The sequence below is a fragment of the Xenopus tropicalis genome, chromosome 3 (genome assembly GCF_000004195.4).
Source record: "Xenopus tropicalis strain Nigerian chromosome 3, UCB_Xtro_10.0, whole genome shotgun sequence".
In the NCBI taxonomy this organism is placed as follows: Eukaryota; Metazoa; Chordata; class Amphibia; order Anura; family Pipidae; genus Xenopus; species Xenopus tropicalis.
Genome location: NC_030679.2, coordinates 142,150,668 through 142,439,025, shown reverse-complemented (window position 1 = coordinate 142,439,025; position 288,358 = coordinate 142,150,668). Strand labels below are relative to the sequence as shown.

Genomic DNA, 288,358 nt, shown 5'->3' with positions numbered 1-288,358 from the left:
CATCTATGAGGCTCAGAAGGAAAGCAGTGAGTTTCCCCTGCAAAATAAATAAGTGTTAGATCAGGTCTGTGCAGGGAAAGAGCTGCTTTGTATGGACTTTAACTCCACGGGAAGACAGGGCTGGGGGGGTTCCCAATGATAGGAGTCCACCACTGAAAGAGCGAGTGAGTAAATAGTGTAAAGTGTGTTGGGTGCTGAAAAGTGGCAATAAAGAGATGGTTACTACTGTGCAGACCTATGCAACCTATGTATAGATATATTTTGCCAAATAGTTAAAGGATAAGTAAGCCTTTTATTTGAAAATCCCCAAATTACCCTAAACAGCCCCCAGAATATACCTTTCTACCTGCATGCAGATTTATTGTGTTTCTCTATTACAGCCAGTTCAACTGCAGCTCTTTTACTGACTTCCTTGTCTAGCATGAAGCTCCACCCCATTTGCTTTCTGAACCCCCCTCCTCTCTTTCTGAATATGAAGACCTCAAAGTTGAGCCTACTGTGCAGGGCTGTTTTATTGAAGCAGAGAATCAGTTTGGCCTGTAGGCACCTCTTTGAGGTCTTCATAGTCGTAGATAGGAGGAGGGCTCAGAAAGCAAAAGGGGAGGAGCTTCACGCTGGACAAGGAAGTCAGTAAGAGAGATACAGTTCAGCTACTGGTAATAAGAAACAAAATAAATAAATGCATGCAGGGGGAAAGAGATGTTATTCTGGGGGATGTACAAACTAATTTTAGAGACTTGAACAAAAAAAAAAAAAAAGGTTTACTTATTCTTTAAAAAAAAGTATAGATGGTAAAGTTTCCCTTTAATGTAGTCAGGATACAGGTGATTAGAAATCAGCAGTGCTCTAGAAAATGTGGCTGTGTGCGTATATGTGCCCACGTGGGCATTAATGGATTCTGGGGTGCAAGCGTGCGTGGGTGAGGGGCATATTTAGCAGAGGAGCACAGTACCCGTAAGGAGCCGCAGGCTCTGGGGTAGGAGATGAAGCAGGATCGGATCCCCTCTAAGGCTGGAACCAGGCACTGTGAGAAACAAGAGCAAAAATGGCGTTTAGTCAAATAACATTATAGCGGCCTCATTATCCCTCCGATCACAACGCCCGCCTAAACAGCCCCCCAGCAGCCCAATAACTAGTGAGTGTCTATGGCACCTTACAGCAGCCCCTCTGGCATTTGCCTGAACCCACAGATTGCCAGTCCGGGCCTGATTTTCAGTACACAGAGGCCCAAACAGCCCCCCCATAGGCCCAATAAATAGTGAGTGTCTATGGCACCTTACAGCAGCCCCTCAGGCATTTGCCTGAACCCACAGATTGCCAATCCGGGCCTGATTTTCAGTACACAGAGGCCCAAACAGCCCCCCCATAGGCCCAATAAATAGTGAGTGACTATGGCACCTTACAGCAGCCCCTCTGGCATTTGCCTGAACCCACAGATTGCCAGTCTGGGCCTGATTTTCAGTACCCAGAGGCCCAAACAGCCCCCCATAGGCCCAATAAATAGTGAGTGACTATGGCATCTTACAGCAGCCCCTCTGGCATTTGCCTGAACCCACAGATTGCCAGCCTGGGCCTGATTTTCAGTACACAGAGGCCCAAACAGCCCCCCCATAGGCCCAATAAATAGGGCCCAATAAATAGTGAGTGTCTATGGCACCTTACAGCAGCCCCTCTGGCATTTGCCTGAACCCACAGATTGCCAGTCTGGGCCTGATTTTCAGTACACAGAGGCCCAAACAGCCCCCCCCCCCCATAGGCCCAATAAATAGTGAGTGTCTATGGCACCTTACAGCAGCCCCTCTGGCATTTGCCTGAACCCACAGATTGCCAGTCTGGGCCTGATTTTCAGTACCCAGGGGCCCAAACAGCCCCCCCAGCAGCCCAATAAATAGTGAGTGACTATGGCACCTTACAGCAGCCCCTCTGGCATTTGCCTGAACCCACAGATTGCCAGTCCGGGCCTGATTTTCAGTACACAGAGGCCCAAACAGCCCCCCCAGCCCAATAAATAGTGAGTGTCTATGGCACCTTACAGCAGCCCCTCTGGCATTTGCCTGAACCCACAGATTGCCAGTCCGGGCCTGATTTTCAGTACACAGAGGCCCAAACAGCCCCCCCAGCCCAATAAATAGTGAGTGACTATGGCACCTTACAGCAGCCACTCTGGCATTTGCCTGAACCCACAGATTGCCAGTCCGGGCCTGATTTTCAGTACCCAGAGGCCCAAACAGCCCCCCATAGGCCCAATAAATAGTGAGTGTCTATGGCACCTTACAGCAGCCCCTCTGGCATTTGCCTGAACCCACAGATTGCCAGTCCGGGCCTGATTTTCAGTACCCAGAGGCACAAACAGCCCCCCCATAGGCCCAATAAATAGTGAGTGTCTATGGCACCTTACAGCAGCCCCTCTGGCATTTGCCTGAACCCACAGATTGCCAGTCCGGGCCTGATTTTCAGTACCCAGAGGCCCAAACAGCCCCCCATAGGCCCAATAAATAGTGAGTGTCTATGGCACCTTACAGCAGCCCTTCTGGCATTTGCCTGAACCCACAGATTGCCAGTCCGGGCCTGATTTTCAGTACACAGAGGCCCAAACAGCCCCCCATAGGCCCAATAAATAGTGACTGTCTATGGCACCTTACAGCAGCCCCTCTGGCATTTGCCTGAACCCACAGATTGCCAGTCCGGGCCTGATTTTCAGTACACAGAGGCACAAACAGCCCCCCCAGCAGCCCAATAAATAGTAAGTGACTATGGCACCTTACAGCAGCCCCTCTGGCATTTGCCTGAACCCACAGATTGCCAGTCCGGGCCTGCCAACCACACTGCCCCTTACCTGGCGCCTCAGGCCCAGCAGAGAGGTGAGCAGACCTGGGATGTGATTGGTGGAGATTTCCCGGGATAACTCTGGCAGCGCAGAGGAGTGAGCAAGAAGGGAGCGCAAGACAAAGACAGCCAAACTGACCACACGTGGGGGGTCCTGAGACTGTAAAGGGAGGAGAGGAATGGTCAGACACACAGAAGCAGCAATGAGACGGGCAGGCTTTATATACGGCGGCACTCACCTGGATAATCTGCAGGATGCTGCGCAGCCAGGACACGCAGTGCTGCTCAAAAACACCCGTGGGGGACTCTTCCACTGCCAGAGCCAACAGAGACAGCCCCTCAACCCTGAGAAGGAACAGTGAGAGTGTAAGAAGAGCTGCACTCCAATCCCAGGAGAGAGACAGATACAGCCAGCGTGTGTCTGAACTCTGAAATAGAGAGTGCCCAGAGGGAGATGCTTCCGTCCCCCCCCCCGGGGAGCCGGCAGGGGAACTGCAAGAGAACTCAGCAATGCAAGGAGGTATTTATACCACGTCAATAGAGCGCTCTCTGTGCTATTCAAGGAACGAGACTGCCCTCTGAGTCTAACAGTGGCACAGACAGAGTATTCGCCACTCGCAGCCTCGCGTTGATAAGGAAGGGCCACACTTACACAGCGCTGCAAGGAGAGGGGGTGGCACCATGGAGATTGTCTTCATCCATCAAACAAGGTAAGATCTTACGTAGCGGGGGGTTCAGCCTACAGGGCTACCATCTGTGCGCCACTTACCCCCCCATAGTTATAACCAACCGAGAACATGCCACCTACCGAGTGCCGGCCGAGATCAGGCGAGAGTTGCAGCTACTGAGGAGACCAGACATGGCAGCCGGGAGACCCTGAATCAAGGAACAGAGCGTTAGGTTACCGCGAATATGGCTGTAGGGTGGGACCCCAGGGCTGTAGGGTGGGACCCCAGGGCTGTAGGGTGGGACCCCAGGGCTGTAGGGTGGGACCCCAGGGCTGTAAGGTGGGACCCCAGGGCTGTAAGGTGGGACCCCAGGGCTGTAAGGTGGGACCCCAGGGCTGTAAGGTGGGACCCCAGGGCTGTAAGGTGGGACCCCAGGGCTGTAAGGTGGGACCCCAGGGCTGTAAGGTGGGACCCCAGGGCTGTAAGGTGGGACCCCAGGGCTGTAAGGTAGAACCCCAGGGCTGTAAGGTAGAACCCCAGGGCTGTACAGTACCAGTTAGAACTGAGTAAGGGGAGGGGATGCTAGAGCAGGGGTGGCCAGACGTACGCATCTCCGGCTTCATTGCGGTCCACCAGAAATCCACGGGGGACCGTAATCGACGTATTGGCCACCCCTGTGCTACAGGAATCAAAAAGTTAAGAGATCTGTCTGGAGGAGGGGTCAGGAGGGGTATGCCCACTTTACATAGAAAACCTGCCCACCCCTATACAAGAGCCAACCCTATAAATGGAGCGTCAGTGGGCTGTGCCCCGTGTATCTGGCTGGTTCTATATGGAGAATAAGTTCTTTAGCCACAAGCCTGCCCTAAGCAAGTGACTTACACACAAACGGGCCGAGCCCCACTACGGGGGAACCGGCCGAGCCCCACTACGGGGGAACCGGCCGAGCCCCACTACGGGGGAACCGGGCGAGCCCCACTACGGGGGAACCGGGCGAGCCCCACTACGGGGGAACCGGCCGAGCCCCACTACGGGGGAACCGGGCGAGCCCCACTACGGGGGAACCGGCCGAGCCTTACTATCGCATCGGAGCGATTCCCTATGTGATTTCCAACCAGTGGCTCAGGGGTAACATGTTGCTCCCCAACCCTTTGGGTGTTACTCCCAGTTGCCTCAAAATTGGGGCCCATGTTTCTATTTCTGGCTTGGGGCAAGTATTGGAGGCATAAAGCCCATATGTACTGAGTCTCTAGCACTGCCAGTCCCCATTGGGCTACTAATTAACCAATCAGAGTCCTTATTGCGTGTTTGTGTTGCTCCCCAGCCTTTTGCTCATTGATATGTTGGGGGTCCCTGCTGTACCCCAATAAGCCAGGCGGTACCTGGGGACAGTAGAGGCCAATAAACAGCCCAGCCCGTACATGGGGCTAATGAAGAGTTAATTGGGGGCGGTATTGAGTGAATGACAGCCATTGGCCCCCAGCAGGCACTCACCTCCCCCCGGAGGGCCCCATGCTCCCGCAGCCCCCGGATGGTTTCAGCCAGTTCCCCTTCGCTCAGATCCCGCTCCAGAAGGCCGGTAATTGTCACCTCCATCCCCCGGGTCCCGACACACACGGCCGCCATCTTCCCGCCAGCAGCAGCACGTCATCAGGCCGCGACACAACACGTGGTGCCAGGCCGGCGCGTCATTGGACGCTTCTTAGCAACCACATTCCCCTTAGCAACGGAGGCAGCAGGGAAGGGTGTTTGTTACAAAAAGGCAAAGCAGGACTCTCACAGAGCATCCCTTAGCTATAAAGCAGCGCCATAGCCACCTAGCAACCAAAAACTCCATAGCAACTAGGCAGCATATAATTCGATGACGTCACTTGGAAACAAGAAATGACTTAGCAACAAGGCACTCCGTAGTTATTAGGGCTCCGTAGTAACATGGAATTGCAGTAGTCAGTAGTAATAGGACGTCCCATAGTTTCAAGGTATTGCTTAGCAACCACTCAATAAACTACAGCTCCATAGCATCCCATAGTTACTATGCATTGTGCTTAGCAACAAATGGGAACATTAATAGCAAAGGAACCTGGTTGATGAAGGGGTTCATCATTGTGGCAGTGGCGAAGAGTGGTCTGGAAATGGAAAGTGGGGACAAAAGGCTGTTCCTGCTGAATTGTGCTTAGTACAGGGGAATCCCTATGTGCCATAGTTTTATGGTATCTCTCTGTACAGGCTATGAGCAAACTTAGGGGGCTGTTCCTGCTGAATTGTGCTTAGTACAGGGGAATCCCTATGCTGCCATAGTTTTATGGTATCTCTCTGTACAGGCTATGAGCAAACTTAGGGGGCTGTTCCTGCTGAATTGTGCTTAGTACAGGGGAATCCCTATGTGCCATAGTTTTATGGTATCTCTCTGTACAGGCTATGAGCAAACTTAGGGGGCTGTTCCTGCTGAATTGTGCTTAGTACAGGGGAATCCCTATGTGCCATAGTTTTATGGTATCTCTCTGTACAGGCTATGGGCAAACTTAGGGGGCTGTTCCTGCTGAATTGTGCTTAGTACAGGGGAATCCCTATGTGCCATAGTTTTATGGTATCTCTCTGTACAGGCTATGGGCAAACTTAGGGGGCTGTTCCTGCTGAATTGTGCTTAGTACAGGGGAATCCCTATGTGCCATAGTTTTATGGTATCTCTCTGTACAGGCTATGAGCAAACTTAGGGGGCTGTTCCTGCTGAATTGTGCTTAGTACAGGGGAATCCCTATGTGCCATAGTTTTATGGTATCTCTCTGTACAGGCTATGAGCAAACTTAGGGGGCTGTTCCTGCTGAATTGTGCTTAGTACAGGGGAATCCCTATGTGCCATAGTTTTATGGTATCTCTCTGTACAGGCTATGAGCAAACTTAGGGGGCTGTTCCTGCTGAATTGTGCTTAGTACAGGGGAATCCCTATGTGCCATTTTTTTATGGTATCTCTCTGTACAGTCTATGAGCAAACTTAGGGGGCTGTTCCTGCTGAATTGTGCTTAGTACAGGGGAATCCCTATGTGCCATAGTTTTATGGTATCTCTCTGTACAGGCTATGAGCAAACTTAGGGGGCTGTTCCTGCTGAATTGTGCTTAGTACAGGGGAATCCCTATGTGCCATAGTTTTTATGGTATCTCTCTGTACAGGCTATGAGCAAACTTAGGGGGCTGTTCCTGCTGAATTGTGCTTAGTACAGGGGAATCCCTATGTGCCATAGTTTTATGGTATCTCTCTGTACAGGCTATGAGCAAACTTAGGGGGCTGTTCCTGCTGAATTGTGCTTAGTACAGGGGAATCCCTATGTGCCATAGTTTTATGGTATCTCTCTGTACAGGCTATGAGCAAACTTAGGGGGCTGTTCCTGCTGAATTGTGCTTAGTACAGGGGAATCCCTATGTGCCATAGTTTTATGGTATCTCTCTGTACAGGCTATGAGCAAACTTAGGGGGCTGTTCCTGCTGAATTGTGCTTAGTACAGGGGAATCCCTATGTGCCATAGTTTTATGGTATCTCTCTGTACAGGCTATGAGCAAACTTAGGGGGCTGTTCCTGCTGAATTGTGCTTAGTACAGGGGAATCCCTATGTGCCATAGTTTTATGGTATCTCTCTGTACAGGCTATGAGCAAACTTAGGGGGCTGTTCCTGCTGAATTGTGCTTAGTACAGGGGAATCCCTATGTGCCATAGTTTTATGGTATCTCTCTGTACAGGCTATGAGCAAACTTAGGGGGCTGTTCCTGCTGAATTGTGCTTAGTACAGGGGAATCCCTATGTGCCATAGTTTTATGGTATCTCTCTGTACAGGCTATGAGCAAACTTAGGGGGCTGTTCCTGCTGAATTGTGCTTAGTACAGGGGAATCCCTATGTGCCATAGTTTTATGGTATCTCTCTGTACAGGCTATGAGCAAACTTAGGGGGCTGTTCCTGCTGAATTGTGCTTAGTACAGGGGAATCCCTATGTGCCATAGTTTTATGGTATCTCTCTGTACAGGCTATGAGCAAACTTAGGGGGCTGTTCCTGCTGAATTGTACTTAGTACAGGGGAATCCCTATGTGCCATTGTTTTATGGTATCTCTCTGTACAGGCTATGAGCAAACTTAGGGGGCTGTTCCTGCTGAATTGTGCTTAGTACAGGGGAATCCCTATGTGCCATTGTTTTATGGTATCTCTCTGTACAGTCTATGAGCAAACTTAGGGGGCTGTTCCTGCTGAATTGTGCTTAGTACAGGGGTCTGTGTATCAAAAGCTGACGTGTGCCTAATCAGCAGTCAGTGATGTGTATAATGTACTCGTTGTCCCAACTTGGCAGACTCTGAGGTTTGTGCTAGCCGCCCAGAACAGCAGCGTTTGCCTAAGGTGGGACGTATTGGAGTCAACAGAAGGTGGAGCATTTATTGTGTGCAGGTCAGGGTTTCATCACTGTATGAGTTCCAATAAAAGGAGTGATTCATGGTGTTTTTTTGTAACTCAAGTATTTGTTTCTTTATATGGGAAGGGAAAGAGCAAGAGCAATCTCTAAGGCAGGTAATATTGCAGCTCCCTATAAACAAATATACAGAGAAGGAATGTTCTGGGCACACAATAAGCTGTACCCTCATACTGTACTGTCTAAGGGAAACACTATGGCACCCCCTACCCATATGTATAAATACAAATATACAGAGAAGGAATGTTCTGGGCACACAATAAGCTGTACCCCCATACTGTACTGTCTAAGGGAAACACTATGGCACCCCCTACCCATATGTATAAATACAAATATACAGAGAAGGAATGTTCTGGGCACACAATAAGCTGTACCCCCATACTGTACTGTCTAAGGGAAACACTATGGCACCCCCTACCCATATGTATAAATACAAATATACAGAAAAGGAATGAGCTGGGCACACAATAAGCTGTACCCCCATACTGTACTGTCTAAGGGAAACACTATGGCACCCCCTACCCATATGTATAAATACAAATATACAGAGAAGGAATGTTCTGGGCACACAATAAGCTGTACCCCCATACTGTACTGTCTAAGGGAAACACTATGGCACCCCCTACCCATATGTATAAATACAAATATATAGAGAAGGAATGTTCTGGGCACACAATAAGCTGTACCCCCATACTGTACTGTCTAAGGGAAACACTATGGCACCCCCTACCCATATGTATAAATACAAATATACAGAGAAGGAATGATCTGGGCACAATAAACTGATGCCTCCTGGTGCTTCTCTAGTTCACAGTTTAGTTTTCCATTGAAACCCATGTCATTTCCTATTGTCCCTCAGCAGGGGCAGCTTCAGGCAAGTGTCACAGGTGTACCTGCATGTCTGCACCCTAGGGACCCTGCTTATGGTACGGCGCCATTATACATAGCAAAGTTATCATTACAGTTTATTTATAAAGTGCTGATAGTTTCCATAGTGCTGCATTGTATGGAAAGGAAGGAAACAGAAGGAAACATGTTATTAGGCTCCGTATGATACTTTTTTACAGGGGTAGTTTGATCAAGGCATGATGAGAGCTGTAGTTTTGTTACACCCGCTGCAGGGATAGGACAGCAAGCAGGTTCTTTTCATCAATATATATTTAGTCTAATCCTTATAGGGGTTGTTCACCTTTGAGTTAACTTTTAGTAGAGAGTAATATTCTCTAATAGACAATTTGCAATTGGTCTTCATTTTTTATTATTTGTGGTATGTGAATTATCTCTATTTTTTTGTTCAGGAACTCTCCAGTTTGGAATTTCAGCAGTTATCTGGTTGCTACGGTTCAAATGACCTTAGCAACCGGGAAGTGGTTTGAATGAGAGACGGGTATATGAATAGGAAAGGGCCTGGATAGAAATATAAGTAATAAAAGGTAACAATGACAATGAAATTGCCTCACAGAGCAATAGGTTTTTGGCTGTGGGGGTCACCCCCAAATAATTAAAAAATAATTAGAAAAATTAAAAAAATAGATAATGAAGACCAATTGAAAAGTTGGTTAGAATTGGGCATTCTATAACATACTAAAAGTTAATGTATGCAATTCATTAGGGTGCAGGTAGGGGGAGTTTTAAGTGTATGGAGCATATTCTCGGCAAGTGTTTTTTGGCTTGCCGAAAATACGCACCATACGCTACATGGGGCATTAGCCTAAAGGTGAACCGCCCCTTTAACTTATCAATATTTATTCTTAGATTCTGCCTTTGGCCACTAGGTGGAGCAGTCAAAGAAAGCTAACGGGAGACAAGAGAAAACAAAATATTGGAATATGGCACTGCTGCAAAGATTCGGGCAGCCCCGGACACCCAAGTCTGCTACTGCCTCAGCAATAAGTGCCAGCCTATGGGCAGCAGGGTCACTAGCCCTACATTTTTTGTTTACTTTTCCATTAAAGGGCAAGTTTTACTTTTCTTTTAAAAAGAAAATGACATAGGTTGTAAAAAATTAGGGACCTGGCATTCCTTGGGGGAGGGTCTTATTGGTTGGTGGCAGCGTTTCATTAGCACTTATGGAGTAAGTGTGCTGGCACGGCAGGTAGAAAGTGGTACTGCAAGTCACATGGTATTTTTTTCAGCTTCAATAACTTTTGAACTTTACACCCTTAATTGGTTTGTTACAAGGCAAGGGGCTGCTATCTTGCTTCCTAGGTACTGGGGGGGGGGTAATAAAAATCAATAGGGCATGTAATGAGGGTCCTGCAAGCCTGGGTTTCCTAACAAACACATGCTAAATAATGCACAGCTTGGTGCCAGTGGGGTCAGTATAGCCCTGCTAATTACCCTTGTTATGAGTCATGGGAGGCAATTAGCTTTAGCGATCACTGATTGACTGCCCTGATAGTCAGCCCTACTGCCTGTGTTGCATTATGCGGATTTAGTTAATTGCATTATTGGCCACTTTTCAGCTTAGACTCCCTTCTGCCCATTATGTTATCATTAGAGCAAAGTGTCAGCCACTAGCGGAGTGGACATCCTGTCAGCAGGGGTCACTTGAGATAAAAGGGAAATAAAGTCTACCCACAAATGTTAGAGTCTTTCATGCCCTGCAGGCTTGGGGCGAGCAGGGAGTTATGTGGCTTCTAGAACCCAGCCAGACCCGGACTGGCAATCTGTGGGTTCAGGCAAATGCCAGAGGGGCTGCTGTAAGGTGCCATAGTCACTCACTATTTATTGGGCCTATGGGGGGCTGTTTGGGCCTCTGGGTACTGAAAATCAGGCCCGGACTGGCAATCTGTGGGTTCAGGCAAATGCCAGAGGGGCTGCTGTAAGGTGCCATAGTCACTCACTATTTATTGGGCCTATGGGGGGCTGTTTGGGCCTCTGGGTTCTGAAAATCAGGCCCGGACTGGCAATCTGTGGGTTCAGGCAAATGCCAGGGGGGCTGCTGTAAGGTGCCATAGACACTCACTATTTATTGGGCCTATGGGGGGGCTGTTTGTGCCTCTGGGTACTGAAAATCAGGCCCAGACTGGCAATCTGTGGGTTCAGGCAAATGCCAGAGGGGCTGCTGTAAGGTGCCATAGACACTCACTATTTATTGGGCCTATGGGGGGGCTGTTTGGGCCTCTGGGTACTGAAAATCAGGCCCGGACTGGCAATCTGTGGGTTCAGGCAAATGCCAGAGGGGCTGCTGTAAGGTGCCATAGACACTCACTATTTATTGGGCCTATGGGGGGGCTGTTTGGGCCTCTGGGTACTGAAAATCAGGCCCGGACTGGCAATCTGTGGGTTCAGGCAAATGCCAGAGGGGCTGCTGTAAGGTCTCTGTGTATTTGAAATGTCAGGTCTGATTGCATTGCATTGGTGGCCAGGGTCCCTTAAAAGCACCAGTGGCCAGTGCCCCCTAAATGCACTGGTAGCCTGGACCCCCTAAAAGCATTGGTGGCCGGGGGTGGCATTGGTGGCCAGGGATGGCATTGGTGGCCAGGAGTAGCATTGGTGGCCAGGGATGGCATTGGTGGCCAGGGGTAGCATTGGTGGCCAGGGGTAGCATTGGTGGCCAGGAGGTAGCATTGGTGGCCAGGAGTAGCATTGGTGGCCAGGGGTAGCATTGGTGGCCAGGGGTAGCATTGGTGGCCAGGGGTAGCATTGGTGGCCAGGGGTAGCATTGGTGGCCAGGGGTAAATAGGGGCCACAGCTAACCAGAAAAGTTTAGCACAACCAGGCCCACCTTAAAAGTAGAAATTCTCCGGGCCTGGGATGACTGTCCCCCCTTTGCCCCCCCCCCAGGCACCCCCCTAATGAAAGCTCTAAGGCTAAAGGCACATGTAGCGTTTCTGTGCTGGCTGAAACCCTGGCAGGACGCGCAGGGGTGTATCGGCCATGTACCCAGTGGGATTTAGAAGAGATACTTTACAATTTGCCGGAGGAAGGTTCCACGTTTAGAGGTAACCGTGACGGAACACGAGCCGCGCCACCGTGTAATTTCAATACACAAGAGAGGAGGCCATGATTAGAAGGAGGGCATCCTTTGGGGGTATTGTCGGAAACCTGCCGGCAGCGCCGTGTATAATAAGTAACGCTAGGTACCCATAACTGTAATTACCAGCAGTGTATAATCATACGGGGCCGCCTCGGAAACATTACGCACACGGCTGCCAAAACATGATAAATGCATTTATACATGCACCCCATATCCATTGCCCTCTTTATCTATATATATCTACCTATCTATATATATCTACCTATCTATCTATCTTATCTATCTCTACCTATATTCATACCTTCCAACTTTCCCAATTCTCGATTGTAACAGTTCAGCCCCATCCCTGGATTCTTACTGAAAAGTCCCTTTGATCTCCTGCACTGAATGCTAACAAAAAGATACAAAGTTTCTCGAACTTAATTAGATAAGTAGCGTTTGGCAGAGCACAGACTACTCCCCACCTACACTGAGATACAGTTGTAACTAATAAGCTAAACAGGTCTCTTGGGGGAACTGAGACTCACAGCTTAAAGGGCAACTTCACCTTCATTAGCAAAACTGTAATAACACATAAAACAAGACCCTCAAAACTCCCGGAATTGTGTTCAAACTTTACATAACCTGTCAAATGTTGTAAAATGGGAGTGGAACTTAGGGGGTGTGGTTGCAAAAATGGGTGTGGTCAAACATGTTTTCACCACCCACCATTTATTTTTCTCCATCTTTGCACATTTCAAATGTTGGGGAGGTATCCATCTATCTATCTATCTATGTATCTATCTATCTATGTATATATGTATCTATCTATCTATCTATCTATCTATGTATCTATCTATCTAGCTATGTATCCATCTATCTATGTATCTATGTATGTATATATGTATCTATCTATCTATCTAGCTATGTATCTATGTATGTATGTATCTATCTATCTATGTATGTATCTATGTATTTATCTATCTAGCTATGTATCTATCTAGCTAGCTATGTATGTATGTATCTATCTAGCTGTCTATCTATGTATCTATCTATCTATGTATGTATCTATCTATCTATCTATCTATCTATCTATCTATCTAGCTATGTATCTATCTATCTAGCTATGTATGTATCTATCTATCTAGCTGTCTATCTATGTATCTATCTATCTATGTATGTATCTATGTATTTATCTATCTAGCTATGTATCTATCTATCTATGTATGTATCTATCTATGTATTTATCTATCTAGCTATGTATCTATCTATCTATCTAGCTGTCTATCTATGTATCTATCTATCTATCTATCTATCTATGTATCTATCTATCTAGCTATGTATCTATCTATCTAACTATGTATGTATTTATATATCTGTCTATCTATGTATCTATCTATCTATCTATCTATGTATGTATCTATGTATTTATCTATCTAGCTATGTATTTATCTATCTAGCTATGTATCTATCTATCTATGTATGTATCTATCTATGTATTTATCTATCTAGCTATGTATCTATCTATCTAGCTATGTATGTATCTATCTATCTGTCTATCTATGTATCTATCTATCTATGTATGTATCTATCTATGTATGTATCTATCTAGCTGTCTATCTATCTATCTATCTATCTATCTATGTATCTATCTATTTAGCTGTCTATCTATCTATCTATCTATCTATCTATCTATCTATCTATCTATCTATCTATCTATCTATCTATCTAGCTATGTATGTATCTATCTATTTAGCTGTCTATCTATCTATCTATCTATCTATCTATCTATCTATCTATCTATCTATATATCGATCTAGGGTTGGACTGGGCCAGAAAAAAAACTCAGTGGTCCCTGGCCCTCATGGGCCCCTACCAGCCCCCCACTGCCCTCCCCCAATTGCGGGGGAAGTATGAGGTAAGTGGGGGGAGGCGCTGGCGGTGAGTGGGCAGTTGGGGCCCCTGGAGTAACAGGAGACGGGGCAATGGGGATATTGGGAGCCCAATCTGAAATCCAGGCCTGTTTGAACCACTTGCCTTTCTTTCTGCCCCTTTGCCAAATTGCAATATAAAAATCAATCTTGTTGTTGGAAGGGACGGGGTCACTGACCCTGGCAACCAAAACACTGCCATTCTGTGAGGTCACAATTGTCAGACTTTTTTTATCACCATATTCCAGTACATCCCTCAAACCGCTGGCTTATAGGTAAATTGGCCCCTAGCAACCAGCTTGCTGCTAAAATGCAAAACAGCATTGAACAAAAAAAGCTTCATTCTTATAAAAAAGCGCAAAACATATCTCAGAATATTACTGTTACTTCATTCTAAACGTCCCTTTGAATAGCAATCTATCTGGAAGGTATCTGAGCCGGTTACGGAGCAGCTACCGTCTGTCAGTAATACGTTTTAATCCTTCGGACGATCGCTAATTCTATTACGCGTTACACACCTACAAGGCAGCCAATCAGCGCCCCCTATTAGAAGGCAGCCAATCAGCAACCCATGTTACAAGGCAGCCAATCAGCAACCCCTGTTACAAGGCAGCCAATCAGCAACCCCTGTTACAAGGCAGCCAATCAGCAACCCCTATTACAAGCCACTGCCACGCCCTCCCTCCACCGTCCTCCTGTTGTCCAATCAGTTGTACGGCCCGACCTCTAACTCATATACGTCACGCCGCCGGCCCCTCCTTCCACAAGTCAGAGAGGGGGCGTGTTCAGTACTTGGTGACCGCGTCCTACCTGACCGTCACAAGGCCGGAAATCGTCCAGCCAATGAAAACGCGCAGGAAATGGGAAGAAGCGCACGGCCACGCCCTTTCCTACTGTGCGTGTGGAACCGTGCGCGTCCCCGCGGTGGGGGATTGGAGCGCGTACACACAGAGCAAGCGGAGGAGCTTGGAACATGGGGGAGAGGGCGGGAACCCGGTGAGTATTTGACTCTGTGAGGGGGAACTTATATACTGCGCCTTTCCCTGTATGTCTCTGTGTGTATGTGTCGCCTTGCCATTCACCCTGCTCACTGTCTGCCTGCCTAGTAGCCTCTATATACTGTGTATGTTACCCACACACTGACTGGTATACGGGCACTGTATATACTGTGTGTATAGGTACTGTTACCCACACACTGACTGGTATACGGGCACTGTATATACTGTGTGTATAGGTACTGTTACCCACACACTGACTGGTATACGGGCACTGTATATACTGTGTGTATAGGTACTGTTACCCACACACTGACTGGTATACGGGCACTGTATATACTGTGTATCGGTACTGTTACCCACACACTGACTGGTATACGGGCACTGTATATACTGTGTGTATCGGTACTGTTACCCACACACTGACTGGTATACGGGCACTGTATATACTGTGTATCGGTACTGTTACCCACACACTGACTGGTATACGGGCACTGTATATACTGTGTGTATCGGTACTGTTACCCACACACTGACTGGTATACGGGCACTGTATATACTGTGTATAGGTACTGTTACCCACACACTGACTGGTATACGGGCACTGTATATACTGTGTATCGGTACTGTTACCCACACACTGACTGGTATACGGGCACTGTATATACTGTGTATAGGTACTGTTACCCACACACTGACTGGTATACGGGCACTGTATATACTGTGTGTATAGGTACTGTTACCCACACACTGACTGGTATACGGGCACTGTATATACTGTGTATCGGTACTGTTACCCACACACTGACTGGTATACGGGCACTGTATATACTGTGTGTATCGGTACTGTTACCCACACACTGACTGGTATACGGGCACTGTATATACTGTGTATCGGTACTGTTACCCACACACTGACTGGTATACGGGCACTGTATATACTGTGTGTATCGGTACTGTTACCCACACACTGACTGGTATACGGGCACTGTATATACTGTGTATAGGTACTGTTACCCACACACTGACTGGTATACGGGCACTGTATATACTGTGTATCGGTACTGTTACCCACACACTGACTGGTATACGGGCACTGTATATACTGTGTATAGGTACTGTTACCCACACACTGACTGGTATACGGGCACTGTATATACTGTGTATCGGTACTGTTACCCACACACTGACTGGTATACGGGCACTGTATATACTGTGTGTATCGGTACTGTTACCCACACACTGACTGGTATACGGGCACTGTATATACTGTGTATCGGTACTGTTACCCACACACTGACTGGTATACGGGCACTGTATATACTGTGTATAGGTACTGTTACCCACACACTGACTGGTATACGGGCACTGTATATACTGTGTGTATAGGTACTGTTACCCACACACTGACTGGTATACGGGCACTGTATATACTGTGTATCGGTACTGTTACCCACACACTGACTGGTATACGGGCACTGTATATACTGTGTATCGGTACTGTTACCCACACACTGACTGGTATACGGGCACTGTATATACTGTGTATCGGTACTGTTACCCACACACTGACTGGTATACGGGCACTGTATATACTGTGTGTATCGGTACTGTTACCCACACACTGACTGGTATACGGGCACTGTATATACTGTGTGTATCGGTACTGTTACCCACACACTGACTGGTATACGGGCACTGTATATACTGTGTGTATCGGTACTGTTACCCACACACTGACTGGTATACGGGCACTGTATATACTGTGTATAGGTACTGTTACCCACACACTGACTGGTATACGGGCACTGTATATACTGTGTGTATAGGTACTGTTACCCACACACTGACTGGTATACGGGCACTGTATATACTGTGTATAGGTACTTTTACCCACACACTGACTGGTATACGGGCACTGTATATACTGTGTGTATCGGTACTGTTACCCACACACTGACTGGTATACGGGCACTGTATATACTGTGTATCGGTACTGTTACCCACACACTGACTGGTATACGGGCACTGTATATACTGTGTATAGGTACTGTTACCCACACACTGACTGGTATACGGGCACTGTATATACTGTGTGTATAGGTACTGTTACCCACACGCTGACTGGTATACGGGCACTGTATATACTGTGTGTATAGGTACTGTTACCCACACGCTGACTGGTATACGGGCACTGTATATACTGTGTGTATAGGTACTGTTACCCACACGCTGACTGGTATACGGGCACTGTATATACTGTGTGTATAGGTACTGTTACCCACACGCTGACTGGTATACGGGCACTGTATATACTGTGTGTATAGGTACTGTTACCCACACGCTGACTGGTATACGGGCACTGTATATACTGTGTATAGGTACTGTTACCCACACACTGACTGGTATACGGGCACTGTATATACTGTGTATAGGTACTGTTACCCACACACTGACTGGTATACGGGCACTGTATATACTGTGTGTATCGGTACTGTTACCCACACACTGACTGGTATACGGGCACTGTATATACTGTGTGTATCGGTACTGTTACCCACACACTGACTGGTATACGGGCACTGTATATACTGTGTGTATCGGTACTGTTACCCACACACTGACTGGTATACGGGCACTGTATATACTGTGTGTATCTGTACTGTTACCCACACACTGACTGGTATACGGGCACTGTATATACTGTGTATAGGTACTGTTACCCACACACTGACTGGTATACGGGCACTGTATATACTGTGTGTATAGGTACTGTTACCCACACACTGACTGGTATACGGGCACTGTATATACTGTGTGTATAGGTACTGTTACCCACACACTGACTGGTATACGGGCACTGTATATACGGTGTATAGGTACTGTTACCCACACACTGACTGGTATACGGGCACTGTATATACTGTGTATTAGTACTGTTACCCACACACTGACTGGTATACGGGCACTGTGTATACTGTGTGTATAGGTACTGTTACCCACACACTGACTGGTATACGGGCACTGTATATACTGTGTATAGGTACTGTTACCCACACACTGACTGGTATACGGGCACTGTATATACGGTGTATAGGTACTGTTACCCACACACTGACTGGTATACGGGCACTGTATATACTGTGTGTATAGGTACTGTTACCCACACACTGACTGGTATACGGGCACTGTATATACTGTGTGTATAGGTACTGTTACCCACACACTGACTGGTATACGGGCACTGTATATACTGTGTATCGGTAATGTTACCCACACGCTGACTGGTATACGGGCACTGTATATACTGTGTGTATCGGTACTGTTACCCACACGCTGACTGGTATACGGGCACTGTATATACTGTGTATAGGTACTGTTACCCACACACTGACTGGTATACGGGCACTGTATATACTGTGTATAGGTACTGTTACCCACACACTGACTGGTATACGGGCACTGTATATACTGTGTGTATAGGTACTGTTACCCACACACTGACTGGTATACGGGCACTGTATATACTGTGTATAGGTACTGTTACCCACACGCTGACTGGTATACGGGCACTGTATATACTGTGTGTATCGGTACTGTTACCCACACGCTGACTGGTATACGGGCACTGTATATACTGTGTATAGGTACTGTTACCCACACACTGACTGGTATACGGGCACTGTATATACTGTGTATAGGTACTGTTACCCACACACTGACTGGTATACGGGCACTGTATATACTGTGTATAGGTACTGTTACCCACACACTGACTGGTATATGGGCACTGTATATACTGTGTGTATAGGTACTGTTACCCACACACTGACTGGTATACGGGCACTGTATATACTGTGTGTATAGGTACTGTTACCCACACACTGACTGGTATATGGGCACTGTATATACTGTGTGTATAGGTACTGTTACCCACACACTGACTGGTATACGGGCACTGTATATACTGTGTATAGGTACTGTTACCCACACACTGACTGGTATAAGGGCACTGTATATACTGTGTGTATCGGTACTGTTACCCACACACTGACTGGTATACGGGCACTGTATATACTGTGTGTATCGGTACTGTTACCCACACACTGACTGGTATACGGGCACTGTATATACTGTGTGTATTGGTACTGTTACCCACACGCTGACTGGTATATGGGCACTTTGGTGTTTCAGCAGCTATTTGGTTGCTAGGGTCCAAGTTACCTTAGCAACCAGGGAGTGGTTTGGATGAGAGACTGGTATATGAATAGGAGAGGGGCTAAATAGAAAGATACAAAAAGTAACAATAACAGTAAAACTGGAGCCTCACAGAGCAATAGTTTCTATTCGCTGCTGGGGTCAGTGACCCCCATTTGCAAGGTGGAGTGAGTCAGAACAGGGAGGCAAATATTTTAAAAACTATAAGAAATAAATAATGAAGACCAAATGAAAAGTTGCTTAGAATTAGCTTCCTGGGGCAGCTCCATCCCAATGGAAGCCTTAGGCAAATATAGCCCCCAGTGGGAGGGTTTATGGCCACTATAATGTCCAAGAGCATTTCAGAATTAATTGTTAATAGTCAATTTAATAAAGTCAGGGATGTTGGATAATCAGTTATAATATTTAATTGAGATCCTATATGGAAAGCTGGGTGTGGAAGTGGTTCTTGAGAGTATAATTGAGTGCAGATTACTGATTGTTCCAACTGTGCCTGCTGATTGGAAGGAATTTTCTTCCTTGGTCTTGGCGCAAATTAACGGGCAACTTCAGAATAAATTTACCCCCCTATGTAATAAGAGGCACTAAGTTAGCTCAGGAGCAGTAACCCATAGCAACCAATAATATGTTTGCTTTTAAACAGGTGACCACTAGATACTGATTGGTTGCTATGGGTTACTGCTCCTGGGCAAACTTAGTACCTTTTATTACATAACCCCCTTAGTCTTTAAAGGGGTTGCTCACCATTGAGTCAACTTTTAGTGTGTTGTAGAGAGTTATATTCTAAGACAGTTTGCAGTGGGTCTTGATTAAAATACCACAAACAATACATTATCAGGAACTCTCCGGTTTGGAATTTCAGCTGTCATCTGGTTGCTAGGGTCCAGGTTACCCTAGCAACCAGGGAGTTGTTTGAATGAGAGACAGGTATAGGAATAGGGGAGAGGCCTGAATAGAAAAGAAAGTTACAAAAAGTAACGATAACAATAGAACTGGAGCCTCACAGAGCAATAGGTTTTTGGCTGCCGGGGTCAGTGACCCCCATTTGAAAGCTGGAAAGAGTTAGAAGAAGAAGGCTAATAATTAAATAGGTGAACTGCTCCTTTAAAGGCGCTATGATCCCTTGCTGTGTATAAACAGATGCCCTGGGGTTTGTGGCTGAGGCTTTGTTATCAGCTCGGCAGCTTCTCCCTTTATCTGTTGCAATCAATGGCCGCCCTATCTCCTGGGCCCAGCTGTACTCTAGCAGCGGCACGCGCCTTACCTCAAATACCCATAAACCCATAGTTTCATCACAGGGCGTCTCTCACCACCCTCACAGGACTGACACCCCAAAATGGCCTCTACCTGAACTGAAAAGACAGCAGGGTTGGCAGCTTCCATGTCTGTCCACTCTACTTCCTGTTTCCTGTCATTTGACAGGAAGTATCCTTATTAGTAAAAGCCAAGGTGTTGATACAAAGATGGAGGTGATTTTTGGGAGGCTTTTGGCCAGGGCCGGTGATGTCCTGACTGCCCCATCCCCCCCCAACTGGCAACTCAAGTTCCCTATCTGTATGTTTGCACTGTATCACTCATTAACTTTGTGTGTTCTGTCATGTTTTTCTTCTGATCTCCAAAAGTGCCCATATTTACATTTTATTTGCTTATGTTTAAATATGCAAACACGCCCCTGTTCCATGTCCATAAGAAAAAATTCCAATTCCTTTTCTATCTTGTTAGTTGAGCAAAATAAACTTTATAAACTTCATTTACAGTAGGGGGTACATTATCCCTTATAATACATGAGTGATACTCAGAGTTCCCTGTATAACTCAGCCTGCAGCCTTGTGCCTTTATATGGGGGGCACAGAACCCCTCAGTGACTGCTAATATCCTTATCATTTACAGTAGGGGGTACATTATCCCTTATAATACATGAGTGATACTCAGAGTTCCCTGTATAACTCAGCCTGCAGCCTTGTGCCTTTATATGGGGGGCACAGAACCCCTCAGTGACTGCTAATATCCTTATCATTTACAGTAGGGGGTACATTATCCCTTATAATACATGAGTGATACTCAGAGTTCCCTGTATAACTCAGCCTGCAGCCTTGTGCCTTTATATGGGGGGCACAGAACCCCTCAGTGACTGCTAATATCCTTATCATTTACAGTAGGGGGTACATTATCCCTTATAATACATGAGTGATACTCAGAGTTCCCTGTATAACTCAGCCTGCAGCCTTGTGCCTTTATATGGGCACAGAACCCCTCAGTGACTGCTAATATCCTTATCATTTACAGTAGGGGGTACATTATCCCTTATAATACATGAGTGATGCTCAGAGTTCCCTGTATAACCTGGTGGAGCCTGGGGATGATGATGCATAGCTCTACATATAGGCAGCTTGCGTATAAAAGGCAGGGACGACCAATCAGTGGTGAGATGGCTAAGGCCTTTACTGTTTGGGCTGAGCTCTTACAGAGGTGAAGAAGCAGCAAGAAGAATAATGACATATATCTGTGTGACCTGACAGACTATATGTATCTCCCTGCTGCACGTATTTAGCCTTCCTTTGACGTAGGAGTTCTGGTATTTATTGCAGCATCAGGCCTGTTGCGCTTAGGCGTCTTTTATCTCTTCTCTAAACAGAGCCCTGCCCGCTCATGCTATTCACTGGAGCCTTAGATAGTACATCTTTATGATCAGCCCCTTAAGAACCCTGCTGGCCCTTTAGCCTGTGTACGGGCCCTTGGGGTAGCCCTGCCCAACCAATTTCTGTCTTTTGTTTTTTAAAGGGAACCCGACAACCAGTCATAAAAAGCTGTATAGGTATAGGATCCCTTATCCAGAAACCTATTATCCAGAAAGTTCCAAATTACTAGAAGGCTATCTTCCATAGACTCCATTATAAGCAAATAAATCTAATTTTTAAAATTGATTCCCCTTTCTCTGTAATAATAAAACAGTACCTGTACTTGATCCCAACTAAGATATAATTACCCCTTATTGGGGGCAGAACAGTCCTATTGGGTTTATTTAATGGTTAAATGATTCCCTTTTCTCTGTAATAATAAAACAGTACCTGTACTTGATCCCAACTAAGATATAATTACCCCTTATTGGGGCAGAACAGCCCTATTGGGTTTATTTCATGGTTAAATGATTCCCTTTTCTCTGTAATAATAAAACAGTACTTGTACTTGATCCCAACTAAGATATAATTACCCATTATTGGGGCAGAACAGCCCTATTGGGTTTATTTAATGGTTAAATGATTCCCTTTTCTCTGTAATAATAAAACAGTACTTGTACTTGATCCCAACTAAGATATAATTACCCCTTATTGGGGGCAGAACAGTCCTATTGGGTTTATTTAATGGTTAAATGATTCCCTTTTCTCTGTAATAATAAAACAGTACCTGTACTTGATCCCAACTAAGATATAATTACCCCTTATTGGGGGCAGAACAGCCCTATTGGGTTTATTTAATGGTTAAATGATTCCCTTTTCTCTGTAATAATAAAACAGTACCTGTACTTGATCCCAACTAAGATATAATTACCCCTTATTGGGGCAGAACAGCCCTATTAGGTTTATTTAATGGTTAAATGATTCCCTTTTCTCTGTAATAATAAAACAGTACTTGTACTTGATCCCAACTAAGATATAATTACCCCTTATTGGGGCAGAACAGCCCTATTGGGTTTATTTCATGGTTAAATGATTCCCTTTTCTCTGTAATAATAAAACAGTACCTGTACTTGATCCCAACTAAGATATAATTACCCCTTATTGTGGCAGAACAGCCCTATTGGGTTTATTTCATGGTTAAATGATTCCCTTTTCTCTGTAATAATAAAACAGTATCTGTATTTGATCCCAACTAAGAGATAATTACCCCTTATTGGGGGGCAGAACAGCCCTATTGGGTTTATTTAATGGTTAAATGATTCCCTTTTCTCTGTAATAATAAAACAGTACCTGTACTTGATCCCAACTAAGATATAATTACCCCTTATTGGGGGCAGAACAGCCCTATTGGGTTTATTTAATGGTTAAATGATCCCCTTTTCTCTGTAATAATAAAACAGTAACTGTACTTGATCCCAACTAAGATATAATTACCCCTTATTGGGGGCAGAACAGCCCTATTGGGTTTATTTAATGGTTAAATGATTCCCTTTTCTCTGTAATAATAAAACAGTACCTGTACTTGATCCCAACTAAGATATAATTACCCCTTATTGGGGCAGAACAGCCCTATTGGGTTTATTTAATGGTTAAATGATTCCCTTTTCTCTGTAATAATAAAACAGTACCTGTACTTGATCCCAACTAAGATATAATTACCCCTTATTGGGGCAGAACAGCCCTATTGGGTTTATTTAATGGTTAAATGATCCCCTTTTCTCTGTAATAATAAAACAGTACCTGTACTTGATCCCAACTAAGATATAATTACCCCTTATTGGGGGCAGAACAGCCCTATTGGGTTTTTTTAATGGTTAAATGATTCCCTTTTCTCTGTAATAATAAAACAGTACCTGTACTTGATCCCAACTAAGATATAATTACCCCTTATTGGGGCAGAACAGCCCTATTGGGTTTATTTAATGGTTAAATGATTCCCTTTTCTCTGTAATAATAAAACAGTACCTGTACTTGATCCCAACTAAGATATAATTACCCCTTATTGGGGCAGAACAGCCCTATTGGGTTTATTTAATGGTTAAATGATTCCCTTTTCTCTGTAATAATAAAACAGTACCTGTACTTGATCCCAACTAAGATATAATTACCCCTTATTGGGGCAGAACAGCCCTATTGGGTTTATTTAATAGTTAAATGATTCCCTTTTCTCTGTAATAATAAAACAGTACCTGTACTTGATCCCAACTAAGATATAATTACCCCTTATTGGGGCAGAACAGCCCTATTGGGTTTATTTCATGGTTAAATGATTCCCTTTTCTCTGTAATAATAAAACAGTACCTGTACTTGATCCCAACTAAGATATAATTACCCCTTATTGGGGGCAGAACAGCCCTATTGGGTTTATTTAATAGTTAAATGATTCCCTTTTCTCTGTAATAATAAAACAGTACCTGTACTTGATCCCAACTAAGATATAATTACCCCTTATTGGGGGCAGAACAAGTCTAATGGGTTTATTCAATATTTAAGTTATTCTTAGCAGACTTAATTTATGGCGATCCAAATTATGGCAAGATCCCTTATCTGGAAAACCCCAGGCCCCGAGCATTTTGGATAATGGGTCCCATATCTGTATCCTTTCAAAATTAAACATGAAATCCAAATCTTTTTTTTTTTTATTAAATCATCCATACCTGTTATAAATGTATTTAAAAATCTGAGATGTCAATCATATATTGCCTGCCCCGCCTCTATGCCTGCGGCATAGAGGCGGGGCAGGCAATATACGATTGACATCTCAGATTTTTAATTACTATTACATTAACATTCCATTTAGCATTTTCCTAGATGGCAAATGCTTAATAGTTTGGGCTGATACCAAAATTGCCTTAATAACAGTGCCCACAAAATGGCGCCGGCCTGCTGGCTGTGAGTGTAAATTCTAATACTGATGGGGAAAAAAATTCAATAACTTATATAGCGTAAGTAAAGTTTCTTTTGCTCTACTAACCTGATATAAAGGGATTTGGAATTATTTCTTAGGGTGACAGTTCCCCTTTAATCAAGGTTTTCTAATTTTTTTGGTGCCTTGTATAAATGTGTAATGATGATAGCCGGGATCAGTGCTTGCTTAATTAGAGATAATAAGCTCCGTATAATGAGCGCCCTCCTTTCCCTAATTACTGCCTTTGTCCCACGGGGCAGGGGGGGGAGGGGTATTTAACCGCACCTCTGATTACATAACTTTCCCTCCTCCCACAGTTGCTCGGAGACATAGAATTGAGTATAAAGTAAACGATTTGCTACAGATGAGGAAAACTAAGGTTTTTGACATAAACCCTGTTTGCAGCCCTCAGGTTGCTAGGGTTCCAGTTACCTTAGCAACCAGGGAGTGGATGGAAAGAGAGACAGGAATATGACTAGAAGAGGGGCCTGAATAGTAAGAAAAAGTAACGATAAAACTGTAGCCTCATAGAGCAATAAGGGAAAGAGGCAGATGAAGGCAAATAATTCATAAGCTAGAATAAATAATAAAATAATATATATATAATATAATGAAGACCAATTGAAAAGGTGTTTAGAACTGACCATTCTATAACATATTACAAGTGAATTTACAGTGAAGCACCCCTTTAAAGGGGTTGTCCACCTTTGAGTTTTAGTATGATGTAGAGAGTGCTATTCTGAGACAATTTGCAATTGGTCTTCATTTTTTATTTGTAGTTTTTTTTAGTGTTCGGCAACTTGGAATTTCAGCAGCTAATTGGTTGCTAGGATCCGCATTACCTTAGCAACTAGGGTGTGGTTTGAATGAAAGACTGATATATATAATTAGGGGAGGGCCTGAATAGATAAATAAGTAATATAAAACTGGAGCCTCACAGAGCAATAGATTTTTGGCTGCCGGGGGTCAGTGACCCCCCCGTTTGAAAGCTGGAAAGAGTTTGAAAAAGAAGGGACAGGCCATCTCCCATAGACTCCATTATAAGCAAATAATTTTAATTTTTCAACATGATTTCCTTTTGTCTCTGTAATAATAAAACAGTACCTGTACTTGATCCCAACTAAGATACAATTACCCCTTATTGGGGGCAGAACAGCCCTATTGGGTTTATTTAATGGTTAAATGATTCCCTTTTCTCTGTAATAATAAAACAGTCCCTGTACTTGATCCCAACTAAGATATAATTACCCCTTATTGGGGACAGAACAGCCCTATTGGGTTTATTTAATGGTTAAATGATTCCCTTTTCTCTGTAATAATAAAACAGTACCTGTACTTGATCCCAACTAAGATATAATTACCCCTTATTGGGGACAGAACAGCCCTATTGGGTTTATTTAATGGTTAAATGATTCCCTTTTCTCTGTAATAATAAAACAGTACCTGTACTTGATCCCAACTAAGATATAATTACCCCTCATTGGGGGCAGAACAGCTGTATTGGGTTTATTTAATGGTTAAATGATTCCCTTTTCTCTGTAATAATAAAACAGTACCTGTACTTGATCCTAACTAAGATATAATTACCCCTTATTGGGGCAGAACAGCCCTATTGGGTTTATTTTATGGTTAAATGATTCCCTTTTCTCTGTAATAATAAAACAGTACCTGTACTTGATCCCAACTAAGATATAATTACCCCTTATTGGGGCAGAACAGCCCTATTGGGTTTATTTAATGGTTAAATGATTCCCTTTTCTCTGTAATAATAAAACAGTACCTGTACTTGATCCCAACTAAGATATAATTACCCCTTATTGGGGGCAGAACAGCCCTATTGGGTTTATTTCATGGTTAAATGATTCCCTTTTCTCTTATCTGGAAAACCCCAGGTCCTCAGCATTCTGGATAATGGGTCCCATACCAGCAATGAAGACCAGTTGAAAAGTTGCTTAGCATTGGCCATTCTATAACATACTAAAAGTTAACCTTAAGGTGAACTTCCCCTTTAAATAGAGAATTAATTTGAATTGAAATGAATTGAATTGGATGTAAGCAGTGAAGCCTTGCCATACGTATAGCCGGGGTTAGATCCCCTTTACAGTAAGTTGGGGCAGTCCGTGCCAAGGGAGCTCACAGGCTGTGTAACTATTTACTGTCAGGGCTCGGCAGGCAGGAAGCGTGGCTCGTTGCGGAAGAGCTTACAACTTATTCAGATTTGTGGTTTGTCGTTTTGTGTCCTTTTTCGGGCAATATACAGGCTCCCGTGTAGGGGGGGGAGGGGGGCGACTGCAAAATCTACAATGTGTACGTGCCGAGCGCTCACTGCTTTTTGCGCTCTCCAATGAGACTGCTCAATACAGCATGGAGCAAATGGGGCCCTCCAGCTATTTCTTTGTGCCGTGGCTATTGGCCAGTTGGGCTGCAGCTCGTCATCACTGGTTCTGCAGGTCGGGCCCGACTAACAGAACAGTAGAAAGGTTCAGACAGACTGACTGGTCACATGATGTAAAGTATTGACCAGTATGGCAGGTATGAGCCTTAAAGGGCAAGTAATCCACGTGAGATAACCTTGTAATGAATATCAGTAGCCCATATCCCTTTGGCTGTTGTCTAACGTCTCCGTTTACAGCAGCAATTTCTCAGGCTTTTCTTTGCTAAGACCTTTACGGGCCAATCCTCGCCCACGCCCCGGCCTCTCCCTCTTGTCAGCGCAGATATATTTAGGCTTATAGGCGTACGGCAGTGAAAGTAAGCGCCGGAGTATGTGAACTCATTCAAGGGGTGGCTTCACCTTTAACTTAACCTTTAGCTTGCTGAAGAATGGCCAATTCTAAGCCACTTTTCAATTGGTCTTCATTATTTGTTAAAGTTTTTCTCCTTCCAGCTCAATGGGGGGTCACTGACCCCGGCAACCAAAAAACTATTGCTCTGTGAGGCTCCAGTTTTATTGTTACTTTTTATTTCTTTCTTTTCTATTCAGGCCTCCCTCCTATACATATACCAGTTTCTTGTCCAAACCACTCCTTGGTTGCCAAGTTAATTTGGACCCTAGCAACCAAAAAGCTATTGCTCTGTGAGGCTCCAGTTTTATTGTTATTGTTACTTTTTATTACTTTCTTTTCTATTCAGGCCTCCCTCCTATACATATACCAGTCTCTTGTCCAAACCACTCCTTGGTTGCCAAGGTAATTTGGACCCTAGCAACCAAAAAGCTATTGCTCTGTGTGGCTCCAGTTTTATTGTTATTACTAGTTTTTATTACCTTTCTTTTCTATTCTGGCCTCTCCTATTCATATACCAGTCTCTTGTCCAAACCACCCCTTGGTTGCTAAGGTAATTTGGACCCTAGCAACCAAAAAGCTATTTCTCTTTGAGGCTCCAGTTTTATTGTTATTGTTACTTTTTATAACCTTCTTTTCTATTCAAGCCTCTCTCCTATACATATACCAGTCTCTTGTCTAAACCACTTCTTGGTTGCTAAGGTAATTTAGAACCCCAGCAACCAAATAGCTGCTGAAACTGGAGAGCTGCTAAACTGAAAATCAAATAACTTAAAAATGGCAAATAATAAAAAAATGCAGACCAATTGCAAATTGTCTCAGAATTTCACTCTCTACATTTAACTCAAAGGTGAACATTCCCTTTCAGTCATCGTTACACGTGAGGTTCATGCATAGACGGCCCAACGTATACATGTAATTACACGCCTATAAATATTTCCCCCGCTTACTCATACGGAAAGTTCTAAAAAGTGTGTAATTGCTAGTGACAGTAGTATCTGTATTCTCTGCACTGCTGGTTCTGACTACTGAAACAATGTACTAGAAGCCAGCAGACCTGTAGGAAAGCACGCAAGGCTTTCTGGGAAATAAACTGGAGGAACGATGGCTTTTGCTACTTTGTTTCAGTAGTCGGAACCAGCAGTGAGGGCAGAAAATAGCAAGGTTTAACTCTTAGCTGACTCCTTGTTGGCATTCGTGGGACCAATAACAGATCACTGCCTGACGGATACCTAGTTGGGGATTGGCTAGATTTATTTCCAGCAGGTTTTTAAGGCCCCAATGGTTGGATCACCCGCGTTGGTGGCCAAAATGGCAAATACCTGCTGCCAGATGAACTAATGGTTCTGTGTAGGGACGTTAAAGGGCACATTAAGCTGTCAGGTTAACTTTTAGTATGCTATAGAATGGCCTATTCTTAGCAACTTTTCAGCTGGTCTTCATTTTTTATTTTGTATAGTTTTTTTATTTTTAATTATTTGCCTCCTTCTTCTAACTCTTTCCAGCTTTCAAATGGGGGTCGCTGACCCCGGAAACCAAAAAGCTATTGCTCTGTGTGGCTACACTTCCTTTTTATTACTTGCCTTTATATTTAGGCTCTCCTCTATTCATATTCCTGTCTCTCTTACAAATCACTGCCTGGTTGCTAGGTTAAATTGGACCCTAGAAACCATCGAGTTGCTGAAATTCCAAACTGGAACAAAAAGCTAAATCATTCAAACAACGCAAATAATAAAAAATGAAGACCAATTGCAAATTGTATTAGAATAGTCCTCTCTCCGTCATACTAATAGTTATTGATAAGGTGAAGCTGATTGGTCGTGCCACCGAGCTGTTGTCTGAGCCACAGGTTACACGTTCCCATTCCACATCTTCCTCTGTCTCCTTTTGGTGGCTGTCACACCTTCCAGGCCAGCTCTCTCGCACGCGCCCCTTTTATATCAGCATTAAAGGGATGTGTGCGTCAGAATACTGGTTCCACTGGTGTAAATAAAGGGATCTGTGGGTCAGAATTCAGGTTCTGCAGGTATGAAAATGCTTGAAATACAGTGTGCTGCACCCAGGCAGTGGGAAGCCATTAAAGGGGTAGGTTCACCTTGCAGTATGTTATAGAATGGCCCATTCTAAGCAACTTTTTAGTTGGTCTTCATTATTTATTTCTTATAGTTTTTGAATCATTTGCCGCCTTCTTCAAACTCTTTGCAGCTTTCAAATGGGGGTCACTGACCCCGGCAGCCAAAACCTATTGGTCTTTGAGGCTCCAGTTTTATTGTTATTTTTACTTTTTGTAACTTTCTTTACTATTCAGGCCCTCCCCTATTCATATATCAGTCTCTCATTCAAACCACTCCCTAGTTGCTAAGGTAATTTGGACCCTAGCAACCAGATAGCTGTTGAAACTCTAAAAGCATTTTTATTTTCACTAAAAAAGCAGGTTTTAGCACTTTGCCTCTTCATTCTCTTTTGTGTCCTCCCCCCCCCCCCCCGGTGTCTTCATTTCCTCTTCCCCTTCTGCTCTCCGTGTCCCCTTACGCAGGTTATTCCGCCCCCACCTCGCTCGCCTCCCGCTCTGGTTAGCAGCTCATTACTGGGTGTTGAGCTTTCAGGAAGGAACTTATGTGCTCAAATGACAGTCAGGAAACCCCAAATCTTGTTTTGTGCAACTTTTGTTTCATCACACAGAGTCCAAGGGAAGCTAGCCTCAGAATTAAAGGGGAACTCAAAACTGCAAGAGACAGGAGTTTCTGTTATAGTTCCAGGGGTACCCAGGGCACAAATAAGCACTCACCCCAAATCCCCCCCTAACTGGCCTTCAGGCTGGGCCCCCTTAGCCCATAACAAGGTTACAGATATATAGAAACATTGGGGTAACAGTCACCCTGCTATAGTTCCAGGGGTACCCAGGGCACAAATAAGCACTCACCCCAAATCCCCCCCTAACTGGCCTTCAGGCTGGGCCCCCTTAGCCCATAACAAGGTTACAGATATATAGAAACATTGGGGTAACAGTCACCCTGCTATAGTTCCAGGGGTACCCAGGGCACAAATAAGCACTCACCCCAAATCCCCCCTAACTGGCCTTCAGGCTGGGCCCCCTTAGCCCATAACAAGGTTACAGATATATAGAAACATTGGGGTAACAGTCACCCCGCTATAGTTCCAGGGGTACCCAGGGCACAAATAAGCACTCACCCCAAATCCCTCCCTAACTGGCCTTCAGGCTGGGCCCCCTTAGCCCATAACAAGGTTACAGATATATAGAAACATTGGGGTAACAGTCACCCCGCTATAGTTCCAGGGGTACCCAGGGCACAAATAAGCACTCACCCCAAATCCCCCCCTAACTGGCCTTTAGGCTGGGCCCCCTTAGCCCATAACAAGGTTACAGATATATAGAAACATTGGGGTAACAGTCACCCCGCTATAGTTCCAGGGGTACCCAGGGCACAAATAAGCACTCACCCCAAATCCCCCCCTAACTGGCCTTCAGGCTGGGCCCCCTTAGCCCATAACAAGGTTACAGATATATAGAAACATTGGGGTAACAGTCACCCCGCTATAGTTCCAGGGGTACCCAGGTCACAAATAAGCACTCACCCCAAATCCCCCCCTAACTGGCCTTCAGGCTGGGCCCCCTTAGCCCATAACAAGGTTACAGATATATAGAAACATTGGGGTAACAGTCACCCTGTTTGTGCCAGATACATTTGGCTCTCTTGGGCCAGTAACCATTACCCGTGTATAGTAGGGAAGTTACTGTATGTCAGAAGACCAGGTTAAGTGGCACCCAAAGAGCTGGTTGGAACTCGTGAGCAGTGTGTAAATCTTTATTAGGGCCGATGTGACCCCAGGGCAGTTGTACAGATGCAGTTGTCTGGGTGGGGCTGATAACAAGCTCACTGCGATGAAAAAAAAACACACAACTTACAAAATAGGATAAATGCATTTTCCTTTATTAACATACAATATAATTGCAATGCCTTTTAATTAATGACAGCAATAATAAACATAAGTACTAATGATCTTTCTTTCTTCCCCCCCCTCTGCTCAAGGGTTTTCAAGAAATCCAGCCCCAACTGCAAGGTGAGTATCTGGGTCGGGGCTACCCCCCGGCATGATAAAATGCCCCTATGCCTTCCGCACAGTCATGTGTTAACACTTCAGTTGTGTTTGTGTCACCATAGCTTCCCCGGCCCCTGTCCTCCACCAATCCTAAGTCGAACCTTATCTCGGGAGGCCAGAAATGGCTCCCTGGGGGTTGAGGGGGGGGGTGGTAAATAGGAAAAAAATTCAGATAGATGTGTGAGCAGTAGCATAGCGTAAAGTGATAAGAGGGACGTTTTATAGATATGGAACCTCTGGATCTGGAGCGGATTAGCTGCGTGGTACCTCGTGGTACTACTGTGTACAAGAAACAGCTGGGCTCCGTGGTAATGCTAAGGGCCCTTAGACTAGCCTACTGGGGGGGGGGGGATATAATGACTGGCTATTCATACTAATGACTGTAACCTTGATCTTTTCCAGCTCACTGTGTACCTTGGGAAAAGGGATTTTGTCGACCATCTGGATCGGGTGGATCCTGTGGGTAAGGGGGATTTAAACATATATTGCCGAGGCCATAGACTGATACAGAGAGGCCTGTTCAACTGTAATTCCCTGCCACTTCTACAGTAGTTGGTTCCACATTCCTGCTGCGCATCAATGTTTTTATTTTATTTTTTTTTCTTTTCAAGATGGCGTCGTACTTGTGGATACAGATTATCTGAAAGATCGGAAAGGTAAGTCCCATAGCCATTGCCAACCTCCCCCCCTACCTTCTGTATTTTCATTATGACCCCTATGTTTTAAAGGGCTGCTATATCATCAATATTTTATCTTTTTTTTTTTGTGGGAATATTAAAGGAGAACTAAAACGTAACTAAAGAAGCTCCTTAGGCTGCTGTCACTTACCTGAGCTTAGGGACCGACTCACAATATACAGTATAAATACAATCAGGGACACCATCAGAAACTTTGGGGCCCCGCAAAGGTTATTTATATGGCCCCCCCCCCCCCCCATGAACACAAGTAAAACAAATTTTGGACAGTACCAAAATGTTGGCCACGCCCCTTGTTTGTGCATAAACAGCTGATGTTGCTCCACAGTCAGTGGAGTTTGCCCTAAGTTTAATCTTTGCATACGATTTAGGGCCCCAATAACTAGTCCGTAGTAGTTCATAAAAATAGTAAAAAATAAAGTGGTAAGTTACGCAAGTTTCTTTGAAAGTAATGCAAGTGTTTGCAAAAGTTACGTAAATTGCGTAAGCATAGGGGCTCAATGATGTTGCTGTGGGGCCCAATAACCAGTCCTTCCCCTGCTGGAAAGTTCATGTAGGAGCCGCTCATATCATTCAGTAAATAGATCCCAATACAAACAGCCGATGTGACTCTATAATAACCAGTCATTCCCCTGCTGGAAAGTTCATGTAGGAGCCGCTCATATCATTCAGTAAATAGATCCCAATACAAACAGCCGATGTGACTCTATAATAACCAGTCATTCCCCTGCTGGAAAGTTCATGTAGGAGCCGCTCATATCAGTCAGTAAATAGATCCCAATACAAACAGCCGATGTGACTCTATAATAACCAGTCATTCCCCTGCTGGAAAGTTCATGTAGGAGCCGCTCATATCATTCAGTAAATAGATCCCAATACAAACAGCCGATGTGACTCTATAATAACCAGTCATTCCCCTGCTGGAAAGTTCATGTAGGAGCCGCTCATATCATTCAGTAAAAAGATAATAGATAATTTGCGACAGTCCAAGATGGGGATCTTCTGCGGCAACTTGAAAGGCCTGGATCATTACTACTATAGAGATGCTGATCCTTCAGGCTGGGGCAGTAAGTTTAGTATGTAAGCTATTGCATTTCTAGCTATATTCATTTTTAGGGTTTAGTTCTCCTTTAAAAGGCATGTATACTTTTCCCCTCTGGCTTCTGCCTGTAGTTTTTAGCTTCTCATAAGTCTGTACAGGGAGATACCATATACCATATGAGCTCAATAATGCAGGACAGCTGTAGGGTATAGTGGCCCTTTAAACGTGTAGCCTTAAACTTACCCCTCTTACCATTCTGCCCGCCCTTACCCTCCAACCGGTGTCCCCTATGCCCCTCCCCTCACCACTCTCTCTCTGCCCACTTCAGTCTACGTCACGCTGACCTGTGCTTTCCGATATGGCCGGGAAGACCTGGACGTCCTGGGCTTGTCCTTTCGAAAGGATCTCTTCATTTCCAAGTTCCAAGCCTACCCGCCCCTCCCAGAGGAAAAGAAACCCCTCACTCGCCTGCAGGAGCGGCTGATCAAGAAGCTGGGGGAACAAGCACACCCGTTCTTCTTTACCGTCAGTGTTCCTCCCCCCCCCCCAACACTCCTCCTGTATCTTTATCCTTCCACCCAGCCCTATGGTGCCTTATAATCCCCCCCCTTTATTTCCCCTTTAGTTTTAATCAATCTTCCTAAGCAGTTTTTCAATTGGTCTTCATTATTTATTTCTTATGGTTTTGAACCCTTTGCCATTTTCAAATGGGGGTCACTGACCCCGGCAGCCAAAAAACAATTCCTCTGTGAGTCTCCAGTTTTATTGTTATTGTTACTTTTTATAACCTTTTTTTCTATACAGTTCCTCCCCTAGTCATATATCAGTCTCTCATTCAAGCTGCTCCCTGGTTGCTAAGGTAATTTGAACCTTAGCAACCAGGGAGCCGCTGAACAATTTATTGAAATAATTAAAAAACTACAGATAATAAAAAATGAAGACCAATTGCAATTTGTCTCAGAATATGACTCTCTGCATCATACTTAACTCAATGGTGAACAACCCCTTTAACAGTCTCTCGTTTTCTTCTTATTAGATTCCGCAAAATCTGCCATGTTCCGTCACTCTGCAGCCAGGACCCGAGGACACTGGGAAGGTGGGCATTCCCTGGCATACTCCCATTAGTAGGCACCTATATACTGCACAGTGCAACTTTAACCCCTTCTTTTACCCATCAGGCTTGCGGCGTGGACTACGAAATTCGTGCCTTCTGTGCCAAGACCATGGAAGAAAAGATGCACAAAAGGTTAGTTTCATGCACATTGCTGTTTCCTGCCAGTCACATGATGCCTAGGAAATTAGCTACCCACTTTGGGTATACGTATACTTTTCATTTTGATGGCAGTGTTCCTTTAAAGGGGTCGCGTTAACGTTTTAGTACGATGTAGAGAGTGATATTCTGAGACAACTTGCAATTGGTCTTCATTTTTTATTTGTTGTTTTTTAATTATTTCAAAAATTGTTCAGTAGCTCTGCAGTTTGGAGTTATAACAGCTATCTGGTTGCTAGGGTTCAAATTTAGCAACCAGGGAGCGGTTTGAATAAGAGGCCGGTATATGATTAGGAGAGGGACAGAATGGAAAGTTAAATAAAGTAACAATAAAACTGGAGCCTCACAGAGCAATAGTTTTTGGCTGCCGGGGTCAGTGACCCCCATTTGAACGCGGCAAAGGGTTTGAAGAAGAAGGCAAATAATTCAACAACTATAAGGAATAAATAATGAAGACCAATTAAAAAGTTGCTTAGAATTGTATTCTTAGAATTCTTGTATGCTTAGAATTGTATTGCATTCTATAACATACTAAAAGTTAACCCACCCCTTTAAAGACTTTAAAGCAGTTTGAATTTGACCGTTTGGACCTAGGGTCATTAAGGTCCAATTAGCCTGATCTCTCCCACCATAGGTGGGCCTATCGGGACACAATCTGCTCGTTTGGCCAAACTAGTGGGTCACACCGTGACACGGGCCGATTGTAGCTGGTCCCTTAAAGGACAAGGAAAGTCTAAGTCACTTGGGGGTGTCAAAATGTTAGGCACCCCCAAGTGACTTAAATCGCTTACCTTGTACCCCGGGCTGGTGCCCCTGTTAGGAGGGAACAGCACCAGCCCGGGTACCTGTCGAGAGCGCTTCCTCCTTCCTTCTCCCGCTGCTGCCAATTGTCCTGGACAAACGCATGTGCAGTAGAGTGAAAAGCCGACTTCTCTGTTAAAATTCGGCTTTTCACTCTACTGCGCATGCGCGCACGGCAAAGGAGGAAGCGATCGCTGCTACCCCGGGCTGGGGCTGTTCTCTCTGTACAGGGGCATCAGCCCGGGGTAAAAGGTAAGCGATTTAAGTCACTTGGGGGTGCCTAACATTTTGGCACCCCCAAGTGACTTAAACTTTCCTTCTCCTTTAAGGTCCCCATACACGGGCCGATTCTAGCTGCCGATATTGGTCCCTTAGACCGATTAGGCAGCTAACCGGGCCGGATATGGGGACTACCGATGGGCCTGCCTGACCGATATCTGGCCTGAAATCGGGCAGGTTAGAAAATCTAGTCGTATCGGACCGTCTTTGCCTATGCCTGTCATTATAATTCGATCGTTCGGCCCCAGGGCCAAACGATTGAATTAGCCTGGATTCTCCTGATATCTCCCACCCGTAGGTGGGGATCATGTCACCAAACGAGCGGATCTTAAGGTGTATGGGCACCTTTAGACCAATTCGGCAGCTTATGGGCCCGTGTATGGGCACAAACGACCAGCCTGCCCAGCCGATATCTGGCCTGAGATCGGCCAGATGTCGATCGGGCAGGTTAAAAAATTCAGTTGGATCGGGGACCGCATCGGCTCGTTGATGTGGTCCCAGAACCGACTGTGCCTATTGCGGCGTTCTAATTCGATTGTTTGGCCCCAGGGATATCGGGAGAAGATCTGCTTGCTTGGCGACCTCTCCAAGCGAGCGGATCTTAACGTGTATGGGCACCTTTACTCTTATACAATGTAACAGTTTGTCACCATTCAGCCTTTGGCTTGGGGCTGCAGCTATGGGTGTACAGTGCACGTTGCTTTGTTGGCTTTAAAGCTATGCAACGAATGTTATCTATGTAAGAAGGCCTATGAAATGATGTGCTATATACAGAATGAGCAAATGTTCTGATCAAATGCACATTTTATGATATAGAAATAAAGGTGCTGCTTTTTGTAAAGGCTGCCGTACACCGGCCGATACTTTTTTGATATCCAAGGACAATACACGGGATGTTCTATTGTTACGTTCCTTGGGGCCGACAGCTTGAAGGATCAGAAACGGCAGGAAGCGAGGATAAGCTTTATCTCTACTTCCTTATCTGCTTCAGCGCTGACCAACAGTGCATCGGCAGATAAAGAAAATCATTATTATTAGTATGTGTATGGGCTGCTTAAACTGCAGAGGCGAATCAAGGATTCATTTTAAAGGACAAGTAAATTTCACTGCGACATGCCAATTTATAAGGCTCCCCAGTTAATACAAGTGCTTAAAGGAGCAGTTTAGTTTAATAATGAAACTTGGTTAAACAGACGGCGCAAAATAAAGAAAAATGTTTTCAATATAATTAGGTAGGCAATAATGTAATCTATAAATAAAGGCTGGAGTGGGCAGATGTCTAACATAATAGCCAGAACTCTACTTCCTGCTTTCAGCTCTCTAATCTCTTAGATAGTCAGGGACTTTAGGGAGGGGGCACATGGGACATGACATGTCCGTTAGTTTGTGAGCACGCAGGTCAGATTGAAAAGCAAACTAAAGGTGCCCATACACGTGAAGATCTGCTCGCTTGGCGACCTATATCCCCACCTACAGGTAGGTGATATCAGGGAACATGTAGGCTAATTCGATCGTTTGGTCCTGGGGCCAAACATTCGAATTATAATGGCGGCAATGGGACAGTCGATTCGGGGACCACATCAACGAGCCGATGCGGCCCCCGATCTGACTAAATCTTTTAACCTGCCCGATCGATATCTGGGCAATTTCAGGCCAGATATCGGTCGGGCAGGCCCCTTGTTCCTGCCCCTACATGGGCTGATAAGCTGCTGAATCGGTCTAAGGGACCCATGTCGGCAGCTACAGTCGGCCCGTGTATGGCCACCTTAACTGACAGTTACGTTCCGTATGGCCCCCCCCCTCAAGTCACTGATTAGTTACTGACTAAGAGGTTAGAGAGCTGTAAAGGAGGAAGTAGAGTTCTGGCTATTATGTTAGACATCTTCCCACTCCAGCCTGTATAGATGACATTTTTGCCTAACTATATTAAATACATTTTTATTTTGCGCAGTCTGTCTATCTTACCCAGTTTCATTTTTACACTGAACTGTTCGTTTATGCCGCCCATACACATTCAGATTTTAGTCTTCTTTCAACGAACGTTCAGCTATCGGCCGTACGTTTAAACTCAACCATTTCAAACTGAAATTGTAGGATAAAGCCCTTTACAGTACAAATGGGAGGATGTTTGTGATCATACAAAAGTGACTCCCATTGTAGGCCCCCCAAGGATATTGCACCATACACAATACATTCCAGTGATGATTCTGAGCCCACACACTGTCCAAAAATCACCAGTACATGTATGGCCGGCTTTACTCATTACTCTGGGCCTGCCCTCCATCTTCCGGGGAAAAAACCAATGCAAATGTGATTTTCCCTGTGTACAGAGGGTATTTGCATTTTGTATGGTGCTTGTAAATGTGCCTGAATATTGAGAGGATTGTAGGGAAGTCCAGTTCGAGGCACTGCAGCAGTTGCTACACAAGTGGCTAAGGGAGATGGGTGTTGCAGTAGCTATGGGACTGCAGCGTAAAGATGCTTTCTCAGCAGCAATGCCATTAACTCACTGTGTGCCATAAAGTGGCCATACCCTGTAGTACAGTATGCCGCTTATTGGCTACGGGGCCTACACAGTATGGTTACTCTTCTGTTGACTGGGCTACCATATATATATATATATATATATATATATATATATATATATATATATATATAGTGTGTGTGTGTATGGCTGCCTAAAGGGTAAGTCATTCCTGTCCCCTATAGTGTAGCCTCTGCCACTGTTCCTTCATTCTGATTTTCTGTGTTTTTTTTTCCCATTTACACTGAAATTGGTCTGCTTGTCCTTTGTTTGTAGCAGGGCAAATTGGGGTTTGATGGGGTTTCTCTTGTGCTTCTCTGAGCCCTATGTCTTCTTTTTCCCTTTAGGAACTCTGTACGTTTGGTTATTAGAAAGGTGCAGTTTGCCCCAGAGAAGCCCGGACCCCAGCCAGTAGCTGAGACAACGCGGCATTTCCTGATGTCCGACCGCTCCCTGCATCTAGAAGCATCTTTAGATAAAGAGGTAGGTTTGCTGGGTGCAAACACACTCATTAGGGGTGTGAGGAAATGATGATGCTGATGCATTTCCTCGTTTGAAGTCAATGCTGTGTCTGTGAAAGGAGTTATACCAGCTCAGCTTGCAGTTTCAGTTTTGCCTATGTTGCCATGATCTCTCAGGCTGTTTAGCCACGACCATCCTTATATCTTCCTTTTCCCTACCATTATAATATAATTACTAAGCAACTAGTGTAGGGAATAGCCGAATGGCCCAGGGGTTCTGCTATGAGTACTCTGGATCTTGGCCAGCACAACTGGTCATCCATTCCCTTGAACCACCATTTAGTGATGGGCTGTGTGCTCCCTCAGAGATCAGCTGACAGGAAGTGATGCAGCTCTAACTGTAACAGGAAGTAGTGTGGGAGTAAGAGACAGAACTCTGCCCATTCATTGGCTGTAGGGGCCTAGCATGTATGTGTGCCTTGGCTTGTGTGTGTGCACTGTGAATCCTATGATCCCAGGGGGCGGCCCTTAGTACTTAAAATGGCAGTTTTCTATTTAGGATTACCCAATGGCACATACTGCTAAAAAGCAGGAAGCAGTGTCAGACTGACAGGAGGCACAGCCAATAGACGTTAAGCCTGCTGCCAGGACTATGTGCGACATCATATAAGGAAGTAAAAAAAGCAACTGTAGTGTTTATAGGGGTCACTGACCCCCCAGCACAGGGTCTGTGCAGCAGTGATGGATGATTCTGAGGTGAATCTCTCTTCAGCTGCACATTTTTTGGTTAACTATGTATAATGATTAATGTGAATGTTGTACAAAGGTGAACAACCCCATTAAGTTTTGTTTCCCCTTCCGCTCACAGCTCTATTACCATGGAGAGCCAATAAATGTGAATGTGCACGTGACCAACAACTCCAGCAAGACTGTGAAGAGGGTGAAAGTGTCAGGTAAGTTCTTGCTGCTCTTGCCTTTAATGTAGGCCACAGACATGCATAGAAATATTAGTATACAGGTGCCGGGGCTGGGTGCAGCAGTATATATGTGTTATACTCATTCCCCCTTTATCTCTCGCAGTCAGACAGTATGCAGACATCTGCCTGTTCAGCACTGCCCAGTACAAGTGCCCGGTGGCTCAGATTGAACAGGAGTAAGTACCTCTCATTCATCTCCTCTTCTATTCATCTCCTCTTCCATTCATCTCCTCTTCCATTCATCTCCTCTTTCATTCACCTCCTCTTCCACATACAGAGTTTGCCTTTGTCAATGTCCAACTCCCCCCCCCCCCCCCCCCCCATGTATAATGTCCATGTCAACCCCTTATTTCAATCATGGCCCCCTTTTTGAATGGGGGTGATTCTGAGCTGGGATCATTGTATAACAACTCTTAGTATGTTATAGAATGCCCTGTTCCTAACAACTTTGCAATTGGTCTTCATTATTTATTCTCTATAGTTTTTGAGTTATTTGCCTTCCTCTTCTGTCTCTTTCCATGTTTCACCCCCGGCAGCCAAAAACTATTGCTCTCAGAGGCTACAATTTTATTTTTGTTACTTTTCATAAGTTATCTTTCTATTTAGTCTACCTCCTATACTTATTCCAGTAGGGTGAAGACACACTAGCTCACACTAGCTACTAGTAGCAGCTATGTTTTCATGGCTACTAAACTCTAGAGAGTACCTTGCCATAGACAATACTGAGAATTGCCTCTACTAAAACACATGTAGAGAACATTATCAGTAAAAGATCAGCTTTGTCTATTTTAGTAGCCACAAGAAGTAACTGCTACTTAGTAGCAGCTACTTGTCACGGCTACTAAACGCCAGAAAATCCCCTGCCATAGACAATACTGAGAATTGCCTCTGCTAAAACACACGTAGAGACAATTATCAGTAAATGATCAGCATTGTCTGTTTTAGTAACCACAAGAAGTAATTGCTACTTAGTAGCAGCTACTTGTCATGGCTACTAAACGCCAGAAAATCCCCTGCCATAGACAATACTGAGAATTGCCTCTGCTAAAACATAGAGACAATAATCAGTAAATGATCAGCATTGACTATTTTAGTAGCTGTGACAAGTAGCTGCTACTAGTAGCTCCGTGTGGCTTTACCCTTAGGGTGAAGACACACTGAGCTACTATAAGCAGCTACTTTTTCATGGCTACTAAACTCCAGAAAATTCCCTGCCATAGACAATACTTAGAATTGCCTCTGCTAAAACACACGTAGAGACAATTATCAGTAAATGATCAGTATTGTCTGCTACTAGTAGCTCCGTGTGTCTTTACCCTTATTCAAACCACTGCCTGGTTGCTAGGTAAGATAAGAATCTAGCAACCAGATAGCTGCTAAAATGCCAAAATGGAAAAAAAAGCTAAATAACTGAAAAACTATAAAAAAAAAAATCCATAATAAAGACCAATTGCAAATTGTCTCAGAATATCACCGTCTACGTTATACTAAAGGTTATTCTCTGCCAAGTGCCATTTACCTTTTTGTCTGCCTTGGTCTGTCACTTACCGACCACTCTTTCCCTGTGTCCCCCAGTGATCAGGTGACCCCCAGCTCCACGTTCTGTAAAGTTTACACCCTGACTCCTCTGCTGTCCAATAATCGGGAGAAGAGGGGGCTGGCACTGGATGGAAAGCTGAAACACGAGGACACGAACCTGGCGTCGAGTACCATGTAGGTGGCTAAGCCCCTCGCTATTGGCTTATTATGTACATGTCAAGCGCTGTGTATCACATGGGCTTCTCTTTGCTCCGCAGCGTGAAGGAAGGATCCAGTAAGGAGGTGCTGGGGATCCTGGTGTCCTACAGGGTGAAAGTAAAACTGGTAGTGTCGCGTGGGGGGTAAGTATTCATTTCAACAGGGATAAATGGTGGACGATAAACACAAGTGGGGTAACTTTAAGGTAAGTTTTAGTATGTTATAGAATGGCCAATTCTAAGCATCTTTTCAATTGGTCTTCATTATTTAATTTTTGACTTTCAAACTGGGGTCACTGACCCCAACATCCCAACAGACTATGGGTCTGTGAGGCTGCAGTATTTTTGTTGTTGTTACTTTTTATTCTATTCAGGCCCTCCCCTATAGATATATCAGTCTCTCATTCAAACCACTCCCTAGTTGCTAAGGTAATTTGAACCCTAGTAACCATAGCTGCTGAAATTCCAAGCTGGAGAGCTGATGAAAAAAAAGTAAAATAATTGAACAAAAAAAAAAAAACCACGAATAGTCAAAAAATGAACAACAGTTGCAAAGTGTCCCAGAATATCGCTCTCTACATAAGACTTAGTCCAGTTTGATGTAGAGAGCGATATTCTGAGACATTCATTTTTTGACTATTTGTGGTTTTTTTTAATATCATTTTCAGTTCAGTAGCTCTCCAATTTGGGGTTTCAGCAGCTATTTGGTTGCTAGGGTCCAAGTTACCTTAGCAACCAGGGAGTGGTTTGGATGAGAGACTGGTATATGAATAGGGGAGGTGCTGAATAGAAAAGAAAGTTACAAAAAGTCACAATAGCAATTAGTAGTAGTCTGTTCTCTGCCGGGGTCAGTGACCCCCATTTAAAAACGGCAAAGAGCTGGAAGAAGTAGTCGAATCATTCTAAAAACTGTAACAAATAAATAATGAAGACCAATTGAAAAGTTCCTTGGAAATGGCCATTGCGTAACATACTAAAAGTTACCTTAAAGGTGAACCGCCCCTTTATAACGAGGCTCTGTAAGAATGCTTGCCAGTGATTGGCTGTGCTGGATAGGCTTTTAGGTGATGCCACATGTTTAATGAGGAGAGTAATAGGGTAACTTATGTGAAAGTCTGTATGCCCATAATAATATGTGAATATAATGATGTATTTATTAAGTCTGTGTGGATCTCTTACAGCGACGTGGCCGTAGAGCTGCCCTTTGTCCTGATGCACCCGAAGCCTCCAGAGAACATCTCCCGGCCTTTGTCAGGTACGCAGCAGCGCAGGAAAGCAACGGCAAATCATTCCTCTATGCCTCGCTGCCCTTTCCTTTCTCTTTGTGATACCTTTTGAAAGCTCAGACTCAGGCACACTTTACTGCTGCGCTGCAAGTTGGAGTGATATCCCCCCCAGCAGCCGATCAGCAGAACAATGGGAAGGGAGCAAGATAGCAGCTCCCAGTAGGTATCAGAATAGCACTCAATAGTAAGAAATCCAAGTCTGGCTTGGGACTCCTCCAGTTACATGGGAGTAGGAGAAACAATAGGTTAGCTGAAAGCAGTTCTAATGTGTAGCGCTGGCTCCTTCTGAAAGCTCAGACTCAAGCACACTTTACTGCTGCGCTGCAAGTTGGAGTGATATCCCCCCCTCCCCCCCAGCAGACGATCAGCAGAACAATGGGAAGGGAGCAAGATAGCAGCTCCCAGTAGGTATCAGAATAGCATTCAATAGTAAGAAATCCAAGTCCGGCTTGGGACTCCTCCAGTTACATGGGAGTAGGAGAAACAATAGGTTAGCTGAAAGCAGTTCTACCCCCATAAGTACCCCATAAATATCATGGCCGTGGGCAGGACCTGAATGGCACCCAGGTTTATGTCTATGCCGATCGCTTACCCACGCTGCTTTCTCTTACAGAATACCCTCAGACGGATGCGCCAGTTGATACCAACTTGATCGAGTTCGATACAAAGTAAGCGCGGGGGATGCTTTGCCCGTTTGTATACAGCCGCGTGTTATCAATACCCGCTCACCCACACCTCTCTCCTGTCTCCGCAGCTTCGCCCAGGACGACGACATTGTGTTTGAGGATTTTGCTCGCCTTCGACTCAAAGGGTTAAAAGACGACAAGGACGACGACGAGGCGTACTGCTAACCCCGCCCCCTCTGCCCTGGGGGGGTTGGGGCCCAATGCCACCACACAGATATACATACATTGTGACATAGCGACCATTTTATAGACGGGAGGCGGTGTATGTATATTTACCCACGCACACACTGGTTTTATCTGTGGGAAGGATAGACTTCGTATGTTTTAATCATCGGCGTCCGGGGCCCGAGAGCCCTGCGTATGTATAGGCTATAGCCGACCAGGGAAATGGCGCTGTGGCTGTATATGTCGGCACACAGATGTAACAAATGTATCTTTCATGTATGTATATAGTGAAACTGTGTCTGCACACGTGGCCGAGGCGTGTATACCCGGCTGAGCTTGTATGTGCAAGGCCTGGAGTCCGTGGGTCCAGCTGTACAGAAGCCGAATCATGTGCGTGTCAAATATTAAGTCTTTATATGCACATGTAATACATATACAGGGCTAGGCACGGGCAAACCTGCCCCTGCCTTGTAACCCTTAGCAACTGAGCCAGTGAGAGCTGCCTACTGATTGGTGGGAATCGACTGAAATCCATCGGCTGCATGGTTGCTACGGGTAACAAGGCTACGGCAGGACCGATCCTGTGTTGGTTCTTGTCCCCCGACAGCACCTTGTAGAGATCTTTATACCCTCGTTTTGCTTCACTCATCTCCCACTCGCGGGGGGGGGGGGAAAAGGGGGTCGTTCCATTTCACCTTTGCCTTGTTTTAATGGCCAAAAGAAATCTGCCCTGTTCTTTGCCCCTGACACATTTCCCTTGATACAAGCGCCTATGGGCTGGGGCAACAAGTGGCAGCAGCAACCGCCCCCCCTCTCACTTTTGGTTCTGCCGCAGTGCAGGCAGGGGGGGCATATTAGTAGTACGCTCCGGGGCCACCATTCTTTTATTCTGGGGCAATTTATCCCTTGCCCAAAAGCTACTTAGTATTCCTTTAGGGACTATTGGTAGCCATGGGCAAACTGAGCCTTGCAGCAGTGCATTCCAGCACCTTTTTAACTCTTTCCTGGCCTTTTTATCAAACCCTTTTATTTGCCCGCGTGAAAGGAACCACTGAATTCCTGACATTTATAAGCCGCTTTATTCCTTACGGAACTCGTAGGGAAGCTGATTGTACCCAGGCGTCATTTCTTTTATAGATTCCCCCCCCCCTTTTAGAGCGAGAGGGTGAGATCAGTGAAACAAACCCCCGCTAGAAGGCATTTTTTTTTTTTTTTTTTTTTTGGATTGTATTTTTTTTAGGCAGATGAATGTGAAAGAAATAAGCCGGTGCTGGGCGTGCTTAGGTCCGATATGATTTATATGTGCGCGGACTGGCTTGGTGGGCTCCCTGTGTGGCTACAGCACTGGAGTGGAACACACTTGCCTGGCTATTGAATGTATCCCTTTCCACATTTACTCGCTAGCCCCAGTAAGTTTTATATATACACACCTACACCTCCCTATATCTTGCCCTGCACCCCCCATAAGGTGCCCGATAATGTTTGGCATCAACCAATGGGCTGAAGGGCCAGATATTGTGGGAGTGGCCACACACATTAGCTCCTCTCACCCAGTGATGCTTTTGAACAGCGTATATAACTAGGGTCTGTGTTCTGTTTATTCTCTCTGATACAGTATAAAAGGCATAGATGGTAATTACACCAGCATAAAGCCTTGCCCCCAAGGGCTTGCAATCTAGGAACTGGCCCACGTCCGCAGAACCGACCTTCTTTGAAAGCTGCTAGGTTGATTGCCTTCGGTAGTAGAGTGCCATCTAGTGGCCATTTGCCAAATAACGGAGCTGCAGAGCTTATTGGGCATAGGAATGCTGTACCCCAGGTATGAGCCAATGGCGAGAGGGAATGTTCTGTGCACTCTATAATAAATGGAAGGTAACCCATAATTATAAATATTCTGCTTTAAGCACAGGCCCCCGCCCCCTATTATTACATTTTCTGATGAATTACTGGAAGTTATTTGCAAGCTAATTGGGAAATATGGCTTTTGTCCTGCTGATTTATGTAGGGACGCAAGAGGAGGGGGCTGGTCTCAGGGAGTCTAGAACTGCCATAATCTCTTGCTGCGGCCAACGTTCCCCAGACAAGGGGGGGGGCAGGCCTGGATTGGGGGGGCAATGTTGTTTCTGATCTGTGAAATAAAGAGTGCCACAGCAGCTCCCTCCTCCTGAGTAAAAACCGCAGGGGACAGGAGGCTCCGCCCACCGGCCCGCCTCCTCTTTTTAAAGATGTGGGGGTTTTCGTTTATTTTTTTTTTAATTGTTTCATTTAATTTGTCTCGACTCGTAATATACGTAATATATTTTGCCTCTGGATGTAAAATTATTTTCTTTTTTTCTTCTGTGTCGTTCCGAAGCTTCGCAGGTAAAAAAGAAAAATATACGCTTTATTTTTTAACGTTTTTTTGTTTTTGCTACGAATATTAGACCGTGGACAATAAAAAAAAAATGATGTCTTTATTTTTCATTTGTGAAGTTTTTTTTAAAAAAAGAAAAGGATATTTAAGCAGAAAAAGTGAACAGAAATGAGAAAATACCCTTTACGTTAATGTTTAGTATGTTACAGAATGCACCCAGTAGGGGGAGCTGTCTAACTGCATTTGTTATTATTATGCTTTATACAGCACGTTACAGAGATCCTCCTCCCCAGTGGAGCTTGCAATCTAACATCAATTGGCCTTATTTTTATACTTTTTATATTTTATAGTATAGGTAATTCGGACCCTAGCAACCAGACTGGCAGAACAGGAACCAAACCGTGGCACCGCTGCTGTTATATTCCCAGCAGGCCTTGCTTTACTGCATGGTAGGTTGTTCCTATACAAAGTGTGGGTACATTCGAGTAAAGGTGGCCCATACATTATAAGATTGGCTTGTTGGGCAAGATGGCCAATAGAACTGATTTATTCCCAAAGCACTTAAATAGGGCAATTCTGGCCAATAAGGATGGGTGGGGCATTTGTAGCCCTGAGGTTGAGCCATAGGTGTGGTTGGCAGGTCAGCCTACATGCAGAGTCCCGCCCCTTTGGTGATGTAACAGCGCAGAGTCCCGCCCCTTTGGTGATGTAACAGCGCAGAGTCCCGCCCCTTTGGTGATGTAACAGCGCAGAGTCTTTCCCTTTTGGGGGCTTATCCCACCCATATATGAATCATTGGAAGCCCAAGATGGCGGTGGGCTGTGTTGGGCGCAGGTTGGAAAGGTTAGGTTGGATTTGGGTTGAATATGATCTGATCTGTCCGTGTCGGGATTGGTTACACTGCAGAAGAGGTGCTTTAGGGCAGATAGGAAGTTTATTCTTAAAGGGGAACTCCACCCAAACACAACTTTTTGGAAAGTAAACATAATTGCAAGCAACTTTGCTATATACATTAATTAAAAAACATGCAGCCTTTTCATGATTTCAATGGAATAAAATGGTCAGGAACAGTTCCCTAAGCCCCGCCCCCTGCTGATCCTGACTACTTGTCCTGTCCTCAGCCTGCCTCCTCCCAATCCCACAATTCCCTGCTGCACACGTGATGTAAGTAAGGAAAGGCACATCCCAGTGCAATGCATTGTGGGTTATGTAGTTCCTACATGCTGTCTGTAAGCTGTGGAGACGTTGTTACAATTTGTAACATCAGTGTTTTAGTCCCTCCTCCCCTGCCAGGATTCCAAATGATGCAGAAAGAGAAGAACTGTTTTGCAGCTGGATTTCAGCCTATAAATGGGATTTATTCCTACAATTTGAAGAAACCGATTACAGGGATAGGGATATTAGGGGTTTCTGTGTTGTGTGGGGCTCTTTAACACATTTTGGTTCTGAAGCCGGAGTTCCCCTTTAAGAAAAAGGAGAGACGGTATCTCTGTGTAGTTGTTGGACTGGCTGGCAGGTTCATTAGGTACATGGCCCCTTTAAGAATGCTGCAGAGCTCTTGCTTTACTGCACCGCTGTTAGTACATATATATATACACAGTAAATATCCCCTCTGTACAGTTGGCGGCCGGCTTGTGTCAGACATCCCCGTCCTGTTTCGTCTCTCCTCCATTCATCTTGTCCTTTCCCTAAACAGCACATCCCATGGGGCCGGCTCTCTGGGACATACGCACAGCAGCTACACATCTATATACTGTATGGGGTGGGGCCAGCTGCCCTATAGCCACTCAGCTTGCCCTCTGGCTACTGACATGTTACCATAGTAACTGGGAGGGGAGTAAGGAGAGGGGCTGCAGTGGGTACTGGACAATTTGCCATTGGGCTTTATGGTTTTTCAGTGATTTAGCTTTTTGTTCAGCAGCTCTCATTTGGTATTTTAGCAGCTATCTGGTTGCTAGGGTCTTTTTTACCCTAGTAACAAGGTAGTGGTTTAAACAAGAGATGGGAATATGAATAGGGGAGGGCTGCATAGAGAGATAAGGAATAGAAAGTAACAATAACAATAAAACTGGAGCCTCACAGAGCAATAGGGTTTGGCTGCCGGGGTCAGTGACCCCCATTTGACAGCTGGAAAGGGGCAGAAGAAGGCAAAACATTCAAAAACTATAAATAAAATAATGAAGACCAATAGGATATTCTATAACATACTAAAAGTAGATGTAAAGGTGAACCGCCCCCAATAGAAATGAAAGGGAAATACATAGCATACAGAAGGGTCCAAGGGGACCAGGCGCTGCAACTGCGGTGTTTGTGTGACAAAAAGTCACATGATTTTAAAGACTGGGATTTGGTTCGGCCAGGAGTGTGGATTGGGCCAATCAGAGTACTGCTGAAAAAGGCCCAATCCTGGATTCTGTGCATCCCTAGAAATACACAGCGTTCCCTGGCCGGGACCCCTGCGCTGCTAAGGCCCGCCCTGGGGGGAGGGGCCAGGGATTCCTGTAACTCCCAGGCACTTAGCTAAAGCTGCTGTGGGGTGGGGCGGGGGGAATGTTTCAGGCAGAAAGCCCCCATATGGTTTACATTACCCTTTACTCGTTCAGTTTCTCACGGCCGACTCCAGCTGTTTGGGAAATGGGACTCTGGGAAGCCATATTCATAGTATTGCGCAACCGGCGTGCCTTCCAGCTGGCACTGGGGGCGGCCATGTTTGTTATCAGCCTTCTACTGTATTTGTATTGTGCTGGGAAAGGAAAGGGGGGCTAATGGGGGCATGTTTGGGGGTACAGCTTGCAGGACTCGGGAGCAGCCAATGGCTGTGCTGGGAATCAGCAGGAAAGGGGGGCTAATGGGGGCATGTTTGGGGGTACAGCTTGCAGGACTCGGGAGCAGCCAATGGCTGTGCTGGGAATCAGCAGGAAAGGGGGGCTAATGGGGGCAAGTTTGGGGGTACAGCTTGCAGGGAGCGGAGGAGGCGGAGCAGGACTCGGGAGCAGCCAATGGCTGTGCTGGGAATCAGCAGGAAAGGGGGGCTAATGGGGGCAAGTTTGGGGGTACAGCTTGCAGGGAGCGGAGGAGGCGGAGCAGGACTCGGGAGCAGCCAATGGCTGTGCTGGGAATCAGCAGGAAAGGGGGGCTAATGGGGGCAAGTTTGGGGGTACAGCTTGCAGGGAGCGGAGGAGGCAGAGCAGGACTCGGGAGCAGCCAATGGCTGTGCTGGGAATCAGCAGGAAAGGGGGGCTAATCGGGGCATGTTTGGGGGTACAGCTTGCAGGGAGCGGAGGAGGCGGAGCAGGACTCGGGAGCAGCCAATGGCTGTGCTTGGAATCAGCCGGAAAGGGGGGCTAATCAGGGCATGTTTGGGGGTACAGCTTGCAGGGAGCAGAGGAGGCGGAGCAGGACTCGGGACACAGTTGCCCCAGGAGTCACATGGTAGAGTTGCTATCTGTTGGGGAGGGGGGGAGGGGGGGGGAAGAGAGAACAGACCACAGTCTGCTGACAGGGGAAGTAGGAGAAGGAATGGGGGAAGTCGGCTGGAAAGCGCTGAGTGAGAAAGGGGAACAGAGACCGGGGTATTATTAGCCAAACGGGGTGCCAGCCAGTCCTTATAATATATAGTGAATAAAGTGCCCCCTATTGTAACATATAGGGATATTATAAGCCCCCGAGGAGTTCCTTATAATATATAGTGAATAAAGTACCCCCTATTGTAACATATAGGGATATTATAAGTCCCCGAGGAGTTCCTTATAATATATAGTGAATAAAGTGCCCCCTATTGTAACATATAGGGATATTATAAGCCCCGAGGGGTTCCTTATAATATATAGTGAATAAAGTACCCCCTATTGTAACATATAGGGATATTATCAGTCCCCGAGGGGTTCCTTATAATATATAGTGAATAAAGTACCCCCTATTGTAACATATAGGGATATTATAAGCCCCCGAGGGGTTCCTTATAATATATAGTGAATAAAGTGCCCCCTATTGTAACATATAGGGATATTATAAGTCACAGAGGAGTTCCTTATAATATATAGTGAATAAAGTACCCCCTATTGTAACATATAGGGATATTATAAGTCACAGAGGAGTTCCTTATAATATATAGTGAGTAAAGTGCCCCCTATTGTAACATATAGGGATATTATAAGTCACAGAGGAGTTCCTTATAATATATAGTGAGTAAAGTGCCCCCTATTGTAACATATAGGGATATTATAAGCCCCCGAGGAGTTCCTTATAATATATAGTGAGTAAAGTACCCCCTATTGTAACATATAGGGATATTATAAGCCCCCGAGGAGTTCCTTATAATATATAGTGAATAAAGTGCCCCCTATTGTAACATATAGGGATATTATCAGTCCCCGAGGAGTTCCTTATAATATATAGTGAATAAAGTACCCCCTATTGTAACATATAGGGATATTATATGCCCCCGAGGAGTTCCTTATAATATATAGTGAATAAAGTACCCCCTATTGTAACATATAGGGATATTATATGCCCCCGAGGAGTTCCTTATAATATATAGTGAATAAAGTGCCCCCTATTGTAACATATAGGGATATTATAATCCCCCGAGGAGTTCCTTATAATATATAGTGAATAAAGTGCCCCCTATTGTAACATATAGGGATATTATAAGCCCCCGAGGAGTTCCTTATAATATATAGTGAATAAAGTGCCCTCTATTGTATTATATATGGATATTATAAGTCCCCGAGGAGTTCCTTATAATATATAGTGAATAAAGTGCCCCCTATTGTAACATATAGGGATATTATAAGTCCCCGAGGAGTTCCTTATAATATATAGTGAATAAAGTGCCCCCTATTGTAACATATAGGGATATTATAAGTCCCCGAGGAGTTCCTTATAATATATAGTGAATAAAGTACCCCCTATTGTAACATATAGGGATATTATAAGTCACAGAGGAGTTCCTTATATTATATAGTGAATAAAGTGCCCCCTATTGTAACATGTAGGGATATTATAAGTCCCCGAGGAGTTCCATAAAGGCTGAGTGCTTTTATACAGGTCTTGGAACTCCGAGGTGACATAATATCTTCATATTTTACAACAGGGGGTCCTTTATTTACTATAATATGCACGTTTCAGTAAGTCATGTGACAGGAATTACATCACTAAGTGTTAATTATAACTGATGACATCACTAAGCTTGATTTTGCTTGTTTATAAGGTTATAATTTACAAGATCCATCATATATCCATCAAAGTGCAAGCTTTATTCGCTATTTAAAAACAAAACAAAAAAGAAAGCATGAAGGCAGGTGTAAAAAAATAATAAATAAATTAATCCTCGTTTAGTGGCACCGGAGTAGCTGCCAACCTCTGATTATATGATCAAATAAAACAAAACAGTACATTTCCTATATGGAGCCATGGAGCCAGCAGTGGGGCTGGGGTTGAGCCCATGGGGTGTCCCTTAGATGGAAGGAGGGGTTGAAGTTGAGCCCATGGGGTGTCCCTTAGATGGAAGGAGGGGTTGAAGTTGAGCCCATGGGGTGTCCCTTAGATGGAAGGAGGGGTTGAAGTTGAGCCCATGGGGTGTCCCTTGAGATGGGAGGAGGGGGTTGAGGTTGAGCCCATGGGTTGTCCCCTGAGATGGAATAAGGGGTTGGGGTTGAGCCCATGGGTTGTCCCCTGAGATGGAATAAGGGGTTGAAGTTGAGCCCATGGGATGTCCCCTGAGATGGAATAAGGGGTTGAAGTTGAGCCCATGGGGTGTCCCTTAGATGGAATAAGGGGTTGAAGTTGAGCCCATAGGGTGTCCCTTAGATGGAATAAGGGGTTGAAGTTGAGCCCATGGGGTGTCCCCTGAGATGGAATAAGGGGTTGAAGTTGAGCCCATGGGGTGTCCCTTGAGATGGGAGGAGGGGGTTGAAGTTGAGCCCATGGGGTGTCCCCTGAGATGGAATAAGGGGTTGAAGTTGAGCCCATGGGGTGTCCCTTGAGATGGGAGGAGGGGGTTGAAGTTGAGCCCATGGGGTGTCCCTTGAGATGGGAGGAGGGGGTTGAAGTTGAGCCCATGGGGTGTCCCCTGAGATGGAATAAGGGGTTGAAGTTGAGCCCATGGGGTGCCCCTGAGATGGAATAAGGGGTTGAAGTTGAGCCCATGAGGTGTCCCCTGAGATGGGAGGAGGGGTTGAAGTTGAGCCCATGGGGTGTCCCCTGAGAAGGAATAAGGGGTTGAAGTTGAGCCCATGGGGTGTCTCCTGAGATTGGAGGAGGGACTGGAGATGAACCCAAGGGGAGGAGCATGAAGTGTGTAGGTCACCGCCAGTTAGGCCTCAGTCCGGACTCCTTAGTATTTTAAAGAGGCCACTTGTGTTGCATTGTGGGTAAAGATGGCGGAGGATGCTTGGGAGCAGCATGATGAATGGGATGCGGGGGGTACAGGTAAGAAGTTGGGCGACTGATCTGCCAAATATCCAGAGGGCAGGAATGCGGCTTCCCCGTAGGCCAGTGTTCAGTCTCCTTATGTGCCAGCCCCAGGCCGCTGCCATCTCTCACTTCCTGTCCTCGTCACTTCCTCCTCCTCCCACTTCCTGTTTCCCAACTTAAAACCAATGCGGAACATTAGGCAAAGGATTTTTGGCTGTTAGTCTGTACTGTCTGTAGGGGGGAAAAAAGGGCAAAATCAATCATAATTCCTGGTCTTAAAATTGATGCTATATCTGCCGTAAACCCCCTACCCATATGTAACTAAGCCCCGCCCCCCCAGGAGCCCACCAATCAGGACTGTCCCACCCAAATCCCAACCACCAGCTCCATACCTACTCGCTAGCACCCCCAGCTGCCAAGAGTAAGGATGGCCATACACGGGCAGATTTCGGCTGCTGATTGGGGTCCTTTAGACCAATCGGGCAACTTCCCTGCCATTGTATGGGGGCCCCCGATGGTCCTCCCCGACCAATATTTGGCCGGGTCTTTTAATGTATGCCCACCTTAAGAGGGCTGGCAGATTGGGTGCAACCCTTGACCCACCCCTTTATGGCCAGACACATCCTGATTGGCTATTATACATATTTGCAATGGTTTGGGGCAGCTCTGGTAACAAAACGGGCAACATGGGGGTATTATATGAGCCCAGTAAGGCTGAAACCCTGTGCCCACCTACCATCCTACCCCCTGCCAATGCCCCTACCAAAAGCACTTAGCCTTCTGGCTGTTGTATTAGAGGGCAAGGCATGCTCTGGGTATTTATTAAGAGTTTGGATAAATCCTGATGAAGGTAAAGAGGGTAAAATGCCCTGACAGCTTTGTTCCCCCCGTTCCCAAGATCTATTCACCTCTTGTTGCCCCTTAGGGGTCAGATCCTTTATCTCCTCTCCTGTACCGGATTCTGGTTTCCTCCTCCTCCTGCAGATGAGGAAAGCGACGAGGGCCACAAGGAAAAGGCTGATGAACACTAAGGATATTATCGCCGTTTTCATGGATGACGAGACTCCGGTTTCCTTGTCTATCGTTTCGGGATTCTCAAGCCTCTCTGGGAGGGACAGACGGGTGATGAGGGGGTAAGAAGTCAATCAAAGGGTTAGACAGGCACAAAGTGCATTAAGCAGAGAAGGTCTTGTAACCCCTAGCAACCAAGCAGTTGAATAGTTACAAAATACCTTTGTCCTGTTCCTTTGCCACGGCTGAGTATTGAGTCGGCGTAACCGGGTAGTCACCGGGCACAGCTGCCTGTTCTGTTGGGGCAGCTTCCGTGCCGCTTGGGGCAGTTGTGGCCTTCTGGGTGTTGGCATTAGGGGCACGTTGGGTGACAGCGGGCCCCGGGGGCTTCTTGCTATCGCCGGCTACGTCGGGGGCTGGAGGGATTGTGGTTGGAACTTTCTTCGAATCCTTGGAAAAATCCGGACGAGATCCAGAATCCCCGTGCTTGGCACAGAAATAGCTATCTGTACAGAATTGAATGGCAGTAATGGGGTTATACCAGGGGCCCATTATAGCTCCGCCTACTGCAAAACTACAACCCCTCCCATTAATGCCCAAGCTTGAGCCAAGGAGAGGGGACCCATCCATCATGGCACCTCTGCCCATAGTCTCCTCTATTGCATAGACATTCGTCCTTATCAACGTGACCTTCCCAACTCCCATCAGCCTACAGGAACAAGAAGTCCTGGGCACCAGTTGGGTGTGGCAGCTGCCCCTACAACCCCTCCCATTAATGCCCAAGCTTGAGGCAAGGAGAGGGGACCCATCCATCATGGCACCTCTGCCCATAGTCTCCTCTATTGCATAGACATTCCTCCTTATCAACGTGACCTTCCCAACTCCCATCAGCCTACAGGAACAAATGTCCTGGGCACCAGTTGGGCATAGCAGCTGCCCCTACAAACCCTCCCATTAATGCCCAAGCTTGAGCCAAGGAGAGGGGACCCACCCGTCATGGCACCTCTGCTCAGTTGGGCATGGCAGCTAGAGCGTTCCTATCCCAGATATGTCTATGGGCTATTCTGTCATAGTGCCCAGGCTTGGGGTTGGCCAGGTTGGTAGGCCCTCAGGGTCAGCTTCTCCGCTAGGGAACCCAAGTTGGACACTATATGGCAACATTAGGGCAGGTAACACAGTAGTGGCCACACCCAGCTGCCTCCGTGACACGGAGATGACATCACAGCATGACATCACAGTATGACATCACTTTCCACTTACCCTTTTTGAGATGGCATATCAGTTTCTCGACCCAGGCGTCATGTTTTGAAGCGCATATCTTTCCCTTGTCGAACTTGAATCTAGGTGGAAAAGCAGGAGCCGGGGTCGCAAAAGGGTTTGGAATAAAGATTTCAAAATAAAGGGGAAGTTAAAGGGGGGGGAGAAAGGGATAAAGTCATTGGATCGTGGGAAACATAATGAATGGCCGTCCTTACTGAACTCGATAATGTGGGCATTCCTCAAAACCCTTCACTTTCTCCTTGTACAGCCTGAACAAGGCGTCTGTCGGCGGGTCCCTGGGTTTCATATCGAAACAGCAAGCTCCAGCGTTTGCGCCAAACTGCGCCACTGCTACGGGGGAGACATAGAGAGATATGAGCCTTGGGGGTAATGCACGGACTGCTGGGGTAACAGCCACAGATCCGGGGTATCAGATACAGAGAGCAACCTGCAGGGGGCAGACGTGGGCAGCTTCCCGCCCATTAGGGGTGAGACTATTATTATTAGAGAAGGAACAGGCCCAGAGGCTGCTGCGGGTCCCAGGAGGTACAGGGGCCCATTGGGGCAGGTTGGCAGTTTCATAATTGCCCTTAAATCATACAGTGGGGCCCATTCAGCTCCAGTCACGCCATTGGTCTAGTAAAGCAGAGCCTAATATACTGCTTTCAATGTATAATAGCAGCTACAGTTAAACTACAACTCCCAGCATCCTCTGACAGGCATGTAACAGCCTGATTTGCACACTTGCAAAGGGCATTTTATGGGCAGCCGCCAAGGTGTGTCGCTCGCAGGGCAGCAATGGCCCCGGGGGGGGGGGGATTTAGGAGCTAATGATAATGGGTGTTTGGGTGGATGGGGCCCCTAGTTATACCCCTGTCCCTCGAGCTCTGTATCTCGTGCCACTGGCAGCTGATTGGTGGGGGCAAGTACAGGGGAAACAATAATGAACATTATTTCCATAAGCAAAACTGCCACAGCAACCTGTCCGGACAGGGGGACAAAAGGTTAAAAATACCCAGACACCCTCTGGGGAAACTGCCATGTCTGGAATGAGATGCTGAATAGGCCCTGGCATTCCCAGTACCCAGGGGCCCTAACAGCCCCCCCATAGGCCCAATAAATAGTGAGTGTCTATGGCACCTTACAGCAGCCCCTCTGGCATTTGCCGGAACCCACAGATTGCCAGTCCGGGCCTGATTTTCAGTACCCAGAGGCCCAAACAGCCCCCCCATAGGCCCAATAAATAGTGAGTGTCTATGGCACCTTACAGCAGCCCCTCTGGCATTTGCCTGAACCCACAGATTGCCAGTCCGGGCCTGATTTTCAGTACCCAGAGGCCCAAACAGCCCCCCCATAGGCCCAATAAATAGTGAGTGACTATGGCACCTTACAGCAGCCCCTCTGGCATTTGCCGGAACCCACAGATTGCCAGTCTGGGCCTGATTTTCAGTACCCAGGGGCCCAAACAGCCCCCCCATAGGCCCAATAAATAGGAATAAATAGGCAATGGGAAAGGGCAGCAGGGCACTGGGTTAGGTAGGGGGGTAATGTAGCCTGGCAATGGAAAAGGGCAGCAGGGCACTGGGTTGGGTAGGGGGGTAATGTAGCCTGGCAATGGGAAAGGGCAGCAGGGCACTGGGTTGGGTAGGGGGTAATGTAGCCTGGCAATGGGAAAGGGCAGCAGGGCACTGGGTTTGGCAGGGGTAGGGGGTAATGTAGCCTGGCAATGGGAAAGGGCAGCAGGGCACTGGGTTTGGCAGGGGTAGGGGGTAATGTAGCCTGGCAATGGGAAAGGGCAGCAGGGCACTGGGTTTGGCAGGGGTAGGGGCACGGAGGTGGAACTGATCCGATTCCTTAACCCAAGAGTTTGGTTGAAGAATGAACCAATCCCCGGGGAGTTCCTGTCTGTACCTTTCCCAGCTATTAATTATAGTGACATTATTGTACCCGCCTCCCTCTGTCACTGTCCCATGTGACTCACCGACCCAATGAGATAACAATTATACTGCTACATAAATAATGAGATGCAAATCACATGTAAATCAGAGGGAGGTTAATGACACATTGGGGGACACTGAGATGCAGCCAATCCCAAGCGGAAGCCACTTAGTACCAATAATTACCCCTATGTATTTATTTAATTATAGGATATTACTCAGGCTTTAGTTTTATTATAAATTGTTGGTAATGCAGACTTAGTTTCTCCTGTGCTGCAAGCCTTATCTGCCCATTTGTATTTATTATTAACAGAAGGAGATGCCATACTGCTTGTAAGCTGATATATAATATATAGTGCCCCCAGTGGTCAAATCATGTAAATTGTACAGTGGCTTTCCCAACCCGGATCTGTTGGATTAACAAGCTCATAACAAGGTTACAGATATATAGAAACATTGGGGTAACAGTCACCCCGCTATAGTTCCAGGGGTACCCAGGGCACAAATAAGCACTCACCCCAAATCCCCCCCTAACTGGCCTTCAGGCTGGGCCCCCTTAGCCCATAACAAGGTTACAGATATATAGAAACATTGGGGTAACAGTCACCCCGCTATAGTTCCAGGGGTACCCAGGGCACAAATAAGCACTCACCCCAAATCCCCCCCTAACTGGCCTTCAGGCTGGGCCCCCTTAGCCCATAACAAGGTTACAGATATATAGAAACATTGGGGTAACAGTCACCCTGCTATAGTTCCAGGGGTACCCAGGGCACAAATAAGCACTCACCCCAGATCCCCCCCTAACTGGCCTTCAGGCTGGGCCCCCTTAGCCCATAACAAGGTTACAGATATATAGAAACATTGGGGTAACAGTCACCCTGCTATAGTTCCAGGGGTACCCAGGGCACAAATAAGCACTCCCCCCAAATCCCCCCCTAACTGGCCTTCAGGCTGGGCCCCCTTAGCCCATAACAAGGTTACAGATATATAGAAACATTGGGGTAACAGTCACCCCGCTATAGTTCCAGGGGTACCCAGGGCACAAATAAGCACTCACCCCAAATCCCCCCCTAACTGGCCTTCAGGCTGGGCCCCCTTAGCCCATAACAAGGTTACAGATATATAGAAACATTGGGGTAACAGTCACCCTGCTATAGTTCCAGGGGTACCCAGGGCACAAATAAGCACTCACCCCAAATCCCCCCCTAACTGGCCTTCAGGCTGGGCCCCCTTAGCCCATAACAAGGTTACAGATATATAGAAACATTGGGGTAACAGTCACCCCGCTATAGTTCCAGGGGTACCCAGGGCACAAATAAGCACTCACCCCAAATCCCCCCCTAACTGGCCTTCAGGCTGGGCCCCCTTAGCCCATAACAAGGTTACAGATATATAGAAACATTGGGGTAACAGTCACCCCGCTATAGTTCCAGGGGTACCCAGGGCACAAATAAGCACTCACCCCAAATCCCCCCCTAACTGGCCTTCAGGCTGGGCCCCCTTAGCCCATAACAAGGTTACAGATATATAGAAACATTGGGGTAACAGTCACCCCGCTATAGTTCCAGGGGTACCCAGGGCACAAATAAGCACTCACCCCAAATCCCCCCCTAACTGGCCTTCAGGCTGGGCCCCCTTAGCCCATAACAAGGTTACAGATATATAGAAACATTGGGGTAACAGTCACCCTGCTATAGTTCCAGGGGTACCCAGGGCACAAATAAGCACTCACCCCAAATCCCCCCCTAACTGGCCTTCAGGCTGGGCCCCCTTAGCCCATAACAAGGTTACAGATATATAGAAACATTGGGGTAACAGTCACCCCGCTATAGTTCCAGGGGTACCCAGGGCACAAATAAGCACTCACCCCAAATCCCCCCCTAACTGGCCTTCAGGCTGGGCCCCCTTAGCCCATAACAAGGTTACAGATATATAGAAACATTGGGGTAACAGTCACCCTGCTATAGTTCCAGGGGTACCCAGGACTGCTGCTTACAATGGGGGGATCAGATAGGATCTGTGCCACTGTGACAGAATGCTCTGTTATACAGATAGCTAGAATCTCAGCCATAAAGCAGGGCAGGACTGCTGCTTACAATGGGGGGATCAGATAGGATCTGTGCCACTGTGACAGAATGCTCTGTTATACAGATAGCTAGAATCTCAGCCATAAAGCAGGGCAGGACTGCTGCTTACAATGGGGTGGATAGGATCTGTGCCACTGTGACAGAATGCTCTGTTATACAGATAGCTAGAATCTCAGCCATAAAGCAGGGCAGGACTGCTGCTTACATCGGGGATCAGATCCTTAGCACCCAATACTAGGGCTGTTGGGGTTGGATCAGTATGGGTTGGGCGCCAGGATTCCATTGGCCGTGTATGAGCAGCATTACTTGTTCTTCAAGCTTTATGTTTATGTATGTGGGACGGGAGATCAGTGTGTGCCATTATACAGATATATATATACAGATATACAGAATGCAGAAAGTGCCCATTGTTATTTCCCGTACCCTGCAGCGGCACAGTGGGGGGCGGAATTCAGAGCATTCCGTAGTGATTACCTACCTGGCAGGTCGAGCTGCCAATTAACCCTGTATTAGGGCTACTAACCCCCCCCCCCCGAAAATGCCTTGCCACCCTCCCATATAGAGTGTAAGCTCTACGGGGCAGGGACCTCCATCCTCTTGTATCTTTGACTCTTATCACAACTGTATCTTGTATTTATTGTTATACTTTGTATTTATCTATTATTATCTTATTAACCCCCTGTTTGTATGAATGTATTCTACTGTACAGCGCTGCGTACATAAGTAGCACTTTATAAATAAAGATATACACACATACATACATACATACATACATATATACATACATATATACATACATGTATGTATGTATGTATGCATGTATACTTATGTACGCAGCGCTGTACAGTAGGATACATTAATACAAACAGGGGGTTATTAAGATAATAATAGATAAATACAAAGTATAACAATAAATACAAATAAATACAAGATACAGTTGCAATAAGTTAAGAGTCAAAGACACAAGAGGACGGAGGTCCCTGCCCCGTAGAGCTTACACTCTATACATACATATACACACATACATACATAGACTAACATTGGGATCCCCAGGGGTAAAAAAACACAGTACTCAGGGTGACGGGGGCATAATTGCAGGTAATTGCCTCCCTTTACTTTACTTCCCCCCTTTTCCCCAATTTCTCCCCCACTTACAATTCTTTCCCGTTCCCCCCTCACCTTTATTCCTGGGGGGGGGGGGATAAAGAAATTCCCTATGAAATAAAAGCCCAGGAATGGACCATGATCTCCCCAGTGACAGGGGAGTTAGCCGGCACCCCCCAGGGAGGGGAGAGTATGTGGATCCCTGGCTAATAAATCATACTATAGGCTACGGAGTCACTGCCGGTTCTGCCACACACAGTATATACATACAGTACATAGGGGCACTTACCTGAGTGAACAGACAGCAGGCAGACAAGGAGCAGTCGGATCCACATCCTGGCAGGGAATTTCATCAGTGCTCTCCTATTAAAAACCTGTGCGCTCTCTCCGTCTGTCTCCCCTCTGTCTCTTTCTCTCTGTCCACTGTTCCCTTTCTCTCCTCTCTCAGATCAGACGAGGCTTCTTCTCTACCCCTTACCCACCACTTACTGCCCCCCTGTGTGAGTCTGAGCCCCCCTGTGTGAGTCTGAGCCCCCCTGTGTGAGTCTGAGCCCCCCTGTGTGAGTCTGAGCCCCTCTATCTGCCTGGGACTGAGTCTCTAGCAGCCCTGCCTGCCCCTCGCACTGCTTGGATGTAACTTCCTCAACAAACTGCTTTCACTTTTGCCTGGAAATTCCAGTCCGACTCGCTGAGTATTCATGTATATACATAGTTATGTGTCTGTGTATTTATAATCATCCGTCCAAGGGGGCTAAGTGCCCCTCGTTCCCTAGGAATTTCCCAACTTGGATCTTTGGATTGTCCCTGGTTTTTTTTTTTTTTTTAATATAAAAAAAGTCTGGCATTCAAACAACTGCCTCGTTGCTAGGATAAATAGCAACGAGGGAAACCACAAAAATAAATAAAATCATTAAGACCAACTGCAAAGTGTTTTAGAATACAATTGTAGCCCCTTGGATTATATCTGGATGGATGGATCTTTGGATTGTCCCTGGTTTTTGTTTTTTTTTTTAATAAAAAAGTCTGGCGTTCAAACAACTGCCTCGTTGCTAGGATAAATAGTTGACGACAACCAGAAAACCACAAAAATAAATAAAATCATTAAGACCAACTGCAAAGTGTTTTAGAATGCAATTGCAGCCCCTTGGATTGTATCTGGATGGATCTTTGGATTGTCCCTGGTTTTTGTTGTTTTTTTAATAAAAAAAAGTCTGGCGTTCAAACAACTGCCTCGTTGCTAGGATAAATAGCAACGAGGGAAACCACAAGAATAAATAAATAAAATCATTAAGACCAACTGCAAAGTGTTTTAGAATGCAATTGCAGCCCCTTGGATTGTATCTGGATGGATCTTTGGATTGTCCCTGGTTTTTGTTGTTTTTTTAATAAAAAAAAGTCTGGCGTTCAAACAACTGCCTCGTTGCTAGGATAAATAGCAACGAGGGAAACCACAAGAATAAATAAATAAAATCATTAAGACCAACTGCAAAGTGTTTTAGAATGCAATTAGAGCCCCTTGGATTATATCTGGATGGATTTTTGGATTGTCCCTGGTTTTTGTTGTTTTTTTAATAAAAAAAAGTCTGGCGTTCAAACAACTGCCTCGTTGCTAGGATAAATAGTTGACGACAACCGGAAAACCACAAAAATAAATAAAATCATTAAGACCAACTGCAAAGTGTTTTAGAATGCAATTGCAGCCCCTTGGATTGTATCTCGATGGATCTTTGGATTCTCCCTGGTTTTTGTTTTTTTTTTTAATAAAAAAAAGTCTGGCGTTCAAACAACTGCCTTGTTGCTAGGATAAATAGTTGACGATAACTGGAAAACCACAAGAATAAATAAATAAGAGACCAACTGCAAAGTGTTTTAGAATGCAATTGCAGCCCCTTGGATTATATCTCGTTGCTAGGATAAATAGCAACGAGGGAAACCACAAGAATAAATAAATAAAATCATTAAGACCAACTGCAAAGTGTTTTAGAATGCAATTGCAGCCCCTTGGATTATATCTGGATGGATCTTTGGATTCTCCCTGGTTGTTATTGTTTTTTTAATAAAAAAAAAATCTGGCGTTCAAACAACTGCCTCGTTGCTAGGATAAATAGTTGACGATAACTTGCCCTGCAGTTAAAATCTTGTTCTTCCTTCTCCTTCGTTCCCTGGTACCTTCTTTCCCTTGTATGGTAACAATGCCCACTGGCCAGAGCGGAATACCGGATCTTCCAAGTCACCTCTATCACCATCTTGCTCTACTGTCACTATCTTTTCCTGTCATCACCACTTTGTCTTTCTTTTACCATCTTACCCTGCACTGACCATATTGTTCTATGGTCATCATCCTACCCTACTGTTCTTGCACCATCTTGCCCTGATGTCTCCACCTTTCCCTAATGTCACTATCTTGTCCTGATGTCTCCACCTTTCCCTAATGTCACCATCTTGCCCTGATGTCTCCAACTTTCCCTAATGTCACTATCTTGTCCTGATGTCTCCACCTTTCCCTAATGTCACCATCTTGCCCTGATGTCTCCACCTTTCCCTAATGTCACTATCTTGTCCTGATGTCTCCACCTTTCCCTAATGTCACCATCTTGCCCTGATGTCTCCAACTTTCCCTAATGTCACTATCTTGTCCTGATGTCTCCACCTTTCCCTAATGTCACTATCTTGTCCTGATGTCTCCACCTTTCCCTAATGTCACTATCTTGTCCTGATGTCTCCACCTTTCCCTAATGTCACCATCTTGCCCTGATGTCTCCACCTTTCCCTAATGTCACCATCTTGCCCTGATGTCTCCAACTTTCCCTAATGTCACTATCTTGTCCTGATGTCTCCACCTTTCCCTAATGTCACCATCTTGTCCTGATGTCTCCACCTTTCCCTAATGTCACTATCTTGTCCTGATGTCTCCACCTTTCCCTAATGTCACCATCTTGCCCTGATGTCTCCAACTTTCCCTAATGTCACCATCTTGCCCTGATGTCTCCACCTTTCCCTAATGTCACTATCTTGCCCTGATGTCTCCAACTTTCCCTAATGTCACTATCTTGTCCTGATGTCTCCACCTTTCCCTAATGTCACTTTCTTGCCCTGATGTCTCCACCTTTCCCTAATGTCACTATCTTGTCCTGATGTCTCCACCTTTCCCTAATGTCACTATCTTGTCCTGATGTCTCCACCTTTCCCTAATGTCACTATCTTGTCCTGATGTCTCCACCTTTCCCTAATGTCACCATCTTGCCCTGATGTCTCCACCTTTCCCTAATGTCACCATCTTGTCCTGATGTCTCCACCTTTCCCTAATGTCACTATCTTGTCCTGATGTCTCCACCTTTCCCTAATGTCTCCACCTTTCCCTAATGTCACTATCTTGCCCTGATGTCTCCACCTTTCCCTAATGTCACTATCTTGTCCTGATGTCTCCACCTTTCCCTAATGTCACTATCTTGTCCTGATGTCTCCACCTTTCCCTAATGTCACTATCTTGTCCTGATGTCTCCACCTTTCCCTAATGTCACCATCTTGCCCTGATGTCTCCACCTTTCCCTAATGCCACCATCTTGCTCTGATGTCTCCACCTTTCCCTAATGTCACTATCTTGTCCTGATGTCTCCACCTTTCCCTAATGTCACTATCTTGTCCTGATGTCTCCACCTTTCCCTAATGTCACTATCTTGTCCTGATGTCTCCACCTTTCCCTAATGTCACTATCTTGTCCTGATGTCTCCACCTTTCCCTAATGTCACTATCTTGTCCTGATGTCTCCACCTTTCCCTAATGTCACCATCTTGCCCTGATGTCTCCACCTTTCCCTAATGTCACCATCTTGTCCTGATGTCTCCACCTTTCCCTAATGTCACTATCTTGTCCTGATGTCTCCACCTTTCCCTAATGTCACTATCTTGTCCTGATGTCTCCACCTTTCCCTAATGTCACTATCTTGTCCTGATGTCTCCACCTTTCCCTAATGTCACCATCTTGCCCTGATGTCTCCACCTTTCCCTAATGTCACCATCTTGCCCTGATGTCTCCAACTTTCCCTAATGTCACCATCTTGCCCTGATGTCTCCACCTTTCCCTAATGTCACCATCTTGCCCTGATGTCTCCACCTTTCCCTAATGTCACTATCGTGTCCTGATGTCTCCAACTTTCCCTAATGTCACTATCTTGCCCTGATGTCTCCACCTTTCCCTAATGTCACCATCTTGCCCTGATGTCTCCACCTTTCCCTAATGTCACTATCGTGTCCTGATGTCTCCACCTTTCCCTAATGTCACTATCTTGTCCTGATGTCTCCACCTTTCCCTAATGTCACTATCTTGTCCTGATGTCTCCACCTTTCCCTAATGTCACCATCTTGCCCTGATGTCTCCACCTTTACCTAATGTCACCATCTTGTCCTGATGTCTCCACCTTTCCCTAATGTCACTATCTTGTCCTGATGTCTCCACCTTTCCCTAATATCACCATCTTGCCCTGATGTCTCCACCTTTCCCTAATGTCACCATCTTGTCCTGATGTCTCCACCTTTCCCTAATGTCACTATCTTGCCCTGATGTCTCCAACTTTCCCTAATGTCACTATCTTGTCCTTATGTCTCCACCTTTCCCTAATGTCACCATCTTTCCCTAATGTCACTATCTTGTCCTGATGTCTCCACCTTTCCCTAATGTCACTATCTTGCCCTGATGTCTCCAACTTTCCCTAATGTCACTATCTTGTCCTTATGTCTCCACCTTTCCCTAATGTCACCATCTTTCCCTAATGTCACTATCTTGTCCTGATGTCTCCACCTTTCCCTAATGTCACTATCTTGTCCTGATGTCTCCACCTTTCCCTAATGTCACTATCTTGTCCTGATGTCTCCACCTTTCCCTAATGTCACTATCTTGTCCTGATGTCTCCATCTTTCCCTAATGTCACTATCTTGTCCTGATGTCTCCACCTTTCCCTAATGTCACTATCTTGTCCTGATGTCTCCACCTTTCCCTAATGTCACTATCTTGTCCTGATGTCTCCACCTTTCCCTAATGTCACTATCTTGTCCTGATGTCTCCACCTTTCCCTAATGTCACTATCTTGTCCTGATGTCTCCACCTTTCCCTAATGTCACTATCTTGTCCTGATGTCTCCACCTTTCCCTAATGTCACTATCTTGCCCTGATGTCTCCACCTTTCCCTAATGTCACTATCTTGTCCTGATGTCTCCACCTTTCCCTAATGTCACCATCTTGCCCTGATGTCTCCACCTTTCCCTAATGTCACCATCTTGTCCTGATGTCTCCACCTTTCCCTAATGTCACTATCTTGCCCTGATGTCTCCACCTTTCCCTAATGTCACTATCTTGTCCTGATGTCTCCACCTTTCCCTAATGTCACCATCTTGCCCTGATGTCTCCACCTTTCCCTAATGTCACTATCTTGTCCTGATGTCTCCATCTTTCCCTAATGTCACCATCTTGTCCTGATGTCTATATCTTTCCCTAATGTCCCTATCTTGTCCTGATGTCTCCATCTTTCCCTAATGTCCCCATCTTGCCCTGATGTCTCCACCTTTCCCTAATGTCACCATCTTGCCCTGATGTCTCCACCTTTCCCTAATGTCACCATCTTGCCCTGATGTCTCCACCTTTCCCTAATGTCACCATCTTGTCCTGATGTCTCCACCTTTCCCTAATGTCACTATCTTGTCCTGATGTCTCCATCTTGCCCTTTTGTATGGAAACCAGGGCCACGCCTTGTTTGAGGAGATGGTTTAGGAAATGGATTAGAGCCTTTGTATATTCCGCTTGCTATAGGAACACTAAGATGGAGGACAGGCTCCGGCCCCTTGCACACATTACTATTTATGAGCATTACAAGTGCCCTTATCACTCAGGGCTGGGGGGCTGCTCTGGGCTGTTGGAGTGCTAAGTACTAAGGTACAGCCTATAAAGAGACAGTAAATGGGCTCCCTGCTGTCTCCCCGGGGGGGGGGGATGGGACATAGGAACCTGCGTTGGGGCTGCACGTTGCCAGGGGGCATGTACTGACCTGTGCAAGGGAAGGGGGGAGACCGGCGTGCATAGCTGATGTGCTGCTGTATGTAGAACCCACTACACCAGCCCTGTTCTTGCATAACCCTTTGTGTGCCAGTCCTGCTTGCTCTCTCCGTGCCACAGATAGAAGGGGTTAAACCAATATGTGTCTGTATGGGGTTCCCTCGGGCACCCCCTTTTTATCCCTCTCTAGTGTTTAATACAATGATGGGGTGTAATAGAGTGTAAGCTCCACTCGGGGTCACACTGGGCTGGTGGGACCCCGGGAGAAGGGTTGGGGGGGGCTGTGGTAGGAGTTAAACCGGATTCATGTTTCTATTTACATGAAGAATAGAGGAATTGATTCTGTCAGTGCCCAACGCCCCCCCCTATTAATGAGATTCTGCTCAGGCTGTATAAATATTCCATAAGCTGAGCCCCCCCCTCCGTCCCATTGCTACAGGAAAACATGTGATTCCTGCCCATTGGCCGCACTTTCACTTTCTATCCGGCCCCCCCTGTGTGTGCCACTGCCTGTCGCCATTGTACTGGGATGAGTCATAGGATTTAATGGGGGAAATACCCTGTGTAGCTCTGTAGCCCCCCAACAATACCCCACTGTGCAAGCTCTGCACCCACACTAACATAGTTATAGAATTTTAACCCTTAACTGCTGGGAATCAGCAGGAATGAAGATGGGGGGCTACTGGGGGCATCTTTGGGGGCACAGACCTTCCCTGCTAAAGGGCTGGGGCTGCAGAAGAGAGACTATATGGCGCAACGTGTCCGGACTAACTTTGCTGAGCTTTAGTTCCCCTTTAAAATGAGGATAAAGTGGATAAAGCAATAAAACACTCCTTGCTGCAGATCCAGGCAGACTTTGCTCCTGGCACCGTCGGAGCGAAACGGAATCCTAGGAATGGCACTTACGGCTGTACCTGCTGGCACAAACCCCTGGTATGGAGGGGGGAACCTCAAGCAGCAGTAACATAGTAACATAGTAAGTTAGGCTGAAAAAAGACACCCGTCCATCAAGTTCAACCATAATGCCTATATATAACCTGCCTAACTGCCAGTTGATCCAGAGGAAGGCAAAAACCCCATCTGAAGCCTCTCTAATTTGCCCCAGGGGGGAAAAAATTCCTTCCTGACTCCAAGATGGCAATCATAGTAACATACATAGTAACATAGTAAGTTAGGCTGAAAAAAGACACCCGTCCATCAAGTTCAACCATAATGCCTGTATATAACCTGCCTAACTGCCAGTTGATCCAGAGGAAGGCAAAAACCCCATCTGAAGCCTCTCTAATTTGCCTCAGAGGGGAAAAAATTCCTTCCTGACCCCAAGATGGCAATCGGACCAGACCCTGGGGCAACTTGTACAGTACAGTTTCCCCTTTAAAGTGACCCTGACACCCCAAAATAAGTGTGCCCCCACTCGGCACTATGTACGAGCTGCCTATATGTTATGCCAACCATTCCCCTGGCACGCAGGGAGCTTGCCGGCACTGGGAACAGCCCCCTACTGAATAAACTGATTAAACCACTGCCTGGTTGCTAAGGTAAATAAGACCCTAGCAACCAGGTAGCTGCTCCAATCCCAAATGGAGAGCTGCCGAACAAGAAGATAAATACAGTGCTTTGCTGAAGTATTCACCCCCCCCCCCCCACCCTTGGCATTTTTCATGTTTTGTTACATTCCATACCTGTAATGTAAATGTTTCGTAGTCTTATTTTATGTGATGGATCTGCACAAAATAATTGATGAAGTGAAATGAGAAAAATATAAATAAAAAAGAATTAAAAAAAATAAAAAACTGAAATTTGGCCTGTGCATATGTATTCAGCCCCTTTGCCATGAAGCCCCTAAAAATTCCTGGTGCAACCAATTACAGGTATGGGATCCCTTATCCGGAAACTCATTATCCAGAAGGTTCCTAATTACGGAAAGGCTGTCTCCCATAGACTCCATTATAAGCAAATTATTTTAATTTTCAAAAATGATTCCCTTTTCTCTGTAATAATAAAACAGTACCTGTACTTGATCCCAACTAAGATATAATTACCCCTTATTGGGGGCAGAACAGCCCTATTGGGTTTATTTAATGGTTAAATGATTCCCTTTTCTCTGTAATAATAAAACAGTACCTGTACCTGATCCCAACTAAGATATAATTACCCCTTATTGGGGCAGAACAGCCCTATTGGGTTTATTTAATGGTTAAATGATTCCCTTTTCTCTGTAATAATAAAACAGTACCTGTACTTGATCCCAACTAAGATATAATTACCCCTTATTGGGGGCAGAACAGCCCTATTGGGTTTATTTCATGGTTAAATGATTCCCTTTTCTCTGTAATAATAAAACAGTACCTGTACTTGATCCCAACTAAGATATAATTACCCCTTATTGGGGGCAGAACAGCCCTATTGGGTTTATTTAATGGTTAAATGATTCCCTTTTCTCTGTAATAATAAAACAGTACCTGTACTTGATCCCAACTAAGATATAATTACCCCTTATTGGGGCAGAACAGCCCTATTGGGTTTATTTAATGGTTAAATGATTCCCTTTTCTCTGTAATAATAAAACAGTACCTGTACTTGATCCCAACTAAGATATAATTACCCCTTATTGGGGGCAGAACAGCCCTATTGGGTTTATTTAATATTGAAATGATTTTTAGCAGACTTAAGTAATGTAGATCCAAATTACAGAAAGATTCCTTATCCGGAAAACCCCAGGTCCCGAGCATTCTGGATAACAGGTCCCATACCTGTACCTTCAAAAGTCTCATAATTAGTGAAGTCCCCCTGTGTGCCATCTGTCACATGATATATGATATGAGGCATAGAGGTGGGGCAGGCAATATATGACTGACAGCTCAGATTTTTAATTACTTTTACTTTCCATTCAGCACTTCCTAGATATCACCTACAAGGCAAATGCATAAGATTTTGGGGTGATACAAAGCTTTGCCTTAATAACACTGTTTACAAAATGGCGCCGGCCTGCTGGCTGTGTGTAAGCAATAGAACTGTTTGGGGAATAACCCCGCCCCCAATACCTAGCAAGCCTCTGTAACTCAGGTGTCAGTGTGACATTAAGCTGAACAAACACTGTGGGGAAATAATGGGGAAGGCGGAGCTCCCTGGGCCCTTATTGAGTTAATTATATACTGAGTCGCATACCTAAAGGATCACTCACAGGATTCATTATACTGAGGGGAAACCCAGTGAGTGTGTGTGTTGGCTCCTGTACAACCAATCGCTTTCAGTTTCCCTGTTGTGACTCTCCCCCCCTGCCTGGGACTCTCTCCCACCCTCTGCCTGGGACTCTCTCCCACCCCCTGCCTGGGACTCTCTCCCACCCCCTGCCTGGGACTCTCTCCCACCCCCTGCCTGGGACTCTCTCCCACCCTCTGCCTGGGACTCTCTCCCACCCCCTGCCTGGGACTCTCTCCCACCCCCTGCCTGGGACTCTCTCCCACCCCCTGCCTGGGACTCTCTCCCACCCCCTGCCTGGGACTCTCTCCCACCCCCTGCCTGGGACTCTCTCCCACCCCCTGCCTGGGACTCTCTCCCACCCTCTGCCTGGGACTCTCTCCAACCCCTGCCTGGGACTCTCTCCAGCCCCTGCCTGGGACTCTCTCCACCCCCTGCCTGGGACTCTCTCCACCCCCTGCCTGGGACTCTCTCCAACCCCTGCCTGGGACTCTCTCCACCCCCTGCCTGGGACTCTCTGAGACTAATTAGCAACCTCATTACTAAAGGACAAGGCATGTTACTGCCAGTAGATTCGCCACATTAGTGCCACCTAGAATGCTATATTTATTCTGCAGAAAGCTTTACCCTACCTGAGTAACAGCCCTAGCAGCTCCCTCTGTTTGCTTAAGATAGCAGCTGCCATTTTAGCTTGGTCTCAGTAGCTTCCTGCTGCAGCTCTAGCTGCTGGTAGCTCAGATTACACATTACTAAAGGAGGGGGGAGTGGCTTTTATGAATTCTTATGGGAGGGGGGAGCAGGAGAGGGGAGAGAGCTGGGCAGACTCTGGCCCCGGGAATGAAGGCTTTATCTGAGAGAGGAAGTCTGATACCCTAAGAACATGTTTACAGAAAAGGAGACAAGAAATCCTGTGTTTCTTTAGACAGAGGACTCAGTGCAGCGTTTCTGTGAGTGCTTATGGCTGTATTTACATAGACCTTTCTGATAAAGCTTACTTAGTTTTTAGCTTTACTTCTCCTTTAAAGGGGACCCGTCACCCAGACACACAAGAAGCTGTATAATAATAAAAGTCCTTTCCAAATGAAACATGAAACCCAAGGTCCTTTTTTTTATTAACACGCCCAGGGTCGGACTGGGAAAATACCCGGTGGGCTCCGGCGGCCCAGGCCCGACCCTATTGCCGTTTCCTCTGGCCTCTGATGTCCTCCCCTGACGCATTTCGCATACGCATTCAAGGGAGGACATCAGACAGGGGCCCCGATGGGAGATGCGGCTGGAGGAGGCACCTTGGGGGGTACAGGCCTCTGGGGAGGCAGCCCCAGTGGGCCCTGCACCCCTCAGTCCGACCCTGAACACACCCACAACCAATATAAAGGCATTTAAAAATCCCAGCTGTCAATCATATATTGCCTTAGGCATAGAGGCGGGGCAGACAATTACTTTCACTTTCCATTCTGCACTTCCTAGATGTCACTTCCCCCCTCCCTCCACTCCATCTAATTCTGCAGCCATTACATTGGCCTGGGCATCTGCTCCTCTATTCTGGCACATAAAGCAAATTTTGGGGTGATACAAAGCTTTATTTTTTAGTGCTTTTACATCAGCACCCTGACCCCTCCCCCTTTGTTTCCCCACAATGTCACCCAGGGGCCATGGAAGATAATACCAACTGGCGGCTGTTCCAGGCTTCTCAATGCCATTCTGACTGGCTGAACTTATCCAGACTGATCCCCTGAACACTTACATGAATTTCTGAGATATTAGCACTTGCAGACCACTAATACCAGGCTGTCAGATTGACAGCACTCTTTTAAAGGTCTGAGACCAAGTCCAGCTGTCTAAGAATTCCCTGTATTCACCAACCCAAGGGCCTCTGACTCTCCGCTAAACACAAGCCTGATATTAGCGGTGTAAAACTGCTAGTATTTTAGAAAAACTGCTAAAATGAACACAAATGGCAAAAGGGCTCAGAGAAGCACCCTGAGTACATTTTTGTTGGGTTTGTTTCCCCTTTAGGCACAAACATAATGTTGGTGGTTACACAAGATGCCAGTCCTAAACAAAAGCCTGATATTAGCGGTGTAAAACTGCTAAAATGAATACAAATGGCAAAAGCGCTCAGAGAAGCACCCTTGGTAAGTTTTTGTTGGGTTTAGTTCCCCTTTAGGCACAGACATAATGTTGGTGGTTACACAAGATGCCAGTCCTAAACAAAAGCCTGATATTAGCGGTGTAAAACTGCTGCTAATATTTTAGAAAAACTGCTAAAATGAATACAAATGGCAAAAGCGCTCAGAGAAGCACCCTGAGTACATTTTTGTTGGGTTTAGTTCCCCTTTAGGCACAGACATAATGTTGGTGGTTACACAAGATGCCAGTCCTAAACAAAAGCCTGATATTAGCGGTGTAAAACTGCTAAAATGAATACAAATGGAAAAAGCGCTCAGAGAAGCACCCTTGGTAAGTTTTTGTTGGGTTTAGTTCCCCTTTAGGCACAGACATAATGTTGGTGGTTACACAAGATGCCAGTCCTAAACAAAAGCCTGATATTAGCGGTGTAAAACTGCTGCTAATATTTTAGAAAAACTGCTAAAATGAATACAAATGGCAAAAGCGCTCAGAGAAGCACCCTGAGTACATTTTTGTTGGGTTTAGTTCCCCTTTAGGCACAGACATAATGTTGGTGGTTACACAAGATGCCAGTCCTAAACAAAAGCCTGATATTAGCGGTGTAAAACTGCTAAAATGAATACAAATGAAAAAAGCGCTCAGAGAAGCACCCTTGGTAAGTTTTTGTTGGGTTTAGTTCCCCTTTAGGCACAGACATAATGTTGGTGGTTACACAAGATGCCAGTCCTAAACAAAAGCCTGATATTAGCGGTGTAAAACTGCTGCTAATATTTTAGAAAAACTGCTAAAATGAATACAAATGGCAAAAGCGCTCAGAGAAGCACCCTGAGTACATTTTTGTTGGGTTTAGTTCCCCTTTAGGCACAGACATAATGTTGGTGGTTACACAAGATGCCAGTCCTAAACAAAAGCCTGATATTAGCGGTGTAAAACTGCTAAAATGAATACAAATGGCAAAAGCGCTCAGAGAAGCACCCTTGGTAAGTTTTTGTTGGGTTTAGTTCCCCTTTAGGCACAGACATAATGTTGGTGGTTACACAAGATGCCAGTCCTAAACAAAAGCCTGATATTAGCGGTGTAAAACTGCTGCTAATATTTTAGAAAAACTGCTAAAATGAATACAAATGGCAAAAGCGCTCAGAGAAGCACCCTGAGTACATTTTTGTTGGGTTTAGTTCCCCTTTAGGCACAGACATAATGTTGGTGGTTACACAAGATGCCAGTCCTAAACAAAAGCCTGATATTAGCGGTGTAAAACTGCTAAAATGAATACAAATGGCAAAAGCGCTCAGAGAAACACCCTGAGTACGTTTTTGTTGGGTTTAGTTCCCCTTTAGGCACAGACATAATGTTGGTGGTTACACAAGATGCCAGTCCTAAACAAAAGCCTGATATTAGCGGTGTAAAACTGCTAAAATGAATACAAATGGAAAAAGCGCTCAGAGAAGCACCCTGAGTATGTTTTTGTTGGGTTTAGTTCCCCTTTAGGCACAGACATAATGTTGGTGGTTACACAAGATGCCAGTCCTAAACAAAAGCCTGATATTAGCGGTGTAAAACTGCTAAAATGAATACAAATGGAAAAAGTGCTCAGAGAAGCACCCTGAGTAAGTTTTTGTTGGGTTTATTTCCCCTTTAGGCACAGACATAATGTTGCTGGTTACACAAGATGCCAGTCCTAGACAAAAGCCTGATATTAGCGGTGTAAAACTGCTAAAATGAATACAAATGGCAAAAGCGCTCAGAGAAGCACCCTGAGTACATTTTTGTTGGGTTTAGTTCCCCTTTAGGCACAGACATAATGTTGGTGGTTACACAAGATGCCAGTCCTAGACAAAAGCCTGATATTAGCGGTGTAAAACTGCTAAAATGAATACAAATGGCAAAAGCGCTCAGAGAAGCACCCGGAGTACGTTTTTGTTGAGTTTAGTTCCCCTTTAGGCACAGACATAATGTTGGTGGTTACACAAGATGCCAGTCCTAGACAAAAGCCTGATATTAGCGGTGTAAAACTGCTAAAATGAATACAAATGGCAAAAGCGCTCAGAGAAGCACCCTTGGTAAGTTTTTGTTGGGTTTAGTTCCCCTTTAGGCACAGACATAATGTTGGCGGTTACACAAGATGCCAGTCCTAGACAAAAGCCTGATATTAGCGGTGTAAAACTGCTAAAATGAATACAAAAAGCGCTCAGAAAAGCAGCCTAAGTGTTTTTGGGTTTAGTTTCCCTTTAGGCACAGACATAATGTTGGTGGTTACACAAGATGCCAGTCTTAAGTGCAGCTTTTTATTCTTCGTACATTCCATTGACTTTACAAGGCCAGGCGTCAAAACGATTCTGAAACCAACGTGTTGCTACCCGCAATATCTATCCTTTTGTTAAAGGGAAACTCCACCCAAAAACTGTTTTCCCCCCCCAATGACTCCTTTACAATACACACAAAGGGACAATAGTGCCCCAGTTACTAACGAAGGCAGCTCCCGCTGGAACACGTCTGTACATACCCGACCTATCAGGGCTCATGAGTATCCCATTAACCCAATATGTGCCAGACTTAACACGCAGATTCGATAAGGAGTACTTCACCTTTAAAGGAATGGTTGACCTTTGAGTTAATGATGTTCAGCGTAAAATTCTGAGATAATTTGCAATTGGTCTTTTTTGTAATTATTTCACTTTTCGTTCAGCAGCTCTCCAGTTTGGAATTGCAGCAGCTATCTGGTTGCTAGGGTTCAAGTCACCTTAGTAACCAGGGAATGGGATGACTATAAAAAAATAAATAATGAATAAATAATGAAGCCAAGTGAAAAGTTGCTGGGACATATATACATATATATGGCGGAGACATATTCGGTGATATTCGGAGACAAGTTGCAGTTGGTCTGTATAGTTTATTTTGAGTTTTTTGAATTATTTAGATTTCTGTTCAGCAGCTCTCCAGGCTGGAGTTTCAGAATCTGGCACCCGGGGTCCAACCTACCCTAGCAACCGGGGGCCCAACCTACTCTAGCAACCGGGGTCCAACCTGCCCTAGTAACCGGGGTCCAACCTACCCTAGCACCCGGGGCCCAACCTGCCCTAGCAACCGGGGGCCCAACCTACTCTAGCAACCGGGGGCCCAACCTGCTCTAGCAACCGGGGCCCAACCTGCCCTAGCACCCGGGGCCCAACCTACTCTAGCAACCGGGGTCCAACCTGCCCTAGTAACCGGGGCCCAACCTGCCCTAGTAACCGGGGTCCAACCTGCCCTAGTAACCGGGGCCCAACCTGCCCTAGTAACCGGGGCCCAACCTGCCCTAGTAACCGGGGCCCAACCTGCCCTAGTAACCGGGGCCCAACCTGCCCTAGTAACCGGGGTCCAACCTGCCCTAGCAACCGGGGTCCAACCTGCCCTAGCACCCGGGGCCCAACCTGCCCTAGCACCCGGGGCCCAACCTGCCCTAGCACCCGGGGCCCAACCTGCCCTAGCACCCGGGGTCCAACCTACCCTAGCACCCGGGGTCCAACCTACCCTAGCACCCGGGGTCCAACCTACCCTAGCACCCGGGGCCCAACCTACCCTAGCAACAGGGGCCCAACCTACCCTAGCACCCGGGGTCCAACCTACCCTAGCACCCGGGGTCCAACCTACCCTAGCACCCGGGGTCCAACCTACCCTAGCACCCGGGGTCCAACCTACCCTAGCACCCGGGGTCCAACCTACCCTAGCAACAGGGGCCCAACCTACCCTAGCAACCAGGGTCCAACCCCCCAGTGACCCCCTACCCCCCTCATTTGACAGCTGGAAAGAAGCAATACAGGAAGGCAAATAATTCAGAAACGATAAAACAAAACAAAGACCAATTGAAAAGTTGCTAAGACTATATCATCCTATAACATACTGAGAGTTAATAATTTAACCCCAGACATACCAGTTTTCTTTAGGACGAAGAAGGAAGACACCGTTAGAATGGGGGTAACCCATCATGTAAGCCATCTATGCCCCTTCCCCCCACCCTGGCTCCGCACACCCAGCTCTCTATTTCCCCCCTGAGTCCGCACAGCTAGAGCCCAGGCACCCGGAGCAGCTCCCGGTACGGACTACTAACAGCAGCGCTCCTACGGCACAAACTGAGCCGGGACAGGAAGAAGCCAAGGGCTATCGCAGGGGGGCGGGACAATGAACCCTAGCAACCGGCTCCTCATTGGATACAGCCGCCTCTTTCCGCGTTTCGTCACTTCCGTCTACGCATGCGCACTCCGGAAAAACCTCCATGCGTGATCCCTCACTAGTCAGAAGTATAGGGAAAGGGCTGAACTGTGGGAAAGGAACCCCGGGACCCTGAGCGCTGAGGTGCAGCCATGCTGGCGGATCTGGATCTGATTGGGACCATCCAGGAGGAGGATGAGGGTCCGGAAGAAGCAGAATCTGACGAGGAAGAGGAGGTGGGAAAGTGCTGCTGGGGGGGGGACAGACTAACAGGGAGGGATTTAGAGTGTAAGCTCTTCTGCTATAACCCCAGGGAAGCATGGAGATAACAGGGTGTTATATGGACCTGTGTCTTTTTTCAAACTATGTTACTATGAGTTCCCTATGTATTCACATTCACATGGCTGCTTGTCCCCTCAGGAGCAGAAAATCGTCCTGGGCAAGAAAAAGAAGCAGCAGCAGAGCGGCCGCAGCGGCGACTTCAACGCAGACTTTGTGTTTGGCGAGCGGGACGGGCAGAGCGACGACAGCTGGGTAATGGCCGACGTCATGAAGCAACTGAAGAAGGTAGGGATTGGGTTGCTTGTCGCAACGTGTAACTCCGCCCCCAATTGTTTTGCCCTGCCCCTTTTGTGACCTCCCCCGAGGAGCCAGTAGTATTTAGTCAGAAAGGTGGCACCCCTACCCATGTATTGTTATCATTCCTATATATATATATATATAAGCACCGACGGGTTGGGCTGTACCGGAGCGCCCGCGCCTGATTGGCTAAGGCTCAGACTGATCTCTTTTGTGCTTCCCCAGAGAGTGGCGACCAGTCTGGACGAGAAGATCGAAACCGTTAGGAGAAAAAGGAAGAATCAGGTTGGTACTTGGGCTCCTATGGTTTATATTGCCTGATGTCTGACTGAAACAGAACTCTGAGTGTCCCACCATCTCGCAGGAAAAGGCGGAAAAAGCAAAATTGGCAGAAAAATCGGAGGAAGAAGTCAAGAGCGAGGAAGAGGAGTCAGAAAAAGAGGAGGAGCAAAAGGAAGAAGAAGAAGAAGAGGAGGAGAGTGAGGATGAGTTTTCATCTGAGGAAGAAAGTGTTTTAACTAAAGCAGGTAATAAGATGTCTCATTGTGTCTGACCCAGAGCCTGTCTGCCTGACCCAGGGCCTGTCTGTCTGTCTGTCTGCCTGACCCAGGGCCTGTCTGTCTGCCTGACCCAGGGCCTGTCTGTCTGTCTGCCTGACCCAGGGCCTGTCTGTCTGTCTGCCTGACCCAGGGCCTGTCTGTCTGTCTGTCTGCCTGACCCAGGGCCTGTCTGTCTGTCTGTCTGCCTGACCCAGGGCCTGTCTGTCTGTCTGCCTGCCTGACCCAGGGCCTGTCTGTCTGTCTGCCTGCCTGACCCAGGGCCTGTCTGTCTGTCTGTCTGCCTGACCCAGGGCCTGTCTGTCTGTCTGTCTGCCTGACCCAGGGCCTGTCTGTCTGCCTGACCCAGGGCCTGTCTGTCTGCCTGACCCAGGGCCTGTCTGTCTGCCTGACCCAGGGCCTGTCTGTCTGCCTGACCCAGGGCCTGTCTGTCTGCCTGACCCAGGGCCTGTCTGTCTGCCTGACCCAGGGCCTGTCTGTCTGCCTGACCCAGGGCCTGTCTGTCTGCCTGACCCAGGGCCTGTCTGTCTGCCTGACCCAGGGCCTGTCTGTCTGCCTGACCCAGGGCCTGTCTGTCTGCCTGACCCAGGGCCTGTCTGTCTGCCTGACCCAGGGCCTGTCTGTCTGCCTGACCCAGGGCCTGTCTGTCTGCCTGACCCAGGGCCTGTCTGTCTGCCTGACCCAGGGCCTGTCTGTCTGCCTGACCCAGGGCCTGTCTGTCTGTCTGACCCAGGGTCTGTCTGTCTGACCCAGGGCCTGTCTGGTCTGTGTGTGTGTATCAGACCGTGTCCATAGACACAAGGCAGGTAGACTGTGACACTGGCATCTCTCTGTCCCTCTTGCTGTCACTTTCTGCCCCAACCTTTCCCAGTTCACCCAGTTCCCTTCCAGTCTGGCTGATGCCCTGCCTTTCTGTTGCTTTGCATTGCAGACACCCTGAGAGTTAAAGAGAAGAAGAAGAAAAGGAAAGGTGCTGGGGTGAGTGTTCCAATGCCTGAATATTCCCTGCTCGGGTTCCCCCCCCATGTCTGTGCGTATATTTAGCGCTAAGCTCTTCCTTGCTCCTCCCATTGGCAGGACAGCTCCGGGTTTTTCGAGGATGCGTCCCAGTACGACGAAAACCTGACGTTTCAGGAGATGAATCTCTCTCGCCCCCTCCTTAAGGTACTGAAGCCTAGTGGCAAAGGTGGTTGTTTCAGCCTCGCCTGCATCCTCCATTGTTCCCCCTTCCTCATCCTCTCTCCCTCTCGTTCACAGGCAATATCTGCAATGAGCTTCACTCAACCCACGCCCATCCAGAAGGCCTGTATCCCCATAGGGTTACTGGGAAAGGACATCTGTGCTTGTGCTGCCACCGGGACAGGTGCAAATGGGGACTGGGGGGGCAATAGGAGTCAGAGTAAAGGTCCCCATACACCATAAGATGGTGTCGCCAAGCGAGCGTATCTTCTTCCGATGTCCCCCACCCACGGGTGGGCGATATCGGGAGAATCCAGGATAATTCGATCGTTTGGGCCTGGGGCCAAACGATCGAATTATAACGGCGGGTATAGGCAAAGTCAGTCCGGGGACCGCATCAACGAGCTGATGCGGCCCCCGATCCCAATAGATTTTCTAACCTGCCAGATCAAGATCTGCCCAATTTGAGGCCAGATATCGGTTGGGCAGGCCCGTCGGTAGTGCCCATACACGGCCCGATTAGCTGCTGAATCGGTCTAAGGGACCCATATCGGCCCGTGTATGGGGACCTTAATACAGTGTTACCCAACCTTTTTTGCCCCACGGACCTCTGGTGTAATACACTGCCCAAGGATCTAGACTGAGGGGCAGAATGTGCTCCTCCCTCCATTTAACTCCGATGTCCCCCTGCAGGTAAAACGGCTGCTTTCATGCTACCAGTCTTGGAGCGTCTGATCTACAAACCGCGGGAGGCTCCGGTGACCCGTGTCCTGGTTCTGGTCCCGACCCGCGAGCTGGGAATCCAGGTTCACGCAGTCAGCAGGCTGCTGGCCCAGTTTACAGAGGTCACGACGTGCCTTGCTGTGGGTGAGTGTCGCTCAATGTCGCTCTGTTCCTGATATAAAGGTTCCGCCTCCCTGTATATAGGGATTTGCCCTCTCTATTCCCACTCACGTTCCCTTCTCTCTCAGGGGGGTTGGACGTGAAGACACAGGAGGCGGCGCTGCGTTCCGGTCCCGACGTTCTTATTGCCACCCCTGGGAGACTGATAGACCATCTGCACAACTGCCCTTCCTTCAGCCTTGACTCCATAGAGGTTCTTATCCTGGACGAGGCAGACAGGTGAGTAGGGAACCCTGGGACTCGCCTATAAAATGTGCATTTTAAAGGGGAACTGAACCCAAACACAACTTATGGGAAACGTTATTTCAAGCAACTTTGCTATATACATCACTTAAAAAAATATGCTGCCTTTCCATGATGTTTTATGTAATAATATGGTTGGCAACAGTTCCCTAAGCCCCGCCCCCTGTTGATCTGACTGGCTACTTTGTGACTCCAATAAAATGTAACTGTAGTCGCCTGTCCTCCGCCTAAATCCTCCCAATCCCACAATTCCCTGCTGCACACGTGATGTCAATAAGGAAAGGCACATCCCAGTGCAATGCATTGTGGGTTATGTAGTTCCTGCATGCTGTCTGTAAGCTGCGGAGAAGTTGTTACAATGTGTAACATCAGTGTTTTAGCCCCTCCTCCCCTGTCGGGATTTCAATTGATGCAGAAAGAGAAGAACTGTTTTGCGGCTGGATTTCAGCATATAAAAATGGTATTTATTCCTACTGTTTGAAGGAACAGATTACAGTGATAGGGATATTAGGGGTTTCTGTGCTGTGTGGGGCTCTGTAACACATTTCTGCCCTGGTCCCTCTCCGTTCTCCCCGCAGGATGCTGGATGAGTATTTTGAGGAGCAAATGAAAGAGATCATCCGACTGTGCTCCCATCAGCGACAGACTCTGCTCTTCTCAGCCACAATGTCGGAGGAGGTAACGGCCCTGTGTGTGTTTGTTGTGTATTGGGGGGGTAGATGCACGGCTCCTACGGATCGTTATCAGCTCTACAGTAGTTAATCTGGTTGCTATGGTCTTATTTACCCTAGTAACCAGGCAGTGGTTTGAATGAGAGACTGGAAGACGAATAGGGGAGGGTGTAAGTAGGAAGATAAATTATAAAAAGTAACAATAACAATAAAATTGTGGCCTCAGAGACCAATAGCTTTTTGGCTTTCAGGGTCAGTGACCCCCATTTTAAAGCTGGACAGATGGAGAAAAGGGAGGGAAATAGTTCAAAAACTATAAAAAAATGAAGACCAATTGAAAAGTTGCTAGAAACTGGATACTCAGTAACACATTGAAAGGGGTTGTTCACCCTTGAGTTGACTTTTAGTGTCATGAGACAGTTTGCAATTGGTCTTCATTTATTATTTGTAGTTTTTTTTAGTTCATTTTCAGTTCAGGAGCTCTTTAGTTTGGAGTTTCAGCAGCTATTTGGTTGCTATGGTTCAAGTTACCTTAGCAACCAGGGAGTGGTTTGGATGAGAGACGGTTATATGAATAGGAAAGGGGCTGAATAGAAAATTACAAAAAGTAACAATAAAACTGGAGCCTCACAGAGTGATATTTATTTGGCTGCCGGGGTCAGTGACCCCCATTTAAAAACTGCAAAGAGTTGGAAGAAGAAGGCAAATAATTCACAAGCTATAATAAATAAAAAACAAGGACATATTGAAAAGTTACTTTTATAACATACTAAAAGTTCACATAAAGCTGAACCACCCCTTTAATGTAAAGGCGAACAACCCCTTTAACCAAGCCACCCCCTTTCTAGGGCTTTAATAGCCCCGGAGCCTGGAGAGTGATTGGCTAATGATTCCCCTAGCCAGATACAGGTGCATATGGCGCTTTGCTTTGCCGTTTCCGCAGGTGAAAGACTTGGCTTCCGTGTCGCTCCGGAACCCCGTTCGTATCTTCGTGAACAGTAACACCGACGTGGCCCCGTTCCTGCGCCAGGAGTTCGTCAGGATCCGGCCGAATCGAGAGGGCGACAGGGAGGCAGTTGCCTGCGGTGAGTTGGAGTTTGTGGCCGATATCTGTAGCTGAGGATGATGGGGTTGGAAGTCCAGGAAAAGTGGGAGGAGCCTTGTATTGATGTTTATGGCTTAATAGGAATCCTGTTGGGGGAGGAGTTTGGGCTGGGTGTTATGGCTGTAGGTGGGTGATGTTCTTCTCCCCCTCTTGCAGCTCTCCTTACCCGCACCTTCCAGGATCATGTGATGCTTTTCACTCAGACTAAGAAACAGGCTCACCGTATGCACATCCTGCTGGGGCTGATGGGACTGCGCGTGGGGGAGCTGCATGGCAACCTCTCTCAGACCCAGCGACTGGAGTCTCTCAGGTCTGTTCCCCGCTGTTGGGCCAGCGGCCATACTGTGCCCCTCCTTGCCCGCTGCGGCCATACTGTGCCCCTCCTTGCCCGCTGCGGCCATACTGTGCCCCTCCTTGCCCGCTGCGGCCATACTGTGCCCCTCCTTGCCCGCTGCGGCCATACTGTGCCCCTCCTTGCCCGCTGCGGCCATACTGTGCCCCTCCTTGCCCGCTGCGGCCATACTGTGCCCCTCCTTGCCCGCTGCGGCCATACTGTGTCCCTCCTTGCCCGCTGCGGCCATACTGTGTCCCTCCTTGCCCGCTGCGGCCATACTGTGTCCCTCCTTGCCCGCTGCGGCCATACTGTGCCCCTCCTTGCCCGCTGCGGCCATACTGTGCCCCTCCTTGCCCGCTGCGGCCATACTGTGCCCCTCCTTGCCCGCTGCGGCCATACTGTGCCCCTCCTTGCCCGCTGCGGCCATACTGTGCCCCTCCTTGCCCGCTGCGGCCATACTGTGCCCCTCCTTGCCCGCTGCGGCCATACTGTGTCCCTCCTTGCCCGCTGCGGCCATACTGTGTCCCTCCTTGCCCGCTGCGGCCATACTGTGTCCCTCCTTGCCCGCTGCGGCCATACTGTGCCCCTCCTTGCCCGCTGTACCCATACTGTGTCCCTCCTTGCCCACTGTACCCATACTGTGCCCCTCCTTGCCCACGGCGGCCATACTGCAATATCTTGACCACTGCAATATCAGACTGACTTTCCATTGGTCACTTTGTTTCTTTATCTATTCTTCTTTACAAATCCAGTGTGTATCAGTGGCTATAGTCCCTTCCTCTCCCCTTTTAGCATGTGTCCCCTTCCCTTCCCAGCTATTTTCTTCCCTTTTGTCCAATCAGCTGTACCAACAGATCCCTGAAAGCTTTTGACCCCCTTAGGACAAGAATAGCTCCTTTATTCCATTCCCCAGAAACGCTCCCTTGGATACGTGCCTAACTCCCCTCTCTCCCATAAAACAGGCGATTCAAGGATGAGCAAATCGATATTCTGGTGGCTACGGACGTGGCAGCTCGAGGTTTGGACATTGACGGGGTTAAAACGGTACGTTCTCTAGCGTGTGTTATATCCACGAATGGCCTACTGCTAGCAACTTTGCAATTTGTCTTCCTTATTTATTCTTTATAGTTTCTGCGTTATGCCTTTGTTCCTCGTTCTAATCTTTACAGCTGGGGTCACTGACCCCAGCAGAAAAAAAACTATTGCTCTGTGAGGCTTCGATTTTATTTGTTACTTTTTATTACTTAGCAACTTAGTTAGTCTCTCTACTATACTTTTTCCAGTCTCTTATTCAAACCACCATCTAGTTTCTAGGGAAAATAAGACCCTAGCAACCAGATGGTTGCTGAAATACCATACTGGAGAGCTGCTAAATAAAAATCTAAAATCTTAGGGGTCAGTCTGTTGCCAGGTCTGCCCAGGATGCCCAGAGTGATTAGTACAGATTAGTAATGGCCGTAGCAGCGAGCCATATATTCACTCCATGATGTTTCCTTCCAGGTAATCAACCTTACAATGCCGGGCACCGTTAAACATTATGTGCACAGAGTTGGCCGAACGGCTCGTGCCGGCAAGGCAGGTCGCTCTGTGTCCCTGGTGGGGGAGGAGGAGAGGAAGATGCTGAAGGAGATAGTGAAGAAGGCCCAGGCTCCGGTCAAGGCGAGAGTCATCCCTCAAGGTGAGGAAACCCAGGCGTAAGGGCTGGTGGCCCCTATAATTATTAGTAACATTTATTTATAAAGCGCCAACATATCCCGCAGCGCTGTACAATAAGTGGGTTCCATACATTGGGCATACAGAGTAACATATAAAGCAATCAATAACCGATACAGGAGGGGAAGGGAGCCCTGCCCAAAAGAGCTTACAATCTACAAGTCCCTATGCTATAACACCACTAATTACTTACCCGTATATACTCGAGTATAAGCCGAGGTACCTAAGAAAACTGGAAAAACGTATTGACTCGAGTATAAGCCTAGGGTGGGAAATGCAGCTGCTACTGCTAAGTTTCAATAATCAAATAAATACCAGTAAATTACATTAATTGAAACATCAGTGGGGTATATGTTTTTCAATATTTATTTCAAAGAAAAACAGTAAACTAGCTCTGTAAGCGGAGAAGAGGGTCAACAAAAACAATATGAGTACTACCCCACGCTCATTGCACATTGGCAAACTGGCAGCAGTCCCAGTCCCGAAGGGATGTAAGGGGGAATAAGTATTGCTAGTGGGAGCCTAGGCCAGGGCACTGGAGGGTCTGGTTGTGGGGGGCCTAATTTGCACACAAAGGACAGAGGGTGCCATTCTGGAGGGACCCATGGCACCCGACTCGAGTATAAGCCGAGGGTGACTTTTTCAGCACATTTTGGGTGCTGAAAAACAAGGCTTATACTCAAGTATATACAGTATTAATTACACTTCATTTCATTCCCAGTGTTATTCATTCTAGCACTATGGAGCACCCCTATATCAGTCTTGGGTTCTCATCACCAATGAGACTCGCGGCGTCAGTCCCTTACTACCAGGGCACTGGGTGGCCATATTCTGCCAAATGCCAAACATGTTTGTTATGTTAGCTGAGCGCTATAAAGGAACTGCACTTGGTGAATACATAATAACATAGGTTGAAAAAAGACATATGTCCATCACGTTCAACCATAATGCCTATATATAACCTGCCTAACTACTAGTTGATCCCGAGGAAGGCGAAAACCCCATCTGAAGCCTCTCTAGGGGGGGAAAATTCCTTCCTGACTCCAAGATGGCAATCGGACCAGTCCCTGGGGCAACTTGTACCAAGGGCTATCTCCCCTACCTCTGTTATGAGTTACTCGCTGAGCTTCTTGGCCTACTTTCCACCCCATATTGCATCACGTTCTCACAAATAGTGGGTTTCAATGTTTTCTGGGCTCCCTTTGCCCCTCCTCCAACCTTCTATCCATCCTATCCCCAACCACCATCATTACTAAGGTCCAGCCCATCCCCGGCAAAGGGCCTGTAGCTGACGGTTATGGGCAGCGCCCGTGTCCCAGACCCCGGAATTCCGAGTGACTTTGTTGTCTTTCCCAGATGTGATCTCCAAGTTCCGAGAGAAGATCACAAAGTCGGAGAAAGAGATCTACGCGGTGCTGCAACTGGAGAAGGAGGAGAAGGAGATGCAGATGTCGGAGGCTCAGGTTGGTGCTCCCATTCATGTTCTTACCCATCGTGTCTTCTGCTTCTTTGTCTCTCGCTAATGACCGGTGCCTCTTCCAGATCAGCGTGGCCAAGAAGAAGCTGCAGCCAGGGAAGGGGGAGGAGTCACACCCGGAGAGAAGCTGGTTCCAAACAAAGGAGGAGAGAAGGAAAGAGAAATGTAAGGAGATATAAGCTGGGGTGGCAATACTGCCCGGGGACTGGGGGGTATTTGGTTAGTATGTAGCCCCTGTGTATTATCCCATGCTGGGAACTATAACCTTTAATTTAACCCTTAGTATGTTATAGAATGGCCAATTCTAAGCAACTTTTCAACTGATCTTCTTTATTTATTGTTATAGTTTTTTTTTTTATTCTTCTCTTTCCAGTTTTCAAATGGGGGTCACTGACCCCGGCAGCCAAAAAAAACTATCGCTCTATGAAGCTACAGCTATTATTACTTTCTATTACTTATCTTTTTTTCTATTCAGGCCCTCCCCTATTCATATACCAGTCTCTCATCCAAACCACTCCCTGGTTGCTAAGGTAATTTGAACCCTAGCAACCAGATAGCTTCTGAAATTCCAAACTGGAAAGCTGCGGAACAAATGTTAAATTAGTAAAAAAAAAAAAATGAAGCCCAATTGCAATTTGTCCAAGAATATTACTCTCTATATCATACTAAAAGTTAACTCAACCCCTTTGGTCCATGTGATACCTCCTCCATGTATAGGAATGCAATACACAGCGGTGCTTATAACCATGGCCTTTCTGCACTGCATTTATTCATAGTAATACAGGGTTTGCGGGGTCACCACGCTGCAAGCTGATTGGCTCTGGGTAACGGCACACCTGTCACATGACCCCGGGGGTATGGGGTTGCTATTCTCTAGCCCCGCGGGTTACAGGCAGGGGAATGCAGCCGGATTTTCTCGTCTCTCTGATCTCCGTTTGGTGTTACAGTATCGCACGCCCTGCAGGAGTTTGACTTGGCTCTGCGGGGGAAAAAGAAGAGGAAGAAGTTCATGGCAGACACTAAGAAGAAAGGAGAGCTGACGGTGAGCCATTGCGTTGGGCAAATTGTGCATTAAAAGAGAAAGACGGGTTGCTATTGGCAGCAGCATTAGCATTAAAGGCAAACTACACCCCCAGAATGAATACTTATCCAACAGATATTATCCCTATTAAAGAATCTCCCCAAACTGGAATATATATATCAGTAAATATTGCCCTTTACATCCTTTCCCTTGAGCCGCCATTTTGTGCTGGGCTGTGTGCTCCCTCAGAGATCAGCTGACAGGAAGTGATGCAGCTCTAACTGTAACAGGAAGTAGTGTGGGAGCAAAAGGCAGAACTCTGCCCATTCATTGGCTGATGGGGCCTAGCATGTATGTGTGCCTTGGCTTGTTTGTGTGCACTGTGAATCCTATGATCCCAGGGGGCGGCCCTTAGTACTTAAAATGGCAGTTTCCTATTTAGGATTACCCAATGGCACATACTGCTAAAAAAGTATATTTATATGAAAATGGTTTATTTAGATGAAGCAGGGTTTTACATATGAGCTGTTTATGTTTATAGAGACCTACATTGTTTGGGGGTATAGTTTCCCTTTATGTAGATATTGTTCCTATTAGAGTTGCTGGATGTTTCGGAGCATCATTTGTGGCATCTGTTACCCACAATGCAGGCAGAGGAGCGCTCCCAGTTCGAGGTGCTGAAAGCCCAGATGTACGCAGAGCGGGCGGCCAAGAGAGACCGTAAGCCAAAGAGAGCGCGGGCTATACCGACGGAGGAGGAGCCAGCAGGTATGTATCACACGGGGCAGGGGGCAGTCTGTTTATGGGATCTGAATTGGCTAAGAGTCCGGAAGGAATTTATTCCACTCTGGGGCTTCAGATGGGGTTTCGCCTTCCTCTGGATCAACTGGCAGTTAGGCAGGTTATATATAGGCATTATGGTTGAACTTGTGTCTCTTTTTTTCAACCCAACTTACTATGTTACTATGTATGTTACTGTGATTGCCATCTTGGAGTCAGGAAGGAATTTTTTCCCCTCTGGGGCAAATTAGAGAGGCTTCAGATGGGGTTTTTGCCTTCCTCTGGATCAACTGGCAGTTAGGCAGGTTATATATAGGCATTATGGTTGAACGTGTGTCTTTTTTCAACCTAACTTACTATGTTACTATGTTACTATGTATGTTACTATGATTGCCATCTTGGAGTCAGGAAGGAATTGTTTCCCCTCTGGGGCAAATTAGAGAGGCTTCAGATGGGGTTTTTGCCTTCCTCTGGATCAACTGGCAGTTAGGCAGGTTATATATAGGCATTATGGTTGAACTTGATGGATGTATGTCTTTTTTCAGCCTAACTTACTAGGAGTACGATGGGTTGGCTGTTTGCGCATATGATGATTTATTCTTCTTTCAGCTTCAAATATAAAAGCCAAGAAGCAGAAGAAAAACACGGTGTTTGACGAGGAGCTGACGAACACGAGTCGGAAAGCTCTGAAGAAGTTCCGGGCCGGGTAGGCACCTTCCTCCTTATACTTCCATTATAATGGTTTCAGCTCCTGTTCCAGTCATGTGACATACCCGGGTTCCCTAAGGGGAGACTAATAAATAATGATTGTTTCTTTGCAGCCCCTCGTTTGAAGACCGGAAGCGCCTGGGAATCAATCAGAGAAAGAAGGGGAGCAATTTCAAGTCCAAATCCCGGTTTGTATTCGTTCAGGGGCTGAAATATAAATGCCGTAATGGAGAATAATATCTTAGAGATGTCTGTCAGTCACAGTGGAGCTTTTCTGTGCAGGGGGGTTGGCCCTAGCAAGGCTCCGCCCATGGCTTGCCCAATGGCATCAGGCCGGGTTGCTAGGCCACACCCCTGCCTAATCATTATACTGATGTCCGTTCAATACAAGGTCTATAGATGATGATTGCGCAAGGCTAGCCCTGCAGTCTGTATTGCATAGTTAGGAGGGAAGTGATATGGATGAAAATAAACCTCCCGCTGCCCATATTCAGAACCCACAGCTTGTCTACATGAAGAATTAACCTCTGATATTTGTTCAGGTATCGAAGAAAGTGATTGGTCGGTTGAAAAAAAGTCATCTTTGGATTGTGAATGAAAGTCCAGAAGATACTGGGAGAATATCTTGGGGGAGAAGGACTCAGATCCCGCTGCATTGCAGTGATATGGATCCACATGTGCCTCGTGTGATACAGAACCACCTCCCTTTGCAACCCGTATGGACTGGACCTGTTTTATGTTGCCATAACAACATCCTCTCTGTGGGAGGGGCTGAACAATTAAACATGTTTTGTTACTTTTGCTATTTCGTTTTATTGCCTCGTTGGCACCACATGAGCCCAGGAGTGATTGGCTGGGGGTGGGGCTATAGGCATGCTGGGAACCGCTAAGGAGAGCATATAAGAGAAGAACTGACCGAGGGATTGGCACCTCCGTGTAACAGGACGAACCAATCACGGCCAGAGGGGTGTGACTAACGTCCAAGGGTGCTAAACTTGAATAATAGTGTATTACGGCCAGGAAAGCGCTTGTGAAATGCTGCAAACACTTGGAGAGGTACTGTGGCACCTTGGCGGTTATTGTTAACCCTAAGGCTTCTGGTCTGTACCCGCGGAACACAGGATTATCCAAGAGGAAGAACTCGTTCATGTTTGCCAGACGAATCACTTTGTGGGACAGATCCCAAGTGCTGTAATTCCCAGCCGTAAAGCAAGTATTCATTGCCGTGGCACAAGCTGATCGCCCTTCCCCATATGCAGTAGAACCCCCATATGTAATAAAAGGTGCTAAGTTTGCCCAGGAGCAGTAACCCATAGCAACCAATGAGATGTTTGCTTTCGAACAGGTGACCAGTAAATTCTACCTGCTGATTGGTTGCTATAGGATACTGCTCCTGGGCAAACAGTGCCGTTTATTACATAACCCCCTGTGTTATGTGTTGATGGGGGGTGAGCGGTGGCTTGAAAGCAAAGACCTGATTGGTGAGGGGTTACTCTGCATTTATCCTGGATAAAGCTCTGCAGGCAATATGGGATAAAGCTGTAATAATAAGATAAAGCTGTAATCATAAAATAATAAGTTTGGTGGGACTTGGAGGGTTCTGGAGCTCATAGGATGCAGCCCTGATGCACAGGAAGCCCCTCCATCCCATAACAATTACAGTAAGTGTAGGATGTGATGCAATCACGCCAGATGCTGCGCAACCGCTTCCAAGTGGCTGGTTTCAAATGAGACAGAAACGTATCCATAGGGAAAGATAATATTCAGTTTTTATTTTGCCTTCAGCCTACAGGCAGTGAATCAGCACATACGGCCCCTACACAAGCCCAGCCAATCAGTTCCAGTTATTTCTGCACCCATAACCCCTACGGGATTCCTTGCAACTGACTTATCTGATGTTTCCAAGCAGTCGGTTAAAGGGGAACTCCACTCCACTCAGCCTCCCCCCACACAGATATTCCTCATTTACTCAATACTTACTTGTAAATATTGTCATTAGAGAGGGTCCAGAGAACTGGCATGGAAAGTCTCAGTTATGCAGAAAGACTGGGATGGGGTTGTTTATGCAGAGGAGGAGGCACTTAACCCCTTTCACTGCCAGCCGTTTTGGTCAAAGTGGAACTTGTATTGCCAGACAGTTTTTGAACATTTTGCCCTGTTTCACTTTAGGGGCCTTTCCTCGGGGGGACTTTTAGTTTACCCAGGAAAACAATATATCGTTTTTTTCAGAACAACCTAAGCTTTCAGAATATGTCTAAAAATGAAAAAGAAATCAAATTTTCCATAATATAAACACATATACCAGAATTTGGAAAGTCCCATGTCTCCTGAACGTGCCAATACCAAATATATATAGTTTTATGGAGATTTCTCACTTGTATAGGTCACAAACTCCCAGCAGTACCTACCAAATTCCCAAAGCACTGCTCCAGAAAGCTGCATACTTTAGATTTCAAGGGCAAAAATTCCACTAACAGAAGGTTTATCCCAGAAAATTGTACATTTTTGGAAAGAACAGATTCTGGGGAATACAGAATAGGCACAACTGTGTGTCTGCTCCAAACTATCAAGTCGCAATGCTTTCCTAAAGTTATTGGTTTTTATCAAAATTTGTGAAATTTTTAAATAATCACTTCAAAGCTTCCAGTCTATAGTATCTTATCTCCTACAGGACATAAAGTAACCAGATAAAACCCCCTAAATATGAACGCCAGGGGTCCCCTGAACAGTTTGATGCCCAATATGTATAGGTTTCCCTAAGTATGTGGCCTGTAGGGGCCCCAATGGGAACATACCCCCATATGATCAATCATTTCTGTCATTTCAGCTCCAGCAAAATCAACACATTTACATCATTATATGTGGGATAATGCTAGGAAAAAGTACATTCACCCCAGAAAGCCATATATTTTTGGAAAGTACACATTCCCCCGAATCTAAAATGGGTACCCATGTCTTTCTACTCCAAAGTACCAAGCCGCAAAGCTTTCCTAAGTTTGCTGATTTTTATGACATTTCAGAAAATCGCATAAAAATGTTGCAATTTGCCACATTTATCTCACGCAATTTCTTGTGTACAAAGGCAAGTCACCCCAAATAGGAACACCAGAGGCCTACTGAACAGTTTGATGCCCAATATGCATAGATATACCAAAGTCTGCGGTATGTACTGACCCCAAAATGAAAATAGCGCATAAGGATTTCTCGCCTGCCAGCTCAGCTTTTGCACACAGAGCCCCCTGTCAGTGTATTATGTGCCGTAACCCCCCCTAACTATACAGTGACCCCCACAAAACCATATATTTTTGGAAAGTACACATTCTGATGAATTCAAAATAGGTAAAGTTATTTTTCTACACCAAAGTTACACACGGCAAAGCTACGCTAAAAACAGATCAGGAACACTTATACAGGGATAAAAAAATGCGATAAAACCACAAAAATTGTGCAAATCAGTGACACAACAGTGTAATTAGTGGTCAGAATATCTGATCCAATAGTCACGCTGTCAAAATAAACAGTTTTTAGGGGAAAAGAAACTAAAACCAAAGTGGTAAAATGAAAAAAAAAAAATAATAATAAAAAAAAGTGTTTGTGTAAAACATGTAAAAGTTGTGTGACAGTGTGTGTGTATATGAGTGTATATGTGTGTATAAATGTATATGTGAGTGTATAAGTGTGTATATAAGTGTGTATAAGTGCGTATAAGTGTATATGTGAGTGTATAAGTGTGTATATAAGTGTATATAAGTGTGTATATAAGTGTATATAAGTGTATATAAGTGTGTATATAAGTGTATATAAGTGTATATAAGTGCGTATAAGTGTATATGTGAGTGTATGTGTGTATATAAGTGTGTATAAGTGTGTATATAAGTGTATATAAGTGTATATAAGTGCGTATAAGTGTATATGTGAGTGTATGTGTGTATATAAGTGTGTATAAGTGTGTATATAAGTGCGTATAAGTGTATATGTGAGTGTATAAGTGTGTATATAAGTGTATATAAGTGCGTATAAGTGTATATGTGAGTGTATGTGTGTATATAAGTGTGTATAAGTGTGTATATAAGTGCGTATAAGTGTATATGTGAGTGTATAAGTGTGTATATAAGTGTATATAAGTGTATATAAGTGTGTATATAAGTGTATATAAGTGTATATAAGTGCGTATAAGTGTATATGTGAGTGTATGTGTGTATATAAGTGTGTATAAGTGTGTATATAAGTGCGTATAAGTGTATATGTGAGTGTATAAGTGTGTATATAAGTGTATATAAGTGTATATAAGTGTGTATATAAGTGTATATAAGTGTATATAAGTGCGTATAAGTGTATATGTGAGTGTATGTGTGTATATAAGTGTGTATAAGTGTGTATATAAGTGCGTATAAGTGTATATGTGAGTGTATAAGTGTGTATATAAGTGTATATAAGTGTATATAAGTGTGTATATAAGTGTATATAAGTGTATATAAGTGCGTATAAGTGTATATGTGAGTGTATGTGTGTATATAAGTGTGTATAAGTGTGTATATAAGTGTATATAAGTGTATATAAGTGCGTATAAGTGTATATGTGAGTGTATGTGTGTATATAAGTGTGTATAAGTGTGTATATAAGTGCGTATAAGTGTATATGTGAGTGTATAAGTGTGTATATAAGTGTATATAAGTGCGTATAAGTGTATATGTGAGTGTATAAGTGTGTATATAAGTGTATATAAGTGCGTATAAGTGTATATGTGAGTGTATAAGTATGTATATAAGTGTATATAAGTGTGTATATAAGTGTATATAAGTGTGTATAAGTGTGTATATAAGTGTATAAGTGTGTATATAAGTGTGTATAAGTGTATATAAGTGCGTATAAGTGTGCAAAATGAAAAAACAACATAACTTTCAATATGTTGCAGACATTGATATTCTGAGACAATTAGCAATTGGTTTTTGTTCTTTATTTTTTATGGTTTTTCAGTGATTTTGCTGTTTGTTCAGCAGCTCTCTCCATTTGGTATTTCAGCAGCTATTTGGTTGCTAGGGTCTTTTTTTTACCCTAGTAACCAGGCAGTGGTTTAAATGAGAGATGGGAATATGAATAGGGGAGGGGCTGAATAGAAAGATAAGTAATACAAAATAACGATAACAATAAAACTGGAGCCTCACAGAGCAATAGTTTCAGGCTGCTGGGGTCAGTGACCCCCATTTGAAAGCTGGAAAAGAAAGGCAAATAATTTAAAAAAAACTATAAAAAAGAAATAATGAAGACCAATGGCAAAGTTGCTAGGAATAGGGCATTCTGTAACATACTAAAAGAGGGATGTGATTATTATGCTTTTCTAATCTCTAACGCCTGACAGACACATGGTAGTAAAGAGAAACAAAGGGGGCTATTCACAGTCACTTCCCATGGCCGTGCCATTGTGCCCCATTTCTGCATGAGGAACCCCCCGCCTACGGTATATAGTAGGCGAGTAGCAAATGGCAGTGGAGTTCCCCTAGTTAGAGCTCTGCGGGGCTGGTTATGGTTAGCAATAAACGGAACCCTGAACAAAAGGGTTCATTTATGAACATACGTGCGCAAGTTTAGCTTTGCCTTTATTTTCTAAATCTGCCCATACACTGCAAGGTCCATTGGTTTGACTAGGTCTCCAAACGAGTGGATCTTTATCAGATTCGGCCACCCACACACTGGGCTAAATCAGTCTGGTCCAATCGTTCGGCCCGGGACCCACCATCAGGTCGTAATAGGGGCCCTTGCAAGCCCCTGGTCAATGGTCCATTGTAGCCCTCACCAGATGGGGCTTTCTAAACTGCCTAATAGATATCTGCCCAATTTTTATGAAGAGATAAAGGAAGCGCGTTGGGAATGCTCCATACAGGGGCCAATTAACTGCCATAGCAACAGATGTCCCCCTTCCTCTACATCCATTTCCTCTACAATGGGAAGAACTTGCCAGGCCTATATTAAAACTACAACAAAGGGCAGTTGAGCCTTAATGTGGCCATACACGGGCCGATTGTAGCTGCCGATATTGGTTCCTTGGACTGATTTGGCAGCTTATTGGCCCGTGTAGGGGCAGGAACGAGAGGCATGACTGATCAATATCTGGCCTGAAATCGGGCAGATATCGATCGGGCAGGTTAAAAAATTTAGTCGGATCAGGGACCCCATCGGCTCCTTGTCCCCAAACCGACTGCGCCCATTACATTCATTATAATTCAATCATTTGGCCCCAGGGCCGAATTAGCCTAAATTCCCCCGATATCGCCCACCCGTAGGTGGGGATATCGGGAGAAGATCCGCTCGCTTGGCGACTTCGGCAGGCAAGTGGATCTTTACGTGTAAACGAGCCAAGTATATCACACGCCATGGAAGCTTTACTCCTAGTGCCACCATGTTTCTGTGCTTCCGTTTGGCCCGCTGAGTAGGACAGTGCAGGTATAGAGGCCCCCCCCCTTTCAGTGGTTAGAATGGGGTTTCCCAGGTGTGCAATTTATGAAAGCAATAACCCACAATGGGTGTGCAATCTTGGGTAAATGTTTCTGCACTTTGTACTTCCCAGCTAATTCCTTCCCATTATCAAGGTATTAATGGTACCAATGGGACCAGGCCACCCCTCCCTAAGGCCTTCTTCCTTCCTGGCTCGTTGCCACTCATTGCTCACTGCCATATCTGCCAAGTAGTAGAACCGGCTCTGCGAATCTCCTGTTTACAGCCATTATTATCCAGGCACAATAGGTTTTATCCCTCCCTCTGTGCCATTGGCCACGTTGTGCCTTAGTAAGCAAAAGTACAATATATAAATTGATAACGTAAGATGCCCATTGTCCTTTGCATGACGATTTGCACTGATTTTATTTGCATTTTTTCGTCCAATAATGAAGTTAATGACGCCAGACTCCTCGTGGTCCCTGACCCCTGTGAGTGCAGAAGGCCAAGTGTGTGGAACAGAAAAGCTATTGATAAGAAATCCCTTTCCCTTGGCGGGGAAGCCCCACCATGAACAATATGTGCTCAGAGAAGTCAACCCAATATGACCCACAGCCATTCCTGACATTTTTGAGACCTTATTTAAAACTGCCCGGGGTGATAAATGTTATTATTTGGAGCGATAAGGAATTAGGAAAAAAAAAATTCAGGACCGGAACTTTCTCCATCCATTGACGAGGGGTTAGGTGGCATATAAGGGTGCAGAACGTGCCGAGAAGGCAAAAGCTCTTCAGACCCATTTTTCAGGATCCGTGCACATTATCAGGTACCACGGAGATAGATTATCATCTGTGAAGACCTTCTATCCACCTCCTCAATGATGCAGTTGTCACTACGAGGGGTATCTTCTTGGAGAAAGATCTCAAGACCTTCAGAGCTCAGACTGGTCTGGTCTTGCCATAGCACAGGGATCCCCAACCTTCGGCCCTACCTGTGAGCCACATTCAAATGGAAAAGGTTTTGGAGAGCAACACAAGCATAAAAAAAGTTCATGGAGGGGCCAACGAGAGCTATTGGCTACTTAATAGCCCTTATGTTGACTGGAAGCCTACAGGAGGCTCTGTTCGGCTTTAAACTGGGTTTTTATTCAACCTAAACTTGCCCCCAAGTCAGGAATTCAAAATAACTCCCTGGTTTGGGGGCACTGAGAGCAACATCCAAGGGGTTGGGGAGCAACATGTTGCCCCTGAGCCACTGGTTGGGGATCTCTGGTCTAGCATCTCCTGCAATGGCCCATTTCCAGTGTCCCAGTAAATAATCAACATTGTCTATTTTTGTAGCCGTGACAAGTAGCTGCTACTAGTAGCTCCATGTGTCTTCACCCTAAAAACCATTTAGTTGACATTGCAGGGCCCCCATCTAATGAATGGATCCTATTGTCTGAATAGCTGGATGTGGGACAATGTGGTGGCACGCCCACCATTAATACATGTTGAAACCCAAAGAATGTAATAATCATAAACAAAAAGACTTCTGGGAGTCTGGGTTCAGGCTGCTACAAGCCTTGGAGAGAATCCATTCTTCAGAAAACAGCTGTTCCCATCAGGTTCTTTGGCAGCCAGAGATGTTTATTCTGCTTGAATCATTTTCATGAGAAGAGAGAAGGCGAAGCCTGAGCCATAGAACAAGTTGAATGAGAGAGGTCTCAGGAAATCTGGGGGTAATTAGTTGACTGGCCTCCTCCAACCAGTTCCCAGAGGAGGCTTCTTATGAACGGATGGAATGAAACCAATGGACTACTATACAAGAAGGACACTTTTAGCTAAATCAGTTATACCATCATAGCAGCTGGGGGGTGGGGCATGTAGGAAAACAGATGGGGGGGGGGTAGGAACAGTTGTCTACATGAAGAAATAACAATAATACAAAGACAGTGAAATAGGCATGAGAAGAATGACTCCAATAGGCATGAGAAGAACCTTCTAAAGAAATGGACACAATGTGCCCCACCAGGACCCGACTACACGGGAAGGAGGTGGAGGCTCATGATTTGCCTACATAACTTACTTTCCCTTCTATTCTTCTATCTCCTATTGAGGTAGAGGGGGAAAGCAACCTACCAGGAGTGTCTCCCGAGGTAGAAGATAGTGGAAGAGTATAGGGTCGTTCCACCATGTGATGGTTTCCACCCCAGATTGAATTTATGGCAGAAGAGGGATCTAGTTCAATATCTGTTTCCCATCCTTGGATGGTTGATGTGCCTCCAAAGTCTGGGGTAGGGGATCATGTGAGAAAGAGTTGGCTATCATTTTACACTGAAGGGACCACGTAGAAGGAAGAGACCACGTAGAAAACATGTAGTAGACCATGATCTTAAAAAGGGTCTTTAGACCCCTAATCCAGCCCCGTGTCTCAGTTCTGGACAAACCTGCACTTTATGAATCAGCTCCAAAGGTCTTCTGCAACATGTCCCACCAGCTCTTTTGACCCACAAGGCCCTCTCCTGGCCCTGCTGCCTACTCTGCCTACATTTTCTTGGGGTCTCTTTACTTCCAATCTACTTCTGGTTCCCTGTTGGCTTTAGGGATACGAATCCCAGGTACCCCTAGGGTTGGTGTATGTTTTTAGGGAACCACCACCAACAAACACACTGGTACTACACTGGGCATTGTATCAATGTTCCTGTAACTTCATCTTGTTCCTACATTTCACGTTGTGTGCAAAAAGCCGCTTTATTGTTGTGAGAATTTGGCACGGGGTGAGTTTGTTTCTTACTTTCATGTTATTTTCCGTAAAGTGATACGATCATTCGATAGGCTGCAGATCATGAATAGGCTCACCTGAACTCTATGGTATTATTAACCTAGGCTTTTGTACAGTAAGGTAAGGCCCATATATATGCTATTAGTTACACAGGGCTCATATAATGGGCAGAACTTCCCACAGGAGTTCAATGGATCTCAGCCATAAGCTCATATAATGGGCAGAACTTCCCACAGGAGTTCAATGGATCTCAGCCATAAGCTCATATAATGGGCAGAACTTCCCACAGGAGTTCAATGGATCTCAGCCATAAGCTCATATAATGGGCAGAACTTCCCACAGGAGTTCAATGGATCTCAGCCATAAGCTCATATAATGGGCAGAACTTCCCACAAGAGTTCAATGGATCTCAGCCATAAGCTCATATAATGGGCAGAACTTCCCACAGGAGTTCAATGGATCTCAGCCATAAGCTCATATAATGGGCAGAACTTCCCACAGGAGTTCAATGGATCTCAGCCATAAGCTCATATAATGGGCAGAACTTCCCACAGGAGTTCAATGGATCTCAGCCATAAGCTCATATAATGGGCAGAACTTCCCACAGGAGCTCAATGGATCTCAGCCATAAGCTCATATAATGGGCAGAACTTCCCACAAGAGTTCAATGGATCTCAGCCATAAGCTCATATAATGGGCAGAACTTCCCACAGGAGTTCAATGGATCTCAGCCATAAGCTCATATAATTGGCAGAACTTCCCACAGGAGCTCAATGGATCTCAGCCATAAGCTCATATAATGGGCAGAACTTCCCACAGGAGTTCACTGGATCTCAGCCATAAGCTCATATAATGGGCAGAACTTCCCACAGGAGTTCACTGGATCTCAGCCATAAGCTCATATAATGGGCAGAACTTCCCACAAGAGTTCAATGGATCTCAGCCATAAGCCAGATATCTCAATAGTTTCACACAAAGGCACATTCACCCACTTAGCTGTTGTCCCAGTTGACATTCCCCAGTGGCTTTGATGGCTTATTTTGTGAATAACCCAACCTCTGATTGGCTATAGGCAGCTGAGGGTCAGGGAGTGGGTTCAAGAGGGTAGAAAAACAGGTTGTGGGTCTGAGACACGTGTTGGGGACTACAGGTTGGGTTTTGAGTTTCAAAAATTGGACTCTAACAGGGAAGACAGGTAGACTCTGCAATGGTCTATAGGGGATGAAAAAGAGCAAACCACCCCTCCACCTATGCTCTAGTGTAAGAACGTATTCCCATTGGCCAGGGCCAGAGATTGTACAAAGTGTACTTCCTGTTCCCAAGTCTACACAAGGGGAGGGAGCATCCTTCTCCAGTATTTGAGTGGGGGCCCAGTTGAGGTCTGGAGTCCCAACTCATGGTATTATAGCCAAGCAGACCTGATATACAAGAGTAAAAATCCCTTTACTGGCGTGTTATGCAAGAGAGGAGAAGTCTATAGTGGTGTATTACATAAGAGGGTGGAGCCTACACTGCGGTGTAATCAAACTAGGACAGTCTCCCCGGGGTATTGTGCAAGGAACCCTACGACAATGTATTATACAAGGAAGGGGAACTTTACCCTGGCATGTTGGGGCGATATTTATACATGTATTTTGTTCTCACTGAAAGATCTTTTCTGCAACGGAGACCAGAATAGAGACCAGAATAGAGACCAGAATAGAGACCAGAACAGAGACCAGAACAGAGACCACAATAGAGACCAGAATAGAGACCAGAATAGAGAATAGAGACTAGAATAGAGACCAGAACAGAGACCAGAATAGAGACCAGAACAGAGACCAGAATAGAGACCAGAATAGAGACCAGAACAGAGACCAGAATAGAGACCAGAACAGAGACCAGAACAGAGACCAGAATAGAGACCAGAATAGAGACCAGAACAGAGACCAGAATAGAGACCAGAACAGAGACCAGAACAGAGACCAGAACAGAGACCAGAATAGAGACCAGAACAGAGACCAGAACAGAGACCAGAACAGAGACCAGAACAGAGACCAGAATAGAGACCAGAACAGAGACCAGAATAGAGACCAGAATAGAGACCAGAATAGAGACCAGAATAGAGACCAGAACAGAGACCAGAATAGAGACCAGAACAGAGACCAGAATAGAGACCAGAATAGAGACCAGAACAGAGACCAGAGACCAGAATAGAGACCAGAACAGAGACCAGAATAGAGACCAGAACAGAGACCAGAACAGAGACCAGAACAGAGACCAGAGACCAGAATAGAGACCAGAACAGAGACCAGAATAGAGACCAGAATAGAGACCAGAATAGAGACCAGAACAGAGACCAGAACAGAGACCAGAACAGAGACCAGAACAGAGACCAGAATAGAGACCAGAATAGAGACCAGAACAGAGACCAGAGACCAGAATAGAGACCAGAACAGAGACCAGAATAGAGACCAGAACAGAGACCAGAGACCAGAATAGAGACCAGAATAGAGACCAGAACAGAGACCAGAACAGAGACCAGAACAGAGACCAGACTAGAGACCAGAATAGAGACCAGAATAGAGACCAGAATAGAGACCAGAATAGAGACCAGAATAGAGACCAGAACAGAGACCAGAACAGAGACCAGAATAGAGACCAGAACAGAGACCAGACTAGAGACCAGAATAGAGACCAGAACAGAGACCAGAACAGAGACCAGAACAGAGACCAGAACAGAGACCAGAACAGAGACCAGACTAGAGACCAGAATAGAGACCAGAATAGAGACCAGAACAGAGACCAGAACAGAGACCAGAACAGAGACCAGAACAGAGACCAGAATAGAGACCAGAATAGAGACCAGAACAGAGACCAGAACAGAGACCAGAATAGAGACCAGAACAGAGACCAGAACAGAGACCAGAACAGAGACCAGACTAGAGACCAGAATAGAGACCAGAATAGAGACCAGACTAGAGACCAGAATAGAGACCAGAACAGAGACCAGAACAGAGACCAGAATAGAGGCCAGACTAGAGACCAGACTAGAGACCAGACTAGAGACCAGACTAGAGACCAGAATAGAGACCAGAATAGAGACCAGAATAGAGACCAGAATAGAGACCAGAATAGAGACCAGAATAGAGGCCAGACTAGAGACCAGACTAGAGACCAGACTAGAGACCAGACTCTCTTTGGCCGAGACGGAGAAGCCAAGAGAAAAACAGAAGTAGAAACAGGAATGATTCAGTGTTGGACATTTGGAAATAACTTCCCTGTGTTTGGTTTCTAGCTCCGTGCGAGAAGGGGAAGAATGCGGTTTAGCAAATCTTTGGGTCTGTGGGCTGACGTTACCCATGTGACACCAACACACGAGACTCATGTTTCTCCGAAACAGAAACGTTGTTGAAGTTTCTCCCTTTGTTTTTATTTTGCTGTTTGTGGCTGAACCTGCTGAAGCGTCAGTATGGGCCTTTAGAATGAGAGCAAAGCCTGGTTACAGATATACAGAATCTTGGATTCAGCTGAACGCACAACCTTGGCCAGATTTTCCTTCCAGAAACCAAACTGAACCAAAACCCTCGCTATGATCATTCACCTAGGGGCTCAGTTGAGAAGCTTCATTAATCTGTAAACAGGGTGGCACTGGGCCGGCAGGACAGTGGGAAAATATCTGGTGGCCCCTGGACCCACGCATGCGCCATTGGGAGGGGGGGGGGGCGGTGTGATCGGTCATTGCCTCCACCACAAATGATAAGCGGCGGAGGCAATGACAAAGTAGCACTATGGGTAGGCAGGAGAGGCTGCCTGGTGCCCCTCAATCGTTGCGCCCTAGGCAGCTGCCTCTTCTGCCTACCCCTAGTTCCGGCCCTGCCTGGACCTCATGGGCCCCGTGGCCTCTACCAACCCAGTCCACTTCCTTCACCAACTCCCAGCACCGGCGCATCCCCCCCCCCATCACAGACACTAGGAGGAAGAGCAGTACACAGAGGGGCAGGGGAGGGGGTTTGACATCACAACTGGAGTGGGGCGCCCCCAGCTGACCTCTGAGGGAGCACACGTCCCTCAATTGTCTCAATGCTCAACTCTTTCCCTTCTAACCATTTCCACTCTCAGGATCAGGGCCAGCGTCCCATGGAACCCAACAGGGTAACAAAGCCTCAGGTTGCTCAACTGGTACTGCCTTGGCTACATCTGACCATCAGGCTGAAATGTTGTGGCCCACAATTGTCTCAATGCTCAACTCCTTCCCTTCTAACCCATTCCATTATCAAATAGTAATGGGGAGATCAGGAGAGTATGGAGAAGATGGAGTAAAAGGAGTAGGAGGAGATGTGGAAATTGGTCTCAATGTCAAAAGAATTAGAAGGAAAAGAAGGAGAGGCAGGAAAGTAGAGAGAAGGAGAGGTAGAGGGAAGAGTGGGAAGAAGAGGGGGAAAGTGTAGCAGAACAACTGTATGGAGATGCCTATGGCTAATAAATGAAGGTGAATGAGAAAAGATAGCTCCGCAAAAAGCAATACATAAACATAAACAATATTCAATATTATGATATTGGTATCATAATAAAGCAGGTGTAATATTGGTATCATAATAAAGCGGGTGTAATATTGGTATCATAATAAAGCGGGTGTAATATTGGTATCATAATAAAGCGAGTGTAATATTGGTATCATAATAAAGCGGGTGTAATATTGGTATCATAATAAAGCGGGTGTAATATTGGTATCATAATAAAGCGGGTAAATATATAAAATAAAATAAAAACAGGAAATGGACCTGTATCTGTCAATCTGAACATTTCCCCTGACTGTTCCTCCTTGTATCGGAGGAAGTGTTTGTTTTCTCCAGCAAATCTCCCGGCTCAGCAGAAACCCAATAGGAACGGGGCCAAGATCCCTGAAAGCTTCGACTCATCGATATTAATGTAAAATGTCTTATGACTTGTCCGACTGCAGAGCTCAGCAGCATGGTCCTTCTATGGGAACCAATTCAGCTAAATCCATCTTAAGGGCTAACAGAATGCTCTGTTATACAGATAGCTAGAATCTCAGCCATAAAGCAGGGCAGGACTGCTGCTTACAATGGGGGGGGATCAGATAGGATCTGTGCCACTGTGACAGAATGCTCTGTTATACAGATAGCTAGAATCTCAGCCATAAAGCAGGGCAGGACTGCTGCTTACAATGGGGGGGGATCAGATAGGATCTGTGCCACTGTGACAGAATGCTCTGTTATACAGATAGCTAGAATCTCAGCCATAAAGCAGGGCAGGACTGCTGCTTACAATGGGGGGGGATCAGATAGGATCTGTGCCACTGTGACAGAATGCTCTGTTATACAGATAGCTAGAATCTCAGCCATAAAGCAGGGCAGGACTGCTGCTTACAATGGGGGGATCAGATAGGATCTGTGCCACTGTGACAGAATGCTCTGTTATACAGATAGCTAGAATCTCAGCCATAAAGCAGGGCAGGACTGCTGCTTACAATGGGGGGATCAGATAGGATCTGTGCCACTGTGACAGAATGCTCTGTTATACAGATAGCTAGAATCTCAGCCATAAAGCAGGGCAGGACTGCTGCTTACAATGGGGGGGATCAGATAGGATCTGTGCCACTGTGACAGAATGCTCTGTTATACAGATAGCTAGAATCTCAGCCATAAAGCAGGGCAGGACTGCTGCTTACAATGGGGGGATCAGATAGGATCTGTGCCACTGTGACAGAATGCTCTGTTATACAGATAGCTAGAATCTCAGCCATAAAGCAGGGCAGGACTGCTGCTTACAATGGGGGGATCAGATAGGATCTGTGCCACTGTGACAGAATGCTCTGTTATACAGATAGCTAGAATCTCAGCCATAAAGCAGGGCAGGACTGCTGCTTACAATGGGGGGATCAGATAGGATCTGTGCCACTGTGACAGAATGCTCTGTTATACAGATAGCTAGAATCTCAGCCATAAAGCAGGGCAGGACTGCTGCTTACAATGGGGGGGATCAGATAGGATCTGTGCCACTGTGACAGAATGCTCTGTTATACAGATAGCTAGAATCTCAGCCATAAAGCAGGGCAGGACTGCTGCTTACAATGGGGGGGATAGGATCTGTGCCACTGTGACAGAATGCTCTGTTATACAGATAGCTAGAATCTCAGCCATAAAGCAGGGCAGGACTGCTGCTTACAATGGGGGGGATAGGATCTGTGCCACTGTGACAGAATGCTCTGTTATACAGATAGCTAGAATCTCAGCCATAAAGCAGGGCAGGACTGCTGCTTACAATGGGGGGATCAGATAGGATCTGTGCCACTGTGACAGAATGCTCTGTTATACAGATAGCTAGAATCTCAGCCATAAAGCAGGGCAGGACTGCTGCTTACAATGAATATTATTATTACATTACATTTGTGAAAATAATGAAGTCCCTGGGGTCGCACAGGAAGTTTTGCCTCCCTCTCACATTATTAAGGAACATCTGGAAGAAAATTTCCATTGTTTTGGTTAAAAAATGACTTCTGATTGTTTAAGCAGCCCCATCAATTTCTTCCACATGATAAATCAGTATATAGTTATGTGCCTGGCTGTTATACACAGCCCCTGATAAACTGCCTGCTTGGACAAATAATAATTTAAACCAGGACATTTGGACATCGTTAGGGGAAACAGACTTAATAACCTGAAATCCATGGAAACTTCATCTTCCTGGAGAAAAGCCTGGATTCTTTCACTTCTAGACACAAAAACATAAACAAAATGACTGTCCAAAGCAGCGAATCCCATCCCTGGCTGAGGACTCTCTATTTAGCTGCCTGAGGGTCCCTGTTGGGAATTCTAACCAATCAGAATGTTACTATACAACAAGACCCTGAGACAAGGTTCTCAGTAATATCAATTTATTTCTTTATTCATCAATTAAACACAGAGTCTTGTGGAAGCTTTCAGCAACTGAAATGTGTCACTAACAGCTTCCAATGAGACCCTGAAAGCCTTAAGGCCCCCATACACGGGCCAATAGTAGCTGCTGATATGGGTCCCTTGGACCGACTCGGCAGCTTATCGGCCCGTGTAGGGGCAGAACAGAGCGGCCTGGCCAACCGATATCTGGCCTGAAATTGGCCAGATATCGATCGGGCAGGTTAGAAAATCCAGTCGGATCGGGGACCTCATTGGCTCGTTGATGTGGTCCCCGAACCGACTGCCCATTGCCGCAAATGTAATCCGATCGTTTGGCCCCACTTGCTACCCGATATCGCCCACCCGTAGGGGGGGATATCGGGTGAAGATCCGCTCGCTTGGCGACATTGCCAAGCGAGCGGATCTTATAGTGTATGGGGATCTTTAGCCTTTTATAGAGGAGGACATACCTTATCTAAAAAGTATATGATGCCCCTTTTACAACTGTCTGTGGTTATAGCTGTGCAGATAGCAAAGTGCACATAGGGGCTTAGCTAGTCAGCACTATCATGTCTGGCCCTAGTGATTTTATAAGATAGTATACTAAGCTTTTATATTCTTTTATACCTTGCATATATAGTATATTTATATACCTTTATCTCCTACCTCACCTGCCTTGGGTTGTCTTTATAGGGGACACTGGGGGGATTTTATGTGTCCCTTTATATAGAACTTACCCGTCATAAGTGAGTGTCTCACTTAGTCGCCCGCGTCAAAACTCCCTGTTCGCGGGCGACTAATCTCCCCGAGTTGCCATCAGTTGCCATCCCACCAGCGACAATGTAAGTCGCCAGTGGGATGGCACACGCGGCGGCACGATTTCGGCAAATCGCCGAAAATGCCTCGCGAGTCAACTTCGGCAATTTGACGAAATCGCCGGCGCAGCATGTGCCATCCCACCGCCGACTTAAGGTGCCCATACACTATAAGATCTATAAGACTATAAAATCTTCACCCGATATCCCCACCTACGGGTGGGCGATATCGGGTAGCAAGTAACTTAAAAATAATCCGATCGGATTTCATTTGTGGTTATGGGGCAGTCGGTTCGGGGACCGCATCAACGAGACAATGAGGTCCCCGATCCGACTGGATTTTCTAACCTGGCCGATCGATATCTGGCCAGGCCGCTCTGTTCTGCCCATACACGGGCCGATTAGCTGCTGAATCAGTCCAAGGGACCCATATCGGCAGCTATAGTCAGCCCGTGTATGGGGACCATTACATTTTCGCCTGTGGGATGGCATTTGGGGGAGATTAGTCGCCCGAGACATAGGAGATTTGTCGCGGGCGACTAATCTCCCCATGTGCCAGAGCCCTAAGCTGTAAAATAGCCTACATTATCATATGGATTGGGAACCCCCTGAGACAAAGGAGCATATAGAAATGATTTGTGGTATAGCAATAAACATAAGCAATCCAAAGTTAGATGTCAGGGTAAGGGCATCTGATAATGGTGACTAGCTTTACCAAGATGGGCGCAGCGACACTAGGGTCTTAAGTCCTGCCCCCATACCTTTTATCAGCTTATCCACAGAGACCAACAGCAGTTATTACATAACTTGCATCCTATCAGGTTGAATTATAGAAGCAATTTATCATTAGCACCTAGTTAGGGATAAAGAGGCACAGGGCCGCCGCTCCCTATAAGCAGAGTACTCAGTCTGCATAGGGCACCAACTCCCAGGGGGGCACCATCCCAGCTGCTCCAAAAAAAAAACATTTTTATATTATAACATACCCCCCAACACTGTCCCACCGTTTTTTATAGCGCATCCCGCTGTCCTGGATAGTTCTATCAATCTATGGGGGCAATTGGGGGCACTTACTATGGGGGCATTGTCTATGGGGGCAATTGGGGGCACTGTGTGTGGGGCCCCTATAGTAGGTGTTTTTTTTTATTATTTTATTTTTACTTCCGTAATATTTTGGGGAGGGGGGTACAAAAGTAAATTTCTGCTTAGGGCACCCATTTGGCCAGCAGCGGCCCTGAAGAGGCATTTCACATGTATGTAGATATACAGGTAGTTTCATCAATATTGTAAGGCTATAGACAGTTCTACAATCCTCCTGTAACTATGAGATACTAACTCAAATTATTGCTGAAACATAGGAGATACAGCATCTTATGGTACATAGTAATATTGTTATGGGTAGGTATATGCCGATAACAAAAGCAACAAACAATTGTATGGATTTCCAAGAAAAATACTCCCCACTTCCCACATTTCCCAACCATCTGACTATACAAACACTATGAATTGAGATACAGAAACACCCGCAACTGTCACTTTGTTTCCCGGCTATTGCTGTAGGTTTGTGTAGGTGTAAGAGTTCATAGTTAGCCCACAGTTCTATTGGGATTGGGCCAAAGTATAGAAGCCATGTGTAGAGACTGTAAACAGTCCTCCAATTGCATCCATGTGAATGTCTATTCAATAGAGTTTGTTTGGTGTGGAAAGGAGCAGCATTCATTGGAAGATTCCAACTGTGGGTAAAGTTTCATCTATGGATCAGTCCATCAACCTGTAAGGGCTCTGGCACACGGGGAGATTAGTCGCCCGCGACAAATCTCCCTGTTCGCGGGTGACTAATCTCCCCGAATTGCCATCCCACCGGCGACAGGCTGTGCAGGCGATTTCAGCAAATCGCCCCACCGCCGCGTCTGCCATCCCTTACATTGTCACCGGTGGGATGGAAACTCGGGGAGATTAGTCGCCCGCGAACAGGGAGATTTGTCGCGGGCGACTAATCTCCCCGTGTGCCAGGGCCCTAATACAAAGGAAAGAAGTGATAACAACAGATGCCTTAAAGAGATTAATCTTCATTAGTTGGTGGGCTACTTAAATCTTTTCAATGTACTAGGGCTCTGGCACGCGGGGAGATTAGTCGCCCGCGACAAATCTCAGTGTTCGCGGGCGACTAATCTCCCCGAATTGCCATCCCACCGGCGAAAATGTAAGTCAACACACGCTGCGCAGGCGATTTCGGCAAATTGCTGAAGTTGCCTCGCGAGGCATTTTAGGTGATTTGCCGAAATCGCGCCGCCGCGTCTGCCATCCCACCGGCGGCTTACATTTTCGCTGGTGGGATGGCAATTCGGGGAGATTAGTCGCCCGCGAACACTGAGATTTGTCGCGGGCGACTAATCTCCCCGTGTGCCAGAGCCCTAGTGCCAGAGCCCATCCATGGGAATGTCCATTCAATAGAGTAGTAGTAGGCGAAAGTTTGTTTAGTGTGGAAAGAACCAGCGTTCATTGGAAGATTCCAACTGTGGGTAAAGTTTCACCTATGGATCAGACTATCAACTTGTAATCTTTATTAGTTGGTGGGCTACTTAAATCTTTTCAATGTACTAGTGGGGCTGTTAGGCTGATGCCACACGTGGCGTTTTTCCGCTGCGTATTTCCTAATTCTCTCGGCGGCTGAAAAACGCCCGATATCATCATCCATAGAAATAGCTTGAAAAGACGCGAAGCAAACCACACAATGCGGAAATACGTTAGAAAACGCCTTAGTGCGGATTTTTCAAGCATTGGCTGAAATACGCCAGCAAGCTATTCCTATGTATACACAAAGGCAGCTGGCAGACCTAGCGGAAATACGCGGCGTTTTTTGCTATTTCGCACTATTATCACCATGGAAACGGGATTTGCTTACATCACCAGTACTAGGCTGAAAAACGCCATGTGTGGCTTATGCAGCGTTTTCAGGCTGAGAGAAAATGCGGCAGAAAAACGCCACGTGTGGCATCAGCCTTAGTGTTTACTTGGCAAACAGCAAAGCCAGAATGCATTTCTGTTTAGGAAGCATAACGATTATTACATATGGTAAATCAGTAACAGCGACTATTCCCTTGATGGGCTGTTCTTCTAGCGGCTCATTTAGTAAATAGCCATGGGTCTCAGTTAAGAACAATAGTAAATCTATTATAATGTCAAAGGGATTAGTAGGTATCTTACCTTTGAAAAAATGTGACTTCATATTATCACAGCTGTGTATTGCCCTACACACACAGAGACACAAGGGGGCCCATTTACTAATCCACGAACGTCCGAAAAGCGTCCGAATGCGTTTTTTTCGTAATTACCGGTATTTTGCGACTTTTTCGAGCGCTCAACACGAAAAAGGCTATCATAATGGCTATGAAAAAGTTGCGACAATTCACAAAAGTCGTAATGGCTATGAAAAAGTTGCGACAATTCACGTAAGTCACAATGGCTATGAAAAAGTTGCGAGTGGAGAGTAGATAAACTGAAATAGAAGCAGGATAGTGACTATCTGGGTTTGCGACACTCACGCAGAAAGTGACCAGGCTTATTGCAATTCCAGCAAACCACATTTCTCCTGTAACTGTTCGGAGAATTACCAGGGTTCCTTCTAATGGGGTTATTATACCTGGTCTGAGCATCTGTAACAAAGAAACTGGGAACAGATTTAGTTAATCTTAAGGCTGCCTGATAAATCTGCCCAAAAGCCTTCATTAGAAGGGCAATGTGGATTGGGATTTGTAAGTGTGAAATTAAGTTTAAAAATCTTCCCTCCCTGTAAAGTGGGGGGACTCAGTGCTTCTACACCCCATAGGGTGAGAGAACCTTGTATCTCCCGCGGAACAAAAAGTTCTGCAATTTTAGAACCAGGAGACTCCATTTGGTCTTGTACTGGGGTGCTCAGGGCCTGATTTACCGTATATACTCGAGTAGAAGCCGACCCGAGTATAAGCCGAGGTACCTAATTCAGAAAACTGGAAAAGCTTATTGACTCGAGTATAAGCCTAGGGTGGGAAATGCAGCAGCTACTGCTAAGTTTCAATGATCAAATAAATACCAATAAAATTACATTAATTGAGGCATCAGTGGGGTATATGTTTTTCAATATTTATTTCAAAGAAAAACAGTAAACTAATTCTGTAAGTGGAGAAGAGGGTCAACAAAAACAATATGAGTACTACCCCACGCTCATTGCACATTGGCAAACTGGCAGCAGTCCCAGTCCCGGAGGGGGAATAAGTATTGCTAGTGGGAGCCTAGGCCAGGGCACTGGAGGGTCTGCTTGCGGGGGGCCTAATTTGCACACAAAGGAGAGAGGGTGCTAGTCTAGAGGCACCCGACTCGAGTATAAGCCGAGGGTGACTTTTTCAGCACATTTTGGGTGCTGAAAAACTAGGCATATACTCAAGTATATACAGTAATTGCCCTTGAGCATCCATATTAAGGGCAGAATATAGCTTACTTATAGCAGGAGCTGAATCTGAGTCAGCTGATAGGGATAAACCATGACTATAAGTAAGAGGTAAGGCTGATGCCACACGTGGCGTTTTTCCGCTGCATATTTTCTCAGCCACGTGTGGCATCAGCCTCACCCCATTTGATCCATTTCTTATGATATTTAATGAGACCTTTATCATTGTAAGGTCCCTGACCGCCAATCTTAGATTTAGTAATCCGTGGGAGCCCTCCTACCAGGACAAAGGCGTATATACGGGGACAAGAAAGACACAGCTCCAAGGGAAGTTCAAACTTGTCCAGTTTATTCTTACGTGATCATAGAATTTATACCCCTTGTGTACATGCAAAGACAAAGGAATCATTATAAAATAAAGATGGAGTAGAACCTCATTATCTACAAGGATGGCCTTCAAGGATGGCTAATGCGGGACAGGAATTTAAAGGAGGATACAAGGAGTAGAAAGGCGTTAGTGCACAGATAAGATTAAGTTGTTTCTCAAGGCTTATGTTGTGTCAGGTGCAAGCTGTGCAAGGGTACTATTTGGGAAAAACAGCTTATTATGGGATGTTCAAACCTTGCTGTTTGCTGTTACAAAATGCAGATACATTTCTAAAATGGAGTATGATATGCTAAGCATCAAAGTGTATCAAAGTATCAAAATACATGCATATATGAATATATAATTACATGAATATATGATTATATGATATTATATCAAACCTTACAATCCCTCCTTTTATCACGAAGTGATAACATATTGAAGATTAAATCTATGGAGGGAGAATTTTAGGTACCCTCCCTTTTATCACGAAGTGATAACACTTAAAGTTATATCATTATAACATGAACAACACATGTGGATTAATGAAGACACACATTGAATGATAATCAAACAAATGATAATAATAACGACAAAATTAAAGCAGAATAAGCCTTCAAAGTATTCACAACCATGATTAGGCTTGAAAAACAAATAATCGATCGCTGCACGATTTTGTAGTACAGCTTTTCTAGCGTCTCCTATGTCAGTCAATAGATTTGCAATTGCAATGCTGGCAGCATTAATGCTCTTAACTATGATGCAAACGATTTTATTAATTTGTTTACCCTGATATACAGTCAATCCTGGTACTCCTACCAGTGAGAATCCTAGCGCTATTATTTCAGACTTAGACATTAAGTGTCTTGCAATCCTAGGTATGTATTCATAATCTGTGCCTCTATTAGGGCGTTGGGCCTGGGTGGCCTGTCCGGGGTGGGCTGTATGAACAGCTAAACTAAGTCTAGTTAATGCACAGGGTCCACCAGAAATATTAGCTGGAATGTAATTAAACGAGTTGTTCCTACAAGAGCAGAACCAACCTCTGGGCATTGGCACGTGCTTAGCTAAACTAGGTGCCAGGATGGTATCATTACATGACATAATTGTGGTGATATTGATGCATTGAGAAGTCATCCTACTGCACACTGGGTGCGGGTCAGTACTCTTAGTCAAACGTGCCTGAATGCACACAGGGATGTCGCTAACATTACAAGTCATGTTATAGCATACTGTATGTCACTTGCAGTTACATTGTGAGTAACTATGGAAGCAAAATTCTTTCGCATGCGTCTAGTAGCATTTTGATCTGTAACATAAGCATTTACAAAGACATGTGTTTCAATATCAGAATCTTGCACTTCAGAGTCATTTTTAGCATGGAAAATGTCAGTAAGCACAATGGTGGGAGTAGCAACAGCTACAAAACAAGTCTCAATCAGTTCAGTTGCACTAGTAACATCCTTTAAACACCTGTAACTAGTGTTAAGAACAATCCGTGCCATGTATTCCCACAAATTGTCATCATGTATGTCTAATGCTCTCTTGTCTACTGTTATGTTCCTGTTGGGGGCGGTCCGGAGACTGTCCACACAAACAGGGTAACTCCTCATGGTGATGTGCACACATGGTGCTAAGGAAAATGATAAAGTAGACAAATCCTGCTAAAACAAGAATTTTGCTGAGGAAAATGATGAGGTAGATTTTCAGACTCGATCGCCGTTTCCTTGGGCGAGGACTGGGTAGGGCCTCAAGGGGGGGGGGTCGCCGTTGTCATCTGAGGATGGTGTATCCTGTGGAGTAATCCTCACGGGGTGGGGGCCCTCTTTAGGTGCATTTTGTATATCCATTAATTGCTGTCAGATGTCAGGACTGCGGTTCTGGTGATGTCTATCACAGTCGTGAGATCTCCGTATGGGGTGGTTCCCCCTTTCTTTGGATGGAGTCTCGCACAATGTCTCCTGGTTAATATGGATATGTAGGTTTCTGTGAAAAGAGAGATAAACATCATTGTTGTGACTATTCAAAACCTTTATCAATTCAGTTACATATTGTTCCCGTATCTGATCCAAATCGCCTGGTATAGTGATCTAAGGGAGTCCTTGTCCACGGAGTGGGAAAAGGCTTACCCATTAAGATTTCAAATGGAATTTTTGTGCTCCCATTTACCTACTGAACCTGTCTACTATGACAAAGGGGTATTGATACCCTCCAGTTTCAATGTTTCACTTGCTATGACTTTCCTTTTTTTTACATGACACATTTCAGTATTTTACTTGCTATGACTTTCCTGTTTATATGCACTTGAACTACATAATGAACAGTGGTGCTGCATATTTCTGGAGACCTATTATCCCTCCTTTTGACCAGAGACCATTATTGTCGATGGTCAACATATTATCATATAACTGTAGCTCATATAAGAGCAAACCATGTGGCAGAGATGGTGGCACACATAATGCAGTAATATCAGGTGGGGGCTGCGCAGGGGGGTCAATTGGGTGGGCAGCCACCGGCGGTAGAGTGCCCACGGCACTTAACTACCACTAGGGTGTGTGGAAGCATAAGGGCTTGTAACAATTCTTCTATAGAAATAGCATGCGCAATAGGCTTACCATCAACACTTGTAAAGTATAGAAAGTTGTAGGATAGAATAAGGTATTAGCAATAGAAGACTCAACAGCTACCGCGCAAGCTGCTAGCACCCACAGGCAGGCAGATATGCCTTGCGCAATGAGCGGTAGCACCTTAAAGAAGTATGCTATGGGTCTTTAACTGTTTCCGTAAATCTGGGCTAAGTCTGCAACCATGGTCTTACAATTTCCTGCAGTACAACACAAAGGCAGATTATAGTTAGGCAGACTGAGTATGGGTGCAGATGCCAATACTCCCAGTAAAGTTTTAAATGCATTTGTGCCAGTTTCAGTCCATTGCAAATTGTCAGATTCAGAGTCTTTAAGTATGCTCCTTAAGACGCTTTCAAAATATGAACAGTCTGGAATCCATTGTCTGCAAAAACCAACCGTGCCCAAGAATGTGAGCAATTGTTCCTTAGTTTGTGGCTTTCTATGGCTGAGATTGCCTGGATTCTCTGTGGGTTTATTAGTCTATGCCCCTGTGATAGCAAGAAACCCAAGTACTGTACAGATGGTTTGCAATAATGCACCTTTTTAATTATACCTTGTGCCCCTCCTCACACAGGTAATTCAGCAGTGAAATAGTGTCTCTTTCACAACTTTCTCGGTCTGCACTACATAACAACAAATCATCAACATATTGCAGGGGAGTTGACCCTGACTGATATCCCCAGCCCTTTAGAGATTCGCGGAGTACATACCCATAAATCACGCTGTTAGCGGCGTACTTCATTGCTAATTGCGCAAAGGTGATTGACGCCGATCGCACGTGAAGGCAAACAAGGGCCTTGTCTTCTCACTTACTGATATAGAATGGTATGCATTCCCTAAATTTATGACACTGTAGTATGTTGAGTCTGAAGGTGTAGAGGTAAGTAAGGGGTTAATGTCTGTTACAACGTGTACCATCGGGTGCATGAGTCTGTTGATGGCCCGTATATCTTCTCTTGATACCAGGGATACTGTTTTTGATAAGCAGGTGTGTGGGTCTTTAAGAATGCTTTGTAGGGGGTACAAGACACACATCCTACATTGATTTTGGAAAATAGCCCACACGGCAGGTTAATTTGATCTAATGGACAAATGTCCGTACTAATATAATTGTGCCATATGTCCTCTAATATTCTCTGAAACCTTCTTGTTTACAGGCTAATACAACTGCCATAGACTGTCTATTAAACCATAATCCTTCCATTTCTACATGCATTAACCCTGACACATTTGTCTAAGATAAATAAGGCATGAGGCTATGTATTAGAGGAGTTGTATCAGAACTGTGTAATACAGAAAAGGATATAAGTTATTATTGCACGGATGCAAGTGTTCCTTCCAGAACTGGGATCTTTTGTAGTGGGAGGTGTAGTTCCAAACAAATTTCTTTAGTATCATTTAGTCCTCGGGCTGTAGTTCCCTCAGTGAAGGTTGGATCTGGAACAAAAGAGAACACCTAACCATGCACTTTAGTTAGTTCACAAATTAATAGAGATACAAAATTAGTTAAAACATCAGAGTGTAATTGCAGCTGTTGGGGAAAGTAACACCTTAATCTGGGAGCTGACTGCAACAAAATTTTGAAGGCAACAGTTTACAGCCCCCTCTTAGTCGATATCTAACACTGAACAGAGCTACAGGCAATTTGCCAATAAATTTCTGACTCGGTTTTGTTCGTCTTGTTCACACTCTAACATCCCTTCCTTAGGGTGGCAAGCACACTCCACGGGTGAGTATCCGCTGGAAATAGCATTTTCCCAAATCTGTATTATACTTTTCCCTAAATTTTCTTGTCCCACAGGGAAATGGACATTAAGCCGGTAACACAGAATGTCCGGAACACTGGGCATTACACGTTTCCTACCCAGGTAAACTTCAGGATACCCCCCTTCCGTAATATTAGCTAGTCGCCACCCCCTTCTGTAATACAAACAGAAGTCCAAATACGCAATTATTACACAACGTATCTTCCCTGTACACTGTACTAGGTTAACCCACCAAAGCTAAGATATTCCACACACAATCCAGTGTAATTACCCCCACTCCAGCATGCACAGTGCTCAGCTGGAAAGTAGCTATTAACCCCTCTAATGCCTGCACATAAGAATCCTGTTACTGACCTTCACAGGCACAACTTCAGACGGACGGTTAACAGAGACCAATTACAGGGAGACACAAGAATACATAGAAACAAGAAACATAAATCAGGCCATAAATACCAATGTGCAGGTTCAGTTAATAGACTGCAGGCAATAGGAACCTGTCTTTGCTGGCTGCCAGGAAGCCACTTTCGACTACGGACTAATTCACAATAGGATATGGGGATGACACGGTAAAGAAACTATAATCTAAGTTCCCACCATGTCCCGGAGGTGATCAGTCTCCGTCCCATCCCGTGTCAACTGCCCGGAACCCTTATATTTGGCTTAAAGACAGACAAAACCTGCAGTCTCACATTGGGCTTAAATTTTTTAAAGACATAATCAGTCCTTACGGTATTTATTCCTGTTCAAATTAGTTCAGCAAAGCGTGTGGGTGCGCACCGAAATAATCATACTGACACCAGGTTCAGTATTCCTTGCAAGTTTATCATGAATGTGTAGTGATAATTTCTTAGAAATTTTATTTCATTTATTTTCAACTCCTTATAATGAAACTTAATTGCAACAATTCCGTAAAAGCAAAAACCTTATTAGCTCATTTAGAGGTATTCCTTAATGTTGCAATAAATTTTAGATAACCGGTTTAAAATATAACATTTACTTCTAAAGACAATAACAAAGACACAACACAGACAAACAGTAATTCATCCAACAGTATCGCAACAAGAGACCTGTGCCTACCTTTAGAGGCTTATCTTTATGTTTACCAAAAAACTCCTTATTACCTTTGGCTACTTCGCACAATTAACCCTTAATGCCGTTAATTTCCAAAGATCAAAAATATAAGCACGCTTGGCAAAGCAAAGTCGTCAGGGCTGAACTGAGATCAAGGTCCCAACAATACCCGCAACGATATGCGATCACTCTTAATGCCCTGCGTGTTTATGTGAACATTTATATATATACAGTACAATATTGGCCGATAGAGAAAAATAAGAAAATCCCTTCAGGAGGCTCCCAGTCAAATATGAACAACTTTGAGCGGCCAACCTCCTGCTACCACAGCAGACTATAAATTTACCTCTGTAAATCCTGCGCTCCTACAGCGCACACAAAAAACCTTGCGCTCTCAGCAGCGCAATAAATCACTTATAGGCAGACTCCGATGTTGCTGCCAAAAATACGGACATGGCGGTGCCACAGCCAGACAGAGTAAAACTCAAAATTAATAGAGTTATACTCACCCTTCCAGCTGACGACACCCCACTCCTGGTACCATAACTGTAAGGTCCCTGACCGCCGATCTTAGATTTAGTAATCCGTGGGAGCCCTCCTACCAGGACAAAGGCGTATATACGGGGACAAGAAAGACACAGCTCCAAGGGAAGTTCAAACTTGTCCAGTTTATTCTTACGTGATCATAGAATTTATACCCCTTGTGTACATGCAAAGACAAAGGAATCATTATAAAATAAAGATGGAGTAGAACCTCATTATCTACAAGGATGGCCTTCAAGGATGGCTAATGCGGGACAGGAATTTAAAGGAGGATACAAGGAGTAGAAAGGCGTTAGTGCACAGATAAGATTAAGTTGTTTCTCAAGGCTTATGTTGTGTCAGGTGCAAGCTGTGCAAGGGTACTATTTGGGAAAAACAGCTTATTATGGGATGTTCAAACCTTGCTGGTTGCTGTTACAAAATGCAGATACATCTCTAAAATGGAGTATGATATGCTAAGCATCAAAGTGTATCAAAGTATCAAAATACATGCGTATATGAATATATAATTACATGAATATATGATTATATGATATTATATCAAACCTTACAATCATTTAAGGGGTTTTGATTACATATTTCTTCCAGCATAGCTGGTAAAGGTTTGGGTCTAAACCTATGGAACATGTTGTCTACGTAGACAGTAATCCCAAATATACAGAAGAAAAAATGAGAATTAGTCCTGTTAGACAAATGAAAGACAGAATGTTAGTGTTAGATAACAGAGTTGACAAAAACGACATATAACATATATACTCACCCAGAGTCTTCTGCAGGTTCACTTACTTACTGGGGGATTTAAAAAAAAAGTGTTTGGGGCGTTAGGGTCAAATACGGCTGCCCTTTAATATGATGTGTAGCCAATTACTCTTCTCGATTGAAGTAAAAGCATTACGGACCACCCTATGCGCTTAACGCATAATAAGGCCAATGGGAACAAAGAGGAAACCATTTCAAAATGTTCCTTTTACGTACAACAAGAATTGAAAAGTATTAATCAAGAAAAATAAAAAAGAAGGACTTGATTGCTTCACCTGCAGAGACTAATCCCCCATCTCCTATCAACCTTATGCAGATGACACACAGCTCTTCCTTTCCTGCCCCAATCCCAGCCCTACTATTTAGGCTAAAGTCACACAGTATCTCACTGCCGTGGTGTCCCACCTAAACCTGACCCCCTCCCTCCCCTTAATATGACGGTTCCCAATGTCAACCTACATTCAGTCTCCTGGGGCAGGTGTCTAGGTGTCACTTTAGACCAGGGGTGGGAAAACTGTGGCCCGCGTCCGGCCCCCTTTAAAGAATTACGGGCCCTGATTGGTTGCGCCCCGTGCTTGCGTGTGACGTCAGCAAGCACAGGGCACAACTGTATAAAAGGATGCAGCGGGGAGCCGGGGGACAGACACAGCTGAAGGACAGAGGAAGTAGCAGGTTGCTGGGGGGGGGAGATGGAGGATGCTGGGAAGGTTGCAGGGGGGGAGCTGGAGGATGCTGGGGGGGAGCTGAATGATGTTGGGGAGGATGCTGGGGAGTGGAGCTGGAGGATGCTGGGGGGGAGCTGAATGATGTTGGGGAGTTTGCTGGGGAGTGGAGCTGGAGGATGCTAGGAGGGGAGCTGAATGATGTTGGGGAGGATGCTGGGGAGTGGAGCTGGAGGATGCTGGGGGGGAGATGAATGATGTTGGGGAGGATGCTGGGGAGTGGAGCTGGAGGATGCTGGGGGGGAGCTGAATGATGTTGGGGAGTTTGCTGGGGAGTGGAGCTGGAGGATGCTAGGATGGGAGCTGAATGATGTTGGGGAGGATGCTGGGGAGTGGAGCTGGAGGATGCTGGGGGGGAGCTGAATGATGTTGGGGAGGATGCTGGGTGGGATCTGAAAGGCCCTGTGATTTCTGATGGCAGCTCTGGGCGTAACGCTGGCCTGGCCCGTCTGTAAGTCAATGTGGCCCCTGAGCAAAAAAGTTTGCCCACCCCTGCTTTAGACCCATTTCCCAGCCCACACTGCAATCCTCACTAGAACATGTCACTTTTTTCTAAGAAACTTTGCAATTCATCCCCTTCTCTGTCCCTCTACTGCTAAACACTGGCCCAGGTCCCCATGTTAGACTACTGCACCCTAATACTAGCTGGTCTACCTGTACGTCATCTCCACCCACTCCAATACACCCTTACTGCCCACAGCAGATTGGGGACCCCTGCCCTAGAGGAAGCACTTAGCTAGTCACCTCTGCAGTAAAGCCTTTGACCACACCCCTTTTTGTTTCTGTCTCCTCTTTCTAATAGATTGTAAGCTCTTGTGAGGGACCTCATCCCGGCTGTGAACTGAAGTCACCTAAGCACTGATTGATTTATTATTGTACCCCTGTGTCCTAGTAAAGCGCTGCACTGTTGCTATATATATACTGTATATATATAAATACATACATACAAGCCTTTGTATTGTTTTGGTGAGCAGTAAAATAAACAAACAGTGCAAAATAAACATTACAAGTGCAGGGCAGATGGATTGTGTCAGAGTAACTATCACTAAAAATGAAAATATTTCCTTTGTTTGTATCTCGGAAACACTGTTTTCCTTTATCCCCAGTACGAGATAATGAGGCTCATCCTGTCCGATGCTCTAACAATCCGGAAAAATCACATGTAAACTGGATATTAGGGCTGGAAATAGCAGTGGCCTCCTGTGTGTATGGGCTCAACCAATAACCATATGGGAACATCATAGGGAGAGGATATTACATTTATGGGTTATGATTTTTCCAACTGGTTCCATAGAGACCGAACATCACTACTGTGTGACCTGCCCAGATATTCCTAACTGACCAACCGAGTGCCCACAGCCGCTCCTGTTTGGACTCGTTTGACAGGCCATATTAAATGAAACCTATAGCCAGTTTTTGGCAATAGGTATGGGTTCTAGGGGGGTAAATGTGTGTGAGTTTATGTTATAATGTGACCCCCACATCCCCTATGACGGGTCCTGATGTGAACCTCTTTAGGCCGATTGGGTGGCTTATCTGCCTGTGTATGGGAACAAACGACGGGACCGACATCTGGGCTGAAATCGGCCGATTGGGCAGGTTTGATTTATCCATCAGATCAGCTAGTTGATGCGGTCCCCTGAACCGACGGTGCCTATACCTTGCCAAGTGAGCAGATCTTACCATGTATGGCCACCTTTAGTCACCCCACATAGGCTTTTGCTCCCCCACATTGTATGGCTCTTATCAGTTAGTTATCAGGGCATGGATGATGATGATGATGATGAAGAATGATGGATACTTTGTCCTGCTTTATTAACTCTTATGGGCCTGTATCATGATGAAGGGGGGGGGAAACATGAAGATGGTCCGGTTTTAGTCTGGGCCAAAACTGCCTGCTAGGTTTTCCCATTTGGAAAACAAAATTGACAAAGCGATCGGCCAATCGATGTCATAGCCCTGTCCCCTGACATCACCAGTCCTCCCTATGACATAACATCCAAACCCAGTGACATCACGTCCCCGCCCCGTTTATAGTTATGTGCACCGAAATGTGGCAACTCTACATTAGGGCAATGGGGTATTATTGGGGTATTTAATTTATTTTCATTTATTTTATAGCACCAAAACATATTGCACAGACATTATACAGCATCGCCCACGACACAGACAGGTAATGAAATGCCTGGGAATTCCCTGTCATAGGTCACAGTGTAATGATGTTACTGTTTAATAGCCATAACAGGATTAACTGGCAAAGTCAGAGTGATTACAAGGTTTGCCTATGCAGGGGTATTTCTTGGCATTTTGTGGCCCATGGGTAATGGTGTAAAATATTTGGTGAATACAATGGGGCTTTATAAATATATCATATTCAATGAAAAAAAAAAAATGAATTGAAGTCCCATTATAACATCATTTCAGGCCCTCCTGATTAATTCAATCTGATCTTATTCATAGGCATCGATATACTGCCCTCTGGTGGTCAGACTGTAACCATTCCTAAAGCTTAAATACTATATACAGTATATACAGTAGCTCTACGGAAAGCAGTGCAGTCTGTAAGACACGTCTAAAGCAGGTCTGAAGGCTCTTGGGCACAACAAGATGGTATCAGTGAGCCTGTGTGCCGTTCTGTATAATCAGACTCAGACCTCTCCATACCTTGCACAGCGACAGTGCGGCCTCAGTACCATCAGAAATTAACAAAGGGGAACTTCACCCAGAACAGGTTATTTATTATGAAAGAAAACGTAATGCTACGTAACTCTCCAATGTACATTAAAGGACAAATAAACAGTAATTCACTGGGGGTGTCAATATGTTAGGGTCCCCAGTCAATACAATTAATGCACGCAAAAGCAGTTTTTGCATACGATGAAGGACACTCATTATGATAGATTCGGGGTTATTAACCTATGCTGAAGTCTATGTTATAACCTCTATTTGACTTAGTGATGAGCTAATTTCGGCAGGCATGGATTCCAGTGATGTGTGGGCCGGCCCGCACATCAAAAGTGGGTCACAGGTAGATGTGGGTCGAGCCCTTCTGCCTCCATCAACGCCCATGACCTTACTGAGCCCCACTTCCAGGTTTGGCAGTGTCTATTTTGCCCCGCCCCTCTGTGATGTCATAGTCAAATAGTCGACTGACACATCACTAATGAATTCACAGCGAAATTCCACATTGCGCCATCAGTGAATTTTTTCACAAAACTGCGGCGAGATAAAAAAGTTGCCAAGAAAAATGTGGCCTGAGACAAAAAAAAAAGTTGCCACAAAAATCGCCCATTGACTTTAATGCATTCAGAGTGAGAAAAAACGGCTATGAACAAAAAAGCCCCCCCCCCCAAAAAACGATTAACTTTAATGCATTTGAAGTAAGAAAAAAAAGTTGCGCATAAAAAAATGTGCGTGTAAAAAAAAGTTGCCTATTGACTTCAATGTATTTGGGGATTTTTTTTTGCAAAAACAGGACGGATTCGCTCATCACAATATAGAAATGATCACAAAATTCACATTTGGGACCAGATTCGATTTGAAGAGAAAAAAAAGTTTTTTTTAAGTGAGTTATTTAACAAAACTGCGGCAAAAAAATCGCTGTGACCAAAAAATGAACTGGGAAAACTCCCTATTGACTTTAATGTATTTGGAGTGAGAAAAAAGTTGCGCCGAAGAATTGGCGGCCATGTCGAAAAAGCTGCGGTCGCATCAAAATAAGGTGTGCGGTCTCCGCATTTCGTGATACTGTTTTGCGAAGGGAAACGGGACAGATTCGTGATTATTCACCCGATAAACCATCTTCTCGTTAAGTTGAATCTGGCCCTACGTGTAACGAACAGGGACTATATGTGTTTTTTCTCATTGAATTGGGTCAGAGTGTATGGAAAACTGGAATTGAATTGGGAGATAAACATTTCTCATCAAACTGGATCTGGCCCATAAGTTTTACGTGATAAACCATAAAACAACGTTCTTTCATTGATTTGATTCTGGTCTTTTATGTTTTATTATTATATTTTTCAACTTTGATATCTTATCGGTTTTGCTAATCGCTCAAGTGTAATTGTGCAATAAGCCCCACATCAGTGATAGTTCAAAGCCCCTGGTAGTTGGAATAGGTTTTCACTAATAAACCAGAAGCTCTTTAGATAGATAGGCTGCACGGCCTGATGTAACCTGACCCGGCTCTGGGGTGATGACATCACAATGAAACCTTGAGATAAGAGTTCCATTGTGACATCACAGCCAGCCGCTGACACAAGTAGGGATTATACCCGCGGGGAGCAGGGAGCGGCCAGACTGCTGATCTCCTGCAATCATGCAGCTGCTCGTCATCAGTCTCCTGATTTTATCCAATTTTTTAACAGTAAGTTCTTATTTATCTTTTATTGAGATGTTATATTGGGAATGGCTATTGTTATTGGTTCATAGGGTGAATTTATTTTCCCCTATATTTTTGTATGTAGAGCTTTATTCTTTTTATTTTGATCTTTATTATTAAATCAACCCACTTGTTACAGATATATCCATACATTTAAATGACTAATCTGTTCTGATATTTATTCTTTTTAAAGCTCATTGACCAGCTACAAATATTATTTTACCTTTTTGCCCATATATTGCACCAATTTTAAAGCTTTGAACTAGGGTTGCACCGAATCCCGGGTTTGGTTCGGGATTTGAGCCAAATTCAACCTTTTCTTTTTTTTTTTTTGAAGGATTCGGTTTCGGCAGAATCCCCGGTCCCGGCCGAACCGAATGTGATTATTAGCATTCAGAAGGGTTAAATGGTAGGGGGGGGGGGGGAAATGTCGGCACGTGCGTGCAATTTGTAACCGTTCCCGATTCTAATTAGGATTCGGTTCGGGATTCGTCAGAATACGTCGGGGTGGGTTTCGGCCAAACCCAAAAAAGTGGGCTCGGTGCATCCTTACTATGAACTACCTTTATAGTCCCTGCCCAATCATGTATGTATATCTTTATTTATAAAGTGCGACTTATGTACGCAGTGCTGTACAGTAGAATACATTCATACAAACAGGGGGTTATTAAGATAATAATAGATAAATACAAAGTATAACAATAAATACAAGATACAGTTGCAATAAGTTAAGAGTCAAAGACACAAGAGGACGCAGGTCCCTGCCCCGTAGAGCTTACAATCTATATGCAATTAATTACAATTATCCACCATTCCTACTGAATGTGCCAAATGGTAAAACAAAGTCAGCAATAAGCCTTTTGGGAATATTCCATCATTTGTTACTGATTGGGACTCATATCATTATTCATTTAATATGACACATTTTGCAAGGATGATAGCACAATGCAAGCAGAGCAGTAATTGGTCAAAGGCCCGGATGGTTGAAATGGGTTTTCACTAACAAATGGGAAGCTCTTTAGTGACTGAGATAGATAGATAGATAGATAGATAGATACATGGATGATAGATAGATAGATAGATGATAGATAGATACATTGATTATAGATAAATAGATAGATAGATAGATGACAGATAGATGATAGATAGATAGATAGATACATGGATGATAGATAGATAGATAGATAGATAGATACATGGATAATAGATAGATAGATAGATGATAGATAGATACATGGATGATAGATAGATAGATAGATAGATAGATAGATAGTTAGATAGATAGATAGATACATGGATGATAGATAGATAGATAGATACATGGATAATAGATAGATAGATAGATGATAGATAGATACATGGATGATAGATAGATAGTTAGATAGATAGATAGATAGATACATGGATGATAGATAGATAGATAGATGATAGATAGATACATTGATTATAGATAAATAGATAGATAGATAGATAGATGATAGATAGATGATAGATAGATAGATACATGGATGATAGATAGATAGATACATGGATGATAGATAGATAGATACATGGATAATAGATAGATAGATGATAGATAGATACATGGATGATAGATAGATAGATAGTTAGATAGATAGATAGATAGATAGATAGATACATGGATGATAGATAGATAGATAGATGATAGATAGATACATTGATTATAGATAAATAGATAGATAGATAGATAGATAGATGATAGATAGATAGATACATGGATGATAGATAGATAGATACATGGATAATAGATAGATAGATAGATGATAGATAGATACATGGATAATAGATAGATAGATAGATAGATAGATGATAGATAGATAGATAGATACATGGATGATAGATAGATAGATAGATAGATACATGGATAATAGATAGATAGATACATACATACATGGATGATAGATAGATAGATACATGGATGATAGATAGATAGATACATGGATAATAGATAGATAGATAGATAGATACATACATACATGGATCATAGATAGATAGATACATGGATGATAGATAGATAGATACATGGATGATAGATACATAGATACATGGATAATAGATAGATAGATAGATAGATACATACATACATGGATGATAGATAGATAGATACATGGATGATAGATAGATAGATAGATAGATACATGGATAATAGATAGATAGATACATACATACATGGATCATAGATAGATAGATACATGGATGATAGATAGATAGATAGATACATACATGGATGATAGATAGATAGATAGATACATGGATGATAGATAGATAGATAGATACATACATGGATCATAGATAGATAGATAGATACATGGATGATAGATAGATAGATAGATACATACATACATGGATGATAGATAGATAGATGATAGATAGATAGATAGATAGATACATACATACATACATGGATGATAGATAGATAGATGATTGATAGATAGATAGATACATGGCAAATACAAGCTTAGGTTAGGTAGTGCCCCATCTACATGAAAGCGGAGAACTGTATCTTTCTTCTACTATGTAATAGTTATAGTAGGCATAAGAGCCCCCTTTGCTTATAGTTATATAGCCCACTTACAGCCCATATCATTCTCCTGCTTTTATAATGGTTCTCAATTTTGTTTACAAATAAATATTTTATGAAACAAAATTCTGTAAAGAATATAGTTTGTTATTGACTATTTTGTTATTGTTATTCACTATTTTGATGGTTGAAAGCCTTAGTTGCACAAGAGTTAAATATACCTTTTTTTTTCCCCCACAGCAAAATGTTCTAAACAATCAACAAAAATATTCAACGACCAATGAGGTAAGTAATAAGGATATTGTTAAAGAAGAGGAAACAATATCAGTTTCGACAAATGAAAATCCTCCGACGATTGAAGAGGAACCAGTCCCGATACCAACAAAAACACTGACTTTTGATGTAAGTCCATATGTCTATAGTACAAAGTTATGTTTGATATCATCAGTTTTATCTCATGCGGAAATGTGTTTTGAAATGACAATGAAAGGTAAGTGTCCCACTGGTAATCTAACTGATCATTTACTATTGCAGGAAATGCTGGCAGAACTTTCCTCTGTAGATGACAGTTTCAGCAAGAAGGAAGCGAAGCTGCTCAGAATGATGGAGTCTATAGAGAGGATTACAGCCAATGTGGAGGCTATTAGTGAAGAGGAACAGAAGAGAAGAGACACTGAGGTAAGTTGGTTACTGTTTGTGCCGGCGATGGTCGTGCCTGACAGTTGGCTCTTCTTCATATTGTTGATCTTGGGAAGTGAGATTCCAACTGCCCTAGTAACTGTGTATCTTCTATTGCAGCGTCTCCTGTCTCGTACCACTTCTTCAGAGGGACAAATAGAAAGCTTTCTGAACAGCATGAAAGTTGACAAGGTAAGTTAGATGCTTTATTATAAATAGAATAAAAATCAACTTGTAAAAGCTTTGTAGGAATAAATGACCTGCTCGCCTGTGTGTTATGGAATGTTCTAATAACTCTGTTTCTTTTTTTCCAGACTAAAATCTCCTCATACATGTTCTACCTATTGCTATTACTGCTGGGTGCTTTGAGCTTCTCCCTGTATCTGAATAGAAAGTTGGGAAAGAAGCTGAACAAGGATGTTCCCCATGCCAGAGAAGAGAAGCAAAGTGTAGGAATTCAGACTTACTTCCAAAAGGTCCGTGCACCCCCAGGGGTCCAGGATCTTTTGATGGAGGAAAGTGAGGATGAATATGCTTCAGAGGATATTTCTGATGGTTCTTTCTCCATACCAGAAGCCAAGAAAACCAAAAAGAAAAGGTTTGGCTTCAATGTGCGCAAATGTTTCTGCCACTGTATCAAATGGAGAAACAAGAAGAGAAGCAAAACTATTGATTCTGAGAAAGAGAATGAGACGTCAGATGAAGATGAAGATCTTTTAGCCACGAGGCCCAAAAAGAAACGTTTTGGGCTTAATGTGCGAAAAAGTTTCTTCCGTTGTTTAAAACGGAGAAACAAGAAGAAAAAGAAAAGTCTAACCTTGCCCGACCTTGAGACATCTGAGGAGAGTGAGGGAAACCTGGATGAGACTTTGGATGTAACTGAGGAAAGTTATGAAGAAACATCCAGTGTAAGCACTGAAATAACCGACGATACATCGTATGAAACAGTAGAAAGTGAGCCCATAAATATAACGGCAGGGAGAAAGAAGAAGCGAGGCTTTAACATTCTTCTTTGCTGTAAGGAATGTAAAACCTTGGGCTCTGAAACCAGAGAAACCACCAAGGGGAAAAAGAAACGCTTCGGGCTTAAAGTTAGGAAATGTTTCTACTGCTATAAACTAGCAAGGAACAAGGGAAGTCATAGAAATAAGAAACGGTTATGGCAATGGCGCCAACCGTCAGATGGAGAAGAGGAAAGTCTCTATGAGACGCCTGATGAGGTCTCCATTGCAAGCAATGACACAACAGATGGGACTTCCTATGAGACTATAGAGAGTGATGAGTCCGTGTATGTACTAGCGAGGGAAAAGAAGCACAGAGGATTTAGAATTCTTTACTGGAAGGAAAAACATAAAGAGGAAAAAGCTAAGAGGGACAAAAAGAAACCATTAGGATTTAAAGTTGGCAAATACTTCCACCGCCGGTCTTAAAAAACTCAACGATAGAGGAAAAAGACATAAAGTAAAAAGAACTCAGTCAGAGGTGTCAGAATGATCCCCAGGGGGGAGGGAAGGGACCACCAGTGACAGGAGGCAGGAGGACATGGAAGGAAGGATGGAGTCACTGGTGGGAGGAGTCATCCCTGTTAGAGGGAGTGGGATGACCCCTGGGGTCATTCATAGGTGGAAAAGAACTACTAGTGACACTCACTCACACACGTTACCAAACTGTAAATTAAATCCTTATAAACGGTGCTTAGTGATGTCATTAGTTATAATTAGAGCTTAGTGATATAATTTCTGCCACATAACTCACTAAAACTTGTATATTATAATAAATAAAGTACCCCCTGTTGTAAAATATGAGGATCTTAGAAGTCAACTCGGAGTTCCATGGCCATGGTGAACCCTGACAAATCAAAGGCCGTCTATGTAACACCCATACCAAATAGTACTGTGATGAAATGGGTTATCATGTCCATAGATGCGGCACTGCTCCAACCAACCCATAGACAGGTTGCCATGTGAGGGGACAACGGCAGCCCCATGGCTGCCCAGCATCCCTGGAGATAACTTTCCACTTCACAAATTAAAATAATTATGATTCAGAAGAAAATCTAGTGCTAATAATACAAGAAATCCTAAGAATATAGGTTGGAATCTTGGTGCATAGAAGATACAGACAGTATCTTGGTGTAACTTCACGGTGCTGGGCCCCTCCCACACTCCACCCACATATATAGCAATAAGTTCTCCAGTCATAAAGTTAGTGGGGCCGCCCTGAAAGGTACCTATACATGTAACAAACTGCCTGTCTGTGTGTGTGTCTATAAGTGGGGCTCTTCCCCATGTAGGACGTGTTGGGCCTGGAATTAAAATTGAAAGTAATCAGGGTCACACTGGAGTGGCAGGACCCCCTCTCCCATTTTTTTCCCAGTGCCCCGCCCGCCCAGTGCAACCCTGATTACCTAATCCCCACCGGTGCTCCCCCAGATCCCCCCTATCCCGACATGCCTGAGGCAAGAATAAAGAATGCAAGCTTGGGGGAGGGGGTTGGGTAGGGGGGTCAAGGCAGGGGTCCCTTGGGGAGGTGCAGGGCCCTGGGATGGTAGCCACAGTGGGCCCTGCACTTCCCAGTCTGACTCCGATAGTAATACCAAATGGGTGATTTATTTATAGAATGTTTTTCCCGCACAGCTCCCCCTTGAGTATTTCTCTGCTGTTGAACATAAATATCTCAGACCCCCCATAGGGAGACATTTTGCAGCTTGCACAGGTAGAGGGGTTTGCAATTTAGGGGTGAAGATTTTATTTTGACTTTAAATACCTGTATTCCTTTAGATTTGAATGCCAGATATGATTTAACTTGTCCATTTTTATAATAATATGGATACTATCTCTAGACTTTATTCTGACCTAAGTGAAAGCCCGCTCTGTTGGGATCTATAGGCGAAAATGAAGGCCCCTCCTGTCCATTAAGCTCGTTAGTACTCAGCTTTGGTCTGGGAATTAAAAAAAAAAATATCGGGTATATTTACCAAAATGAGTTCCCACACTGTATAGAAAGGTTTGTACAGCAAACAATATACTGAATGCTCCTCACCCACCACATGTACCTGGGAATATTCTATATGGGCAGGTATTGAGGTTTCAATTCAATGCTCAATGGAGGAAGCAGATCCTGCGGCTGTGGGGGGGCCCTGGACTGTGGGCTCTGCTATCTCTATAGCTTTAGCAACCCCCCCCCCCCCACCTGGCAGCTTGAGAGAGGAGAGTTGGACGCGAGGGTTGGAGGGGGGGGGGAATGTGAGGGGCAGGTAGGGATTACACTGTGTGCCGGGTCACCCCAAAGATTATTTTTGCGGGGGCCAATCACGGTTTAGGAACACCACTGCCTCTACTTATTGTGCAGCAGGAGGTAAGATATAAATGGGCCTCAATGTGCTGACTTGAAGACTTCTGGATTGTCCTTAAGGGTTAGAAAATATCAGAGTTTTAGGTGTAAAATGCACAATTAATGCCCCTTTACCAACTGAAACATTGAAACCTTCCATTAGACCATCAAGGACTATATGTTAGTCCCTCCCACTAGGACATTTCCTCCTCAGCATCATTTAAATGAGGCAAAACATCAGAACAAGAGGAAAGTGATGTCACATAAATCTAACTTTGTAACCCCGCCCCAGTCCCAACAAGCCCCTCCCCCACTGCATACCACACCTCCTCCTTATGGCCGTGATAGGGGGCCTGCAGTTAGCAGAGGGAGTGGGTCAGTGGGGGCCACGGGGCCCACCAGGTTTTTCCCAGTCCCCCGCCGGCCCAGTCCGACCCTGAGGCAATAGCGATATGCACAACATATACGTAATAAATTGCGCTAGATTCAAATCAATGAGAAAATGTTATTTTATGGTTAATCACATGAAAACTTATTGGTGAGATTCGATTTGAGGAGATTTTCCCATAGACTTTTCATGTGATAAACACTAAGAGCCATATTTATTATACTGTATAAACCGACATCACTGGTGATGTTGCCCATAGCAACCAATCAACAACTGAATTTGAACGGTCTCCTACAAGTTAGAAAAAAAAGCAATGATCTGATTGGTTGCTATGGGCAACATCAACGTTTGTAGACTCACACGCTATAATAAATTTGCCCCTAAGAATGTTTCTCACTGAATTGCCTCTGGCTCAATGGGAAAATCTGAAACTGAATTAGAAATAAGCCAAAAGAATGATCAATAGCCTCTAATTTACTGCTCAATTGGGCCCGTTATTCAGAATGCTCGGGAACTGGGGTTCTCTGGATAAGGGATTTTTCCAGAATTTGGATCGCCATACCTTAAGTCAGTTAAAAAATCATTACAAAGAAAATGGAAATCATTTTTAGCTGTTAGAATTATCAGCTTATAATGGAGTCTATAGGAGATGGCTTTCCCGTAGTTCAAAACTTTCTGAATAGGTTTCCATTTTTCATTGGATAAAGGATTTCATACCTTTATAACCATGCCATAAATAGTAATCCTAAGTCTGGGGCCAAAAAAATGTAACCTCATCTTCCCCCCAGGCCCACTCAATAGTAAGAAATCCAAGTCCGGCTTGGGACTCCTCCAGTTACATGGGAGTAGGAGAAACAATAGGTTAGCTGAAAGCAGTTCTAATGTGTAGCACTTGCTCCTTCTGAAAGCTCAGACTCAGGCACACTTTACTGCTGCGCTGCAAGTTGGAGTGATATCCCCCCCCTCACCCCCAGCAGCCGATCAGCAGAACAATGGGAAGGGAGCAAGATAGCAGCTCCCAGTAGGTATCAGTATAGCACTCAATAGTAAGAAATCCAAGTCCGGCTTGGGACTCCTCCAGTTACATGGGAGTAGGAGAAACAATAGGTTAGCTGAAAGCAGTTCTAATGTGTAGCACTTGCTCCTTCTGAAAGCTCAGACTCAGGCACACTTTACTGCTGCGCTGCAAGTTGGAGTGATATCCCCCCCCCTCACCCCCAGCAGCCGATCAGCAGAACAATGGGAAGGGAGCAAGATAGCAGCTCCCAGTAGGTATCAGAATAGCACTCAATAGTAAGAAATCCAAGTCCGGCTTGGGACTCCTCCAGTTACATGGGAGTAGGAGAAACAATAGGTTAGCTGAAAGCAGTTCTAATGTGTAGCGCTGGCTGAAAGCTCAGACTCAGGCACAAGGCACTGAGATGGCGCCTACACACCAATATTACAGCTACAAATACATTTGTTGGTTCAAGAAGAAAATGTTAAATGGCCCCATAACAATCATGACTGTATCCCTTCAAGCCCCCCTCACTCAGTAACCCACAGTAACAGGTCAATCCCCCGCTGTCTCTGGCTGTTTAGTAAAGTTAGGTTGTGCCTGTTGCACTGCCATAAGTGTGTGCTTGGTTACTGTTGATGCTGTGGTTGAAGCCAAATCAGAAGAACAGAGTGTTCATTTGTACTGGATATAAAACATGGAAAGGGAATTTAAAAAATGTAACATTGAAAATAAGATGCCTGGAGGAGTCCTGAAAGGGGTCAAATCAGCTTTTTTTCAGTTGGAGGATCCAGCAAGCACAAACAAGCACGTCGCTGACAGTCCCTCTCATTGGGCCACCACTCAATCCACGTATCTTGGCCGATGATATAGGAATATCTGTGAAAGAAAAAACAATGGTTACATTCCACACAAAATCTGTCTTTATCTTCCTCTTATGCAGGTGATTTGTAGTTCATATCGTCACCGGCCAAACAATATGCACTTAATTCCCAGCAATATATATATATATATATATATGCACTGGGTGTCATTAGGTTTAACTTGATAGACTTTTGTCTTTTTTTCCACCCAAATTAACAATGTCACTGTAAATATATAGCCAATGCTTTGCTCCCTGGGGCACCTCTGGGAGCTTCTACCCATTTGCCCCTCCCCTTGGGATCCTGATAAGTCAAAACAGGATTCTGGGAACAAATTCCCTTAGGCTCTTAGAAAAGTCCCATTTACATGGGTTTATCCTATAGACTAATGCTTACCCACTGGGTTTTCAATACAAAAGCCAGGATAACAGCTGATCAGATTCCCAACTACAGACCGGTTTTGCCCTTCTTGGGGCTCATCAGTGTAGTGCAGAGGTGGCTCTGACTCTTGGCTACTAACTGCCCTGCAAATCCTTGTTGAAGCTTCAGATCTTGCTCAGTTGCCAAGTGTTCAATGCCAATTGTTTAAAAAAATCTAGCTCTGCACTGGCTATTTAGTGTTTACAGGGCCCTGTACAACACTTACTCGCTTATGTAATAAAGGCACAAAGCTTGCTCAGGTACAGAGAGCCCATAGCATAAAGGGACCAGTAAAAGCTGCTGCTCAATGGTTATGAAAAGTAAACAGACATTTAGCAAATTCTAACATAACTCCCCATGTCAGGGAAAAATATGAATCCAGTGTATATACTAGAGAATGTGTCTACTGGGTTCTATTCATGGCATCAGGCATTAGACACCCCCAAAGAGGGGTTGGATACCCCAAGGAATCCCCATACTGTAGGGAGGCTCCTATCTATATCATAATGGTTCTATTGTTGTTGGGGAATCCAGCTTTTCTCAGAGATATTTCAGAGTTTTCTGTGAGGTTTTGGTTGCTTGAGCCTTATAATATAATACTTCTCAGCAGTAGATTAGTAGTTTGCTCCTTATTGGATAAAAGCTGCTCATGTGACAGGTGGTCTGTATCCCCTTGTTTAATCATTAAAATACCCATAGGCTTGGATACCTAGTTTATAAGGTTAGTCAGATTTACTGCTTCTTCCAGAACTGAATCTTCTTTAACTCAGTAGCGGCCACACTTACCCATCAGGCTGTTTCCAAAGGTCCCCGGTGATACCCCAGATCAGGTAATCTCTGCCGACCTTCAGATCCAAAGCTTTCCGACATTTGATGTGACTGATGAAGTTACGTTCCTCGTTCTCACCAACCTGATCTGTACCTGGAGGAACATGGGAAGGATATTGGAGTTGTGCTAATAAACCAATCAGTGCTTTCCTTCAAGGTCCACCATCATCTGTCACTTACCAGTGTATAACTGTATATTTGTACAGTAGGTAAATGTAAGTGGGAGACTGAAGTAAATGCAACGAGAGTCATGGAGATTCACTGAGAAGGACACGTGACCCACAATAAGCTAGTGGGCTGTGTCGGGGCCTCCCGGCTTCTCCTGTAGCCTTTGTTAGGTCCTGACATAAGCAGCAGCTCATTATACAGACAGCCTATCACTGGACTGGTTATTTGTTTCATTTAGGGATCAGAATTCTATCAAATCCTAAAATGTAGGCAAAATTATATTGTCAGAGGGTTTATGGTTTATAAATACCTGGTTCTCACCATAACCCACACCCGGGGCGCAGGCCGTATACATTCTCATTTTGGCTTTGACTTTAGAGTCAATTTGAACACAGATGGAGGAAATAAACCAAACCCCCCATTGTTTCCCATGAGTCAGTAGCACCATCCACCCCCCCCCCCAAGGCTGAGGAGTGGCTTAGGAATAGAGGGGTACCATTATACCACATAATGATGAGAAGATACCACATCATCTACAAATACCCTCGATAATGTTGCAGGCTAGCTGGCTTCAGCTGTGTTGCCTATAATAATAGGTTCTGCTTTGCCTGCTGCTTGCAATCATTCCCTGGGAAAGCCAATAGAGCTCAGATATACGAGAGCAAAGATGGAGAGATCCCTGCTTGTATAATATTTTAGGATCTAAAGAGAAGCATAGGCCAGGGATATAAGTATTAAAGCAAAACTAATTCTGTTTCATATGTAACCCCGCAACCTTTTAATAGGAAAATATTATTCATGACCTTTATCTGGAAGAACCTCCCATGCTGTCCAAGCAGAACATGCTGCTCTGTGTATTTACATTACGGAGATGTTCTGCACAAAGTTTGCTATAGACGGACCTAATGTAACCAACCTTTCAGTTTGTCCTTTTTTATTATTACAGTTCCTATTCTGCAGATTTCTAGTTTACAATTGGAAACATTGGCGTGTTGCCGACCAAAGTAACCAAAAAGGTACAAATTGGAAGTGAGGGTTCAGCGTTATTGCTATTGATATTTTTAACATATATATATATATATATATATATTTTGCTTTGTCCCTCTCCTGTTGTCAGCTTTCCATTCTAGCTTCTGAACTGCTGCCTGGTTGCTGGGGAAATGTAAGCAGCAATTAGACGGCAGTTGAAATACCAGGCCTGGAGTTGTATGAGAAAAATGTAAACTTTTGAAAAACCATAATTGTTTTAGAGTACTGTTGGTACATTATACTTAAAAAGTTCACATGGAAGGTGAACTACTCTTTAATAAGTGGGTGCTGCCATATTACAGCATCAGTATTACACCAAACAGCTACACATTTTGTATTCCCCTTCACTATATGGGCATTAAATCCATATAAATATATATATATAAACTCTGAGAAGCAATATTTCCCTCACCGTTTTCTTTCTCACTTCTATATAAGCTGCTCAGAGCTGAATTTTTTTTTTACCCCTTTAGTTCCTTCCCCCCTTATGGCTGATAAGCCCCTATATAAAAGCTGTAAGCTCTGAGACACTGTCCGTCTATAGCGAAGTTGGAACACTAATTGTATCCCGCTGGGGTCTGTCTCCCAATATCCCTTCTATTTCCATTAGGAAAGATTGTCAGCTCTGTGACTCAGGGGCCATATCTCCCCATAACCGTATGTTCTATATAAGCCTCTGGGCAGATTGCAAGCTTTGCTGCTTAGGGTTTGTTCCCTAATGAGGCTCATACAGACTGTAAGCTCTGTGGGGCAGGGGCCGTATCTCCCCATAACCGTATGTTCTATATAAGCCTCTGGGCAGATTGCAAGCTTTGCTGCTTAGGGTTTGTTCCCTAATGAGGCTCATACAGACTGTAAGCTCTGTGGGGCAGGGGCCGTATCTCCCAATAACCGTATGTTCTATATAAGCCTCTGGGCAGATTGCAAGCTTTGCTGCTTAGGGTTTGTTCCCTAATGAGGCTCGTACAGACTGTAAGCTCTGTGGGGCAGGGGCCGTATCTCCCCATAACCGTATGTTCTATATAAGCCTCTGGGCAGATTGCAAGCTTTGCTGCTTAGGGTTTGTTCCCTAATGAGGCTCGTACAGACTGTAAGCTCTGTGGGGCAGGGGCCGTATCTCCCAATAACCGTATGTTCTATATAAGCCTCTGGGCAGATTGCAAGCTTTGCTGCTTAGGGTTTGTTCCCTAATGAGGCTCGTACAGACTGTAAGCTCTGTGGGGCAGGGGCCGTATCTCCCCATAACCGTATGTTCTATATAAGCCTCTGGGCAGATTGCAAGCTTTGCTGCTTAGGGTTTGTTCCCTAATGAGGTTCGTACAGACTGTAAGCTCTGTGGGGCAGGATCCTTGCTCTATCACAGCAGGGGGCTATGGATCTCTGCCATTAAGGGATGAGCCAAATGTGGAACTGCCAACATCCCAGCCAGCACCTACACTGGGACATTCCCTTTCCCATTCTCTTTATATCTCACAGGCAGAGTGTAAGCTCATAGGAACAGCTCCCCTCAGCCGGCTTACCCCCTGGCAATGGGACTATTACACACTAACAGCTCAATATCTCAGTATGGCAGGGCTTCCTTCCCTCCATTAGGCTTACAACCCCAATATGGCTGCTGTTCGTCTCTGAGGCGATATAAATTACCCTCCAAATATATTTTTTCTTTCAACCCTATGACTTAACCTGGACCTCTGACGAAAAAAACATGTTTATCTTAATGAAATACCTTCTCTCCCTATAAATCACTGTACAGACCCGATACAAAGCGCTACTCCTGCCAAAGTTCCCTTCACATTTGCACTTAAACAACCGCACACGAAACAAATCCCAATCCTTCTCCGCCGGCTTGGAACCTGCTTATATACAACGGGAGCCTCTGTCGTCATCGATTGGGCGGGGCTCATAATTTCCAGCAGCTCTTCCCCAAGCCTAGCATAAAAAGCCATTGAGGACGCGTAACGGCCATTTTGGATATGGGCATAGTTTGCCTTTCTTTCCTGTCTTATGAAAACAGTTATATAATGTTAACTAGCAAACAAAATACGCAGCAATGTTGTTGGACTGAGTGTATTTAGATAAGAAAGGGCGGGGGGGGGGGGGTGGCAAATATACAATTAAATCATATTCATGTTGAACTTGCTGACTGAATTTGTAAATAAAAATACTGTGATCCGGTTTATAGCCTTTAGGCTTATGGTAACATGGGGGGCTTATTCTCTGTACTCACCTGTGGGAACATACAGAGCTACCAACCCCCACGCCTCCTTTTTTGTGTGGAGTTTTTGGCCTGAATGAGGCTTTTCTTCCTGTTTCCTGTTATTCAATTGTATTCTCCTATTATCTTTTTTTAAAAAAAAAAATCACCTTAAGTTTATGTCACATTGTTTGCGCAGTACCCAGGCGGTGACATCACCCAGAGCGTTTTTGGGGTTCAATTCGCCATTAGCGCCTGTGTGTGCCACCACTTCAGAAGGTGCGGCCCGGGGCGTTACGCCATTTCTGGGTATAGGCTCCAATTGTTGGTGCCGCGCTGGCACGCACCGCGCTGTGCCCCTTTTACCAACGCTTTGCAGTTGACAGCAGTGAAGATGAAGGGGCGGATTTATCAACATTTGGATTTTTTGTGGTTTTATAATTTGTTTAGAAACCAAGATAAAACTCATTTCCACAAACACTACACATTTCTAGTCATTTATTAAAAGGCTAAATGAAAAATCACAAACCAAATAAGACGTAAAAAAAATATTGGCAAAAAAACCCGTGACTTTTTCCTTTTGCAAAAATGAAGCAATAACCCCCCCCCCCCCCCGAAAACCTCTAAACCCACGAAGGCAAGAAAGATCCTCCAGTTGTAAACATGGCACCTGCCCGTCACTTCGACATGATCTCAGCAGCTTTTGATGGTGTATTTTTTTCTTTTGGATTTGTTGCATAATAAATGGAAACAAATTGTATTTTGTTTTATAAAACTGTATTTTTGCACAAAAAAATACAAATTGTGACTAAATTCCCCCCTTAAACTTGAGAATACACAGGGCTTTCTTGTCCTTTAAACTGATTGCCATGCAGTTTCCTCTTTGCACGTTACAATAAGATGAAATGAGGCCTAAAAAATGCCCCGTGCAGATCTTTATCTCCCTAATGATATAAGGGGCTACTTGTGCCCCCCTGTTATACACTAACTGCCCCCCAGCTGTGCCGGAGACTGGGATATAAATGGCCATCGGGTTAGAGCTCTCAGGGATATTTGCTGTCAGTATTGACAGGAAGGGTTGTTAGTACCGGCCACTCTTTGCATGGGAAAGTTTGGTGCCTTTTTAGTAATAAATACCAGCTTTAATTTATGTTTCTCACAATCAGGTTGGTAAAACACCAGCCACATGGTTCAAACCTACTGACATCGGCCCCTGAAGATAAAAACAAAGGAGATGAAGGAGTGATCAAAAGTGGAGTGAATGTGGCTTGTAAAGGCGGCCATAACGGGCCCAATGGGGCATATTTATTATAGTGTGTAAGCCATCACTGGCGAAGTTGCCCATAGCAACCGATTAGCTCTTGGCTTTTGGTTACTAACTTGTAGGTGACCATTCAAATCTAATTGCTGATTGGTTGCTATGAGCAACATGGCCGATGATATTGGCTTACACACTATAATAAATATGCCCTAGAGTGTATGGCAGGCAACACACGGTCTGGGCACCTTCCTATGGTTCTGGCCTTTCGTGCAAACAGCAGGGAGTTCTGGGTAGCTGCGGCTCTTCCCTTCCTCCCCTGCTGAGGCTCCGTGCCCTAGCAACAAGGGGCAGCGGCAGATAAACATTCATATCCATATCTGTGCCTGTATGGCCACATTAACACTTGGGTTGTGGGTTTACATGTACTATTTAAGTTCATATGCAATTGTGTACTGACCCTGTTGGGGCTGTTTAACCCCATTGTCTCCTTTCTGAATAACAGGGTGCAAAATAAGTAAACATTGTCCCCGCAGCACAGACACAGAGCCCATACTGTTACAGATATACAGATGGAAAGGCCCAAGAATCCCAGCAGTACTGAGAGCCCATACCTTCTCAGCAGTGCTTATACAGAGCCCTAGTCTCCCAGTAGTAACAATACAGAGCCCACATAATAGCTGTTAGCAGTCAGTAACCAATCAGTGACTTGAGGGGGGCCATATGGGACATAACTGCCAGTTAGTTTGTGAGCACGCAGGTCTGATTCAAATGCAAACTGACTGACAGTTATCTCCCATATGGCCCCCCCTCAAGTCACTGATTGGTTACTGGCCAAGCAGTTTTTGCAAACGATGAAGGACATTCATTATGACAGATTTGGAGTTATTAAGCTGAATTCTTTATGTTATAACCTCTATTTCACTTGGCCAGTCATTATTACGCCTGTATATAATGGTTTCCGGCTGAATATAAGAACTCTAATACGCAGCCTATTGGCTCAGGGATACGGACAACAGACGCAGTGGAAATAGAAATGATACATCTCGAAATTTACCTTTTGGGACCAGATTCAGTTCCATGAGAAAAGCCTGTCAAACAAGCACAGTCATGTCAAAAACATCACTATCATGTCAAAAAAGTCGCGGTTGCATCAAAAAAAGTTGCGCGCATCACAATTAACACGGTATCAGCATTTTGGGAATTTTTCTCTGTTTTGTGAATTATTTGGAGAAGAGAAAGGGACAGATTCACTCATCACTATTTATCAGTCTGACGACTTATAGACCAGATTCAATGTGAGGAAAAAACTTTTCTCCTAATTCAGTTCCAGTTTTTTCCCTCAGACTTCAGTAGAGCTTTTGGGGATAAGCACTGATGTTTATCTGAATTGAATTTCATCTCATATTGAATCTCGTTCATGATTATTCATGTGATAAACCATCTTCTCGTTAAGTTGAATCTGGCCCTACGTGTAACGAACAGGGAGTTTATATGTTTATCTCATTAAATTGTATTCGAGTGTATGGAAAACTGAAACTGAATTGGGAGATAAACTTTTCTCATCAAACTGGATCTGGCCCATAAGTTTTTACGTGATAAACCATAAAACAACGTTCTTTCATTGATTTGATTCTGGTCTTTTATGTTTTATTATTATATTTTTCAACTTTGATATCTTATCGGTTTTGCTAATCACTCAAGTGTAATTGTGCAATAAGCCCCACATCAGTGATAGTTCAAAGCCCCTGGTAGTTGGAATAGGTTTTCACTAATAAACCAGAAGCTCTTTAGATAGATAGGCTGCACGGCCTGATGTAACCTGACCCGGCTCTGGGGTGATGACATCACAATGAAACCTTGAGATAAGAGTTCCATTGTGACATCACAGCGAGCCGCTGACACAAGTAGGGATTATACCCGCGGGGAGCAGGGAGCGGCCAGACTGCTGATCTCCTGCAATCATGCAGCTGCTCGTCATCAGTCTCCTGATTTTATCCAATTTTCTAACAGTAAGTTCTTATTTATCTTTTATTGAGATGTTATATTGGAATAACATTATGTTTATATATTTATCTGGCAATTTACTGTTCTGCACGGATATTAAAGTGCCAGCTAATTATGTGTTTTCTTTGCTCTATACTAAATTTAACTATACATTTCTAATTTTTATATCTGTTGCCAAGGATATAAACTCCATATTGTATTCCCATGATACTATCTGTATGCGCCATATGTTATTATTAAATCCATTAAAGAGCCCCCTTTGCTTCTAAAGCTGACGCCACATTGGGCTCATTGCCCACTTATAGCCCATATCATTCTCCTGCGTTTAACAGTCTGTATAATGGGTCACAATTTGAAAAAAATAAAAATTTCATGAAACAAAATTCCGTAAAGAATATAGTTTGTTATTGATCCATGTCTTTTTAATATATATATAATATCTATCTCAATCTTTTCACTCTTTTGATCTTTGAAAGCCTTAGTTGCACAAGAGTTAAATATATCTTTTTTTCCCCCAGCAAAATGTTCTAAACAATCAACAAATCTATTCAACTGAAAATCAGACAATTAATAAGGATATTGTTAAAGAAGAAGAAACAATATCAGTTCTACAAAATGAAGATCCTCCGACAGTTCAAGAAGAACCAGTCCCGATACCAGAAAAAACACTAACTTTTGAAGTAAGTCCATATGTCTATAGTACAAAGTTATGTTTGATATCATCAGTTTTATCTCATGCGGAAATGTGTTTTTTGAAATGACAATGAAAGGTAAGTGTCCCACTGGTAATCTAACTGATCATTTGCTATTGCAGGAAATGCTGGCAGAACTTTCCTCTGTAGATGACAGTTTCAGCAAGAAGGAAGCGAAGCTGCTCAGAATGATGGAGTCTATAGAGAGGATTACAGCCAATGTGGAGGCTATTAGTGAAGAGGAACAGAAGAGAAGAGACGCTGAGGTAAGTTGGTTACTGTTTGTGCCGGCGATGGTCGTGCCTGACAGTTCTTGATATTGTTGATCTTGGGAAGTGATATTCCAACTGCTCTAGTAACTGTGTATCTTCTATTGCAGCGTCTCCTGTCTCGTACCACTTCTTCAGAGGGACAAATAGAAAGCTTTCTGAACAGCATGAAAGTTGACAAGGTAAGTTAGATGCTTTATTTGTAGGAATAAATGACCTGCTCGCCTGTGTGTTATGGAATGTTCTAATGACTCTGTTTCTTTTGTTCCAGAGTAAAATCTCCTCATACATGTTCTACCTATTGCTATTACTGCTGGGTGCTTTGAGCTTCTCCCTGTATCTGAATAGAAAGTTGGGAAAGAAGCTGAACAAGGATGTTCCCCATGCCAGAGAAGAGAAGCAAAGTGTAGGAATTCAGACTTACTTCCAAAAGGTCCGTGCACCCCCAGTGGTCCAGGATCTTTTGATGGAGGAAAGTGAGGATGAATATGCTTCAGAGGATATTTCTGATGGTTCTTTCTCCATACCAGAAGCCAAGAAAACCAAAAAGAAAAGGTTTGGCTTCAATGTGCGCAAATGTTTCTGCCACTGTATAAAATGGAGAAACAAGAAGAGAAGCAAAACTATTGATTCTGAGAAAGAGAATGAGACGTCAGATGAAGGTGAAGATCTTTTAGCCACGAGGCCCAAAAAGAAACGTTTTGGGCTTAATGTGCGAAAAAGTTTCTTCCGTTGTTTAAAACGGAGAAACAAGAAGAAAAAGAAAAGTCTAACCTTGCCCGACCTTGAGACATCTGAGGCGAGTGAGGGAAACCTGGATGAGAGTTTGGATGTAACTGAGGAAAGTTATGAAGAAACATCCAGTGTAAGCACTGAAATAACCGACGATACATCGTATGAAACAGTAGAAAGTGAGCCCATAAATATAACGGCAGGGAGAAAGAAGAAGCGAGGCTTTAACATTCTTCTTTGCTGTAAGGAATGTAAAACCTTGGGCTCTGAAACCAGAGAAACCACCAAGGGGAAAAAGAAACGCCTCGGGCTTAAACTTAGGAAATGTTTCTACTGCTATAAACTAGCAAGGAACAAGGGAAGTCATAGAAATAAGAAACGGTTATGGCAATGGCGCCAACCGTCAGATGGAGAAGAGGAAAGTCTCTATGAGACGCCTGATGAGGTCTCCATTGCAAGCAATGAAACAACAGATGGGACTTCCTATGAGACTATAGAGAGTGATGAGTCCGTGTATGTACTAGCCAGGGAAAAGAAGCACAGAGGCTTTAGAATTCTTTACTGGAAGGAAAAACATAAAGAGGAAAAAGCTAAGAGGGACAAAAAGAAACCATTAGGATTTAAAGTTGGCAAATACTTCCACCGCCGGTCTTAAAAAACTCAACAATAGAGGAAAAAGAAGAGAAAATGAAGACATAAAGTAAAAAGAACTCAGTCAGAGGTGGCAGAATGATCCCCAGGGGGGAGGGAAGGGACCACCAGTGACAGGAGGCAGGAGGACATGGAAGGAAGGATGGAGTCACTGGTGGGAGGAGTCATCCCTGTTAGAGGGAGTGGGATGACCCCTGGGGTCATTCAGAGGTGGAAAAGAACTACTAGTGACACTCACTCACACACGTTACCCTACTGCACTCAGGTCGCCTCTGGGTGCCGGCCATCAAGGTTCCTTGAATCACAGTATAGAAGAAAAATGCAGCAACTTCCGGATCTAATCCCATAAAAGTATTATTTATTGGTATATAATAAAAAAGTATTGACTTGAGCAGCACTTGCCTGATATGGTTCGTGTGTCCCCACCCTTAATCATAGGTATGCAGCAGTCAGAGCAATACACAAACAGCGCCCTCTGGTGTATAGAATATATAATATACACACTCAGAATTATCTTAAAAATATCTATAGTTAAATACAGTGAATGTTACACAATGGTACAATACACAAGAGCAGACTCTCTCTTGGGTCAAAATAAAGTAAAGAGACTATATCCATTTGTATAAAATGAAGTTACAATAGACAAGTGATATCATATCTGGTATTCAAACCTGAAGGAATATGGTATTTAATGTAAAAATACAAAATGCCTCATGTGTATTCAATGGACATATAGTATCTCTCTTTCTAATCGGGGTGAAGACTTTTTCAACTACCTTCACCCCAAAAGTTCTACCTGCTCAAGCTGCACAATGTCTCCCTATGGGGGATGTAAGATCTTTATGTACAATAGCATACACATTCCCATGCACCCTTTCCTCAATGGGGAGCTGTGCGGCCCACGTATTGCTTTCTGCAGCCAAAACCTTCTAATAAATATATCACCCGCTTGGTATTACAATTACAGTATTCTCTATTACTGTAGGTCTTGCCTGTTACATTGGATTTCAGTTCTGGACCCACCCAACTGACCCAACATGCCCTACAGTGGGAGGAGCCACACCTATAGGTGCCATTTTGTCACATTATTTGCTTTGGGGGAACCGACTGAACTTGGCGCAAGTCTGTTAGCAAGAGTGGGGGCTTTCCTGGACATTTCCATTTATTATATGTCAAAATTGCTTTATTTATTGTCATTATACAACACCGGAAGGCATTTCTTAACAATACTGCAAATCTGATAATATTGCAAACTGAGGTCTTTGGCAAAAAATATAATAGGTTTATTACTTGGACTTTTTCTACCTTTTGTATTACCTGATAATAATAATGAGGCACGGTCCTGTCCAGTGGTTTTAATTGGGCTTCTTGCACTGTAAATAACGTCTATCCGTTATGACTAAATAATTATTGGTCCCTACTTCCCTTGGTCCCGAGCATTCTGGATAATGGGTCCTATACCTGTATTATCATATTTTACCAATAGGGGGCACTTTATTCACTATATATTATAAGGAACTCCTCGGGGACTTATAATATCCCTATATGTTACAATAGGGGGTACTTTATTCACTATATATTATAAGGAACTCCTCGGGGGCTTATAATATCCCTATATGTTACAATAGGGGGTACTTTATTCACTATATATTATAAGGAACTCCTCGGGGGCTTATAATATCCCTATATGTTACAATAGGGGGCACTTTATTCACTATATATTATAAGGAACTCCTCAGTGACTTATAATATCCCTATATGTTACAATAGGGGGCACTTTATTCACTATATATTATAAGGAACTCCTCGGGGACTTATAATATCCCTATATGTTACAATACGGGGCATTTTTTTCACTATATATTATAAGGAACCCCTCGGGGGCTTATAATATCCCTATATGTTACAATAGGGGGCACTTTATTCACTATATATTATAAGGAACTCCTCGGGGGCTTATAATATCCCTATATGTTACAATAGGGGGCACTTTATTCACTATATATTATAAGGAACTCCTCGGGGGCTTATAATATCCCTATATGTTACAATAGGGGGCACTTTATTCACTATATATTATAAGGAACTCCTCTGGGACTTATAATATCCCTATATGTTACAATAGGGGGCACTTTATTCACTATATATTATAAGGAACTCCTCGGGGGCTTATAATATCCCTATATGTTACAACAGGGGGCACTTTATTCACTATATATTATAAGGAACTCCTCTGGGACTTATAATATCCCTATATGTTACAATAGGGGGTACTTTATTCACTATATATTATAAGGAACTCCTCGGGGACTTATAATATCCCTATATGTTACAATAGGGGGCACTTTATTCACTATATATTATAAGGAACTCCTCAGTGACTTATAATATCCCTATATGTTACAATAGGGGGCACTTTATTCACTATATATTATAAGGAACTCCTCGGGGACTTATAATATCCCTATATGTTACAATAGGGGGTACTTTATTCACTATATATTATAAGGAACCCCTCGGGGGCTTATAATATCCCTATATGTTACAATAGGGGGCACTTTATTCACTATATATTATAAGGAACCCCTCGGAGGCTTATAATATCCCTATATGTTACAATAGGGGGTACTTTATTCACTATATATTATAAGGAACTCCTCGGGGCTTATAATATCCCTATATGTTACAATAGGGGGCACTTTATTCACTATATATTATAAGGAACCCCTCGGAGGCTTATAATATCCCTATATGTTACAATAGGGGGCACTTTATTCACTATATATTATAAGGAACCCCTCGGAGGCTTATAATATCCCTATATGTTACAATAGGGGGCACTTTATTCACTATATATTATAAGGAACCCCTCGGAGGCTTATAATATCCCTATATGTTACAATAGGGGGCACTTTATTCACTATATATTATAAGGAACCCCTCGGAGGAACTCCTCGGAGGCTTATAATATCCCTATATGTTACAATAGGGGGTACTTTATTCACTATATATTATAAGGAACCCCTCGGAGGCTTATAATATCCCTATATGTTACAATAGGGGGTACTTTATTCACTATATATTATAAGGAACCCCTCGGAGGCTTATAATATCCCTATATGTTACAATAGGGGGTACTTTATTCACTATATATTATAAGGAACTCCTCGGAGGCTTATAATATCCCTATATGTTACAATAGGGGGCACCTTATTCACTATATATTATAAGGAACCCCTCAGGGACTTATAATATCCCTATATGTTACAATAGGGGGTACTTTATTCACTATATATTATAAGGAACTCCTCTGTGGCTTATAATATCCCTATATGTTACAATAGGGGGTACTTTATTCACTATATATTATAAGGGACTCCTCGGAGGCTTATAATATCCCTATATGTTACAATAGGGGGTACTTTATTCACTATATATTATAAGGAACTCCTCGGAGGCTTATAATATCCCTATATGTTACAATAGGGGGCACTTTATTCACTATATATTATAAGGAACTCCTCGGGGGCTTATAATATCCCTATATGTTACAATAGGGGGCACTTTATTCACTATATATTATAAGGAACTCCTCGGGGGCTTATAATATCCCTATATGTTACAATAGGGGGTACTTTATTCACTATATATTATAAGGAACCCCTCGGAGGCTTATAATATCCCTATATGTTACAATAGGGGGTACTTTATTCACTATATATTATAAGGAACTCCTCGGGGACTTATAATATCCCTATATGTTACAATAGGGGGTACTTTATTCACTATATATTATAAGGAACCCCTCGGGGACTTATAATATCCCTATATGTTACAATAGGGGGTACTTTATTCACTATATATTATAAGGAACCCCTCGGGGACTTATAATATCCCTATATGTTACAATAGGGGGTACTTTATTCACTATATATTATAAGGAACTCCTCGGGGACTTATAATATCCCTATGTTACAATAGGGGGTACTTTATTCACTATATATTATAAGGAACCCCTCGGGGACTTATAATATCCCTATATGTTACAATAGGGGGCACTTTATTCACTATATATTATAAGGAACTCCTCGGGGGCTTATAATATCCCTATATGTTACAATAGGGGGCACTTTATTCACTATATATTATAAGGAACTCCTCTGGGACTTAAAATATCCCTATATGTTACAATAGGGGGCACTTTATTCACTATATATTATAAGGAACTCCTCGGGGGCTTATAATATCCCTATATGTTACAACAGGGGGCACTTTATTCACTATATATTATAAGGAACTCCTCTGGGACTTATAATATCCCTATATGTTACAATAGGGGGTACTTTATTCACTATATATTATAAGGAACTCCTCGGGGGCTTATAATATCCCTATATGTTACAATAGGGGGCACTTTATTCACTATATATTATAAGGAACTCCTCAGTGACTTATAATATCCCTATATGTTACAATAGGGGGCACTTTATTCACTATATATTATAAGGAACTCCTCGGGGACTTATAATATCCCTATATGTTACAATAGGGGGCACTTTATTCACTATATATTATAAGGAACCCCTCGGGGGCTTATAATATCCCTATATGTTACAATAGGGGGCACTTTATTCACTATATATTATAAGGAACCCCTCGGAGGCTTATAATATCCCTATATGTTACAATAGGGGGTACTTTATTCACTATATATTATAAGGAACTCCTCGGGGGCTTATAATATCCCTATATGTTACAATAGGGGGCACTTTATTCACTATATATTATAAGGAACTCCTCGGGGGCTTATAATATCCCTATATGTTACAATAGGGGGTACTTTATTCACTATATATTATAAGGAACTCCTCGGGGCTTATAATATCCCTATATGTTACAATAGGGGGCACTTTATTCACTATATATTATAAGGAACTCCTCGGGGACTTATAATATCCCTATATGTTACAATAGGGGGCACTTTATTCACTATATATTATAAGGAACCCCTCGGAGGCTTATAATATCCCTATATGTTACAATAGGGGGCACTTTATTCACTATATATTATAAGGAACCCCTCGGAGGCTTATAATATCCCTATATGTTACAATAGGGGGCACTTTATTCACTATATATTATAAGGAACCCCTCGGAGGCTTATAATATCCCTATATGTTACAATAGAGGGCACTTTAATCACTATATATTATAAGGAACCCCTCGGGGACTTATAATATCCCTATATGTTACAATAGGGGGTACTTTATTCACTATATATTATAAGGAACCCCTCGGGGACTTATAATATCCCTATATGTTACAATAGGGGGTACTTTATTCACTATATATTATAAGGAACTCCTCGGGGACTTATAATATCCCTATGTTACAATAGGGGGTACTTTATTCACTATATATTATAAGGAACCCCTCGGGGACTTATAATATCCCTATATGTTACAATAGGGGGCACTTTATTCACTATATATTATAAGGAACTCCTCGGGGACTTATAATATCCCTATGTTACAATAGGGGGTACTTTATTCACTATATATTATAAGGAACCCCTCGGGGACTTATAATATCCCTATATGTTACAATAGGGGGCACTTTATTCACTATATATTATAAGGAACTCCTCGGGGACTTATAATATCCCTATGTTACAATAGGGGGTACTTTATTCACTATATATTATAAGGAACCCCTCGGGGACTTATAATATCCCTATATGTTACAATAGGGGGCACTTTATTCACTATATATTATAAGGAACCCCTCAGGGACTTATAATATCCCTATATGTTACAATAGGGGGTACTTTATTCACTATATATTATAAGGAACTCCTCGGGGGCTTATAATATCCCTATATGTTACAATAGGGGGCACTTTATTCACTATATATTATAAGGAACTCCTCTGGGGCTTATAATATCCCTATATGTTACAATAGGGGGCACTTTATTCACTATATATTATAAGGAACTCCTCTGGGGCTTATAATATCCCTATATGTTACAACAGGGGGCACTTTATTCACTATATATTATAAGGAACTCCTCGGGGGCTTATAATATCCCTATATGTTACAATAGGGGGTACTTTATTCACTATATATTATAAGGAACTCCTCGGGGACTTATAATATCCCTATATGTTACAATAGGGGGCACTTTATTCACTATATATTATAAGGAACTCCTCTGGGGCTTATAATATCCCTATATGTTACAATAGGGGGTACTTTATTCACTATATATTATAAGGAACTCCTCTGTGACTTATAATATCCCTATATGTTATAGGGATTATATGTGTCTTCGGAGGGGGGTGGAAAAATGGGCGGGGCATATGCAGGACGATTCTCAAAATAACGGCAGGGTACAACCTTACTTAAACATACTACCCACCAGCCTTGGTAGCCCTTACCCCAGAGACACCTATAGCGCGAAACAAGGCCTAGAAAAAGGCTTCAAAAACGCCTGCTAAGCTGGAGAAATATGGCCGCCAATCTGTACAAGGTGATGGCCGCTGCGCTCATCCACACTGGCCTAATGGCACCGGCTCAGAGCCTAAATCTCTGCTTCAGACAGAGCCAACTCTAAAGGTGGCCATACACTAGGGATACACTGAATCCAGGATTTGGTTCGGGATTCGGCCTTTTTCGGCAGGATTCGGCATGTGCTAATTAGGATTCGGTTCAGTATTCGGCCAAATCCTTTACGAAGGATTTGACCGAATCCAAAAAAGTGGATTTGGTGCATCCCTACCATACACGCACGGATTTTATCATACGAAACCTAGTTTTATATGATATTCGGTGCGTGTATGGTGGGTCAACGAGACAACCGATATCGCAAAAGCTTTGGATATCGTCAATTGGGCAGGATGAAAGATTTTGCTCAGGCGCCGTTGAAGGCCCACGCGCATAATCTATGTTCAGGGCTGAATCGTCAGGAGGAGGGAGAATCCCTATTGTTTCTACCTCCGTATCTGACGATTTAGCTCTGAACGTCTGTGAAGGGAACAAAGGATCTTTCCTACGACCAATTGTTGATAGATAGATAGATGGACAGAAGGATAGATAGATGGATAATAGATCAATAGGTAGATGGATAGATAGATAGAGATGATAGATAGATAGATAGATGATAGATAGATGATAGATAGATGATGGATAGATAGATGATAGATAGATAGATGATAGATAGATAGATAGATGATAGATAGATAGATAGATAGATGATCGATAGATAATAGATAGATGATCGATAGATAATAGATAGATAGATGATAGATAGATAGATGATCGATAGATAGATGATAGATGATAGATAGATGATCGATAGATAGATGATAGATAGATAGATAGATAGATAAATCAGTGTGTATAGCTCACAAATTGGTTTTATGAAAAATGAAAGCAAAGGAAACCAGTCCAATAGTGTAAATGAAATACTGGCAGAGGGGCAGCCAATACCGGTGGATGATCATTCTGCATTTTATTACTATTATTATTATTAACATTTATTTATAAAGCGCCAACATATCCCGCAGCGCTGTACAATAAGTGGGTTTCATACATTGGACATACAGAGTAACATATAAAGCAATCAATAACCGATACAGGAGGGGAAGCCCTGCCCAAAAGAGCTTACACTCTACAACAAAAGAGCTTACTATCTACATATTACATTTACTATAATTAATTCCCACACTAACAGGTTCATGAGTGACAGTAAGATAAAGGTTAGGAAACTGGTGGAAATTGTTCAGAATCTACGACCTAGAGCGGCAGAAAGGCATTTAGAAATGATGAAAATCAAGGGGCTAATTGCTACACAATGTAAGACTAATCCTCATAAAATCATTAACTGTATAAAAAAAAAAAAAAAGAAGGGTTAACTTTGGGAGTAGGAAATGAACCTCGGGGAAATATATCTCCCTTCAAACTGTTTTCCCCCTTTAGCAGTTCACAGTATATATACACCCTTATCGGGGGGGATAGTGGTTATAGAGATAATGAACTCTGTTTAAACAGACCCCTCTCTTCTCCTAGTCCCAGATGGAACTCATTATACAGAGGTCTTATCTCTATAACCGATCTATATAACTGGCAATTTGATTAACTATTCCTTCTGAAGCAGAAGAATAAGATGAAGTCTTTATTTATATTCAACATAAAACATGGAAACACAATTTACAAAATGAAGCAGCTGATAAAAGGTGCCCGGAGGAAATCTGAAAGGGGTCCAAATCGGCTTCAGTTGGGGCAGCCAGCAATCAAGAGGTTGTCAGACAAATCTTCAAATACATCACAGATATCATAGTTCTCACGTCGCTGACAGTCCCTCTCATTGGGCCACCACTCAATCCATGTATCTTTGCCGATGATATAGGAATATCTGCAGAACAATAACCAATGGTGCCATCAGCCACCATTTTGTCATTTGGAAATGCAAGGACTGGGTTGGGGTGTGTGTCCGGGTTTTAATCCGGTGCTCCATGCAAAGAGCAGCTACATGGGACACATGGGACATTACACACTACCAGGCAGGATATAAAATCAATAGGTTGGCGATGCTCATTACCAGTGTCGGACTGGGTTGTCCGGGGTATTCCAGGGCCCCCACCCCAGTCACGCACCCAATTTCCAGTGAGTCGTGTTGTCTTCCTTGCAGCCACCCCTGCGCATACGTGGAGGCATGCATACCGCATCACCCTACTTTTATTTGGGGCTGGGTGGAATGCACAATCTCCAGGCAGGGAGTGGACCTGGGCCAGCAGGACCCACAAGGCCCGAGGCCCATCGGTGCCCTTCTGGCCCATTCTGGCCCTGCCCACTTCTACCCTAGGGAAAACCCATTTTACAGGAAATTCAACATCAATAGGGGCTTTATTCTTGCTGAGTGACCCAACTTTCAGAACCCCCCTACAGAGGGTTCACTTGCTTCGGATACCAGGAAGTAGGGAGAAATGTCAGTGCTACTGGCTGTGGGCCACCAAAATCCAGTTTTCTGGTGAATTTTTGGCTGCTTGAACCTGATACAGGGTCGGACTGGGGGGTGAAGGGCCCACCTGGGCTCCCGCCCTAGCTGGGCGTGTCCCCTAACCCCCCCCGCAGGAGCCCCCCTCGCCAGGCCTCTCACTCGACATCCTTCCCCGAGCGCGTAAATTTGACGCGTCAGGGGAGGAGCGGTCGGGAGGGGGAGCGCCGACAAGGGTCAGGTCTGGGCCAGTCCGACCCTGACCTGATACTTCTCAGCGCTCAGCTACAGCCCTACCCGGCTTCTTATTGAACAAATGATGTCCACGTGACACTTAGGGGCAGATTTATTCTATGTCTACTATGTCTATATCCACTTGCTGTAATAATTAAAATACATGTTGACTAGTTTCATCCTTCAAGACATTACTTACCCATCAGGCTGTTTCCAAAGGTCCCCGGTGATACCCCAGATCAGGTAATCTTTGCCGACCTTCAGATCCAAAGCTTTCCGACATTTGATGTGACTGATGAAGTTACGTTCCTCGTCTGCACCAACCTGATCTGTACCTGGAGGAACATGGGAAGGATATTGGAGTCCTTAGAGAACATCTGCTGAAATATGGGCACTCAAATGATTGGCTTTGGCAGGGTCAGACTGGGCCGGGGAAAACCGGGATAAAAACCCGGTGGGCTTGGGCCCTTGTGGGACCCGGTGGCCTAGACCTGATCCTTGTTGCCGCTTTCCCTGGACACCGATGCCCTCCCCTGATGCTTTGGGTGGGTGCCCCTGCAGGGGGTTGGGGGGGACCGGCAGGGGATGAGGGGGACATGGCTGGCAAGGGCACCTTGAGGGGTGCAGCCCCGGTGGGCCCTGCACCCACCAGTCTGACCCTGGGCTTAGTTGCTGGGCAAAGCTAGGGCACCATCAGAGGCATTTTCATGAGAATCAAGCAAAGGGGGGGCAATAAGAATCCCCACCCCCCAGAAAGACACTATCAAACTTTCCTGGACTGGGTGGTTTATTTTTACTGAAAACACTACGGGGGGCATTTCCTAAGGTTTGATTATCTTTCCACAATTCATACTTTTTGCACCAAAATATGTTTTTGTTGCAAAAAACAAGTTTTATTATGCGACAAAACCATTTCTTATTTATGAGACAAATCCAAAAGCCGAAATACTCCGTCTAAAACCTGTTCAGATCATGTAGAAGCCAAAGGCAGACGTTCCTTTCACAACTGAAAGATCTTTCTTTGCTTCGTGGTTTTAGAGGTTTTCAGTGATTTTTGATGCTGCGATTGTGCGGCAATACACATCGCGCATCTTTTTTCCATTTGTGCTTTTTCAATTCGGATCTTTTAGCATGAAATTTGTGGAAATGAGTTTGCCCGGGGTTTCAATAACCACAAAAATGAGAATGTTGATAAATGGGCCCCTATATACTGGCCAGTAATTGTGTGAATTATAGGGTTCCCCTTTATTGCCTCAGTACATAGTGAGCCCAACTTCTGATTTAATCATCACCCCCACTTTACTGAGCTGAAAACCTGCCATTGGCTCACCTGCTTTAATCACTGATATAACTGTCAGCACATAGTTGTCGTAGCTCTCACGGTACTGAACCTCCTTGACAGAAGCCTTGTACACTGTGGGTGAAAAGTAAAAAAATAAATTGCTGGCAACCGTATTACATGAACTCTTCCTTTATACTCATACATGAATAGAAGCAGCGGCATAACTAGTGTGCGCCGGGCCCCCCTGCAAAAAACTCTTTGGAGGGGCCCAGTGCACAGCTCTCCATACCGGCTCCACCACCCACTCCCTGCCTGCATCGTCTTCCCTCCCCAGCTGCTCTACTACTTGCAAGCAGGGAGGGAAGACTTTACGAATATAGAGGAAGCAGATCCAACGGTCTGCCCCCCCCCCCCCGTTCCTTGGGCCCCTCCGTGGAGTCTGCTTTCTGCCATTGAACACAAGCTTAAGTGAAAAAATGGCCGATACTCAATTGCTATTATTATTGCCTATACACTCCCTATATACTGTGTAACACCAATGTGCTGCTCCAGGCTTCTCTAAAGAATCTTGCCCAAGGTGCCAAGTTTAGGGCAATAGGGGAGGCCAAGGGGGCCATGAATTGTCCCCCGCAGTTGATGGCCCGGGGAACGTGGAGGCCAACTGACCATGAACCTCTCTCAGGTTTTTCTTCCCATTTGATACAGTTTGGATTAGTACATTGACTCTCTATGTGAACTTGATTTGTGTTTGTGCATTAGTGCTACAAAACTACTATGCACTCTTAATTGTTCCAAACCAGTCTGGATTCATTAGTGGATGGGGCTTGCTGTTTCGCTTTATTAGAGGCCCCATTGGGTCTGAGCATGCAGCAGCTTATCCAATAAAGTAGGCACAGCCATCAGAATTGGCCCCTGGCACTTTTATAGAGGAACACACAAAGCTGCAAGTGAATTTGTAAACAACTGAGAATATTTATGTTCATAGTTCATAACCCAAACAAGGCTAAATATACCAATACCAATGTCTAATGGAAAGCTCTAAGCACTTGCTACATGTCACATGGAGGTCCACACCTCTCTGCTTTTCTCTACATTCTGTAACAGAACTAATTCTCACCGTAATCCACACCCGGGGCGCAGCCCATATCCATTCTCTCTCTGGCTGTCACTTCATCCTTAATTTGCTTCTGCAAGAAACAGTTCTCTGTAAGGAGGGGAGAGAGAGAATTTGGGGTGAGACAGTTAAACACAGATGGAGGGAATAAACCAAACCCCATTGTTACTGTGGGACTGAGTACATTTATATAACAGGGATCTGTGTAGGAATAGGGACAGCATTGCTTTTCTTTGCTTTTTTTTAATAAAGTCTGTGTGGTGGGAATGTAATTCCCAGTTTGCTGTCTCTTGCTGACATTCTATACAGTCATTCTTCCCACCGTTGTGCCATTCATTCCACACTGACTTTTTTCTTGAACCCGCCAGCCATTACTCAAATTCTACACGTCTCTTCCTTCCACTCTGTCTCCTGAAACCTAATTTACTCCCCATCCGGCAATGGCTTTTGCATTCTACTTGATTTCTATACCATATGCTTTACTGAAGAGCTCTGCTCCAGAGTAACCCCCATGTACATATTGTCAGTAGTGCACCAATTCCCTTTTGTTGGTACTGAACTACCGTTGGGGTCCACACTGTGCCTATTTTCTACACGTCTCTTCTTTCCACTCTGTCTCCATCTTCTTTTTGTTCTTTTCCGGCCTGGTATATTCTCTCTATAGCTTTTATCTTCTGCTCTCTTCTTTTGGGGCATTTTCTTTCCATGTTCTCTTTTCATTGGTTTCCCCTGTGCTATTATTGCTTTCTCTGCTCATACTCCACCCTTTCCTTCTCATTTCCTCTCCTGAAACCTAATTTACTACCCATTCGGCAATGGCTTTTGCATTCTACTTGATTTCTATACCATATGCTTTACTGAAGAGCTCTGCTCCAGAGTAACCCCCATGTACATATTGTCAGTAGTGCACCAATTCCCTTTTGTTGGTACTGAACTACCGTTGGGGTCCACACTGTGCCTATTTTCTACACGTCTCTTCTTTCCACTCTGTCTCCATCTTCTTTTTGTTCTTTTCCGGCCTGGTATATTCTCTCTATAGCTTTTATCTTCTGCTCTCTTCTTTTGGGGCATTTTCTTTCCATGTTCTCTTTTCATTGGTTTCCCCTGTGCTATTATTGCTTTCTCTGCTCATACTCCACCCTTTCCTTCTCATTTCCTCTCCTGAAACCTAATTTACTACCCATTCGGCAATGGCTTTTGCATTCTACTTGATTTCTATACCATATGCTTTACTGAAGAGCTCTGCTCCAGAGTAACCCCCATGTACATATTGTCAGTAGTGCACCAATTCTTTTGTTGGTACTTGGCTACCGTTGGGGTCACACAAACTTGGAGCAGATCAGGGTCAGACTAGGCTGGGGGACACCGGGAAGAAACCCAACGAGCTTTAGCCCTTGTGGGCCCGTCGACAAAGTCCCGCTCCCCGCTCACTCTCTGGCTCCATTTTCCCCCAATTATGCCAATAAATGAGAAACAGACCATATAAGTTCTGACTTACCCTCTGCACAGCGACATACGTCCCCCTGGCATAACTTGCCAAACAGAGCACTGCTCTCCTCAGTGTGGTAAAATTTTGTGCAGCGGTTCTCTATCACAGAAGAACAAGAAATAAAATAGAAATCAAATTAGATAGATCTTTGTGTTCGTAACTACAAATATTGTTAGTCAAGCGGTCTGAAGTGGCTGTATGGCTTTTGGGGGTCAAGTGTTCTGTTTGGCCTCTACAGGAGCTTGGCTATCCTTGGGGTAGACATCTTGAGGGACTGGCAGGCCCGGATTTGTAGGAAGACCACAAAGGTCAGGGGACTAGGGCGGTGCGATGTAAGGTGGCTTAAGGTCCCCATACACAGGCCGATTCTAGCTGCCGATATGGGTCCCTTAGACCGATTCGGCAGCTAATCGGCCCGTGAATGGGCACTACCGACGGGCCTGCCCGACCGATATCTGGCCTGAAATCGGGCAGGTTAGAAAATCTAGTTTGATAGGGGACCACATCGGCTCATTGATGTGGTCCCCGGACCGACTTTGCCTATACCCGTCGTTATAATTCTATCATTTGGCCTCAGGACCAGACGATCGAATTAGCCTGGATTCTCCCGATATCGGCCACCTGTAGGTGGGGGATATCGGGAGAAGATCCGCTCGCTTGGCGACATGGCCAAACAAGCGGATGTGAAGGTGTATTGGGACCTTTAGGGGTATACCAACTATAAATCTGGGGTTGGGGACTGGACAAAACCCAAACAATGGAATACTGAATGTACTTACAGTAAATAAGAAGGGTAACATTTAGCATTCCTCTAGATTTCCCCCTTTAGCTGCAACCTTCTTAGCTCAGTGTAATGATAGAAGAAAATAAACCTCCTTACCGGGAGTATAATAGTCATACACTGTCACAGAAGCAGGTTGAACGAGACCCACCACAAAATACTGGTGAGCGTAAAACTTCACACATTCTGGCTCCGTGTGGGAGATCTGAAATATGAATTGAATATGAATGGAGAGAAAGTAAATAGTCTGAGGTTCAGAGCAGGGTCAGCCATTAGTTGGGGCAAAGCCACAAAAATAGACTTGTCCTGTCCAGCCTATCTCCCTTCAGATCTTGTTGTACTTTTCCTACCCCCCCTTTAAAACAGAGAACTAGTGAAGACTGAATTCTATAAAAATAGAAAAGAAAGAGCAAAGAACTAAAGAAATAATGGCTGGAGATTTAATATTTTAAGCAGACGGGGGAATTAACCAGATGAAAGATCTGAGAAGATCATCTTGAAGGATATTTAGCGTATGGAGTAGAATATGGAGTAGAGTTGCCTTGAGGTGGGACAGTTGTACAGACCTGAGAGCAGTTGGAACTTACCTTATCTAAATAGAGAATAATGGTTCCCCTCTCAGTTGCTCCTTTGTTGATTTCATACTTGGAGATGTATTTGTCCGCTCCTTTCATTAGCTGTGGGTAACAGTAAGTCAGTATTGCCATGGGTCATGGGCAGGCAGGAGAGATACCTATCAGTAATGGCTCACAGGCCCCAGTAATGGCTCACAGGCCCCAGTAATGGCTCACAGGCCCCAGTAATGGCTCACAGGCCTCAGTAATGGCTCACAGGCCTCAGTAATGGCTCACAGGCCCCAGTAATGGCTCACAGGCCCCAGTAATGGCTCACAGGCCCCAGTAATGGCTCACAGGCCCCAGTAATCACAGTTCATATTTATCTTAAGACTTTCCGCAATTCAATTCTGCTGTTAAGATGATGCCCCATATATATGGTACCTTATTAACGGAGTCAGTATCAGGAGAGAAGCCAGTCATCATTGAGATATCCATGATGGACATGGTGGCATCAGAATCTTTGAGATATCTGGTGAGAAAGGAGTTTGTGAGAAAGTTATAAAATGCCTTTGTTCACAGGAGATCCACATGTTTTAGCTGCAACAGTTGGGGATCCCTAACAAAAGAGATGCCAAATAAGGGCTGTGATTGGCTATTTGGTAGCCCCATATGGGTTGCTAGCCTTGCAGGAGGCTCTGCTTGGAATAAAACTGTCTCTGTTCCAAAATTTGCCTCCAAGTCAAAAGCTTAAAATTGGGCACCTACTTGGAGGCCACAGGGAGCAACTTTAAAGGGGGTGGTGAGCAACATGTTGCCCCCGAGCCACTGGTTGGGGATCACTATGTTAGGGGAATCAGAATGAGAATTTACTTAAGCACAAGGGAAGCTCAGCATTATTTTTCTTATCTCTAATAGTCCTATATAGAAAGGGAATGTATACAAATGGCACCATGTTTTTTCCCAACATGGCCCGGTAACCTGCTGTATGTGATAATGTCCATTTAAAAGTTAATAAAATGGTACTGACTCTTTGGGGCGAAGTAATGATATGAAATCACAATCAAGAACCTGAAGGTTCAGAGGGGCAATGCCCATCATGGTTATAATCATCTTAAGGGTAAGAACCCTGGGGCCAAACGATCAAATTATATTGGCGGCAATGGGGCAGTCGGTTCGGGGACCGCATCAGCGAGCCGATGTGGTCCCCGATCCGACAGAATTTTCTAATCATCTTAAGGGTAAGAACCCAGGGAACAGTTGAGTTGCCCGCGATAGATCTCTGCAGACGACAGACCACTCCTAAATGTCCCCATACACGGGCAGATCCACTCGCTTGGCGATGTCGCCAAGTGAGCGGATCTTCACCCGAAAAAATATAATTCGATCGTTTGGCCCTGGGGCCAAACAATTGAATTATATTGGCGGCAATGGGGCAGTTGGTTCGGGCACCGCATCAACGAGCCGGTGTGGTCCCTGATCCGACTGAATTTTCTAACCTGGCCAATCGATATCTGCCCAATTTCAGGCCAGGTATCGGTCGGGTAGGCCCCTCGTTTCTGCCCCTACATGGGCTGATAAGCTGCCGAATTGGTCCAAGAGACCCATATCGGCAGCTACTATCGGCCCTTAAAAGGCTTTTCACTGGCGACAATAGGAGTCGGCGGTGGAAAGCCCTTCCCAACGATTCGGTAATCAGAAGTCGCGTGAAGTTTCCTCCTGCAGGCAACTTCACGTGACTTCGGAAAAAGAAGCAATGCGAAGGGCTTTCCACCGGCGACCCCTATTGTTGCCAATGGAAAGCCTTTTTGGAGAGGTTTGTAAGGACATGAAGTAGGTGACGGCAACCATGTGAAATTAGGGTTCAGAGTCATTTAGAACAACTGGACATGTATTCCATACAGACCTTGCACAGACTTCCACAGACACTATGGCCACAACACCATCAGGGAGCTTCACTGTTTGAAGAAAATGAAAATGGCTGAACACAAAGAACAATAATGACCCTTCACAACAACATGGTGGGCAATTACGACAACAGGATATGGAACATTTTGATAATTGCTGCTTGCAAACCTATTGGGTCTCCTGCCGCAGCTTGAGAGTCCTAGCGTTATGCTGATACACCCGTAGTGAAGCCATCAGAGCGGCTGAGATACAGTCATGTGTTTTTTAGAAACATCATAAAGTAACAGAAAGTGAAATACAACCAAATTGACTCACTGTTCTTCTCTTCCTCCACTTTCACAGAGAGATTAAAGTTGTTACATTCCATTTGCTTCTCCGTTTCCAGACTGTGAAACACTGACACTACCTGCGCAGGAAATGACATCACAGAGCCATGCTGACATCATTACTTTCACAATGGAATATGCCACAATCTGCAAGTTGTAATGATATCCCCCCTCCCTTCCCCCCCAGCAGCCGATCAGCAGAACAATGGGAAGGGAGCAAGATAGCAGCTCCCAGTAGGTATCAGAATAGCACTCAATAGTAAGAAATCCAAGTCCGGCTTGGGACTCCTCCAGTTACATGGGAGTAGGAGAAATAATAGGTTAGCTGAAAGCAGCTCTAATGAGTAGCGCTAGCTGAAAGCTCAGACTCAGGCACACTTTACTGCTGCGCTGCAAGTTGGAGTGATATCCCCCCCCCTCACCCCCAGCAGCCGATCAGCAGAACAATGGGAAGGGAGCAAGATAGCAGCTCCCAGTAGGTATCAGAATAGCACTCAATAGTAAGAAATCCAAGTCCGGCTTGGGACTCCTCCAGTTACATGGGAGTAGGAGAAATAATAGGTTAGCTGAAAGCAGCTCTAATGAGTAGCGCTAGCTGAAAGCTCAGACTCAGGCACACTTTACTGCTGCGCTGCAAGTTGGAGTGATATCCCCCCCCCTCACCCCCAGCAGCCGATCAGCAGAACAATGGGAAGGGAGCAAGATAGCAGCTCCCAGTAGGTATCAGAATAGCACTCAATAGTAAGAAATCCAAGTCCGGCTTGGGACTCCTCCAGTTACATGGGAGTAGGAGAAACAATAGGTTAGCTGAAAGCAGTTCTAATGAGTAGCGCTGGCTGAAAGCTCAGACTCAGGCACACTTTACTGCTGCGCTGCAAGTTGGAGTGATATCCCCCCCCTCACCCCCAGCAGCCGATCAGCAGAACAATGGGAAGGGAGCAAGATAGCAGCTCCCAGTAGGTATCAGAATAGCACTCAATAGTAAGAAATCCAAGTCCGGCTTGGGACTCCTCCAGTTACATGGGAGTAGGAGAAATAATAGGTTATCTGAAAGCAGTTCTAATGTGTAGCGCTGGCTGAAAGCTCAGACTCAGGCACACTTTACTGCTGCGCTGCAAGTTGGAGTGATATCTCCCCCCTCACCCCCAGCAGCCGATCAGCAGAACAATGGGAAGGGAGCAAGATAGCAGCTCCCAGTAGGTATCAGAATAGCACTCAATAGTTAGAAATCCAAGTCCGGCTTGGGACTCCTCCAGTTACATGGGAGTAGGAGAAACAATAGGTTAGCTGAAAGCAGGCTCCTTCAGAAAGCTCAGGCACAAGATGCAAGATGGGGAAGGGCGCAACTTGACTTTTTTCTGCCTGCTGCAGGAGTCCTATCAAGTCTGATACCCCCCTGGTAGTTCCCAAGTAAAAATGTAGATGCTATAGGTCGCCAGTCATTCATGCAGATGATGGGCTGTTCCATGTGGTGCATTAGGGGAGCTGAGCATTTGATTGGGTGGCTAGGCGAGGAGTCAGGTTTGGCTTAGAGGTAATAATTGATCATACAGCTTATTAGCTAGATTAGATATGATCAAGGATATAAAGTAACATGCAGGTATTTCAGATCAGGTTGTACTCACTGTCAGAAGAGCTTGTCCTTTGCCTTTTGCTTTAACAACAAAGTCTTTATTTATCTTGGTCTGCAAAATAAACGAGTATCTATGAGACACACTGATGTACTTAGTTACATAGTTACATAGGGTTGAAAAAAGACCAGTGTCCATCAAGTTCAACCCATCCAAGTAAACCCAGCACACCTAACCCACACCTACCAATCTATACACTTACATACATAAACTATAAATACAACCACTAGTACTTGGCTCCCCAATACTCACACAGCGGCACAAGTAGGTCATAAAGTGAATAGGCGATGCTGAGAGCTCCATCTCGGGGTCTGCATGACTGATTTATGAATACAGAAGTCAAGGCAAATGCCTTGGCCCAAAACCCTCACACAGGAACCTTGGAATGTTCTAGCTGCCTATGAATATATTGTATTCATATCCAGATATACCAACTTGGGGTCTTCCGTCAACTCATTTAGTAGATGTATTTCTAAAGCCAACATGGCTTCCTATCAAGTGAGACTTGGGCTTCACGATCCTAGTATGCCCAGGACCCACCCTCCATCTATGCTGTAGAATGGTCTGTAACAGAGGTCCCCGACCTTTTTTACTTGAGAACCACACACAAAAGTTGTTGGTGAGCCACACAAGCATGAAAGGTCTTTGGGGATGCCACATAAGGGCTGTGATTGGTTTTTCGGTAGCCCCATGTGGACTACTGGCCTCCAGGATGCTCTGCTAGGAGTAAAACTGTGTTTCTATGCTTCCAAAAGTTGTCTTCGAGCCAGAGATTTAAAAATGGGCACCTACTGGGAGCAACATCAAAGGGGTTGGTGAGCAGCACATTGCCCCCGAGCCACTGGTTGGAGATCACTAGTCTACAAGCTTTTCGGTAAAGGTGACTCCAACCCTTCCATACATACCTCGGTGGAACGCGCCAGTATTGCATTCTCAAGATCGATTCGGACATTTATGGGGTCTTGTTTCTCAGGGAGGTAGAGGGATACGTCCAGGTCCAAGTCATCGATTCTTGGCACATCTATCTGATACTGAGCCAGAGCTTGGAACATTATAATGGTAGCCTGGAACAAGTGCAAAATACCCACCATCATAATGAGCAGCAGAGTAATAGCCTCGAATAGATGCATTACGCAGATAAAGTATAGCTACACAATGAACTGGAAGGCATCGCTTACTTGTGTGGAGTTGAAAACTGCCCCATAATATCTCTTCTCATTTAGCCAACGCACTATGGCACCGGTTGGATCGTGCTGCTTCATTTTAAGGAGGGTCAGAAGAGCGTATGATGTGGCCTCCAGGCTGATAAACAATGAATCTGGTTCATTCCAGTGGGTCTTGTCTAAATAACAAAAGAACAAATAAGTATTTTCTGTACAAAGTTAAAAAGAATATAAAACAATAGTGGCCTTTGAACAATGACAAAACCTTTGTTATGTTTAGAAATACAGCAGATTCCATAAGCAGGCATAAGTACCCACCTCTGTAATTACACTTAATAACCTCTAAACCGGGCGAAAAAATTCACTCATCATTGCTCCATTGTGCCTTAGGTTTCTATATATATGCTTTATAATGTTTTATCTTTGTCCTTCCATAGTGCTGTCATCACTTTATAAGTATAGCAAAAAAGGGAAAGTTGTGCTCAACTTTTAAACCATTAGGCGGGGGTGCAATGAGGTTGTGACCCGGTCTGGCCTACACTCACTCACCCCCGGTCTGGCCTGTCCTACACTCACTCACCCCCGGTCTGGCCTGTCCTACACTCACTCACCCCCAGTCTGGCCTACACTCACTCACCCCCGGTCTGGCCTGTCCTACACTCACTCACCCCCGGTCTGGCCTGTCCTACACTCACTCACCCCCGGTCTGGCCTGTCCTACACTCACTCACCCCCGGCCTGGCCAGTCCTACACTCACTCACCCCCGGTCTGGCCTACACTCACTCACCCCCGGTCTGGCCTACACTCACTCACCCCCGGCCTGGCCTGTCCTACACTCACTTACCCCCAGTCTGGCCAGTCCTACACTCACTCACCCCCGGTCTGGCCTGTCCTACACTCACTCACCCCCAGTCTGGCCTACACTCACTCACCCCCGGTCTGGCCAGTCCTACACTCACTCACCCCCGGTCTGGCCAGTCCTACACTCACTCAACCCCGGTCTGGCCTACACTCACTCACCCCCGGTCTGGCCTACACTCACCCCCAGTCTGGCCAGTCCTACACTCACTCACCCCCGGTCTGGCCAGTCCTACACTCACTCACCCCCGGTCTGGCCTGTCCTACACTCACTCACCCCCGGTCTGGCCAGTCCTACACTCACTTACCCCCAGTCTGTCCTACACTCACTTTTATCTGATTCATTAAGAATGCTACTGCTTCATTATACATTTAACTAAGGGATTGAGCTTTACCTGCAACTTGCTTGCTTTCAAGGTTAAAACCCCCAAATAGCTGCCCTTTTATTGGCTCCACTGGGATCACATGACTGTAGCTGGGAAGAGTGGGAGTTACAACATGGAGCTGCTTCTGTATAAACTATAGCAAAAAAGGGAAAGTTGTGCTCAACCACTACATTTTAAACCATTAGGCAGGGTTCAGCGAGGCTGTGACCACAATCTTTGACGTAGTTGGCCAGCTTGTATATATTACAATATAAGGACAAACAGTTCCTGTTTTGCCTAAAGGGGAGGGCATTGCTTGGCAGCTTAATGCACAGAATGGGTTAATGCCCTATGTATATTGATAATGGGGGGGCAGAGGGGCTCTTGTTGCTATCTATATCACTTTATAAGTAGCCAGGAAGGGCACTTAATTACTACCAAGTAGTGCCTAATTCACTAGAGAGTGGAGCAACAGAAAAGCGAGTGACAGGGCACATGTACAGCCGCAGGCAGTGACCCAAAAGCAGAAATAATAATAACAATGCACAGGGTCGGACTAGGGTTTGCGAGGCCCACAGGAGCTGCTACCCAAGGGGTCTCCACTAGTGTTGCCACCTGTCTGGTGTGGACCCACTCAGCCTTTCCCAAATCACTTTGTCACAGCCCCACCCCCTGACTTCAGTGGCCCGCCCCCACTAAGTGTCTTTGATGTCACATCCTGCCTCCCTGGCTGGAGTCCCCGGGCAGGAGCGGTGACAACTCTAGTCCTCGCGCCCCCTCAGGTTCCCCCAACTGGGCGGACTTCAAAAATATAATCCTATTACCTGTGGCTGCATTCATTAGTGTGTTTGTGTCCTGGAGCTCCCCGGCCAATGCCAGCGCGTAGGAGGTGATTGCGATGGAATACGGTTTGCGCAGTTGAGAATATTTACCCCTCAGGAAGTCGGTGGCCCTATTAATAGAATCTCCCAGGCTCTAGGGTCAAGAACAGAAGAGATAAAGATATGATATGATATGGGAGCAAGTTTGCAGTGAAATATGGAGCTAGATATGTTTGAAACAAGGAAAAATCATTCCAAGTCATTCAAATAAGAACTGAAATGAAAATTATACACTCAAACAATGTCGGTCTCTGTAACAATATATTGCATAAACAGCTCATATGTAAAACCCTGCTTCATCTAAATAAACCATTTTCATATAAATATACTTTTTAGCACTACAGGTATGGGATCCGTTATACGGAAAGCTGTTATCCAGAAAGCTCTGAATTACTGAAAGCCTCTCTCCCATAGAGTCCATTTTAATCAAATAATTCAGATGTTTTAAATCAATTTTCTTTTTCTACGTAACAATAAAACAGTACCTGTACTTGATCCCAACTAAGATATAATTAATCCTTATTGGGGGCAGAACAGCCCTATTGGGTTTATTTCATGGTTAAATGATTCCCTTTTCCCTGTAATAATAAAACAGTACCTGTACTTGATCCCAACTAAGATATAATTACCCCTTATTGGGGCAGAACAGCCCTATTGGGTTTATTTAATGGTTAAATGATTCCCTTTTCTCTGTAATAATAAAACAGTACCTGTACTTGATCCCAACTAAGATATAATTACCCCTTATTGGGGCAGAACAGCCCTATTGGGTTTATTTAATGGTTAAATGATTCCCTTTTCTCTGTAATAATAAACAGTACCTGTACTTGATCCCAACTAAGATATAATTACCCCTTATTGGGGGCAGAACAGCCCTATTGGGTTTATTTAATGGTTAAATGATTCCCTTTTCTCTGTAATAATAAAACAGTACCTGTACTTGATCCCAACTAAGATATAATTACCCCTTATTTGGGCAGAACAGCCCTATTGGGTTTATTTAATGGTTAAATGATTCCCTTTTCTCTGTAATAATAAAACAGTACCTGTACTTGATCCCAACTAAGATATAATTACCCCTTATTGGGGGCAGAACAGCCCTATTGGGTTTATTTCATGGTTAAATGATTCCCTTTTCTCTGTAATAATAAAACAGTACCTGTACTTGATCCCAACTAAGATATATTTACCCCTTATTTGGGCAGAACAGCCCTATTGGGTTTATTAATGTTTTTTTTTATTTTTTAGTAGACAAGGTATGGAGATTCAAAATACAAAAAGACACCTTATCTGGAATACCCTTGGTCCTGAGCATTCTGGGTAACGGGTCCTATACCAGGGTAATCCTAAATAGGAAACTGCCATTTTACTAAGGGCCGCCCCCTGGGATCATAGGAGTCACAGTGCACACAAACAAGCCAAGGCATACATAGATGCTAGGCCCCATCAGCCAATGAATGGGCAGAGTTCTGCCTTTTGCTCCTACACTACTTCCTGTTACAGTTAGAACTGCATCACTTCCTGTCAGCTGATCTCTGAGGGAGCACACAGCCCATCACTAAGTGGCGGCTCAAGGGAAAGGAAGTAAAAGGGCAATATTTACTGTTTGCATTTTTTAATAGGCCATTTAACACTACATAAACTATCTGTTGGTTGAGTATTCCTTCTGGGGGTATAGTTTCCCTTTAAAATGTTCTTTTGAGATTTCTCTATATCACTGTAAAGGATTCAATCTCTCTATAGCTTTTCTTTCAGTGTTTGACTAATACAATCCAATAGATCACTAATACGTAACGTATCCTTCCTTGCCACTGGGACCCAACATATCTTTAGATATGCTCAGATATAGTACTCTGGGAGGGCCATTGCCCCCCCTGGTTCTGACGTGCATGGATTGGCCTGGCTTTGGGGCAGATTTATCTGTGCCCCCTACTGTAAATAATAACGATATTAGCAGTCACTGAGGGGTTCTGTGCCCATATAAAGGCACAAGGCTGCAGGCTGAGTTATACAGGGAACTCTGAGTATCACTCATGTATTATAAGGGATAATGTACCCCCTACTGTAAATGATAAGGATATTAGCAGTCACTGAGGGGTTCTGTGCCCATATAAAGGCACAAGGCTGCAGGCTGAGTTATACAGGGAACTCTGAGTATCACTCATGTATTATAAGGGATAATGTACCCCCTACTGTAAATGATAAGGATATTAGCAGTCACTGAGGGGTTCTGTGCCCATATAAAGGCACAAGGCTGCAGGCTGAGTTATACAGGGAACTCTGAGTATCACTCATGTATTATAAGGGATAATGTACCCCCTACTGTAAATGATAAGGATATTAGCAGTCACTGAGGGGTTCTGTGCCCATATAAAGGCACAAGGCTGCAGGCTGAGTTATACAGGGAACTCTGAGTATCACTCATGTATTATAAGGGATAATGTACCCCCTACTGTAAATGATAAGGATATTAGCAGTCACTGAGGGGTTCTGTGCCCATATAAAGGCACAAGGCTGCAGGCTGAGTTATACAGGGAACTCTGAGTATCACTCATGTATTATAAGGGATAATGTACCCCCTACTGTAAATGATAAGGATATTAGCAGTCACTGAGGGGTTCTGTGCCCATATAAAGGCACAAGGCTGCAGGCTGAGTTATACAGGGAACTCTGAGTATCACTCATGTATTATAAGGGATAATGTACCCCCTACTGTAAATGATAAGGATATCATAAGTCACTGAGAAGCTCTGTGAGGCTTTCTCAACACTGTTCCAGTTACTCACAGTGAGTTGTTGGGTACAAAGCTCCCGACTCTCTAACATAGCGATGAGCACAAAGGCTGTGAGGGCTGCGTCTGGCTCTGCTGCTCCTGCTTTATTTCCCCCCTGGAAAACAGACAAAAACGCTCCCTTCAGACCGGTGGACATTATTAATGGCAGAGAAAAGAATATTTCAGAAAGAAAGAAGACAAAAACATTTTGTGCATTTTGAAGGCAGGTTATAAATTGTGTGTTTGGGTCAAATTCAAGTTCAGCCCCCAACCCTGTTCCAAGAGCAGAATCTTCAATTACAATCTAGACCAATCGCCTGGCTGTTGGGGGAGCCCATAAAGGGGTGGGGGGTTCACTTTTCAGTTAACTTTTAGTATGTTATAGAAAGGCCAGTTCTAAGCAACTTTTCAGTTGGTCTTCATTATTTATTTTTTTAATAGTTTTTTTTTTTTTATTATTTGCCTTCTTATAACTCTTTGCAGCTTTCAAATGGGGGTCACTGACCCCCGGCAGCCAAAAAAAATTTCTCTGTGAGGCTACAATTTCATTGTTATTGTTACTCTTTCCAGGTCCTCTCCTTTTATATATTAGTCTCCCACTCAAACAAGCCCTGGTTGCTAAGGTAAGTTGCACCCTAGCAACCAGATAACTGCTGAAACTCTGATCTGGAAAACTGCTGAGCAGAAATTCAAATAATAAAAAATGAAGACCAATTGCAAATTGTCTCAGACTATCACTCTCTGCATCATACTTGAAGTTAACTCAAAGGTGAACTTCCCCTTTAACTGCCTTGGGCTGGAAGGGCTTTGGCTGTGACGTACCACCATCTCCATGTGGATGACAGGCCCACTCTCTATGAACATTCCATTTTGCATCTTTTTCTCCAACCACTTGATTGCACCACAGAGAACATTATCCTCAATCTGTGTATATTCGTAGGACATGGCAAACACTTTAGCAACGTACGCTGTGAGCCTGAAAGGGAAACAAACAGTAATGGAGGCGAGAGCTCAGGCAGTCCGAGGTAACACTTTGGGGCTGATTTACTAAAATCGTTTTTTTTTCTGACCTTGAAAGCCGTATAAACTCGACATGGTGTAAATTAGGATTAAACTCATTCTTGGAAAACGTGTTTCACTTAAAACTGGGAGAAATAGAAAACAACAAGGGGATTAACTTCCCCTTGAAAATGCGTGAACCAGTAAACAAGGAAATGAATCCCCTCATTGTTTCTGTTTCACACATTTTCAAGGGGAAGTTAATAATATCAGTATTAACTTCCCCTTGAAAATGTGCAAAGGGCAGGCTGTCACTGACTATTCTATTCCTCTGCTATTCTGAATCTTCATAGGACTCAATGGTACTCAACAGATCACACCTGCCGAGAGGGAGGGAGAGAGAGGGGAGAGGGAGGGGAGGTGAGGGGAGAAGAGGGGGGGAGAGAGAGGAGGGAGGGAGAGGGAGTGGAGAAGAGTGGGGGGGAGAGGGAGGGGAGGTGAGGGGAGAAGATGGGGGAGAGGGAGGGAAGAGGAGAAGAGGGGGGGAGAGGGAGGGGAGGGGAGAAGAGGGGGGGAGAGAGAGGAGGGAGGGAGAGGAGGGAGGGAGGGAGAGGAGGGAGGGAGTTGAGAAGAGGGGGGGAGAGGGAGTGGAGAGGGAGGGGAGCTGAGGGGAGAAGATGGGGGGAGAGGGAGGGAAAGGGAGGGAGAGGGGGGGAGAAGGAGGGGAGGGGAGAAGAGGGGGGGAGAGGGAGGGAAGAGGAGAAGAGGGGGGGGAGAGGGAGGGGAGAGGGAGGGAAGAGGAGAAGAGGGGGGGAGAGGGAGGGGAGGGGAGAAGAGGGAGGGGGGAGAAGAGGGGGGAAAAGAGGGAGGGGAGGGGAGAAGAGGGGGGGAGAAGAGGGAGGGGAGGGGAGAAGGGGGGGGAGAAGAGGGAGGGGAGGGGAGGGGAGAAGAGAAGAGGGGGGAGAGGGAGGGAAGAGGGGATTGTGGCTGACTGGGTTGCCTAGGGTGCCCAGTTTTTAATGCAACAGGGGAGCGCTGACACAGCGAGTAACTTGCAATGCAGCTTATGCTTTGGGCTAAGGAGCTCTCCAAGTTTGGAGTTTCAGCAGTTATTTGGTTGCTAGGGTCCAAGTTACCTTAGCAACCAGGGAGTGGTTTGGATGAGAGACAGGTATATGAATAGGGGAGGGGCTGATTGCAGACAGCAAGTAGATCTGAGCCTTACCACGTGCTGGATGGCCTGTCTTTAAATGCTGCAAAGGTGCCGTCGGGTTTCCTATAAACCAGTTCTTCCTGATAACCTATAGAGACAGGAATGCTACAGTGATATACCCGTATATATCCATGTGTTCCCTATACAAATCCCGGCTGCTGCTCAGGGATCACATCAGGCCCCACTGGCACATCTGCAGGCACCGTAAAGGGGAGGTTCGCCTTCAAGTTAACTTTTAGGATGATGTAAAATGCCCAATTCTCAGCATCTTTTAAACTGGTCTTCATTATTTCTTCTAGTTTTTGACATTTTTTCCTTTCTTTGCAGCTTTCAAATGGGGGTCACTGACCCTGGCAACTAAAAAAAAAACTATTGCTCTGTGAGGCTACAGTTTTTGTTATTTTTTACTTTTTATACCGTATATACTCGAGTATAAGCCGAGTTTTTCAGCACAAATAATGTGCTGAAAAAGTAATCCTCGGCTTATACACGAGTATATACGGATATGGATTCTCGCAGCTGCAATGCGCCCGTTGTGCGCACCCCCCCCCCCCTTGGAGGACCTTAAGTTGGTGGAGATGTGCCCGGGAGGAGAGAACTGCTGCCCTTTCTGTGTAGACGCGCTGCTGGGTACGAGCGCTCCTGTGTAGACGCGCTGCTGGGTACGAGTGCTCCTGTAATACCTGTGTCTGCGGTGCAGAGGCGCCTCGATGACGTCATTGCGCCATTCTTTTCAGCGCGAGTCTCCAGGCGCTCGTTGCCTAGCAACCGGAGACGCCCGGGGAGTGTGTGATGGCCCCTTATCTCCGGTGTACGGTAGGCAGATCCGCAATGTCTCCCAGGCGTGAGTGCCTGCGCTGCTCCTAGGGTAGCTCTGCGTTGTTGTGCTCCTGTGTAGGGTAGGGGGGGGGCAGCTTTGGGCAGCTCTGTATGTACCATTATGGGACCTATGCGCTCTTTTAGTGCTGCTAAGTTCCGAACCGATGGGAAGTGCATTAGGCCGCGGCGCCCCACAATGGCACACATTCACTGACAAAGGCACATGGGGCACACATTCACTGACAAAGGCACATGGGGCACACATTCACTGACAAAGGCACATGGGGCACACATTCACTGACAAAAGCACATGGGCACACATTGTGTGCAGCAAGTACTTGATAATTAGTATGGCAGCTTCTTTAGCCTTCCCAAACTTGCTTTTGTCTGCTGCTGTAGCATATTTCTTTCTCTAATTATTTATCTGTTATTTGATTATTGAAACTTAGCCGTAGCGGCTGCATTTCCCACCCTAGGCTTATACTCGAGTTAATAAGTTTTTCCAGTTTTCTCAGGTAAAATTAGGTACCTCGGCTTATATTCGGATCGGCTTATACTCGAGTATATACTGTAATTTATTTTTCTATTCAGCCCCTACCCTATTCATATACAGGTATAGGACCCATTATCCAGAATACTCGGGACCAAGGGTATTCCGGATAAGGGGTCTTTCCATAATTTGGGTCTCCGTACCTTAAGTCTACTAAAAAATTCATAAACCATGAAATAAACCCAATAGGGCTGTTCTGCCTCCAATAAGGGGTAATTATATCTTAGTTGGGATCAAGTACAGGTACTGTTTTATTATTACAGAGAAAAGGGAATCATTTAACCATTAAATAAACCCAATAGGGCTGTTCTGCCCCAATAAGGGGTAATTATATCTTAGTTGGGATCAAGTACAGGTACTGTTTTATTATTACAGAGAAAAGGGAATCATTTAACCATTAAATAAACCCAATAGGGCTGTTCTGCCCCAATAAGGGGTAATTATATCTTAGTTGGGATCAAGTACAGGTACTGTTTTATTATTACAGAGAAAAGGGAATCATTTAACCATTAAATAAACCCAATAGGGCTGTTCTGCCCCAATAAGGGGTAATTATATCTTAGTTGGGATCAAGTACAGATACTGTTTTATTATTACAGAGAAAAGGGAATCATTTAACCATTAAATAAACCCAATAGGGCTGTTCTGCCCCAATAAGGGGTAATTATATCTTAGTTGGGATCAAGTACAGGTACTGTTTTATTATTACAGAGAAAAGGGAATCATTTAACCATTAAATAAACCCAATAGGGCTGTTCTGCCCCAATAAGGGGTAATTATATCTTAGTTGGGATCAAGTACAGGTACTGTTTTATTATTACAGAGAAAAGGGAATCATTTAACCATGAAATAAACCCAATAGGGCTGTTCTGCCCCAATAAGGGGTAATTATATCTTAGTTGGGATCAAGTACAGGTACTGTTTTATTATTACAGAGAAAAGGGAATCATTTAACCATGAAATAAACCCAATAGGGCTGTTCTGCCCCCAATAAGGGGTAATTATATCTTAGTTGGGATCAAGTACAGGTACTGTTTTATTATTACAGAGAAAAGGGAATCATTTAACCATTAAATAAACCCAATAGGGCTGTTCTGCCCCCAATAAGGGGTAATTATATCTTAGTTGGGATCAAGTACAGGTACTGTTTTATTATTACAGAGAAAAGGGAATCATTTAACCATTAAATAAACCCAATAGGGCTGTTCTGCCCCAATAAGGGGTAATTATATCTTAGTTGGGATCAAGTACAGGTACTGTTTTATTATTACAGAGAAAAAGGAAATCAGTTTTAAAATTCTGAATTATTTCATTAAAATGGAGTCTATGGGAGACAGGCTTTCCGTAATTTGGAGCTTTCTGGATAATGGGTTTCCGGATAAAGGATCTCATATCTGTACCAGATTCTCCTTGAAATCACTCCCCACCCTGGTAACTGCTGGAACTCCAAAGTGGAGAGTTGCTGAACAAAAATGGAATAAAAAAAACAAACAAACTTCAAACAATAACAAAATGAAGACCAATTGCAAATTGTCTCAGAATATTATTCTTTACATCATACTAAAAGTTAACTCAGGGGAACAATGTTATAAGCAGGATATTGTCAGGGTCGGACTGGGGGGTGCAGGGCCTACCATGGGCTACCCCATGACTTTATTGAAAATTTCTCCAGAAAATCCCCTAAGCCCCGCCCATCTGTTCCACTTCCTGCTGCCTCCTTTCCCAGGCTGTCCAGAGGGCGGCGGCACTCAGCACTAGGATAGAAACCTATCAGCAGCTAGGCTGACCTGATAGGGAACTAAAGCCTGTCTGTGCTTGTGTGACTGCAGGGCTGTGATTGGCTTCTCCCCTCCAACTGTGCTTCTGGCAAGGACCCCCAATGAAACACAGACAGGGACCTGAGAGGATCTATAGGGAGCTCCAGTAAAGGGGCCATTTTTACAGTTATTATTAATTATTAGCCCAAAGGGAAACCAGTACCGTATATTATTTATAATTGTCTACAGGATTAGGGTTTTTATTTTATGCTATACGTCCTTTCAAAGGAATAACCGTTACTTTGCCTGAGAAGTACATGATGTATCACTCTGCACAGTTATTGCTACTCTCACACTTTACTTGCCCTTTGCAATGTTGCGGATAGCTGCTACTCTGCGGTCCATTCCAACTCGCTGCCACTGTGCAGTTGCATCAAGGTACCGTGTAGTAATGACATTAGTAGTCATTCTCATCATGTTCTGCTCCCCACATCCGGTTGGAATTTGAATTAAGGGATGCAGATTGATGCCATCGATGGCGCTCTCCACCAACTGACTGATTGGAGACCCTAAGATTTATGGAAAAGGGTGTAAATTAAGAATGATGAAGAAAAAATAGATACAGTTGAGACAAATCAAATGAACAAGGACTAGTCATAATCATATCTTTTTAACCAGGCATGGATTTGCAGCAAATGTCTGCTTTTCACCATTGAAACTTCCGCAAGAATTCAGCGGGAATAATTCACGGTTGTGTCAAAAAAAAATTGGGGTTGTGCAGAAAAAAGTTGCAGTTTGACTCTCCTCTGAAGAGAGGGGAGAGAGGGGGAAAGGAGAGGAGGTTGGGAGAGGGGGAGACAAGGGGAGAGAGCAAGGGAGAGGAGGGGGGGAGAGGGGGGAGAGGAGGGGGGGAGAGGGGGAAAGGGGGGGGAGAGGAAGGGAGAGGAGGTTGGGAGAGGGGGGAGAGGGGAGAGAGGGGGAGGGAGGAAAGAGGAGGTTGGGAGAGGGGGAAAGGGGGGGAGAGGAAGGGAGAGGAGGTTGGGAGAGGGGGGAGAGGGGGAGAGAGGGGGGAGAGGGGGGAGGGGAGAGGGAGGAAAGAGGAGGTTGGGAGAGGGGGGGAGAGGAGGGAGAGACACGGTTGTGTCAAAAAAAAAGTTGCGGTTGTGTCAAAAAAAGGCGTGGTCACTTAACAAAAGGCGCCCACGTTTCGCAAATTTTTTGACACCGATTTGCTCATCACTAACAGCGACCAATAAAAACAACTGAGGAGAAGTTTCCCAAGTATTTCACTAAAAAAAGTTGCGGTCGTGTCCAAAATGTTGCGTCAAAAATTTTGTGTTTGCTTCAAAAAATTCCCAGTGGTTTTCAAAATGTCTCACACGTCGTACAGTAGCCGCATTTCGTGATTTTTTTTGCGGCAAACTGAAACGGGACAGATTCGCCGATTACTATACTGTATGTCGCCCAAAGTTCTTCTTCTTTCTGTTTACCTTGTAAAATGACCTTGATGTCAACGTCCGACCTGGGAACGATATGCTCTGCGGTCAGCGCCCCAATGTTGACTTCTTGGACCCCATCTGTGAGAGTATAATGAGCACATTTCATGCAACATAGTAAGTTAGGTTGAAAAAAGACACACGTCCATCACGTTCAACCATAATGCCTATATATAACCTGCCTAACTGCTAGTTGATAGGTTGTATATGCCAACTAAAAGTTGTAATGAAACCCCTGGGCCCCCGTACACCTCCACTACGGAACAGTTGGACTGACCTTTTCCTTTTACCTCTGGCTCTAAAGTCACGGAACTCAATGTTTTTGTAAGAAGCACTCCTTCGGGCTGCAACAGAGCAACAAAAAAAATGCAAAATAAAGCCACAAAAATGTCCGGTCTCCTAATGTTTCATAGCAACGAGGGGCGATTCATATAAACATAATACACGAGAGCCACGAATATCCTGTAAATTCTATCCTAATAAATGGTGCTTAGTGATGTCATTTCTGTCACATGACTCACAAAAACTTGTGTATTATAATAAATAAAGTACCCCCTGTTGTTAAATAGGAGGATATTAGAAGTCACCTTGGAGTTCCATGACCTGTATAAAAGCAATCGGCCTTTGGCCTCGTACCTTTATATGGTCATGGAACTCCTCAGTGACTTAAAATATCCCTATATGTTACAATAGGGGGCACTTTATTCACTATATATTATAAGGAACTCCTCGGGGACTTAAAATATCCCTATATGTTACAATAGGGGGCACTTTATTCACTATATATTATAAGGATCTCCTCGGGGACTTATAATATCCCTATATGTTACAATAGGGGGTACTTTATTCACTATATATTATAAGGAACTCCTCGGGGACTTATAATATCCCTATATGTTACAATAGGGGGCACTTTATTGACTATATATTATAAGGAACTCCTCGGGGACTTATAATATCCCTATATGTTACAATAGGGGGTACTTTATTCACTATATATTATAAGGAACTCCTCGGGGACTTATAATATCCCTATATGTTACAATAGGGGGCACTTTATTCACTATATATTATAAGGAACTCCTCGGGGACTTATAATATCCCTATATGTTACAATAGGGGGCACTTTATTCACTATATATTATAAGGAACTCCTCGGGGACTTATAATATCCATATATAATACAATAGGGGGCACTTTATTCACTATATATTATAAGGAACTCCTCGGGGACTTATAATATCCCTATATGTTACAATAGGGGGTACTTTATTCACTATATATTATAAGGAACTCCTCGGGGGCTTATAATATCCCTATATGTTACAATAGGGGGCACTTTATTCACTATATATTATAAGGAACTCCTCGGGGACTTATAATATCCCTATATGTTACAATAGGGGGTACTTTATTCACTATATATTATAAGGAACTCCTCGGGGACTTATAATATCCCTATATGTTACAATAGGGGGCACTTTATTCACTATATATTATAAGGAACTCCTCGGGGACTTATAATATCCCTATATGTTACAATAGGGGGTACTTTATTCACTATATATTATAAGGAACTCCTCGGGGACTTATAATATCCCTATATGTTACAATAGGGGGACCCCTCACAGCCGCGGGGTCTGCTTCCCCTACAGTTCCGCCAGTATTACACTCCATTTTAGAGTACAAAGAGCTGCCTCTTCCAACATCAATACAGGATTTCTAATATGGTACTTGGTTACTCCTCCAACGCTCATGGATCTAACTCACCACAACTTTAAGCGTCTTACGGACTCCGTCTGAAAAAAAATGCTTATAGACCGAGGCCTTCACTTCTACATCATGCTGGCCAATGGTGAGCGGCACAATGACGAAGGGAACAACAGCAGAGGACTCGGCACCAACCCAAACCTCCTGCCGGAACTTCTTCTTGGCGGTGGACAAACTACAAAACTCCGGATTATAGCTGAACTCCACTCGCGCCTTTGGAAGAAGCAGACACTTGAAGCTGGTTATTTACAATCATTTGTTGGTCATAAATAAACTGAAGGCTAATGGTCCAGTTTAAGTAAAGGTTAAAGGGGAACTCCACCCAAACACAGCTTATGCTTTGTAAAAATTAAACGTAATCCAATTTACCTTAATCCTGTTGCTGTTATAGTTGTGGACAACGGCTCGGATCTCCACCTGCTCGTTCCTCACAACAGAATAAGGCAGTTTTAGGTCGATAAAGAAATCCTTCATTGCCTTAATCTCATGGGGAGGAGCCACGCACAGACCTGTATACAGAGAACAAGACAATGCACCAATGTTAAAGTATATTTGTTTTGCATAAACAGTCACATGACATGAACCGTTGATGCCGAAAAAGCTAAAAGAAAGTGACCATCTGCATTGGAAATAGACAAGGACAACCCCTGAGGGGGGGTATATCACTCCAACTTGCAGCGCAGCAGTAAAGTGTGCCCGAGTCTGAGCTTTCAGAAGGAGCCAGCACTACACATTAGAACTGCTTTCAGCTAACCTATTGTTTCTCCTACTCCCATGTAACTGGAGGAGTCCCAAGCCGGACTTGGATTTCTTACTATTGAGTGCTATTCTGATACCTACTGGGAGCTGCTATCTTGCTCCCTTCCCATTGTTCTGCTGATTGGCTGCTGGGGGTGAGGGGGGGGATATCACTCCAACTTGCAGCGCAGCAGTAAAGTGTGACTGAGTCTAAGCTTTCAGAAGGAGCCAGCGCTACACATTAGAACTGCTTTCAGCTAACCTATTGTTTCTCCTACTCCCATGTAACTGGAGGAGTCCCAAGCCGGACTTGGATTTCTTACTAATACAACAATAATCGAGTTTAATTCGAATTTATACTATTTCAAGTTTATATGACTTTCAATGCCAGAAAAAAATGAATTTTAGTTAATCAGTGTTTAATAGAGAATAAAGGACAGTTACCTTTGTTTTCAGACAAACTCACAGCCAGAACCTCCCAGGTTGTGATCGAGTCTTTCAGGTTTAAATTTATGATCTTGGTTGAAATGCTGTAGAGATAAATAGAGTTGTCTCTAACGGCAATATAGTCACGTTCAACGTGTGCCAAGTAGCTATTGCACCACATACTATATGGCAGCCTCTACTGACCAACTGGAACAAAGAAACCAAAACCCCCCCCCCCCCCCCCCCCCACTATATACTGAAGGCTAGGCTTCAGGTTTTTGTGGGAAACATCTCAAATATACAGTCCTGAATTTGAATAGATCTTCTTCCTTCCTCAGGTCTTGGTCAGAACCATTTGCACACAGCTGTAAAACCCAAATTACTATAATTGGGCTTGGGGTCAGGCTGAGCCTCCTAGGGCCCACCAGAGAAACTGACATCCAGGGCCCAGTTTCACAATAGTCATATACAGAAAGTTCTAAATATGAAAGGTGTTACAGTATCTATGTTTGTGATGGAAACAAGAAAGAACTGGTGGGAATGGGCTTTGGCCAACTGGGAGATCCTTAGTTTCTCTGGCAGCCCTGAAGGGGTTTTAAAAGAACACAACAGGGGAAGTCTCTTAAGCTGGCCATACATTCACCGATATTATTGTATGAACCAAGGTTTTCTATGGTGGATTGATAAGGTCACCGATATCACAAAAGCCTTGGATAACGGTTGTCTCGTTGTGGGCGGGACAGAAAATATTGATCAACGGCGCCTAAGCAAAGGCAAGCGTTCAGGGCTGAATCGTCAGATAGGGGTAGAATTCCTGTTGTTTCTACCTCCATATCTGACGATTGGTTCTACGAGCAACCAATGGACGCAGCAAAGATCATAATAGGTACGCGTGTGGCCGCCTTTAGACTGGTGGATGGGGGAGAGAGTCGTTTACACTTACTTCTGTTTATCAGGATTTTCTCTCATTTCCACAACATCCCATCGCCAGCTCTCTGGAAATTCCGACCGGACGTCGATTTCGGATTCAAGTATGTAATCAGAATCCTCATCACCTGAGGCACAAGGGGCAAACGTTAAGGATCAGTTCCCTTTGGTGATTTTTTGTCCCTTGCATTTTGCATAGCTCTGCACTATTTTATAGCAGTTGGGATCAAGTACAGGTACTGCTTTATTATTACAGAGAAAAGGGAATCATTTAACCATGAAATAAACCCAATAGGGCTGTTCTGCCCCAATAAGGGGTAATTATATCTTAGTTGGGATCAAGTACAGGTACTGTTTTATTATTACAGAGAAAAGGGAATCATTTAACCATTAAATAAACCCAATAGGGCTGTTCTGCCCCCAATAAGGGGTAATTATATCTTAGTTGGGATCAAGTACAGGTACTGTTTTATTATTACAGAGAAAAGGGAATCATTTAACCATTAAATAAACCCAATAGGGCTGTTCTGCCCCCAATAAGGGGTAATTATATCTTAGTTGGGATCAAGTACAGGTACTGTTTTATTATTACAGAGAAAAGGGAATCATTTAACCATTAAATAAACCCAATAGGGCTGTTCTGCCCCCAATAAGGGGTAATTATATCTTAGTTGGGATCAAGTACAGGTACTGTTTTATTATTACAGAGAAAAGGGAATCATTTAACCATTAAATAAACCCAATAGGGCTGTTCTGCCCCCAATAAGGAGTAATTATATCTTAGTTGGGATCAAGTACAGGTACTGTTTTATTATTACAGAGAAAAGGGAATCATTTAACCATTAAATAAACCCAATAGGGCTGTTCTGCCCCCCAATAAGGGGTAATTATATCTTAGTTGGGATCAAGTACAGGTAATGTTTTATTATTACAGAGAAAAGGGAATCATTTAACCATGAAATAAACCCAATAGGGCTGTTCTGCCCCCAATAAGGGGTAATTATATCTTAGTTGGGATCAAGTACAGGTACTGTTTTATTATTACAGAGAAAAGGGAATCATTTAACCATTAAATAAACCCAATAGGGCTGTTCTGCCCCCAATAAGGGGTAATTATATCTTAGTTGGGATCAAGTACAGGTACTGTTTTATTATTACAGAGAAAAGGGAATCATTTAACCATGAAATAAACCCAATAGGGCTGTTCTGCCCCAATAAGGGGTAATTATATCTTAGTTGGGATCAAGTACAGGTACTGTTTTATTATTACAGAGAAAAGGGAATCATTTAACCATGAAATAAACCCAATAGGGCTGTTCTGCCCCCAATAAGGGGTAATTATATCTTAGTTGGGATCAAGTACAGGTACTGTTTTATTATTATAACTATATGTCTATTATATTATGGAGAAGACAATGTTTTCCTGTGCGCATTAAATTTCCATTCACTTAAAGAACAATGCATTGATGCTCTCGTAGGCTAAAATGGCATTACTTTTCTGCATTGCACTTAAATTTCTGTCTCTGCCCAACTTCTCATGGTTCCTTACTTCTTGCCAGAGTATCCTCATCTTTACTCTTCCTCTCATCTTCCCTCCTCTTCTCATAGTATTTGCAGCAGTCCAGGAAAGCGTCCACACATTCCTTCCCATCCAAGATGTAGCGGGTACGTCGCTCACAGCTGTGGCCCATCAGGTTCTCCTGCATCCCATCCAGGCAGCACTGTTTCACCTTGTCCTTGTATTCTGAAGCTAAAAGATACAGGAAGTGATGTCACTTTCGGTTTAGTATTCGGCCGAATCGTTCACAAAGGATTGGGGATTTGGCCTAAAATAGTGGATTTGTTGCATCCCTACTGCCCACACGGACCGAAAAATGGGAACTTCCTGCCCGAAATCTGACAACTCCGGGGGTACCTGACCCGACGCAGGACTCTAGTGTGAGGCTTGAAAGAAGTCGTTTATACGAGAAGGTCTTCTTATGTGGTGTTTGAATCTAACTCATGTCCAGGGCTGGAACTAGGGGTAAGTAGAACAGGCACCAGCCTACGGCACGACAATGGGGTAGGGTTGCCCCCTGTCCGGTTTTGACCCGGACAACTCGCTTTTCGAAAGGGCTGTCTGGGTCAAAACCTCCTGCCTGCCTGGTTTTCAAAATTAGGAAAACAAGGCAGGACTAACTGAGATTGATGCGGGGATCGGCCAATCGCCAAGTCATAGCCCAACCCAGTGATGTTACGGCCCCTGCTGATATTATGCCCTGCCTCTTCCCCACCCCTGTGATATCACTGCCCACCCCCTGCCTGGCAACAATCGTGGCCAGAGGTGGCAACCCTAGATGGGGGGGCGCCTGGCAGGTACCTCTCCTGCCTAGCCCTAGTCTGTGCTCCCTTGTCATTGCCCCCGCTGCTTGTCATTGCATGGCAGGGCAATGAGCCCCCACCCATGGTGGAGCAGGGCCAAGTTGCCCCCCCTCCCATTCATGCTCCACCATAACTTACCTTTGCCAGCTTTAATTTCGATGATCGCCGCAGTTGACCGCCGTTTGCGCTTCCCGGGAACTTTACAATAAGGTTCTGTGGATAGAGAATTGTCATTCACATACATCAGTTGACCAAACATTTCAGATTCATAATCAGATCCAACACCACAAATGTCCCACCCTTATTGGATGGTTTGATTGTAATGAAACTCCCCTGCACTGATATTGAAATGTCTTGGGTCGAAAAGTCCGACTATGGATCATCCCTAGGACAGGGTTGCCACCTTTCCAAGGTTCCGATGACATTGCAAGGGCGGGGTGGGTACGTAATAGGGTGAGGCGATTGGTGAATCAACACGTCAATCTCAGAGAGTCCTGCCCAGTTTTCCTTATTTGGAAAACTAGGCAGGCAGTTTTAACCTGGACAGCCCTTCTGAAACCCGGACAGGTTGCAATAAGTTTTATGGCTCCTGAATAAATACCAACATCCACTACACATAAATCCAGCCTATCCACCGGGCAAACGTTTAAAAGATTATATAATATTTGTTGCCCTTGCACAGACTTATTGCGTTTCTGCTACCATCTTATTCTTCAGTTTACTAAGCTGATCGCCATCCACAGCCGCTTCTGGCTCAGCGTCTTACGGATATAGTCAATGTTTAAGGTTATTAAGTCCATAGAACATTTGCTTAATATCCCGGCAAAGGTGGCAACCCTAACAGAGCCCTTTGATACTCACTAATTCTTTGAATAGTAGTAATAGCAAAAGAGGTGTGTAGAGTAAGTCCAGCATCATAAAATACCCCTGGGCTGTCAACGCCGCTTCCTGGAGTACAACCAATGTCTGACTTCTCCACTGAATCCCATATCTGGATAATGGGTTACATAAACAGAACAATTCAAAGGGGCTTGTTTCATGTATTATAAGGGATAATGTACCCCCTACTGTAAATGATAAGGATATTAGCAGTCACTGAGGGGTTCTGTGCCCATATAAAGGCACAAGGCTGCAGGCTGAGTTATACAGGGAACTCTGAGTATCACTCATGTATTATAAGGGATAATGTACCCCCTACTGTAAATGATAAGGATATTAGCAGTCACTGAGGGGTTCTGTGCCCATATAAAGGCACAAGGCTGCAGGCTGAGTTATACAGGGAACTCTGAGTATCACTCATGTATTATAAGGGATAATGTACCCCCTACTGTAAATGATAAGGATATTAGCAGTCACTGAGGGGTTCTGTGCCCATATAAAGGCACAAGGCTGCAGGCTGAGTTATACAGGGAACTCTGAGTATCACTCATGTATTATAAGGGATAATGTACCCCCTACTGTAAATGATAAGGATATTAGCAGTCACTGAGGGGTTCTGTGCCCATATAAAGGCACAAGGCTGCAGGCTGAGTTATACAGGGAACTCTGAGTATCACTCATGTATTATAAGGGATAATGTACCCCCTACTGTAAATGATAAGGATATTAGCAGTCACTGAGGGGTTCTGTGCCCCCCATATAAAGGCACAAGGTTGTTGGTATTCAGATAAGAAACAAAAGGATGGACAGATAGATTCCCCCAACTTTAATATCTGCCATAAAATCTATCATGTGACTGACTCAAACTTGTATAATATAATAAGTAATGTAGCCCCTGTTATAAGACATGAGGATATGAGAAGTCAGCTTGGAGTTCCATGACCTGTATGTAAGTGCTGGGGCTTCAGCCTTGGGCCTGTACATGGATTTGCAACTCCTTGATGACTTATAATATGCTTATATTTATATATATATATATTCTCTCTCACCTTACTCTGAGTGAGTTTAAACTTCTTATTCAGCACAAAGACCCCTTTATCCACAATCACGAGTCCCACGTTGGCCTTGTGGTCGGCTCTGAGCTTTAGCTGCACGGTTGCCGGCAGTTTTTGGACTGCGTTGTCCTTGTCCTTTAATCCGGTTACCTCCAGCTGTGCAAGAACCATCAATAACATGTCAGTGAAAAATACATTGATTGGTTTCTATCAGTCTTACCCACATCCTTTACAACCATTGAGTCCTATAGAGGCTTGGAATAGTAGAGGAATAGTATAGTCAGTGACTGCCTTGTCCTTGGCACATTTTCAAGGAGAAGTTAATCCTCTCATTGTTTTCTGTTTCACCCAGTTTCAAGGAGAAGTTAATCCCCTCATTGTTTTCTGTTTCACCCAGTTTCAAGGAGAAATTAATCCCCTCATTGTTTTCTGTTTCACCCAGTTTCAGGGAGAAATGAATCCCCTCATTGTTTTCTGTTTCACCCAGTTTCAAGGAGAAATGAATCCCCTCATTGTTTTCTGTTTCCCCCAGTTTCAAGGAGAAATGAATCCCCTCATTGGTTTCTGTTTCACCCAGTTTCAAGGAGAAATGAATCCCCTCATTGTTTTCTGTTTCACCCAGTTTCAAGGAGAAATGAATCCCCTCATTGTTTTCTGTTTCACCCAGTTTCAAGGAGAAATGAATCCCCTCATTGTTTTCTGTTTCACCCAGTTTCAAGGAGAAATGAATCCCCTCATTGTTTTCTGTTTCACCCAGTTTCAAGGAGAAATGAATCCCCTCATTGGTTTCTGTTTCACCCAGTTTCAGGGAGAAATGAATCCCCTCATTGTTTTCTGTTTCACCCAGTTTCAAGGAGAAGTTAATCCCCTCATTGTTTTCTGTTTCACCCAGTTTCAAGGAGAAATTAATCCCCTCATTGTTTTCTGTTTCACCCAGTTTCAAGGAGAAATTAATTCCCTCATTGTTTTCTGTTTCACCCAGTTTCAAGGAGAAATTAATCCCCTCATTGTTTTCTGTTTCACCCAGTTTCAGGGAGAAATTAATCCCCTCATTGTTTTCTGTTTCACCCAGTTTCAAGGAGAAATTAATCCCCTCATTGTTTTCTGTTTCACCCAGTTTCAAGGAGAAATGAATCCCCTCATTGTTTTCTGTTTCACCCAGTTTCAAGGAGAAATGAATCCCCTCATTGTTTTCTGTTTCACCCAGTTTCAAGGAGAAATGAATCCCCTCATTGGTTTCTGTTTCACCCAGTTTCAGGGAGAAATGAATCCCCTCATTGTTTTCTGTTTCACCCAGTTTCAAGGAGAAGTTAATCCCCTCATTGTTTTCTGTTTCACCCAGTTTCAAGGAGAAATTAATCCCCTCATTGTTTTCTGTTTCACCCAGTTTCAAGGAGAAGTTAATCCCCTCATTGTTTTCTGTTTCACCCAGTTTCAAGGAGAAATGAATCCCCTCATTGGTTTCTGTTTCACCCAGTTTCAAGGAGAAATTAATCCCCTCATTGTTTTCTGTTTCACCCAGTTTCAAGGAGAAATGAATCCCCTCATTGTTTTCTGTTTCACCCAGTTTCAGGGAGAAATTAATCCCCTCATTGTTTTCTGTTTCACCCAGTTTCAAGGAGAAATTAATCCCCTCATTGTTTTCTGTTTCACCCAGTTTCAAGGAGAAATTAATCCCCTCATTGGTTTCTGTTTCACCCAGTTTCAAGGGGAAGTTAATCCCCTCATTGGTTTCTGTTTCACCCAGTTTCAATGAGAAATGAATCCCCTCATTGTTTTGTTTCACCCAGTTTCAAGGGGAAGTTAATCACATCATTGTTTTCTATTTCATACATTTTCAAGGAGAAGCTAATCCCCTCACAGAAATTAAACCCCTAATTGTTTTTCTGTTTCACCCAGTTTTAAGGGGAAATTAATCCCCCTCACTGTTTTTTTTCACCCAGTTTCAAAGGAAAGTTAACCCCTCATTGTTTTCTATTTCACATATTTTCAAGGGGAAATTAATCCCATTATTGTTTTATATTTCACACATTTTCAAAGGGAAGTTAATCCCATCATTGTTTTCTGTTTCACCCAGTTTTAAGGAGAAGTTAACCCCCTCACTGTTTTCGTTTCACCCAGTTTCAAGGAGAAGTTAATACCCTCCTTGGTTTCTGTTTTGCCCAGTTTTAAGGGGAAGTTAATCCCTTCATTGTTTTGTTTCACTCAGTTTCAAGGGGAAGTTAACCCCCTCATGGCTTCCTATTTCACACAGTTTCAAGGGGAAGTTAATCCCATCACTGTTTTCTATTTCACTCAGTTTCAAGGGGAAGTTAATCCCATCACTGTTTTCTATTTCACTCAGTTTCAAGGGGAAGTTAATCCCATCACTGTTTTCTATTTCACCCAGTTTCAAGTAAAACTTAGAATGAGCGCCAATGCTCCTAAAATGGCTCTTGGGAAAAATAAAGAGGACTCATGGAAACAAACATCCCTTTAAACTCAAAGTTTTAACGATACTTTCGGCTTGAAAAAGTCGTGATTTTCAAATGCAAACTCAACATTTTCGAGCCAACGATTCCAGCATTATCGTAACATTTTATAAATGCAACAATGGTTGCGTTTCATTTGGATTTATACCATGTCGAGTTTATACGACTTCCAAGGCCAGAAAAAAAACAAAAATGTTTGAATTCTAAGCAAAATGTTGATGTTGTGAGTACAAAATCTTTTTGAATTGGGAAAGCCCAGTGGGTGCTTATATTTCACCTATTCTTGACCAATCATGGTAGTGTTTCACCAAAACCTCACCAATACACCAGAGTTCTAGAGGATTGTCTCTGATCTATGAAGACTTCCATGGATGGCTACGTTTAGCTAACAAAGACTCCAACTTACCCCACAAACAGGTCCTGCCCCCCTCTAGCTTCTTGGGATAGGGAGGTTGTGACAAAGACATTGGCAATGTAAGTTGCTACGCAAGGGCCCATACTCTTCTCTGACCGACTGGCTCATTGGCCAAATGCTCCTATACCGTACGAGTCATACATGGTATGGCAACCATTCCGGTAACCCAACTCACCGTGCCCATGCAGCTATCTACCACATCCACCCAGACAGAGTCAGACACAATATCACGTCCTTTGGCTGTTGTCACCATGTAATAGGCCACAATACGGAAAGATGGTAGGTAGTCCTCAGTGATAAGCAGAGACATGGCGACCACGGGCTGATCAGATAACCGTGCCTGCCTGTCCACCTTTATGATCTGCCCCCTGCTCAGGACCTGGAAGAGAAATCATATACATATAATGTTAATAATGTTACCTTTGCTCAGATATAAAGGTGCATTTCCTAACTCTGGTTCACTGTATCTTGGCCTATACAAGGGTCAGAATAATCATTGACTATCATTGACTGATTAGAATCAGTTACCCCCCAACCAGTAATAGAATAATAGCTGGCAGGCACATATCAAGGAACAAAAAGTTGTCAGGAAGCAGCGTTGTAAATTAAGAACGCTCAATGTTTATTTATCCATACATAAAAAGCAAAAAATGGGTAGCCTGATGCGTTTCGTACCAAAAGGGTATTTAATCATAGGCTGAATAACAGTTTACAGATGCACAATATTTAAAGATCAAGTAGCCAACCAGATTAACCATAAGTTGGCCAATCACAAAGCTGAATCAATTAACATGTACTTTGTAATTAGGTTAAAAGAGCTAGGGATGTAGGATACATGTATATAGGAGTGGTATCCCCCATTAGGCATATCTATTAATAAATGGTATCCGCCATTAGGAACAACCATTGGCTGGGAGAATGATGAGTCAGTAGTCTAGAGATTAGATAGCAGCGATGAGCGAATCTGTCCCGCTTTGCGTTGGCAAAAAATGCAAAAAAGGTGAAAAATTTGCGAAACGCGTCTGCTACATGTCATTTTTTGCATGACCACGCCCTTTTTTACATGGCCACACCCTTTTTTGACGCGGCTGTGCCTATTTCGACACGACCACAAAACAATTCGCCAATGGCGAAACACTGAAAGTACACTAAACTTTGATTGGATCAATTCAAATGTTCTTTTATTTGATAGGCTAGTGAGCCTGCAGGATGTCAAATCCCATAGGCTACTGTCAATGACATTTTTGTAAGTGGATTCAGCCAATATTGATATTGCTCATTTTCATTTGATTGGAAAATAAATGGGTCTATGGTGTAGAGAGTGATATTCTGAGACAATTTGCAATTGGTCTTCATTTTTCATTATTTTCAGCAGTTATTTGGTTGCTAGGGTCCAAGTTACCTTAGCAACCAGGGAGATGTTTGGATGAGAATAGGAGAAGATCTGAATAGAAAATAAAGTTACAAAACAATAACAATGAAACTGTGGCCTCATAAAGCAATTGTTTTTTGGCTGCCGGGGTCAGTGACCCCCATTTAAAAAGTTGGAAGAAGAAGGCAAATAATTCAAAAACTATAACAAATAAATAATGGAGACCAATTGAAAAGTTGCTTAGAATAGGCCATTCTATAACATACTAAAAGCTAGGTACTTCATGATTGGAATGCTGTTGTTATATTGGCCTGAACCTGGCTAAACCTGCCCTGCTCCTTGTCCTACAGAAATACTATAACCGCACCCACAGTGGCTCAGAGAGTTTTACCAAATAGGTGAAATGTTGGATTTGTTCCTGAAAGCGAGGGTCCGAGTTTTTGATGAAAAAATTCACTGAGAGACCTTTTCCGAGCGTTATTTCTGACTCCGCGATGTTGATGTGCAGGTAATTTCCAGTTTCCGAACCGTAGGCCGTAGCGGTCATAGTTGCATTTGCTTGGTGCTGGGGCGGCAACCCTTCCTGCTCTGTTCTTACCTGGTAACAGACAGCAAAAATCACACAACAGTACCCAGGAAATCCTACCCATAATCGCTTTCACTCACAGCGGGCAAGGGGCAACAATTCATCACTTTATTACCCATGATGCACTGCTTTGCATCAGCTTTTGACAGTTATACAGGTATAGGACCCATTACCCCTTTTGTTTCGGATTCCGAATTCTGCCAAAAAAGGGCGAATCTTGGCTGGATCCCCAACCGAATCCTGGACTCTGTGTATCCCTATAAAGAATGCTCGGGACCAAGGGTATTCCGGATAAGGGGTCTTTCTATAATGTGGGTCGCCATACCTTAAGTCTACTAAAAAAAACAATAAAACATTAATTAAACCCAATAGGATTGTTTTGCCTCCAATAAGGATCAGTTAAACCTTAGTTGGTCAGATATTGAAAATCTAAATTATGTGATTAAAATGGAGCCTTTCTGTTATTCTGAGTTTCTGGATAACGGATCCTGTACCTGTACAATCTGATCACAGAATTAGGCCAACAAATCAAACCTTTCTCTTTTTTCCATGGCAGTAATACTGCCATGGAGTAATACTTGAAGTAGTTGACTTTAATGTGAAAAATGGTAGATCCCAGTGTGATACGTAACAGTAGATCCCCTCATAATAACAGTCTGGTAATTATTTATATTTTATAGTGTTTTATTTAACCAAGATCTATTTGATACTCACAGTTACGTGCAGTTCATTTGTGTCCGGAGGTGTATTCATGGGCAGCCTAGTGGTTCCATCAGTCTGAGTAACCCCAGAAATACCTCCTGGCTGGACCACAACAGGGATGCCTTTAGCTGGAGAACCATCGGGATTGGTTACAAACACCTGAAAGAAAAATAAGTACATACCTTATATAAAGAGAATTATCATATATATGAGAAATATGAAGAGTTCAGTTGCCTTTAGAAGTACCCCATTGACTTCCCAGAGGAAGGCTTGGGGGATAAGAAAGGGTTTGTGAACCAGACAGGTGAATATTCTTAACATAGACACCCATAGCAAGCCAAAGGTAGGACTACCTTGTAGTATTATGGTTGAATTATCTCTATATCTACTGAATTATCTCTATATCTATCTAGTATAAATAAATCTAAAGCAACTGGACTTGTTAAGTAATCATCGAAGACGTTTCACTACTCATCCGAGCAGCTTCTTCAGTTCAACTGACTGGTATGGGAAGTCCTCAGCATATATACTCTTCCACTAATCCAAGCTAATAAGCTGCTCGGATGAGTAGTGAAACGTCTTCAATGATTACTTAACAAGTCTAGTTGCTTTTGATTTATTTATACTAGATATACCATGACCTGGATGAATGAAAATCTTCATAGTCATATCACTATATCTACTGAGGATTGGATAAAGAATAAGCACACAAAATTGATTCCAGAGTGTTTTTCTTACATTATCAGGTCAATCAGTAACATGGTAACAGTGGTAAGGCCTGGTTAGATAGATATATTTCTATGTTAAGTGTTTATTGACATTATTAGCTGATTATTTTATTTTATTTTTTTCTTAAGACTGTAGTTTTAGCTTCAGTATATCATCAATACTATAGAAATTAAATTTGCCACCCAATATTTTGGATATACACCTATTTGGCCCCTTGGCTAAATATTCTTCAGTCCGGCACACACTTGGCAATAATGGAATTGAAATGGATTGGCAATAGGGTGTGCAGAGCTGTGCAGTAGAACTGTTGACCCATTTTAATTGGGGTATTTAATGGCTTTCTGTTTTGGCCAATAAGCAAAAAGAATTCTGGGAATGAATTCCAGACAAGCTCCAAACAAATCCCATTTAAATGAGACCACACGGTGACTCTACATAAGCTGATCAGAAAACCCTGCGCTACGTTGATGAGCCTCAAGAAAGGCGAAACTGGTCTGTAGTTGGGAATCTGATCAGCTATTATCCTGGCTTCTGCTTTAAACCCAGTGGGTGAGCTGTAGCCTATAGCAGGGGTCCCCAACCTTTCTTACTCGGGAGCCACAGTCAAATGTGAAAAGACTTGAAGAGCAACACAAGCACCATAAAAGTTCATGGAGGAGCCAAATAAGGGCTGTGATTGGCTATTAGGGGCCTCTATGCACCCTATCAGTTTATTTGGTAGGAAATCTTGTTTTTATTCAACCAAAACTTGCCCCCAAGTCAGGAATTCAAAAATAACTCCCTGGTTTGGGAGCACTGGGAGCAACAGCCAAGGGGTTGAGGAGCAACATGTTGCCCCTGAGTCACTGGTTGGGGATCACTGGCCTATGGGGTCTTTTTGGAGCTTGTTTGGAATTCAGGCAGTCTCCTCAACCCTAATGATTTGTTTGTTTTGGCCAATAACCTCAAGTACAGTCAATCACCTTGACCACCATGTAGATTTACACATTTATTTTTAATTATTACACATACAGTGTTGTTACCATATTTCATGAAACAACCTTCCTTGTGTCACCAACTTGGTATACAGGAAAACAAGTATAGACAGGCTATTACCATCACATCGAAAGACAATCCAGGCTTGAAATATTGAGGGGTTTTGGTGAAGAAGACTTTGTAAGGTGATGTGACAATATAGATTTCCTCCAACTGAGCTTCTACCATGTCGGTGCCTGGAAGAGACAGACATTTTGGACTGAAGATCGGAGGAACATAATCCACAGTGATGCAGACTTCAAAATATCTAAAATCATAAATCAGTATGAAAGAGGTACCTCCTGGCCTATGCTCTTACAGCCACCCCTTTGAACGCTCTTGAAAACTAAATGTATCTTAACCTGATGTGTCTCTTTTTTAAAGAACCCCAAGAAAAACTGAAGGGCCAGAGGTTGGGCAAGACTGATATTAAGTGCAACTGTTCCCATCTTGACTATACCTCACTATGAAAGCAACATTACATTAACAGTATATAGTAACATAGTAAGTTGGGTTGAAAAAAGACACACGTCCATCACGTTCAACCATAATGCCTATATATAACCTGCCTAACTGCTAGTTGATCCAGAGGAAGGCAAAGTTATAGACCAGGGATCCCCAACCTTTTTCACTCTGGAGCCACACTCAGATGGAAGTGTTGGGGAGCCATCCTTAGGGATGCAAAATAAGAGCTGTGATTGGCTATTTGGTTGTCCCATGGGGAATGGCTAGCCTCCAGGAGGCTTTTCCTGGAGTAAAACTGTGTTTACTGTATATGTTTCCAAAAGAGATTTAAAAATGGGCGCCTACTTTGAGGCTGCCAGGAGCAACAAAGGGGTTGGTGAGTTGGGGATCACAGGTATAGATCTCCATGCGTGATACATTATTTTATGATACAATCTGTGATTTGGGGTGCTAAACCTATTACAACACAATACATAAATACAGCTTCCATGATATTTATGGGCCATGCATTGTCCACAGCCCATTTCAGTGGGAAAAGGATGCAGATGGGTGACTTACGCCAGGGATCCTCAAACTTTTCAAGCAAGGGGCCAGTTCATGGTACTTCAGACTGTTGGGGGGCCGAACTATAGTCCCCCACCCTGCTCTTGCTCCAGCTCCCCCCTCCCACTCCTCATTGCATCCTCTCTCTTCCAGCTCCCCCCACATCATCCTCCCTCCCTCTTCCAGCTCCCCACTCTCCGCTGAGTCCGCTCTCTTCCAGCAATCCTCCCACCACTCACTCCCACTCCGTCCGTCCTCCCTCTCCCAGCTCCCCCATCCCGCTCCCCGCTGAGTCCTCTCTCTCCGCAGCCAGGGGTGAGGATGCAGCGGGGCCGGGTAAATTACCCAAGGTGGCCGTAGCGGGCCGTAGTTTGACGATCCCTGACATACGCCCTTAAGTTTGCATGTCATGGGACACAGGATTTTAATTGACATCACAAGGCCATGATCTGCTGTCTTTTATTTTCATGTCAAAGGTAGGACTTTTGTGGTGCAGTGACTTTTGTCTGTACTGACTGATCTGAAAGGCCCAAGTTCTCACCTGTTGCAGTGACTACGGAAACCGTCAAATATAACTTGTATTGCAACATCTCCTCGGTGGTGTTAAGAGTCTTCCGAATGTGTTCCCCTTCAAGCTCCACACGACCTTCACCTTCATTAATCTAAATGATTAAATTAGATAAAATAGAAATTAAAGAACAGTATATATATATATATATATATATATATATATCATAGCTAGCCCTATGTATCAATATAGATCCCTGAGATGCAGGACATAATAATGTTATTATGAGGCTAAAGACTCAGAACCCCATTTGAGTTAGATAGATGGAGGAGGGCTCTAATGGATAGATGGAGGAGGTCTCTAATAGATAGATGGAGGAGGTCTCTAATAGATAGATGGAGGAGGGCTCTAATAGATAGATGGAGGAGGGCTCTAATAGATAGATGGAGGAGAGCTCTAATAGATGGATGGAGGAGGTCTCTTACAGATAGATGGAGGAGGGCTCTAATAGATAGATGGAGGAGGTTTCTAATAGATAGATGGAGGAGGGCTCTAATGGATAGATGGAGGAGGGCTCTAATAGATAGATAGAGGAGGGCTCTAATAGATAGATGGAGGAGGGCTCTAATAGATAGATGGAGGAGGGCTCTAATAGATAGATGGAGGAGGGCTCTAATAGATAGATGGAGAAGGACTCTAATAGATAATTGGAGAAGGGCTCTAATGGATAGATGGAGGAGGGCTCTAATGGATAGATGGAGGAGGTTTCTAAAAGATAGATGGAGGAGGGCTCTAATGGATAGATGGAGGAGGGCTCTAATAGATAGATGGAGAAGGGCTCTAATAGATAGATGGAGGAGGGCTCTAATAGATAGATGGAGGAGGGCTCTAATAGATAGATGGAGGAGGGCTCTAATGGATAGATGGAGGAGGGCTCTAATGGATAGATGGAGGAGGGCTCTAATAGATAGATGGAGAAGGGCTCTAATAGATAGATGGAGAAGGGCTCTAATAGATGGATGGAGGAGGGCTCTAATAGATAGATGGAGGAGGGCTCTAATAGATAGATGGAGGAGGGCACTAATAGATAGATGGAGGAGGGCTCTAATAGATAGATGGAGGAGGACTCTAATAGATGGATGGAGGAGGGCTCTAATAGATAGATGGAGGAGGACTCTAATAGATGGATGGAGGAGGGCTCTAATAGATAGATGGAGGAGGGCTCTAAAAGATAGATGGAGGAGGGCACTAATAGATAGATGGAGGAGGGCACTAATAGATAGATGGAGGAGGGCTCTAATAGATAGATGGAGGAGGGCTCTAATAGATAGATGGAGGAGGGCACTAATAGATAGATGGAGGAGGGCACTAATAGATAGATGGAGGAGGGCTCTAATAGATAGATGGAGGAGGGCTCTAATAGATAGATGGAGGAGGGCTCTAATAGATGGATGGAGGAGGGCTCTAATAGATAGATGGAGGAGGGCTCTAAAAGATAGATGGAGGAGGGCACTAATAGATAGATGGAGGAGGGCACTAATAGATAGATGGAGGGCTCTAATAGATAGATGGATGAGGGCTCTAATAGATAGATGGAGGAGGGCACTAATAGATAGATGGAGGAGGGCACTAATAAATAGATGGAGGAGGGCTCTAATAGATGGATAGAGGAGGGCTCTAATAGATGGATGGAGGAGGGCTCTAATAGATGGATGGAGGAGGTCTCTTACAGATAGATGGAGGAGGGCTCTAATAGATGGATGGAGGAGGGCGCTAATGGATAGAAGTAGGAGGGCTCTAATAGATAGACGGAGGAGAGCTCTAATAGATGGATGGAGGAGGGCTCTAATAGATAGATGGAGGAGGGCATTAATGGATAGAAGTAGGAGGGCTCTAATAGATAGATGGAGGAGGGCTCTAATAGATAGATGGAGGAGGGCTCTAATAGATAGATGGAGGAGGGCGCTAATAGATGGATGGAGGAGGTCACTAATGGATAGATGGAGGAGGGCTCTAATAGATAGATGGAGGAGGGCTCTAATAGATAGATGGAAGAGGGCTCTAATAGATAGATGGAGGAGGGCACTAATGGATAGAAGTAGGAGGGCTCTAATAGATAGATGGAGGAGGGCTCTAATAGATAGATGGAGGAGGGCTCTAATAGATAGATGGAGGAGGGCTCTAATAGATAGATGGAGGAGGGCTCTAATAGATAGATGGAGGAGGGCACTAATGGATGGAAGTAGGAGGGCTCTAATAGATAGATGGAGGAGGGCACTAATAGATAGATGGAGGAAGGCACTAATAGATAGATGGAGGAGGGCTCTAATAGATAGATGGAGGAGGGCTCTAATAGATAGACGGAGGAGGGCACTAATAGATAGATGGAGGAGGGCTCTAATAGATAGATGGAGGAGGACGCTAATAGATGGATGGAGGAGGTCACTAATGGATAGATGGAGAAGGGCTCTAATAGATAGATGGAGGAGGGCTCTAAAAGATAGATGGAGGAGGGCTCTAATCTGCCACTAGTAAGCGCCTGTTTTCATTGGTACTGGCACTTTTTGGAGGAGCAAGTATGGATGAAGAGGAACATTTGACTCAAAAGACAGAGATAGAGAGAGTAACAAACATTTCTGTGCTACCTGTACTCTCGCTAGAGACTCTGGAATTCCTGTCTTCCTGCCGTCCTTCTGTACCCCAAAGAGCACGAACGCGTGTCCTTCCACAGGCCTCCCAAACAGGTAGCTGGGCACATAGAGCTGATATTAGCCCCCGGGGTGTCACTGACCCCTATACCCCCCACTCACCCTGCACAGATACTCACTGAGTGTCACTGACCCCTATACCCCCACTCACCCTGCACAGATACTCACTGAGTGTCACTGATCCCTATACCCCCCACTCACCCTGCACAGATACTCACTGAGTGTCACTGACCCCTATACCCCCCACTCACCCTGCACAGATACTCACTGAGTGTCACTGATCCCTATACCCCCCACTCACCCTGCACAGATACTCACTGAGTGCCACTGATCCCTATACCCCCCACTCACCCTGCACAGATACTCACTGAGTGTCACTGATCCCTATACCCCCCACTCACCCTGCACAGATACTCACTGAGTGTCACTGATCCCTATACACCCCACCCACCCTGCACAGATACTCACTGAGTGTCACTGATCCCTATACCCCCCACTCACCCTGCACAGATACTCACTGAGTGTCACTGACCCCTATACCCCCCACTCACCCTGCACAGATACTCACTGAGTGTCACTGATCCCTATACCCCCACTCACCCTGCACAGATACTCACTGAGTGTCACTGATCCCTATACCCCCCACTCACCCTGCACAGATACTCACTGAGTGTCACTGATCCCTATACCCCCCACTCACCCTGCACAGATACTCACTGAGTGTCACTGATCTCTATACCCCCCACTCACCCTGCACAGATACTCACTGAGTGTCACTGATCCCTATACCCCCACTCACCCTGCACAGATACTCACTGAGTGTCACTGACCCCTATACCCCGACTCACCCTGCACAGATACTCACTGAGTGTCACTGACCCCTATACCCCCCACTCACCCTGCACAGATACTCATTGAGTGTCACTGATCCCTATACCCCCCACTCACCCTGCACAGATACTCACTGAGTGTCACTGACCCCTATAGCAGAGAAACAAATCTATTTACAAGTACTCACTGTGCCTCAATATTCACTGAAAATGTCTTAGCATCAGTATAAAAGAAACTACTTTCTGGTTTCAGAATTATTTCTATTGTAGGCAGCACTGCAAAAAAGAAAAGGATGTTCGGGGTCTGTTATCGGGAACCTGTTATCCAGAAATCTCCAAATTACAGAACGCCCATCTCCCATAGACTCTATTTAAAACAAATAATTCAAATTTATAAAACAAACCGTTTTTCTACTAGCACTATTTAAAAGGTCTATGTAAATACAGCCATAAGCACATAACAAACGCTGCACATGATTTCTTGTCTCCTTTTGTGTATACATGTTCATCTGTGTCAGACTTCCTGTTCTCTGAAAAATCCTTCAGGGCACAACACGAGTCTGTTCAGTTTGATCCTCTCTCCCTCTCCCTTCTCCTATCTCAACTCTCTCCCCCTCCCTTCTCCTATCTCAACTCTCTCCCCCTCCCTTTTCCTATCTCAACTCTCTCCCCCTCCCTTTTCCTATCTCAACTCTCTCCTCCTCCCTTCTCCTATCTCAACTCTCTCCTCCTCCCTTCTCCTATCTCAACTTTCTCCCCCTCCCAACTGTGCTGTGAAATCTGAGTTACCAGCAGCTAGAGCTGCAGAATGGAAGCTATTGAGACCAAGCTAAAATGGAAGCTGCTATCTTAATTAAACAGACGGAACTCTAGGGCTGTTTAGTCAGGTATGGTAAAGCTTTCTGCAGAATAAATATAGCATTCTAGTTGGCACTAATGTGACTAATTTATGAACAATAAAATGCCAAAATGCCTTTCCTTCTCCTTTATAATGATCCAAACTGCAGGAAGATCCCTTATCTGGAAAACCCAAAGTCCTGAGCATTCTGGATAACAGGTCCCATATAATATATAAAAAAGAAAGAAAGGCACTTAACATGGAAGTGGTTGCCTATTGCCGTTACAGATGGTTTTAGAGAATCCACCATGAATTCAGGGGGAGAATTAAGCAGCTGTTTATAAACACTGGTTAACGGCCTATACTTGCTAAAAGACCGATGTGTGACCTCCTCTATCCCTAAATATTTTCTAGATGACATGAGAACAGCAAGGGCTGATGAAGGTAATGTTTCTGGTTGGAGACACCACCATATAAATAAATCACTTTATAACTCACTGTTTTGGGGTTGCCTTCTCTTTATAGTATGTGTTGATATGGCAGAGGAACATCTACTTACCGTATTCCTTCACCTCAAAATTGGTGGTGTAATTCTGCTGAGGGGTGTCTTCATACTTTGCTGAGATGGTCCATACCCCGAGGCTGCCAAATGGATAGAGCAGTTTCTCAGAAGGAGCTATGTATATGGATAATATTGCCAGTCACTTCTGGCCTCCTAAATGTGCTCAACGTTTCCATTTGGCACTTTTTGAAATTACATGCGGATATGCCAGTGCTTCTGCTGTCTAGATGTCTAGCAATTATACCCACCATGCTCTGATAGTATTACTAATCCTAAACATAGAGACCACAAGGTGACCAATTCTTGGAGTTTTTGACCATGACCAAGCAGTGGTGGCTTCTGGCCTATATGAACAGGACTCAATGGGTGGCAAAACAACTGTCGTGGTAAGGAATTTTCATAAACATCGGTTGCAAAGCTTGAATGTCCTTGCACTTCTGTTTATACTATTCATAGGGATTTTATACTGTACATCCCCATTATGGTGCAATTGTGAGAGGGTGGGAGTCCCAGGAAAATACAATAAAGTCTGTATGGACTGGCATTGATTTAGTACATTGCCTTCTTGGGACTCAAGGTTGAGCCCACTTTTGTGTTATTCGGTGCATCCCTACTTCTAACCGAATCCAAAATGGTGACCCCCTGTTGCCCTGCTTCAAAGGCCTAAATAATTACTTTCTATCTGTCAATGTATGTATTTATTTTATATCTTAGTGATTCACTCACCTCACAAGTTCAGGCAGATCATGTGTCTCAGACAAGATCCCCGATTTACTGGCAGGGTGGATGGACTCTCTCATCACAACAATGCCGTCTGGGTTCTACAGAGACAAGGCCTTTCTTAAATTCAGAGTGATAGCTAAACACACAGAGGGACATAAGATCTAGTTTTTCACAATACTCACATATGGCATATATGCCACTCGCAGAAAAATAATATATTATGAAAACGATTGTAAGATCTATTGGAACCCTTAATAAAATAAACACAGGACTACACAAGGTTTCTAGAAAAGGAGACTCTAATAATATATCTGTTAGGGGTTCTGCTTGTGCTCTCCAATTATGTCCCTCAAGTTTTTTTGCTATCCCTAAAGCAATACTGCTATGGAAAAACATTTTTTTATTTTTAAATTCAACATATTCTTAGTTTCTCAGGTGCCCTCAGCCATGTCACTTGTGCTCTGATACACTTCATTCACTCTTTAATGCTGGATATCACCCCCTCCTTCCCCCCCCCTCCCAGCAGCTGATCAGCAGAACAATGGGAAGGAAGTAAAATAACAGCTCCTTGACACCTGTGTTGCTAAAAATGCTCCCATGCCCCACCTAGTGGTAGATATCAAAATAGCACTCAATAGTAAAAATCCAAGTCTGGCACAGCCAAGTCACGACTCCTCTGGTTACATTGAGTAGAAGAAACAATAGCTTATCTGAAAGCAGTTCCATTGTTTAGTGCTGGCTGCCTATGCACAAATATTACAACTAAAATTTGTAGGTTTAAGAATAAAACTTTCAATGGCAGAGTGAATTATTTGCTATGTAAACAGTGTAATATAGAAATAAAACAGAATCCCATTAAGCTCCTGTCAGTCTATAATTATTATATATATAATAAATAACCTGTGTACTCAGTTGCATCCCTAACATAGTCATTCTCAACCCCATCCAAACCCATCTCTGTACTCATCATAAGTACAATTCTTACACATTCTTCTGTAGAGCAAATGTGGAGATAACCCCATACATTATGACTCGGGTCATGGTGTTTAGGGTTGCCATAGTTAAGTCATAAACAATTACAAAAATAAAGAGTCACCCTGATTGCAGTAGTCCAAACTTCTGGATAACCCAGCAATTCCAGCCAGAACCCATTGCATTTAGCACAAACCCAAAGCTAAAAGAAAGACAAGAACAGAAGACCTACCACAAATTCGATGACCATTGGTTTTGCCACTGGATACATCTTGTAGTTCATGGAGAAAACTCGGTACATTACTGTGGGGGAAACAGATGGAGTAAGAAGACAATAATTGAAAGGGCAGGAATGAGGCCAAGAGAGCATCATTTAACATCTTCTCATCTTGTTCCTGGATGTCTCATTGCTAACAGCTCAAGTGTATGTCTATTGATCTGCATTAATATTGTAAATACCACTACAGGGGCTTATCAATATTAAGCCTTTACCTAAGAAGGTATGTCTGAGTAAGCTCTATTGGCCTTTAGGAAAGCCCTTGATTACTGTGTTCATAAGTTGAGTGATGGTAAAATAGGGCAAGGGTTCCTTATACAGTAATGTTCCAGTGCTTCCAATGAACTCACATCAACAGCCTAACGTTTTACTGATTGTCTAGATCAGTGATCCCCAAACAGTGGCTCTAGAGCAACATGTTGCTCCCCAACCCCTTGGATGTTGCTCTCAGGGGCCTCAATACAGGTGCTTATTTCTAAATTCTTTTCTTGAAGGCAAGCTTTAGTTGCGTCAAAACCACGTGTACTGCCAAACAGAGCCTCCTGTAGGCTGCCAGTCCACATAGGGGCTAACAATAGCCAATGACAGCCCATATTTGGCACCCACAGGGACATTCTGCATGCTTGTGTTGCTCTTCAGCTCTTTTTACATTTGAATGTGGTTTATGGGTAAAACAGGTTGGGGACTCCTGGTCTACTCTAGTTGGAAGAGCAGTCACCAGAAAGTCAGAAAATACACCTTTAGGTTGGGCAGCTCTAGTCCATCAGTAGATGTTTCAAAAAGCGGAGAAGTGCATAGTGCGTAGTAACATCCAGTTTTATCTCTACAACAATAACTGGATCAACCCACATTTAGCCCAGAGCGTGGGTAGACAAATTGATCAGATTTGATCACACTGTATGTCCAGCTTAACTGCCATTTACCTTTAGATCCTGGGGTGTAGATAGTCTTGTCTGTCTGAATGAAGATATAGCCGCTGCTGTATTGCAACAGCACAACCTTCTCCAGTGTACATGAACCGGAGCTCACACTGACATACACAAACTGATTGTTTCTTGTCTCTTTGGGGAGTTGGTCAGAGGGAATCTGGAGGAAGACAGGCTATTAATACAATATAGGCACAACTCAGATAGTAAAGGTGCGGAACATCTCCCATATTACACAGGGTACGACACAAACTGCTCTCACCCTACCAAACACAACAGAAACGCAATAACACCTCTCAGAACCCCACATATATTCACTGGCTGCATCATGGGCAGCCATTTTAGGTAGAGCCACGTGTCATTCCATCTCACCTTTACTGTGCCACTTCCAAGAAACCCATTGCTATTATTCAAGGAGACTTTGGCTGATGCAAGACTGAGTTTCTTCTGAGGGAAGTCCTGGATAAGGATGTTGGCATCAAATGCAGAGTTGTGTCCTTGAGCATCTACCACAATGGTCTCTTCTGTCTCTACACGTAGCAAGCTTGGTGTTATCAGAGTGCATCTGTGGGGTAGATATATGGTTTGAGTGCTCTACTACAATATCCCCCAGATGTGTTCCCTTTTGTATTAAAAACCTCTGAGCGAGCAAGTGATGGGTTTGGCCTACAGAAAGGGTAAAGGTATTAGAGCTCATTTATGCCCATTAAACAGTGCGCATAGTAGAACACCTACGGGTCATTATGTGAGAAGCCAATAGTGCAATGAAGAGTGGTAGGATCTCAGCTCTTGTGTTACCCAACAGTACAGGCACCCTAGTCTAAGAGCAAATTTATAAGCATAAATAAAACCATAAGAACCTTGGGAATAAAGTCATTAATACAATTATATACAGTTCTATAAAGCACAAGCATACAGTAATCAGCAAAGTGGCATCTGATACCTACTGTAGCTTTGCTTTACAACACAGTGGGGATCATTTACCAACACTGGGCTAATTTGTCCATGGGCAGTAACCTATGGCAACCAATGAAGTTGTTGCATTCATTGTTCTGCCTGAAAAAGTCAGTCACTCATTGGCCATATAGTTTCTTATTTGCTGTAATTTAAGCCTATGTATTCCCTCCTGAATTAATTCTTATCTACGGGTATTATTAAGGCTTCTGTTATATACAGAAAGCTCTGAATTATGGAATGACCATCTCCCATAGACTCTATGTTAAGAAAATAATTTATTTCATGGTTAAGTTTTTAAAAAAGTATTCCCTTTTACCCTGTTATAATAAAAAAGTACCTTGTACTTGATCCCAACTAAGATATAATTACCCCTTATTGGGGGCAGAACAGCCCTATTGGGTTTATTTCATGGTTAAATGATTCCCTTTTCTCTGTAATAATAAAACAGTACCTGTACTTGATCCCAACTAAGATATAATTAATCCTTATTGGGGGCAGAACAGCCCTATTGGGTTTATTTAATGGTTAAATGATCCCCTTTTCTCTGTAATAATAAAACAGTACCTGTACTTGATCCCAACTAAGATATAATTACCCCTTATTGGGGGCAGAACAGCCCTATTGGGTTTATTTCATGGTTAAATGATTCCCTTTTCTCTGTAACAATAAAACAGTACCTGTACTTGATCCCAACTAAGATATAATTACCCCTTATTGGGGCAGAACAGCCCTATTGGGTTTATTTCATGGTTAAATGATTCCCTTTTCTCTGTAATAATAAAACAGTACCTGTACTTGATCCCAACTAAGATATAATTACCCCTTATTGGGGCAGAACAGCCCTATTAGGTTTATTTCATGGTTAAATGATTCCCTTTTCTCTGTAATAATAAAACAGTACCTGTACTTGATCCCAACTAAGATATAATTACCCCTTATTGGGGGCAGAACAGCCCTATTGGGTTTATTTCATGGTTAAATGATTCCCTTTTCTCTGTAATAATAAAACAGTACCTGTACTTGATCCCAACTAAGATATAATTACTCTTATTGGGGCAGAACAGCCCTATTGGGTTTATTTAATGGTTAAATGATCCCCTTTTCTCTGTAATAATAAAACAGTACCTGTACTTGATCCCAACTAAGATATAATTACCCCTTATTGGGGGCAGAACAGCCCTATTGGGTTTATTTCATGGTTAAATGATTCCCTTTTCTCTGTAACAATAAAACAGTACCTGTACTTGATCCCAACTAAGATATAATTACCCCTTATTGGGGCAGAACAGCCCTATTGGGTTTATTTCATGGTTAAATGATTCCCTTTTCTCTGTAATAATAAAACAGTACCTGTACTTGATCCCAACTAAGATATAATTACCCCTTATTGGGGCAGAACAGCCCTATTAGGTTTATTTCATGGTTAAATGATTCCCTTTTCTCTGTAATAATAAAACAGTACCTGTACTTGATCCCAACTAAGATATAATTACCCCTTATTGGGGGCAGAACAGCCCTATTGGGTTTATTTCATGGTTAAATGATTCCCTTTTCTCTGTAATAATAAAACAGTACCTGTACTTGATCCCAACTAAGATATAATTACTCTTATTGGGGCAGAACAGCCCTATTGGGTTTATTTAATGGTTAAATGATTCCCTTTTCTCTGTAATAATAAAACAGTACCTGTACTTGATCCCAACTAAGATATAATTACCCCTTATTGGGGGCAGAACAGCCCTATTGGGTTTATTTAATGGTTAAATGATTCCCTTTTCTCTGTAATAATAAAACAGTACCTGTACTTGATACCAACTAAGATATAATTACCCCTTACTGGGGCAGAACAGCCCTATTGGGTTTATTTAATGGTTAAATGATTCCCTTTTCTCTGTAATAATAAAACAGTACCTGTACTTGATCCCAACTAAGATATAATTACCCCTTATTGGGGACAGAACAGCCCTATTGGGTTTATTTAATGGTTAAATGATTCCCTTTCTCTGTAATAATAAAACAGTACCTGTACTTGATCCCAACTAAGATATAATTACTCTTATTGGGGCAGAACAGCCCTATTGGGTTTATTTAATGGTTAAATGATTCCCTTTTCTCTGTAATAATAAAACAGTACCTGTACTTGATCCCAACTAAGATATAATTACTCTTATTGGGGCAGAACAGTCCTATTGGGTTTATTTAATGGTTAAATGATTCCCTTTTCTCTGTAATAATAAAACAGTACCTGTACTTGATCCCAACTAAGATATAATTACCCCTTATTGGGGGCAGAACAGCCCTATTGGGTTTATCTCATGGTTAAATGATTCCCTTTTCTCTGTAATAATAAAACAGTACCTGTACTTGATCCCAACTAAGATATAATTACCCCTTATTGGGGGCAGAACAGCCCTATTGGGTTTATTTAATGGTTAAATGATTCCCTTTTCTCTGTAATAATAAAACAGTACCTGTACTTGATCCCAACTAAGATATAATTACCCCTTATTGGGGCAGAACAGCCCTATTGGGTTTATTTAATGGTTAAATGATTCCCTTTTCTCTGTCATAATAAAACAGTACCTGTACTTGATCCCAACTAAGATATAATTACCCCTTATTGGGGGCAGAACAGCCCTATTGGGTTTATTTCATGGTTAAATGATTCCCTTTTCTCTGTAATAATAAAACAGTACCTGTACTTGATCCCAACTAAGATATAATTACTCTTATTGGGGCAGAACAGCCCTATTGGGTTTATTTAATGGTTAAATGATTCCCTTTTCTCTGTAATAATAAAACAGTACCTGTACTTGATCCCAACTAAGATATAATTACCCCTTATTGGGGGCAGAACAGCCCTATTGGGTTTATTTAATGGTTAAATGATTCCCTTTTCTCTGTAATAATAAAACAGTACCTGTACTTGATACCAACTAAGATATAATTACCCCTTACTGGGGCAGAACAGCCCTATTGGGTTTATTTCATGGTTAAATGATTCCCTTTCTCTGTAATAATAAAACAGTACCTGTACTTGATCCCAACTAAGATATAATTACTCTTATTGGGGCAGAACAGCCCTATTGGGTTTATTTAATGGTTAAATGATTCCCTTTTCTCTGTAATAATAAAACAGTACCTGTACTTGATCCCAACTAAGATATAATTACCCCTTATTGGGGGCAGAACAGCCCTATTGGGTTTATCTCATGGTTAAATGATTCCCTTTTCTCTGTAATAATAAAACAGTACCTGTACTTGATACCAACTAAGATATAATTACCCCTTATTGGGGCAGAACAGCCCTATTGGGTTTATTTCATGGTTAAATGATTCCCTTTTCTCTGTAATAATAAAACAGTACCTGTACTTGATCCCAACTAAGATATAATTACCCCTTATTGGGGCAGAACAGCCCTATTGGGTTTATTTAATGGTTAAATGATTCCCTTTTCTCTGTCATAATAAAACAGTACCTGTACTTGATCCCAACTAAGATATAATTACCCCTTATTGGGGCAGAACAGCCCTATTGGGTTTATTTAATGGTTAAATGATTCCCTTTTCTCTGTCATAATAAAACAGTACCTGTACTTGATCCCAACTAAGATATAATTACCCCTTATTGGGGGCAGAACAGCCCTATTGGGTTTATTTCATGGTTAAATGATTCCCTTTTCTCTGTAATAGTAAAACAGTACCTGTACTTGATCCCAACTAAGATATAATTACTCTTATTGGGGCAGAACAGCCCTATTGGGTTTATTTAATGGTTAAAGTATTCCCTTTTCTCTGTAATAATAAAACAGTACCTGTACTTGATCCCAACTAAGATATAATTACCCCTTATTGGGGGCAGAACAGCCCTATTGGGTTTATTTCATGGTTAAATGATTCCCTTTTCTCTGTAATAATAAAACAGTACCTGTACTTGATCCCAACTAAGATATAATTACCCCTTATTGGGGCAGAACAGCCCTATTGGGTTTATTTAATGGTTAAATGATTCCCTTTTCTCTGTAATAATAAAACAGTACCTGTACTTGATCCCAACTAAGATATAATTACCCCTTATTGGGGGCAGAACAGCTCTATTGGGTTTATTTCATGGTTAAATGATTCCCTTTTCTCTGTAATAGTAAAACAGTACCTGTACTTGATCCCAACTAAGATATAATTACTCTTATTGGGGCAGAACAGCCCTATTGGGTTTATTTAATGGTTAAATTATTCCCTTTTCTCTGTAATAATAAAACAGTACCTGTACTTGATCCCAACTAAGATATAATTACCCCTTATTGGGGGCAGAACAGCCCTATTGGGTTTATTTCATGGTTAAATGATTCCCTTTTCTCTGTAATAATAAAACAGTACCTGTACTTGATCCCAACTAAGATATAATTACCCCTTATTGGGGGCAGAACAGCCCTATTGGGTTTATTTAATGGTTAAATGATTCCCTTTTCTCTGTCATAATAAAACAGTACCTGTACTTGATCCCAGCTTTAAGAACCCAACTTTCTATAGGACCCTATGAAGAAGAACAAGGCCTTGCTCTCCTGTACAGAAGCCTCAACCAGAAATCTCCTCATGTATCTAACTGAATCCATTAACTATGGGCTCACAGTGCCATCAATCAATCTGATCCATTTATATATGACTGTAACAAAAACATCAAGCACCTGGGTCCAAAGTCTGGTTACACCCGGCCTAGTTACACACCACCCATGCCCTGTTATCATCTAGTCTCTCTCCTTTCTTGGCCCCCCCGCCCAAAATATATATTGGTGAAGATATGAATCAGGGGGAAACTGATCTGTGTTGGGATCTGATCAACAATCGCTCTCATTCTGCTATTGCTGAATATTTGTAATTACAAAAAAAATCTATATTAATGTGTTATTTCTTGAGCTAAATAGTGCAATCAGGGAGATTTAATGCACCCCAGGTTTGGTTCATGCGAAGAAGATAAGTAAATTACAAGAATACAAACTCCTCTCTTCATCCTTTGTTGTGGCTGTTTTGTAAATGGGAGCCCGTTATACAGGGGGGCTGTCTGAGAACTGGTAATCTAGTTATCTGCCTTGCAAGGACCAGACATGGAGTTTGGTTCATGTTTTGTCCCTTGCAAGGCAGATAATTAATTGGTTACTCAGTGGGAAATGCACACAGCAAAATGAGAAAGGAACGTGTTGGACAAAACAACTTCCAATTCCATAATCCTATGATTTCAAAATACAGACAGTAAAGCTAATAATACAGACAGACAGAGAGTCGGTGCAGCAGATCTATACAGGCTAATACCTCAGACATTGGGAATATTTGGCAGAATTGCGGCAATGGAACAATACAAACACCCTAAGACAGAGAATGGACATTGGGATATGGATTTTGGGGACTTATACTCACTGTTGGGCGTAGGATCCGGCCACTAGCAAAAGCAGAGACAGGCAGAGAGTTCTACAGCCCATGGTGCAGACTGGACACTGTGCAGACTCAGTTGGATGGGGCAGTTTATATGTTTCTGTGTGAGGGTCATACCCTTCAGCTCACTGCCCTATCGGTAACTGGGTGGAGCCAAAGAGATTTTCAAGCTGGCAGATTTCTAGAAAAAAACAGCAATTGTGTAACAGCACCGGAGATAATGTCGCATATACAGTATTTATGTGAAGCAGAAGACCTTTTAGTGACCCTTTTTGGGGTTAGAACACAAATTATTATTTCAAATGCTGTAAACAGTCCTTGGTGGCAATGGGGCTCCCTAAAACATTTGTGGCCAGGGGGTAAGGGTTTCATTGGTGACACTGGTGTTCAGTGGAACTTACCTTTATAGTTCATCAGCAGCTTCTCAGTTGACTTCTTCGGCTCCTCAGTGGCTTCAGGCATCTCCAGCAGCTTCTTCAGGCTCCTCCGGTGGCTTTGGGCCCCTTCGGTGAGATTCTTCCCCGAAGATGCCTTCTCAGTTCTGTAGCTATTTTTTAACATTTTATTCTTTGACCAACAAGTGTATTTTTAGCTGTAATATTGGTGTGTAGGCGCCATCTCAGTGCATTGTGCCTGAGTCTGAGCTTTCAGCCAGCGCTACACATTAGAACTGCTTTCAGCTAACCTATTGTTTCTCCTACTCCCATGTAACTGGAGGAGTCCCAAGCCGGACTTGGATTTCTTACTATTGAGTGCTATTCTGATACCTACTGGGAGCTGCTATCTTGCTAATTTAATAGGTGGAGGCCAGGAGCTCTTGCAAACAGAGGCAACTCTTTATTTGTCCAAGACATGCAGGGCAAATCAATACTCACTCTCAGATGAGGTAATACAGGATTCAGGAATACAATTGATGATATAGCAATGAAGAATGGTGTCCACCAGTTTATCCCTCTCATATAGAGTATGGGCAGGGTAAAGACGACCAACAGAGTGACAGGGGGGGTAAGTCCACCGGTTTATCCCTCTCTTGTAGAATTTGAACAGAGTTAAGACTGGCCTAGTCCCTGGCACTTATGTGTCCCTAATCTAAGGCAAGTAAACCTGTAGGAGACTGCGCCTTGACTCTCCTCTCCTGGGTGGAGCAAGAAAGCTGCTCTTTCTAAATAGAAACTGACTCACTTTCCTAGAAAGTGCTATGAATTGATATAACCTGTTCTAACTTTCCCTTGTTCACAGGGTCCCTGCTCCCCGACTTCCCTATGGGTAATTGTCCCCTTAGGGCCTAACCTTCTGGGCTGGTGTGGATCCCAGGCTTCAAGGAGCAGCCACACAGATCAAATGCTGTAGGCCAAGAAGAGAGAGCCACCCCTAACACTATATTAAAGTATGGTAGGGTACCTAATAGATACATTCATCCTGCCTAGTGACAAGGAGAAAAAGGAAAGGTAGAGTTTATAGCCATAGGGAAACATTAACCCTATGGGTCCCTCACAAGTTTTGACCCGCCCTTCATTCATGTGTGAAAGAATTATATTATGTCATATTAAGACACACCTTTAAATCCATATGCCTCCTCCTGCCCTGTGGGTAGCACAGCAACCCCCAGCATATAATTACACAACTTAGGGACCATTTAATGGCTATTTCCAACTGCTAACAAACTTCCAGAACAAACCCCTGGCAGGTTCACCTCCCACAGGCAGCATAGGGCAGGCAGAGTATGGCACACACAGGCAGCATAGGGCAGGCAGAGTATGGCACACACAGGCAGGGTAGGGACGGCAGAGTATGGCACACACAGGCAGCATAGGGCAGGCAGAGTATGGCACACACAGGCAGCAAAAGGCAGGCAGAGTATGGCACACACAGGCAGCATAGGGCAGGCAGAGTATGGCACACATAGGCAGCATAGGGCAGGCAAAGTATGGCACACACAGGCAGCATAGGGCAGGTAGAGTATGGAACACACAGGCAGCATAGGGCAGGCAGAGTATGGCACACACAGGCAGCATAGGGCAGGTAGAGTATGGAACACATAGGCAGCATAGGGCAGGCAAAGTATGGCACACACAGGCAGCATAGGGCAGGTAGAGTATGGAACACACAGGCACCATAGGTCAGGCAGAGTATGGAACACACATTCAGCATAGGGCAGGCAGTACATACAGTGACACAATGCTTGCTCTGCTCCTACTCTGTGGGTGATTAATACAGGAATTAACAGCTTGAGTCTGAGGTGTGAGGGGTCAGTTATTTCAGTACTGATACCATTTAAAGTTTACACAAAGGTACCAGTCACAACAGCCAGACAGGTGGGGGGGCCACACGGGGGGGGGGGGGTTGTGGGCCACCAGTTGGACAGCACTGATCTAGAGTATTGCTTGGGGGATTCTCTATAAGGGCACTGCAGTGCAGGAAATCATTTTACAGGAAATATCTCTGTATTTGCACAACTAGTTTATTTTCTTCCATTGTTTGCCTTCTACAACCTTCAAACCAAGCACTTTGGAACTGATCCTGTTGCAGCAACATCTATAATCACAGAAGCTGGCTCATATAGACAGGTGGAACACCCTGGCAGTTTTTGCAGTCAATGGAAAACATTGTGTATGCCTACATTTGCACACAGTGGGCAAATACAGATTGGTCAGACTGAACTAATAGTCTCTGTATGCACAGAAGCACCTCTTTTGCACTAGGTGGTGTGTGATATAAACTGTGTGCCCTAGCTACATCTGAGAGAGGCAACTGCGCAATTGTCTGTGTTATAACCGTGCCATGGATCTCAATTATTTCTGTAATCAGATTGGTTAGTAAATGTCAGTTATGCCCATTTGTTTGCACAACAGTATCTGTATGTATTCAGCCATCTTGCAGTGATGTGTGGCCCTCCCAGCAACAGAGCTTGCTCTGCATATCTGATATATTTGACTTTATGATCATAAATTCACGTATGTCATTTGACACAAAACTAGCACAAACTAGCTAAAATGATCCATTTCACATTGCCCCTCCCCTTATCTACCTCACCCCTCCCCCGTTTCCCCTCCGCTGGTTAAAAAATACAAGAGACGCTAAAATTGTTGCATTAAACCCGTCACAAAAAAATAATAATAATCAGTGATCAGCCTCTTTGAAACGTTTAAATACCTGCCACTCCTGTTGCTCAGAGGTTAATAGTAAAGGAGGCCATACACAGGCAGATTTTAGCTGCTGATTTGGATCCTTTAGACTGATTTGGCAGCTTATCTGCCTGTGTATGGGCACCAATGACGGGCCTATCCGACTGACATCTGGCTTCAATTGTCCAGATCTCGATTGGGCAGGTTAGATTTTCTGTCAGATCAGGGGCCGCACCGGCTCCACCTATGCCCGTCGTTGGGCCAAACGATGAATTAGCCTGATATTGTGTAAATGTCACTGAAGATGTGTGAGAGGGAAAATGGCTGCTGGGTGAAAGCTGCTTTTTGTTTTAGGAAAATGTGATGTCGCTGTTGAACGGAGGGGATATATCCAATACAAAGGGTGTATCCCAGCAAGTAGCCGTTTAGCTGCGGTGAGTATTGCGCTAATTTCTGGATGTGATTTTTGAGCTTTAAAGATGGGAGACCCAGTAAGAATGTTAATGGGCCTAACTGTAATGGTTGTAAAAGAGATAACACTGCTGTCCAATAGTCTCTTATGACAGGGCAGCTCCACAATATGTGGTGTATTGTGCCTTCCTCTCCATATTGTCTCCAGCATGTGGAGGGGGAGGATATATAGTGTGAAGCCTTATGGGCACAGGCGGATAATAAGGCTAAGGTAGGCTCAGCCTCCCCAAACCTGCTTGGCACATTAGAAAATAAACCTCACTCTGTACTTGACTCTCTCTGCGCTGTTACCTTTACATCTGTGTAGGTTCATGCATTCCTGCAAGCTCTGGCAATCAGCTGCACTCTGATTGGATCTTTCTTCTTGTGGCTTCTACAATCAGAGTGCAGCTCCCCTGACAGACAGTGAAACTGACCAATCAAGCCACAGATGCAGGCAGGGCTGGGGAGAGGAAGACACTGCAGAAATGAAGACTGATATGAAGGTTTTGCAGGCTGCAAACTTTACCTCAGAACAGGGTTGCCAGGTTGGTGGTTTTCCCGCCAAATTGGGCTGCTAATCTAAAGCCCTGGTGGGTTTTCAAAGTACCTGGAAAGTACCACCTGGAAACTAGCCAAAGTTTTTCTTTCTCCTAGTGTTTGTATCAACTGTAATTGTAACAATTAGCCTACAGCTAGGATTAATATAAAACTACAACACCCAGCATGCAATGGGACAGTATAGACAGAGCCTCCATTTTGTATTCCTTTTTGCTTTTTCAGGCTCAACCTGTATGTTCTGCTCCCTGCTCTATAGGGTATGTCAGTGCTGTCCAACTGGCGGCCCACGACCCCCCTCTGTGTGGCCCCCCACCTGTCTGGCTGCTTTGATGGCTTACCTTTGTGTAAGCTTTAAATGCTACCAGTACTGCCCCCCTGCATGGTTAACACCTCAGATTCAGGCTGTGAAACCCCTGTATTGTTTTAAAATGCAATCCCCTGTGTTGTTCACACCTTTTAATCCCTACATTGTTCACCCCCCTGCATTGTTCATCCCTCAGGCTCAGACTGTTATCACCCACATTGTTCCCCTGTTCACACCTCAGACAAATAAAGCCTACACACTATAAAAAGAACATATACTGTGGTTAAAAAGTTTTTTATATATAGTTATTGTGCAGACTGTAGCAGCAGTGCCAGCATTGTGTCACTGTATGCTGCCTGTGTGTGCCATACAGCATAGGGCAGGCAGAGTATGGCACACACAGACAGCATAGGGCAGGCAGAGTATGGCAAACGCATGCAGCGTAGGGAAGGCAGAGTATGACACACGCAGGCAGGGTAGGGCAGGCAGAGTAGGGTACACACAGGCAGGGTAGGGCAGGCAGAGTACGGCACACACAGGCAGGGTAGGGCAGGCAGAGTATGGCACACACAGGCAGGGTAGGGCAGGCAGAGTATGGCACACACAGGCAGGGTAGGGCAGGCAGAGTATGGCACACACAGACAGTGTAGGGCAGGCAGAGTATGGCACACACAGGCAGTGTAGGGCAGGCAGAGTATGGCACACACAGGCAGGGTAGGGCAGGCAGAGTATGGCACACACAGGCAGGGTAGGGCAGGAAGAGTATGGCACACACAGGCAGGGTAGCGCAGGCAGGGTATGGCACACACAGGCAGGGTACGGCAGGCAGAGTATGGCACACACAGGCAGGGTAGGGCAGGCAGGGTATGGCACACACAGGCAGGGTACGGCAGGCAGAGTATGGCACACACAGGCAGGGTAGGGCAGGCAGAGTATGGCAGGTTTTTGCTGTATTACCAACATTAATATGGCTATGGTCATGTGATAACCACCACGGAGGCCAGAGAAATTCCGGCCCTCAGTACCACAGAAGTTGGACAGCACTGGGGTATGTGATTGTACTGTTACTTTCTACTGGGATGTGGGGCAGTTCTACCCCCTGCTCTATAGGGTATGTGATTGTACTGTTACTTTCTACTGGGATGTGGGGCAGTTCTACCCCCTGCTCCCTGCTCTATAGGGTATGTGACTGTACTGTTACTTTCTACTGGGATGTGGGGCAGTTCTACTCCCTGCTCCCTGCTCTATAGGGTATGTGATTGTACTGTTACTTTCTACTGTGATGTGGGGCAGTTCTACCCCCTGCTCTATAGGGTATGTGATTGTACTGTTACTTTCTACTGGGATGTGGGGCAGTTCTACCCCCTGCTCCCTGCTCTATAGGGTATGTGATTGTACTGTTACTTTCTACTGGGATGTGGGGCAGTTCTACCCCCTGCTCCCTGCTCTATAGGGTATGTGATTGTACCGTTACTTTCTACTGGGATGTGGGGCAGTTCTACACCCTGCTCTATAGGGTATGTGATTGTACTGTTACTTTCTACTGGGATGTGGGGCAGTTCTACCCCCTGCTCTATAGGGTATGTGATTGTACTGTTACTTTCTACTGGGATGTGGGGCAGTTCTACCCCCTGCTCCCTGCTTTATAGGGTATGTGATTGTACTGTTACTTTCTACTGGGATGTGGGGCAGTTCTACCCCCTGCTCCCTGCTCTATAGGGTATGTGATTGTACTGTTACTTTCTACTGGGATGTGGGGCAGTTCTACCCCCTGCTCTATAGGGTATGTGATTGTACTGTTACTTTCTACTGGGATGCGGGGCAGTTCTACCCCCTGCTCCCTGCTCTATAGGGTATGTGATTGTACTGTTACTTTCTACTGGGATGTGGGGCAGTTCTACTCCCTGCTCTATAGGGTATGTGATTGTACTGTTACTTTCTACTGGGATGTGGGGCAGTTCTACCCCCTGCTCCCTGCTCTATAGGGTATGTGATTGTACTGTTACTTTCTACTGGGATGTGGGGCAGTTCTACCCCCTGCTCCCTGCTCTATAGGGTATGTGATTGTACCGTTACTTTCTACTGGGATGTGGGGCAGTTCTACACCCTGCTCTATAGGGTATGTGATTGTACTGTTACTTTCTACTGGATGTGGGGCAGTTCTACCCCCTGCTCTATAGGGTATGTGATTGTACTGTTACTTTCTACTGGGATGTGGGGCAGTTCTACTCCCTGCTCTATAGGGTATGTGATTGTACTGTTACTTTCTACTGGGATGTGGGGCAGTTCTACCCCTGCTCCCTGCTCTATAGGGTATGTGATTGTACTGTTACTTTCTACTGGGATGTGGGGCAGTTCTACTCCCTGCTCTATAGGGTATGTGATTGTACTGTTACTTTCTACTGGGATGTGGGGCAGTTCTACCCCCTGCTCCCTGCTCTATAGGGTATGTGATTGTACTGTTACTTTCTACTGGGATGTGGGGCAGTTCTACCCCCTGCTCCCTGCTCTATAGGGTATGTGATTGTACCGTTACTTTCTACTGGGATGTGGGGCAGTTCTACACCCTGCTCTATAGGGTATGTGATTGTACTGTTACTTTCTACTGGGATGTGGGGCAGTTCTACCCCCTGCTCCCTGCTCTATAGGGTATGTGATTGTACTGTTACTTTCTACTGGGATGTGGGGCAGTTCTACCCCCTGCTCTATAGGGTATGTGATTGTACTGTTACTTTCTACTGGGATGTGGGGCAGTTCTACCCCCTGCTCCCTGCTCTATAGGGTATGTGACTGTACTGTTACTTTCTACTGGGATGTGGGGCAGTTCTACTCCCTGCTCTATAGGGTATGTGATTGTACTGTTACTTTCTACTGTGATGTGGGGCAGTTCTACCCCCTGCTCTATAGGGTATGTGATTGTACTGTTACTTTCTACTGGGATGTGGGGCAGTTCTACCCCCTGCTCCCTGCTCTATAGGGTATGTGATTGTACTGTTACTTTCTACTGGGATGTGGGGCAGTTCTACCCCCTGCTCTATAGGGTATGTGATTGTACCGTTACTTTCTACTGGGATGTGGGGCAGTTCTACACCCTGCTCTATAGGGTATGTGATTGTACTGTTACTTTCTACTGGGATGTGGGGCAGTTCTACCCCCTGCTCTATAGGGTATGTGATTGTACTGTTACTTTCTACTGGGATGTGGGGCAGTTCTACCCCCCTGCTCCCTGCTTTATAGGGTATGTGATTGTACTGTTACTTTCTACTGGGATGTGGGGCAGTTCTACCCCCTGCTCCCTGCTCTATAGGGTATGTGATTGTACTGTTACTTTCTACTGGGATGTGGGGCAGTTCTACCCCCTGCTCTATAGGGTATGTGATTGTACTGTTACTTTCTACTGGGATGCGGGGCAGTTCTACCCCCTGCTCTATAGGGTATGTGATTGTACTGTTACTTTCTACTGGGATGTGGGGCAGTTCTACTCCCTGCTCTATAGGGTATGTGATTGTACTGTTACTTTCTACTGGGATGTGGGGCAGTTCTACCCCCTGCTCCCTGCTCTATAGGGTATGTGATTGTACCGTTACTTTCTACTGGGATGTGGGGCAGTTCTACACCCTGCTCTATAGGGTATGTGATTGTACTGTTACTTTCTACTGGGATGTGGGGCAGTTCTACTCCCTGCTCTATAGGGTATGTGATTGTACTGTTACTTTCTACTGGGATGTGGGGCAGTTCTACCCCCTGCTCTATAGGGTATGTGATTGTACTGTTACTTTCTACTGGGATGTGGGGCAGTTCTACCCCCTGCTCCCTGCTCTATAGGGTATGTGATTGTACCGTTACTTTCTACTGGGATGTGGGGCAGTTCTACACCCTGCTCTATAGGGTATGTGATTGTACTGTTACTTTCTACTGGGATGTGGGGCAGTTCTACTCCCTGCTCTATAGGGTATGTGATTGTACTGTTACTTTCTACTGGGATGTGGGGCAGTTCTACCCCCTGCTCTATAGGGTATGTGATTGTACTGTTACTTTCTACTGGGATGTGGGGCAGTTCTACCCCCTGCTCTCTGCTCTATAGGGTATGTGATTGTACTGTTACTTTCTACTGGGATGTGGGGCAGTTCTACCCCCTGCTCTATAGGGTATGTGATTGTACCGTTACTTTCTACTGGGATGTGGGGCAGTTCTACCCCCTGCTCCCTGCTCTATAGGGTATGTGATTGTACTGTTACTTTCTACTGGGATGTGGGGGCAGTTCTGCAGTTGGTCATTATTATTATTAACATTTATTTGTAAAGCTCCAACATATCCCGCAGCGCTGTACAATAAGTGGGTTACATACATGGGACATACAGAGTAACATATAAAGCAATCAATAACCGATACAAGAGGTGAAGAGAGTTGTAGGTCAACACACCCATATGTATATCAAGTCTGGAGTTAATGCAACATTCTGTAGTGACTTCCCAGCTGGACTGGGCACAGAGGGAGTTATCAGCCATCCCAGTAACTGGAGAGGGGGCGCACGGCTTGGGTAGTGATTATACACTTTAAAAAGGCATATTTTCCCCATATATACTTTTATTTTTTTAGAATTTTTTTTCAATGTGCATATTGGGTTATTTTTGGGCTACTTTGCTGGGGTGTTTGTGCCTGTTGCACTGCCATAAGTTATAGGACTATTCAGACTATTGATGCTGTGGTTGAAGCCAAATCAGAAGAACAAAGTGTTCATTTGGACTAAATATAAAACACGGAAGGGGAATTAACAAAATTTAAAATGCAAAATAAGATGCCAGGAGGAAATCTGAAAGGGGTCCAAATCAGCTTCTTTCAGTTGGAACAGCCAGCAATCAAGAGGTTTTCAGACAAATCATCAAATATATCACAGATATCATAGTTCTCACGTCGCTGACAGTCCCTCTCACTGGGCCACCACTCAATCCATGTATCTTGGCCAATGATATAGGAATATCTGTGGAAGAATAAACAATGGTTACCTTTTGCACAAAATATGTCTTTATCTTCCTTTTGATGCAGCCCATACATTAAAGCATAGAAAGTGCTGTTTTGCATAAAAAGGCATTAACTCAAGGAATGAAAACATAATTTTGCCTTTATAGATCCCTGGTAAGTATGGCGGGCAGTTTTGGGCCTCAGTCCTTAATAAGAATGATGGATCATGGATTTGGCGCATCCCTATTAAAAACATAACAAACAGTATGTATAAAATATAAATGATCCTTTATTTATACCCAATATTTATATATTTATACCACCACAAGAAAAATATATGTGGTACCAGTGCACTTTAAAAGGTAAATGGAGCAAATATTTATGCAAGTTTCGATATCCCATTAAGTGAGTTGTTGGGCCTGTGTGGATAATGAGCCTTGTTGCTGGGAATCAGGTGAATATTGTTTGGGCGGTGATGATAGTGGAAAAAATGTTCCTTGTAGAGAAAAACTTTGTTTGATATAAATGGAGCCTCTGTGGGCCCCCACGACCCAGACCCAATCCCTGCTTGTGCTTCCCCCGCTGATCTCCCTCCCCCGCTGTGCCTCTGTAAGCATTATATATGCTCATTAGGGGGGAGGAGTGGGGTGTGTGTGGGTAACTGGGGCCCCTTAAGAGGTGTGGGGGCTTCTGGGGTGGAAGCTTTGGTGGGACCCACACACCCTAGTCCGACCTTAATCATAAACGCTCTATTCTTGTTGGGGAGCCCAGCTAGTAGGTAGATATTTCAGATTTTTCTGTGAAATGTTGGTTGCTTGAGCCTTATAATATAATACTTCCCAGCAGTACAGTAGCAGCCGGCTCCTTATTGGATAAAAGCTGCTCATGTGACAAGTGGGCTAAATCCACATGTTTATTCACTAAATACCCATAGGCTTGGATACCTAGATTATAAAGTTAGTCAGATTTACTGCTTCTTCCAGAACTGAATCTTCTTTAACTCAGTAGCGGCCACACTTACCCATCAGGCTGTTCCCAAAGGTCCCCGGTGATACCCCAGATCAGGTAATCTCTGCCGACCTTCAGATCCAAAGCTTTCCGACATTTGATGTGACTGATGAAGTTACGTTCCCTGTCCTCACCAACCTGATCTGTACCTGGAGGAACATGGGAAGGATATTGAAGTTGTGCTAATAAACCAATCATTGCTTCTTTTAAATGTCCACCATGATCTGTCACTTTCCAGTGTATAACTGTATATTTGTACAGTAGGTAAATGTAAGTGGGAGACTGAAGTAAATGCAAGTAGAGCCATGGAGATTCACTGGGAAGGGCACGTGCCCTGCAATAAGCTAGTGGGCTGTGTCGGGGACAGTCTATCATTGGACGGGTAATTTGTTTTACTACATTCTCCTCTGCAAACAGTGGCAGTTAGAGACTCAGGCTCATTTTCATGTTAAGTGCAAGAATTTTTTTTAAAAAAATGCATGAACACCAAAAAACAATTGGTGTTGAGAAATTATGGGATATTTTCATGGGCACGTCAGCCAGTGCGTGGGGCAAATGGATGAGAGATATGAAGCAGAGCGGGGGCAGGGAGAATGCATTCAATTTGATGCCAAGAAATGATAGGATGTCACCTGAGCTAAACACAATCAAGCTGACTCCCTATTTATGACTCCCCCCACTTCCTTGACTCCCCCTTTGTATCTTTATAGAGCGGAAATGAAACAAATGCCATAGGCTCACCTTGCTTAATCACCTTCCCAATTGTCAGCACATAGTTGTCGAAAATTTCATTGGGCTGCACCTCCTTGACGGTGGCCTTGTACACTGAGAATACAATAAACAATGAATGGTGGAAGAGTTTACATACCCAGAATTCAGTGAGAATTTAGCACCGGGTGCTGGTTCTGCCCATATTATTATTATTATTTATATAGCGCCATCAATTTACGCAGCGCTTTACAGAATAGAGGGGTACAGAAGACAGAACATTAACATGTACATATAGACAATTCACAAAAATGGTTTGCAGTTGCATTGGATGAGGATCGGAGACACTAGGGGGAGGGCCCTGCTCACAAGAGCTTACATTCTAAAAGGGGGGGCTGAGACATAAGGTCAGGGTAACTGGCATGGCGCTGGAGTTCATGTAGGAGTGTAAAGTGGCAGTAAGTGCAGAGTGAGAGGTGAAAACCAGTGGTTAGTGAATGTTTGAGGGAAGATTAGGGGGGCTCAGTGGGTAATCTCATTTCTGAGGTTTTAGGCCAGGGGTAGGGGACCTATGGCTCGGGAGCCAGATGTGGCTCTTTTGATGGCTGCATCTGGCTCGCTTCCAAATCTTTAATAAAAAGAATAATGGGGGCCGTGGCCTGCGCTCGGCGGATAGAAGACGTGTTCTAAGCCTTAGAACACGTCTTCTATCTGCCAAGCGCAGGCCACGCCTTCTTCCGCATTGCATCCGGCATCCTTGGCACCCACCCTACCTTGACCCTGTGCTCGGTGGATAGAAGATGTGTTCTAAGCCTTACAACGCATCTTCTATCCGCCGAGCGCAGGCCACACCCTCCTCTGTATCGTATCTGCACCCGGCATCCTTGAGACCCACCCTACTTTGCTCCGCAGCATCCATGCTCCGGAATGAGATGAGAAGGAATAGGATTGAGAGAGCAGGGGGCAAGATGAGCTTTAGACAGGAGAAGGGAGACTCCTCGGTAAGCGCGGGAAAGGGTGCAAGAAAAGTAGCGGCTGAGGGAATGTTTCATAGTGTGATGTCCTTTGGGTTCCAATTTATTTCCATGCAGATTTTTTGATTTTATCTAAGAAATAGCTAGCAAAGTCCTCAGTAGTGATGGGGGGGGGGTAGTAGGTTGGGTGGGCGGATGTAGGAGGGAGTTGAAGTGTTGAACAGTTGTTTGGGATTGTGAGATTGTGCGGATATGAGATTGCAGAGGTAGGACTGCTTTGCAGGAGACAAAGCATCCCTGTAGTGGTGTAATGCATTTTTGTAGTGGTCAAAATTAGACCTGGAGTTGTTTTTCCCGGGTATAAATTACAGGGCTTAGAAAGCGCTCCCACAGCACACTGAGCCAACTCACTCAACTGAGGCCAATACCGGGCTCCATTGTGATACAACTAAAGGTATGAAACCTGTTATCCAGACAGTTCTGAATTACAGGAAGGCCACCTCTGTAATAATAAAACAGTAGCTGTACTTGATCCCAACTAAGATATAATTACCCCTTATTGGGGCAGAACAGCCCTATTGGGTTTATTTCATGGTTAAATGATTCCCTTTTCTCTGTAATAATAAAACAGTAGCTGTACTTGATCCCAACTAAGATATAATTACCCCTTATTGGGGCAGAACAGCCCTATTGGGTTTATTTCATGGTTAAATGATTCCCTTTTCTCTGTAATAATAAAACAGTAGCTGTACTTGATCCCAACTAAGATATAATTACCCCTTATTGGGGCAGTACAGCCCTATTGGGTTTATTTAATGGTTAAATGATTCCCTTTTCTCTGTAATAATAAAACAGTACCTGTACTTGATCCCAACTAAGATATAATTACCCCTTATTGGGGGCAGAACAGCCCTATTGGGTTTATTTAATGGTTAAATGATTCCCTTTTCTCTGTAATAATAAAACAGTACCTGTACTTGATCCCAACTAAGATATAATTACCCCTTATTGGGGGCAGAACAGTCCTGTTGGGTTTATTTCAACATTGGTGGCCAGGGGTTACATTTTGCCTTGCTGCCAGTGCAGGGCCCCCTAAAACATTGCTGGTCCTGGCCCAGTGTCCTCATACTATGGCCCACTCCCCACTGCTTCCTGCTCCCCCACTGCTTCCTCCAGCTCCCCCTCAGCATCATCCAGCTTCCCCTGCATCCTTCTGCTTCCTCCGGCTCCCCACCAGCGTCCTCCTGCTTCTCTCGGCTCCCCTTCCAACATTCTCCAGCTCCCCCCAGCGTCCTCCTGCTTTCTCTGGTTCCCCACAGCATCCTCCAGCTCCCCCCAGCGTCGTCCTGCTTCGTCCAGCTCCCCCCCAGCATCCTCCAGCTCCCCCACTCCAGCATTCTCCTGATTCCTGAAGCTCCCCCCCAGCATCCTCCAGCTCCCCCCTCAGCGTCCTGCTTCGTCCAGCTCCCCCACTCCAGCATTCTCCTGATTCCTCCAGCTCCCCCACCAGCATCCTCCAGCTCCCCCTCCAGCTCCCCCTTCAACGTTCTCCTGCTTCCTCCGGCTACTCGCTGCATCCTCATTTCTATAAGGTTGCACCCTGTGCGTGCTAACGTCACACTTACAAACGGGGTGCAACCAATAGGATTACCCGCTGACCACCAATGACAGGGCCCGGGATTGATTAAAGGGGTCCCGAGCTACTAAGAAAACTGTAGCATGACTGGGCCCCCTTTAAAGTTTAAAACTGCCTTGGTCTGGGACGATGGCGGCCCTGATCCTGGATAACAGGTCCCATACCTGTACAGAATAGTGAGGAACGGAAAAAACTCCTCCAGCAAAAGAGACTTCTCTTCCTATCAGATTCTATCATATCCCTAAACACAGCCAAAATGATATTGTTCGAAGGTTTATTGTTCATAAATTCCTGATTCTCACCATAATCCACACCCGGAGCGCAGGCCATATCCATTCTCATTTTGGCTGTGACTTCAGAGTCAATTTTCTGCTGCAAGAAACAGTTCTCTGTAAGGAGGAGAGAGAATTTGGGGTGAGACAGTTAAACACAGATGGAGGGAATAAACCAAACCCCCCCATTGTTACTGTGGGACTATGTACATTTATATAACAGGGATCTGTGTAGGAATAGGCACAATGTTACATCTGCACATGATTAATAGCCAGAGTCTGTGCAGTTGGATATTACTCTGTATATTCCCTGTTTATATACTGACCCACTAAGACATGTTTACATTCTATACTGCCATTCCCCCACTGTCCCCTGTTTATTTCTTCTAACCCTTCTGCCATTCATTACAGAATATATTATATATATATATATATACACCTCATATGTAACAAAAGGCACTAAGTTTGCCCAGGATCACTAACCCATAGCAACCAATAAGATATTTGCTTTTAAAGAGGTGACCAGTAAATTGTACCTGTTGATTGGTTGCTATGGGTTACTGCTCCTGGGCAAACTTGGTGCCTTTTATTGCAAAAACCTTATTGTCTTCTCCCATGTTATTCCCCCTATTCCATTGGTTCTCTCTACACTTGTGATTTATCTCTCTCCTTTCTCTCTGATATCCTGGAGACATTTTCTCCCCATTTCCTTTCTTCTATTTTTCCTTCCCTTTCTGTTATTCTCTACCTATTTTTCTCCTTCACCAGTGGGGGCTTCATGCAAACAGGGGGCAGATCACCCGCAGGAACAAACCATTAATTAGCTGGAAAGCTTCTAATGTTTGACTCACCCTCTGCGCAGCGACATACATCCCCCTGACAAATCTTGCCATATAGCGCGCTGCTCTCATTAACGTGGTAGAATTTAGTGCAGCGGTTCTCTGTGAGGGAAGGACAAGAGATAAGCAAATGTAGGGACACACAGGGTTAAGCTCCCTATGGCTTTATCCCCTACCTCTTCACACCTTTACTGTTATTGGGTAAGAGCCCCTGTACTTGAGTTACAGTTCTAACACTGTTCCCTATAGGTTTAGTCAGGTTGACCACGCCCCCTGCAGGCTGATATAGTGTCTAGCAGGAGGGAGTGGCTTCCTCTTTTGGCTACATGCTGTGTCCCAAGCAGAGCTCCATCTGATCCTGGGAGCAGACTGTAGGCCCCAGAAGCCATTTTGTGCCCTAGGATATGAGGATAAGCAAGCACAGCAGATTTATTTAAAAGTACTCTCTAGGAAAGTGAGCGTAGTTTGTTCTTGCAGAAAGGGCAGCCGTAAGCCCCACCAAAGGAGTGATTAGATCCAGGAGTAGTCTCCTATCCAGCAATGTTGCCTCCGTGCAGGGCCATGGAGTAGAGATAGTGACAGGCAGGATAACCCCTGATCCTACTCATCCGGAGGACTCATACACTAGAGGTTATCAACCTGAAGGAGTCCCTGCTACTTGGGCTACCTCCCAAGGGGTACTGGTTGAAAGGTGTGTATCCCGGCCCAGACTCTACCAAGAGGTGGGCTACAAAGGTGCATACCCTCTCTTCAGCATCAGAGTGTATTTTCTCAATTGTACCATCTTACTGCTTGTCTTGTGAGTATATCATTACCCTGAATGCAACTACTTTGTCTTGGACAATAAATCTGTATCATAGTTTCACCATAAGAACCTCTCTGGCGTCCATTTATACCATCCGCACCACACAACCTCAGCAAGTTGTAGTTCAACTACATCCTCAGCTCCATAATACTTCTCCCACTTAGCGGAGGCCAATGCCTAAGAATTCAGGGTCGCATGTAACACATGCTCTACACTACGCTACTAGCCTGGATTTGCCTAATCTAAGACACACAAACATCAAATTGCTCTTCTGATAAAAATGTTCTTTGCATTCATATTTAAAAATCTTGGTGGGCCTGGGGTCTGGCTAGCTGGCTCTTGGGTGACAGTGAAAGTGGCTGTACATAGAGCCAGACCTGTGGGTTATCTCATGTGCATCGGAACCAGGGAACAACCCCCAGAATCCCCACCCCCCAGTTCCAAACTTTAGCAGCAGAGAACCAACCCCCCAAACTATATTCTGCAGCCACTGAGTTATTGGCTAATTGGCCTGTGACCAAAACTGATATATGTTTGATTTTCCTGTTTTTCGTAGCTTTAACGAATGCATGCAACAGGGTGTAAGAAGGCAAAACAAAAGGATAAAATAAATCCTAAGAAGCAGAGTAGGGATACCAAACCTTTTTTACTTGTGAGCCACACTCAGAAGAAGAAAGTGTTGGTGAGTCGCACAAGCATTAGAAAAGTTCTTTGGAGATGCCAAATAAGGGCTGTGATTGGCTATTTGGTAGCCCCATGGGGACTGCTGGCCTGCAGAAGGACTTGCCTCCAAGCCAGAAATGTAAAAATGGCACCTATTTTGAGGCCACTGGGAACAACATCCAAGGGGGTGATAAGTAACATGTTGCCCCCGAGCGACTGGTTGGGGATCATTTCAGTAGAGAGTAGAATTGCCCCCATAGGATTTTCACAACCACATGGAATATCCAGACCAACTCAACTGATGAATACTTTTCTTTTGTTTCAGATTTCCACTTCAGGCCCGGACTGGCGATCTGTGGGTTCTGGCAAAAATGTTATTAAACCTGAATATTTCAATCCACAATGGGGTGCAAGGCCATCTTGGATTTTTTTTCTTGAGGAGCAGGGATCTGAGAAGAACCGATGACAATCAGGGCATTGTGGGACATTTAAACAGCATTCTGGGACAGCAGCCTGTCAGGTATGTAAAATTCCAGTGAGGGTGAGTGCCCCCCCTTGCCCCTATTTGCGGCCCCATGGATAGATATTTTTAGGAATTGATCAAGACACTGTTGCAATGGAATACTAGGAATTAGTAGTCATAGAAGGTTTCCTGTCTGTCATGAGGAGCCAACCTGTTCATGGTGCAAACTGCACATTATGAAAGTCAGTGGATGTAGGCGCCCATTTTACCAATGCCAAAGTAGATAACAGACAGCTGGTCTGTCTACAAAGAGACCGAGATCTTTAACACAAGTGACTAAACCTTCACAATTTCACATCTCTAGACTTCCCCCCTTTTTACTGCAACCTTCAGAGCTCAGCCTTGCCAAATCTAAAGGGAAATGAAGGAGACTGTAGGTAATAAAGGAAGAAAAGGTTAATTACAGTAGAAAATAGGCCTCCTTACCGGGAGTATAATAGTCATACACTGTCACAGAAGCAGGTTGAACGAGACCCACCACAAAATACTGGTGAGCGTAAAACTTCACACATTCTGGCTCCGTGTGGGAGATCTGAAATGAAGTGGGAAAGGAAATGAATAGAAATAAAGCAAAAGAGAAGACAGATTGGAATAAACACAGGAATGAATGTTAGAGTTAAACAGCTGAGGCCGAAACCAGCAGAGAACGGGGCCATCTTTAATTGTGGCAAAGCATTGAGAAAATAGACTTTACTCTTAATTTTTATTAAAAAACCAGCTGTTCTTCAATAAAAATTCCTTCTTTCAATGCTTGGACTGAAAGTCAAAATATGATACAGGTATGGGATCTGTTATCCTGAAACCCATTATCCAAGTTCCGAATTATGGGAAGGCCATCTCCCATAGACTTCATTATGAGCAAATTCTAATTTTTAGAAATGATTCCCTTTTCTCTGTAATAATAAAACAGTACCTGTACTTGATCCCAACTAAGATATAATTACCCCTTATTGGGGGCAGAACAGCCCTATTGGGTTTATTTAATGGTTAAATGATTCCCTTTTCTCTGTAATAATAAAACAGTACCTGTTCTTGATCCCAACTAAGATATAATTACCCCTTATTGGGGCAGAACAGCCCTATTGGGTTTATTTAATGGTTAAATGATTCCCTTTTCTCTGTAATAATAAAACAGTACCTGTACTTGATCCCAACTAAGATATAATTACCCCTTATTGGGGCAGAACAGCCCTATTGGGTTTATTTAATGGTTAAATGATTCCCTTTTCTCTGTAATAATAAAACAGTACCTGTACTTGATCCCAACTAAGATATAATTACCCCTTATTGGGGGCAGAACAGCCCTATTGGGTTTATTTAATGGTTAAATGATTCCCTTTTCTCTGTAATAATAAAACAATACCTGTTCTTGATCCCAACTAAGATATAATTACCCCTTATTGGGGGCAGAACAGCCCTATTGGGTTTATTTAATGGTTAAATGATTCCCTTTTCTCTGTAATAATAAAACAATACCTGTTCTTGATCCCAACTAAGATATAATTACCCCTTATTGGGGCAGAACAGCCCTATTGGGTTTATTTCATGGTTAAATGATTCCCTTTTCTCTGTAATAATAAAACAGTACCTGTTCTTGATCCCAGCTAAGATATAATTAATCTTTATTGGAGGCAACACATTCTATTGGGTTTAATTAATGTTTAACTGTTTTTTTAATAAACAAAGTATGTAGATCAAAATTACAGAAAGACCCCTTATCTTGAAAAACCCAGGTCCCGAGCATTCTGGATAAAAGGTCCCATACCTGTATTGCATTTCTGGAACACAAGGGTCCAAGCAACACACTACAGACCCCATAAGAAGTACAAAACTATGGCAGTTTACCGCAGCCCCTCTGGCCTATGGCAGGATATCCAGGAAAACACAGAATGAACAAAAAACTTGAACAATAATGGGTTGTAATATAATATTTGAAGGAAGAGGGAGTCCTGGTGCGATGGAAGGGCAGATTGGGGAAAAGGAAAAAGGAGAGAACAGCTTGATATATCAAGTATTACTAGAGATAAAGTATGTGTTAGGGAGGATTTGTGGATAAAAGGAAATGGAGTAAAGAGTCCCCTAGAGCACTTACCACTCAGAACTTACCTTATCTAAATAGAGAATAAGGGTTCCCCTCTCATTTGCTCCTTTGTTGATTTCATACTTGGAGATGTATTTGTCCACTCCTTTCATTAGCTGTGGGTAACAGTAAGTCAGTATTGCCATGGGTCATGGGCAGGCAGCTCCTAACCAGCAATATTCCATTATAAATATCTATTTTCTTGATATCCCAGGTCATACGCTACTTAGCTCAAGTCTTTTCTCAGTTCCTTACTACTTATATTGTGATGCCCCATGTAACTGGTACTTACATTATTAAGGGAATTAGTATCGGGAGAGAAACCAGTCATCATTGAGATATCCACGATGGACATGGTGGCATCAGACTTTTTGAGATATCTGGCAAGAAGCAGAATAAGTTGTAAATATATATAAATGTTTATTTATTCACAGAAGCAAATAATCAGCAATAATAAGTGAGGAGACGGTTTCTCAACATTTGTACTTGACAGAACCTAAAACAATTTAGACAACAGTATGTTGATTATAACTATACCCCCACTATAGCCCCAAACAATGTAGGTCTCTATAAAATATATTGCATAAACAGCTCATATGTAAAACCCTGCTTCATCGAAATAAACCATTTTTGTGTAAATATACTTTTTTACTAGTATGTGCCATTGGGTAATCCTAAATAGAAAACTGCCATTTTAAGTACTAAGGGCCGCCCCCTGGGATCATAGGAGTCACAGTGCACACAAACAAGCCAAGGCAGACAAACATGCTAGGCACCATCAGCCAATGAATGGGTAGAGTTCTGCCTTTTGCTCCCACACTACTTCCTGTTACAGTTAGAGCTGCATCACTTCCTGTCAGCTGATCTCTGAGGGAGCACACAGCCCATCACTAAATGGCGGCTCAAGGGAAAGGATGTAAAGGGCAATATTTACTGATATATATATTCCAGTTTGGCGAGATTCTTTAATAGGCCACTTGACATAATATAATAATATAAACTATATGTTGGTTAAGTATTTCTTCTGGGGGTATAATTTTCCTATAAATAAATAAATATATATTTATATAGTATAAAAGTTGTAAAAAAGCATCATAAATCTGAAAATGGTGGTGGTGGGAATATAGTTGTTTGCCATCAGTTTGGTTATTATATTTCTTCTTAAGATTTCGCTCTGGGTCAGTTATGATAAAAGGCGCCCAAAGTTACACTCGGCTGTTGCGTTAAGGAGACGAATCAGGTGACAGCAACAATGTGACATAAAAGCTCAGATATTGTGGGATGTTTAGTGTCAATGAGAATTGGACAAACCTTGCACAGACTTCAATAGACACTGCAGCCACAACACCGTCAGGGAGCTTCACTGGTTTAATAGAAATAAAATAACAAGGGTCAGAAAGGATTAACAAAAGGAAACAAACAAACCCCACAATACTGTCAGCTAATTAGCGCAATGTGACATATTGATCATGGCTGCTAGTAATCCTGATGGGGAGATCCAGGGGCATAACTGTCCCTCCTTGGGCTCCCCTGCCACCATCTTGCTGGCCACACACACACATAAGAAATGTATTGGAGCAGGAACAGCCTGAGAAGAAAGAAGCCTTCTTCTGGGTCCTCACCAGACTTCACTCCAGTGTCTGCTTCCCCCCCACTCAGAAGATCTACTTCATGGTGTTACTGAAGGGAAACCAATTCTTGTCTGGTCAGTTAGACCTGTGCCTCATCTGTACCGCAGATCCGCAACCTGCCTGCTTTGCCCCAGACGTACCACCTGACCATACCTACTGGGGGTTAACTTTATTCCAACCAGGCAATTGCATAATATAGAAGATATATCCCTGTGGACTAGAAGTGAAATCATTCCAGGAGGTGGATCGACCAGGTTACAAAAAAAAAAAACATAAAAAAAGACATTTTTACTCTGGGGGGAGTGGGAGGCAAATTCCAGATTAGACTCTGCACTTTACCAGAGAACCCTTGCAGTCTAACAGCAGTGTAACAACTTGGCACCAGGCGCCCTGCAAAAATACTTCTGCGGGGCCCATTGCTCTGCCACTGACCCCCCCCTGCAACTCGCTGCCCCCACGCCCTCTCGAGTACACAAGTGTGCCTGCCCTTACAGGCAGCAGGCTTGCACCTTTTCTGTTAGAGAGCAGCTATAGCGAAGCCCCCCATCCCCCAGATCTCCCCTACCTCTATAGTTATGCCACTGCAGGGTACTCATTGACCCCCCCTCGTGGTCAGGGAGTCAGAAATGTTCCACCTGTCCACTTTGAATGTATTGGGCAGGTACCAAACCAGAGTGTAAATCATCTCTGAGATAAAGGATGTGAAACTTTCCCAAGGGACCTCAATGTTCTGCCTTGTTAGGAACATCATAAAATAACAAAAAATGAAATACGCCTCGAACGACTCACGATTTTTCTCTTCATTCACTGTCACAGAGAGATCAAAGTTTTTACATTCCATTTGCTTCTCCGTTGTAAGAGCGTGATACACAGACACTACCTGCGCAGGAAATGGTATCACCATGATCAGAATTAGAAATGACGATATCATAACTATCAAAATAATATATGGTGCACTTCATAGCCATGATTATCAATTACTCTAGATCAGTGCTGTCCAACTGGCGGCCCATAACCCCCCTCTGTGTGGCCCCCCACCTGTCTGGCTGCTTTGATGGCTTACCTTTGAGTAAGCATTAAATGGTATCAGTACTGAGGTTAACTGGCCCCCTGCATGGTTCTCACCTCAGATTCAGGCTGTAATCCCCCTGTATTGTTTAAACATGTAATTCCTGTGTTGTTCACACTTTTTAATCCCTACATTGTTCACCCCCTGCATTGTTCACACCTCAGGCTCAGGCTGTAATCACCCATATTGTTTCCCTGTTCACACCGTAGAAACCCACAAATAAACCCTGCATACTATAAAAAGAACATATAGTGAGATGGTACTGCAATTAAAAAGTTTAATATATAGCTATTGTGCAGACTGTAGGAGCAGTGCCAGCATTGTGTCACTGTATGCTGTCTGTATGTGCCATACACACAGGCAGCATAGGGCAGGCAGAGTATGGCACACACAGGCAGCATAGGGCAGGCAGAGTATGGAACACACAGGCAGCATAGGGCAGGCAGAGTATGGCACACACAGGCAGCATAGGGCAGGCACAGCATGGCACACACAGGCAGCATAAGGCAGGCAGAGTATGGCGCACACAGGCAGCATAGGGCAGGCACAGTATGGCACACAGGCAGCATAAGGCAGACAGAGTATGGCATGTTATGGCAGAGTATGGCAGGTTTTTGGTAAATTAAAAAAGGGGAGTGGTCAAAACTGGCTTCCATTATCGGCCTTCCACCATGTAGGCCGGAAAAATTCCGACCCTGTGTACCACAGAAGTTGGACAGCACTGCTCTAGAGCAGTGCTGTCCAACTGGCGGCCCGCGACCCCCCTCTGTGTGGCCCCCCACCTGTCTGGCTGCTTTGATGGCTTACTCTTGTGTAAGCTTTAAATGGTATCAGTACTGAGATTAACTGGCCCCCTGCATGGTTCTCACCTCAGATTCAGGCTGTAATCCCCCTGTATTGTTTAAATATGTAATCCCCTGTGTTGTTCACACCTTTTAATCTCTGCATTGTTCACCCCCTGCAGTGTTCACACCTCAGGCTCAGGCTGTAATCACCCATATTGTTCCCCTGTTCACACCTCAGGAGCAGTAGAAACCCACAAATAATCCTTGCATACTACAAAAAGAACATATACTGAGGTGGTACTTCAATTAAAAAGTTTTTTTAATATATAGTTATTGTGCAGACTGTAGGAGCAGTGCCAGCATTGTGTCACTGTAGGCTGCCTGTGTGTGCCATACACACAGGCATCATAGGGCAAGCAGAGTATGGCACACACAGGCAGGGTAGGGAAGGCAGAGTATGGCACACACAGGCCAAGTATGGCACAAACCAGCCAAGAATGGCAAACACAGTGAAAGTATGGCACACGCAGGCAGGGTAGGGCAGGCAGAGTATGGCACACACAGGCCAAGTATGGCACAAACCAGCCAAGAATGGCACACACAGTGAAAGTATGGCACACAGGCAGGGTAGGGAAGACAGAATATGGCACACACAGGCAGAGTAGGGAAGGCAGAGTATGGCTCACACAGACAGGGTAGGGAAGGCAGAGTATAGCACACACAGGCAGGGTAGGGAAGGCAGAGTATGGCACACACAGGCAGGGTAGGGAAGGCAGAGTATGGCACACAGGCAGGGTAGGGCAGGCAGAGTATAGCACACACAGGCCAAGTATGGCACAAACCAGCCAAGAATGGCACACACAGTGAAAGTATGGCACACAGGCAGGGTAGGGAAGACAGAATATGGCACACACAGGCAGAGTAGGGAAGGCAGAGTATGGCTCACACAGACAGGGTAGGGAAGGCAGAGTATGGCACACACAGGCAGGGTAGGGCAGGCAGAGTATGGCACACACAGGCAGGGTAGGGAAGGCAGAGTATGGCACACACAGGCTGGGTAGGGAAGGCAGAGTATGGCACACACAGGCAGGGTAGGGAAGGCAGAGTATGGCAGGTTTTTGCTGTACTACAACCATTAATATGGGTATGGTCATGTGATAACATGGGTGTGGTTTCAAGTGGGTGCGGTTTCAAAAAGGGGAGTGGTCAAAACTGGCTTCCATTATCGCCCTCCACCACGTAGGTCAGAAAAATTCCGGCCCTCGGTACAACAGAAGTTGGACAGCACTGCTCTAGAGTAACGATGATGATGGCTATCAGCTAACTTGATCAAGCACAATATATGGTTGAGGTTGTACTCACTGTCAGAAGAGCTTGTCCTTTGCCTTTAGCTTTAACTACAAAGTCTTGATTTACAGTGATCTGCAAAATATATAAATACACGTGTGTGAAGAAAAGGCGTGTAAAATCTTATTGTCTACTACATGGGGGTGATTTATCAACGGTCGAGGTTGATTTTATTTATCGATTCAAGTTTCTTTAGCTCTTAAAAAACTCAAATTTGAGTTACGGTTAGAAAACTTGAACATCTGGTATATATTAAGTGCAAAAAACCCAAAAACTCGAATGTAAAACTTCGCCATGTAAATGCTTGCGAGTTTCTATAGCAGTCAGTGGGAATTGTCATAGGCAAAGTCAGGCCATATTCTCAAACTCAAATTTTTTCGAGTTTTTAAAGTTCGTAAACTCGAAAAAATTCAAGGTATTCGAGGTATATATGTTTTTTTATGCAAACACGTTTTCCTTATTAAATAAGCGACCATTATTCGATTTAAAAAAACAAACTCAAATTCAAGAACTGGACAAACTGATAAATAAGCCCCTATGTGTCAGTAAAACCAGCATTCCAGTGTAAGAAATTGGGGCATTTCTCTGGTCTGTCCAGACCTCGGCCTCTACCCACCTTGTTCATTTATTTCTTCATCTCCAGTTACATATTTGTGTGTGGAGCAAAAGTACGAGAACCCCTGCTTTCAGTCTCCGCCCCCTTTGGCACAAACACACATGAATATCATCCCATTGGCTGAAACATCCGACTCTAATTTCCCCTTCTAACCAACTGGGAACCCTAGAGGTTGACATGTTTTGCCCACACACAAATATCTACTCAGTAGATAAATGAACAAGAATGATAGTATTGAGCCATTGTGGTACTGGGCTCTAATTATCTGGTTATAGGAAAAAGCAGATCCCATATTTAGGCCATATTTAGGCAGAATTAATAAAAATTCAAAAGGGTTGACAAACTTTCAGGCACCACTGTAGAAAGCTAAGTTCCAACAAAGGTTCCTCCTATGGATGCTTTTGTATATTCCTTCATGTATTATTGTATTCTTTCGTTTAATAATATGTCTAGCAATATGTCCATCGCCTTTCTAATCATTATTACAGAATCAATAAGTCTCAGTATTTGGTTCTATATTCTCTATATTGGCTTCTGATGAACCTCTTGAAATCTGCATTGAATCTTCTGACTCACTGAGCGAACCTCCTAAAGCAGTGGTTCTCTACCTTCCTAATTCCGCGACCCTTTAATACAGTTCCTCATGTTGTGGTGACCCCCAACCATAAAATTATTCCTAAGACCTTTGGAAATATGTGTTTTCTGATGGTCTTAAGCGACCCCTGTGAAAGGGTCATTCAACCCCCAAAGGGTTCCCGACCCACAGGTTGAGAACCGATATCCTAAAGGCACATTATAGCCACCATTTACTCAATACTAAAACAGGACCTTTGTACTCCCACGTTTAGCTAAAATATTGCTATTACATGTTATTAGGCATTATTTTATTGTTACAATGAATATTACTGCAACCTCAGCCATGGCTTCCATACAGACCTCTTCCGAGCGCAGCCTCAAAGCACTCTTGTTATCAATATGGATACTGACGGGATCTTTTTTCTCAGGGAAGAAGACAGAGACGTCCATGTTCAAGTCACTAACATTGGGGACATCTGTCTGATACTGAGCCAGAGCTTGGTACAATATAATTGTAGCCTAGAACAAAATAATACAAAATATCAGTCATCCTAATGAGTAACAGAGCCAAAGACTTAAACAGATGTTCCTAAAACTATGGGACCCATCGGGGCAGATACAGCAGGTTTTGGCGATCTATGGTACAAATGATATTTTGTATGCTCATTTCTAAAGCAGGGGCCGCTGTGGCCAAGAAACAATATTTTGTATGAAAAGTTACATAGTTACATAGTTACATAGGGTTGAAAAAAGACCAGTGTCCATCAAGTTCAACCCATCCAAGTAAACCCAGCACACCCAACCCACACCTACCAATCTATACACTCACATACATAAACTATAAATACAACCACTAGTACTAACTGTAGATATTAGTATCACAATAGCCTTGGATATTCTGATTGATCAAGAACTCATCCAAACACACGAAAAACCTGTTTGATAAGAATATTTGATAGGTAACTAATTAGGGTATCAACTACTGGTTAGTGAAAGGGGAAATTGACTTTATGTATGAGATTTTTGAATGGAATAAACTGACCTAAGATGGGCAAACATGCAGGGCCAGAACTGGGGGTAGGCAGAAGAGACACGTGCCTTAGGGCACAATGGAGGCAGGAGTGGAACACACACATTGCAAGGTCAACAAACAAGCAAATTGTCTCCCAGTATGCCCACCTAAGGGGGGGAAATCGAGCTAATTCAATCGTTTGGCCCTAAAATGGGGGTTATATGGGCCATCGGACCAAGGACCACATCAAGATCTGATGGGAAAATCAAACCTGCCTGATCGAGATCTGGGCAATTTTAAGCCAGACATCAGTCAGGTAGGCCCGTGGGGGTGCCCATACACGAGCAGATAAGCTGCCGAATTGGTCTGAAGGACCTGGATTGGCAGCTATCTGCCCATGTACGGCCACCTCTATTCTATTTAGTAAATTGTTTTTATCACGTGTAGTAAACAAACATAAACATGATGATCATAACCTCATAATGGGGTAACGCAGACAGCGGGCAACTGCACAATGAACTGGAAGGCATCACTTACTTGTGTGGAGTCAAAAACTGCCCCATAATATCTCTGCTCGTTTAGCCAACGCACTATGGCACTGGTTGGATTGTGCTGCTTCATTTTAAGGAGGGTCAGAAGAGCGTATGATGTGGCCTCCAGGGTGATAAACAATGAATCTGGCTCTTTCCAGTGGCTCTTGTCTAAACAAGAACAAAAACAAACTGAGAATGTGCAAAAACTTTTAAAAGCTGATTGGCACTGTGAGTGTTTAATAAAACAGGGAAAACTACATCTAACCAGCTGCTCATTTCCAGCGAAGGCACCCGGGAGATATCCAAGGGAACAGCTCTGGAAATCACATAATGAAGAAGGATACAGCTCTACTCTGCCCACTTACTTTTCTGCACTCAGGAATGTTATGATCTTATGTCAGTGGTTGTTAAATAACATTAAACATAAAAAATACTAACTGGGTGATCATTTGGCCCAGTTGTGGTTGATCAGCTGTGGTGCAACCGGTTAAGCTGGCCATACAGTGAAACATCCACTCAGCTGAGCGACATCACCAAATGAGCGTATCTTTCCACCATGAGGTGGAGGCGATATCCGATTGAACCGAGGGCCAGATGATCGAATCACATTGATGGGATTTGGCCATTGGGGTGAAGGCCATATCAATGAGCCGAGGCGCTGGCTAGAGTGACCCATATGCCAGCCAGGAAACCCACCTGAGGGCCCCATACACGGGCTGCCAAATCAGTTTGATCAGTCAAATTATTCAGCATGGGTCCAACTAATATACTGTATTTGTGAATACCTTTATAGTTCAACATAGCAGAACTGAACACTAATCACACGGAAACCGCCATGTATCTATGAGCACATTTGGGTTAATATACTATTACTATGGACTATTATGTTTATACATTATCAATTAAAGCCACTCCATTAGCTCCACAAATAACTTAATTGGAAAATGGCCAAGAAGCACTTTGTTAACTCCACACATGCCAACTGGCAGCCCGGCTTTAGATTAAACAGTTCATCTGGAACTCAGGCTGTTATTTATGTTTCACCTATTACATTGGATGTCTCTTTAACTTTAGACAAAAAAATTCATCCTAAAGCCAAGGATGTAGAGGATGGCCTGCGGAGATATATGAGCTATTACCTGTGGCTGCATTCAGTAGTGTGTTTGTGTCCTGGAGCTTCCCGGCCAATGCCAGCGCGTAGGACGTGATTGCGACAGAATACGGTTTGCGCAGTTGAGAATATTTACCCCTCAGGAAGTTGGTGGCCCTATTAATAGCATCTCCCAGGTTCTAGGGTCAAGAACAGAGTCAGAAGTCAAGTGATGCTGTGCATTGCACGTCATTCATTTTAGGAATGTATGAGTATCACTCATGTATTATAAGGGATAATGTACCCCCTACTGTAAATGATAAGGATATTAGCAGTCACTGAGGGGTTCTGTGCCCATATAAAGGCACAAGGCTGCAGGCTGAGTTATACAGGGAACTCTGAGTATCACTCATGTATTATAAGGGGATAATGTACCCCCTACTGTAAATGATAAGGATATTAGCAGTCACTGAGGGGTTCTGTGCCCATATAAAGGCACAAGGCTGCAGGCTGAGTTATACAGGGAACTCTGAGTATCACTCATGTATTATAAGGGATAATGTACCCCCTACTGTAAATGATAAGGATATTAGCAGTCACTGAGGGGTTCTGTGCCCCCCATATAAAGGCACAAGGCTGCAGGCTGAGTTATACAGGGAACTCTGAGTATCACTCATGTATTATAAGGGATAATGTAAATCTGATTGTAAATTATAAAGAATTCAGTGACTGAGGAACTCTTTGAGGCGGTCTCAGCATTGTGGCCCAGTTACTCACACTCAGCCTTTGGGTACAAATCTCCCGACTCTCTAACATAGCGATGAGCACAAAGGCTGTGAGGGCTGCGTCTGGCTCTGCTGCTCCCGCTTTATTTCCCCCCTGTTAAAAAGACAAACCATTTAATTCATATTAAAACAGTTTCTATGACAGAAACAAAAAAATAATAAAAATAAGATAAGGACTTCTGTGACATTACATTCAGTGATCCCTCCAGTCTGGATTTTGTTTGTCTGGGATTCAAGTTCTATTTTATTATCCCCACTCACTTAGGCCCAACATCTTCCAGGAGGGGTATTGAGGAGTAAAAAGTAGCCCCATAGCCCTATATACTGCCTGGGTGTGGGTAACATGATCCTGCCTATCATCCTGCTATGCCCCTACCTACCTCTCTAGGGTCACAACAAATAGAGGGCAACTCATCTGGTAGGGATTTTGTTGTACCTCTCTACACTATAGGGCTCATTTACTCTATATTGGAAGTAGAAGGAGCTGTGTCTGAAAGTGCTGGGCACAAAATGTGGGGCAGGTTTCATTGCTGGAAGAAACATAACTCTCTGTATGGGTGTAAGGAAAAGCGCCTTACCGGCGCGGCGGGGACGCCCACCGCGCTGCCATCGGCGGGGACGCCCGCCGCGTCGTCTGCTCCCTGTGCCGGCTCTCTCCTAGGTGCGCGCGCGCTTCCGCGTTTTAAAGGCGCATGCGCGCTGACGTCATGCTTAGGAAGCAATTCCATTTAAGGTTTCCTGAGAAGCCTGGGGGTCCGGTGGCCCCCCCTAGAGAGGGGGGTAATGTAAGGAAAAGCGCCTTACCGGCACAGCGGGGACGCCCGCCGCGCTGCCATCGGCGGGGACGCCCGCCGCGCCGTCTGCTCCCTGTGCCGGCTCTCTCCTAGGTGCGCGCGCGCACTTCCGCGTTTTAAAGGCGCATGCGCGCTGACGTCATGACGTCAGCGGGCAAAGGCGCGAAATTCAAATATTTAAAGGGCCATTTGCATTGGATTCATTGCCCGTGATAGAATTTGATTCTGGTGCCTTCCTGAGCCTTGTTCCTGTCGTGTTTTCCTGTTTTTGACCCGGCTTGCTCCTGACTATTCTGATTATCCATATCTGACCTCGGCTTGTACTTTGACTACGATTTCGTCTCATCCCGCTGTATTGATTACTCGGTTTGACCCTTGCCTGTCTGACTCTCCTTGATTGCTGCCCGCCCCGACCTAGCCTGCCTGACGACGACCTTGTTTAACCCTATTTGTACCGTGATCTTCGGCCTAACTGACTTTCTACAGTCGTGCCCCATTGCTAGTCAGAACTCCTGCTTTGCTTCTCTCGTATAAGTCCAGGTGGCATCCGAGTAGCTGAGGGCTCCTCCCGAAGCCAAAGGCGGTCACGCTACTGGTGAAGCACGAGCTGAGACCAGGGTGCTTGGCACTAGCTCTGGTATTGGGTGCCGACCATGACATTATCACGGGCCATGGAGGACCAAGATCACATTGAGTCCGCTGCTGCTCCTCCCACTCCATCTGCTACTACTGAAGCGCTTCTTACTGCCCTGCTACAGCGCTTGGAGGATCAGGAGCAAAAGCAGAATTATCTCCTGCAGGGTTTTCACAACCTAACCCGTCAGCTGGAGACTACGCAATCTCCGCAGCAGCAGCCTGTTCCTAGTTTTTCCCCTTCTGTGGGGGCATCTGCTATGGGAGGTAACACCTATAGGCCCCAGGAGCCCAAAATTGCATTTCCTGAGAAATTCTCTGGGGACAGGTCCAAATTTTTCGTCTTCAAAGAGGCATGTAAATTATATCTTAGCTTTTTCCCTCATTCTTTCCCTTCTGGTGTGGAAAAAGTAAAATTTGTTATGACCCTTCTAGTGGGGGATCCCCAAGTTTGGGCCCTTAGACTGCCTCCTTCCGATCCTGCTCGTTCTTCCCTTGAGGTATTCTTTGATACTATGGCACTTCTTTACAATGACCCGGATCGTGCATCATCAGCCGATTCGGCGATTCGTAAATTGCGCCAAGGGAGACGGGATGCAGAGGTGTACTGCACAGAGTTCCGCCGGTGGGCAGGAGAGACCGAGTGGAACGATGCGGCCCTGCGCAGTCAGTTCCGTATCGGGCTATCCGACTCTATTAAAGATAGCCTGGTTAATTACCCTTTGTCGTCCAGTCTGGATGATCTCATGTCCCTAGCCATCCAGATCGATAGGAGACAAAGGGAGAGAAGGAGTGATAGGGGTCATACTGCTTTTTCTGGGGTTACTTATGGGAAACCTGACTTAGTGACCAATGTTAAGTCTTCGGCTTCCCCGGTGTCTCCACCTCAGGAGGAGCCTATGCAACTAGGCCTAATTCATCTCTCTCCTGAGGAAAAGACACGCAGGCGGACCCTTGGGTTATGTATATATTGTGGGGACAAGGGTCATTTTCTCAAACAATGTACCAAGAGGCCGGGAAACGCCCAAGCCTAAATGAAGAAGGGGAGCTTCATTTGGGTGCAGGCGTTTCCTCTCCCCAATTTGCCTCCAAGGTTCAGCTACCGGTCAAACTGTCCTGGCCTACGGGCTCCGTTAACTTGTCTGCTTTCGTGGACTCTGGGGCAGAGGGTAACTTTATTGAGGCCACGTTTGCTGCTAAACATGGCATTCCTGTGGTTCCACTAAGTGTTCCCATGAGGTTATTTACGGTGGACAAAAGACCTTTAGGGTCTGGTGTAGTAAATAAGAAAACTGTATCTTTATCCTTATGTGTGAACGATTTCCATGTTGAAGAGATAGTCCTTTTTCTTATTGAAGGTGCCTCTTCTCCACTCATTTTGGGTTTACCCTGGCTCCAGGTTCATAACCCCCAGATTAATTGGGTTACTGGGGAGGTGTCTCAATGGGGTTCTTGTTGTAGGGGTATCTGTATTCCCTCAACTATAGCAGCCACCTCACTTGAGGGGTTACCTGCAGCCTATTCGGCTTATGCCGATGTCTTTTCCAAAAAAGCGGCCGAGACCTTACCCCCACACAGACAGTATGACTGTCCCATTGATCTGGTTCCAGGTTCCTCTCCCCCTCGTGGTCGTACATACCCTCTTTCCCTACCTGAGTCTCAGTCCATGAAGGAATATATCCAGGAAAACCTCGAAAGGCCTTCTAATTCTCCTGCAGGTGCTGGGTTTTTCTTTGTGGGTAAGAAGGATGGGGGTCTCCGTCCTTGTATAGATTACAGGGGTTTAAACAAAGTCACTATTAAAAACCGCTACCCTCTTCCTCTAATTTCTGAGTTATTTGACCAGGTTAAAGCCGCCAAGATCTATACCAAGCTTGATCTTAGAGGCGCATACAATCTCATCCGTATTAGAGAGGGGGATGAGTGGAAAACTGCTTTTAACACCAGGGACGGCCACTACGAGTATTTAGTAATGCCCTTTGGGCTCTGTAACGCCCCCGCAGTTTTTCAAGAATTTGTCAATGACATCTTCGTGACCTGCTGGGGATATTCGTAGTGGTCTACCTTGACGATATTCTTATTTTCTCTTCTAATCTAAACGAACATCGTAAACATGTGTGTGAGGTCTTAAAAAGGCTAAGGGAGAACAACCTGTATGCAAAACTAGAGAAATGTACCTTTGAAGTCTCTACTGTTCAGTTTTTGGGTTTTATTATTTCCTGCAAAGGTCTAGAGATGGATCCAGGCAAAGTGAGAGCTGTCCTAGATTGGGCCCAACCCTTTTCGTTACGCGCAATACAAAGGTTTCTTGGTTTTGCCAATTATTATCGTCAATTTATTAAGAATTTTTCTCTAATTGTAGCTCCCATCACGAATCTAACTAAGACGGGCGCTGATCCCAGTATGTGGCCTCCTGAGGCTGTACAAGCGTTTGAAACCCTTAAAAAAGAGTTTAGCTCTGCCCCTATCCTTAGACCTCCCGATTCCACTCTCCCTTTCATTGTAGAGGTAGATGCCTCTGAGGTAGGAGCTGGGGCAGTCCTTTCCCAAAGACACCCGATAACCAATAAGATGCATCCCTGTGCCTTTTTCTCTAGAAAGTTTTCACCTGCAGAGGTCAATTACGACATAGGGAACAGGGAATTGTTGGCCGTGAAATTGGCCTTCGAGGAATGGCGCCATCTCCTAGAGGGGTCTAAACATCTAGTTACGGTCTATACCGACCATAAAAATTTACTTTATATTGAATCCGCTAAGCGCCTGAACCCAAGGCAAGCCAGGTGGGCTTTATTCTTTTCAAGGTTCAATTTTTCTTTAACTTTTAAGGCCGGATCAAAGAATACCAAGGCAGATGCACTCTCTAGGAGTTTCAATTCTGTTTCCTCCGACTCTGGTGAGTGTACTCCCATCATTCCCAGGGAGTTAATTGTTGCAACTTTGGAGTCTGACCTCTCTTCCTTATTGTCCCCATTACAATCTTCTGCTCCTATTGAAACACCATCTGGTAAATGGTTTGTTCCTGAGGAGCTTAGGGAACAAGTATTGAGAGGTTCATGATTCTAAAATGGCAGGTCATCCAGGTGTTGCAAAAACCCTTTCTTTGTTGTCCCGCCATATTTGGTGGCCATCCTTCAAGCAGGATGCTAAAACTTTTGTCGATTCCTGTCCAATTTGTCAAAGGTCTAAATCATCTCATCAGCAGCCTCAGGGTCTGTTAAATCCCTTGCCCATTCCAATGAAGCCTTGGTCCCACATCTCTATGGATTTTATTGTGGAGTTACCCCCTTCTCAGGGTAAAACAGTGATTTGGGTGGTGGTTGATAGATTTAGTAAAATGGCTCATTTTATTCCTCTCCCACACCTCCCTTCTGCTAAGACCCTGGCTGATTTATTCATTACTCATATTTTTAAGTTTCATGGGTTTCCTGTGAATATCGTTTCTGACAGGGGGGTTCAGTTTGTGTCAAGATTTTGGCGTGCTTTCTGTTCTTTGGTTGGGACAGAATTATCCTTTTCCTCTGCCTACCACCCCCAAACTAACGATCAAACCGAAAGGGTGAACCAGTCCCTTGAGCAGTATCTCAGGTGCTATGTGTCCGATAACCAGTCCACATGGTCTGAACTGCTCCCCTGGGCAGAATTTGCGTACAATAATGCTACCCATTCCTCCTCAGGGAGGTCTCCTTTCTTTGTCGTTTATGGGTTACACCCCAAAGCATTTTCTTTTTCTGGCTCTAATTCCCCTGTACCTTCTGCCAATTCCTCTGTCTTAAGATTTTCTGAAATCTGGTCGCTAGTTCATGATTCACTATCTGCAGCTTCCCTAGCCCAGAAAAAAGCTGCTGACAAATCCCGTAGGGAGGCTCCCTAGTACAAGGTGGGGGATTTAGTGTGGTTATCAACCAAGAATATTAAGTTAAAGGTTCCCTCTCCCAAACTGGGTCCCAGGTTTATTGGTCCATATCCCATCATTGCAATAGTTAACCCATCTTCTGTCCATCTGCAGTTACCTCCTAATTTCAAAATTGCTAATACTTTTCATGTTTCTCTCCTTAAACCTGCTGCTAACACTCGTCATTTGTCCGTTCCTCCCCCGGTGCTGATTGAAGGTCAGCCTGAATATGAGATCCAGGAGTTCCTTGACTCCCGCCTGGTGAGAGGTAAGTTACAATATCTTACCAGGTGGAAAGGCTTCGGCCCTGAGGAGAACTCTTGGGTTGATGACATCAAAGCTGACCGCCTTAGGAAGCAATTCCATTTAAGGTTTCCTGAGAAGCCTGGGGGTCCGGTGGCCCCCCCTAGAGAGGGGGGTAATGTAAGGAAAAGCGCCTTACCGGCACGGCGGGGACGCCCGCCGCGCTGCCATCAGCGGGGACGCCCGCCGCGCCGTCTGCTCCCTGTGCCGGCTCTCTCCTAGGTGTGCGCGCACTTCCGCGTTTTAAAGGCGCATGCGCGCTGACGTCATGACGTCAGCGGGCAAAGGCGCGAAATTCAAATATTTAAAGGGCCATTTGCATTGGATTCATTGCCCGTGATAGAATTTGATTCTGGTGCCTTCCTGAGCCTTGTTCCTGTCGTGTTTTCCTGTTTTTGACCCGGCTTGCTCCTGACTATTCTGATTATCCATATCTGACCTCGGCTTGTACTTTGACTACGATTTCATCTCATCCTGCTGTATTGATTACTCGGTTTGACCCTTGCCTGTCTGACTATCCTTGATTGCTGCCCGCCCCGACCTAGCCTGCCTGACGACGACCTTGTTTAACCCTATTTGTACCGTGATCTTCGGCCTAACTGACTTTCTACAGTCGTGCCCCATTGCTAGCCAGAACTCCTGCTTTGCACCTCTCGTATAAATCCAGGTGGCATCCGAGTAGCTGAGGGCTCCTCCCGAAGCCAAAGGCGGTCACGCTACTGGTGAAGCACGAGCTGAGACCAGGGTGCTTGGCACTAGCTCTGGTATTGGGTGCCGACCGTGACAATGGGTATCTACCAGTACATAATGTGTCTGTATGGGTATCTACCGGTACGTACCCCCATTTCCATTCCTGTAATGTATCTGTATGGGTATCTACTGGTACGTACCCCCATTTCCATTCCTGTAATGTATCTGTATGGGTATCTACCAGTACATACCCCCATTTCCATTCCTGTAATGTATCTGTATGGGTATCTACCAGTACATACCCCCATTTCCATTCCTGTAATGTATCTGTATGGGTATCTACCGGTACGTACCCCCATTTCCATTCCTGTAATGTATCTGTATGGGTATCTACCGGTACATACCCCCATTTCCATTCCTGTAATGTATCTGTATGGGTATCAACCAGTACATACCCCCATTTCCATTTGAAGGACAGGTCCATTCTCTACAAACATTCCATCTGGCATTTGTCTCTCATTGAAAAGCCACTTGATTGCACCACAGAGAACATAATCATCAATCTCTGTATATTCGTAGGACATGGCAAACACTTTAGCAACGTACGCTGTGAGCCTGAAGGAAGGGGAAATAAAGAGCCAATGAAAGAGAGGACACACATTGGTTGTCATTGATTCATTGTCTCACAGCTAAAGGGGCGGGGCTTTGAGAAAGATAAGAACGGTTACATAACATAGTAGATGAGGTTGAAAAAGGACTCACATCCATCAAGTTCAACCTGTTTGTCTAAGTGAACCTGCCTAACTGCTAGTGGAGCCAGAAGAAGTTGAAAAGATCCTATATCCGAGAGACCAGCGACCAGTCCATAGATTAACTTTTTACTAGAGTTAATTTCAGTAAGTCTGCATATTCTCACTTTCTAAAAAGCCATCCAACTCTAACATATCTAATATATCTGCCAGTACAACAGCCGTGGGAAGAGAATTCCACAACTCTCACTGTAAAAACCCCTTTCACATCTTAAGATGGAACCTTCTTTCCTCTAATGTGAATGTATGCCCTCGCGGCTGCTGGAAGGGTCTACTAATGAATAAAGCACCCGAGAGTTAATATTATGGGACCCTTAAGCGCCTCTTCCCCAGTGTAATCAATACCAATTAGGCCAGTCTTTACTCATAACTGAGACTTTCCATTCCCTTTATCAGATAGATGGGTCTACTTTGGATTTTCTATTGATTTCCCTTGGAGACAAAAACAGCTTAGCATATTCTAGATGGGGCCAAATTTGGGCCTGCATCATTTTTTTGTTACAGAGAAGTGAAGGATATAGCAGATTTGGCTGTGGCCAAATGGCTTTACTTTTTAACCAGATATGAAATATGTGACAAGGTTGTGCTTGTGCTCTGTTTAAAGGAGTAGGAAAGGGAAAAATGACATTTTATTTCCAACAGATTAGTCTCAATAGTGCAAGTTAGACTACTATATTTATTCTGCAGAATGCTTTACCATAAACAACCATTAAAGCTCCCTATGTTTGTTTAAGACAGTTGCTGCCATTTTAGCTTGGTCTCAGTAGCTTCCATGCTGCAGCTCTGGCTGCTGGTAGCTCAGATTACGGCAGAAACGGGAGGGGGAGAGAGCAGAAGGGAGGGGGAGAGAGGAGAAAACTGAGCAGACTGAAGGATTTTTCTGAGAGCAGGAAGTCTGGCACAGAAGATCATGTATACAGAAAAAAATTAATTAATGTGGTGTTTCTTTTTCAAGGCGGACAGGACTATGCCTGTATTTACCTTTCTGATAAAGCTTAGTTTTTACCTTTCTTTCTCCTTTAAGGAAAAAAATAAAATATTCAATCACTCCTTCAGTTCACCTCCATTTTCATGCCATTAAAGTTACAAAAAGGCAAAAAAAAAAAAAAATTTGATGATATTGGTTCAGAAACAGATATTCCCTTGTAATTTCCAGGAATTGATGTCCTGGGGGAATGGAAATATTCTTATAGAAACTATGTGGTTTTAGTGGTATAGTCAAATAGATTAGGGAGGTTCAGGAGGACAACAAGGGTTGATTTTTAAAAAAATTTCACCACAGTCCCTTTAATATAAGAACTTCTTTTGTGTATTTGTGCAGATGTGAGCCTTACCACGTGCTGGATGGCCTAATTTGAAATGCTGCAAAGGAGCCGTCAGGTTTCCTATAAGCCAGTTCTCTCTGATAACCTATGAAGACAGAAATGCTACAGTAACTTATCCATGTTTTTAGTATAACTGGAGTAAGTCTATCAACTTTTCACACTTAAAGGGACAGTAACACCAAAAAATGAAGGTGTATAAAAGTAATTACTATATAATGTAATGCTGCTCTGTACTGGTACAACTGGTGTGTTTTCCTTAGAAAGACTACTATAGTTTATATAATAAAGCTTCTGTGTAGCCCCGGGGGCAGCCATTTACAGGAGAAAAGGCACATGTTACTTAGCAGATAACAGATAAACCCCCATTATATGCTACAAAGCACAAAGCTTATCTGTTATCTGCTATGTGCCTGTGCCTTTTCTCCTTTTTCCCAACTTCAATGGCTGCCCCCATGTTGACATAGCAGCTCATTTATATAAACTATATTAGCGTTTCTGTTGCAAACTTACCAGTTTTACCAGCACAGGGCAAATAGAACTTAGCAAATATAAAAGAAAGGCTCTTATCGAGCTATTGAAAGGCTGGCGAGATTCACTAGCCAACAGTTATTTTAGACTCCTTCACTCTTTTCTGCGTGAAAAATGTCCCTTATCTTTCATGTGCATTGCAAAGAAAAAGCATATACAAAATTTCAAATCAAAAAGAAAGAAGTCAGGGGAGAAATAAAGCAATGCTTCAACGTGTCTTCTTGGTCTATGGATATCTTGTCGATCGAGGAACGAAGAGAAACAAACTATAAAAAGAAACAGGTTATAAAACATCACAGAGTACAGTAAAATCGTTCAAACTATATAAAGGTTGTCGTCCCATGAGGCATATAGATTGTTTATACACAGCCGAGAGGAAGGGGTCAAAGAGAATAGCAATAGAAGTAATGGTTTGTGGTAGAAGGCAATGTGCGATTGGGCGTCCCAGATATATGCTTGACTAAGCAGCCAGGCCATGTATCTCCCAGACTTTGAGATATTGGGGAATAGTATTATGAAGAGCGGCTATCCCATATTATCCCATATCCAAATTTCCTATTGGCGTTTACCTGATTATTTCTGCCATAGAAGGTGCAAATGAAGTTTCCCGTGTAGATGCGATAGTCAATCACGTAGCTGTGAGTATGTAGCTGATTAAGGCTTGACCACTGTTGCACATTTTCAGGAATGGTTTCCCCAGAAGCATCGTAGAGGGATCTAAGGGGACCAAATGGGAGAATATTCGGCCCACAAGGTTTGCTACTTCCTTCCATATGGGCTGAATAACAGGGCAGGCCCACAAGATATGCACCAAAGATCCCTGTGCTCCACAGTTCCTCCAGCAAGTTGAGGGATGGTCCGGAAAAACCTTATGAAGCTTATCTGGGCTATGGTACCAGAACATCAGGATTCTGTATTATGTTCTTTTTGTCTAACTCATGTGGTCATCTTTCTTGTGTTTCCCCAGATATTTATCCAGTCTGTTCAGTGGATGTGTGAGAATTTCATCCCACTTGTCCATATATTTGTGTCGCCGTTCTGGGGGGGCGGGGAGGTGGGCGGAGTTGGCCGACCGGGTTGCCTAGGGCGCCTGGTCGGCTTGGCCCGCCCCTGGTTTGTGTGACAAGAAGTCATGTGATTTTAAGCATTCAGTTTGGCCAGAGGCATGGAGTCAGCCAAATCCAAATCCTGTTGGAAAAGGCAGAATCTAGGGCTGGGCGATATAGCGTTTAATACCGAATACCGGTGTTTTTTTTAAAAATACCGGGGTGTCAGGCTACTCACCCGTGCGGGCCGGTTTCGCATGCCTCCTTGCGGGACGTTGCGCACGCGCGGCCGTCAAAGCGCACGTACATGTCAAAGTGCGCACGTCCATGACGCGCTGACGGCGCTGGTTCTGCGCATGCGTGGGGGGTATTTAAAGCTATCAAACGCCTCCTCCTGTGCCAACTTGTCTGCAGCCTTGCCTGGGAAACTAAGCCTGCCTGATTTACCTTACGACTTTCTGTTGCCGATCCTTCGCTTGCCTGACTCTGATTTTCAATGATGCAGTAATTATTCTCTAATTTATTAGGAAATGGGGTCAACACCTAATCATGCATGGAAAAAAAATATACCATCAAATACCGTGACACCGATATAATTTTGAAAAATATCGTGATATAAATTTTTGGTCATACCGCCCAGCTCTAGCAGAATCCCAAACCGAATCCTGAATTTAGTGCTGGTTTGTAGAAGCTTATTTATAAAGCGCTTCTAGGATACGCACCGCTGTACAATTTTGCAATATACACACAGGGTAGTAAATAAATCATTGTTATTTATATTATTAAGTTATTATAAATCATTTACATACAGCAATGAAGTGCCATGGTGTAAAAGACACATTAGAAAGGAATTTAATAAAAAGCCACTGACCATAGGGCTGATTCACTAAAGTGCGATAACGCATATCGCATGCTTTTTTGCGTTAAAATAGATCTAAAAAAACGCACGATTCGCTATAGTATTATCGCATGCGTTAAGTCGCATATCACGTGCGTTAATAGCGCACAGAAATAACACTAACGCATGATTCACAAACACTTAGACGGGCTAAATATCGCATTCGTCTGTGCGAAAATTAACCCCTACTTGGGGCAGACGGTAATTATAGAAAAGTACAGTTAATGAGCTTTTGGCAACACAATAAGGACTTTGCAGTGGGATTTATTCCAGTCTGTGTTGGCCCCAGAGTGATGCAGCCGCCAGTTTGCAGGGAAATGGGCATTTGAAAAAAAAGTAGTTTTACGAACGTGATCCTGTGTATGGCTAATGAGGCGTGCGCGCGAAAAGTATCGCTCGTGCGTTAATTAGCGCGTGCGACAAGTAGCGCGCACATGTAAATTAGCGCGCGTTGAGGCGAATGCCGCACGAAAATAGTCTTTGCGACTTAAATATCGCACACAGCATCTCATCTAAATTAATATACTTTTAGTCAATCGTGCGTTAAGACGCGAAAAATTAGATGCAATAAAATTTTAATGCATGCTATAAATAGTGCACGTTTTAACGCACTTTAGCGAATCAACCCTCATACCTCTTATAATTATGGCCATTATGCCATCCACTCATTAACTGGGGATATGGGCGGTGCACCATTGGCACTCTGGTCAGCTATCTCCTTTACTTTGCCTGAGAAATACACAATGTATCAAAGTGTTTTTTAACTCTTGCACTTTGTCTACTCACCATCTTTAATGTTGCCGATGGCTGTTTCTCTGCGGTCCACTCCAACTCGCTGCCACTGTGCGGTTGCATCAAGGTACCGTGTAGTAATGACATTAGTAGTCATTCTCATCATGTTCTGCTCTCCACTCCCGACTGGTTTCTGAATCAAATGCCGTAATTTGCTCCCATCAATGGCGCTCTCCACCAGCTGACTGATTGGAGTTCCTACGAATAAAAAGGGAATTAATTAAGAATAACAAGATTTAGTTAAGATCATATTAAGAGACACCAATAAAAAGGGTGAGAGGCTGTAACTGATGAGAAGCTTCTTAGATATTTCCCTCAACATCTGAATTTCTTCTTTCTGTTCACCTTGTAATATGACTTTGATGTCAATATCTGACTTGGGAACAATATTCGGTGCAGACAGCGCTTTAATCGTTACTTCTTGGACCCCACCTATGGGATAAATAATTCACACGATCACAATTATATATTAATAAAATATGAAATTATGATGTTGGACCCCAATACACCTTTCTTAAAGAACCATGAGACTTACGGGCACTTGAAATAAGAAACACTGACCTCTTCCTTTTACCTCTGGCTCTAAAATCACAGAATTTAATGTTTTTGAAAGAAGCACTCCTTCGGGCTAAAACAGAAGAAAATGCAAAATAAAGACACAGAAACATTTAACCTGATAGTGACAGCAGCACCAGAGTATCTGTTTACATAGCCCTTATCCAAATACGGCACTACTTTCCCTCAAACACACTACAGTTTGCTCATGGATCTAACTCACCACAACATTTAGCGTTTTACGGACGCCGTCTGAAACAAATTGCCTATAGACCACTGCCGTCACTTCTACAACATGCTGACCGAGTTCGAGTGGCACAATGATGAAGGGGACAACAGCAGAGGACTCGGCACCAACCCAAACCTCCTGCCGGAACTTCTGTTTAGGTTTGGACAGACTGCAGAACTCTTTATTGTAGCCGAACTTCACTAGCACCTATGCAAGGAATGAAAGAAAACAGATACAGTTGGCCTTCACACTTGTGTGTTGGTTTTATAAAGAAACTGGTGGATCCCGGTCCTGTGTAAGCAGCAAAGACTGTGGAATAAATTCACAAAATGGTAAAATGTTGCCAAATGAATTGGAGTCAATGGCCTTTTTGTGTGGTTTTCTTAGTGAAAAAAAAACACATGGAGAAATGATAATAAGGCCAATGACATCATTCCCACGTGAAAAATGCTATTGGCGTGGGTTTGTGGAAAATATTTTGGCACAAATCTACCAGGTGAAAAAGGTTGCTCATCCTTTTTAAGACCAGTTGCATCTATTTGGGAGCTGTACAGATCTTCAGATCATTTGCACTGTGCACAACTGCAGGAATGTTTATGGGCGCAAAAAACTTTTATGAATATTGTCAATGTGCTTGTGACACCATTGTGCCTGTATTTATAAATGAGTGCTATAATATATATACATATATATATTTTTTTTTTTTTTAAGTTGTTATGAGAGTTGGCCCTGATTGTCAAGTTGTCTGGTAGAAAACTCCAGGTGGGTGCTGATCCCACTCAGTACTGAGTACCGGAATATAATTACATGGAGAGGTTGGGTGTGCCGGAAGATTCTTTTTTAAGTTCTCTGGTGGGCAATATTAGGCCCAATACAAATACTAAGGGCCGATGGACTGCCACACATTTATATACCGACACCATACTAGGTCCACATTTGGTGCCTATGTCAGAGGTAACTTAAGAATGCATTAAGGACAGGAATCCCTTGTCTCCCTTTGTTCCCCTGATGCACCTTCTTTGCACATTAAATGGGCTTTGCCAGGATATACCTACATCCTGATTATGTGCCATCTCTTCTGTACGCAGCCCTGAGGTATTACCAGGAGAACAGATGCAGATCCAGAGACAGGCAGAACTGTTGGTTTTACATTCTGTGGTAGACTCAACTCTTGGGGGAAAGGTGCAAAATGCACTTAAAAGTAATATAATGCTGAAGGAATCCTAGGAAGTGTCTATCTTCTATCTGGAGTCCACTATAGGTTAAAAGCTCACCCAATAGGAAATGTAAGGGCTGAGACTGGATTTTCTTCCCAGGATTCCTTCTGCTTTGCATTACTTACTATTCCCTATTTCCCGTCCCTACTATTCTCTCCCATTTACCTTAATCTTGTGGCTGTTATAGTTGTGGACAACGGCTCGGATCTCCACCTGCTCGTTCCTCACAACAGAAGAAGGCAGTTTTAGGTCGATAGAGAAATCCTTCATTGCCTTAATCTCATGGGGAGGAGCCACGCACAGACCTGTATACAGAGAAGAAGACAATGCACCAGTGTCAAAATATATTTGTTTTGCATAGTCACATGACATGAACCTTAAAACACATAAACAGTAAAAGAAATTGACCATCAATGCAATGGAAATAGAGAAGAGGAAAAGAGTTTAGTAACATAGTAAGTTAGGTTGAAAAAAGACATATGTCCATCACGTTCAACCATAATGCCTATATATAACCTGCCTAACTACTAGTTGATCCAGAGGAAGGCAAAAAACCCCATCTGAAGCCTCTCTAATTTGCCGCAGAGGGGAAACAATTCCTTCCTGACTCCAAGATGGCAATCGGACCAGTCCCTGGATCAACTTGTACTAAGGGCTATCTCCCATAACCCTGTATTCCCTTTTTAAATCTATATAATCTATATAAAGCCAGCACAACTGATTCGGGGAGGGAATCCCACAACCTCACAGCTCTCACAGTAAAAAATCCTTTCCGAATATTTAGATGGAACCTCCCTTCTTCTAAACGGAGTGGGTGCCCTCATGTCCGTTGGAAGGACCTACTGGTAAATAAAACATTAGAAAGGTTATTATATTCTAGATGGGGCCTTACCAGCGCTCTGTAAAGGGGAAGAATAACCCCCTCCTCCCGTGAATCTATGCCCTTTTTAATACAGCTCAGTACCCTGTTTGCCCTTGCAGCTGCTGCCTGGCATTGCTTGCTACAGCCAAGTTTATTATCTACAAGGACTCCAAGCTCCTTCTCCATTATGGATTTGCCTAGTGCAGTCCCATTAAGGGTATAAGTGGCTGCATATTGTTACATCCCAGGTGCATGACCTTACATTTATCCACATTAAATCTCATCTGCCACTTAGCTGCCCAGATTGCCAGTTGGTCAAGATCCTGCTGCAAGGTGCCCCATCCTGGATAGAATTGACTGGTCTGCAGAGTTCTGTGCCATCTGCAAACACTGATACATTACTCATAATACCCTCCCCCAAGTCATTTATGAACAAGTTAAACAAAAGTGGACCCAGTACAGAACCCTGAGGGACCCCACTGAGAACCTTACTCCAAGTAGAGAATGTGCCATTAACAACCCCCCTCTGTACCCGATCCTGTAGCCAGTTTCCTATCCATGTGCAAACGACTTCACTAAGACCAACAGACCTTAGCTTAGAAAGCAGTCGTTTGTGGGGAACGGTATCAAATGCTTTGGCATATAATGCCATTCTCCAGTACATAATTTTGTATGTGATCCCTTAACAAGCCTTCAAATAACTTGCCCACCACGGATGTCAGACTTACAGGCCTATAATTGCCAGGCTGAGATCTTACTCCCTGTATAAATATAGGAATGACATTCGCCTTCTTCCAATCCGTAGGTACCATACCTGATGAAAGCGAGTCTGAGAATATCAGAAACAAGGGCCACTGTAATTCTGCCCCTAGCTCTCTCAGTACCCGAGGGTGTATTCCATCTGGCCCAGGTGCCTTGTTTACATTTATCGTGTGTAACCCTTTAAGCACCATATCCTGTGCCAACCACTGTGTAGTTGGAGCTGAGGCAACAGTGAAGCTATTGGGTGGGACTTGGCCCTCTGGCTCCTCTACTGTATACACAGAAGAAAAGAACTGGTTAGGCATATCTGCCTTTTCTGTATCCGCTGTAACCATATTGTTATTATAACTCAATGGGGCCACACCCTCAACCTGCATCTTTTTGCTATTAATATACTTAAAAAACTTTTTGGGGTTAGTCTTGGCCTTGGCCGCGATGCGCTCCTCATTTTCTATCTTTTCCTTCCGGATTGCTGTTTTATAGTGTTTATATTCATTAAACGCAGCTACTGTCCCCCTCTGACTTATAGTCAGACTTTATTACTGCAAAATCATTTTAACAGATATTTAAAAAAAAATTTAAAATCAGACTGGGATTTCTTGCTTGGTTCTAGATCTCAATATCTCCCACTTTTTCAGCTATTTGTGAGGACTTACCAAGATGGCTCCATCTGCTCCCATGTTACTTCTGCATGTGAGTAAGCTAATAGGTCTTGGCACTCACAAGATGACATCATCGTGTTACAACAACTGCTTTGTGATGTAATTATGGTCTTCATGATGTCATTGGTTCCAGAACAGTTTAAATTCAGAAACTTGCTTAGGTGCTTGATTGTAGGATTTTGATCTTTCAGAGCTCCTGGGTGCTACTATAGTTAAGCAAATTCCTAGTTTTGAACTAGGCCGACTCTTAGGCTTATGCTGCCTGCTACTGCCCAATACTATCACATATTCTGACTGCCCTCGGCATTGGCCTGATCCCCACAGAGCTTATTTCTTCTACCTGGACCTCAGCCTGAAGCTCTCTGAAATGCTTCTATCTTCTGAGACTGGCATACTGCTAGATGGCTGTGACACCATTTAAAAATGGTCATGGGATACCAGCTTAAGCCAAGTCTCTCCTGATAACTTTTCAAGTAAATATTGTTTTTTAATATTAGGCACAATGAGCATTGTGCCTAATATTAAAAAACAATTGTCAACTTTTGACTCTTTTTTTTGGGGGGGGAGAATTAAGTTACAAACTGAAGAAATTGTATATATCCCCATGTGTATCAGTAAATAAGAATACAGAGAAGTGACCGTGGGGCTGATTTTCAAACTTAGATTCTAAATTGCAGTTTCCAATAGCAATCAATTAGCAATTGTTTTTGAACAGACTTCTATAAGCTAAACAAATGAAAGCAAATACCTGATTCCTTGCTATTGCCAACTGTAATTGTGCACTTTAGCGCCTGTGCAGTTAAATTGCCCATTAACATTTTGAAAATGAAACGTATGTTTTTTTCCAATTCTATTCTTTTTATCCAAAACCATGCACGTAGTGTAAACTCATATTACAATAAATAACATTACATGCATAGGCTTCAAAACAGGTTAAAAACAAAAGACAATCAACTTCCTACACCCCTTCCCTATAGTGCCAGAACCATTACTAAACCTTTATGTGATATAGGCCCGTGTGAGCCGTATGGAGTGAGGCCACTAGAAGCTGTTCCAGTAATCCTTCCCCAGGGAATCTATAGCTACAGCCAACAGGACAGTTACCTTTGTTTTCAGACAAGCTCACAGCCAGAACCTCCCAGGTTGTTATTGAGTCTTTCAACTGAACATTTAGGATCTTGGTTGAAATCCTGTGAAGATAAAGTGCTAATGTTAGGGAACCTTCTAAGAGTGCTGTTTTGTTTTGGGAGGTGAAACTCTTGGAGTTAATTATACAGGGGGTATAAATGGAACACTGTAAATACCTTCCCATTCCCCTCTTCCCCATTAATGTTTAGACAGTAGCGTGTTGGGAAAAGTCAGCAAGAAGCATCTGAACAAGAGCCAGGCCTTTGATGGTGTTATTACATTTGTTTAAAGGGTTGGCTAGGAACTTTGCAAACACATTTTGGGGAATTTTATAGCTCAACTTTATTTGCTGGATTTGAGGACCCATTAGAAACCAACTCCCACACAGACATTGTCTGAACTAGCCCATCTTCCCCGTACCTTGCCTACCTTTTGCTCTATAGCATTCTAGGAGTCACAATAGGCCTGTGACTTGTAGATATAAATCCTGAGAACCTGACATCTAAAGGTGGCCATACAAGGTCAGATAACCTGCCAAATCAGGTCCTTCAGTCCGATTCAGCAACTTATCTGCCCATCTACAGGGACCCTTGATGGGACTGCCTGACGGATATCTGGCCTAAAATTGCCACCTACCTTAGGTGGGTAAATTGGTAGAAAGATCTGCTCATTTGGTGGCCTCAGCAATTGAAAGGATCTTATAGCGTGTAGGGAACTGGTAAATTGTGCCCTTTCTCACTGACAGTCCCCTATTTATATGGACAGCTAAAAGGGTCCTTAATGTAATAGGAAGTAAGTCTTTTCCCTGGGTCATAGCATGACCTTTTGCAGTTCAATAGTTTGGCCATAAGGTGGCACTGTGGTATAGTATAAAAGGCTAAGTAGCCATGAGGCTGGAAGCCATTTTGGTGAAAGCTCTCCACCTGAACAAACAGATTGTGGTGGAACCTGGGTTTAGGTAGGCCCAGACAGGTTAGGCAGCTCCTGTAATAGATCACACTAGGTGTGATAGACAGGCAGGGCTAGCTAGTGAGCAGCTTCTGGCTCCGACAAGGATTTGCAGAGGAATTATTATCCTGGGTATAACACTGCCCAGAGTAGGGTTACCAGTGTACAGACCTAGGGCTAGATATTTGATCACCCAGGTTCCACTGGAAGCCATAACCTGAAAGCTGGGGGTAACCCATTGTGCCCTCGGGGGGAGAGTCATTGTGACCATTTGTTATGAGTACTGTCTGACCTGTGAGATGCTACTACCTGCCAATATTGTACTTGTTATTAGTCCCAAGTGGCTGTGTAAATAAACAGTTCATTGTTCAACGGTAGGAACCACTGGCGCCCATTTCTTGAGAGTTACAGTAAAACTACCTGGCCTCAAGTGAGGGCTCACACCTGAGGGAACAAGTCTCCTTCTGGGTAATATAGGGAGTGGTTTGTGGTAAACAGAGAAGCTAATTTACCATAAGCTTACAAGTGTATGGCCACCTTAAGGCCGTCTCAACACTCAAGATGAAGACAGTGCTAAATATTATAGATGTGATGAGCTTGTGGTGGAAATAAGAAAAGGGCCTGATAGGGACTCCACTCCACTAGGAGATCCTCTGGTACTCTGGGAGGCCAGTTTGACCTTGTTCTGCCTTAACACTTTTTTTTTTAAAGAGGACAACAGACTTAGACTGCTAGCAAGGCAGGGTAGGGGTGTCATTACTAACTTGTCTTTATCAGCAGCTCCAGTCATTTGCTCTTCTCTCCAGTACCAGCTCTCAGGAAAGTCTGATCTGATTTCAATTTCATTGTTCATCATGTAACCGGAATCCTCCTCATCTGTGGCACAAGATGTTCAATAAATCTGAGATGGTAAATATCACTATGACCTCCGACTTTTCACCAAAATCACAATGCTTGAAAAAGTTTCAGTGTCAAGGGAAAATCTTACAATGGGCACCTATGGAAACTTTTATTGAAGAGCAAATGAGCAAAAATGAGTATATATAATAACATCACAACTAGCACCTCTCCCTCCAAAACATGGTCCACAAATAAATGACCTAAGTCTTAATGAAGACGTTGGAATAACAAATAGACTTTATTTCTGTGAGTGCTGTGCTGTGAGTGCCCTGCTATATATATATATATATAAGTATATAAATTTCAAGGCAATGATTTTCCATGCCCAAATTTGTATTCGTTGGCTCCTAAAAAGCACTGCAGTAATGCTCTTATGGGTGAATGAAAATCACTAGAAGCCAAGGGTAAAAGCATTTTCCTTAAATTATCTATTATCCCTAAATTGTATTATTGTCTTTGTCCAACTCATAGTTCCTTACATATTTCCAGAGTATCCTCATCTTTACTCTTCCTCTCATCTTCCCTCCTCTTCTCATAGTATTTGCAGCAGTCCAGGAAAGCGTCCACACATTCCTTCCCATCCAAGATGTAGCGGGTACGTCGCTCACAGCTGTGGCCCATCAGGTTCTCCTGCATCCCATCCAGGCAGCACTGTTTCGCCTTGTCCTTGTATTCTGAAGCTAAAGGAAAACATGTTAATTATATAAAGTGTTCTTTATACCATACCTTGGTGTGCTTTCCATCACTGGTTCTATAGTAACGTATAACAAATTACACTGCTTTGTGCCATTGAGACCAATAGGCCATGGGCATTAGGAGTTAAAGCCTGTGGGAGGAAAGAAGAGGAAAGTGGAACCCCCCCAGTCCGACCCTGCATTGCATTATGGACATGAGCTATATGAAGCCATCTTGGATCCAACCAGTTCTTGCACCATATCTTACCTTTCCCAGTTTTAATCTCCATCACTGCAACAAATGAACGCTGTTTGCGCGGCGCCCAATCTTTACATTGAGGCTCTGGGGGTAAAAAGAACATTGTCAGAACTTCTAAATATATAGGAGACACAGGCGTGCTCATGTAATGTTCCTTTTCAAATTAAAGGAAAACTATACCCCCAGAATAAATCCCTTTCTAACAGATTTAGGATTACCCAATGGCACATACTACTAAAAAATATCTTTATATGAAAATGGTTTATTTAGATGAAGCAGGGTTTTACATATGAGCTTGTTTTATGTGATATATTTTCATATAGGGTATAGTTTCCCTTTAATAGACTACCACTTAAAGGTCACATTTGGAAGGTATGGCTTTATCTGTATCTGTCTGAAAAGGGAAACTATACCCCCAAACAATGTAGGTCTCTATGAAAATATATCACATAAAACAAGCTCATTTGTAAAGCCCTGCTTCTTCTAAATAAGCCATTTTCATATAAATATACTTTTTTACTAGTATGTGCGATTGGGTAATCCTAAATAGGAAACTGCCATTTTAAGAATTAACCCTTTTCCTGTCAACGACGTAGCTCATACGTGCTTGGTGCCTAGCGACTTTTTATGCCAGCACGTAGGAGCTACGTCATTGACAGGAAAAGGGTTAATTCTTTGTCTTGCAGAGAATGAGCACAAGGTAAAGAACTCCCTAGACAACGAGCACATGGGGGGAATGAGTGGCCCCTGGGGTGCAATCACCCAGGGGCCCCAGAGGGAAAGCCAGACACATAGATTCTACATGCCTGGCTTTTCCTGCTCTCCCCCCTCCCTTCCTGCGCTGCCCACTCACCAGATCCGACTTAGAAGACTGCAGCTTCTGTCCCTGCATCACTCCTGCGATCTCCAGCTTCTTGTCCCCAGGTAAGTGCCACATACACAGACTTACACATACATTTTGGGGGTGGTTTCACACACTCACAGCACTTACAACACTCCCACATGCACACAACACGCATTTTGCCTAGTGTACACACGCACTTACACACTTGTGCAATTTTGTGAATTTTTTTTTATCGCAATGTTTTTTTCCTGCCTGAAAAAAATGTTCTTTTGCCATTGCGGATAGCATATTTGCTAACCACATTGCGCAATACCTTTTGTGTATTATATTGGTGTTTTTATTACATTTTCTGTGATTTTGGCGCATTTTTAGTAATCTTATTGCATTTTCAGTAATGCATAGTTGTTGTTCGCTTGACTTTGTAAAACTAATTTGCCCAAGCCAAAATACTCAAACTGTGATTTTGACTGCAGATATCACTAGGAAAAAAACCCATTGATTTTAGTGATTTTTTTTGGATCTTAGCAATTTTATTGCATTTCCTATTGTTCTTTATTACTTGTCTTTGTACATGGACATTTTGTCTGCTGTATTTCAATTTGGCTTCCTCGGTACCCCACATAGTTTGGTAAACCTATACATATTGGGCATCAAACTGTTCAGCAGACCCCTGGCGTTCATATTTAGAATGTACGTTACAATATATTGGTTATACAATGGGGTAAAATGCAAGCTGTGTGATCATTTTCAGAAATGTCATAAAAACTGCAGCATTTAGCATAGCTTTGTAGTTTGGTAGTGTGCAGTAGAAAAGCAAATTTACCCATTTTGGTTTTGTTAGAATCTGCACTTTCAGAAAATATCTGGTTTTCTAGGGTCTCTGTACTGTTTGTACTGTTAGGGCGTCTTATGGCACATAATACCAATGCAGGGTGCTTGTCAGATATGATAATTAGTGTTCACTATTTTCATTGGGTGCCTCTGTACGCCACATAGTTTGGTAAATCTATGCATACTGGGCATCAAACTGTTCAGTAGACCCCTGGCGTTCATATTTATAGTGTTTTATGTTTATATGTTACAGATTGTGGGGTACATAATGTGGTAAAATGCAAGCTTTGTGACAATTTTAAGAAAATCGCGTAGAGTTTGATACTGGTTTTACTGGTGGGCCCTGTAAACTGGAGGACGTGACGTCAGACGCCACAGGCCGTGCAGTAAAAAATTAGCCGCACAGCTTAGGGACACCGCACCCCGCATATGTAAGTTCCCGGCCGGGATGAATGCGACATTGGTTTAATAGTTTTTTATAGGGGAGGAAGGGCTACCTCAGTGCCTCGTAGGTCTATTACAGTAACGGACACACGTACAGTTCTTATAATCTGAACTGCTTTGTAGAACCCGCTATTTTAAAGGGGGACTGGTTTGGTAGTCTTTAACTGCACTTTATTCCAAAAATATATACCCCACTCTGCATACATAATGGGGTAAAATGCAAGCTTTGTGAGGATTTTCAGAAATGTCATAAAAACCGTTCTGTTTCACATAGCTTTGTAGTTTGGTAGTTTGCAGTACAAAAATGTATTTACCCATATATGTTTTGTCAAAATGTGTATTTTTGGAAAATATATGGTTTTTTAGGGTCTCTGTACTTTTAGGGGGTCTTATGGCACATAATGCACATACCGGGTGCAAAAGTTGCACGAACCGGAGCGACATGAAAATTCATAGGCACTATTTTTATTTGGGTGCCCCTGTACGCCACATACTATGCATATTGGGCATCAAACTGTTCAGTAGACCTTAGGTGTTACTATTTGGGGTGATTTGCCTTTGTATGCAAGAAATTGTGTGAGATAAATGCGGCAAATTGCAACATTTTTAGGCGATTTTCTGAAATGTCATAGAAACCACTAGCTTTAGGAAAGCTCTGCAGATTGGTACTTTGGTGTAGAAAGGACTCTTTACCCATGTTGGATTTGTCAGAATGTGTACTTTCCAAAAAAATATGGTTTTCACGGGTCACCCTACATTTCTGCAGTCTCTACCCCACATACAACTGCCATGTGGTTATGAATTAGTTAAAGGTAAGCCATGAAATTAGTGGCACAAGGTATATTTTGGGGTCTATAAGTGCCATGTGCTTTGATAAACCTATGTACAGTGGCATCAAACTGTTCAGTAGGCCTCTGGGGCTCATATTTAGGGTGTTTTATCTTGGTACCTAATGACCTATAGAAAATAATATGCTGCATATTGGATGTTTTGAGGTGATTTTTGGAAATGTCATAAAAATCGTCAAACTTAGAAAACCTTGGCTTGGTACTTTGGAGTAGAAAGACACGGGTACCCATTTTAGATTCGGGGGAATGTGTACTTTCCAAAAATATATGGCTTTCTGGGGTGAGTGTACTTTTTACTAGCTTTATCCCACATATAATGATGTAAATGTGTTGATTTTGCAGAAGCTGGAATGACAGAAATGATAGATCATATGGGGGTATGTTCCCATTGGGGCCCCTACATGCCACATACTTAGGGAAACCTATACATATTGGGCATGAAACTGTTCAGTGGACCCCTGGCATCTTGGTACCTAATGATACGTGGGAGATAAGATGCTGCAAAGTGGAAGCTTTGAGAGGATTTTTGGAAATGTTATCAAAAATGCCAACATTAGGAAAGCTTTGCTGCTTGGTACTTTGGAGTAGAAAGACACAGGTACCCATTTTAGATTCGGGGGAATGTGTACTTTCCAAAAATATATGGCTTTCTGGGGTGAGTGTACTTTTTACTAGCTTTATCCCACATATAATGATGTAAATGTGTTGATTTTGCTGGAGCTGAAATAACAGAAATGACAGTACATATGGGTGTATGTTCCCATTGGGGCCCCTACATGCCGCATACTTAGGGAAACCTATACATATTGGGCATCAAACTGTTCAGGGGACCCCTGGGGTTCATATTTAGGGGGTTTTATCTGGTTACTTTATGACCTGTAGGAGATAAGATACTATAGACTGGAAGCTTTGAAGCAATTTTTAAAAAAAATCACAAATTTTGATAAAAACCAATAACTTTAGGAAAGCATTGCGACTTGGTAGTTTGGAGCAGACAGACAGTTGTGCCTATTCTGTATTCCCCAGAATCTGTTCTTTCTAAAATAATATAATTTTCTGGGATAAACCTTCTGTTAGTGGAAGTTTTGGCCTTGAAATCTAAAGTATGCAGCTTTCTGGGGCAGTGCTTTGGGAATTTGGTAGGGTACTGCTGGGAGTTTGTGACCTATACAAGTGAGAAATCCCCATAAAACTATATATATTTGGTATTGGCATGTTCAGGAGACATGGGACTTTCCAAATCAGTTGTATTTTCATGCATAAAATAATTTTTGTTTCTGGTGTATGTATTTAAATTATGGAAAATGTTATTTTTGCTCCCACACTATTTCCTGTTACAGTTAGAGCTGCATCACTTCCTGTCAGCTGATCTCTGAGGGAACACACAGCCCATCACTAAATGGCGCCTCAAGGGAAAGGATGTAAAAGGGCAATATTTACTGATATATATATTCCAGTTTGGGGAGATTATATATATATAATAGGGCACTTAACATAATATAAACTGTCAGTTAAGTATTCATTCTGGGGGTATAGTTTCCTTTAAATGCTATCTGATTAGCACAAATATTTGCACCAAATGGCAAGCAGTCCATCACCAACTTTGAGACCATCAAATTCAATGTGGAACTGACAAACTGCTAATTAATCCAAAGGTTGAAAAAGCCATTTAACGCCTCTCCAATTTTGGGGAAAAAATTCCTTCCCGAGTCCAAGAGCGGAATCGGCCCACTCCCTGGATCAGCTTTGTGATTCCAGTAACTGTATTTTGTCACTTTAACATGTTCTTGCAAACTCAATTACCTAAAGGGAAAGGCAATTTTTAGGGAGTTTGTGTACTGTATTGTGTATATAGTTGGCTGTTTATATAGGGGATAATGTACCCCCTACTGTAAATGATAAGGATATTAGCAGTCACTGAGGGGTTCTGTGACCATATAAAGGCACAAGGCTGCAGGCTGAGTTATACAGGGAACTCTGAGTATCACTCATGTATTATAAGGGATAATGTACCCCCTACTGTAAATGATAAGGATATTAGCAGTCACTGAGGGGTTCTGTGCCCATATAAAGGCACAAGGCTGCAGGCTGAGTTATACAGGGAACTCTGAGTATCACTCATGTATTATAAGGGATAATGTACCCCCTACTGTAAATGATAAGGATATTAGCAGTCACTGAGGGGTTCTGTGCCCATATAAAGGCACAAGGCTGCAGGCTGAGTTATACAGGGAACTCTGAGTATCACTCATGTATTATAAGGGATACTGTACCCCCTACTGTAAATGATAAGGATATTAGCAGTCACTGAGGGGTTCTGTGCCCATATAAAGGCACAAGGCTGCAGGCTGAGTTATACAGGGAACTCTGAGTATCACTCATGTACTATAAGGGATAATGTACCCCCTACTGTAAATGATAAGGATATTAGCAGTCACTGAGGGGTTCTGTGCCCATATAAAGGCACAAGGCTGCAGGCTGAGTTATACAGGGAACTCTGAGTATCACTCATGTACTATAAGGGATAATGTATCCCCTACTGTAAATGATAAGGATATTAAGAAAGAGTTCTATAACGCAGCCTGTTGGCTGATACTCACCTATTCTTTGATCAGTAGTAATACTGAAGGAGGTCTGTAGAGCAAGCCCAGCATCATAAAAGACCCCTGCGCTATTAGCACCACTCCCGGGAGTACAGCCGGTGTCTGACTTCTCCACTGAATCCCAAACCTGAGCAAAGTGATAAATGAAAGGAGTGTAAAAGCAAAGGGGGGAGTTTCACAAGGCAGCTGTATTGTACTAACTGATGTCTCTGTTCTTTTAAAAAGGTTTGAAAGCTACAAGATTAAAAAAAAATGTTTCATTCAATTTCTGCAGGAGTGTGCCAAGAAAGGGTTACACTATATTTATATGTGTGTTCATATTGCTGTAGGGACTAGTTATAAACTGAAACAGCCAAAGCTTTTTGCTTCCTATAGTGCTCATACATTCATTGCTCACTGGGTATTTGCTCTGTTACAGGAGAAGTCCCCTAAATCCCCCTGCAGTTTCCTATTAACCTTAATGGGAGGCTCTAACACTGGCGGGTTTTGGCCTTACATGGCACGTTATAGCACTTTCAGGCCACGGACCGGCTGCACTAGTGGTTTCAGGCAGATTCTATAGAAACCAATGGGGGGCAACAAGGATAATTTTGTATGGCAGTTACTATACACCCATAAATAAAACTTCCCAGGTTCCAATAGGCACATTAAGATGGCATTAGAAATCCCAGGCACAGAATAATAAGACTATATAACAACAATGAATAATTTCTCTTGGATGGATGAACATAACACATATGGGAAGGGTTTCTCACCTTACTCTGAGTGAGTTTATACTTCTTGTTCAGCAGAAAGACCCCTTTATCCACAATCACGAGTCCCACGTTGGCCTTGTGGTCGGCTGTGAGTTTTAGTTGCACGCTTGCCGACGGGTATTGGACTGCGTTGTCCTTGTCCTTGTAACCTGTCACCTCCAGCTGTGCAAGAACCATAAATATGTCAGGTTACTTATTGTAGAGGAAAAATACATCTGTCGCTCTTCTGTTGTCCCTACTGTTATCCGACCAATATGCTCTTTATTCATTATCCATTTTGCATTTGGTAGAAAACGGTTTATTGGGTTACTGAACCTTGCATTTTTAATCAGTCCTATCCACATCCATCACAGCCTTTATATAGTACCTTCCCCCATATGATTACTGTTAAGTAATACTGTTAAGTATAGTAGGGACTGATCTACGGTTTACAAAAGCAATAGATTGAGGTGGGCTCAACCTGACGGCCAATTTTGGTGAAATGTGCAGCAAACCAATAGATTATTATCAGAGGGAAATGGAAGGGAAGATCATATTTGTTTGATGGGAATCTTAATATACAGTAGATATGTCAAGAAGATATGTCTAAGCATGTTGGTCACCTACGCCTGATAAATGTGCAGTACAACCGAACCTGCTATACTGAGAAATGGTATTTAATCCCTGTACTACAGGGCTGATTAGCTAACAACTCTGGTGTTGCATGGATTCCTAAATGTTAAATTCAAGGTGAACTACTCCTTTAAAGTGATTAGGAGGAAATCCTTGGTATAAGTTTTCCATGTAACTCAACTGAAGATTTGGCCATTATTTTAGAAATGGAACTGTTAGATGTTGCCCCAGTTGATCCGGGCATGTTCTGGTTGGATTGCTGTGTGGCCAAACATGTAAAATACTGAGGCCATCAGCACAAAGGTATTTAGGAGACATGTGTCTGTAGGGTATGTTTACACCAGTTTCCCCTGTACTTTAATAGATTTCAACATGGAATCTCACCGTGCCCATGCAGGTATCTACCACATCCACCCAGACAGAGTCAGACACAATATCGCCCCCTTTGGTTGTTGTCACCATGTAATAGGCCACAATACGGAAAGATGGTAGGTAGTCCTCAGTGACGCTCAGAGACATGGCGACCACGGGCTTATTAGGCGACCGTTCCTGCCTGCCCACCTTTATGATGCGCCCCCTGCTCATGACCTGGAGGAGAAATGATGCGCAGTTAAAGTGAAAGTAGGTTCCTTGGTAAAATGAAAGTCTCTTATTGGCCGATTAGTATCAGTTACCCCATCACTTAGCTAGGTGTGTGAAGAGTCCTCATCCTCAGGCTTCAATATTGTCCTCCTGGTCCACTGCTATTTTGAAGGGGTAATAAAATAAGATGTATCTCCCATGCCTATCCTCATATATGTATATATCTTTTTTTGCAACAGTATGCTTCAGCAATGTTGCATAGTAACTCTAGAAAATATATTTAGAATAATCCACAGCTGTAACTGTTTTGACTTGGACAGCCCGGTTTTTGGTAGGGCTGTCCGGGTCAAAACTGCCTGCTCAGTTTTCCCAATTTGGAATTCTCCAAGTCTGATGCAGCGACTGGCCAATCATGTCATAGCCCCACCCATGATGGCAGTGGCCCGCCCCTATGACGTGTGAATTTATCAATAAATGCAATTGCTGACATACTGTGTATTGGTCTATGTGTATGTCTGAGGGCAATGGAGTTTTGCATGTTCACAGGGTTGTATGTCTGGTTACCAAATAGGTGAAATGCCGGATTTGTTCGGCAACCTCTGGGGAGTCAGTTTTGATGTAGAAATACACTGCGAGCGTGCCTCCGAGTTTTAGCTCCGATCCAGGGACGCTGATGTGCAGGTAATTATTAAACGAGTAGGCGGGACTGTAGGCTTTAGCAGACATAGTCGCAGTTGCTTGGTGCCGGGGTTGCACACCTTTCTTGTCTGTTTTGACCTGATAACAGAAAATATAAAACATAAGGCAGTATCCTGGGAGCCCTTCATATACTTCTATGTCTTCCAGTGGCTTTGCCTATTCTGCAAAATGTTGCTCAGCCCAATAGGCACAAGCTTTGTTTCATTGCTTGGCTGGTTCTGTATATACAAGGCAATGGGAGAGTCATAGCAGACACACAAGTGCAAGAGATCCTCTCACCAACACAAAAAGTCACTGTAGCTTTGTACATTTGAGCTTGGGTTTCCATACTTGTGATCCGCCCGATACTTAAATTCTGCTCCCATTCTAACCAAGATTAATATAGTTCCTGTGATAGCCAATCATTATCCGCAACAAGTGGTTTGTTGTGACCATTGGATGGGAATGTAAGATTGTTTAGATGAAGAGGATTTAGCAAAGTTGTGTCATGTGTTGCATCTTGGGGCCCCTCTGGGGGGGGGTTTGTAGGCAAGGGCTTTGCTGATTCTTTTTAATTTAGGAGCATCTGTAAGCTAATTTCCATGGCATATAATTTGCCATTGTTCTTCAGTTTCCCTCTCTACTGTACAGAGAAGAGAAAAAGGGAGAATTTCTCTGTAAGTGCTGACTGGTCAGTGAGGGAGTCAGTAGCGTAACTTGGTCGCAGCCCCCTGTAAGAAAATTTTTGGAGTGAGAATAGCCCCTCCTCCCCCAAGCCCCGGCCCACTGCTATTCTAAAGGTAGGAGAGGGGCCGGGGAGGGGGGACTACAATACAGCAGTACGGAGAAGGCACGGATGACAAAAAATCATGTGGCAAACGCCTTTCGCTTATTTTTCACCGTTTTGCTAATTTTTCGGCAAAACTAAACGGGACAGATTCGCTCATCACTACTGACAGAAATAGGCATCGCTGCCTTTCCTGCTTCAGGGTTTAGTGTCAGCCTAGCGGTGCCGTCAGCTTGAGTTTCCCCACGAAAGTTTCCCGGATCAACCACCACGGGGATCCGATTAGCAGGTGAGCCATCGGGATTGGTTACAAGAACCTGAAAGAAAAAGAAATGCATGATTTATATATATATATATAAATATAAGAGAGAGAAAGAGAGAGAAAGAGAGAGAAAGAGAAAGAGAAAGAGAAAGAGAAAGAGAAAGAGAAAGAGAGAAAGAGAGAGAGAAAGAGAGAGAGAGAAAGAGAAAGAGAAAGAGAAAGAGAAAGAGAAAGAGAAAGAGAAAGAGAAAGAGAAAGAGAAAGAGAAAGAGAAAGAGAAAGAGAAAGAGAAAGAGAAAGAGAGAGAGAGAGAGAGAGAGAGGATTCTACAGTGCAATTTTGCTGAATGGGCCATTAAATATGTAACCTCTATTTCAGCCCAATAGCTGCCTTCCCACACTAGTACCTGTAGAACATGGGTTACACTGTAATCTCTTACCCAGAATGGGCCTTCGCTAAGTGGAAGAGGAAGGTGAGGGTGTGTTGCTGCTATGCAGAAAAATTATACCAGAGGGCGCCAGAGGTTCTTGCAAATAACAAAATAATAAGTGTTTATTAAACCCCACAGGGTTACTCACAATACAGCTCTCAGGGGCCAGTGGTACAGGCAACACCACATACAGAGTGTAATACAGACTGACACTCCCCTGAGTACAGACTTGGGAATCTCACTGCCCCTCTGCCTCACCCCATAGTGGATCCCCTCAGGGAATTCTCTATCCTGATTCCCTATTTACTGGGATCCCTACACTACTGGCAATGTGGCCTTGGAGAGATACCTCCAAACTGCCAGTCCTATGTGGGAGCTCAGAACTGCTCTTTCTAGCTCAACCCTAACTGCCTTATACCCCTAGAGTGGTACTGGTATTGGGGCCCAACCCTAACTGCCTTACACCCCTAGAGTGGTACTGGTATGGGGGCCCAACCCTAACTGCCTTACACCCCTAGAGTGGTACTGGTAAGGGGGCCCAACCCTAACTGCCTTACACCCCTAGAGTGGTACTGGTACGGGGGCCCAACCCTAACTGCCTTACACTCCTAGAGTGGTACTGGTACGGGGGCCCAACCCTAACTGCCTTACACCCCTAGAGTGGTACTGGTAAGGGGGCCCAACCCTAACTGCCTTACACTCCTAGAGTGGTACTATAAAGGGAGCTACACCTGCCACTATCTAATGCCTCATTCACGGGGCCCTGTTCCCCGACTTTAACTGGGCCTGGGCCTATGCCCTGGGATCCCAGCAACACCCACCCTGTTCCTCAGGTGGAAGCAAGCAGGAAGCTGCCACTCCTTTCCCAGCACTATACCAAAGTGAGGCAGGAAGTGGTCACCATTAGTGATGAGCGAATCTGTTCCGGTTCGCTTCGCCGGAAAATTCGCGAATCTTTCAAAAGATCCGCGGAACGGCGAAAAAATCGCGAAACGGCGAAAATGTCGTGCGACAAAAAAAATTGTCGCCCGCGGCTATTGTTTCGTCGCGCGGCTATTGTTTCGTCGCCCGCGGCTATTGTTTCGCCCCCCGCGCCCATTATTTTGTCACCTGCGGCTATTATTTTGTCGTGCGGCGAATTTTTCCGTGGCGAAATTTTTCATCCGTTTCGCGAAACAATCCGCCAATGGTGAAACGCGGAAATTTGCCGCGAATCCATGCCTGGCGAAACTTTTCGTCCATCACTAGTCACCATTAGTGATGAGCGAATCTGTTCCGTTTTGCTTCGCTGAAAAATTCGCGAATCTTTCAAAAGATCCTCGGAACGGCGAAAATGACGTGCAACAAAAAAAATTTGTTTCGTCGCCCGCGGCTATTGTTTCGTCGCACGCGGCTATTGTTTCGTCGCACGCGGCTATTGTTTCGTCACCAGCGGCTATTATTTTGTTGTGCGACTATTGTTTTGTCGCCCGGCGAATTTTTCCGCGGCAAAATTTTGCATCCGTTTCGCGAAACAATCCGCCAATGGCGAAACGCGGAAATTCGCCACGAATCCATGCCTGCCGAAACTTTTCGCCCATCACTTTATATAACTATTTGGGCCTGGGATGGGTACAGTCTTACCGCCTGTATGGCAATTGCAGAATTGAAGTTAATGGCCAATGGGGGGATAAGTAGGGTTGTAAATGAAGGGCCCATAGAATTCTGCTGTAGCGGATCAGCCCCTACCTACTGTCATGGGGCTTTCTGTTATGGCCAATCAGTAGCGGTATAGTTACTCACCCTGGTTACTATGCAGATCCCAACATAAAGATATTATCAGATAATCTGGTTACTATATATTATGGAACAACCGCTCGTGAGTCTCTGGCTCTGGGAAGTTCAGACAGGAAATTACCGTTAAATCGTAAGTCAATCCAGGCTTGAAATACTGTGGGGATTTGCTGAAGAGGATTCTGTAAGGAGATGAGACGATATAGATTTCCTCCAACTGAGCTTCTACCATGTCGGTGCCTGCGAGAGACGTACAGTTGGTACAGACGGCTGGGGAGATCTGACCCACAGTTCTACTCACACATATCTGATAATCACAACCCAAAGAATCAGGTTTCCAGAGGAAATTTAAAGGGTTCTAATAATGTGATGCAGAACGTAAGCTCTGTGGGGCAGGGACTTTCCTACTTTGTCTCCACTTAATCTCTGTATACACCTGTACCCCCCAACTCCTACACCTGTACCCCCCAACTCCTACACCTGTACCCCCCAACTCCTACACCTGTACCCTCCCAACTCCTACACCTGTACCCCCCAACTCATACACCTGTACCCTCCCAACTCATACCCCTGTACCCTCCCAACTCATACCCCTGTACCCTCCCAACTCATACACCTGTACCCTCCCAACTCATACACCTGTACCCTCCCAACTCATACACCTGTACCCCCCAACTCATACACCTGTACCCCCCAACTCATACACCTGTACCCCCCAACTCATACACCTGTACCCTCCCAACTCATACACCTGTACCCCCCAACTCATACACCTGTACCCCCCAACTCATACACCTGTACCCCCCAACTCATACACCTGTACCCTCCCAACTCATATAACTGTATAAAATAATGTAAAAGTTTTCTGGTTCTCACCTGTTGCAGTGGCCACAGAGACTGTCATATATAACTTGTAGTTCAACATCTCAGCTGCATTAAGATACTTCTGAAGGTGTACCCCTTTCAGCTCAGCACGTCCTTCACCTTCATTAATCTGAGTAAAGGAGGTGCAACACAAATTAGAGAACAGCAGGAGTCATTTATGGATGCAGTGAAATGTGGTAAGGGCCCAATTTGGACTCACATTAACCCACAATACAGAGATGGTTCCTTGAATCCCAGTATAATAATGGGGACCCACTCAGTAGTTTCTCCTGCTACTTTCCGATGTACCGATATGGTTGCAAATTTTCCTCCATCGTGAAAAAAAAGTTTCCTCTTTATGCATTTGTGGGCCAGTGCTATCACTTCCGGTACATGGTGCCAATAGCGCAAGATTCACTTGGTGCAATATGATCTGTGGCTACAGAAGCAAGTGACTAATGGAACCCCAGCATTTATGCCAGGCCCAGACTGCTGGTGGTTTCTGGGTCCCCTTGGATTCATAGCTTGCACAGCTCATTAGAGCAAGGTGGGCAAGTGTACTGAGGCATATATGGATCCATGTACCAGTTAGAATAGCCCCAAGGTTGCTCAGTTTGGCGGCCATTTCAGAGCTTTCACCCCAAGCAGGGATGGCAAGAAGTCTGACATTAAGAATAATCTTATTATCTGTAGGTTTAGGACTCAGAGACCTAGGGGGAGTAGATAGCTCTACCTGTAGTATGACTAAGGCTGAGGGCAGGTATGTATTGTGCCCACACCTCCCACTGCCACTTCCTGTTCACTTGAATGGAAAACACACAGTAAAGGACTGGGATATGCCGGGCCCACCAGCTGCCATCTCAGAACCCCGACCACCCCAGCCTGACCCCACACACCCCTCCTGCCCTTGACACACGCCCTCCCACCAAACCTGCCCCCCGCGGCCACAGCAAATTTATCCCCCACCCCAGTCCTGGGCAAAATGCCACCCTGGGCTGGTGGGGTCCACCTGTTTTTTTCCCAGTGCCCGCCGGGCCAATCTGATGTTGAAAACTCATGATTTTTTAAACTTTTTTTGAAATGTGTTTCCCATTCAGATAGTTGAAGGGGCATGTCTACCAGAGGAGAATGTGCCAAGTGTGCCAGAGCCCTAAACACTTCCGTATGCCAGTCTGTCATGCTGAGTATTTACTTGCACCCCAGGGCCCCTCATTTGGTGTTATAGAGAAACGGAAGAGCAGTGAAGTCACAGTAAGAAGAGATCAATGACTAATTATAAAAAAAGGAATGACAAACATTTCTGTGCTACCTGTACTCTCGCTAGAGACTCTGGGATTCCTGTCCTTGTGCCGTCCTTCTGTACCCCAAAGAGCACGAACGCGTGTCCTTCCACAGGCCTCCCAAACAGGTAGCTGGGCACATAGAGCTGATATTAGCCCCCGGGGTGTCACTGACCCCTATACCCCCCACTCACCCTGCACAGATACTCACTGAGTGTCACTGACCCCTATACCCCCACTCACCCTGCAGAGATACTCACTGAGTGTCACTGATCCCTATACCCCCCACTCACCCTGCACAGATACTCACTGAGTGTCACTGACCCCTATACCCCCCACTCACCCTGCAGAGATACTCACTGAGTGTCACTGACCCCTATACCCCCACTCACCCTGCACAGATACTCACTGAGTGTCACTGATCCCTATACCCCCACTCACCCTGCACTGATACTCACTGAGTGCCACTGACCCCTATACCCCCACTCACCCTGCACAGATACTCACTGAGTGTCACTGATCCCTATACCCCCACTCACCCCCACAGATACTCACTGAGTGTCACTGATCCCTATACCCCCCACTCACCCCCACAGATACTCACTGAGTGTCACTGACCCCTATAGCAGAGAAATACATCTATTTACAAGTACTCACTGTGCCTCAATATCTACTGAAAATGTCTCAGAAGAAGTATAATAGAAACTATTTTCTGGCTTCAGAATGACTTCTATTGTGGGCAGTACTGCAAAGAGAAAAATAAAACTGCTTTAGCTTAAAAAAACAAAAAACGACAACTTCAGGTGCCCAGTGCTATAAAGTGGCAATTCTGATTGGGTGGGGTTGCCACCTTCTCTATAAAAAAATACTGGCCATCCTGTCTTTTTAACCATTTTCCCTATCAATAACATTGGCATCAGTAATTGTTTTTACAGACCAGGCCACTTTAATCCTGGCCAGCAGGGCTGTATCTGTATATAGGCACCCAAGGGCCTGCGGCAGCCTTAGGGGGGTAACCCTTGGGTGGGTATATAATCAATAATATAAAAAAAATAAATAAAATACTTCCTGGCCAAATCTGGCGGCGGAGCTAGGGGTGAGGGTTCCCATGACTATAGTGGGCACGTGTGACGTTACTTCCTGTGGAAGTGACATCACACACACTCATATGCGTGACGTGACGTTCGCAACCTAGGGGTGCAGCTAGAGCCGACACCGGACCTAAATACAGCCCTGCCAGCCAGTTGGCAACCCCATATTGGATTCTGCTTAGCACTTACACTACAGATACAATATAAATAACTTCGCAACTCATAGTTTTGTGGTTCCCTTCTGTCTGTACCATGTGATGTTTGAGGCAACGCCATGCTGTGTTGCAGAAAACATCTACTTACCATATTCCTTCACTTCAAAATTGGTGGTGTAATCCTGCTGAGGGGTGTCTTCATACTTTGCTAAGACAGTCCATATCCCGGGGCTGCCAATTTATTAGTACAGATACAAAGGAGATATGGTTATTTGCCAATAGAATATTGCATCCAATAGAATACTGAGTGTGTATGTGTGTGAACAAAACCACCCATCATGCTCTGACAGCATTTCCCTTGAACGCCCGTTTAATTGGAAACTTTGAGTTCTTGTCCAAATGTTGTCCCTTCAGGGAATGGTGCTGTGGTTGATGAAGTGGAATGAATCGGGGTGGTGGGACTGACCAAGGCTGACTTCATTAATGATTAATGTGAGGCTTAAGCCCCCTTGAGCAAAGAGGCCAGGCATATACTGCAAGAGATAGATCTGCATCCTGATGGTATTGGGACACAGCAGCCATTTGCTTCCTATCCCCCTCCCCTGTAAAGCTCAGGAACACCAGAGTCAAGTAAATATGGTAAGGGTCAGTGCTAGAGGCTCAGGGAAGGAGTGGAAAGAAGGAATTCTCTACAATTGCTACTGTGGTTATCCTTGCTTGCTCCTCAGGACTGAGGGATGATCTGCTAAATTCTACTTGGTGCTGGAATTGAAGACTATATTATATTTAAACACCATCTGTACCTCTTGGTCTTCATGCACCTTAGGCTCTCATCAGAGATGTGTGACCCATCTGTACTATTGGAGGAGTTAAACATACGTATGGAAGTGCAGACAGCAGCAGTGCAACATGTGAGCATAAAGGTGACTGACTTTGGTCACTTTGGGGACTTTATGGTCCTTGTCAGGGTCTAGGAGAAGTGCAATTGGTGGCTTATTCCTTAATTCTATGAAAACAGCTGAGAAACAAATGAAAAGAACCCAGTAGATACTGGAACAGCATAATCGGTTGGGTTATGTAATTATCACGAGCACCAAGTACAATATTAAATGTGGCCGGCCCCAGGACAAGGCTGTAAAATGAGTTCTGATTTCCATAAAATGTTTTGGGGCAATGGCTGCTAAAGACGTGATTTAGAGGTGAACCCACATTAGTGCTGTTACTGTTATTGCTGTCATCCTGGTTCCACAAATCGACAAATGCGCCCCTACTTATGTATAGTCATGCCCCGTGTTGTCCAAACTCCTATCACTTTTTGCCAAGTCCTCCTTCTTCTAGGCCCTCAATGCAGCACTCTCTTGGTGTTTAAATGTGAGACAGCACCCACATGTAAATGGCCATTTATGACTACACATTTGGTGTTGGCAGGGTGTTAGTGTGTGTGTGTGAGTGTATGTGTGTGTGTGTGTGCGTGTGTGCCAGTCAGTCTGTCTGGGTGTATTAAGCTTGTAACTTTCCGAGTCTCTTACCTCACAAGCTTGGGCAGAGCATATGTTTTAGAAAAAATCCCCGATTTACTGGTAGGGCGGAAGGTCTCTCTCATCACAATGATGCCATCTGGGTTCTACAGAGACAAGGCCTTTGTTAAACTCAGAGTTATGGCTGAACATACAGAGGGACCGTACATCTAGTTTTCCCACAAACATGCACATATGGCAAAGTCTGGCAAATTGTAAAAACTGAAACACTAAGTATAAATTGATAGAGTAAGGCGCCTTCATGGTGTAGAAGTTGAGTTCTGGGCAAGAAAGACACCTTTCTGGAGGATATAACATTATTCTGCAGGGCTCTTTTACATGGAAACAAAAATATAAACATAGCAGAAAAAAGATACGACTACTACTACCACCACTACTACTACTAATAATAATAATAATATATGAGGCAGGGGATCTCTTCTCTGCTTCCCCCTCAATTCCCCTTAAGTTTTGCTATGATTCTTAAACTAATGACAGTATATAACTCTAATTGACTCTAGCTGCCTGCTCATGACTCTAGCTGCCTGCTCATGACTCTAGCTGCCTGCTCATGACTCTAGCTGCCTGCTCATGACTCTAGCTGCCTGCTCATGACTCTAGCTGCCTGCTCATGACTCTAGCTGCCTGCTCATGACTCTAGCTGCCTGCTCATGACTCTAGCTGCCTGCTCATGACTCTAGCTGCCTGCTCATGACTCTAGCTGCCTGCTCATGACTCTAGCTGCCTGCTCATGACTCTAGCTGCCTGCTCATGACTCTAGCTCCCTGCTCATGACTCTAGCTCCCTGCTCATGACTCTAGCTCCCTGCTCATGACTCTAGCTCCCTGCTCATGACTCTAGCTCCCTGCTCATGACTCTAGCTCCCTGCTCATGACTCTAGCTCCCTGATCATGACTCTAGCTGCCTGCTCATGACTCTAGCTGCCTGCTCATGACTCTAGCTGCCTGCTCATTGACTCTAGCTGCCTGCTCATTGACTCTAGCTGCCTGCTCATTGACTCTAGCTGCCTACTCATTGACTCTAGCTGCCTACTCATTGACTCTAGCTGCCTACTCATTGACTCTAGCTGCCTACTCATTGACTCTAGCTGCCTACTCATTGACTCTAGCTGCCTACTCATTGACTCTAGATGCCTACACATTGACTCTAGCTCCTTGTTCATGACTCTAGCTGCCTACACATTGACTCTAGCTCCCTGTTCATGATTCTAGCTGCCTACTCATTGACTCTAGCTGCCTACTCATTGACTCTAGCTGCCTACTCATTGACTCTAGCTGCCTACTCATTGACTCTAGCTGCCTACTCATTGACTCTAGCTGCCTACTCATTGACTCTAGCTGCCTACACATTGACTCTAGCTCCCTGTTCATGATTCTAGCTGCCTACTCATTGACTCTAGCTCCCTGCTAATGACTCTAGCTGCCTACTCATTGACTCTAGCTCCCTGCTCATGACTCTAGCTGCCTACTCATTGACTCTAGCTCCCTGCTCATGACTCTAGCTGCCTACGCATTGACTCTAGCTGCCTACTCATGACTCCATCTCACCAAAACTTCAATGAACACAATTTTTTTGTTGGTCAAATGTGGAATAAGTCCCACAGAGGAGCTGACTTTTTCTATTATACATTTATTCTGTCATTCCTACTACCATATTTTAGTCAATGACTAAGAAATACTGTAAAATACTGTATTACTCATAATATCCTCCGTCAGGTTCCATTGCTGTTTTTGTACTGAATTTGGCAAGAGATAAGAAACAAGATCCGGAGTTGGACTGGGGTGTGCGAGGCCCACCAGGGCTTCTATCCCAGGGGCCCTTGCCGACTGCTTACACACTACCGGCCCCTTCCGTGCACGCACCTCACACTTACTTTTACTGCATTCGGGGAGGGCAGGAGGGGATTGGGCCTGGGTCGACAGGGCCCAGCAGGTTTTTTTCCTGGTGTCCAGCCACCCCAGTCTGACCCTAACAAGAACAGAAGACCTACCACAAATTTGATGACCATTGGTTTTGTAATTGGATTCATCTTGTAGTTCATGGAGAAAACCCAACACATAACTGTGGAGAAATAGATTGAGTATGTTGGTGAGAATACAAAGGGCGTTGCTGTTTGACTGAAGAGCAAGAATGTGACCAAGAGAAGAGGAAATTTTATTGTATTGAAAAGATCCATGCATCGGCCTTTGTCCTCCACAGCTACATAAGTGCCTGTGGCTATGGTAGGCCCCACCCCCTGTTCTTCCCAACAATACCCTCCCACACTACCAATGAGAGGCAGCATCAACCACTCATATAATTGTCTACATTGAACCCTGTGCTGCCTGCTGGGCTTTCTTGTAATCCTCCAATGAACCAAATCAGATAATGTTTAACTAAAATATATATTTAAAGAAAACCATAACCCCAAGAATGAATACTTAACAGATTCTTTGGGGCCCATTTACTAACCAACAGATTTTTTTTTATCGATTCGGATTTTTAGTGTTTTCCGAGATTTACTATTTGTCAAAACGGCTAAAAATCCAAATCCTTTCCTGGAAGATCTTTTGTCTTGAAACTTTAGAGGCTTTGGATTTTTGGTGCAAAAATGTAATAATGTAGAGGTTTTGGTGAAACAATTAGAAACTTTTGCGCTTTCGCGGTAACACTTGTAAAAAGTAGCAGTTGCTGCGACTTTTTCCCGGTCCGACTTTTCATATGGGATATGGGATAATGAGTTTAGTCGAATTTTAAAATGAAAAAAACATGAGAAACTATAGCATTTTAGTAAAAGTGCCCCTTTATATCATATTAAGTGGCCTATTAAAGGATGTCCGCAAACTGGAATATATATATCAGTAAATATTGCCCTTTTACATCCTTTCCCTTGAGCCGCCATTTTGTGATGGGCTGTGTGCTCCCTCAGAGATCAGCTGACAGGAAGTGATGCAGCTCTAACTGTAACAGGAAGTAGTGTGGGAGTGAAAGACAACTCTGTCCATTAATTGGCATTAATTTTTCTCTGAAATTTTAACTGTATTTTACGCATTAACTCCCACAAGTGCAACAGGTAAATTAGTTAGTGGTGCCAATAAATAATGGCTTCCTATATCTCTCAGCAGCCATAATCAGCCTTACCTTTAGATCCTGGGGTGTAGATAGTCTTGTCTGTCTGAATGAAGATATAGCCGCTGCTGTATTGCAACATCACAGCTTTCTCCAGTGTACATGAACCGGAGCTCACACTGACATACACAAACTGATTGTTTCTTGTCTCTTTGGGGAGTTGGTCAGAGGGAATCTGGAGGAAGACAGGCTATTAATACAATACAGGCACAACTCAGATAGTAAAGGTGTGGAACATCTCCCATATTACACAGGGTACGACACAAACTGCTCTCACCCTACCAAACACAACAGAAACGCAATAACAGCTCTCAGAGCCCCACATATATTCACTGGCTGCATCATGGGCAGCCATTTTAGGTAGAGTCACGTGTCATTCCATCTCACCTTTACTGTGGCACTTCCAAGAAACCCATTGTTATTATTCAAGGAGACTTTGGCTGATGCAAGACTGAGTTTCTTCTGAGGGAAGTCCTGGATAAGGATGTTGGCCTCAAATGCAGAGTTGTGTCCTTGAGCATCTACCACAATGGTCTCTTCCGTCTCTACACGTAGCAAGCTTGGTGTTATCAGAGTGCATCTGTGGGGTAGATATATGGTTTGAGTGCTCTACTATAATATCCCCCAGATGTGTTCCCTTTTGTATTAAAAACCTCTGAGGGAGCAAGTGATGGGTTTGGCCTACAGAAAGGGTAAAGGTATTAGAGTTCATTTATGCCCATTAAACAGTGCGCATAGTAGAACACCTACGGGTCATTATGTGAGAAGCCAATAGTGCAATGAAGAGTGGTGGGATCTCAGCTCTTGTGTTACCCAACAGTGGGCGAAACAATCACATTAGCTTCAATTCACATTTAAATGATTTTTAAATAGACAGTATAGCAATCTAAATTGTGGAAAGACCCATTATCCAAAAAAACCCCAGATCCTGAGCATTCTGGATAACAGGTCCCATACCTGTACTTTCCCAAAACTGCCAGATCTCTACCAGAGAATCTTCTAGAAGAGCTTACATGTAGTGTATTCCCTGAACATAATTTAGGTGTGAGAATGACTGATTTATAGTGCACCTATTACCCTCTAGCTGAGAACTGGTAATCTAGTTATCTGCCTTGCAAGGACCAGACATGGAGTTTGGTTCATGTTTTGTCCCTTGCAAGGCAGATAATTAATTGGTTACTCAGTGGGAAATGCACACAGCAAAATGAGAAAGGAACGTGTTGGACAAAACAGCTTCCAATTCCATAATCCCATGATTCCAAAATACAGACAGTAAAGCTAAAAATACAGACAGACAGAGAGTCGGTGCAGCAGATCTATACAGGCTAATACCTCAGACATTGGGAATATTTGGCAGAATTGTGACAATGGAACAATACAAACACCCTAAGACAGAGAATGGACATTGGGATATGGATTTTGGGGACTTATACTCACTGTTGGGCGTAGGATCCGGCCACTAGCAAAAGCAGAGACAGGCAGAGAGTTCTACAGCCCATGGTGCAGACTGGACACTATGCAGACTCAGTTGGATGGGGCAGTTTATATGAAATGTTTATGTGTGAGGGTCATACCCTTCAGCTCACTGCCCTATCGGTAACTGGGTGGAGCCAAAGAGATTTCCAAACTGGTAAATTTCTATGGAAAGCAGCAATTGTGTAACAGCAGAGGAGATAATGTCGGATATACAGTATTTATGTGAAGCAGAAGACCTTTTAGTGACCCTTTTTGGGTTCAGAACACAAATTATTATTTCAAATGCTGTAAACAGTCCTTGGTGGCAATGGGGCTCCCTAAAACATTGTTGGCCAGAGGGTAAGGGTTTCATTGGTGCCATTGGTGTTCAGTGGAACTTACCTTTATAGTTCATCAACGGCTTCTCCATTGACTTCTTCGGCTCCTCGGTGGCTTCAGGCATCTCCAGCAGCTTCTTCGGGCTCCTCTGGTGGCTTTGGGCCCCTCCGGCGAGATCCTTCCTCAAAGTTGCCTTCTCTATTTTTTTAACATTTTAATCTTGAACCAACAAATGTATTTTTAGCTGCAATATTGGTGTGTAGGTGCATTGTGCCTGAGTCTGAGCTTTCAGAAGGAGCCAGCGCTACACATAAGAACTGCTTTCAGCTAACCTATTGTTTCTCCTACATGTAACTGGAGGAGTCCCCAGCCGGACTTGGACTTACTATTGAGTGCTATTTCGATACCTACTGGGAGCTGCTATCTTGCTCCCTTCCCATTGTTCTGCTGATCAGCTGTTGGGGGGGGGGGGCGGAGGGGATATCACTCCAACTTGCAGCTCAGCAGTAAAGTGTGACTGAATTTTATCCGAGCACAGGTCACATGGCTGTGGCACCCTGGGAAATAAAGAATATGGCTAGCTAGTTTTTGATTAAGGAAATATGCCCCAACGTGCTGTATGCAAATCTGGAGACAGGAGATTGATTGACAGCACAGGTAGCCAATGGAGAAACGGGAAAAGAGCTTCAGAACCTGAACCAATGGGTAATTACTTTAGGTATTTTGCGAAGCAAGCTGAATGCCCTTTTCCTATTGTGTCCGGCAGTGCTTGTCCGCCCCACGTTGGGTGCCAAATGTAACCCCTATTTATCCGTAACAGTCAAAGTGTCCAACTAGTAATAGAGCATGGGGTACGTGCAACTCTGTTTCAACAGGATAGGCCTTCGTAATAAGGAAGGTGCTTATGGAGGGTGTTGTATTACTACACCTCCCACTGACGGTGTATGTGAAAAGTGCAATAATTTAATAGGTGGACGCCAGGAGCTCTTGCAAACAGAGGCAACTGTTTATTTGTCCAAGACATGCAGGGCAAATCAATACTCACTCTCAGATGAGGTAATACAGGATTCAGGAATACAACTGATGATATAGCAACGAAGAATGGTGTCCACCAGTTTATCCCTCTCATATAGAGTATGGGCAGGTTAAAGACGACCAACAGAGTGACAGGGGGGTAAGTCCACCGGTTTATCCCTCTCTTGTAGAGTTTGAACAGGGTTAAGACTGGCCTAGTCCCTGGCACTTATGTGTCCCTAATCCAAGGCAAGCAAGCCTGTAGGAGACTACTCCTTGACTCTCCTCTCCTGGGTGGAGCAAGAAAGCTGCTCTTTCTAAATAGAAACTGACTCACTTTCCTAGAAAGTGCTATGAATTGATATAACCTGTTCTAGCTTTCCCTTGTCCCCTTAGGGCCTAACCTTCTGGGCTGGTGTGGATCCCAGGCTTCAAGGAGCATCCACACAGATCAAATGCTGTAGGCCAAGAAGAAAGATCCACCCTAACACTATATTAAAGTATGGTAGGGTACCTAATAGATACATTCATCCTGCCTAGTGACAAGGAGAAAAAGGAAAGGTAGAGTTTAAAGCCATAGGGAAACATTAACCCTATGGGTCCCTCACAAGTTTTGAACCGCCCTTCATTCATCTGTGAAAGAATTATATTATGTCATATTAAGACACACCCTTAAATCCATATGCCTCCTCCCCTGTGGAATGCACAGCTACCCCCAGCATATAATTACACACCTTAGGGACCATTTAATGGCTATTTCCAACTGCTAACAAACTCCCAGAACAAACCCCTGCCAGGATCACCTCCCACAGGCAACATAAAGCAGGCAGAATATGGCACACACAGGCAGCATAGGGCAGGCAGAGTATGGCACACACAGGCAGGGTAGGGCAGGCAGAGTATAGCACACACAGGCAGCGTAGGGCAGGCAGAGTATGGCACACACAGGCAGCGTAGGGCAGGCAGAGTATGGCACACACAGGCAGCGTAGGGCAGGCAGAGTATGGCACACACAGGCAGGGTATGGAAGGCAGAATATGGCACACACAGGCAGGGTAGGGCAGGCAGAGTATGGCAGGTTTTTGCTGTATTACCAACATTAATATGGCTATGGTCATGTGATAACATGGGTGTGGTTTCAAGTGGAGACAGGAGATTGATTGACAGCACAGGTAGCCAATGGAGAAACGGGAAAAGAGCTTCAGAACCTGAACCAATGGGTAATTACTTTAGGTATTTTGCGAAGCAAGCTGAATGCCCTTTTCCTATTGTGTCCGGCAGTGCTTGTCCGCCCCACGTTGGGTGCCAAATGTAACCCCTATTTAGCCGTAACAGTCAAAGTGTCCAACTAGTAATAGAGCATGGGGTACGTGCAACTCTGTTTCAACAGGATAGGCCTTCGTAATAAGGAAGGTGCTTATGGAGGGTGTTGTATTACTACACCTCCCACTGACGGTGTATGTGAAAAGTGCAATAATTTAATAGGTGGAGGCCAGGAGCTCTTGCAAACAGAGGCAACTGTTTATTTGTCCAAGAGATGCAGGGCAAATCAATACTCACTCTCAGATGAGGTAATACAGGATTCAGGAATACAACTGATGATATAGCAACGTAGAATGGTGTCCACCAGTTTATCCCTCTCATATAGAGTATGGGCAGGGTAAAGATGACCAACAGAGTGACAGGGGGGTAAGTCCACCGGTTTATCCCTCTCTTGTAGAGTTTGAACAGGGTTAAGACTGGCCTAGTCCCTGGCACTTATGTGTCCCTAATCCAAGGCAAGCAAGCCTGTAGGAGACTACTCCTTGACTCTCCTCTCCTGGGTGGAGCAAGAAAGCTGCTCTTTCTAAATAGAAACTGACTCACTTTCCTAGAAAGTGCTATGAATTGATATAACCTGTTCTAGCTTTCCCTTGTCCCCTTAGGGCCTAACCTTCTGGGCTGGTGTGGATCCCAGGCTTCAAGGAGCATCCACACAGATCAAATGCTGTAGGCCAAGAAGAAAGATCCACCCTAACACTATATTAAAGTATGGTAGGGTACCTAATAGATACATTCATCCTGCCTAGTGACAAGGAGAAAAAGGAAAGGTAGAGTTTAAAGCCATAGGGAAACATTAACCCTATGGGTCCCTCACAAGTTTTGAACCGCCCTTCATTCATCTGTGAAAGAATTATATTATGTCATATTAAGACACACCCTTAAATCCATATGCCTCCTCCCCTGTGGAATGCACAGCTACCCCCAGCATATAATTACACACCTTAGGGACCATTTAATGGCTATTTCCAACTGCTAACAAACTCCCAGAACAAACCCCTGCCAGGATCACCTCCCACAGGCAACATAAAGCAGGCAGAATATGGCACACACAGGCAGCATAGGGCAGGCAGAGTATGGCACACACAGGCAGGGTAGGGCAGGCAGAGTATAGCACACACAGGCAGCGTAGGGCAGGCAGAGTATGGCACACACAGGCAGGGTATGGAAGGCAGAATATGGCACACACAGGCAGTGTAGGGCAGGCAGAGTATGGCACACACAGGCAGCGTAGGGCAGGCAGAGTATGGCACACACAGGCAGCGTAGGGCAGGCAGAGTATGGCACACACAGGCAGGGTAGGGCAGGCAAAGTATGGCACACACAGGCAGCATAGGGCAGGCAGAGTATGGCACACACAGGCAGGGTAGGGCAGGTAGAGTATGGCACACACAGGCAGGGAAGGGACGGCAGAGTATGGCACACACAGGCAGCATAGGGCAAGCAGAGTATGGCACACACAGGCAGCGTAGGGCAGGCAGAGTATGGCACACACAGGCAGCATAGGGAGGCAGAGTATGGCACACACAGGCACCATAGGGCAGGCAGAGTATGACACACACAGGTAGCATAGGGCAGGCAGTACATACAGTGACACAATGCCGGCTCTGCTCCTACTCTGTGGGTGATTACAGTCTGAGCCTGAGGTGTGAACAATGAAAAGGGTGAACAACACAGGGGCTTAACGGTGTGAACAGTACAGGCGAGTACATATATAAACAATACAGGAATTTACATCTTGAATCTGAGGTGTGAGGGGTCAGTTATTTCAGTACTGATACCATTTAAAGCTTACACAAATGTACCAGTCACAGCAGCCAGACAGGTGGGGGGGGGGGTGGGTGGGTTGGGGGCCACCAGTTGGACAGCACTGATCTAGAGTATTGCTTGGGGAATTCTCTCTAAGGGCACAGGAGTGCAGGAAATCCTTTTACGGGAAAGATCTCTGTATTTGCACAACTACTTTATTTTCTTCCATTGTTTGCCTTCTACAACCTTCAAGCCAAGCACTTTGGAACTGATCCTGTTGCAGCAACATCTATCATCATAGAAACTGGCTCATATAGACAGGTGGAACACCCTGGCAGTGTTTGCAGTCTATGGAAAACATTGTGTATGCCTAAATTTGTTTGCAGTGGGCAAATACAGATTGGTCAGACTGAACTAATACACTCTGTATGCACAGAAGCACCTCTTTTGCACTAGGTGGTGTGTGATATAAACTGTGTGCCCTAGCTACATCTGAGAGAGGCAACTGCACAGTTGTCTGTGTTATAACCGTGCCATGGATCTCAATTATTTCTGTAATCAGATTGGTTAGAAAATGTCAGTTGTGCCCATTTGTTTGCACAACAGAATCTGTATGTATTCAGCCATCTTGCAATGATGTCCTGTCCAAATAATCCGACTGCGGTCTTTGCATGTGTGGCCCTCCCAGCAACAGAGCTTGTTCTGCATATCTGATATATTTGACCATAAATGTCTTTTTACACAGAACTAGCACATCTTTGCTATAATGATCCATTTCACATTGCCCCTCCCCTTCTCTACGTCACCCCTCCCCCGTTTCCCCTGCCCTGGTTAAAAAGTACAAGACATGTAAAACCCCTCACAAAAAACTAATAATCAGTGATCAGCCTCTTTGACATGTTTAAATACCTGCCACTCCTGTTGCTCAGAGGTTAATAGTAAAGGTGGTGTAGCCCACTTTTGCAGATTTCTGTGGCACTACCTATTGGAGCACTATACTTGGCGCTACAGGAGTCCTGAGCCCCCGCTTACTATGGGGGTTAACAGGGATTTCTCCCTTAAAGGCGTGCCTCCACCCAGGGATGATCTTGTGGAACAATAACCCACACCCTTTTTCTGTTGGATCACTTACGGTACTCACGCCACGTGCTCCCATCTAGGTGATCTCCCCGGTACTCGCGCCAGGAGGCACCCCCTCTTGGAGCCCTCCCCGGTACTCACGCTAGAAGCATCACCACAGGGACCCACACCGGTACTCACGCCTAAGCACCCTCAGATCCGGGCTCCTGGACTAGCGGGGAATTGTCCACCTACCTAGCCACTTGTGGCCCTGCACTCCAGCAGATGTAATGCCGGGAGGTCTTAACCTCACTACCACTCCTGGAGGGGCAATATCCGCCCATTCTAGCTAAGTGACCTACATATCACTCCTGAAATGATCTATTACATAAACTGCTATCTAAACTGTACCTGGGGTACTCCTGCCTGGAGCAATCCCCAAAATGTCTGCCTGCCAGCACATGGCTGCAACCCCTTATATGGGCCTATGCACCACCCTGTGGCCATAACCCGAACTAAAGGTATACACCCTGTTAACTATTTAGAACCCAGTCATCCCAGTGTCCCTGTTTACTATCACCACCCTGTGGCCTGTCCTAGGGGTTTCTGTCCTAAGGGCCCATTTTTGTTAAACCCCTACAGTGGCCATACACAGGCAGATTTTAGCTGCTGATTTGGATCCTTTAGACTGATTTGGCAGCTTATCTGCCTGTGTATGGGCACCAATGACGGGCCTATCCGACTGACATCTGGCTTCAATTGTCCAGATCTCGATTGGGCAGGTTAGATTTTCTGTCAGATCAGGGGCCGCACCGGCTCCACCTATGCCCGTTGTTGGGCCAAACGATGAATTAGCCTGATATTGTGTAAATGTCACTGAAGATGTGTGAGAGGGAAAATGGCTGCTGGGTGAAAGCTGCTTTTTGTTTTAGGAAAATGTGATGTCGCTGTTGAACGGAGGGGATATATCCAATACAAAGGGTGTATCCCAGCAAGTAGCCGTTTAGCTGCGGTGAGTATTGCGCTAATTTCTGGATGTGATTTTTGAACTTTAGAGATGGGAGACCCAGTAAGAATGTTAATGGGCCTAACTGTAATGGTTGTAAAAGAGATAACACTGCTGTCCAATAGTCTCTTATGACAGGGCAGCTCCACAATATGTGGTGTATTGTGCCTTCCTCTCCATATTGTCTCCAGCATGTGGAGGGGGAGGATATATAGTGTGAAGCCTTATGGGCACAGGCGGATAATAAGGCTAAGGTAGGCTCAGCCTCCCCAAACCTGCTTGGCACATTAGAAAATAAACCTCACTCTGTACTTGACTCTCTCTGCGCTGTTACCTTTACATCTGTGTAGGTTCATGCATCCCTGCAAGCTCTGGCAATCAGCTGCACTCTGATTGGATCTTTCTTCTTGTGGCTTCTACAATCAGAGTGCAGCTCTCCTGACAGACAGTGAAACTGACCAATCAAGCCACAGATGCAGGCAGGGCTGGGGAGAGGAAGACACTGCAGAAATGAAGACTGATATGAAGGTTTTGCAGGCTGCAAACTTTACCTCAGAACAGGGTTGCCAGGTTGGTGGTTTTCCCGCCAAATTGGGCTGCTAATCTAAAGCCCTGGTGGGTTTTCAAAGTACCTGGAAAGTACCACCTGGAAACTAGCCAAAGTTTTTTTTTCTCCTAGTGTTTTTATAAATATATACAACTGTAATTGTAACAATTAGCCTAGAGCTAGGATTAATATAAAACTACAACACCCAGCATGCAATGGGACAGTATAGACAGAGCCTCCATTTTGTATTCCTTTTTGCTCTTTCAGGCTCAACCTGTATGTTCTGCTCCCTGCTCTATAGGGTATGTCAGTGCTGTCCAACTGGCGGCCCGCGACCCCCCTCTGTGTGGCCCCCACCTGTCTGGCTGCTTTGATGGCTTACCTTTGTGTAAGCTTTAAATGGTATCAGTACTGAGATTAACTGCCCCCCCTGCATGGTTCTCACCTCAGATTCAGGCTGTAATCCCCCTGTATTGTTTTAAAATGTAATCCCCTGTGTTGTTCACACCTTTTAATCCCTACATTGTTCACCCCCTGCAGTGTTCACCCCTCAGGCTCAGACTGTTATCACCCACATTGTTCCCCTGTTCACACCTCAGACAAATAATCCCTACACACTATAAAAAGAACATATACTGTGGTTAAAAGTTTTTTAATATATAGCTATTGTGCAGACTGTAGGAACAGTGCCAGCATTGTGTCACTGTATGCTGCCTGTGTATGCCATACAGCATAGGGCAGGCAGAGTATGGCACACACAGGCAGGGTAGGGCAGGCAGAGTATGGCACACACAGGCAGCATAGGGCAGGCAGAGTATGGCACACACAGACAGGGTAGGGCAGGCAGAGTATGGCACACACAGGCAGCATAGGGCAGGCAGAGTATGGCACACACAGACAGCATAGGGCAGGCAGAGTATGGCACATACAGGCAGCATAGGGCAGGCAGAGTATGGCACACGCAGGCAGCATAGGGAAGGCAGAGTATGACACACGCAGGCAGGGTAGGGCAGGCAGAGTATGGCACATGCAGGCAGAGTATGGTACACACAGACAGGGTAGGGAAGGCAGAGTATGGCACACACAGGCAGGGTAGGGCAGGCAGAGTATGGCACACACAGGCAGGGTAGGGCAGGCAAAGTATGGCACACACAAGCAGGGTAGGGCAGGTAGAGTATGGTACACACAGGCAGGGTAGGGCAGGCAGAGTATGGCACAAACAGGCAGGTAGGGCAGGCAGAGTATGGCACACACAGGCAGGGTAGGGCAGGCAGAGTATGGCACACACAGGCAGGGTAGGGCAGGCAGAGTATGGTACACACAGGCAGGGTAGGGCAGGCAGAGTATGGCACACAAAGGCAGGGTAGGGCAGGCAGAGTATGGCACACACAGGCAGGGTAGGGCAGGCAGAGTATGGCACACATAGGCAGGGTAGGGCAGGCAGAGTATGGCACACGCAGGCAGGGTAGGGCAGGCAGAGTATTGCACACACAGGCAGGGTAGGGCAGGCAGAGTATGACACACACAGATAGCATAGGGAAGGCAGAGTATGACACACGCAGGCAGGGTAGGGCAGGCAGAGTATGGTACACACAGGCAGGGTAGGGCAGGCAGAGTATGGCACACACAGGCAGCATAGGGCAGGCAGAGTATGGCACACACAGACAGGGTAGGGCAGGCAGAGTATGGCACACACAGGCAGCATAGGGCAGGCAGAGTATGGCACACACAGACAGCATAGGGCAGGCAGAGTATGGCACACACAGACAGGGTAGGGCAGGCAGAGTATGGCACACACAGGCAGCATAGGGCAGGCAGAGTATGGCACACGCAGGCAGCATAGGGAAGGCAGAGTATGACACACGCAGGCAGGGTAGGGCAGGCAGAGTATGGCACATGCAGGCAGAGTATGGTACACACAGACAGGGTAGGGAAGGCAGAGTATGGCACACACAGGCAGGGTAGGGCAGGCAGAGTATGGCACACACAGGCAGGGTAGGGCAGGCAAAGTATGGCACACACAAGCAGGGTAGGGCAGGTAGAGTATGGTACACACAGGCAGGGTAGGGCAGGCAGAGTATGGCACAAACAGGCAGGTAGGGCAGGCAGAGTATGGCACACACAGGCAGGGTAGGGCAGGCAGAGTATGGCACACACAGGCAGGGTAGGGCAGGCAGAGTATGGTACACACAGGCAGGGTAGGGCAGGCAGAGTATGGCACACAAAGGCAGGGTAGGGCAGGCAGAGTATGGCACACACAGGCAGGGTAGGGCAGGCAGAGTATGGCACACATAGGCAGGGTAGGGCAGGCAGAGTATGGCACACGCAGGCAGGGTAGGGCAGGCAGAGTATGGCACACACAGGCAGGGTAGGGCAGGCAGAGTATGACACACACAGATAGCATAGGGAAGGCAGAGTATGACACACGCAGGCAGGGTAGGGCAGGCAGAGTATGGTACACACAGGCAGGGTAGGGCAGGCAGAGTATGGCACACACAGGCAGGGTAGGGCAGGCAGAGTATGGTACACACAGGCAGGGTAGGGCAGGCAGAGTATGGCACACATAGGCAGGGTAGGGCAGGCAGAGTATGGCACACACAGGCAGGGTAGGGCAGGCAGAGTATGGCACACACAGGCAGGGTAGGGCAGGCAGAGTATGACACACACAGATAGCATAGGGAAGGCAGAGTATGACACACGCAGGCAGGGTAGGGCAGGCAGAGTATGGTACACACAGGCAGGGTAGGGCAGGCAGAGTATGGCACACACAGGCAGGGTAGGGCAGGCAGAGTATGGCACACACAGGCAGGGTAGGGCAGGCAGAGTATGGCACACCACAGGCAGGGTAGGGCAGGCAGAGTATGGTACACACAGGCAGGGTAGGGCAGGCAGAGTATGGCACACATAGGCAGGGTAGGGCAGGCAGAGTATGGCACACACAGGCAGGGTAGGGCAGGCAGAGTATGGCACACACAGGCAGGGTAGGGCAGGCAGAGTATGACACACACAGATAGCATAGGGAAGGCAGAGTATGACACACATAGGCAGGGTAGGGCAGGCAGAGTATGGCACATACAAGCAGGGTAGGGCAGGCAGAGTATGGTACACACAGGCAGGGTAGGGCAGGCAGAGTATGGCACACACAGGCAGGGTAGGGCAGGCAGAGTATGGCACACACAGGCAAGGTAGGGCAGGCAGAGTATGGCACACACAGGCAGGGTAGGGCAGGCAGAGTATGGCACACACAGGCAGGGTAGGGCAGGCAGAGTATGGCACACACAGGCAGGGTAGGGCAGGCAGAGTATGGCACACACAGGCAGGGTAGGGCAGGCAGAGTATGGCACACACAGGCATGGTAGGGCAGGCAGAGAATGGCACACACAGGCAGGGTAGGGCAGGCAGAGTATTGCACACACAGGCAGGGTACGGCAGGCAGAGTATGGCACACACAGGCAGGGTAGGGCAGGCAGAGTATGGCACACACAGACAGGGTAGGGCAGGCAGAGTATGGCAGGTGTTTGCTGTTTTACCAACATTAATATGGCTATGGTCATGTGATAACATGGGTGTGGTTTCAAGTGGGTGTGGTTTTAAAAGGGGGAGTAGCCAAAACTTGCTTCCATTATTGGCCCTCCACCACGGAGGCCAGAAAAATTCCGGCCCTCAGTACCACAGAAGTTGGACTGCACTGGGGTATGTGATTGTACTGTTACTTTCTACTGGGATGTGGGGCAGTTCTACCCCCTGCTCCCTGCTCTATAGGGTATGTGATTGTACTGTTACTTTCTACTGGGATGTGGGGCAGTTCTACCCCCTGCTCTATAGGGTATGTGATTGTACTGTTACTTTCTACTGGGATGTGGGGCAGTTCTACACCCTGCTCCCTACTCTATAGGGTATGTGATTGTACTGTTACTTTCTACTGGGATGTGGGGCAGTTCTACCCCCTGCTCTATAGGGTATGTGATTGTACTGTTACTTTCTACTGGGATGTGGGGCAGTTCTACCCCCTGCTCCCTGCTCTATAGGGTATGTGATTGTACTGTTACTTTCTACTGGGATGTGGGGCAGTTCTACCCCCTGCTCTATAGGGTATGTGATTGTACTGTTACTTTCTACTGGGATGTGGGGCAGTTCTACCCCCTGCTCCCTGCTCTATAGGGTATGTGATTGTACTGTTACTTTCTACTGGGATGTGGGGGCAGTTCTACTCCCTGCTCTATAGGGTATGTGATTGTACTGTTACTTTCTACTGGGATGTGGGGCAGTTCTACCCCCCTGCTCCCTGCTCTATAGGGTATGTGATTGTACTGTTACTTTCTACTGGGATGTGGGGCAGTTCTACCCCCTGCTCTATAGGGTATGTGATTGTACTGTTACTTTCTACTGGGATGTGGGGCAGTTCTACCCCCTGCTCCCTGCTCTATAGGGTATGTGATTGTACTGTTACTTTCTACTGGGATGTGGGGGCAGTTCTACTCCCTGCTCTATAGGGTATGTGATTGTACTGTTACTTTCTACTGGGATGTGGGGCAGTTCTACCCCCTGCTCCCTGCTCTATAGGGTATGTGATTGTACTGTTACTTTCTACTGGGATGTGGGGCAGTTCTACCCCCTGCTCTATAGGGTATGTGATTGTACCGTTACTTTCTACTGGGATGTGGGGCAGTTCTACACCCTGCTCCCTGCTCTATAGGGTATGTGATTGTACTGTTACTTTCTACTGGGATGTGGGGCAGTTCTACCCCCTGCTCTATAGGGTATGTGATTGTACTGTTACTTTCTACTGGGATGTGGGGCAGTTCTACCCCCTGCTCCCTGCTCTATAGGGTATGTGATTGTACTGTTACTTTCTACTGGGATGTGGGGCAGTTCTACCCCCTGCTCTATAGGGTATGTGATTGTACTGTTACTTTCTACTGGGATGTGGGGCAGTTCTACCCCCTGCTCTATAGGGTATGTGATTGTACTGTTACTTTCTACTGGGATGTGGGGCAGTTCTACACCCTGCTCCCTACTCTATAGGGTATGTGATTGTACTGTTACTTTCTACTGGGATGTGGGGCAGTTCTACCCCCTGCTCTATAGGGTATGTGATTGTACTGTTACTTTCTACTGGGATGTGGGGCAGTTCTACCCCCTGCTCCCTGCTCTATAGGGTATGTGATTGTACTGTTACTTTCTACTGGGATGTGGGGCAGTTCTACCCCCTGCTCTATAGGGTATGTGATTGTACTGTTACTTTCTACTGGGATGTGGGGCAGTTCTACCCCCTGCTCCCTGCTCTATAGGGTATGTGATTGTACTGTTACTTTCTACTGGGATGTGGGGGCAGTTCTACTCCCTGCTCTATAGGGTATGTGATTGTACTGTTACTTTCTACTGGGATGTGGGGCAGTTCTACCCCCTGCTCCCTGCTCTATAGGGTATGTGATTGTACTGTTACTTTCTACTGGGATGTGGGGCAGTTCTACCCCCTGCTCTATAGGGTATGTGATTGTACTGTTACTTTCTACTGGGATGTGGGGCAGTTCTACCCCCTGCTCCCTGCTCTATAGGGTATGTGATTGTACTGTTACTTTCTACTGGGATGTGGGGCAGTTCTACCCCCTGCTCTATAGGGTATGTGATTGTACTGTTACTTTCTACTGGGATGTGGGGCAGTTCTACCCCCTGCTCCCTGCTCTATAGGGTATGTGATTGTACTGTTACTTTCTACTGGGATGTGGGGGCAGTTCTACTCCCTGCTCTATAGGGTATGTGATTGTACTGTTACTTTCTACTGGGATGTGGGGCAGTTCTACCCCCTGCTCCCTGCTCTATAGGGTATGTGATTGTACTGTTACTTTCTACTGGGATGTGGGGCAGTTCTACCCCCTGCTCTATAGGGTATGTGATTGTACTGTTACTTTCTACTGGGATGTGGGGCAGTTCTACCCCCTGCTCCCTGCTCTATAGGGTATGTGATTGTACTGTTACTTTCTACTGGGATGTGGGGGCAGTTCTACTCCCTGCTCTATAGGGTATGTGATTGTACTGTTACTTTCTACTGGGATGTGGGGCAGTTCTACCCCCTGCTCCCTGCTCTATAGGGTATGTGATTGTACCGTTACTTTCTACTGGGATGTGGGGCAGTTCTACACCCTGCTCCCTGCTCTATAGGGTATGTGATTGTACTGTTACTTTCTACTGGGATGTGGGGCAGTTCTACCCCCTGCTCTATAGGGTATGTGATTGTACTGTTACTTTCTACTGGGATGTGGGGCAGTTCTACCCCCTGCTCCCTGCTCTATAGGGTATGTGATTGTACTGTTACTTTCTACTGGGATGTGGGGCAGTTCTACCCCCTGCTCTATAGGGTATGTGATTGTACTGTTACTTTCTACTGGGATGTGGGGCAGTTCTACCCCCTGCTCTATAGGGTATGTGATTGTACTGTTACTTTCTACTGGGATGTGGGGCAGTTCTACACCCTGCTCCCTACTCTATAGGGTATGTGATTGTACTGTTACTTTCTACTGGGATGTGGGGCAGTTCTACCCCCTGCTCTATAGGGTATGTGATTGTACTGTTACTTTCTACTGGGATGTGGGGCAGTTCTACCCCCTGCTCCCTGCTCTATAGGGTATGTGATTGTACTGTTACTTTCTACTGGGATGTGGGGCAGTTCTACCCCCTGCTCTATAGGGTATGTGATTGTACTGTTACTTTCTACTGGGATGTGGGGCAGTTCTACCCCCTGCTCCCTGCTCTATAGGGTATGTGATTGTACTGTTACTTTCTACTGGGATGTGGGGGCAGTTCTACTCCCTGCTCTATAGGGTATGTGATTGTACTGTTACTTTCTACTGGGATGTGGGGCAGTTCTACCCCCTGCTCCCTGCTCTATAGGGTATGTGATTGTACTGTTACTTTCTACTGGGATGTGGGGCAGTTCTACCCCCTGCTCTATAGGGTATGTGATTGTACTGTTACTTTCTACTGGGATGTGGGGCAGTTCTACCCCCTGCTCCCTGCTCTATAGGGTATGTGATTGTACTGTTACTTTCTACTGGGATGTGGGGGCAGTTCTACTCCCTGCTCTATAGGGTATGTGATTGTACTGTTACTTTCTACTGGGATGTGGGGCAGTTCTACCCCCTGCTCCCTGCTCTATAGGGTATGTGATTGTACTGTTACTTTCTACTGGGATGTGGGGCAGTTCTACCCCCTGCTCTATAGGGTATGTGATTGTACTGTTACTTTCTACTGGGATGTGGGGCAGTTCTACCCCCTGCTCCCTGCTCTATAGGGTATGTGATTGTACTGTTACTTTCTACTGGGATGTGGGGCAGTTCTACCCCCTGCTCCCTGCTCTATAGGGTATGTGATTGTACTGTTACTTTCTACTGGGATGTGGGGCAGTTCTACCCCCTGCTCTATAGGGTATGTGATTGTACTGTTACTTTCTACTGGGATGTGGGGCAGTTCTACCCCCTGCTCCCTGCTCTATAGGGTATGTGATTGTACTGTTACTTTCTACTGGGATGTGGGGCAGTTCTACCCCCTGCTCTATAGGGTATGTGATTGTACCGTTACTTTCTACTGGGATGTGGGGCAGTTCTACACCCTGCTCCCTGCTCTATAGGGTATGTGATTGTACTGTTACTTTCTACTGGGATGTGGGGCAGTTCTACACCCTGCTCCCTGCTCTATAGGGTATGTGATTGTACTGTTACTTTCTACTGGGATGTGGGGCAGTTCTACACCCTGCTCCCTGCTCTATAGGGTATGTGATTGTACTGTTACTTTCTACTGGGATGTGGGGCAGTTCTACACCCTGCTCCCTGCTCTATAGGGTATGTGATTGTACTGTTACTTTCTACTGGGATGTGGGGCAGTTCTACACCCTGCTCCCTGCTCTATAGGGTATGTGATTGTACTGTTACTTTCTACTGGGATGTGGGGCAGTTCTACCCCGTGCTCCCTGCTCTATAGGGTATGTGATTGTACTGTTACTTTCTACTGGGATGTGGGGCAGTTCTACCCCCTGCTCCCTGCTCTATAGGGTATGTGATTGTACTGTTACTTTCTACTGGGATGTGGGGCAGTTCTACCCACTGCTCCCTGCTCTATAGGGTATGTGATTGTACTGTTACTTTCTACTGGGATGTGGGGCAGTTCTACACCCTGCTCCCTGCTCTATAGGGTATGTGATTGTACTGTTACTTTCTACTGGGATGTGGGGCAGTTTTACCCCCTTCTTCCTGCTCTATAGGGTATGTGATTGTACCGTTACTTTCTACTGGGATGTGGGGCAGTTCTACCCCCTGCTCCCTGCTCTGTAGGGTATGTGATTGTACTGTTACTTTCTACTGGGATGTGGGGCAGTTCTACCCCCTGCTTCCTGCTCTATAGGGTATGTGATTGTACCGTTACATTCTACTGGGATGTGGGGCAGTTCTACCCCCTGCTCCCTGCTCTATAGGGTATGTGATTGTACTGTTACTTTCTACTGGGATGTGGGGCAGTTCTACCCCCTGATCCCTGCTCTATAGGGTATGTGATTGTACTGTTACTTTCTACTGGGATGTGGGGCAGTTCTACCCCCTGCTTCCTGCTCTATAGGGTATGTGATTGTACTGTTACTTTCTACTGGGATGTGGGGCAGTTCTACACCCTGCTCCCTGCTCTATAGGGTATGTGATTGTACTGTTACTTTCTACTGGGATGTGGGGGCAGTTCTACCCCCTGCTCCCTGCTCTATAGGGTATGTGATTGTACTGTTACTTTCTACTGGGATGTGGGGCAGTTCTACACCCTGCTCCCTGCTCTATAGGGTATGTGATTGTACTGTTACTTTCTACTGGGATGTGGGGCAGTTCTACCCACTGCTCCCTGCTCTATAGGGTATGTGATTGTACTGTTACTTTCTACTGGGATGTGGGGGCAGTTCTACCCCCTGCTCCCTGCTCTATAGGGTATGTGATTGTACTGTTACTTTCTACTGGGATGTGGGGCAGTTCTACCCCCTGCTCTATAGGGTATGTGATTGTACCGTTACTTTCTACTGGGATGTGGGGCAGTTCTACACCCTGCTCCCTGCTCTATAGGGTATGTGATTGTACTGTTACTTTCTACTGGGATGTGGGGCAGTTCTACACCCTGCTCCCTGCTCTATAGGGTATGTGATTGTACCGTTACTTTCTACTGGGATGTGGGGCAGTTCTACACCCTGCTCCCTGCTCTATAGGGTATGTGATTGTACTGTTACTTTCTACTGGGATGTGGGGCAGTTCTACCCCCTGCTCCCTGCTCTATGGGGTATGTGATTGTACTGTTACTTTCTACTGGGATGTGGGGCAGTTCTACCCCCTGCTCCCTGCTCTATAGGGTATGTGATTGTACTGTTACTTTCTACTGGGATGTGGGGCAGTTCTACCCCCTGCTCTATAGGGTATGTGATTGTACTGTTACTTTCTACTGGGATGTGGGGCAGTTCTACCCCTGCTCCCTGCTCTATAGGGTATGTGATTGTACCGTTACTTTCTACTGGGATGTGGGGCAGTTCTACCCCCTGCTCCCTGCTCTATAGGGTATGTGATTGTACCGTTACTTTCTACTGGGATGTGGGGCAGTTCTACACCCTGCTCCCTGCTCTATAGGGTATGTGATTGTACTGTTACTTTCTACTGGGATGTGGGGCAGTTCTACACCCTGCTCCCTGCTCTATAGGGTATGTGATTGTACTGTTACTTTCTACTGGGATGTGGGGCAGTTCTACCCCCTGCTCTATAGGGTATGTGATTGTACCGTTACTTTCTACTGGGATGTGGGGCAGTTCTACCCCCTGCTCCCTGCTCTGTAGGGTATGTGATTGTACTGTTACTTTCTACTGGGATGTGGGGCAGTTCTACCCCCTGCTCTATAGGGTATGTGATTGTACTGTTACTTTCTACTGGGATGTGGGGCAGTTCTACCCACTGCTCCCTGCTCTATAGGGTATGTGATTGTACTGTTACTTTCTACTGGGATGTGGGGCAGTTCTACACCCTGCTCCCTGCTCTATAGGGTATGTGATTGTACTGTTACTTTCTACTGGGATGTGGGGCAGTTCTACCCCCTGCTCTATAGGGTATGTGATTGTACCGTTACTTTCTACTGGGATGTGGGGCAGTTCTACCCCCTGCTTCCTGCTCTATAGGGTATGTGATTGTACTGTTACTTTCTACTGGGATGTGGGGCAGTTCTACCCCCTGCTCCCTGCTCTATAGGGTATGTGATTGTACTGTTACTTTCTACTGGGATGTGGGGCAGTTCTACCCCCTGCTCCCTGCTCTATAGGGTATGTGATTGTACTGTTACTTTCTACTGGCATGTGGGGCAGTTCTACACCCTGCTCCCTGCTCTATAGGGAATGTGATTGTACTGTTACTTTCTACTGGGATGTGGGGCAGTTCTACCCCCTGCTCTATAGGGTATGTGATTGTACTGTTACTTTCTACTGGGATGTGGGGCAGTTCTACCCCCTGCTCCCTGCTCTATAGGGTATGTGATTGTACTGTTACTTTCTACTGGGATGTGGGGCAGTTCTACCCCCTGCTCCCTGCTCTATAGGGAATGTGATTGTACTGTTACTTTCTACTGGGATGTGGGGCAGTTCTACCCCCTGCTCTATAGGGTATGTGATTGTACTGTTACTTTC

General features: G+C 44.6%; 6 protein-coding genes and 1 long non-coding RNA gene across 9 annotated transcripts in view; 3 read left to right on the top strand and 4 right to left on the bottom strand.

Annotated features, from left to right (window-relative positions):
• pelp1 (proline, glutamate and leucine rich protein 1) overlaps window positions 1-5,227 on the bottom strand; it is a 14,851-nt gene extending 9,624 nt beyond the window's left edge. Inside the window, exons 1-6 of the mRNA XM_031899491.1 lie at window positions 4,989-5,227; window positions 3,635-3,702; window positions 3,066-3,171; window positions 2,837-2,986; window positions 953-1,024; window positions 1-37 (exon numbers count right to left, since the gene is read on the bottom strand). The exon at window positions 1-37 is cut by the window's left edge and continues 23 nt beyond it. Of these exons, the coding sequence (XP_031755351.1) occupies window positions 1-37; window positions 953-1,024; window positions 2,837-2,986; window positions 3,066-3,171; window positions 3,635-3,702; window positions 4,989-5,120 (565 nt within the window). The 5' untranslated portion in view covers window positions 5,121-5,227. The remainder of the gene's footprint in view (window positions 38-952; window positions 1,025-2,836; window positions 2,987-3,065; window positions 3,172-3,634; window positions 3,703-4,988) is intronic.
• Window positions 5,228-10,559: 5,332 nt separating this feature from the next.
• On the top strand, window positions 10,560-45,918 carry arrb2 (arrestin beta 2). 2 transcript variants are annotated; one of them, XM_031897520.1, is made up of 15 exons: window positions 10,560-10,651; window positions 31,471-31,501; window positions 31,943-32,003; window positions 32,152-32,196; window positions 33,606-33,802; window positions 34,314-34,373; window positions 34,456-34,523; window positions 38,499-38,634; window positions 39,481-39,565; window positions 39,693-39,765; window positions 41,165-41,302; window positions 41,386-41,469; window positions 42,507-42,580; window positions 43,225-43,279; window positions 43,366-45,815. In XM_031897520.1, the coding sequence occupies exons 1-15, from the start codon at window positions 10,575-10,577 to the stop codon at window positions 43,460-43,462; spliced, it is 1,281 nt and encodes a 426-aa protein (XP_031753380.1). In that variant the 5' UTR covers window positions 10,560-10,574; the 3' UTR covers window positions 43,463-45,815.
• Window positions 45,919-51,052: 5,134 nt separating this feature from the next.
• On the bottom strand, window positions 51,053-60,314 carry LOC100490837. Of its 2 annotated transcripts, none has more exons than XM_004919094.4 (6): window positions 59,921-60,314; window positions 54,719-54,851; window positions 54,504-54,583; window positions 53,465-53,749; window positions 53,141-53,337; window positions 51,053-52,463 (listed from the first exon to the last, which is right to left on the bottom strand). In XM_004919094.4, exons 1-6 carry the CDS (start codon window positions 59,982-59,984, stop codon window positions 52,428-52,430), a joined length of 795 nt encoding a protein of 264 aa, XP_004919151.2. In that variant the 5' UTR covers window positions 59,985-60,314; the 3' UTR covers window positions 51,053-52,427. The 2 variants fall into 2 exon arrangements, with proteins under 2 accessions (XP_004919151.2, XP_002940089.2); XM_002940043.5 differs by having other exon boundaries at window positions 54,719-54,854; window positions 59,921-60,311.
• A 14,903-nt stretch (window positions 60,315-75,217) lies between these two features.
• On the top strand, window positions 75,218-87,266 carry ddx27 (DEAD-box helicase 27). Its single transcript, XM_012953418.3, has 21 exons — window positions 75,218-75,431; window positions 75,616-75,762; window positions 76,000-76,059; window positions 76,139-76,301; window positions 77,263-77,309; window positions 77,409-77,495; window positions 77,589-77,694; window positions 78,204-78,377; window positions 78,482-78,632; window positions 79,235-79,334; window positions 80,271-80,412; window positions 80,589-80,742; window positions 81,729-81,810; window positions 82,267-82,444; window positions 83,836-83,942; window positions 84,022-84,121; window positions 84,904-84,998; window positions 85,628-85,745; window positions 86,367-86,463; window positions 86,579-86,653; window positions 87,008-87,266. The coding sequence occupies exons 1-21, from the start codon at window positions 75,348-75,350 to the stop codon at window positions 87,021-87,023; spliced, it is 2,283 nt and encodes a 760-aa protein (XP_012808872.2). The 5' UTR covers window positions 75,218-75,347; the 3' UTR covers window positions 87,024-87,266.
• Window positions 87,267-137,253: 49,987 nt separating this feature from the next.
• On the top strand, window positions 137,254-137,871 carry LOC116409519. The gene is made up of 3 exons (XR_004221885.1): window positions 137,254-137,406; window positions 137,541-137,684; window positions 137,798-137,871. It is a non-coding gene; the product is annotated as an uncharacterized LOC116409519 (long non-coding RNA).
• An 8,685-nt stretch (window positions 137,872-146,556) lies between these two features.
• Window positions 146,557-201,964, bottom strand: LOC100491968 (complement C3). The gene is made up of 42 exons (XM_031899489.1): window positions 201,842-201,964; window positions 201,426-201,621; window positions 195,429-195,621; window positions 195,054-195,216; window positions 194,086-194,156; window positions 192,885-192,979; window positions 192,156-192,238; window positions 190,947-191,034; window positions 189,866-189,968; window positions 187,254-187,374; window positions 185,786-185,901; window positions 183,974-184,120; window positions 183,065-183,271; window positions 181,477-181,680; window positions 178,410-178,571; window positions 177,343-177,472; window positions 176,620-176,694; window positions 175,670-175,870; window positions 174,137-174,248; window positions 173,212-173,297; window positions 172,399-172,538; window positions 172,030-172,242; window positions 170,537-170,603; window positions 170,254-170,340; window positions 169,129-169,332; window positions 165,650-165,725; window positions 164,248-164,401; window positions 163,439-163,540; window positions 160,596-160,746; window positions 158,564-158,727; window positions 158,291-158,449; window positions 157,380-157,439; window positions 155,744-155,834; window positions 155,427-155,478; window positions 153,965-154,052; window positions 153,554-153,643; window positions 153,066-153,171; window positions 152,195-152,284; window positions 150,700-150,786; window positions 149,631-149,714; window positions 148,500-148,635; window positions 146,557-147,484 (listed from the first exon to the last, which is right to left on the bottom strand). The coding sequence occupies exons 2-42, from the start codon at window positions 201,485-201,487 to the stop codon at window positions 147,343-147,345; spliced, it is 4,962 nt and encodes a 1,653-aa protein (XP_031755349.1). The 5' UTR covers window positions 201,488-201,621; window positions 201,842-201,964; the 3' UTR covers window positions 146,557-147,342.
• An 8,485-nt stretch (window positions 201,965-210,449) lies between these two features.
• LOC100492134 (complement C3) lies at window positions 210,450-270,728 on the bottom strand. The gene is made up of 41 exons (XM_031899488.1): window positions 270,623-270,728; window positions 269,573-269,765; window positions 269,198-269,360; window positions 268,068-268,138; window positions 266,069-266,163; window positions 264,688-264,770; window positions 263,951-264,038; window positions 263,323-263,425; window positions 262,026-262,143; window positions 261,274-261,389; window positions 258,855-259,001; window positions 257,784-257,996; window positions 257,022-257,225; window positions 256,026-256,187; window positions 255,268-255,397; window positions 249,710-249,784; window positions 249,247-249,447; window positions 248,632-248,743; window positions 246,896-246,981; window positions 243,671-243,810; window positions 242,283-242,495; window positions 242,066-242,132; window positions 241,850-241,936; window positions 241,499-241,702; window positions 238,250-238,325; window positions 236,562-236,721; window positions 229,787-229,888; window positions 229,059-229,209; window positions 227,924-228,087; window positions 226,735-226,893; window positions 225,198-225,257; window positions 222,771-222,861; window positions 221,662-221,713; window positions 220,643-220,730; window positions 220,377-220,466; window positions 218,697-218,802; window positions 216,292-216,381; window positions 215,471-215,557; window positions 212,592-212,675; window positions 211,864-211,999; window positions 210,450-210,861 (listed from the first exon to the last, which is right to left on the bottom strand). The coding sequence occupies exons 1-41, from the start codon at window positions 270,682-270,684 to the stop codon at window positions 210,720-210,722; spliced, it is 4,971 nt and encodes a 1,656-aa protein (XP_031755348.1). The 5' UTR covers window positions 270,685-270,728; the 3' UTR covers window positions 210,450-210,719.
• Between the last annotated feature and the right edge of the window lie 17,630 nt (window positions 270,729-288,358).

What these genes read in the sequence shown, in the direction of transcription:
- LOC100491968 (XM_031899489.1), bottom strand. Translation starts at nt 201,487, where the DNA reads ATGGGCTGTAGAACTCTCTGCCTGTCTCTGCTTTTGCTAGTGGCCGGA. An exon ending in GATCTGCCTGAACTTGTGAG is followed by an intron (nt 192,239 to 192,884) that starts GTGAGTGAATCA and finishes TCCATTTGGCAG; the next exon opens with CCTCGGGGTATGGACCATCT. An exon ending in CATCAAGGTCATTTTACAAG is followed by an intron (nt 169,333 to 170,253) that starts GTAAACAGAAAG and finishes CATAAATCTTAG; the next exon opens with GGTCTCCAATCAGTCAGTTG.
- ddx27 (XM_012953418.3), top strand. Translation starts at nt 75,348, where the DNA reads ATGCTGGCGGATCTGGATCTGATTGGGACCATCCAGGAGGAGGATGAG. An exon ending in TCTCTCGCCCCCTCCTTAAG is followed by an intron (nt 77,496 to 77,588) that starts GTACTGAAGCCT and finishes TCTCGTTCACAG; the next exon opens with GCAATATCTGCAATGAGCTT. An exon ending in CAGCCACAATGTCGGAGGAG is followed by an intron (nt 79,335 to 80,270) that starts GTAACGGCCCTG and finishes CCGTTTCCGCAG; the next exon opens with GTGAAAGACTTGGCTTCCGT.
- LOC100492134 (XM_031899488.1), bottom strand. Translation starts at nt 270,684, where the DNA reads ATGGGCTGTAGAACTCTCTGCCTGTCTCTGCTTTTGCTAGTGGCCGGA. An exon ending in TCCTTCAAATGGAAATGGGG is followed by an intron (nt 229,889 to 236,561) that starts GTATGTACTGGT and finishes TCTTTTTAACAG; the next exon opens with GGGGGAAATAAAGCGGGAGC. An exon ending in AGTGAATGAAGAGAAAAATC is followed by an intron (nt 221,714 to 222,770) that starts GTGAGTCGTTCG and finishes CTATTAAACCAG; the next exon opens with TGAAGCTCCCTGACGGTGTT.
- LOC100490837 (XM_002940043.5), bottom strand. Translation starts at nt 59,984, where the DNA reads ATGAAATTCCCTGCCAGGATGTGGATCCGACTGCTCCTTGTCTGCCTG. An exon ending in CCTGCTGTCTGTTCACTCAG is followed by an intron (nt 54,855 to 59,920) that starts GTAAGTGCCCCT and finishes TCTCCCCCGTAG; the next exon opens with CAGTGGCGCAGTTTGGCGCA. An exon ending in CCCCTAAGGGGCAACAAGAG is followed by an intron (nt 52,464 to 53,140) that starts GTGAATAGATCT and finishes TCCCCCCTACAG; the next exon opens with ACAGTACAGACTAACAGCCA.
- arrb2 (XM_031897520.1), top strand. Translation starts at nt 10,575, where the DNA reads ATGTGGCTTCTAGAACCCAGCCAGACCCGGACTGGCAATCTGTGGGTT. An exon ending in AAGCATCTTTAGATAAAGAG is followed by an intron (nt 38,635 to 39,480) that starts GTAGGTTTGCTG and finishes TTCCGCTCACAG; the next exon opens with CTCTATTACCATGGAGAGCC. An exon ending in CATCTCCCGGCCTTTGTCAG is followed by an intron (nt 42,581 to 43,224) that starts GTACGCAGCAGC and finishes TTTCTCTTACAG; the next exon opens with AATACCCTCAGACGGATGCG.